The following is a 288,358-nucleotide window of genomic DNA, read 5'->3' as shown; positions in this document are numbered from 1 at the left end:
GAAGGGCTGTCTGGATACATTTGGATGGCCTAGTGTGTGTATGACATCCTGACATGATATAAAACAGTTTGTGTGTCTGAGTGAGAAAGAAAAAAAAGAAAGAAAGCCAAGACAGTTGCAGAGACAGTTTGGCTACTGAGAACTCGAGATGAAAACAGAGGAAAGAGGAAAGCAGAGACTAAAAGAGAAACAAGAGAGAGAATGTGACAGGCAAGAATCGAGTGGTCAAACTAATGGGGATGGAGAAAAAGAAATGAAGTCCGCCTCTCTTTAGGGAGCTGGAGACTAATTTAGGTCTCTTCATACTGACTTTAATCGATCAACTCATTATGCAAATGAACAACTTAGTCAGCCTTCAGACATAATATGGCCTACTGGCTGTCTCAGCAGTAAAATAGGGTGTTAATCTCAGTTAACCCAGTCGGTTTGCACTGCTTTTCATGTAATTAATGAATAATAAGCCTTAGGATGTGGCAATCCAGAGAATTTAAGTTGTTAAACAACAGTTTTATACAACTATGGCTGTCACAGTTACCTGATAAAAAAAAACACTTGAAATGTACTTTCTCAATGAATCTGCAGTGGTTAGCTGACAGTTTTCATGATAATAATGCATATTTTAAATTCCTACCTGTCTCTTTTACAATAAGCATTAGTGCCTAATCGATACACCTGTTTGTATATATTTTTTGTACAACCCCATTTCCAAAAAAGTTGGGACTCTGCGCAAAATGTAAATAAAAACAAATGCAATGATGTGTAAATCATTTAAACCCTATATTTAATTGAAAATAGTATAAAGACAACATATCAAATGTTGAAACTAAGAATTTTTATTGGTTTTTGAAAAATATTTGCCTATTTTGAATTTGATGCCAACAACACGTTCCAAAAAAGTTGGGACGGGGGCAACAAAAGGCTAGTAAAGTTGTGTAATGCTTAAAAAAACATTTGGTGGTTGATTGGCAACAGGTCAGTAACATGACTGAGTGTAAAAAGAGCATCTCAGAGAGGCGGAGTCTTTCAGAAGTAAAGATGAGGAGGGGTTCACCACTCTGTGAAAGACTGCACCATCAAATAGTGCAACAATTCAAGAAAAACATTTCTCAACATAAAATAGCCTTTGGCTTTTCATCGTCTACGGTACATAATATCATTAAAAGATTCAGAGAATCTGGAGAAATCTCTGTATGCAAGGGACAAAGCCAAAAACCAGTACTTGCTGGCTGTGATCTTTGGGCCCTCAGGCAGCACTGCATTAAAAACAGACATGATTCTGTAGTGGAAATCACTGCATGGACTCAGGAACACTTCTGAAAACCACTGTCTGTGAAAACAGTTCGTCACTGCATCCACAAATGCAAGTTAAAAACCCTAAAACGCGAAGAAGAAACCATAAATAAACAGTGAGCAGCGCTTGTGTTTTTAATTACTTTAAAATGATGTCAGACTCAGGAAAACGTCCTTCACATGTCCTTATTAAAGAAGGCCGAGAGGAAGACGTCGTGTTCTGAGACACATAAGCTGGACGTCCTTCCCACCACCGTCTTTTAAAGATCAGATGCAGACCAGTTTCTGCTCCACCATGTTGAACGGTATAAACTCTCACTATGACGTGACGAACATGATCAGAACGGACTTAAACTTTCCGATAGGGAATGTAATCAGATACAGGCGTTTACACGGATATTATTCTTCTATTTAACAGATTATTTACAGGATTACCCACCTCGATCAGTCGGATAGAAATTGTATTCTGAATGGCCTCAATTGGACTAGACTATTCCGATTGAGGTGTTTATGTGGGCATATTCTATTCCGAATGTCGGATTAGGTTGCATGTAAACATGGCTACTGTGTCTGAGACTAACATTGGATTTACTAAGGCTGCATAGAGGACCATAATCTGTGCATGGGACTGTGCAGGCTCATGTCTCTGACTAGTGGCTAAGACCGCAGCCATTGTTGAAGGAAATTTCCCGACAACACGCCATGCAAACCCAAATTTACACCTAGATTTATATGGCAGAGAAGAACCCATGAAAAACTGAGTGCCTCTTGTTGCTCAAACTTTAGTAAATCAAGCAGAATATTTAATCTGCCACAGTTCCAGTATTTCCATCTCTTTTCTGTCTGATCCTTCAGTGTTTTGCATTTTGCATTTTTCCATGCTCAGGGCATAGAAACTGCATGATTCTGGAGTGTTTGAAAATGTGCACAGTTTGTTATTCTTCAGTTAAGTCCACTTTATTAAAAATTGAGATTCCTTGATTAATCATAAATAGTGATTAGATAACTCGATTACTATTATAAGAGATAATGACGAGCCTAAATAGAGCCCTTGTTCTCTATGGGTCGAAAAAAGACCTTCATCCAGGCGATCCTTGCAAATGATTTACCATGAGAATGAGAACACAAGATCTTGTTATAGGTAAAAGCACATAACCCAAATTGAATATTGACCTTAAGACATCAGAATGAGAAGTGAGAGTTCTCTCGAAAAGGAAATTGCAGTGGGACAGTGGGGCACCTGATGAACGCGATTAAAGGAAAATGCGTTGTGGAAAGTCCCTATAATAGAGCATAACCCTTTTATGTGTGATTGTGTTTGCTGTGAGTTTGTTACTAATTTAAAATAAATAATACTTATAAAACATGTTTAATTCAGTTTAGATTTAATTAAATCTGTTTTTTTTTATTTTAATAAAATAATATGATGTTCAGAGACACACTGTGTCTCATATCTTCTCATACAGTTGTATGCACATAATTGGACACCCCTGGTCATGTTTTGTTTGTTTTCTAAGTAAAGATAAGTACAGATCCTGTACAGAGGACACACCTCTATGCACATAATGGAAAAAAACATGGCCTGTGCAAAAGTAATAGCATATTTGTAATTTATGGTTTATTTTTTATCCCTAAATGTTAAACCCAGCAAGTAAATAGAAATAGTGCATTAAAAATCACAGAACATGTTTATTCATATATAAATATTCATGTTTGTATTTAAAGCTGTTCTCTATAGAGGACACTTAATTTAAACCAATGTGTTCAAACGTTTACCTACAACTGTGTATCAGTTATACAGTACTTTTTACTTAAAAAAATATGAATAAAGCTTCTGTGCATTTTTTGTTCATTAAGGTACAAACAGTGTAAATGTTCCCTCAAAAGGTTCAACAGTGGTTTTAAGGTCTGATTGTGAACCTTAAATAAGTTTTTCCAGGTGAAAAGTTCGTATTTGTACCTTTTCATAACCGAATGTTTTAAAACAGAACAGTAAAATAAAGTCCTGGAGGCGAGACGGGGTGCGTGGAGTCAGTACAGCTTAGAACATATCATTTCAGTGGATTATGGTTCAGTTATGTTCCCTGACTAAAGGTACTGAGATGGACCCTTGAGGGAACCACCCCAGTGACAAGAGGGGGACTGACCCAGTGACAGTTTAGCACCTTTATTTCTGAGAGTGTATCAACGTGGAGTCACCTTGTAAATCCTGAAATAGTATTTTAAAAGTCTGAAGTATTGAGTTTTTTGGACCATGTCATACATCTTTACATATTAACATCATCACGCACTCAAAAGGTTCCAGCTCAATGTAGGTAGTGGACATTTCAGTTTATAATAAATTTATTTAATAATAAATTTTATGTATATAGCACTTTTTATGCCAGTGGCAGCACAGATGTTTTACAGACAGGTGATAAAAAAAACAGTTATGCAAGAAATTATAAGTATTAATTTAGAATCATAAGAAAATGACACAGATCAAATTAAAAGATAAAAACCAGGAGAGATACGTTTTTAGATGCATCTTCAAAGTGAGCTCTGAGCTTCACTGTCTGATAAATGGTGAACTGAGCTCCAAAGTTTAGAAGCAGAATAACTGAAAGAGCCTCTCCACATTTTCTGTATTTTACTGAAGGTGTTTGTAGGTCAGTATCTGCAGATCTAAGATCATAAACACACAGACACTGTGATGTAGGTGGTGCTTTAAGGTCATTTAGAGCCTTAAAAACTAGTAGCAGAACTTTAAAGTCTATCCTGAATGAAACAGGCAGTGCAGCTCTTTTAAAACAGGACTGATCTGATCTCTCTGTGTAGTTTTTGTTAGGATGCTGATGTATTTTGTACGAGTTGTAAAGGATTTTTTAAAGGATTATTTTCTTAGTAAGTCCAGTAAGAAGGTCATTACAGTGATCAACACTGCGTCGCTCTGAGAGAGAAAAGGCTGAACTTTAGTGATATTTCTCAAATGATAAAAAGCTACTTTAGTGACTGTGTTTACATAAAACAGAGCTCAGAGTCTAAGACCACCCCCAGGTTTCTACTTCAGGTTTGGTATATGAAGCTAAAGAACCAAGTTTCTTATAAAGCATTTTTCTCTAGTTCAGTAGTGAAGTTGTGGCTGTAACTTTTTTTAAGCTAGTTACTAAGTTACGGACTCTTAAGGTGGGAAGGTACTTTAGGAGATAGTTTAGGGCAAAACTGATTGTGGTGTAGTTTATGTTAGGTGTCCGTCAGAAACACAGCACTGCCACTCATATCTAGTGTAAACAGCTTCTTTGATTTCATTCATTTGAAACTGAATTCAGCTCCTCCTCTTTAGCTTCTTTTATAACGTCGCTGTCCAATGAAAAACAAGCATCTCCAAAATAGTAACTTTACAGGAGAGGGCAAAAACACTCTCACCTTTCAATGTCAGTTAATGTAAAGAGGTTTTATTCCAAGTGATTTTAAGCATTTCTATTGGTCCATTCTTCATGATTTTTTCACACAACGTAAAGGACAGCTGGTTTGTTGAAATTGAGTAGAAAAATAAAAATCGACAAAAATGGAGATGTGGTTTTCGTCGGACAGTGACGACAAGTAAGTTCTGAGGAAACCATGTTTCTGTATTTTTCTACACCGTTATAATAAAAATAATAAATAAAGGTTCTGTGCAGGTACATTTTTCATTCATTGAGGTACAAACAATATAAATGTTCCCTCAAAGGTACAACAGTGGTTTTAAGGTCCAACTGTGCACCTTAAATAAATAAAAAGTTTGTACATTTTCCTATCTGAATGTTTTAAAATAGAACAATACAATAAAAAGCCTGGAGACGAGACGGGGTGTGTGGAGTCCTTCATTTCTGAGTGTAACCATGGGGAAATTAAGGATCATTGTCTGCGATAATTGATTAGAGAGGAAAAGCTCATGTTTAAATGTGTGCACCACACATTTAAGCGCTGGCCAAAGATCCATTTCTGCCACTCCTCACAGTTGGACCTGCGCCTCCGTTCCAAGGAAGAACCTGCTTGAACCTGCAGACGCTGAAGAAAGGATCTTCTCTCCACTTTCTGCGGCTCTTATCTCAGCTGGCCTCTTCTGTGAAGCGCCAGCCTTGCACCTCTGTCCCTCCACACGGGGCCCTGCGCTCTCTCTGCCCTCCTGCGGCCTTCCTCCTCTCTCCGTTTCCTCTCTATTCCTCTCAACATGCTCTCTTGTTATGGCGAGGAAGAGACCCCCTGCTGTTAGAGAGATGGAACTGAAAGTGAAGCTATTCTTTCGCTCTTTCACTCCCCTCTGCCTTCTTTGCTCTCTATATCTTAAGGCTTTCTTCTTTGAAGATCCTTTCCCTACACATTTCATGTATTTTTTCCAATGTTAAGGGCAGACAGAGGCCGTAGTGGATGCTGAATGTAATATATTTTTTTCTTCTTCTTCTTCTTCTTCCTCTTTTTGTACTGCCTGGGGACTGTATTCAAATGAAGGCAGAATTCTGATCAGGGAGCATATTTATCTAACCTCTTGGAGTAAGAACGCTTATGTTTATGTGCCTACAAACTCTAATTGTATGGCCGGAGGAAGCCGATGCTAAATCAGCATGCTTACTCTAGCTAGAGTCGTTCAGGCATCACTGTTTTTAGAAACATGATGTTGTTTTCCATTTACACTATAATACATTTGAATCTTTTCATCATTTTATTAATGTAATAATGCAGATGTCGCATTTTTATTTTGATATGTAAAGAGCATGATGTAAAACAGCTGAAAATTAGGGTTTTTTTCATGTCACAATCTACCTTACACTACTTTATACTTCGAGATCTCAGCCACTTTAGGGTGCACCGTTGCTGACACATCAAATGCGCACATACAGCTTGTGTAGTCCCCATAGAAAAGCACTACCATTAGACTAGGACACTCTGGAGCAGCCACGCATTAGAGGTGGGCGATATGGCAAAAGTATGGTATCACATTTTCACGATACGCAGCATTTATCACAGTGTGCTGAGAGAATGCTCTAGTAGTGCCACATTTAAAAACAATCAAAAACTCAATGGGCCTCATTCACCAATATCTATGTAGTTTGCTCTTAAATGTGCTCTTAAAAAGGTCCTAAGAAAAAGTCTACATCAGGTTTAAGACGTGTTCTTAAAGCGTAGAACTGTTCTCACCTTTGTTCTCTTGAGTGAGTGTAGATTCTGTTCTTAACTAAGAACAAATCCCAGATAAGAAATCAATGGTGAATGACAGAATCTTTGTGAAAACTGCGTAAGTGGGTTTAAGAAGAAAGTTCTTCTTAAGAACGGTTGGTAAATGAGGTCCCATGATTTTTATGCAACATTTCCCAACGGTGTTTTAGGTCCACTGTAAAAAATAAATAAATAATAGACTTTGAGAATAAATTGGTAATATTTCGAGAAAAAAGTCGTAGAATTACGACATTAAAGTGGGATTTTTCCAGGAAAAGTCGCAATATTTTGCAAAGGGAAGGCTTTGCGAAGGGAAGGCAGCACCTCCTCGTGTTAAATGAGGGGCGGTGAGTTGGTGGAGTTCTACTTTCATATCGATTCACCCTTAAAGAAACACTCAGTCTCCCTGTCTCTCCTGCACATCAGCACCAGCCTGTTATTAGTATAAGAACCGGCTGAAACGGCTGAGCAGGAAACTGTGTTTATCTAGAATAAAGAGCCAGACGGACTCGGACGAAACTGTCTGTCTGTGTTGTTGAAGGAGAATCTCAGGCAGGGTCGTCTACACGGCTATCGGGGGCTACATCTCCCCCCATTCAAAGAGGGCATGACGTTTCATAGGAGACGATGAGAATGATAGTGATGAAGGAGTGGAACCCCGTCATCACCAGTGCAGAGAGCCCAACGTGTTATGTCAGCCCCCCTACAGATAGCCTACTTTATCCTCGAAATATCGGGAGTTTATTCTTATAACTTTATGACTTTATTCTCCAAATATTATGACATTTTATCTCGAAATATTACAACTTTATTCTTAAAGTCTATTATTTTTATTTATTTTTTTATTTTTTTTACAGTGGCAGTAAAACACTGTCTTAGTTCTGCACTAAAACCAGTTAAACAGTATCAGCTAGAAGGGTAAATCGGGCTGTTGAGCAGTGAAGCTGCATTTTGATGACAGTGGAGTGACGTAGCACCATCCGTCACCTTTGAGATGACTTAGAGTGAGATTTGTTATCTAGAACTAATCATCCAACCTCAGTACCTGACCTCACTAGTGCTCTAGTGGCAGAATGCAGTCACATATTCACAACACTGTTCCAACATTTAGAGTAAACTGATTGCAAGGCATAGAACAATAAAAGCAGCGTTGTTCTTCTTTTATACAGTGGGAGTGAACATGGTAGCCCACAGAAAGCTCCAGTTCCACACTGTGATAAATATGACCATGTCTACCACACACAAACCACTCTGGTGGCAGATTATAAGTTAAAGCGGACATCACAAAAGACCCCGACGTATTGCCGACAATGTGACACATGAGATACGGCTAAAAGAGTTGTGTTAAATCATATTTCCAGCGGGATAATTTCATTTTAATTAGCTCACTTTGTGGTGCATCCGTAGTGTGTCTACTTTGTCTTGCATGCAGTCGGTAGATAATAGGTGTCTAATTTTGACAGCGCGCAGTATGATGTGTTTGTGCATGAAGCGCTGCTGGGCTGGCAGGCTTGCATTAATCCTGAAGCCTGAAGCGATTTATTTCCATCCAGCTGTTGGGGATGTGCTGGCAGAAGGGACCCTGCCAGCCCCTGCGCTTGATGTGATTCTGATCAAACGGCTTCGAGAAGGTTCACCACAGGTCTTCCCGCTGTGAGAGAACGCACCGTAGCCTGTGAGAGGCGCTAGACCGACAGGTGACCGCTCAGCGAGGGATTTCCATGTTAGGATTCCCATATTGTACATATTTGCATCTGGCCCCCTTCAGATTAAACAGACTATGAATTCATTTCCTACTGTACTGATCTAGAACGACGTGCCTGCGATAGAGCCAAGTAGTACCCCAGCAGATCTCCAAGCAGATCCAGATCCACAGCAATTAATGTAGTTTCTTTGCCATTTGTACTGTAAATTCATGGTCTATACAGTAATATGAAAAACTGACCTTTTTTTTTACTTTTCAGTAAAAATTGCCATGAAGTACAAGTCAAATCACGTTTATTGTCACATCACATTTATCTCAGGTGTGCAGCCCCCTCGTAGTACTTACATATACAACAACATGTAAGATAAGAGAATATATACACCGATCAGGCATAACATTATGACCACCTCCTTGTTTCTACGCTCATTGTCCATTTTATCAGCTCCACTTACTATATAGGTGCACTTTGTAGTTCTACAGTTACAGACTGTAGTCCATCTGTTTCTCTGCATACTTTGTTAGCCCCCTTTTACCCTGTTCTTCAGTGGTCAGGACCCCCATGGACCCTCACAGAGCAGGTGCTAACCTTGTATCTCCATTTTTGGTGTTTTTCAGTTTTTGACATAATTTGAAAATGGTTGTTGCCCTTTACAGTGTCTCAAAATTTCATGATGAATGGACCAAAAGAAATGGCCCAAAATTGCTTGGAAAAAAAGTCTGGTTCCATTGACTTACATTAAAAGTAAAGTATGTTTTTTCCTTCTCCTCTAAATTTACCATTTTGGAGATACGAGAACAGCGACAACAGCGATATATATATATATATATATATTAGACTCTAGGTATATACACATAAACACAATATTCACATTAATATACACCAGTGTTGCACTATTCCAATACACAGTTTTTGTATTGTAATATAAGTTCTGAAATAAAAGCTATGATATGTGTAGTTGGGCATATTTTCACAGATGTACAATATGTGAGGGTGAGGTATGTAAATGAGATGCAGGGTACACAGGGGATAGAATATTGATATTGGACTGGCAGAAGTGCATCGAAACAGGGTTTTTCAAGATTGTGTACCCTCACTGTGCACTTTGTTAGACATACGTCATACATCTTACCTCATACATATGTTGGTACACCTTATAAGTGTACAGTTAGAGACTGTAGAATCTTCTTGTGCTTCATCAGCGGTGACTTTTTTTCTACAAGGCCTTTGTTGGCTGAATATTTTTGTTTTCTTAACTCAGCAGTGATGTTGATATGTGTGAAAACCCCAGCAAGGTGTGAAATGCTCCTCCTAGACCTTGAAATATTTTTCGGAATAATGGGCCCGGACTCTTCACGTTGTCATTTTCCAAATATGTGTCGGGCTCAGGTCAGATTCAGTTTTCATGTTGGGGTTCTCACAGCTCTCCTCCTCCTGTTAACAGATTTTATCCTGCATTTCCCTGCTGTAGTTTTTCTCCTTACTTTATTTTTCCTCCCTGCTTTCATGAATAGAAAACAGTTTTTAACCTGGCATGCCGGAGTCGACCACTTGTGTTGGTGACAGAGTTTAACACCAAATGTGCAGGAAGTAAAACAGCGAATCGATTCATGAAAGTACAATTTAGTGCAGCCAGGAGGGGATTTTATGAGGTATGTTCAATTTGTTATATATTATACCTTCTGTGTGAAGAAGCAGAGTTTAAACAGGGATCAGTAGAGTAAACCACAATAAGATACACTCTCAGACACTCTCAGACACTCTCAGACAGATACACTCTCAGACACTCTGAGACAGATACACTCTCAGACACTCTCAGACACTCTCAGACAGATACACTCTCAGACAGATACACTCTCAGACAGATACACTCTCAGACACTCTCAGACAGATACACTCTCAGACACTCTCAGACAGATACACTCTCAGACAGATACACTCTCAGACACTCTCAGACAGATACACTCTCAGACAGATACACTCTCAGACACTCTCAGACAGATACACTCTCAGACAGATACACTCTCAGACAGATACACTCTCAGACACTCTGACAGATACACTCTCAGATACACTCTGACAGATACACTCTCAGACAGATACACTCTCAGACAGATACACTCTCAGACACTCTCAGACAGATACACTCTCAGACAGATGCACTCTCAGACACTCAGACAGATACACTCTCAGATACACTCTGACAGATACACTCTCAGAGACACTCAGACAGATACACTCTCAGATACACTCTGACAGATACACTCTCAGACAGATGCACTCTCAGACACTCTCAGACAGATACACTCTCAGACACTCTGACAGATACACTCTCAGACACTCTGACAGATACACTCTGACAGATACACTCTGACAGATACACTCTCAGACAGATGCACTCTCAGACACTCTCAGACAGATACACTCTCAGACAGATGCACTCTCAGACAGATACACTCTCAGACATATGTACTCTCAGACAGATACACTCTCAGAGAGATGCACTCTCAGACAGATACACTCTCAGACAGATACACTCTCAGAGAGATGCACTCTCAGACAGATACACTCTCAGACAGATACACTCTCAGACAGATGCACTCTCAGACACTCTCAGACAGATACACTCTCAGACAGCTACACTCTCAGATACACTCTCAGCCAGATGCACTCTCAGCCACAGTGACGTCACATGCACATGCACTCTCACAATGGCAGAAGCAGCCCAACAGCATGTTAACGTTTGGCTGCTTCTGCTTGGCGGCATCATCACTTAATCCATTTCTCGTCCAGAACACAGCCGGGAAAATTCCATTTAATGTACCTCCCTGTTGAAAAAGTCATAAAACCATATTAAAAGTGTCTGTTGGTTCCTGGTGGTTTTCAATAGTCTCTAATGGTATCTGTGTTTTCCTGATGGGTTGATATCACAGTGTAAAGGATTCTAATCGTTTAATCAGGTGTTCTGGGACTGATTCCACATACATTTGACCGTTTCTTAATGGTCTCTAACGACAACAATCAAGCCAATTCCTGTTGGGAGTTGTTCGTCTTCAGCTTGGCTTTCATCAGTTTCAGTAGTCTGTTTGTTTTTTTCTGCGAATAAACCCAACATTCATGTTTTATCGTCGTGGTTTTATTTTGAAAGTTTCCATATTTAGTCGCCTTATTATTAGTATGACGATGATAATATGCATTCAGTGTAACTCTTGTTGCCCAGCAGTCCGTGCTTCACTGTTTTTCCTCATAAAACCGACAAAAACACTGTGGTGGCAGAGCAGCACTGACGTCATGAATAGGCTGGCAGAGCATGTCAGGCTGAGAGTGCATGTCTGCAGCCAGACCCTTCTCAGATAAACAGGAAAGAAGCATCTTGCTGTGTCAGCAACACCACACAGTGTGAGAACAGGACATTCTGGGAAGCTAAAAACTAATCCAGACTAAAAATGTTAGAATGTCGTTTGAAACAGTTACTTTATGAATAAATTTGTGAAATTTCATTTTGGACAGCTGATCGATATCAAATCACTTTATTCAATGTGATTTTATCAGTTATTTTATTTGATCTAATTACTGATATTCTTGTGCACACCAAAGATGTGTGACATGAGCTATGATGTTTGCTTTATTTTTGGAAGATGATTTTGGACAGAATTTTGTTGGACTCAGGTTTTGGACTAAAAGCTTGATGTGGTTCGGGCCAGGTGCAGGCAGGATTTTGTCGGGCACATTTCGGGTTCAGACTCAAAACCTGGTTATGTGGGTCAGACCAGGCTTGGACAGAAAATTTAGTATTTGTAAACCTACAAAGAATCAGCCATTCTATGGAAACGTCCATTTTTGTGTCCATAGCGTTTACAGATATATTACACTTGAAAAACGTGATTTTTTTCAGGGTTACAATTTATTTATATTTTAAAATAAATAAATAAAACAAGTTATTTTAACAGTGACATCTTCTTGAGCTGTCAATTTAGCAATATTGGTTTTTAAATCAATTGTATAGAATTCCAAGCGCCACAGAAGAGCTCACAGTTGTGAAAAAATAGAATACATATGGATTAAATTCCATATTTTAGTGGATATTCCATGATTGACAACATGTGGTTTGATGCTCTGTAGCAGCCATTTTGTAAAATGCATTGTTCATTAAAAATGTCTCTGGTGTTCCTTTATTATGAGTAACACCAATGAGGATCGGTAACACCAGTGACTCCTATGGAGAGATAGAAAAGTGGACGTTTCTGTAGAATGACCCACCTAATAAACTGGCATCTCAGTGTAAATTCGGAAACACAGCAGTGCTTTCTGTTTATAGCCTTTTCACCACAGGGAAAAACAGCCTAATGCAAGTGACGGATGCTCCCTGAGCTTGGAAACTACTAAGTGAAGAAAAATCAATGTAATCTTTCCCACTGCGCGAACTAAATTGAAGTATATTGTGTCAAAACTCCCTCACTTTCTTCACATCTGTGTTTTTTTAGGAATCAGCACTCTGGACGGCAGTGCGGAGAAGGAGAAGGACTTTCGGGGGAAGTTTCAGAAGCAGGTGCAGTTTAACCCTGGCCAGACCGCGGCCATGTGGCGGATTAAGATCTTATCTGACGGGAAGTACGAGCAGTCCGAGACGTTCAACATCGTTCTGTCTGAGCCGGTCATGGGGGCTCTGGAGTCACCAGCAGTGGCTACCGTGGAGATTGTGGACCCCGGAGATGGTAAGACAAATAAACTGAAAATAATGAACACAGTCTGGGCACTTTTTTCCCCTCAGGCTGTTTTCAGGTGCATTTTTACTTCTGAGCTGAATAACATTTGGAGCAGAGAGATTCTTTTAAAGATACAGATTCTTAATATCAGTCGATACCACATTAGTGTTGGTCAGTATCAGAGGATATCATTTATTACGATTTACATAATATACATATTATGAGTACAGAATTCATTAAACGACTAATTAACCCTCTATCGCACAGTGCTGCCTCAGGGACAACAAATTCATTTTCCTCACTTTACAATAACATTATACATATTTAAAGACAACAATAAGATTAACAATAAAGGGAAGAGTTTGAGTAAGTCAATAAAAGCATGTACTTGGTATATATACTATATGTTTGGATTTAGCCAGTCACAAGGCACAATGTTTCCTCAAGGCAACATATTCCAAAAGGACCCCTGAACACATTACTTTTTATTTATTTATTTATTTATTTACTTTAATACTTTTGAATGTAATAATCAGGTCTGAAAATATAAATCAAGGACCATTTTATGCAAGACAAGTAAGTTGATTTTTTTTGCTTTCATAATGTGTGCAGTAGAGGGTTATATTGCATAATGTTGCCTCAGGGCAACAAACTCATTTTCCTCACTTTACAATAACATAATATATATTTAAGGACAATAAACGTAAGAGTTTGAGTAAGTCAATAAAAGCATGTACTTGGTATATATACTGTCTCTTATTGGGTACATTTAAACCTCATTTTTAACATTCAGGATCTTTTTTTTATTATGAGAATTTGCAGAAATGTTTGTTGTCTAGAAGCAACATCGTGCGACAGTGGAATGGATTTAGCTGGTCACAAGTCAGGTCTCACCACTGCAGGGAACACGGCTCTATATCATTCCTTCCCATTGTCGCACAATGTTGCCTGAAGGCAACGTACTCCAAAGGTACCCTTGAACACATTACTTTTTAGTTATTTATTTAGTTTAATGTTTTTGAATTTGATAATCAGGTCTGAAAAAATAAATCAAAGGCCGTTTTATGCAAGACAAGTAAATTGAGTTTTTTTTTAATTGCTTTAATAATGCGTGCAGTAGAGGGTTAGTTATGTAGTTCTGTAATTGCATTTCAGTCGAATAACAAAACTTTCTTCTAAGGGTTAAAATCTAGAAGCAGCCAACATGACAGCCCCTTTTTTCTTTACATCAAACTGAATTTTTCTCGTTAATTTAGCAAGACTTGAAATTGGTCGAGCCAAATCAAGACACGTCCGCAATTCTGCCATGAAAAGTAAGGTAACGTCCAAAGCCAGAGTCTTCTGTCTGACAAAGGAGTCATTGTGAAATAATTGGCCTCAGAGTGGCTATAAAAGCTAGATTTTTTATTTTTTTTTCTAGACTTGAAAATTCAAATCAGCTGTGTTAGACGTCAGCCACTTACAGCACAATAGCCCGTTCAAAGCAAAATGATCAAAATGCCAATTCAAAGTTTGAATAGTGGGGTCTCACAATGATACTCTGTGCATGTTAGGGGGAAATGGGTTTTACTGTGTGGATCCAAACCCTCTCCCTATTGCAGCAGAGCTCTGACATTCATATTTTTTTTTCTTTCTCCAGCTAGACCCCAATTATCTAAGCACTTTATCATCCCTCTTGGCCCTTATTAACATGTTTTACCTCCCCCGCACCTTAGCAGACTCTTTTTTTGAAGTTCTATTCACCACACGCCACACTTTAAGGTACGTCTCGTCCATAGCAGCAATTTGCACTCTATAGGAGACGGGTTTCCAGTGAATAGCAGTAGGAAATAGTTACCTGTGGAATTAATAAATTATATATATTTTTCCCCAAACAGTTTTCACCAGGGTATATTTGTGTTTTTTCCATCGGAATTTACATGACCAAATGTAAGGCAAATCATTCAGTAACTGCATAAAATAAATGTAAATTTTATTTTATTTATTTACTTTCTTTGTAAAAGCTCCCCTCAAATTAACAGAACATGTTTTATGATCACACATGTTGCTATATGCTTACAATTCAATGCTGAAAGCCAGAAATCTTAGACTCTCTTTGTATTATTTTATAAAAATAATGTTTACAGAGCAGATCACTGAAGAGACGCCATCTGTTTATAGTTTATAGCCCAGATTTGTGGAAAAATGGGTCGACTTTCAGTAGAATAAAAATGAGTTCAGCTTCTTTTATTATAAGGGTTTAAAATCACATCACCCATCTATTTGACTGGAAAGAAGACAGTTACAGCTCTCATACGACCCCCACCTTTAGAATGTAGCTTATGAAATATGAACGCTATGAAATAAAGAATGTGACGAAGTGCGTTTTGGAACCACCGGTGGTCCCAAGGAGTTGAAAAGGTAAAATATTTTAGAGAAGCACTATAAATGAGAACATACTGTGCTTTAACTACAGGTGAGAAACTGTAGAACTAATTATACAACAGGCCTGATTTGTAACCAAGCATTCAAGAATAACCCGCTAATCAAAAAACTTTGTCTTCTGAAGATTTTCAACAAACCGTCAGCTCTGGCTCACACCAGGCTGGCTCTTTTAAATGGCTTTTCCCCTGTCGTACGCTAGGCCGCTGGTTGTGGACTTTAGCTTCATTGTTTGCTCTGCTGCCGTGGGAATCTGCAGCGCGTTCTCACTTTCATAAGCAAACTTAGATTTGTAGGCTACCAATAACCACAGGCTTATTTTTATTTCACAGCGGGTGCGTATTTCCCTTTATTGGCTTTGCGGGGTCCCTTGGTAATTATAATTTCGATCTATCGCACCAAACGCAGCCACAGCTTTCCGTCTGAGCGCGACGCGCTAGCTCTGTCTTACAGCGAACTTATTTCTCCATGTAAAAAAAAACTGCCTGGCTTCCCCTGTGAGCTAATTACCAGTCTTATGGTGGGTTTGTTTTGCTGAGGTTGGGCTCCTGAGAGAGGCTTAACGTGTCGGCTTTCTCTAATGGCGGGAACGGAGAAGAAGGGAGACACTCGGCCGTCCTGCGCAGTCCAGCTCTGCTCCACGCTCGGCAGTAATTAGCACTTTAGCGCTTATGGCAGTTAAGCGTGTGCAGTATGATGATATGTTTTTGTTATTGTGATAAATTTTCAGGGTGCCATTAGCTCTCTAGAAAGAACTGCATGCATCATAAAAAGGCTGACTAATTACAGAGAACCTGTAAACAACAACCTAATGTATAGGAAATGCTTAAAATGCATAGTAACAGGTAACTGATTTAGTGTCAGCCAGCTGTTCAGTTATCTATTTTTAGTGGTGTTAAAGTTATCATGTTAATAATGAGTTAACACAAAAAGTGATTAATAGCACAAATTTATTAATGCTTTAAATCAGGGGTGCCCAATACGTCGATCGCGATCGACTAGCCCAGGGGTCGCAACCCAAATGTTAAGAAGGGCCATTTCGTTCTTTCAACAAAAATCAAACCACCTTGGGAGCCACAAACATTTTATGTCTGTTTTGCCGTCTTCTTTCTCAGTATGTGCTCATGTACTAGTATAGGATAAGAAATATAACATAAACAAAAAGGCAGACTTACTTTGCTTTAAGCTTTTGCTCAGCTACAGCCGCTTTTCTCGCATCTCCGGCAGGAAACCTTTTCGCAAAAGTAGAACAGTTTCTTGTAAAATGTCTCTCAATGTTCAGTGTTTTACGAGGCTGAAGTCGCTTCTCATTCACCGGCTTCTTGTTCACATTTTCCCGTTCCACCTTAAATGGTGCTTGAGGCGCCAGAAAGTAATTGCTGCACCATTTAAGGTGGAACGGGACAATTTGAACAAGAAGCTGGCGAATGAGAAACTGACTACAGCTTTGTGGCTTTTTAGTGTTTGTCAGTATCTCGTTGCAGATTAAACGTATCAGGAAACCAGCTGGAGTGATTATAAATGCAAATAATCCATTCATCTCCAAATTATTGATGTTCGTCTTAAATCTCTCTCTTTGCCTTTTCTTTAGCTACTAGCTAGACGAGACTTTTCTGCGTTGCTATGGTGACCAGTAGTCTGCGCGCCAACCTTCAGGGCTAAAGCGTGAATCAGCAGTTCTACATTAACTCCAGCGTTTGAGACCATTTATTGTTAAAACTGTGTTGAACGATCAGCAGAGCTTTATTTTACTGTAAAGGAGGATTATTTTATTTTTACAAATCTAATTCTGCTGTGGAGCCACAACAGGGCAGTAAAAGAGCCGCATGTTGCCGACCCCTGCTCTACGTACGGCTCATGAGAACTCTGCTTTCACATGATGAAAATAATGTTATTGAATTATTGAAGTAATAAAGTGAAATAATAGATACATTCTGATTAAGCATATTTAAAAAATAGTAAAATAGTAATAAAACAAATGTGATGAATCATGGTTTACTACACAAACAATGTGACTAATCACAATCAATTATTATATCTTACATGAATTTATTTGTAGTAACGGTTCAGTTTTGTCCTCCTGTTCTTTTATGGCTGTTATGCTGGTGTTTTTTGGGTCCAATTTGCCGATATGTATTGTGTACCATGAAGATTATGGAGATGTTATATATTTGCCATGTCGCTCACCTTCAGCATACAATACTCCATCACCCCCTCTGAGAAGAACTGCATGCATTAATATTTTAACAAGAAATGGTACAGTTTCTTCCATCTCGGGCTCGGAGAGACCTGTCTGACCCACTTGCTGCCGAATGGTGACATTTACCCTCCACGCTTTACAACAAACCACTAACGTCAAACAGAGCCAGCATCCGGGGATAAGAGGTTTTCAGTGTAACGAGCAGCTGCATTAATACCAGATTCATTCACTGTGACTGAGGAGAGAGAACCACTACACGTAGAGCAGGACGACACTGACTGGTGTAGAATTTAACCTCAGCCGTGTCTTCTACAGTTCTTTCCTAGTGTATTTAGCATCGCTATGCAGGTTGTAGCACACAGGTCATTTAATTGTTAAAATACAGCACAGCACAAAATCAGAACCCACCATTCCTTTATTTAATTTCCAGTCAGAATAGACTGGGTGTAAGGTTTTTTTTCTGTGTAATCAAGCTAGCTTTAGCATGGTAGCAAACCCATTAATGTAAGTTTTGATTAAATAGCCACAGCAGAATTAGATGTGTAATTAGATTGTTCAACATAGTTTTAACAATAAATGGTCTTAAACGCTGGAGTTAATGTAGAACTGCTAATTCACCCTTTAACCCTGAAGGTTGGCATGCAGACAACAATCTTGCCTAGCTAGTAGCTAACGAAACGGCAAAGAGGAAGATTTAAGAGGAAAATCGATCATTTGGAGATGAATGGACTTATTTGTATTTATAATCAACCCAGCTTGTTTCCTGATACGTTTAATCTGCAACGAGAAACTGACAAACACTAAAAAGTCGCGAGGCTGAAGTCAGTTTCTCATTCGCCAGCTTCTCGTTCAAATTCTCCCGTTCCACCTTAAATGGTACAGCAGTTACATTCTGGCGCCTCAGGCACCATTTAAGGTGGAACGGGAAAATTTGAACAAGAAGCTGGTGAATGAGAAGCGACTTCAGCCTCGTAAAAAGTCGAACGTTGAGACATTTTACAAGAAACTGTTCTACTTTTGCGAAAATGTTTCCTGCCGGAGATGCGAGAAAAGCTTCCATAGCTGAGCTAAAGCTTAAAGCAGAGCAAAGTAAGTCTGCATTTTTATTTATATTATATTTTTAGCCTATATTAGGACATTAGAACACACTGAGACATATTTACAGCCAAGATGGTAAAATGGGCATAAAGTTTTGTGGCTTCCAAGGTGATTTGATTTTTGTTGAAAGAACAAAATGGCTCTTCTCAACATTTGGGTTGCGACCCCTGCTCTAGATAAAAGCTGCAAAGACGCTGCAACTTCTCATTATGTTGAATGATATTTGCCTATTTTCTGCGAAGCTTATCCAAAACAGCAAGTGGCAAGATTGAATAGGTCGATTAAAATGGTGTCGCAGGCCTGATCTGGACTGCGGTCCTTGTGTTTGACACATGGGCTCTAAAAGGTACTTTGTAGAAAGTTATTAAATGAAATGATTTTTAGCATAAAGCATATTTTTCAGACACATTCATGGCAGAGTGGTAATTGCAGGATGTTGTAACGTGAAATAGAACCCAAAGAAAATATATTTTTTATTATTTACTACTATTTTACCATTAACAACATTATATATAAAAACCAGACATGTAGGGCCATTTTGGTTAGTAAATAAAATGTCAGTTTTTTTGTTTTTTTTTTGCATTGTAGGCAGTTTGAGCCTGGGGCCTTATTTATCATTGGATTTCATACTAAAATCATTTTAAGAGAAATTCACAGAATTTGTGAACAATTTATAAAACTGAGTGTACTTTTGATGATACAGACACAACTTTGAAGTATAACTGACCATTTATAAACCATGAACAGTTACAGAAATGAGTGCACATGATCAGTGTTTACAGTTGCGCCCGTCTTTTAACTGATTTGCATTTAAACGTTTCCAGCAATAAACACTCTAAAGGAGAGAAAAGTGTATAGGACAGCATGTTCTCTTCTATAGACTCACTGGTTTAATGAACTCACTAAAATGGTTTATTTTTAATTCATTAAAAAAATAATAAAACAGATCAAATAAAATTAGTGTAAGTGTACAGAAGTATTGATATGCTTAAAGAGCTGAGGAGTAGGATGGCCTCATGAGCTACTCAGCATCATATATTAACCCGGTCTTAAAAGGTGAACTTAAAGAAGGACCAACACACTTTTTCTTCACATTTGTTCTTAATGAATAAATGAATGAATGAATGTTTTATTCGAGTTATTCGAATTGTTGCATGATTTGCAATGGAAATATTGTACTTATTACATCAAAGAGAAGCATGTGTTGATGGATTACGCGCGCCCTGCACACTGGAAGGCTCGGTGGAGGGGCTTCTGATACAGACATGTGCTACAGTCTCAATCTAGTTCATGTTCTGTGACGAATGTAAGCTTTTGATCCTGATGTATAATGTCAAACTGATGGTGTCACGGGGGCTGACTGCCGAGAGTTCATACGTCCGGCTGGAAAAATGCACCCGCTGATGTTTTCTTTCTCATTGAAATTGGATTACTTTCATGTGGATTTTCACACACGACTGTTTTAAGATCAAACCCATGCGTACCTGTCTTTTATAAATGAGGCCGCTGGTTCCATCAGCGCTGCAGAGCAAAGAAGGAAAGAAGGAAAGATTCTCTAAGGTGTATCGTTTCACATCAAACCAGTCTGAATGAATTTTAAAACTGCTTTAATACAGAACAGAAGGGTTTGACTAAAATCTGTCGCAGTGGTGTACAATCAACTGATACTTCGTTAGTTTTTCTCCTGGGGGTTTTAATGAATTTTATTACGGCTCTAATCAGGCCCAACTGACTCTCACATTCAAAGACATGAAGAAGAATCACGTGTTAAACTGTGAAAAAGGGGGGCTGATAACGACAGAGTGTGAAGGATTTTCCCATAGAATAGGTTTGCAAGCCAATAGACTCTCTCTCTCTCTTTCTCTCTGTCTGTCTCTCTCTCTCTCTCTCTCTCTCTCTCTCTTCTCTCTGTCTGTCTCTCTCTCTCTTCATTTCTCTCTCTCTCTCTCCCTCTCTCTGTCTATCTCTCTTTCTTCATCTCTCTCTCTCTATCTCTGTCTCTCTGTTCCTCACTTTACTGGACTCTCTCTGTCTCTCTCTCTCTCAGTTCAGTTCAGTTCAATAAGCTTTATTGGCATGACCATATTCAGCTACAGTATTGCCAAAGCATCGTCAAAAAGGAACAAGAAAAGAGAACATTTAGAACAGAGGATACAAACTCTTAATTGCATTTGATATAAAAATAATAATTATAAAAGAATCACATTAAAGAACTGTAAAATAATAGTTTGGAATTGAGTTGTAGAGAAAATTAAGAGGGGAAAAAAAAATAAATAAATAAATAAATAAAAATAAATAATAGAGATTTAAATAGATGCATGAAAATTACAAACAGGGCAGTTTGTGTGTATGTGTGTGTGTGTGTGCTGTATTTGGGTGGGTCACTCACTGTCCCTCATATTGTGGCAGGCAGATATGTATCGTGCTGCTAAGGCGCTGCTCTCTCTCCTCTCTCCTAGCAGGATGGGCAGCTTCTCATTGTTACTGAGGCGGCTAAATTGGGGGTGAATCTTCTCAAGTTTAGTAAAGTAAATGTTCTGTAGTTTATATTTGCTACATTCAGTGAGGAAGTGCAGCTCGTCTCTACGTGTTACTGTTGCACTGCTGCAGTCTCTGCTCTTTAGGCAGCCGGATCTCTTATAGCAGCCGGTCTGACGGCCAGGCTGTGGTCACTGACTCTACTTTGCAGCGTGGTTCTGTGTCTCTGTCAGTCCTGTGTTCAGGTACTCCGCTCAGTGTACTGACGGTTTAGGGCGATACACTGCATTTTGCTCTGTGCATGTGTCTGTGTCCAGTGGGTGAGTAGTTTTGTTTTTGGAGTGTTAGATGTGGTTTGTCTGATCTGTGTATTCATGCTGGTCCTACGGGAAACGTGTTAGTGTGTGTAGTGACTCAGCGTCAGGACCGCTGTGTGAGGGGGCTCTCTCTTTGCTCAGCTCTCGTATGCGGGCTTTGTAGTGATAAGAGTGGGGGTCACTGTGTTTCTCTCTCTCTCTCTCTTTATCTGTCTATCTCTGTTCATCAATCTAGTGGACTATCTTTCTCTCTCTCTCTCTCTCTTTCTTTCTCTCTCTCTCTTATCTGTCTATCGCTGTTCCTCACTCTACTGGACTCTCTCTCTCTCTCTCTCTCTCTCTCTCTCTGTCTCTCACTCTCTCTTTCTCTCTCTCTCTTTATCTGTCTATCTCTGTTCCTCACTTTACTGGACTGTCTCTCTCTTTCTCTCTTTATCTCTTTATCTATCTGTCATTATTTTTCTTCATGAACTTTTTTCTTCACACACACTCTTTACTGGACTGCTTCTCTCTCTCTCTCCTCTCTCTCTCTCTCTCTCTCTCTCTCTCTCTCTCTCTCTCTCTTTCTCTCTCTCTCTCTGTTTCTTTGTCCATCTGCCTCTTCTCAGCAGAAGGGCCACTGTAGAGATGTGAGTGAGGGATCAGAGATAATGAGAACATGTGTAGAGGAATCTGGAACAAGAACGTCTCACAGTCTGAGGGGTTTTTTTTTGTATTGTTTTGTTTTTTTTGTTTTTTTTATTGGTCCCATTGCGGCGGTGGGAAAATAGCCTATGCGCTGCTCTGTTGATTTCATAACATCACTGAAACTTGAGAGTTTTTGCTTTTTGATTGATCGCTCCCTCACTGGCCACAGCTCACTCGCTCACTCACTTCAGCGCTCTATAAAAATCTGTTTAGATGTCGACTCGTTCTTGACCTCCGGTATTTGAAAATAGACACGGCTGGGCACGCTCCGGTTCAGCCAGACGTTTTCATCTGCTGCGGTCAATAGCCGTGCACGTCACAGAATGCAGAGTAGCTTCCACCAGGGACTGATATTGTGTTTCCATAAAGGGCAGTAAAATCTAATATTAAAAAAACATATTCAGTCTGGAACATTTGGGAGTTTACATCAAAAAAGCTTTTCTCTTTTTTTGGTTGCTTTTGTTGAAAGTAGAAATGCCTTACGAACTAGGCGAGTCACATCCCTCACCCGAGCGAAATAACGATGTTTTGAAGAATCAATCCGCTCTCCACGGTTCTCCAAATTGGCTGCCTCCCAGGGTAGCCCTAAATCTTCTTCTGTGGCTGTAATTAGAGTACACAGAGGGAAGAATAACACACTCTCTCCTGCTTTGACAGAGTCCACAGTGTTCATTCCCCAAGCAAGCTTCGCCGTTGAGGAGGACGTTGGAGAGCTGCTGGTTCCAGTGCGCAGGACAGGAGATGTCAGTGAAGAACTGATGGTGCTCTGCTACACAGTGCAAGGTACAGCAGGAGCCTTCAGGAGCTCATCAGTGCCATCAGTGCCATCAGTGTAGTTTGTCGTTTTCGCTGCTCTTTAGATGCAAAGTGTCCCATGGACCTGGCTTATAACTCACATACACACTCACATATTAACTCACATACTCACTCACATACATCACTCACTCACTCACTCACTCACTCACTCACATACTCACATACTTACATACTCTCACTTACTCACTTACATACTCACATACTCACTCACATACTCACTCACATACTCACATACTCACTCACATACTCACATACTCACTCACTCACATACTCACTCACATACTCACTCACATACTCACATACTCACTCACATACTCACTCACATACTCACATACTCACTCACATACTCACATACTCACTCACTCACATACTCACTCACATACTCACATACTCACTCACATACTCACATACTCACTCACTCACATACTCACTCACTCACATACTCACTCACTCACATACTCACTCACATACTCACTCACTCACATACTCACTCACATACTCACTCACATACTCACTCACTCACTCACTCATATACTCACTTACATACTCATATACTCAATCACATACTCACTCACATATTAACTCACATACTCACATACTCACTCACATACTCACTCACATACTCACATACTCACTCACATACTCACTCACTCACATACTCACATACTCACTCACATACTCACTCACATACTCACTCATTCACATACTCACTCACATACTCACTCACATATTAACTCACATACTCACATACTCACTCATACTCACATATTAACTAACTCACATACTCACATACTCACTCACATACTCACATACTCACTCACTCACATACTCATATACTCACTTACATACTCATATACTCAATGACATACTCACTCACATATTAACTCACATACTCACATACTCACTCACATACTCACTCACATACTCACTCACTCACATACTCACTCACATACTCACTCACATACTCACTCACTCACATACTCACTCATACTCACATATTAACTCACTCACTCACATACTCACTCACTCACATACTCACATACTCACTCACTCACATACTCACTCACTTACATACTCTCACTTACATACTCACATACTCACTCACATACTCACTCACATACTCACATACTCACTCACATACTCACATACTCACTCACTCACATACTCACTCACATACTCACTCACATACTCACTCACATACTCACTCACATACTCACATACTCACTCACATACTCACATACTCACATACTCACTCACATACTCACTCACATACTCACTCACTCACATACTCACATACTCACTCACTTACATACTCTCACTTACTCACTTACATACTCACATACTCACTCACATACTCACTCACATACTCACATACTCACTCACATACTCACATACTCACTCACATACTCACTCACATACTCACTCACTCACATACTCACTCACTCACATACTCACATACTCACTCACATACTCACTCACTCACTCATACTCACTCATTCACATACTTGTATAATCACTCATACTCATTCACAATCTCACTCATACTCACTCACTCAGAAAAAATAATTACAGGCAGCTTATTATAATATCACCAAACAGCCTTATAGCAATAAAAATGCTTTATGTAAATAGATTATTTTCTGCAAAAAATGTTGTGTTTGCCCATGTTTCCATCTCAAATTCCATGTATATCACAAGTTGTGTAGCTTTGGCCTCCCTGACTCCCTTACCTACCGATTTTTTTCCATTAGAACCGCCAGAGATCAGATTTCTCTGCCGTAAAGAGCCGTTTGAGCACTTTCCATTTAGAAAGGCTGCAGCCTTTTCTGAACATCTCTCTCTGTAAGTGCTGAAAAGTGGCAGCATTCCTTTAAAAAACGCCCGTTTTTAACTACACCTCTATACCTTCTCCTTCGAAACTGTACCTTCTCCTCAGCCTTGTCCTCCAAAACTATACCTCCCCACCGCCATGCTGTTTGTGTTTGTTATAAGAGGCAGGTGAGAGAAACATATATTATTTTTCAGCAACAACAAAAAAACATTTCAAAAAGTGATACAGTTTTTGCAGCATTTCAGGTAGCATTGAAGCTTGTTATGCAGTTGACTTGAGAAGGCCTGACTTTGGAAAGGCTGCTTTTGGATCAAGAGCTTCGCCAACCCAGACAGTGACTCAGTGAATGACTAATTATGATTCGTTTTGGTCTATTAATGACAGCTGCTAATGTCATTTTATGCTAAAGCTGTCTTTAAATGCATATGGTTGACATTTAATGGGTCAAAAAAGAAGACTGGGGTTCCGTTCTCTAAGTGTCTTAGAATATATTTAGCAGTTTAAAATGTTGATTCATGAAAAGGAAGTAAAGCTATTTTTTTCTTTTGACGTATTAAAGTATTAAAGTTTTAAAGTATTAAGTTTTCTAAAAGGCATTAAAGGAATGCCTTTTAAAAATTATTCCATTCTAAACTCAAGTTCCAGAATGGCTACAGTGACCTCGAGCATGATTAAGGCTCAGTCTCACGTTCTTCAGTCTAGCTGGTCAGAACTAGTTATTCTCTCTCTTTCACAGAAGTTTACTGTAAGGTTACAGTTGGTTACCAAGTAAAACATCAAAGAAATAGTTTGGTATAAAAAAAAAAAATAAAATTTACACAATTTTTTCCCTCAAAATGTACCTCAAATGTAGATCAGACAAGACATTCAGTGTACAAAGTTTGCTTCTTTAGTAAGAAAAGTAGATTTTATGTGACGTATGCTTTTATTACATTTTCTATATTATATATTTTTACATTTAGATACATTGGTCTATATGCAAAAGTTTGGGCACCACTTGCCAGATTACACAATGTGTTGGTTTTTGAAGTGACAAGAAGCAAAAAACCTTTTCAGCAAACTATTTTTAAAAATATTTTTTTCAGCAAATGTTATTGTACAGTTGCTTCATTTCTTTAGTTTTAATCAAATATAAAAATATAAAAATAGTAATTGTTGCATGGACAAAAGTTTGGACATTCTTCCTGTTTTAAAGTCTCAGAACTTAATTAAATCGTTGGGCCTTAATTGGCTCTTTTGGACTGATTAGACAGGTCAGGAATTGTCATTATGAATTGTCAGCTGGTAATTCCAGAGTGTAGTGAATTCTCTGACTCATTAAACCTGCTACACTCAAACTATAGGCTCCTCTGAGCAGCTGGCTGAGGATCTGAAAATGAAGCTCATTGATGCCTACAAAACAGGAGAAGGCTAGAAATAAACTGTGTAGCGCTTCCAGCCTTCAATTTCCACTGTCTGAAATGTCAAGAACTGGCAGTTCAGGGGAACTGTGCAAGTCAAGGCAAGATCTGGAGGACCAAGAAAACTCTCAGATAGAACTGATTGTCCGGAAAAGCAATGCAAAACCCCCATATGACAGAAAGCATCCGCAGTAAGGTTTAGCTGACACAGGAGTGGCGGTGCACCTTAAGAAAACTTTACCTGCGACCTCAAAACAACATGTTGTGGACTAATGAGGTGAAAAAAGTAAAATATTTGGCCACAATCACTGAAAGAATGTCTGGAGAAAAAGAGCCGCATTTGATGATCTATTATGCTTTTGGATTTTGTGGCGGCCAGTGGCTCAGGAAACATTGCACAGGTAGATAAAAGAATGGATTTCACTAAATATCAGCAAATTCCGGAAGCAAAGGTGACACACAGTTAATCAAGAAAGCGAAGATGTGAAAAGGCCTCTTCAACAGGACTATAATCCAAAATATACCTCAAAACCCACCATGAACTAGGACAGGGGTCAGCAACACGCGGCTCCAGAGCCACATGAGGCTCTTTTGTCTCCCTGTTGTGGCTCCACAGCAGAATTAGGTAAAAATAAAATAATCCTCCTTTACAGTAAAATAAAGCTCTGCTGATCATTCAACACAGTTTAACAATAAATGGTCTTAAACGCTGGAGTTAATGTAGAGCTGCTGATTCACCCTTTAACCCTGAAGGTTGGTGTACAGACTGTTGGTCACCATAGCAACACAGACAAGAATCTCGCCTAGCTAGTAGCTAACGAAAAGAGCAAGATTTAAGACGAACAACAATAATTTGGAGACGAATTGATTTATTTGCATCATCACTCCAGCTGGTTTCCTGATAAGTTTAATCTGCAACAAGAAACCGTCAATGGGAACGTGAAAATTTGAACGAGAAGCTGGTGAATATCTGACTTCATCTTCATACCACTGAAGAATTAGGGGGGGGTGATAATAAATGATTGACCCCGCCCCTCTTTTAATGGCATATGATGCCCCAAATGTAACTAAAGCCCAGCAGTGAGGAGCTGAACTTTACCCTCCTCTGCTGTCACTGCAGACTGGCAGGGTCGCCTACAGAGCAGCGCTGGTAGCTGTTAATGAAGTGATGCTCTTTTTATTTGAGGGTCCCATTTCAGAGGGAAGATTTCAACCACTACAACTTGTAACTCAGTTCCAAGGGGCAACGTGACACTCGAAAGCAAGGGGTAGGGGGAGAAATAAGAAATGGGACTGGGCCTAAGCCGATTGCCAGGTTAGAGATATTGGTATACATTCGTAAACATGAATATAGAATACAAGGACTTGAATATAAACTGAAAAACAGCTGACTAAGCCATTTTCAAGTTGTAGACCTTTGTTGACATTCTGGAACTTGTTTAGAGTTGAACAAGTTGAGCTTAAACTGAAGTTTAGCTATTCCTCCTTCTCCTCCTTTGTAGGTTCTGCTAAAGGCACTGTCCCAAGTACTGTCCTCTCTTACTCGGACTACATCTCCCGGCCAGAGGAGCAGACCAGCATGCTGCGCTTTGAGAAGGGGGAGAGGGAGAAGTTTTGCCGCGTGGTCATCATTGACGACTCGCTGTACGAGGAGGAGGAGAGCTTTAACGTGACCCTCAGCATGCCGCTGGGTGGCCGGCTGGGCTCAGAGTACCCCAGCACACGTATCAGTGTCCTGCCCGACCTGGACGATGGTAAGAGCAGATCTCAGAGGAACAGTGCTAGAATAGTAAACACTAAAAAAAGGTTTCAGATTTGATTCAAGTGTGTATAACGTTTCCACATGAATAAAATATATTACGTCTGCTCAGTTCTGTGTTTCTGTTTACCTGCGATAGATGTGTTGATGTATTTTATTCATGTGCAAATTATGTATCACATTGCATTCAAGTAAATCTAGTGCATTATTTTTTCAGTGGGGATATTTTTAGGATATTATTTTTCAGTGACTAAATGAAAAAGTAATCAGTACATAAAATAAATACGCTATACTTGATGTTAACAAGCAAATTGAATATTGAGATTCAAATGATCTGTTCATCCTCTGCCGACTAATGCAGTATTTTGCGTGTGAGTTATGAAATGTTGCCTTCCTCACCCAATTAGTGCACTGTACACCGATCAGGCATAACATTAAGACCACCTCCTTGTTTCTATGCTTATTGTCCATTTTATCAGCTCCACTTACTATATAGGTGCACTTTGTAGTTCTACAGTTACAGACTGTAGTCCATCTGTTTCTCTGCATACTTTGTTAGCCCCCTTTTACTCTGTTCTTCAGTGGTCAGGACCCCCATGGACCCTCACAGAGCAGGTACTATTTGAGTGGTGGATCATTCTCAGCACTGCAGTAACACTGATGCGGTGGTGGTGTGTTGGTGTGTGTTGTGCTGGTCTGAGTGGATCAGACACAGCAGTGCTGCTGGAGTTTTTAAATACCTCGGTGTCGCTGCTGGACCGAGAATAGTCCAGCAACCAAAAATATCCACCCAACAGAGTCCTGTGGGCAGCGTCCTGTGACCACTGATGAAGGACTAGAGGATGACCAACACAAACCGTGCAGCAGCAGATGAGCTATCGTCTCTGACTTTACATCTACAAGGTGGACTGACAAGGTAGGAGTGTCTAATAGAGTGGACAGTGAGTGGACACAGTGTTTAAAAACTCCAGCACCACCGCTGTCTGATCTACTCGTACCAGCACAACACACTAACACACCAGCACCACGTCAGTGTTACGGCAGTGCTGAGAATGATCCACCACCCAAATAGTACCTGCTCTGTGAGGGTCCATGGGGGTCCTGACCACTGCAGAACAGGGTAATAGATGGAAACAGATGGACTACAGTCTGTAACTGTAGAACTACAAAGTGCACCTATATCGTAAGTGGAGCTGATCAAATGGACAATGAGTGTAGAAACAAGGTCATAATGTTATGCCTGATCAGTGTATGTCTAATAGGGAGTTATGTGCATGTGGCCGAAATTTTAAATGGCCATTTGTTAGGCATATTTTACACTGTTTGGCTACAGGAGCCATTATTTTAAGACTTACATGGTGCACTATGTTGAGAGTACTGAGCCATTTGAGACTCAGCCTTAGTGAACTGTGTAATGTTTTCCCGTCTAACTGCTTAGACCTTTGAGTTTAGTAGTGGATAGCTAATTATGGCTGATGGGGTAGAATGACACATTTATTCAAATGTACCAAAATATGATAATTGACTTTTCAGAAGTCTTTGCACTGGTCGGCTTGTCACCTCAAGGGGCCTGAAAAGTGAATCAGCTCTTTGCTGCTGTCTTTCCGTTACCACTGAAATTAAGACGGAAAGTGGATCACTGCCGCTAGCTTGTATGTTTACGGTTCTTGATGTGATTTTTTAATTTTTAATGCTGCCAAATGATTTTAATCATCAGCCTATGCAGTCTGGGCTAAACAAACGTCTTGGTAACAAACTACAGGTCTTCTCCAGGCTGATGTACTGTGGTGCAGTAAAAGCTTTGCTTCACACATTCCATGCAAGGCTATGAGACAATGGTCTTTATAATAAAATACTGTAATTATTCCAGGTTTAAATAGAAACTAACAATGGTAGGATTATACAATGCTGATTTATTTCTGTTTAAAAAGAAAACAATGGCTGGATTTGGCCAGTCGCATGGCCTATAATACACTGAGGGAAAATCTGCTCTGAGAACAGAAGACGTTTGGAATTTATACAGCATATCAGACGAGAAAGGGCTGTATTATGTCTTTCCAAACCAGATAAAACAAAGCATTTTGTGTCCCATTTAAATGCAGTGTAAGTGTATGTACAAAGAACACCAGGCCTACTTGAGCAGTGACTGCGCACAGGATTGTCTTTTTCTCTACACGGTTTTATGAGGCCTGAAACAGCAGATAAAGATGAGGCTCTTTAAGCCTGTTTGCTTTACCAGTGCAAGCAAAATCATTATGTTCCAGCTATAAGCTTGGGATTTTCGAAGTCTTTGTTTCCATTTATGGTTTATTGTGCTGCTTCTGAAACAGTCATGCAGAGAATAGGAGCCGACGGCTTCGCACAGGTCAGATTCACAGCGTGAGTCATTGTCAGGAGACGGAGACGGAACAGACAGATCATCTAACCTCCGTTCAGCGAAGTGTTCGGTGATAGATATTCACCCGGTATGTCTAGGGATAGTGCTGCATGTATGGATATGTGTTTATCTGAGCGTGTTCCACTTAAAGGCTGAACCAGGATTAGTAAGAAATCCAGCGTGCTTCAGACAGTCGGGTGGAGTTGTTGTGCGAAACGTTTGATTGATTTTTCTTTACACAGCCCTAGTTGAGGTGGAGCTGAGCTCTACAGGGGGCTGTGCAGCAGATTTGTGCTAATGCTGCATGGCTGGAGGAGGAAGGTGCTGCTTGATGAGAGCTTACCCTGTGTGGCTTGTTTTGACATGCTGCAGTATGTAAGCTACTCTTTCACTCTCTCCACACAAACACTCGCGCCCCAGGCTCTTAAGTATTGGAGGTTTCCGGAACGACCTCATTTTCTGTGTTACTACATCCTGAGGGCTGCAGATCTTATCTGCTCCCTATCTGAAATGCTTGTCTTTGGATCTAAACTGAACCCTCTGAAACGTCAGTCAAGCATTTTAAGAGGCTTGCTTAGGTCTGAAAGGCAGAGTTGTCTGTTATTGTGAGACCTGATGTTTGGCTAAAGGGGGATTCCAGCACTTTTTCAGTATTTCTGCATAATTCAGTGGTTGAGATGTAAACAAAAAGTCAATAGAAGTGGTTTGATGTGAAGTGGGTCACCAGAGAGAAACTTACTGACTCAGGCTTCTTTACAGTGGTGGGGATGGGAACCAGGGATCTACAACACAAATATAGACATTTTATTTACTATCCAAAACCAGCAGAGAAGCTATGTGTTTTTATTCATATTGTTGATGACAGTAAAATAGTGATAAGTCTGAAAACATTAGACCTGTTTTGCCTCACAATGTCCTGAATGTACCTGTCCACCATAATAGATTTTTAAAAAATACATTTTTGGTCAACAATTTATCACAAAACTATTGTAAGACACTGAGTTCGTTTATATGCACTTAATAATCCCATCATAATCGGACTTCTGCAGTTATCTGATTATTCAAATGGTTATGAAAACATCATATTCCTATATAAAAATCCAATTAGGAAATCCAATAAAGAGGCTGGATTTTAGCTCAGTAATCAGATTTCTCAGTGCATGTAAACTCATACCCTGATTTCTTTCGGATTTCTCAGTGTGTGTATGTGTGAAAACAGACAGCTTTACCGGAAATAAGTAAGCAGTGCTGCCACGAGATGCAGCAAAACACTTTTGGAGCTGAAACCAACTACATTCTTAAAGAAATGAAGGAATATTCTTCATCTTCTGGATGATGTATGTTCATATTTACAGGTAAAGTGGCGCAAAGCTGCGGCATGAAGTTTGAGTTTACCTTATGTTTATTTCACGTCTTATTCTGTGAGTTTATCAGCTGGTTGTAAAGCAGAAATCTGATTACTCTCCGACATATGTAGACCTGGAGTTTTCCCATTATCTGATTACTCAAGGGCATATAAATAAACTGATCGGATTACTGACAAAATCTGATTTTCGGATTTTTCTGTTATTCAAATGGTCATGTAAACACTATACTCCTATCTAGAAATCCGATAAAGAGACCTGGATTTTAGCTCAGTAATCAGATTTCTCAGTGCATGTAAACTCTTACTCTGATTTCTTTCGGATTTCTCAGTCTGCATGTGTGAAATAAAGAATTCAAATACTCTTCATCTTCTAGAACCTAGATGATGTATGTTTTATATTTTGGTGCGATGTTTTAAAAAAAAGCCGCGGTATGAAGTTTGAGTTTATTTTACGTTTATATCACGTCTTCTTCTGAGAGTTTATTGGCTGACTGTAAAGCAGAAATCTGGTTACTGTCTGACTCATGTAGACCCGGAGTTTCCCCATTATCTGATTACTCAAGTGCATATAAACGCATTTTTCGGATTACTGACAAAATCAGATTTTCTGCAGTTATCGGATTATTAAGTGCATGTAAACGCATTTAGTGTCTCAGACATCAGGCAGTGAATTCATAACCAGTTCATGTAGTGACTTTTTGTGAGGGAGCTTTTAGAGGTGGACGTCTGGTTTCTATCACCACCACTGTGAACAATTCTGACTCGGTAAGTTTCTCTAAAACACAGTATTTCACATCAAAACACTCTGAATGACTTTGTTTACATCTTAACCATTTAATTATGCAGAAACCTTGAAAAATCAGTGGAATTCCCTGTTTAATATCTACAGTAGTTACTATTAGTGTTATTACTGTTCATAGTGTTGTACTTTAATCTTAGCTGGATCTGTCCCTCGATTTTCTGTTCACAACATTTCCAGATTCGCCACTTTGAATCACTTTTTAACCAGGCTAAATTACCATGGAAACTTCTGCTGCACAGGTTTAGTTTAGGGTTTTTGGACCATAAACAGTTCTTGGACCAATCAGGTTGAGCTACTAACCAATCAGGGACAGTCTTCTGCACTCTCAGAGGTAAAGGTCCTAAACTGTCTCTGGGGTCAGTTCCCCTCTTGTCACCGGGGTGGTTCCCTCAAGGCTCCATCTCAGTACCTTTAGTCAGGGAACATAACTGAACCATAATCCACTGAAATGATATGTTCTAAGCTGTACTGACTCCACACACCCCGTCTCGCCTCCAGGCTTTTATTTTACTGTTCTGTTTTAAAACATTCGGTTATGAAAAGGTACAAATACGAACTTTTCACCTGGGAAAACTTATTTAAGGTTCACAATCAGACCTTAAAACCACTGTTGGAGCTTTGAGGGAACATTTACACTGTTTGTACGAACAAAAAAATGTACCTACACAGTACCTTTATTTCTAACAGTGTGATGCAGACATAAGCCTTCTGTCCTATTTGGTTAACTTTGTAAGTTTTTTGTTACATTTGTGGCATCAATCAAATGAAAAGTACAGCTTTTCAGCAGAGAAAATACATCATACCACTTAGATATGCTGTACTTTCCACATATTTACATAGTATTATTTCTCTTAGGGCTTCTTTGAAAAATAAGCTGCTTGACTCCTCATGATTCACGCAGAAGTGCTTTCATGTGGAAGCGCATGAGCATTAATCACGCCGCAGGCCGCAGTGCTGCAGTAGTGTTGTTATTTAATTATTATATCCGTACTGTATCGGTGCCCTTGCAGTCTGGCGTATTCTTATTCGTTTCTGTCGTAGACAAATCAGAAACTTTCGTTCATTATTTTATTTGTTCATTCATTAGTTTATCACTTTAAAAATAAGATGATATGTATGATATATGTTATGATATAATTAAAAGATTTTCTTAATTGTATACTTGTCAGCTTATGCAGGCTCGGGGGTCATTTATTTGGGCAGTGTCCCCAAGAACCAATCTTCATGCTCCACTAAAGCCCACCGCACTTTTTACACACCCAGTCCTATCACAATCAAGAAATTTTAGTTGTCAGTTAGGATAAATAATTGGGAATGCAATTATTTAGGGAATGCAATGTCATCATTATTTTTTTTTTAACCACGGCCCCTTAGGGGCTCCAGACTGACTCACATTGAAAGCTGAAAGCATTTTTTTCTTTTTCCTGTAAAGTTACTTTTTGGGATATGATGTGTTATTCAGTGCATTGTAAGATTATTCCACTTGTATACAGACCTTCGCTCTTGATATGTGTGTGAAGTGAAAATAGTTACCATAGAAACTCATCTGAAATGTCAGAGTTTGGATGCTTAGACCACACGTATAAATAAGCTGTGATTGGTTAAATGGCTCATTTGCACCTTGCAGCCTTATGCAGTATCAGGTTTTAAGTTTATAAAGATTGAAATTGAAATGCTTGTGGTGAGGACCAGATAATCACTCTACAGAAAGTAAACACAGTAAAAATAAAAACACAAGAAAATACTGGAACTGAAACATATTAAATATACACAAAATATAGAGACAGGAGGGACCTGTGTAAGGGAGAAAAAAGACCTCTTTGCTATGTACAAATATATTTCGTTGCTGCCCAAAGAAAAACGGGTATATCCAAAACAGTAACTTTACAGTAGAGGGCAAAAATGTTCTTTGCTTTCAATGAAAGTTAATAGAAAGAGATTTTATTCTAAGCAATTTTGGAGCATTTCTATTGGTCCAATCATCATGAAATTTTCACACAATGTAAAGGACGGATGCGGAGCTCAAATGATGCAGAAAAGTAAAAATCGCAAAAAATGGAGATACACGTTTTTCATTGGACAGCGACGATTTATATTAAACAAGCGATAATCTTTGAAACTGTTCATTAACCGGGTTGTTCTGGTTGTTCAGTATTGCAAAGGCCAGTATCACAATAACCATGAATCAGTGGATTTTGGCGGGAGGTAAATTTAGGTACTGACTCAAGTGACTGTTCCACACTATAGTTGACCTCAACGGAGTTAAAGCACAGCTTTGAGCTGGGTTTCAGACAAATACAGGTTTGTGAAAGCTGCTTTGTGCCTTCAGGCTACAGTGATCTCAGTTTTAGGGGAGAGTGAGGGTGAAGAGATGGATGAGGAGAACGAAGCAGGGACTGAGTGATCAAACAACCTGAATGAAAGAGCAGGGAGTGTGTGTGGCTATGCAAGTGTGTGGATGTCCAGAGGGCTGCAGGTAAACAGAGGGAGGATGACCAACCGGCCGACATTCCTGAAATCATATCTCTCAATCTTTCTGTCTGCAAGAACCAACAGAAGAGCTGAGAGGACCGAGATGAGGGTCAGCAGTGTGTGTGTGTGTGTGTATCAGTGAATTGTGATGAGGGTCAGGAGTTCAGTGTCATGTTAACTCAGCCTGCAGCTTCACCCAAACTCAATTTTCTCCTCATCTACTGTGAGGGTCCGACACGCCTGTGTGTGTGTGAGTCTGTGAGTGTGTGTGTGTGTGTGTGTGTGAGTGTGGGTGTGTGTGTGTGAGTCTGTGAGTGTGTGTGTGTGAGTGTGCATGTGTGCGTGTGTGTGAGTGTGCGTGTGTGTGAGTGTGTGTGTCTGTGTTCGCCTCTTTCTCTCTCTCTGTCTTTCCCTCTCTCTTTCTCTCTCTCTTTCCCTTCAACCTTCCTCTCTATTTATTCTCTCTCTCACTCTTTCACCATCTCTCCCAGTCTTCCCCTCCTTTCTCTATTTTCTCTCTATCTTCCTCTGTCTCCCTCCTCCTTTCCTTTTCTGTCTCTCTTGCTGTCTCTCTCACCCTCCTCCATTCCTGCTTTCTTTCTTTCTCTCTCTTCTCTCTCACTCACCCTCTCTCTTTTTCTCTCCTTTTTTCTTTCCCTCTCCCTTTCTTTTATTATTTTTTCCTCTCTCTGTCTCTTTTTGTCTCCCTACCTTCTTTCTTTCTGTCTCTCTTGCCATCTCTCTCACCCTCCTTCATTCCTGCTGTCTTTCTCTCTCTCCTTTTCTCTCTCACTGCGCCCTCTCTCTTTCCCTCTGTCCTTTTTTCTCTCTCCCTGTTTTATTCTTTTTTCCTCTCTCTGTCTCTTTTTGTCTCCCTACCTCCTCTTTTTCTTTTCCTTTTCTCTCTGTCTCTCTTTCAGTTCCCCTCTTTTTCCTTCTTTCTCTCTCCTCATCTCTCCCAGTCTTCCCCACCTCTTTTTTCTCTCTATCTCCTTTTCTTTCTCCCTCTTTTCCTTTTCTGTTTTTTCGCTGTCTCTCACCCTCCTCCATTCCTGCTTTCTTTCTCTCTCTTCTCTCTCACTCGCCCTCTCTCTTTTTCTCTCTTCCTTTGTTTTATTCTTTTTCCCCTCTCTCTTTCTCTTTTTGCCGCCCTACCTCCTTTTTTGCTTTTCCTTTTCTCTCCGTCTCTCTCTCACCACCCCTCTTTTTCTTTCTTTCCCTCTCCTCTTCTTCCCTGCCTCGCTTTTTTGTGTCTCTCTCCCTCCTCTCTATCTCATAGTCTCTCACTCTCTCTCTTTTCTTTCATCTCTTTTTGTTTCTTTATCTTATCCATTTTGTCTCTGTTCTTCTTTTCTCCGTCTCTCTCTCTCTCTCTCTCTCTCTCTCTCTCTCTTTATCTCCTCTCTCTTATTCTTTTTTGCCCCCCCCCCAACCCCCCGCAACCCCTAAGAGCTAATGGACTGTGTCAAAACAAACACGGCGTAAATCCGTAGCTGGCCGTTATTTGGCCGGCAGTAGCGGAGCTCTCTTGGGATTAAGAGCTGAGCGAATTTGTCGGTCAGTTTCTTCAGTTTCTGCAGTTTCTGCAAGACGGAGCCTGTACTGGCTGAACCTGCGGTCACTGCGGACAAAGAGAGACAAGACTTTTACAGTTTTTTTCTACTCTCTTATTCACTACAGACACATGCAGCACTGAGAAATGATAAGAAAAAGCATCTTAAATATAGACGATTTATCTAATATTTCTCATTATGAGATTATTATAAGAATACTGTAAGATTATTCCACGGTTTTTAGACAGTCATACTTTCAGCAGTTTTATCTAAAGAAATGATCTTGTTGCACTAGCAGATAATTTCAGCTGTTTGGGAAAAAAAGAAAAAAAGAAATGAGTCATTCTACAGAAACGTCCATTTTTGTGTACCTAACGTTTACAGATATTTTACACTTGAAAAACATGTTGGGGTTACAATTTATTTATATTTTAAAATGAAACAACAAGTTATTTTAACAATTACACCTTCTTTAGCATTATTTAAAATTTTTTAAATCAATCATATAGAATTCCAAGCACCACACAAGAGCTCGTCCTCACAGTCATGTGTAAAGGCTGAGGCCATATTTTGAGGAAAAAAACGTTTTTCTGCAATTTTAACTACAATAATCTCTACATGACTATGAAATATATGAATTAAATGACGTAAAGAAAACAAATGCCAAATAAATGTTGTAAAATATATAATGAAAGTTCCCCAGGAGTTGCGTCACTGGTGTTACTGCATAACAAAAAATCTCTTATTTTGAAATAAAAGTCACACTGATGACATCACTTGACTTCCTTTTACCTGTTTTCTGAGGATCTATGAAGAAAAGCACATGGTGAGTCCACTGTGTCTTTCAGTTATCAGAGATTTTCTCATTTAGCTCATGATTTCATATGAAGCTCTTAGCTGAAGTCACTGGTGTGACCGACTTTATTCTGAGGTAATTGTGAAAAAATAGAATACAGATGGATTAAATTCCATATTTTTAATTACATATTTTACATATGATTGACAACATGTGGTTTGATGTTCTGTAGCAGCCATTCTGTAAAATGCATTGTTCATTAAAAATGTCTCTGGTGTTACATTTATTATGTGTAACACCAATGAGGATCAGTAACACCAGTGACTCCTATGGATAGACAGAAAAGTGGATGTTTCTGTAGAACGACCCAAATATCATCATATACCAGTGCGGTCAGATTGTTTTACTTGAAATTATATAAATAAAAAATGTCCCACGGTGCTAAATTCCATAAAGGAACCACCCTAAAAAATTCTAGGCCATTCAGAAACCTTCATTTTTAAGAGTGTTGAAAAAAAGAATCTTATAATAGTCTTGAAAGGTTTTTTTTGCAGTAAGGATTTTGCATGCAGCCCTCATTCCCATATTCCCCAGGCCTTTACACGACATACAAAAATACACAGACATACCAGACGTCTCCCTTGCAGAGCTTAAGTAATCATCTGTCACTGCCACTAGCAGCTATGGAAACACAATAGTAGAAGAAATGTCTTTGTGCTGGAGGAAGTCACTGGGACGTACACACAGGCCTTTTATGTTAACATATATCTGTCAGTGTGAGTCTGTAGAGGCCTTTTGCTTCTTCCTACTCTAATTGCTACCTCAGGTTTGACTGAAATGCAATAGGAGGCTAAATTACTGGGTTTGGTTTCAGGTTTTTATGTACCATCAAAGCGGTATATCTCAGCTGAAGTAAACAAAAGCTTGCAAGCAAATATGAGCTTCAAAGAAAAGTACATATAATGTGACAGTTTGGTTAAAAATCTAATTTTGCTGAAGAAAAAGCATCTCAGAGAAATATCATTAAATAACCGTCTGTGGTAAAGAAGACAAATTTGTATATCCATGCCGTCTTTTTTAAAACAGTAGTTCATTATTTTTTTTACCCAATTTTCTCCCCAATTTAGTCGTCTCCAATTCTACCCCCTAGTTAGGACTCCCCCAATCACACGATACTACCAGCGCTAGGAGGGCGAAGGGTAACACAGGCTTCCTCCGAGACCTGTGAAGCCACCGCATCTTTTCAAACTGTCACTCACGCAACATCACTGGACAGCCGAACGGAGGAAAGCGCCATCCGCCAGATATGTTACATCAACCAGCAGACACCTGCTCTGACTAGCATCGCATTCGAGTGATGGGTGAAGAAAGGGGGCCATCATACCCACCCAGAGAGCGAGGCCAGTTGTGCTTTCTTGGACTCCCGGCTACAGATGGCTGTAGCATCACCAGGGATTGAACTTGCGACCTCCTGATGATAGGGCCAACGCTTAGACGGTTGCACCACTTGGGAGCCCAGAGCAGGAGTTCAACTCAAAATGATTTAGTAACTCATTTCATTGCTTTTCTTGAGTTGACTCAACTTGAGGACACATAAGTTCACACAACTCAAACTTCTGAGTCAAAAGTTCTCTTAATTTTTTAGTTTTGCATCTCAGTTAGGAAAATAAAAAGAACTTGTTTTATATTCTCAACGTCCCCACCAGCCAGGACTCTCTCCATCACACACTCCTGCTAGACATTTTTCCTCTTGGGTTCACACTTACGGATGGCTATGGCATCGCTGGGGCTCAAACTCACAACCTCCTGTTGGGGTGCTGGCTTAGTCCACTGTACCACTCAGGAACAAATGAAGCAGCTCAGATTTTGTGTCTACAAATGTTTAAAACACTGGAGAAAATATTTATTGTTTTACCTTTAAAAATGGCATGATCTCATGTGGTCCAACTGTCTAATGATTCATCCCAACATCAGGAGATTATGAGTTTGAATCCCAGCAATGCCACAGCTGTCCATATCTGGAAGCCCAAGAGGAAAATATGCCAGATGGGATTGTGTAACAGAAGGAGCGCCAGCTAGTGGGGAAACTGAGTAAAAAAAACACAAATTCAGTTTTGTTTATCTAACTGAGATACAGAGCTGGAAACAGTAGCTGAGAGAATTTTTGACTCATTAAAACTACGAAGTTTGAGTTTTGTGAACTCTGGTGTCCTCAAGTTGCGTCAACTCAAGAAAAGCCATGAAATTAGTTACTATATCATTTTAAGTTGAGTTGACTTCTCATTTACAGTGTATAATTTCCCACTTACTCCAAATCTAATGTAATCCAGGCTGGCCGAGACGCTGCATTTGCTTCTTTACTTTTGAACAAGATCAGCGAGGTTAATGTAGCTAACAAGTAATGGAAGCTTTTAACATTGTGCAAACTGCATTCCTGTGTCATCACACACTGCTTTAAACCTCACCAGCCACGTTTACATGCAGCCTTATAATCTGTTAATAATCTGACTAATAGCTCAATCGGAATAGAATACGTCCATGAAAACACCTCAATCAGAATAGACTAGTCAGATTGATGCCAGTTGGAATACAATTTCTATCCGATTGATCGAGGTGGGTAATCCTGTAAATAATCCATTAAATAGAAGAATAATATCCGTGTAAATGCCTGTATCTGATTACATTCCCTATCGGAAAGTTTAAGTCCGTTCTGATCATGTTCGTCACGTCATAGTGAAAGTTTATACCGTTCAACATGGCGGAGCAGAAACTGGTCTGCAGAGGAGACGAAGTTTATGCTCTGATCTTTAAAAGACGGCGGTGGGACGGACGTCCAGCTTATGTGTCTCAGAACACGACGTCTTCCTCTCGGCCTTCTTTAATAAGGACATGTGAAGGACGTTTTCCTGATTCTGACATCATTATAAAGTAATTATAAACATAAGCACTGCTCACTGCTGCTCATCTCACTCTGACTGGACTCGCTGTCATGGTAATCGCTGTCGTGGTTCTCTACACATGTGCGTTATTTTGGATCTGATTACTTATAGTGAGCATGTAAACGGAGACTTTCCATCAGATTGTTGAGTAGAGTGAGAATATAAACACCTCAGTCTTAATTAGGGGGCAGTGGTGGGCTGGAGGTTAGGGAACCAGCCTTGTGACCTGAAGGTCACTGGTTTGATCCCCTTGGCTGACAGTACATGATTGAAGTGCCCTTGAGCAAGACACCTAACCCCCAACTGCTCCCTGGGTGCCGTGGATAGGGCTGCCCACTGCTCTGGGCAAGTGTGCTCACTGCCCCCTAGTGTGTGTGTGCTCACTAGTGTGCATGTATGTGGGTGTTTCACTGCCCGGCTGGGTTAAATGCAGAGGTCTAATTCCTCTGTGTGCAAACACAGTTGGCTAATGGTTCTGAATTCAATTCTATCTGTAATTGGAATGTAATCAATCGGATTGAAGAAAATTGTCGCACGTGGACACTGAGATGTCATGTAATCTCAAATAGACTTGCTTTTGTGGTTTCTCACACTATATGATGTACCGTTAACTATAAAAATGGCCAAAAGGCATTTCAAAGCCTGCTTTTGTCCACGTCTTGGCAGAACAGCTACATTTGGGTTAAACTGTGTAAATCAGATTTTCCACTCTATCACTTTCACAAAAAGACTTGAATGTATAGTCGTGCCTTGTTCACCACAGGCGGTTACATGATGTTTTTGTGAACTGCCTTTCTTCAGAATCAATGGCTGCTTCTTATTTGCCGTATTATGCCCTGAGTCATAAAAATAGCAAAAGTTGTTCTGATAGTAGACGAGCGAGTGAAGAAAGCAGAACACGCTGTGTTTCTCCTTCCTTTTTTGTGTTGTCTTTTTTAAGATACACTGTCAAAATCACATCAGCCTGACTCGACTGTCTGCTACAGACAAACATTTCTGCCACGAGCTCAAACACGGCTTTTGTGTGTGTGTGTTAAAAAAATACAGACTTTTATCTCATAGCTCAGACTTTAAAAAGTGTGACTAGCTCCTGTCTGGGAGATGGAGAGCTCAGGTTTGTGTTGTTCTCCGCCGCATTACAGAATGGTGTAGTCGCAGCTGTTGCCCCAAATGCTTTAATCATACAAAGGCTCCAACGAGTGCAGGACATTTTGGATGATCGCGTCTTCTCGCTGTTGATGCCTGAGGGTGATTTGGACATGCTTGTCAAAAGCTTGGGGATATCTAGTTTAATACAAATTAGCATTTTATCTTTGTCAGTTTGAAATAATTTAACATATTAAAGACTAAGCAAGTTAATTTTTAGGAAAATACTATCATATATATATATATATATGTATGTATACCGATCAGGTGTAACATTATGACCACCTCCTTGTTTCTATGCTCATTGTCCAGTTTATCAGCTGGATCATTCTCAATGCTGCAGTAACACTGATGTGGTGGTGGTGTGTTAGTGTGTGTTGTGCTGGTACGAGTGGATCAGACACAGCAGTGCTGCTGGAGTTTTTAAACACTGTGTCCACTCACTGTCCACTCTGTTAGACACTCCTACCTTGTCAGTCCACCTTGTAGATGTAAAGTCAGAGACGATAGCTCATCTGCTGCTGCACAGTTTGTGTTGGTCATCCTCTAGTCCTTCTGGATATTTTTGGTTGGTGGACTATTCTCAGTCCAGCAGTGACACTGAGGTGTTTAAAAACTCCAGCAGCACTGCTGTGTCTGATCCACTCAGACCAGCACAACACACACTAACACACCACCACCACGTCAGTGTTACTGCAGTGCTGAGAATGACCCACCACCCAAATAGTACCTGCTCTGTGAGGGTCCATGGGGGTCCTGACCACTGAAGAACAGGGTAAAAGGGGGCTAACAAAGTATCAGAGAAACAGATGGACTACAGTCTGTAACTGTAGAACTACAAAGTGCACCTATATAGTAAGTGGAGCTGATAAAATGGACAATGAGCGTAGAAACAAGGAGGTGGTCATAATGTTATGTCTGATATATATATATATATATATATATATATATATATATATATATATATATCTCAGGAATAAAACTAGTACTCTTTATGCCTTTCAACTCCTTGCCCCCAAAATTCATGCTGCGTAAGCTGCAGTGCCTGAATGCTTGATTGTAATCGACTGTCTCAGATAAAATGATGACACAAAAGGACATCAACACAGCTAATTACTTAACCAACATAAGCTAGCATACAAGCAAGCAGAAAGACCGGTCTGGACTGCAGGCCGGCCAGTGCAGCATCCAACCTCTCTAACACATGCAGAATGAGGCTTGCCATTGTCATGTTGATAGATGTTGGAACTTTGTTGTGAGAATTTCATTGCATCCTGCCACAACACCATTAAGGAGGGACTGATGTTAGATAATTATAACAAAGTTCTACATTTACAGCCTGATGCTGAGTATTATCCTTAGCTGATGTTGCTCATGTGTGGCTATTCTTTAGGCAATGCTTTTTATGGAGATTATACAAGCTGTGTGTGCTCAGCTGAATGCCTGTGTCAGCAATAGGTGCACCTTAAAATAGCTGAATTCACTACTTAGAGGCGTGTCTGGGTACTTTTGACCATATAGTGTAGGTTTGTAGCTCACTAATTATGAGCCTGCCCTCTTAGAAAAGATGTTCTTCAAGGGTTGTTCAGTAAAGAAAATAGTTCTATATCCAATCTGAAGAACCCTTTGCATCATGAAAGTGTTCTTCAGATTGGTGGAAAATGTGCATGAATGTGCTATAGATGGTTCTACCTTTTTGAACAGGGTTCTCTATAGCACCCAAAAGGGTGCAAGTCTGACATTGTAACAATTGAAGAACATTTGGGTTGCTATTTTCGATTGTTTTCAAAAAGGTTCTATATAGAACCGTCTATAGAACATTCTCCATCAATCTGAAGAACGCTTTCATTATGCAAAGAACCCCTTAATTAAGGGTTCTTTGTGTGTTCATGGTTGTATGTAGAAGCATTTACTTTACTAATAAACCCTTAAAGAACCATCTCTTTTAAGATTGTGTAAACAAACATTCAGACCTAAAAAGTCACTGAAACCTTTAACAATATTTTGGAAAAGAAAATTGTCAAATGATTATTTAGGCTAAATCCGCTCGTCACACTGAAGAAGAACCTTTGCTGAACATAAAGGTGATTATTACAAAATATAGTATCACTAAATTGCTGTTTTATGTTGAAGTTTAAATCTAATTTTTGTTACTTAGGTTCAAAGTAACAGTGAGAAACTTAATGTCATTAGAATGCAAGGTGTTCCCACACTTTTGATTTATTGCTGATTAGCCGGGAAAAAAGAACTGCCTAATTGAATGTAGTTGTAAGTTTTTGTTTACGTCAGTTCTGTAGGCAGTAGTGCCTCCTTTGTGAGAGTTTCTATGTTTCTAATGTCAGCCTGCTGGAGTGAGCAGTGCAGTGTTGTAAACGGCCGTCAGAGTGAGGGTTTTTATACTGACAAAGTGTTAGAAACTCTTGCAGGCAGGAAGAGGACTTCAGCAAGTTCCCCCCGGGGAGTTCTCTTTGAGGCAAGGCTCTGAAAAGCCTTGAGCTGGTCTTCTTCTGAAATCAGCTCTGCTTGATTACTTGCCGGACGCCTCCCTTCTCCCTGACCATCAGAAAAGTCAGAGACATCCCAGAGACGCAGCGAGCTCAGAACATCACTAGGCTTTCTGTTATAATCTAAAAAGAGTCGACTCATGCATAAAAAAGGTAGTTTTGCACAGGAAGACTTCAAACTTGGCAAATGAATTCTGCCGTAACTTTCTCTCAACCCACTATTCATCCCTGCTCTGCCCACAAATGCGTTGCAAGCTGTTGCACGGTTGGATAGGGTTTATATAACACTGGCAAAGATCCCATTCAACCTACTTTGTTTGTTGCCGGACACTGAGTTTCCATTTTAAAAAATGCTGCGCAACTGAGCTGAACAAAAGCAATTTGCCATCATGCTAACGTTAGTAATGATTACACAGTAAACAACTACAACCTGGTTTCCAAAAAAGTTGGGACGCTGTGCAAAATGTAACTAAAAATAGGTGCAATGATGTGCAAATCATGTTAACCCTATATTTAATTAAAAATACTACAAAGACAACATATCAAATGTTGAAACTGAGAAATGTTATTGCATTTCGAAAAGTATACGCCTATTTTGAAAAATATACATATATAAATATATATTTTGAATTTGATGCCAGCAACATGTTCCAAAAAAGTTGGGACGGGGGCCTGTTTACCACTGTGTTACATCACCTCTTCTTTTATCAACACTCTGTAAGCGTTTGGGAACTGAGGAGACACTGCTGTAGTTTAGAAAGTGAAATGTTTCTCCGTTCTTGCTTGATACAGGATTTCAGCTGATCATCAGTTCAGGGGCTCCTTTGTCATATTTTTCATTTCATAATTCGGCAAATGTTTTCAGTGGTGACAGGTCTGGACTGCAGGCAGGCCAGTTTAGCATCCGGACTCTTTTAATACGGAGCAATGCTGCTGTAATACATGCAGAATGTGGTTTGACACTGTCTTGCTGAAATAATCAAGGCCTTCCCTGAAAAAGACGTCGTCTGGATGGCAGCGTATGTCGTCACTACCTGTATATACCATTCAGCATTAATGGTGCCTTCACAGATGTGCATGTCACTCATGCCATGTTAATTAATGCACCCCTATACCATCATGAATACTGGCTTTTGAACTGTGTGCTGATAACAAGTCATGTGGTCTTTAGCCCGGAGGACACAGTGTCCACGATTTCCAAAAAGAATTTCAAATGTTGATTCGTCGGACCACAGGACACTTTTCCACTTCGCCTCCATCCATTTTAAATGAGCTCAGGCCCAGAGAAGGCGGCAGCGTTTCTAGATCCTGTTTATATGTGGTTCCTTCTCTGCATGGTAGAGTTTTAACTTGCATTTGTGGATGCAGCGACAAGCTGTGTTCATAGACAGTGGCTTTCAGAAATGTTCCTGAGCCCATGCAGTGCCTGAGGGCCCAAAGATCACAGCTAGCCAAAATTGGTTTTTAACCTTGTCCCTTGCATACAGAAATTTCTCTGAATTCTATGATTCTTTTAATGATATTGAGTGGTGAACTCCTTCCCGTCTTTACTTCTGAAAGACTCTCTGGGATGCTTTACTGACAGGTGTTTTTTTTTTTATTATTGTTACACAATTTTACCAGTCTTTTGTTGTCCTGTCCCGGAATCTCTCGGTTTCAACATTTGATATGTTCTGTTTGTCTATCATCAATTCAATATAGGGTTTAAGTGATTTGCACATCATTGCATCCTGTTTTTATTTACATTTTGCACAGCGTCCCAACTATTTTTCAGAGACAGGGTTGTACACCTGATCTATTCTAACTGGAGCTTATCTATTCAAACCTGCATAAACCCACAAAATAAATAACATTTGGAATATTCATATGAAATACAACCATTTATAACATTTGGGACACTTTAAATTTACATTATGTGCTATAATAAGTAAAGTGAAAGGAAGTTTTGCTGACATTCTGCAGAAAAAGGCATAATTGAGGAATAAGCCTGGATAGGATGGTTAGCAAGGATTTCAAAGTAGAGTTTAGTATCTTTTTAAGCTACATGGTTCACTGGAACTGTCTCAGGCCTCTGAGAATCAATTTCTGTATTCACGGAACCCGTTTGTGGATGAAAAGCTGTTTGGGTGAAGGTAATAAGTGAAGCTTTTTTTTGTGAGCTCCAGCTTTACACACAGGTCATTCCCACAAGTGTCCACACACAGAGCCACTGCAGTGGACCCGGCCACCCGGAGACAGCATGTCAGAGCGTTGTCATGGAAACCCATGTTCACGGTTCTGTTGGAGGTGGCTCAGGAGCTGATAGGGATTACTGGTGTTGCTAGTTAGGGCTTCCTTAAAGACACACAGGCTTTTGGTATCAAGTTGTTTTGTTTGCTCGGGTCTGCTGGGTGTGTGTGAACAAAGTGGGTGAACAAACATAAGCAGAAACAAAGCAATGCAAAGCATCATGCTGCAGAATTATAGGGATGAAAATAGACATTTGATAAGCTTGTGCTTTCAACTACTACTGTATTTGTTTATTTTTGTTATGAAATTTCATTTTACGAAGGATGCTTGTTTGTTTTTAGCTTGAGTTTTACTGTGCTGTGAGGTTCTCACCCTGTTAAAATCTGTTTTTTCTCCGCTTTCTTTCAGCTCCTGTGTTTTACTTTGGTGATCAGGAGTACCATGTGGACGAGAGCGATGGTCACATCGAGGTGAAAGTGTGGCGATCGGGAACGGATCTCTCAAAACCAGCCACAGTGACCGTTAGATCCCGCAAGACTGACCCGGTGTCGGCTGAAGGTAAGGACGTCCACAGCTGTTTCCTGCAGTGTTATGCAATGCTGAGCCTGAGCTTTTCAGCAGGCTGCCTCATCCTTTCTCTACACCAGCAAAGGGATCTCGCATGTTGAGCATGTTCTGGGAGATTGAAGATTAAATGAAGAAATCACTCTTGTATGTTGTTGTTCTTATATGGTGAGAATATGTGTTTTATAGCTTGAAGCTACAGATTTTCATATACTCTGTAAATCATCTCTATTGTTTAATTTATAGTTGGAAAATATATTCTGAACTTTAATGCATGTTAATATAACAAGCTTTTATTCCAATTTTAGACCATTGATAAAATGTCCAAGCAGTGTAAAAGGTAGTCGACATTTTAAAATGTTAAAAAAACCTGAAAATAACAGAGCTGTGAGGTTTAGGTTTGAGCAATAAAATAGAAGCTTTTAACTGTTTGATATCAGCAATAGAAACATTAAAGGAAAATCATACAAGAACATAAAAGCAGCAAGAATATGGTAAAATAACATAAAAAGAAACAGACACTGATCAGGCATAACATTATGACCACCTCCTTGTCCATTTTATCAGCTCCACTTACTATATAGGTGCACTTTGTAGTTCTACAGTTACAGACTGTAGTCCATCTGTTTCTCTGCATTTGTTAGCCCCCTTTTACCCTGTTCTTCAGTGGTCAGGACCCCCATGGACCCTCACAGAGCAGGTACTATTTGGGTGGTGGCTCATTCTCAGCACTGCAGTAACACTGGTGTGTTAGTGTGTGTTGCGCTGGTATGAGTGGATCAGACACAGCAGTGCTGCTGGAGTTTTTAACCACTGTGTCCACTCACTGTCCACTCTATTAGACACTCCTACCTTGTCAGTCCACCTTGTAGATGTAAAGTCAGAGACGATAGCTCATCTGCTGCTGCACAGTTTGTGTTGGTCATCCTCTAGTCCTTCATCAGTGGTCACAGGACGCTGCCCACAGGACGCTGTTGGCTGGATATTTTTGGTTGGTGGACTATTCTCAGTCCAGCAGTGACACTGAGGTGTTTAAAAACTCCAGCAGCACTGCTGTGTCTGATCCACTCAGACCAGCGCAACACACACTAACACACCACCACCATATCAGTGTTACTGCAGTGCTGAGAATGATCCACCACCCAAATAGTACCTGCTCCGTGAGGGTCCATGGGGGTCCTGACCACTGAAGAACAAAAAAAAAAGCAATAATTAAAGGCAAAAAGGGTAATAGAAATAACACTAATAAAAGTGAAATCAAATCAACAATAATAACAATGACAAAAAAAGGAAAAAAAAAAATAGTAGCAATAATAACAATGATAAAAATATTTAAAAAATAGTAGCAATAATAGTAACAATAAAAGTAAGTAAAAACAAGGAATTTATATAAAACAGTTTGTAAGAATCTTTAACTGCTTCTTAAACTTGCATGCTTTGTTCTGATTTGGTAGATCGTTCCATCTTTTGGGTGAATAATTTTGCCTCATTACATCTTTTCATGTTAAAGGTCCTGTGTCCTCAATTTTTCATGATTTTTTTTCCCTGACTTCCTCTCTTGATGCTTCTATGGGTTTATGTACCAAAAAGGGTCATAATTCTTTTTTACATGTCTACTTTACAACTTTTCTACATCCCTTAGAAACTGGTTTTTATTTCTGTGCCTTTAAGAGAGAGATCTGTTCTGAGTCTGTGCTGATTGGCTGTTTTGTATTGTCCTTCATTCAAAAAATAGTCTGGGCTGAATCACTGCTTATGAGTTCAATGTGAGTGGGCGGGGCTAAACTGTGATAGGCTGAATAGGTGAATATATATGAAATGTATTGATATTCATGACATCAGAAAAACAAATGCAAAATGGGCAGTTTTGCAGCTTAGTAAGCATTTATGGACAGTGATTATGTGTTCTGAAGCTTTAACAATGTCTGTATCGCTGCTGTCGGAAGAAAAACTTGTTTCTCCATTTTTGTCGTTTTTCAGTTTTTGACACATTTGAAAATGCCTGCTGTCCTTTACATTGTCTGTAAATTTCATGATGAATGGACTAAAAGAAACGACCCAGAATGACTTGTAAAAAAGTCTGGTTCCATTGACTTACATTAAAAGTAAAGTAGGTTTTTCTCTTCTCCTGTAAAGTTACCATTTTGGAGATTTGAGGTTTCCTTCCGACATCATTGATATTGTACATAAAACTGTTTCAAAAAGTGAGAAAGAATTTTTTTGGTGATATGAACCCTTTCACTTTTGGTACATTAAGCAAGCCTCAGTCTGGCTACACAGAAAAAGACAGTTCATAATATCTCATGGTGCTACTCCATTTAATACGACGGCATTTTAGGGCCACTGTTAATAAAAATAGTAGACTTCGAGAGTAAAATCGCAATACTTCGAGAAAAAAAGTCGTAATATTTGGAGGATAAAGTGGGCTAACTGTAGGGGGGCTAACTGTAGGGGGGGCGCCATAACGCGTTGGGGTCTTGGTTGCTGTACTGGCGCCGGAGCTCCACTCTCTCCTGTCTCTCTGTGGATCATTATTCTCACTGTCTGTGAAACTTCATGCCCTCTTTGAATGGGGGGAGATGGAGCCCCCGATAGCCATGTAGACGACCCTGCCTGAGATTCTCCTTCAACAACACAGACAGACAGTTTCCTCCGAGTCCGCCTGGCTCTTTATTCTAGATAAACACAGTTTAATATTACTTTTTTTTAAAATAGTAAGACTTTTTTCTCAAAATATTACGACCTTTTCTCGAAATATTACGGATTTATTCTTGAAATATCATATTGTACAACTTTCTTTTTTAAATATTACAACTTTTTTCTTGAAATATTACGACTTTATTCTCAAAGTCTACTATTTTTATTTTTATTAACAGTGGCCCTAAAACGCTGTCGTAGTTTAATGCTTCAAAAACCAGTCGCAGTACTTTAAAATCTGTCCTAATGACGATTTTAAGTACATTTATGAAGGAGCCTATAAATGAAGTCATAAACAGATTTACAAAGTAAGTTGGCAGCCACTTTAATGGCTGTAATGAACAAATCTGACCGTGTGCCACAGTTTAGAACCTCTTCTGATTATCTGGACTTTTTGTCTTTAGATAAAGCTCGTGGTTGTTTGCGCGATGGCTGTGTGTACACAGTATCATCCACTGTCAGCTGGATCAAGTGATCTTTAGACTTTGATGTTTAGTCTGATGTTAAAAGATATAAATATGCAGAAAAACATGCAGTAAGATGCTTCAAATATTCCATCAAATATGTAAAAATGTTGATGCGTCTTGAAACGTTAGGCGAGGACAGAAGGTGCAAAGGTTTAGTGTGAAGGCCTCTTCAGTGAAAAACCTGGAAGCAAAGATAGGCTGAATCTTTAGTAGCTGAAAAAGTCTCCTCCATCTCCTCCCACACGTTTTCCGCTGCCCTGCCGAGGAGAGCTGAGAGCTTCGCGCAGCACCTTGGCTTCTGAGCCCTTAAAAAAGCAGCTACAGCACTCTCTCTCTCTCTCTGAAAGCAGATTATGCTACAAGGATAAATTCAATGCTTTTTGGTGATAAATATAGCTTGACCTGTCTCTCACCTCATCCTGGAACCATTTATCTATCCCCCAGCCGGAGTGGACTACGTGGGCATCAGCAAGAATCTGGAGTTCGCCCCAGGGGTGACCGTACAGACCGTCCGGGTCACCATCCTCGATGACCTTGGCCAGCCGGTCCTGGAAGGAATAGAGAGATTTGAGCTGGTTCTTCGCATGCCCTCCAACGGCATTCTGGGAGAGCCAGGGAGGGCCATCATCTTTATCAACGACTCCGTCTCTGACTGTTAGTGTGCATTATCAGAATTGGAAAAGCTGGTTTCTGAGTTCTCACATACACACTGTTACACAGACGGCCATTTGCATAGAGTGTAACATAAAGCAGCCAAATAAGGAGTATTAACTTATAAAACATACATTTTTGGAGTTCAGATTTATGCTTCAGATGTCAGGCCAGTCAGAATAAGATATATAAGAATATTGCATGTGATTTTTAAGAGCATAGACTTCAAAAATTAAATAGTTTGGAAAAATCAGTAAGTTTAAAGTGATAGTTTAGAGAAAGAAACAAATACTGCTACATATGAAACTGGGTGGAAGACATTGGCCCTTATTTATCAAAGTTGCGTGAAAAAGATTGCAGATTTTAATGCTTCTAATGATGCACAAACTACTGTGTGTGTCTGATTCACGAAACTTTCCCAGAACATTTAAACAAGCAGAGGTTTGAACACAAATGATGAAACAAATTCAGGGCATGAAATTAAGCTCCAGCCTACCAGCACCTCAATTATGCAGATGTTTTGGTGAGGAGCCAATAAAACAAAAGCATTCAATGGCTCATGAGCCACTGGCTGTGCTCGTAGGCCAATGTTTATAGCACTAAAAATAAAAAATAATAAAATAAATAAACAAAACGTCCCTTTTTTAAGGGTTTAGAATGAATTGATTGTGTAGTGTGATTTTTCTCTTAAAATTTTAATTTTAATTTTAATAACATATTTAAACAGTGTGTTATTGCAGGATATGAGTTGCTTCTGCACTTGCTGGGTTTTGTATTGTTGATTTTTGGGCAGTGTCAGTAGCATCAAACCGAAGCACAGTGTAATATGTCTTTAAATGGAACCTGGAATAGTTGCTGCATTTGCTTATACCAAAGTCCACTTCTGTACTTGGTATTTTTCTGGATTGCTGTGCATCAAATGATTAGTATTATTGTTATTATTTTCTGTTATTGTCTATTTTATATTTATTGGTAACATAAATACTATTTACACTAGTTTTGGTTAGTTAACTGCAAACCACACATCTTTTTCAGGTTGTTAAACTATTAGACTCATATTTACACACAAACCTACCAGACGTGAGTTTGATCATACAGATCGCAAAAGAAATTGATGAATAACAAAACTTACACAATAACAAAAAAGTATGCAACTTTGATTGTCCAGGGGCCATTGTCCAGCTAAAAACTTTAGTGTGACCTGTCCTGAAGCTTTGAAGCTGGAATTTTGTCCATTTTTATAGGAATCAATATGTCATACATTATCAGAAACCACAAAAACAAAGCTTCCACTACTTGTTAGATACTTTAGCCGTGAAAAAGCAAACTTTAGAGACCTGTAAGTTTTGGCTGACTGACTCTGGGGTAAGGGGGGAATTGTATACATTTGCCAGACTTATTATTTAGGTGCTTATACTTAAACCACAGCCATGTCCACTTTACTCTCAAGTGCTGTGAACTGGATAATTTCATATCTCCTTAATTGTCTCAGTGAATGAGATCAATGTCATATTATAGCCAAGCATCTTTACGCTGATCTAGGATTTCTCTGAATGTCTTTCTCTGATGCTGCAGTGCCAAAGGTGCAGTTCAAACAGGCTGTTCTGGTTGGAGAGGAGAGTGAAGGCCGCCTCACTGCTGTGGTCCAACGTGGTGGTGACATCAGTCACAGGTCCAGCGTGCGATGTTATACACGCCAGGGGTCCGCCCAGGTGGCCAGCGACTTTGACGAGAGGCCCAACACTGATGCCTCCATCATTACCTTCTTACCAGGTAAAGCTTGCGGTCAGGTTGTCATACATTCCCCGTCCAGCGTAACTTTTTTTGCTGCAGTAACAGCCTCGACTCTTCTGGGAAGACTTTACAGTAGGTGTTGGAATGTTGCTGAGAGGATTTGATTGCACTCAGCCACAAGAGCATTAGTGAGTTTAGGTACTGATGTTGGATGATTAGATCACAAACTCCACTCCAACTCACCCAAAAGGTGTTGGATGGAGATCCATCACTTCAAAGAACACAGTTCCGGGGGGAGCCTATCCCAGCAATCACTGGGCAGAAGGCAAGAAACACCCTGAACAGGTCGCCAGACCATCATAGGGCAGACACATAGACATTCACACACACACACACACACACACACCCACCTAGGGGCAATTTAGTGTGTCCAGTTAGCCTGACTGCATGTCTTTGGACTGTGGGACGAAACCCATGCAGACAGAGGGAGAACATACAGACTCCACAGAGAAAGGACCCTGGTCACCCAGCCAGGGAATCCAGGCCCTTCATGCTGTGAGGTGAGAGGTACCCACTGTGCTATAATCTGACCAAGGGTGTTGGATCTTTTGCATATGACAGTATGTTTTATTTTTTCAAGAAATAACATACAACAATATGTGCATTGATGTAGAACAAAAGAGTTTTGACTAAATGTCTGTAAGAAAACTGTCTGTGGTTAAAACTGTATAAGTGGGTTTTAACAAAACATTTGTTCTTAAGAACGGTCAGGTGAACGAGGCCCAATGTTGATGGGATGTTGATTTTTTAATCACTGCTTGCTTCTATACTGTTGTCCTGCAATGTATGTACCAGATATGCGTATGAAAAATAATCCGCAGCTGAAAGGTAAAAGAAAGAAAACAGTGATCTGATGGTTTGACAATAAGACCACTGAGCATAAATACTACGAACTGCAGCAGTCCAGTAGGTCAGTGCATGTTGAAGACGTTCGAAAGGTCATGTTTGTGTATGTGAAATCCCTCTCTCTGGTCGTCTCTAGGTGAGACGGAGAAGCCGTGTGTGTTGACTCTGGTGGATGATTTGGCGTATGAGGAGGAGGAGGAGATGAGGCTGGTGCTGGGGAGCGCGAAGAGTGACTCCGTATACGGAGCGTCTGTAGGCCGGCAGAATGAAACACTCATCAAGATTAAAGACACCGCAGACAGTAAGAGAGAAACAAACAACTCTGTTCTCTTTTAATCTTATTTCTTTTCGTTCTACGCTGCTCATCACCTTTCCTCCTTTTCAGATTCCTCACATGTCCTCACTGGTACTTTTTAGTGGAGTAAGCCTAATACTTCGGGTTATACTCTGCAGCACTTACTTTCATCCTTAGTATGAAGAGTAGGTTTCGTTTACTTCTTTTCTAAATTATTGTCAAAAGCTCATATTGAAACTTAAGATCCAAAGACGGTTTGTATAACTGAGAAGTGTTGATGATCAGTAGCATCTCTGGCACAGAAAGCCTGGAGGGGCACAATAAACTGTAGGGGCAGCAGCGACTCATCAACGAAACTACACACAAACCTGATCCAAACACAAACACACTCCATCAGTGAAATCATAAACTCACACTTTACCATAACGGTGCAGGAGTGGAAGTGGAGACGGAATATGAGTGATATGATGACGACATTAGATCTCACAGAACCTGGTTATACAGCATCGCATTACAAATCCACTGTTATCTATCAGTGACGATCACTGTGATCTGCAAATACACATCCAAATCAACATATCAGAGCAGGGAAACACATCCAGGCTTTAGGAATAACAAACCCTGTAATAATGCAGCGTGACTCATCGTGACGATCACTGCTCGAAAAGAAAAGATGCACGACGATCCTTCATCTGGGAAAACTCGTCAAAAACTTTTCTCTCAAAGTCCAACAACCCCTGAATGAATTCAAGTGAATACGTCTGGACGTATGTAAATGGCTGCTCTCAGCATGGGGCCAACATGATCGGCCCCACAGCTGGTTATTGAAAGCGTGTTGAACAAGCGCAGAGTGTTGTTTAACTGCTCACTTGGTCAGATGAACACTGATGGGCCCCACGCTCACCAAACCAAGACTGCTAGGAGAAATAGGTCGCCTACTGGCATTTACACAACAGGTACAGGAAGATATTTGGAATGTGTCGGACAGACCTACCACTGTCGTATGTAATAACAATGTTAGTTACGAATAAAAAATATATATGTTAGTTGTTATACTGAATTATCGATCATGTCGTCACTGCTCCACAGAGACATGTGGTGTGGCCAGGCCCCACCGGCCCCTAATGTAGACACGCCGCTGTTGATTAGAGCTGACAACACAACATGGGGGTAAAATGTCCAGGATATGTCACGATATCTAAGATAGTACTGCCACAAATGTTTACCTGATATTTATCCAGTTATTCTCCAGGGTATATTTTGGTTTTTCCATCTGAATTCATGCCCAAAACCGGAGGCAAATTATTCAGTAACTGTATGAATCAGATGTGAAGTGCTGCTGTTTTTTTTGTAAAAGCTCCCCTCAAATTAACAGAAAATGTGTTTTGTAAACATAATGTCATATTCTCACAATTTAGTGCTGAAAGCCAAAAATCTTAGACACTCTTTTTCTTACAGTGCAGATCACTGAAGAGACGGCATCTGTTTATAGTTTGTAGCTCAGATTTGTGGAAAAATGGGTCGACTTTCAGTAGAAAAAAAAAATGTGAGTTCAGCTTCTTTTATTATAAGGGGTTAAAATTACATCACCCATCTATTTGACTGGAAAGAAGACAGTGACAGCTCTCATACGACCCCCACCTTTAGAATGTAGCTTATGAAATATAAAAGTTATAAAGTAAAGAATATGACAAAGTGTGTTTTGGAACCACCGGTGCAGTTAAAGAGGTTATCTAATATCATTTTCATGTAAATATGTCTGCAGAAAATGGCCATTAAATTGAAACATTGACAAAATTTTATTGAAAAGTTGGATGTTACCAAACTTTTGATGGGCAGTCAAGAAGATGGCAACACTTTACTGTAGGGTGCTGTTCATAAGGCGACATGACACCTACAAAAGATTGTCATTACAACTGAAATAACCCTATATAACAGTTTAAAAATGCTTATTACAACAGACGTCATCTGTCATAAAGCTACTTTAGCTGACTTTGATCAAAATTGGCAAATGTAACCTTTATAGCGAATGACGCTTATTGGAACAAGCATTTATAAACAGTTACGTAGGGTCATGTCAGTTGTCATGATAAGCTTATGTAGGTGTCATGTTGCCTTATGAACAGCACCCTACAGTAAAGTATTACCGAAAAATTTTTCAGTAAGTGCACATTTGCACGTATTACCACCTGGAAGGACTTTTATTTCTGCATAGTCAACATCATCATCATCATTAACCGCTTAGTCCAGACAGGGTCACAGTAGCAGTTGGGAGAGCAGAGAATCCCAGACGACCCTGTCCCCCGCACCTTCCTCCAGCTCATTCCCGGGGACCCCAAGCCGATCCCTGGCCAGCTTGGAGGTATAAGCACATCTGGGGTCTCATCCCAGTAGGCCGTGCCTGGTACACCCCCACCGGGAGGTGTCCAGCAGGCATCCGGATTAGATGCCCGAACCACCACAAGTGGGTCTTCTCAATGTGGAGGAGTAGCGGCTCTACTCTGAGCTCCTCCCGGATGACCGAGCTCCTCCCCCTGTCATGTAGAGTGCAGCCCACCACCCTGCGGAGAAACCTCATTTCTGCCGCTTGTATTCGCGATCTCATTCTTTCAGTCATTACCCACAGCTCCTGACCACAGGTGAGGGTCGGGTTGTAGGCCGACCGACCACTACAGTCCGGTACCATGACCACATAACAGCTGCCGCCTGTCTCAGCCTGCGGCCGATCTCACCATCCCTCTTCCCATCACTCGTCAACAAGACCCCGAGATACTTAAACCCCTCCACCTGGGGCAGCTCCTCTCCCCTTACCTGGAGTGGGCATGCCATCCTGCATAGTGCTTGGTTTTATTTTAATGTAATTTAATGCATTTACACAAAACTGATGCACACAGTGTAAACAGGGACTTATTAACTCTCACTCTGTTCTTCTTTTCAGAACCGATCATAAAATTCGCCGAGGTGAAGTTCAGTGTAAGTGAGCCGAAGGAGTCGGGTCAGGTCAGCGTGGTGAGGATCCCCGTGCGGCGAGTGGGAGACCCCTCGATGGTGTCTGTGGTGAGAGTCCACACTAAAGACGGCTCCGCTGTATCTGGAGAGGACTACCATCCCATCTCTCAGGGTGAGGACCCTCACAGAACAGAGTGCAGTGCAGATGCTCAGCGTTCTTCAGTTTTATATGTAGTTGGACTAAGAAATTGCTAGAGCTTTAAAGCTGAGCATTTCTAAAGGGTCTTTGAACCCAAATGGATTTTACTTATTCATGTTTCTTCTATTGTACATTTGATATTACATTCATACCCACAGTGAAGCAATAATGCATCGAATTTACTTGATTTAATGTGTCCACAATTTCCACATGAATGAAATATGCTACAATACTTTATGAGTTTAATTGCTTTTGGAAATAACTGTAATATTATATATTTAAGTAAAGTCAGTGCAGTTTAAACACTAAGACATATACCGATTGTGGCGTATGTGTGTATGCTTACAGACGTTGAATTTAAGGAGGGTGAAAGGGAGCATGTTGTGGAGGTCGAGGTTCTGTTCGATGGAGTTAGAGAGATGAGAGAGGCGTTCACTGTCCACCTCAAACCTGACGAGAACATGGTGGCCGAGACCCAGGTACAGTAGCCTTTCTGTTTTATGTTAATGAAACTCGTTGCTTATCTTGTACAGGGGTATTCAGCTAAAACCTAAGAAGGTCCTGTTACATCTTCTTGCTTACGAAGGTCTGGACAGATATAAACATAAGTGAAAAGTGACAACACCCAACTTTAAATGCATTACCATTAATGATTAGCCCAGCTAATACAATAAAATAAGGCACAAATCATATCAGATCAAATATATTTTGAGAAACCGTTTTATTTTAAACATACTTTCATTTTAAAACTGCATGGCCATTGTCCAAAAAGGCAGAAAATATATTTGAAAGAAAAAATTTAAATATTTTTTTAAACATTTCTCTATAGAATACATAAGATATAATACAATAAATTAATTAAAAATAAAAATCAATTTCATTTTATGCTCTTGCGCTGTCAGGCAATGTATCAGAACTGAATTTAGTCTGTAGGTTAATTCTAAGTGATTGTTTAGTTTCACAGTGGTGCTGATGCTTAACTTTTCCACTGCTGACTGGCGGCCCACGCTCTGATAAAACATGACAGTTTTACATACATACATAATCTAAACCGCTTATCCTTCTGGGTCGCGGTGGGGTGCTGGAGCCTATCCCAGCCGTCATTGGGCAGAAGGCAGGATACACCCTGGACAGATCGCCAGTCCATCGCAGGGCAGACAGACAGACATACACATTCACACCTAGGGTCAATTCAGCATGTCCAATCAGCCTGACTGCATGTTTTTGGACTGTGGGAGGAAACCGGAGTACCCGGAGGAAACCCACGCAGACACGGGGAGAACAGGCAAACTCCACACAGAAATGACCCTGGTCACCGAACCCAGGCCATTCTTGCTGTGAGGCAACAGCGCTACCCACTGCACCACCGTGCCGCCCACATGACAGTTTTGAACTTGAAAAATACAGTTTTCTGTTCTTTTTTTTTAAAGCCATGTTGATGTTTCACTACTCAGACCATAAAGAATAAATTACATGAAGTTGTTTATATAAATGTATGTTGTTGGATAAACTGCAACACAAGACCGCACCTCTGAATACATCACTTAATTCTGACGACACAATCTGACTGGTTGTATCTGGTGTTGTTTTTATTTTTCACCACACCTGTTTCATTCCACTGACCACCGGTTGCTAAGTAACAATGGCCACTTTACTTTAGCCAGTTTCTTCTTTTATTCGGAAAAGAAATTTGTGTTTTATCACTGGTTACATCATCACAAATAACGAATCACAGTGATACTATCCACTATAACATCATCCCACTAGTGTTTTTAAGCACCTGTATATTGTATACCTGTATAATTTTAGCTCCTTGGTTATTCTTTGTTACTGTTTTTAAAATAAATGGTTGTATTTGGTACTTCTTAAATCAGAAGTGTTTGAATTGTGTTTCTCGATTTCCTTCCGCTGGAAAGAAAAACAGTAAAGATCAACTTAATATCTCTGTAGTTCCTCCTAGAAAACAACGAGACAAGATGGGCTTTTGCTCAAATCTCTTGCTGCTCAGATATTTCAGCTCTTGAGTTTTAGAGATCACAATAAAATAACACATGGTGCTCAGATTTGCCGAGATAATAACATTCACGTTTATGTGCAACTGAGCTAAAAGCATGAACTGAACCATTTCTTATCCAAGACTAAGAGCCTTCTCAGTTTTGATGCTATGAATAACTATTATCATTTTTGTCTGGTCCAGAAGTAGCTCGTGTTTCCTTTGTGTGTGAAATGCTGTTTCTCTTAAGGAGTTTTAGGAGAATCACCAATTCTTCAGAGCCAAAGATCCACATTTCAGCAATAAAACTTCTGCTTATTGCTCCCTGTAGCCTGTTACAGTGACTTCTGTTCACCAGCAGTGGTCCGTAGGTTGGAAAAGCATGTGTTCATTCAGTAGTTAGTAGTAGTCTGTTAGTTGTTTTTGCACATAGATTTACTTGGGACTGTTTGGTCTGCTGGGGAGAGCTGACCAATAGAAGATAGAACTGCAGTGGTTTATGACTCCTTCCTTTTATTGGCAGGTCACCAAAGCCATAGTGTACATTGAGGAAACCAACAGTATGGCCGACGTCACGTTCCCATCACTGCCACACGTTGTGTCTCTGCTGCACTATGATGATGTCACAAGGACTAAGGCCAACGCACACCCATCTGCAGGGTATCCAGTCGTGTGTGTAACGGTATGTCTGTATCCTCAGATTGACTGTCCATCATTCATACAGGGAACAGGTTTAAACTATATCTATAATTTCCACAATGAAATGAAAAATCATAGTTATTGTCACATCACATTTACACAGGTGCGAAGGTGAGTGGTGCGTAGCCCCCTCATAGAAATTAAATACAAAAAAATATATAAGAAATATATTAATGTGTATATTGTGTATATGTGTATATATTGAGAGTCTAATGTGTGTGTGTATATATATATATATACACACTATACTCTAAATATATACATATATACACAATATACACATTAATATGCACCACTATTGCACTATATCCAATGTAATTATGTACAGTTTTACACATTTCCATGTAAGCAATTAGTGAGTCTCATGTAGATAAACGAGACGCAGGATACACCGGGGATAGAATACTGATATGTACATATCCCAATTATGCAAGATATGAATAGAAGATGTGCAAGATGACCATCTATATGTATGGGAGGTAAATCCAGCCAAAAAAGAAATTAAAATTAAAACAATAAAATGTAAATGCAAACCTCTTTTTGCCATTTCTTTTTCCAATCATCTGCGCAAATATCCTGGCAAAATTGAAAATGAAATGAAATACCTACATTTGCAATTTCATTTTTCACATGAGCACGAGCCATTTTTAAATAAAAATACATTTAAAACAGTTATTTGTCATTTCATTTTAGTCATTATTCTGGTATTTCATGGCCAAATCTAACATGGAAAAGCTAATAAAGAAAAGAAAATACAAGCTTCACTTCGGCTTTTCTTCATGAAATGCAGCATACGTGTCAAAACTAAAATCAAAATGCAGTGTTTACGTTTTTATTTCTGTTTCATAGCGATAGGCTGCATATCTGACAAAATGAAAATGCAAAATGGATAAATCAACAGCAAAGTGACGCATTATGTGAAAAATGAAATTGCAAATGTAGGTATTTCATTTCATTTTCAATTTTGGCAATTTTGGTCTTTTTTGGCCGGATTTTCCTCCCATACTTTATGTGCAAGAGATTTGCTAGACTGAAGTTACAGTGAGATCACAGTGAGTCTGTTGGGAACGGTTTGTGTGTATAATTGTTTACTTTAATTATTGTTCATTCATTAAAAATCCTGTTTAGTCCCAGGCCAGGAAACCCATCCTACCATACCTGATCAAACCAGAGAACATTAAGTGCAGTATGTTTTCAGTAAAAGCTTTCAGTGACCATTCACCAAGGTTTTTAGAAACACAGGCTTTTTAAAAGTGTCCTTGAAGCACAAAGGAACAGACCAACGCTGGCCCTTGTAGTACCAATGCACAGCCATAAAATGTTCCTGAATAAGGGTCCTTGTATAAAAATCTCACAGTTAGAATGAAAAAAAGAGCAAAATAAAATCACGCAGTTCGTCATCTGAGGCGCTCTTCAGGCCTAAGGTTTAGAGTAGCCCCTTTTGTGGGGCGACTCGTTAGCAGTTTGGGTGCTTACTTCTTCAGCGTGAACAAAGAAGGTTAGAGCTTATGTGCTTGGGCCCTGACCAGGTTGTGTAGCTTAATAGGAGTGCAGAGTGGACAGGTGAATTGATTACCAGCCAGGCACAAGGGAAATGCAATAAACCCACTCACTTTGCGTAAGTGCATTACAGAGAATCGATAGTTACAGCACTCCAGAAGCCTCGTGTGTGCGCCTGTGCCTGTGATGTATTTATGCGTTTATGTGTGTCGAGAGAATTTGCTCAAGGACCGTTCTGCATCTCTGTCTGGGAAAATAAACTTCTCTTGCTTTTGTTTCTCCAGGCCTGCAACCCCAAATACCCAGAATATGACAAAACAGGCTCGATATGTTTGAGCGAGCGCATCAACGACACACTCACTCGTTACCGCTGGCTGGTCAGCGCCCCCAGCACACCAGACGGAGTGACCAGCCCCATGAGGGAGGTGGACTTCGACACTTTCTTCACCTCCTCCAAAATGATCACCCTGGACTCCATCTACTTCCAGGCCGGATCACGGGTGCAGTGCGCTGCCCGCGCCGTCAACTCCAACGGAGACGAGGGACTGGAGCTCAGCAGCCCCATCACGTCCGTCAGCACAGAAGAGGGTCAGGATGCTGTTAACATGCAAAATTGCCAGGATGTAATACAGTATAGCAGTGGTTATCAACAGTAGCCCCAGGACAACAGCCTAACTATCACTGCACAAAGCACAAAAGCGTGCACACATACGCACTTGTCTCAAAATGAATAGTGCTGTTCGTTAGGCTCTAAATGCTTAATTTGTCACAGTGCAAAACCTGTATAAATCTTAAAACTATCCCTGGAGGGCAGGCACAGTTCTGTTGCATCCATAAATTCATAAAAGGGCTTTTAAACCCATCAGCCTGATCACAGAGTTGTTGTTTCTCCAACTCCTCGAACTTCTTAGGCTTCTGCTTTCAGTTTACATCACAGGACAGCACCGGCAGGTCTGTATGGCTTCAGAATGCTCAGAAATATTAGTTTAAATTTCACAGCATGTGAGACTGAAAGGTAGATCCAAGTCTGACAATTATTCATGGAATTCAGCAACTTCCCTCTGGCTTCTGTTATACGTTTGTTTTAAGGCTCTGGGTTTTCAGATTTTTCTGTCCATGGTAATCGACCATACGTTACATCAGATAGAGATTAGATTAAAAAGACATTGGAATATTCCTTCAGTATATCCAAGGGCTGCATGATAAGAACAAGAACGCATTGCATGCCTTGAGACGGCTAAATTTGGTTTGTGTGGTGTTGATGTGTTTGTTACTCAGTGATCTGGTTGACCCACCACATTATTGTTTATTAAATCAATGCAGCCATAATAATTTATGTAAAAATACCAGATGTTTAAAATATCACAAGTGTCCAGTGTAGGATTCTCCTGTAGCAGCTGTAGCCAGTCAGCAGCCTGTCCATGTTGTCCAACCTCACACATACAAACACACACACACACACACTAACAGCAGGCCATGTAGGAGGAGAACAGAGTGAAGGACACAGCACCTCCACACTTTTACTCCCCGCAGGTTCAGCCCAACACCACATGTGTAGTATAAATGTGTGGGGGGTGAACAGAGTGAAGACACTGAAAATGGGTTATTTCATATGTTCTTCACAGAAAATGAGCAAAGACCAAGAATCTGAGGCTGAAATAATAATAAATCATATTTTATTTACCATTTTATATATATTTGTTAAGTCAGGTGAGTCATAAACACAGTACACTCCCCAGAAAGATCTAAGATTTGATCAGAATGCACACAGCAAGAAATAAAAAAATCTATAAATTCTCATTTGAAAATGTCAACCTTCTGAAATATCAGTAGTGCAAAGGCCAGCAACGATTAACAAACAGTATAATGTGAAGCCCTATTAAAAGAAAATTAGTTTCTCCTTATTTTCTTATTTCAGTTCGGTTTCCTACTTCTATCATACTGCTAAGATTTGAGTGCATAAGATTTGTAATGCAGCTATGGCACTGCATTCACAGCAACACCAATCAAATCAAGGATTAGTGTGAAAACACCCAGAGCACTCGTCAAGAACATCTGAGAATTGATCAGAATCTGTACAGCGCAGAATTAAAAACAATCTGGGGTTTGTTAGAGTGCTCATTTGCATATTTTCAGCCTTGCACAATGTCAGCAGCACAAAGAACAAAGCAGCGATGGCAACAGACTCACGACAACACGTAACAAACCGAAGATTTGTTGTTTTGGAGCTGCAGAGCGTCTTCCCCAGACTGCTTGTCATGCGGATGTGGGTTACACACTGTGACTTCAAGATGGCTCGAGGTGATAATAATTCTGAATTAGCCAGCTAATGACGTTTTTTTGATATTCCTTGGCAGGAATGTGCCAACCTCGTAAAGTGGGCACAGTGGGCGCCGAGCCGTTCTCTGCCAAGCTCCGCTACACTGGCGCAGAAGACCCGGAACATGCCAACCTCATCAAGCTTAGTGTCACCATGCCCCACATAGACGGTGAGCAAATAATACCCTGCGTGTCTGTCTGCCTGCCACCATTCATCCTCTACACAGCTTTGTTCTCCAAGCTGCACGCCAGCTAACGTTCTCCACATATCCCACAGGAATGCGTTGGTTGTCGAGGTTAATACCACCGATCAGGTATAACATCATGACCACCTCCTTGTTTCTACGCTCGTTGTCCATTTTATCAGCTCCACTTACTATATAGGTGCACTTTGTAGTTCTACAGTTACAGACTGTAGTCCATCTGTTTCTCTGATACTTTGTTAGCCCCCTTTTACCCTGTTCTTCAGTGGTCAGGACCCCCATGGACCCTCACAGAGCAGGTACTATTTGGGTGGTGGATCATTCTAAGCACTGTGGTAACACGTGTGTGTTGTGCTGGTCTGAGTGGATCAGACACAGCAGTGCTGCTGGAGTTTTAAACACTGTGTCCACTCACTGTCCACTCTATTAGACACCCCTACCTTGTCAGTCCAGCTTGTAGATGTAAAGTCAGAGACGATAGCTCATCTGCTGCTGCACGGTTTGTGTTGGTCATCCTCTAGTCCTTCATCATTGGTCACAGGACACTGCCCACAGGACGCTGTTGCCTGGATATATTTGGTTGGTGGACTATTCTCAGTCCAGCAGTGACACTGAGGTGTTTAACAACTCCAGCAGCACTGCTGTGTCTGATCCACTCAGACCAGCACAAGACACACTAACAGACCACCACCACGTCAGTGTTACTGCAGTGCTGAGAATGATCCACCACCCACATAGTACCTGCTCTGTGAGGGTCCATGGTGGTCCTGACCACTGAAGAACAGGGTAAAAGGGGGCTAACAAAGTATGCAGAGAAACAGATAGACTACAGTCTGTAACTGTAAAATGAGCGTAGAAACAAGGAGGTGGTCATGATGTTATGTCTGACCGGTGTATGTTACAAGCCAAAGAAAATACCTTTCACAGAGTTTCTGTAGAGATGATTCGAAGACAACAGAGAAATTTGCAAGTCACCTTGTCATAATCAATGCAACATCTGCTACTTTTGCGCAGGCTGGAATGTAGGCCACAAGCGAGACTGGGCCTAAAAATAGCGAGGATAATTCTACTTTACTGCACCTCTCTACTTTACAGCTGTTCATTATCTTGTAATACCATGGCAACCAGCAACACCTCCATTTGTATGCGAGATATAAGCATTCAGATCTCAGTATAGATCTACCTGTGGGGAGAGCTTTTAGAGGGCCGTTAAGATTATTCTTCTCCGCAGAGCTGTAAAGGATCATGCAGGAAAAATGTATTTGGTCATAGTTTTGTTTTGTCTTGATCCCATTAAAGTGATCTGCCTAGTTAGTAGATAGTGCTGAGACTAAAGCTCATCTGTTTTCATGCACGGTTTATGTTAATCATCCTCTGTTCCTTCATCAGTGTTCAGTTTATGACCACAGAACCACTGCTGGGTGTATATTTTTGGTTGGCAGGCTGTTCTCAACCAGCGAGACAGGGACACAGCAACGCTCCTGCACTTGATACACTCGTTTCACTGCTGTGCTGTAAATGGTCTACCATGTAGCGGTCCATCGAATAATATCTGGTCAGCAGTGGTTGTGTGACCCTTTCCATTGATGTACAGGGTAGAGAGAGGCTGATAAATTGCGCAGACACAGATGGGCTACTGTCAGTCATTTTATACCTACTATAAAGTGCATCTACAGTACTGTGCAGTAGTTTTAGGCACCTAAATAAACTGTATAAAACCATTTATCTGGGCAGTAACAATTTTTTGCTTGCAAATGCACTGCATAACATTAGAATATGTCGCTGTTGTCGGAAGAAAACCTCCTATCTCCATTTTTGTCATTTTTCTGTTTTTGACATCATTTAAAATAGCATGTTGTCCTTTACATTGTATATAAACTTCATGATGAATGGACCAAGAGAAACGGCCCAAAATGACTTGGAAAAAATTCCGGTTCCATTGACTTACATTAAAAGTAAAGTAGGTTTTTCCTTCTCCTGTAAAGTTTCCATTTTGGAGATACGAGGTTTTGTTCTGACAACAGCGATATGCAAACAAACAATACTGCAGTAAAAGTCATGAGAAATACATGTTTCCAAAAAAGTAGTTGATATTTTTCTGAGCTGGTTCAAGGGGTCGGCAACATGTGGTTCCGGAGCCGCATGCGTCTCTTTTACTGTCCTGTTGTGGCTCCACAGTTGAATCAGATTTGTAGGTAAAAATAAAATAATCCTCCTTTACAGTAAAATAAAGCTCTGCTGATCGTTCAACACAGTTTAACAATAAACGGTATTAAACTCTGGAGTTAATGTAGAACTGCTGATTCACCCTTTAACCCTGAAGATCAGCGCAGACTGCTGGTCACCATAGCTACACAGACAACAGTCTCGACTAGTAACATTAGCTAACGAAACTGCAAAGAGACAGTTACATTCTGCCACCTCAGGCACCATTTAAGGTGGAATGGGAAAATCTGAACAAGATGTTGGTAAATGAGAAGCGACTTCAGCCTCGTAAACATCCAAACGTTGAGAGACATTTTACAAGAAACTGTTCTACTTTTGTGGAAAAGTTTCCTGCCAGAGATGCAAGAAAAGCAGCTATAGCTGAGCTAAAGCTTAAAGCAGAGCAAAGTAAGTCTGTGTTTTTTTTTTATATTAAGTTACATTTTTAGCCTGTACTAGAACATCAGCACATATTGAGACATATTTACAGCCAAGATGGTAAAATGGATATAAAATTTTGCAGCTCCCACGGTGGTTTAATTTTTGTTGAAAGGACAAAATGGCTCTTCTTAACATTTGGGTTGCTGACCTCTAAGCTAGTTTGGTTCCAGATTGCTCCTTGATGCCCCCAGCTATCACAATGATTTGTTAAATTTCATTAACAGCAAACCTTATTTAGCATACAGAAATCAAACCAGGTATTCAGTGGTAACTACAAATAATACTAGGCAAATTTTTAAATGGTGCAAAAACACATTGATGTACATAAAAGAACTGCTCATGGTATTAATGTTATTTGTATTTATTCTGAGCAAAAAATGTGACCTCCCAGATAAATTGTCTTCATTTATCTCAAGCCTAAAGCTTTTACAGAGTGCTGTCTATGGTACGTGTGCCTCATAAAATGGCCAGTGAATGAAGAGATAAGTTAGGTGTACCTAATAAACAAAGGTGAGTAATTCAGATCCAGAAAGTGAAAGTCCTCCCCAGGCTTAGTTAGTTCAGACTAGGAGCTAGGAGTGTCTAGGCCAGGGGTGCACAACTCCAGTCCTGGAGGGCCGGTGTCCAGCACAGTTTGGTGGTTTCCATGCACTTAGACACCCACTAAACCTGGCAATTGAGAGATGAGTGTAATCAGGCGTGTGTGAGTAGGTAAATCACCAAACTGTGCTGGCCACCAGCCCTCCAGGCCCGGAGTTGTGTACCCCTGGACTAGACAGTCGTAGCTCCTAGTTTGAACTAACTAGAGAAGCCAGGCAGTTTTTACTTTCTGAAACTGTGCTACTCACTTCTGCTAATGAAGTGGCAACTTAGGCCCAATCCTATTTCTTCTTTTTACCCCTACCCCTTGCTTTCGAGTGTCATCCTAACCTCTTGGAACTGAGTTATAAGGGGCAGGGGTTGAAATCTTCCCTATGAAATTGGACCCTCAAATAAAAAGAGCATCACTTCATTAACAGCTACCAGCGCTGCTCTGTAGGCAACCCTGCCTGTCTGCAGTGACAGCAGAGGAGGGTAAAGTTCAGCTCCTCACTGCTGGGCTTTAGTTACATTTAGGGCATCATATGCCTTCAAAGAGGGGGGCGATTATTTATTATCGCCCACCGCTAATTCTTCAGTGATATGAAGCTGAAGTCAGATATTCACCAGCTTCTTGTTCGAATTTTCCCGTTCCACCTTAAATAGACCAGCAGTTACATTCTGACGCTTCAGGCATCAGAACTGCTGGACTATTTAAGGTGGAACGGGAAAGTTAGCTAGCTAGCTACAGAGACATTAGCATGCTATTGGCAATTTTTTATGCTTGTTATGAAGAAAACGACCAAAATACACTGAAACGTCATTAAACTAAGATAATACAGTGGTTATCATAATTTTTTAACGAAGAAAATACTTACGTTTGTGGGTTTCTTTGGTCTCTTGTTCAGCCATCTTCCCGGTTTTTCCTTTTTTTCTCATATCTCTCTGTTTGGAGTCTCTGAAAAACCTCAGTTTAGGGGATTATGTAGCCCCAACACTTCACCCTCCCCCTCTATCTCAACAAGAATCGGGACACCCTACCCCTAGACGTGAACACGCAACACAGAGGGCTAAGGGCTGAGTGGGAGGGGTGAGGGGTGAAATGGGATTGGGCCTAAATGTTCATTCAGTAAGTGGGATTTACAATCATAGATCAGTGGTTCTCAGTCACAGTCCTGGGAACCTTATGCATTACTTTTCCTGATGCAGCACGTCTGATTTCACAGGTTTATCAAGACCTTTGCAGGTTAAGTAAAGTGTGTTAAAATAGGTCTGAGTCAAAGCCGCTGTACACAGTCATAAATATACACAGACTATGCTGTTTATAGCACTGATTCTGTCTGCATCCCTCTGCATTAGGCATGCTCCCTGTGGTCTCCACTCGCCCTCTGTCCAACTTCGAGCTGACCCTGAGCCCTGACGGGAGCCGCGTGGGCAACCACCGCTGCTCTAACTTGCTAGACTTTAACGAGGTGTCCACCCGCCATGGCTTCCTGACCAAAGCCACCCGTAACATGGAGAGCGTAGGAGAGAACTCACCGTACCAGTACAGCGCCTCCCTCAGGGGCCAGAGCACCCTGCGCTTCTACAGGAACCTGAACCTGGAGGCGTGTCTGTGGGAGTTTGTTACTTATTATGACATGTCAGAGCTGCTCTCCGACTGCGGGGGCACCATCGGCACAGATGGTCAGGTAAGAACTTTTACAGTTTTTAAGAGTTAAAGTTATGCTGATCCTTTCTTCTGTTAGCGCATGAAAAAGTACCAGTTTTAGTTGGGTTCAAGCAACATTGGGGCCTCATTCACAATATCTAAGTTTTTTCTTAAATTTGATTTTGAGAAAAGTCCTAAGAAAAAGTCTGGGTCGGATTCATGACGTGTTCTTAAACCGCAGAATCGTTCGCATCTTTGCTTTTTGAGTGATCGTAGGTTCTGTACTTACCTAAGAACAAATCCCAAATAAAAAAATCTTCGTGAAAACTGCGTAAGTGGGTGTTAAGAAGAAATTTCCAGAAGCCCGCAATTTGCGGACAAAAAGGTAGGCAACTTCTAGCCTTTATAACTACAGAGCTGTTTAAGTTACAGACATGATAAACATATCAGACCATTCTGCAGAACCGGCCCTAAGTAGCTAGAGTGACGTCATCAAGCTGTGATGTCATCGAGTTGTGACGTCAGCATCAGTGAGTAATTCAGCTCGGAAAATCCTGACAGTATTGCTCTGCTTTTTGCCTTTATATTCCAACAAAGGGTTAAAACAGTGCCTTGATTCATACATCAGATCACTCATGAGACTCTGCTTCACCATCTAGAGTGATTTCATCCACCTGTGACCATCCATCAGCCAGCAATCCAGCTCCAAATTCACCCAAACCCCACTCGCTACTGTTATATTACATCTCTGCTTTTGGTCTTCATATTATAAACAAAAGGTTAGAAATAGTGACGATTTACACGCCCGAACACTCAGAGGGACCTGCCATCACTAGCCAGAGTGAGAGAAACCAGCTCTAACATCACACAACCCAGAAATACAGCACAAACACACAGCCAGATCACTGTAAAACCTGCTATTAGCTCTCTGCTTCAGCCTTTGGAAACAAAAGGGTTAAGAACGGTTGGTGAATGAGGCAAACCACACATGAGGTTTATGTGTAAAATGTGATCTACACATATATATGGAGACGTAAGGCAGGTGTACACAGACGAGTGTTGCCACAATATTGCTAACGCAGATAAGCATTATGAGAGAGTCATTGTTCGAGTTAAAACTGGTCTTAGATCAGTCTGTGATGGGCGATTGAGCCCATTAGTGAGAGAAGCTTACAACGGTTTTGCTGGTGTCAGAAATTTTTGACCATAACCTCAAAACGTGGCTGCTACAACACGTTTAAAGGCCGACCATCAGGAGAATAGAATGGGTTGATGCCCAGCTCACACCAATTGATAGATGGTCCAATGTAGAACATCATTAGAGAATCCTTACTGTGTAATTTAGCATGCAGTACACATGGATGTTAATGTTGTAGCACGTCTGCCATAAAATCTCACCAAGATTTGATTGCCATTATCTAGTACAGTGTCACATGCAATAAGCTTATAAGAGCTAACAGATTATCTCACAGTTACTGGCAGACAATGATTTGAAATGAGTGTGACAGCTATTTAAATAGACCCCAGTTCTTCTAGCTGTAATGCAGCTGTCCTAGAAGGTTTTTCCTTGAAAGTGACTTTGATGTATGATTGTTTTGCCAGCTCAAAGTGAGGCATGTGAGCCTGTAATCTGTTTTATGTGAAGCTGTTTGACGCAGAATTGAGCAAATGATGATTCTCGTTTTCTGTAATTCCTCTACATCCAGTTGTACGTATTTTCTGGCCACGATTTCAGATCATATTTCATCTTTACTTGCACGTGTCCCTCATGTCGTCTGTTGACGTGTCAACGTTGACTCTGATAACTTCCCCTTGCGCCCTTAGTGGAGCACTTAAAACGGCCATTACTGTGAGCCAGCATAGGGAGAGGCTTTAATCAGTCAATTACCTGCTGTTAGTTATTCATTGAGTTAGACGAGGAGGAGGCTACACAGAAAATAGAAGGCAAGAAAGTTCAGTGGTGTCAAAGAATAAGTAAGGAATCATTTAATGGTGGCCCAGTAGATCCACATACCTAGATGCCACATTGGGTCCAGTCAGGCACGTCAACAGTGCTGCCATTTTAGGGCGGTCAACATCGCTGCTGGACTGCATTCAGTATCATTACAGAGCAGCAGTTTAATTAAGTTACTGTCCAAAATTACACTATTTCAGGAATATTACACTCAGAAAGTGGGATAGGATTATATAACGGACGGAACGCAGTGATCCACACTCATGTCTGTGTGATGTGTATTGTTTGTGTGGTGTTTATGTAGATGTGGCCGTGTGGTTAATGAGGCACAGAGAACCTGTTGATGTGATTGTTTTTCCTCTGGTTTTATTTTAAGCTTATTTCATTTAATAGTCTATTCAGGGGGTCTTAACTTTATGTAGTAGTTATTTATTTACAATAATAGTTAAAGCTTTGTAGCTGGGTAAATTATATCATTCCTTAATCCGTGTAGATATTCATAATAGATTAACGTCAGAACCTTCTTACATGAAGCTGAAGTTAGCTTCAAATTTTCCCGTTCCACCTTAAATGGTGCAGCTTCAGGCACCAGAATGTAACTGCTACACCATTTAAGGTGGAACGGGAAAACTCAAACATAAAGCTGGCGATTAGGAAGCCAACTTTAGCTTCTTACTGTGTTTTGGGGGTTTATTTTATTTTTATGTGTATTAAGATTAGAAGTGATTCACACATTGATGGATTTGCTGATGTGTGCGAGTTTACGTTTGTACTTGCGCTAAACTCGGTTTTAGAAGGTGTCAGAACTGCTGCACCATTTAAGGTGGAACAGGAAAATTCGAACGAGAAGCTGGTGAATATCTGACTGGTGAATATCAGCTTCATATCACTGAAGAATTAGGGGTGGGTGATCATAAATAATTGCCCCCCTCTTTGAAGGCATATGATGCCCTAAACTAAAGCCCAGCAGGGAGGAGCTGAACTTTACCCTCCTCTGCTGTCACTGCAGACTGGCAGGGTCGCCTACAGAGCAGCGCTGGTAGCTGTTAATGAAGTGATGCTCTTTTTATTTGAGGGTCCCATTTTATAGAGGAAGATTTCAACCACTACCCCTTATAACTCAGTTCCAAGGGGCGACACTTGAAAACAAGGGGTAGGGGTAATGTAAGAAATGGGATTGGGCCCAAAACAGCATAATGCTGGTCTGTGCTGTTTATTTGTAGCAGTACATGGTATCGATCGAACGTTTTGACAGAATTTCTCTGCTTGTTTCAGTGATCTATGAGTGAGAAATACTAATGTCAAAATACTTTTGCTTCTGTCTTCACCGGCGATGACTGTGACTTCTAACCTTGCTGGTTTTTTGCCTGGACGCCTTGAAAATCATGATCAATCAGTTCATTCAAGTATTATAATTCCTGATCGTGATGCAACAGAAACTGATAGCCAGGCAAGCTCCAGTTGTGAAGACTCACCTTTGGAATCCGCTGCCCTGTTGGGTTCACTCTCTCTTTCACTGAAAGGGCTCACTTAAACGTCCGTTACGCCCTTTTGGTGTTAGCCGTTCCTCAGTGCACTGGAGTCCTCAGTGCTCAGTCCTCTCCTCCAGAGTGTCTTCAGTTCATTAGCTGAAGAAGATCAGTCTCAGCGGGAACAGAGGGGGGCTTATTCCTGCATCCCGTCAGTATTCCGGTTCCATATGACCCACTCACTCTGCCGTGCTCTCTCAGGATGTGAGCTGCAGGATTATTTCACGGGGATTTTCTTTCCTCTCTTGAGTAATTCCAGGCTAGCAGGTGTTTGGGCCATCCTCATTAGTAGCGGGCCGATTTTCACTGCATGGTACTTTGATTATAATTGACTATGTAAATGAGGAAATGTTTCTTTCAATCAACCCCAGATTATACTTTGAGACAGATAATCCTTTTTTCTGACAAAGCGGAGGCCATTTAATTCTTTTTTTTTTATTTTTTTTTTTAGTCTTGGCCAGACTCCAAAACTAATAGAGGGCTTTTGGTAGCAAAGTGCTGATCACTAGTGCCCTCTAGTGAGGAATCAGAGTCACTTACAGAGACTGTGAAAATATCTGTAGGACCGCAAGCATTTTATTCACGTTATTTGGTCCTTCCTGTTTGATTTATGCAGTATTTTATGCTGGTCTAATTAACATATCCACACTCTGCCCACAGATTCATTATATTGAAAACATAACTTTTTGTGAGGCTGAACAAGCTTGACATTCAACTTAATGAGATTTCGTAGCGCACAAAGGGAAAATGTGGTAGAGTGCGTTATTCATTTCAAATAATATTTATTTTGAATGTGTGTGAAAGATCACAATGTTAGGACACATCAGGTGTAGTTTTTGTTGTGTAGTCAAGCAATAGTGAGCATGTTGGCAGGATTATTAAAGCAATAAGCCACTCGAGGCAGTGGGTTACTGCGATTTTATCACGGGGAAAGGTGTTCTTTGGGTGTTCTTTGGGTGTTCTTTGTCCTAAAACTCCCTTCCCTGAGATAAAATCACAGTAACCCACGGCCTCGAGTGGCTTATTGCTTTAATAAAACGGCGGCCAACATAAAATATATTAAAATGCACAATGTTTTAGATAATTATTTGTTATTATTAATCATAACCGACATAAACAAGTATTCCGGCAAGAAATGTAGATCCTTTAGAGTATGGTATCGTTGCTAAGCAACATTGACCGCTGAATGAGGAGAACAACATTCAGTAAAACCTTTTTCGTATAACAGTGAACATATGATAACACATACATACATACATACATCATCTAAACCGCTTATCCTTCTGAGTCGTGGTGGGGTGCTGGAGCCTATCCCAGCTGTCATTGGGCGGAAGGCAGGATACACCCTGGACAGGTCGCCAGTCCATCGCAGGGCTATGATAACACAGCACTGTTTAATGTAAAAAACTTCAGTTTATAAGCACTTTTTGGTCACCAAATCACCACCGTGAGTCTCCTGCCAGTCTGACGATGCCACTTTTCTCAGGCTGGGGCTGAATCTCAAACAGCTCCCTACTTAATGCACTACATAGGAGTTTAAATACTGACTCCTGCACCCAACAGTGCAAAATCACTACACATGGTCATTTGGGATTTGTCCACATTCACACTCGACAAGCAGTCACTATTCAGCTAGGGAGTACGGAGCCGTTTGGGACTCAGCCTGGGTTTGACGCTACTTTTGACTGAAACACAGACATTTGAAGCGTGTAAGTCATTCAGGTGACATTCTTTAGTCTTTTATATTGCCGTTTTACAGTGAATCATATTGTGAGTGCTTTAATTCAAGCCTGTGATATTAATGTTGGAGTTGTTTAGCATGTTTCCTATCTTTTAGCCTGTTGGCTAGCTGACCAGCCTAGTTCTAGATAAGAAAATAAGTTTCCAGCCCCTCAGTTTAAACAAAAACGGGTTATTACCTCATCAGTACACTCGGTGCTCCTTGCGAGCAGCATGAGAATTAAAGATTAATCCATTAACAGCAGAAGGGATTTTCGTGCTGTGGCTCAGCCAATCAGATTTTAGGACCGGAACTATCCGTTTTATAAATATCCATATATATACATCCTAGTTTTGAGCCACAACTGTGTACAGTACTGTGCAAAAGTCAGAGACCACCTTTCATTTATTTAATTTATAGTCAAAATGATCATTTAGTATAAGTTTTCATTTTCAGACAACATATTTACCAGAAATTTACACAGAAAACTCAACAGAATGTTGATTTTGCAGTATTTAGTATGTCCACCCTTCGCTTTGATTCCAGCTCCCATTCTTTTTACATCTCCAAAGTTCGGTGTTAGAAGTTTGCTGTATTTTCTGCCGCTTGCGGTCGAAGTAATCCCAAACTCATTCAGTAATGCTGAGGTTTGGACTCTGAGGTGGCCAGTCCACTGTTCTGACATCACCAGCAGCTTCCCTTTTGTCTGTTTTCCTTTCTCGGTAACGGCCTCCTTCACGTTTTAAACCCATATGACTGAGTTGTCTTCTCACAGTGGGAGGATGGACAGAAACACTTGTGGATTTGTTCAGATCTGCAGCTCAGAGTGGAGCTTAGTTTTTCCCTCTCTCTCAAAGATGAAAGCTTTAAGCACTGTTTATCTAACTGGACTCCCAAAAAAGACAAACAGCTTCAGATGATTCAAAACGCAGCTGCCAGAGTCTCACTAGGAGTAAATCCTTCCACTGCCCGTTCCATTCCAGAATACACTTAAAGGAGCTGTTACTGCTCTATAAATGTCTTAATGGTGCAGGAGCAGCGTGTTTATCTGATCTGCTGCGGCGGCGATATGAGCCAATCAGAACTCTCAGATCATTAGGAACTGGTCAGTCAGTCCTGCCGAAGGTGAAGACTAAACATGGAGGAGGAGCGTTTGGCTACTGTGCTGCTCTTAAATGGACCCAGTGGACAGAGAGCATTAGAAGAGCCCCAACAGTGGACACTTTAAATCAGCCTGAAAACGTTCCTGTTTGAGCAGCTTTGAGATCAGTTTAAACACTGTTAGTGTTTCTAGCCCCTTTTAAATCTAATCTAATTATTTAACTAATCTAATTTAATTTATTTGATTTTGAATTTAATGATTTTCTCTTTTAAATGTTTTGTTTTAATCATGTTTTTTAATGTTTTTCTATTTGTGCTCACTTTACTTTTTTTAAACAACTCCGACACTTTGAATGACTGCAGTGTTTGAAAGGTGCTATATAAATAAACTCGCCTTGCCTGTCTGATGGTGATTTGGTGTTTTGGTGGTCTACCACATCTTACATGGTGGTTAGGAGTCCACTTTTCTCCAATCTTCTAATAATTTTTTGAACTCTAGTTGTGAAAAGTCCCTTTTCCCCTTTTTTATTTTGACTTTTTCCTTCTTTATGCAAGTGGATTATCTCGTATCTAATCTAATTTCTATAGAATTTGAAATTTAATATTTAGGTCTCTGACCTGTGCACAGCACTGTAGTCCAGCTTGGTAGCATAAAATCTTAAACTCGAAACTCAACACTATGCCGTGACTCTAAACTCCACTTGTGATTTTTAATTGTTATGAACGCATTCGTGGTGAAACTCCCTGCTCAGGTATTCCTGTTGTTATTGTTCTGTTTGCAGGTCCTGAATCTGGTCCAGTCCTATGTGACGTTGCGGGTTCCCCTCCACGTCTCCTACGTGTTCCACTCTCCTGTAGGAGCGGGTGGCTGGCAGCACTTTGACCTGCAGTCTGAGCTGCGGCTCACTTTTGTGTACGACACTGCCATCTTGTGGAAGGATGGAATTGGCAGCCCCCCACAAGCGGAGCTGCAAGGCAAGTTTCGGACACGTGCTTTACTGCAAGTTTAGACATATTTAACCCACAAAAATCTAAATTTCACATTATTACAATACGAATTTGCTCAAATACACTGTTTTAAGTTGTCACTGACTTTGTATCTGCGCTCACTGGTCATGTTATACCTACCATACCGGTACAATTTATAGGTGTATATACACAACACTGATATGTGATTGTGTGTTAAATTAATTTCGTGCTGACCCGACTATGATGTGTTTCAGGAGCTCTGTACCCAACTAGTATGAGGATTAACGAGCAGGGCCGTCTGGTGGTCAACTTCCGCACAGAGGCTCGCTTCAGGGGGCTATTTGTGGCCTCTCATCCTGGTGAGATTTAAACCCCTCTACCCCTTCAGGTGTTTTAGGTGATTTTTCTGCAGTGTAGCTGTAGAAATCTGAAAGATCGAAGGTGACGACCGCATGGATTTTATATATATGTTCAGTATTTCAAGCTCAAACTTGACTATTAAGTAATAATAAACAAAATTAAGAATGAATAAAATGATGAAGGGGTGATGACAACACTATAGAAAAAAACTCAACTTAATATCTGCAAAAATACTGCATTACACTGCATTTGACAGACAAAAAAAAAAGTTTAAATAAAATTAGAGAGATGGGGAACCAGCCTTGTGACCGGAAGGTCGCCGGTTCGATCCCCTGAGCCGACAGGACATGACTCAAGTGCCCTTGTGCAAGGCACCTAACCCCCAACTGCTCCCCTGTGGCTGCCCAGCACTCCGGGCAAGTGCGCTCACCAGTGTGTATGTGGTGTTTCACTGCACAGATGGGTTAAACGCGGAGGTCAATTTCCCCGTTGTGGGATTCATAAAGGGTAACTTAACATAACGTCTCTCCACACTGACGCACTCTCGCACAGAGCAGCCATACCTTTGTAAATCAGATGAGATTCATGGACATTACAAATATTAATTCTTGCAACTGCACAATGTAATTGGTTGAATTTAGTCAACAAATATGATGAATGACATCTATGTGGAGCTGTAATGTGCATTCCAGCAATGTTTCCATCATTCAATCTCAGCCAGCTCCAAGGCCTTGAATAGTCTTGTATAAGCTCAACTGATGGTTAAATTAAATGGAACGACTCTCATCTATTTCACAGTTACTTTCTCATTGGTTGGCCATCTTCCAGGCACTTTGTGTTTAATATTAAGTGGTTACAAAAATGTGATTTATGGGATTTTGTCATGGAGACGTGCGTAGATTGATGCATTGTTTCCAAGCAGAGGTACAAACTTTTAGCAATTAGTCCCTGAGTCAGGATTAGTTAACCTGGCACCAGAACTAAACCATGAGTGGGAGTATCCATGGAGGACTTGGGGGTGGGATGTCTCCATGGTATTCACGTGCCACAGAAACAAGCTAAGGAACCACATATTATTTAGGAGAGCAGCAACAGGAGAGCCACATTTTACAGCACGTCACCAAATGTCCACCCTTTTAGGAGATCTGCATATTTGCCTTCCCACAACATCCCTATAATGCAGCTCATTCAAAGTGATGCACTAACACCCTACTGTTATAATCGATGTAGCCTTTTATACTCCTGTTTGTACAGGTTTCTGTAGTGGCAGACAGCAAAAGCAATTAAAGTGAAACAAAGCTTTGCTCGTTCTGCCTCTGCTTTTGCCGTTCAAATTGCAGCGAGTTATGACAAAACACCCTGAAGCCAGGCCTGGCTAACTTATTCTACTAGATCAGGGGTCGCAACCCAAATGTTAAGAATTATTTTGTTCTTTCAACAAAAATAAAACCATCTTGGGAGCCACAACATTTTATGTCCATTATGTCCACCTACTAGTATGGGCTAAAAATATAATCAAAAACACAGACTTACTTTGCTCTGCTTTAAGCTTTAGCCGCTTTTCTCACATCTCCAGCAGGAAACTTTTCCGGAAAAGTAGAAGTTTTTTGTAAAATGTCTCTCAGCGTTCAACTTTTTGAGTGTTCGACTTTTTTCCTCATTCACCAGCTTCTTTTTGAATTTTTTCGTTCCACCTTAACGAATGTAACAATGTAACTGCTGCACCTTTTAAGGTGGAACGGGACAATTCCAACGAAAAAACTGACTTCAGTTTCGCGACTTTTTGTGTTTGTCAGTTTCTCGTTACAGATTACACGTATCAGAAAATCAGCTATAGTGATTATAAATGTAAAGAAGTCCACTCATCTCCAAATACTTGATGTTTGTCAAATCTTTCTCTGTGTTTTTTTGTCATTTTCCTCATTTTACAATAACATTACACATATTAAACGATACAGTTAACAATAAATATGAAACCATTTGTGGTTTATAAATGGCTCAGTCACACTTTGAGTCAAGTGTACACTCATTTTTATAAATCAAAAGTGTGCAAAATGCTGAGAAATGAAGAACAAACTTCTTTTATTTAAGAAAAAAAATTCATGTAACTTTCATAAATTAACCATGTTGTTGGCCACCAATCATATATATATATATACATACATACATATGACTATGGACATACTCATATACACTATATATATATATATATAATCATATATATAATTTTGGGCTGTTTCTTTTGGTCCATTCATCATGAAATTTAGTATGTAAAGGGCAACAGGCATTTTCAAATGATGTCAAAACCTGAAAAAGCAGTTCACAAAAATGGAGAAAAGAAGTTTTGTTCCAACAACAGTGATATATAACTTATAAATATATTGTGCATAGTTATTACAGTATGGTGCGTGCAGACTTGTATCAGTGTTGTTTCAAGTCTTTGCCAGCTCCAGAGTTGTCTGGTTGTAGGACTGAAAGATTAATCGGTTTTATACTGAAATTGCATTTTGAAAGAGTGTAATTTTTCAAATCGCAAGAACTTCAGTTTTAATTATGGCCTCAGTCAATGGATCATCATCAATACTGTCTTAAGTTTTAAGTGGGGAACTTAACAACATTAACTTAACAACACTGTAAGCAATCAACGACCTATGTTTACATGACAATACAACTACAACTTAATGGCAGCCTGGCGTACTACGTTCAGTGTTCAGGCCTCCAGCCAGAAAAGCTGGTCAAAATTACAATTTATAGAAAATTTTTGCAAATCACAATATTGGTCAGAAAAATCAAAACTAGAATTCTTCCCTAAACCATTCAGCCCTACCAGTTTGCTTATGACCTGGATTTTTTTCAGCAGGAAATCTGCAAGGCTCTGAGAATAAGACGTGTAATTAGTCTGCTGAAGTAGAAGCTTAGAAGCATTTGCATGCTGCACTTCAAAGCACTCTTTTCTTTGTTCGATGCTATGACTTTATCTTTTCTTCTTTGACCCAGCATCTTCTTTGACATCAATGGTCATGAGTGCAGACCACCCTGGTCTGACCTTTAACCTCTCATTGGTCAGAACGGAGCCCACCTACAACCAGCCTGTGCAACAGTGGACATTCACCTCTGACTTTGCTGTGAGTGGGAATTATTTTTAACTTGTTTCTTTTACATAAGTCGATGCACTTCAATTGAACGATGTTGCCTCAGGGCAACAAATTCATTTTCCTCACTTTACAATAACATTATACATATTTAAGGACAACGATAGGGTTAACAATAAAGGGAAGAGTTTGAGTAAGTCAATAAAAAGCATGTACTTGGTATATATACACTATATGTTAGTGGGCACATTTGAACCTCAATTTTAACATTATCATTTTTTTTGTTATGAGAATTTGCAGAAATGTTTGTTGTCTAGAAGCAACACTGTGTGACAGCGGAATGGATTTAGCCAGTCACAAGTCAGGTCTCACCACTTTAGGGAACATGGCTCTGTATCATTTCTTCCCAATGTCGCACAATGTTGCCTCAAGGCAACATACTCCAAAAGGACCTCTACACACGTTACTTTCTATTTATTTATGTTTTTGAATTTAATAATCCCTCTATTGCATAATGTTGCCTCAGGGCAACAAAGTCATTTTTCTCATTTTACAATAACATTACACGTATTTAAAGACAACGATAGGATTAACAATTATCAATAACAAGCATGTACTTGGTCATACTCTCTCTTTTTTTTGTTATGAGAATTTGCAGAAATTTGTTTGTTGCCTCAATGCAACATACTCCAAAAGGATCCCCTGCACACAATTTTTTTTAATTGTTTTTTTTAATTTAATAATCAAGTCCAAAAAAATAAATCAAGGACCATTTTATTGCAAGAAAAGTGAATTGAACTTTTTTTTTATTGCTCTTATAATGCATGCAGTAGAGGGTTAATTGTTCCATGCATGCCTAAAACTTACTTAAGTACAGACCACTTTTAAAGCTATAGCAATAGTTTTTGCATTTTCCTTTGCCTCAAATGTGCTCACGCGTAGTCTGTTAGAAACATACTAAATGTGTGTTGTTCTTGCATTACTATGGGCATATTCCTCTATGTGTGACAGCTGTGTTCCTTATTACTGCATGTTATAGGTGCGTGATTACTCTGGCACATACACAGTGAAGCTGACCCCCTGCACCACAGCCCTGAACATCGAGTACTCCGTTCCTGCAGTGTGTAACCCCAGAGAGCCCATCACTTTCGATCTGGACATTCGGTTCCAGCAGGTATAGTTAAACAGTAAAAATATGCCGGTTTTGCTTTATGCTTTGTGTTTCTTAACCATAAATATACTGTTGTAGGAAAAGTACATCAGCAGAGTCCATATTTATTCAGGATTATTTATTGAATATTATACAACAGTTCGGCCACGCAAGCTGATTGGTTGAGAAGCACTATAGAAGCAATAGAACACTCGAGGAGTGTGTTATCGCCAATAACATCACGGCTGTGATGATCTACTGCGACCAAATCACAGCCGTGATGTTATTTCGCGACAACACACTCCTGTGTGTTCTACTGCTTAAATAAATCTTAAGACCAAGACAAGAAAATATGTGCAAAACAGGAAGACAGGAAACACAGCGTATAAACAATGACATGATTAAACTGCTGTTTGTGTTGTGCAAATAAGTGACGCAATGAAGATCTGGCAAGCTTTAAGGTAGTTTTATTACCTTTACTTCGTAGGTGCTGGTTAGAGATTTTACTACAGGGGATATATTAATAACCCAGCGTTATTATCTATTATCGATGAACAATGTTCAGCATGACACATTTCATACCTTCCACCGCTTCCTTCTACTCCGTAGGTGAGTGACCCTGTTGCTGTGGAGTTTAGTCTGAACACGCAGATGTTTCTGCTGTCTAAGAGGTCTGTGTGGCTGTCTGATGGATCCATGGGCTTTGGGCAGGAAAGCGATGCAGCTTTTTCAGAGGGTACGTCCACAGGAACTCATTCATTGATGGGATTTTTCACCTGTTGGGGCCTGAATAAAGAGAAGTTAATAAGTTAAAAGTTAACGCTTAAAAAAACCAAAAAAAAAACCACACAAAAAAAAAACACCTGGCTTATTATGGTTTACAGAGATATACAGCAGTAATTTGCATTTTTTTTTGTTTTAATATACAGGGTGATTCAAAAAGATTCATCCGATTTCAAAATGATTCATTTCACTTGTAAATCATTACAGAACAATGCAGTGAACTGTAAATGGTTTAAGGAGCATAAAGTTTATTATGTAATTTTATAAGTGCTCAATATGAACCTCCTCCAGCTGTACAGACAACATCAACGCCATAGTCAAATTCATCCCATACTGGATTGAGTATGTCGGGTGTCGCTGCACTCACGGCTCTTTCAGTGCGATTTCGGAGATCATCCAGTGTTGTGGAACCAACGACGAACGCTCTGAGCTGTTGGAGGTTCACTGCCCACGAAAATCACGTTGCAGTTATGACGGATTCACTCTTATTGAAGTAGAGAACGCAGAACGCTTTCTGCTCAGGGGTCTCGTCTCCTCACAGACTGAAGGGAGCCATCTTCCACTGACAGTCAGAAACTCTATGACCCCCTCTTTCAATTGGTGTGTGATTGGTTCCTACTAGGGGTGGGGGGGAAATCAATTCTTAGATGCATCGCGATGCGGACGTGAATGATTCTGAATCGATTCACATATCAAAAATCAATTTTCTAAATTTTAATTTATAATGTAATGTTGACGGAACGCAAAAGGCAGGACTTGGAAATGCGGAAGTGCAGTGCCCGGACAGTCTGTGGCGGCACATAACAAAAACACAACTGGATGAGCGAGAAATCCGACCGGCTCCCTCTGCATTAAAAGCCAGGTTAGGTCAGGAGTCACAACACAAATGTTAAGAAGAGACATTTTGTCCTTTCAACAAAAATCAAACCACCTTGGAGCCACAACATTTTGTCTAATATGACTCAGTATGTGATGTCCTAATATAGATAGACTAAAAATAGAAACGAAAACACAGACTTTCTTTGCTCTGCTTTAAGCTTTAGCTATAGCCGCTTTCCTCCCATCTCTACCAGAAAACTTTTCCTCAAAAGTTGAACAGTTTCTTGTAAAATGTCTCGCAACGTTCAACTGTTTCATGAGGCTGAAGTCGCTTCTTATTTGGCAGCTTCTTGTTTGGAACGGGAAAAATCGAAAGCTGACTTCATCCTCGCAACTTTTTGTGTTTGAGAGTCTCTCATTGCAGATTTAACGTACCAGGAAACCAACTGTGGATAAGTCCATTCGTCTCCAAATGTTCGCCTTAAATCTCTCTCTTTGCCGTTTGGTTTGCTACTAGCTCGGTGAGACTGCGGCGCTTATGACCTGCAGTCTGCACGCCAGTTCTCAGTCGTTGAGAACAAGAGCTTTCGCGCTATGCTGCACACTTTGGAGACAAGATACAGCTCCCACTCTCTACAACGGGACAAAAAACGAAATTATAGAATCACGCAAGAAAACGGGCAGGTCAGCTGTAACACCTAGATGCTGCGTGGACATCTACTGCCACTGGATCTTATTTCACCATAACTGCGCATTTTATCACAGATGAGTGGCAGCCAGTGTTTAATGTGCTCCAAACAAGAGCAGTGAATGAGAGCCTTCCAGTTCACTTGCTACATCACTTCCATTTGATTTATTAATAAAAGATATTGGAAGTAAATTCATTATGGATCATCACAAATACTTTGCTTTAAAAGTACCAAGTTCTCACAGTGAGAAAAAAAAGAAGTCCTGTATAGAAAAAAAATGCATCAAGATGCATCGATAATCATTTTAGAATCGCATCGCAGCCTCTGAATCATAATCGCATCGAATAGTGAGGTGCCTAGAGATTCCCACCCCTAGTTCCTAGGCACCTCACGGTTGTAAAAATATGGCGCTTTAAATCGGATGAATCTTTTTGAATCACCCTGTATTTCTGATTGTGCAGTTTATTGGCCAGGATGTGAATGCAGTCGAATGTGTAGTTTCTCAGCTGGAATTGTTGTTCTAACTACCTTGAATAGCATGTGCTGACTTCCGGAACATTTTCTCTTCTTCTAGGAGATATAATCTATGGACGAGTGATGGTGGACCCAGTCCAGAACCTGGGCGACTCCTTCTACTGTAATATTGAGAAGGTTTATTTATGCACTGGAGCAGATGGATATGTTCCCAAATATAACCCCACCAAGTTCGAGTTTGGCTGCTTGGCAGACTCCCCCTCCCTACTCTACAGATTCAAAATTATTGTAGGTGCTTGAATATTATTACACATTTATATAAACCTAAATAAAAATCATGAAGCTTGCTTGCTATGGTTTTTAGTGATAAATAGACACACCTTTATATCTGGCAATTACAGAACATGCTTACATGATGTGGAATGTTGTGCTGCATCGGAACAAAGTCACCAAAAATGATCTAAAAGACGATATATAATCTTGTGAAGTGTTATAATGAGACAGGGTTTATCTTTCATGTATTTTTCCATCTGTTTTAAGGATAAAGCACAGCCAGAGACTCAGGCTCAGAGTTTTGGTGATGTGGGCTTCAACGCTCTACTGGCAGTAGATGACCCGTCTGCCATCTCTCTGGTGAAGCAGCCTGGCTCAGATGGCTTTAGACTAGACTCTGCTCCCCTGTTCCAGGTTTGCACCTCTTCTGCTGTCTCAAAATATATTAACAAAAAAATTACATTTAACACCACAGGAACACAGCAGTCTCTGATACTGACTGTGTAATTACACTCATTGTCAAAAAAAATAGTTGCACCCAGAAGGAATCAACCAACAGGAATGAAACTTGGTGGGTAGGTTTGACATCGTGAGACATTCAAATGATTCAAGTTTCACGCTCGGCTGCGCATGTAAGCAAGGACAGGCCTTACTGCTGTACCTGGCTGACTATAAAGTCTTCCTGTTGCGCATGCTTTCCATTCTGACTCGTGCTGTTGTGTTGGTAGCATCCTTTGCGAGCGAAGTCTGCCTCGGAGAAGAGTTTGAAAGCAATTCGAGCATCATAGGGCTCAAGGAAGCGGGATGGTCTTGTCGATGTATTGCGCACCATACCAGTCGTGCGGATGTTACCACAGCACGCTGTTGGCGGCAGTGGATAGAAGAAGGCACGCACCAGCGGAGTGACCCAACAGCCACGATTGCGGACATTCAGTGAGCAGTGATGCCCTCCATGAGTCATCCTGTTAGTGCCAGCACCGTTGGCAGACGGCTGCACGATGCAGGACTACATGCATGCAGAACATTACAATGACTGCCCTTAACACCACGTCAGCGTTGCCAAAGACTGCAATGGTGTCGTGCCAGACTGTCATGGAGTGACTCCGAATGGCAGCGGGTCATCTTCAGTGATGAGTCCCGCTTCCGTCTTGGTGGAGAAGACCGATGAATCCGTGTGTGGAGGCACCGTGGTCAGCGCCAAGGTGAATGGTTTGTTGTCATGCGTCACTCATCCAGAAGGCCTGGTGTTGTGGTGTGGGGTGCAATTTCGTACAAAGCCAGATCACCTTTGGTCTTCATTACAGTCACTTTGACAGCCCAACGTTACGTTAATGAGGTCCTGCAGCCAGCAGCCCTACCCTTTCTGAACACACACTCCGGTGTGCTATTCCAGCAGGACAACGCTTGTCCACAGACTGCTGCCGTCTCTGGAGCCTGCCTTGATGACAGAGATACTCTGCCATGGCCAGCTGCATCGCCAGACCGATCCCCATTTGGAAATGTGTGGGATGCTATTGGACTTGCCATCAACGCACCAACCCTACCGCAAAATCTGCAGGAACTGAGTGAGAATATTCAAGCTGCATGGGATGGATTATCGCAGGACACCATTGGGACCCTCTACAACTTCATCCCGAGACGTCTGGCATGTTGCGTTAGCAAACATGGCGGCCCAACGCCAAACTGAGAGACACTACTTCTGTAGGTGTAGCTCAATAAATATCACCCAGTCTACATTTTTAATAATTTATTGTTCCTGGTAACCTTTATCTTCCTTCTGAATATCACTGCAATCCGACACTTTCTTTTGGATGCAGTTAATTTTTTTGACGATGAGTGTTAAAAAAGCTTAACACACCACATACTAAATATATCTAAAAGTAGCACAAAGGCTGGATCGGAAATGGTTCCCTATTTGCGTTTTAGGGCACTATTAGGTATGTTTTCTACGGCTATGAATGAAAAGCCAACTTCAGTCTCGTTCATTTCTTTATGTGTCTGATAAATACTGTCGGTGGCTAAAGGTCCAAATTCATTTATTGACTTGTGTTTTTACCCTGTTTACTAATGGGAGAGGGGGAGGAATCACACTGCAAAAAACGTTATCTTGTCAAGTACAATTATCTTAAATATAGTCAATAAATCTAATGTTTCTCCTGTTGAGATTGTTGCAAGCTTAGTTTAAGATTCTTTACCTTAACTGTAGACATTATTTTACTTGATTTAAGTAAAAACTAGTGTATAATTTTATTACGGCAGATAATTTTGCTTGTTTTAAGAAATGTGCTTGAAGCCAGCTAAATTATCTGCCAACGTAGTGAGACCATTTTACTTGACAAAATTACCTAAACAAGTAAATAATGTCTAGAAATTAGCTGGATAATCTTATAATAAGTGCACAACCATCTCAAAATGGGAAACAAGATATTTTGACTAGATTTGAAATCATTTCATTTGACAAGATCCCATTTTTTGCAGTGCACTTATGGCTAAAATGTGTTGTCATTAATTGGATGTGTTGAAAAACATAATATATTTATATCACATATGTTTTGAAAATGTAAAAAAGGGGCTGTTATAAATATTTAATTCAATTCAAGTCAACTTTGTCACTTTACATATGGGGGTACAGCATCTGTATGCTAGCCATACTAGCTAGTAATAATACAATAATACAGACTAAAAAAGCTGATTCATTTTATTTTAGTACAAAAAAATGGTAAGGCTAAGTTGTATGACAATTAGATGCTGGTTTAAGCTTCTTCCTCCTCTATCAGGTGGCAGCAGGCAGGGAGTGGTACATCCATACCATCTACACTGTGCGCTCCAGAGACAATGCCAACCGCGGCATTGGCAAGAGAAGCCTGGAGTACCACTCCTTCATGGCGGGCGCCACGCTGCCCTCAGCTCCGAGCGGCAGGCACAGCAGACGCTCTGCCAGAGACGTCCCTGCCATCGCAGAGGAGATCAGTGCCGAGAACAACAGAGGAACCAACATCATGCACATCGCTTTGGACCGCAGCCACAGGCGGGCTGCACCAGATGGAGAGCTGTTTGCTGACAGCCTGGCTCCACAGGGCCTGGGCAGCTACAGTGCTGAGGACAAAGCAGTGACAGTGGTGGGAGCTGTAGTGGGGCTGCTGCTCGCTGTCCTTCTTATGGCCATCCTTGTCCTGGTGGTACGATCTCAACGGAGGCCAACAAAGCAGGCACCAAAGGTCTCCTCCAGCATGCAGCCTGTTATACTGAGGAGCGGCTTTGACTGCAGCGATAGTTCAGAGGTCTGAAGGCTGGAAAATGTATCCCTGTCCTGATTCCTGTGCCGTCTCGGATGAGTCCACCGTCTCTTGTTGTGGTTTAACAAGTGCCTCAGACAGATCCAGTCCTGTGGAGAGCTTACGGACCAAAATCACGCCCAGCCCAAAGGAATATCCATCCGCATCTTGACAGCGAGTGTCAGGTTGAATGGTACTGACTTGATATCCCAATGCTTTACTGTTCCACTCGGAGCCAGGTATTACGCTCTACCACTTTCTGATTCACTAAGAGGTGTTTCGGGATAGGCTACAACTGTTTAGTATATTTTTAAGGCTGTTGACGAGAAAGAAGTACCTGCTGACGGTCGGGACATACACCAATCAGGCATAACATTATCCTTGTTTCTACGCTCATTGTCCATTTTATCAGCTCCACTTACTATATAGGTGCACTTTGTAGTTCTACAGTTACAGACTGTAGTCCATCTGTTTCTCTGCATACTTTGTTAGCCCCCTTTTACCCTGTTCCTCAGAGGTCAGGACCCCCATGGACCCTCACAGAGCAGGTACTATTTAGGTGGTGGATCATTCTCAGCACTGCAGTAACACTGACGTGGTGATGGTGTGTTAGTGTGTGTTGTGCCGAGTGAGTGGATCAGACACAGCAGTGCTGCTGGAGTTTTTAAACACCTCAGTGTCACTGCTGGACTGAGAATAGTCCACCAACCAAAAACATCCAGCCAACAGCGTCCTGTGACCACTGATGAAGGACTAGAGGATGACCAACACAAACTGTGCAGCAGCAGATGAGCTATCATCTCTGACTTTACATCTACAAGGTGGACTGACAAGGTAGGAGTGTCTAATAGAGTGGACAGTGAGTGGACACAGTGTTTAAAAACTCCAGCAGCACTGCTGTGTCTGATCCACTCCTACCAGCACAACACACACTAACACGTCAGTGTCACTGCAGTGCTGAGAATGATCCACCACCCAAATAGTACCTGCCCTGTGGGGGTCCATGGGGGTCCTGACCACTGAAGGTGCACCTATATAGTAAGTGGAGCTGATAAAAATGGACAATGAGCATAGAAACAAGGAGGTGGTCATAATGTTATGCCTGATCGGTGTATTTTGCCTTTATATCACAAGTTAAATCATTCTAAATTGTATGCAACATATAAATGTTACTTGTAATGGGATTACATACTTAAAATACAAAAAACGGCTTTAATTGTTTGATGATTACAGTATTTTACAGTGATATTAAGTTTAAAAGAAATAATTCAAGATGACATTGGGAGCTTTGCTTTCCCTCAACAGAACATATTAGCAAAATAAAGTAATTTCAAAAATCTTAAATATCACTGTCACGGAAATCTGTAGGGAGGCATTTTTTGGCATTTTTGCATAAAAGCATACTTCTACTGTAAGAATGTTGGACTATTCAAACAAAAGTGAGTCAGAAAGTTAGTCATAAGAAATTAATAAACAGAAAACCAAATTCTCTTGATTCTCTACATTATATTGCTCGTCATGGCCAGTAATAAGTTTTAAGATCAGGTAAAACTGCGTCAGAGAATTCTGTTTCTTGGTTGTTCTGATGATCCCAGCTAGCCTGGTCATTGTGCGCAAATGTCAAACTGTGAGTAGAGGACACTGAATACCTGCTGCAAGTGTATTGTTTACTTAGCGTGGTGTCACAAGCCATACACATTTTACATTAATTTTATATTCAATCATAGTGGACCACATCCTATATGTGCTGCTGTTTTTTTTACTGTGTTCTCTTGACTTTTTAACAAGTGTGTCATGTTGTTCGTGAGGGGCATGAGTGTGTTGCTGTTGCATGTATTACACATTTCAGATTAAGCGCTGATCGAAGATCAGTTTATTATGCCAGAGGTGGGTAAAGTAGCTGTTCTATTAAACGACTTCAGTAGAATTAGCATCAGGATATAACCCTTGTGTGGTGTTGATGTGTTTGTTACTCAGTGGTCTGCTGGACCCACCACAGTATTGTTTTTTAATCAATACAGCCATAACAATTTATGTAAAAATACTAGATGTTTAAAATATTACAAGTGTCCAGCGTAGGGTTCTCCTTTAGCAGCTGTAGCCAGTCAGCAGCCTGTCCATGTTGTCCACCCTCAAACACACACACACACACACACACACACTAACAGCAGGCCATGTAGGAGGACAACAGAGTGAAGGACACAGCACCTCCACACTTTTACTCCCCGCGGGGGGGGTGAACAGAGTGAAGACATTGAAAATGGGTTATTTTATATGTTGAAATAATAAATTTTTTTTTTTCTTTTGGTAAACATTGAAAATGGGTCCCAGAGACCAAAACACCACGCAAGGGTTAAAACCTACTCAAGGATCCTTATAGAGCTGCAGTGGAACTTGGTATCAGTCCATGTGCCCTGAACTGGAATGTCATTAGCAATTCAGTGTAATTCAGGATTACTTTCGTCCAAACGTGTCCAGACACCCCTTATAATTAGTGAATTTAGCTACATTAAGATGCACCCATTGCTGACACAGGTGTTCAACTGTGCACACACAACTTATATGATCTAAATAGAAGAGCACTGCCAATGTAATGGGATGCTCTGGAGCACCATGCCCAATACCAAGCGTCAGCTAGAGAACTGCATTCTCTAGAGTGATGCACCTTTGGGTTGAGTTGGACTGGACTTTGTGATCCATAACTACTCATCCAACATTAGTACCTGACCTCACTAAAGCTCAGAAGTACAAGTCCATCAAAATTGTACCTAAATTCATGGCACTGTATTGCTGCTGTTGGAAGAAAACCTCGTATCTCCAAAATGGTAACTTTACAGGAGAAGGAAAAAACCTACTTTACTTTTAATGTAAGTCAATGGAACCAGACGTCTTTCCAAGTCGTTTTGGGCCGTTTCTATTGGTCCATTCTTCATGAAGTTTACACACAATGTAAAGGGCAACAGGCATTTTCAAATTATGTCAAAAACTGAAAAACAGTTTTTCTTCTGGAGGTTTTCTTCCAACAGCAGTGATATATTACCCACCTCTGGTGATTGTCCACTGTATCTCAGTATCTACTATCATACGAAGCAAGTGCTGACCAAAACCACTCTTGATCTGAGATACATATGGACTCTGAATTAGAAGAGAGTAAAGGTGTGAACAGTGAATGTGACTCAGGTATTCAGATTGTTGAAGCAACTACTGTATATCCTTCATATAGTGGACACTGAATATAACCACTACAGTATTCGTTTGTTTAGTGTAAACACACACATGTTGCTGCTGTCTGATTTTTGTTGTTGTCTGCATGAATATCGGACCTCATCCATTTTGTCTCTTGGAAATTGTCTCATTACACTCATTTCCAATATTTTTATGGAACTGTAATAGATTATTCATGGGTCATTCTACAGAAACATCCATTTTTGTGTCCCTAGCATTTACAGATATATAACACTTGAAAAACACGTTGGGGTTACAGTTTATTTATATATATAAAAAAAAAAAACCTTATTTTAACTATTACACCTTCTTGAGCCTCAATTTAGCAATAATGGTTTTTAAATCAATCACACAGAATTCCAAGCACCACAGAAGAGCTCGTCCCCACAGTCATGTGTAAAGGCTGAGGCCATATTTTAAAGTAAAAAAATGTTTTTCTGCAATTTTAACTGCAATAATCTATACATGACTATGAAATATATTATTTAAATGACAGAGAAAACAAATGCCAAATAAATATTCTAAAATATATAATTAAAGTTCCCCAGGAGTCGTGTCACTGGTGTTAGCGCGTAACAAAAATCTCTTATTTTGAAATAAAAGTCACACTGATGACACCACTTGACTTCCTTTTACCTGTTTTCTGAGGATCTATGAAGAAAAGCACATGGTGAGTCCACTGTGTCTTTCAGTTATCAGAGATTTTCTCATTTAGCTCATGATTTCATATGAAGCTTTTAGCTGAAGTCACTGGTGTGACCGACTTTATTCTGAGGTAATTGTGAAAAAATAGAATAAAAAAATGGATTAAATTCCATATTTTAGTGGATATTCCATGATTGACAACATGTGGTTTGATGCTCTGTAGCAGCCATTTTGTAAAATGCATTTTTCATTAAAATGTCTCTGGTGTTACCTTCATTATGTGTAACACCAATGAGGATCGGTAACACCAGTGACTCCTATGGACAGACAGAAAAGTGGACGTTTCTGTAGAACGACCCTTAATCTTTTTCAATACTGTACACCAACTATAAAAAAGAGAAATGCTTGTGCTAACGTCTGTGTACACCACTGCATACACTTCTGAAGTTACGGATCTTGTTGCTAAACCTAAATTGAATAAAGATGAATCTCCTTTTTTGCAACTCCCTCCTTATGAAATACATTCCTTATATTACAAATAGATGTTCTATGCAATGCAGTTAGTAGAAGACCAACAGTTGTACCCAGTTTTCTTTTTCATTTCAATACTTGATTTGTTTGTTCCATAAAGGCACTGTCAAGTGAGATTACAGAAATGAACACTTAAGATATAAAATGTCTTTTTATGTAAGCAGATGTGTTTATGGTGCAATGTTGTGTTTGGAAATGTTCACTGTATAATATTTCCAATGATCTGTACGACTTTTTGTAAAACGTCTGGAAGCCACAAATAAAATTACTTTGGAAAAATATCCAAACGTATGGAGCGATTTCATGATCTGAGTCGGTGATGGTGGTGAATTCACCACTGTCAGGTGTTGGTATGGTCCACATATGCACCCAGATAGTTGTTTATAATATTTGGTCACACTTTATTGGGATGGTCTCCTATTGATGCTCTACAGCTACTTAAATCATTAAACTTTCTGGTGATCCTCAGTTGATTATCAACAACATTATGGTTGGGTTAGGAGTAGATGTAGCTCCCGAGTGGCGCAACCGTCTAAGCATGGGCCCCATCTTCAGGAGATCGCGAGTTCGATCCCTGGTGACGCTACAGCCATCCGTAGCCGGGAGTCCGAGAGAGCACAACTGGCCTCGCTCTCTCTGGATGGGTGGGATGGTCCCTCCTTCTCCCCTCATCACTCAGCGCGATGCTAGTCAGCGCAGGCGTCTGTTAGCTGACGTAACAGATCTGGCGGTTGGCGCTTTCCTCCAGTGACGTTGCGTGAGCAGCAGCTCGAAAAGATGCGGTGGCGCTTCACAGGTCTCGGAGGAAGCCTGTGTTAGCCTTCACCCTCCTAGCGTTGATAGTATCGTGTGATTGGGGGAGTCCTAACTAGCGGGTGGAATTGGAGACGACTAAATTGGGGAGAAAATCGGGTAAAAATTAAAAATAAATAAATAAAAAAGGAGTAGATGTAGGTTTTGCCTTGAGGTTAGGGTTAGAGACAGATTTTTAAACTCTTTCACACTAAACTTCAAGTTCAGTTGAATTTAGTGGATATTTAGTTGAATGTTATTGAAAGGCAGACTGAACATTTACAAAGCATCCATAGTGAACCATCTAAGTAACATTCAACTTCAAATTCAGTGGCATTTAATGACTATTCAGTTGAATGTTATTTAAAAATATATTGAACATTTACAAAGAATCTACCGTGGACCATCCAAATAACGTGTTACCTAATATTTAATATATCGCTGTTGTTGGACAAAAACCTTGTATCTCCAAAATGGTAACTTTACAGGAGAAGGAAAAAACCTACTTTACTTTTAATGTAAGTCAATGGAACCAGATGTCTTTCCAAATAATTTTGGGCCTTTTCTTTTGGTCCATTCCTCATGAAATTTACACACAATGTAAAAGTCGACAGGCATTTTCAAAATATGTCCAAAACTGGAAAACGACAAAAATGGAGATATGAGGTTTTGTACTGATTAGAATGTCTGACACAAAGGATTAAATCACAGAAGAGCAAAATGGTTGGTCTTCCTTAAAGAAAGTAAACAAAACATCCATATTGTAGACATCTTAACTGCAGAAATACCAGGGAGAATAAAAACCCTGTTATGAAATATCTATTGGCAGAAAAAAATCAAACTACTTTAGGCCGCTGGCTTTGCAGCTTTGTGCGTAGGCGACTTATGTTCTAACTAGAACACTTTGTTCACTGGCCACCAGCGTGTTCAAAACCTTTAATATCCCATTTCATTTCAAAACCACAGGCATTAATTCAGAGTTGGTCTCCCTTTTGCTGCATCAATTCTTCTGAAAAGGCTTAACGCTGGATATTGGAACACAGCTATGGTGAACAGCTTCTATTCAGCCACAAAAGCTTTAGTGAGGTCAGGCACTGATGTTGGGTGAGAAGGCCTGGCTCAGAGACAGTGTTCCACATTCATCCCAAAGGTGTTCAGTGGGGCTGAGGTCCACTGGAGTTCCTTCACACCAAACTTAGCAGACCATGTCTGTATGGACCTCAGTTGTGCATGCTTGCCATGCTGAAACAAGAAAGGACCTTCCCAAAACTGTAGACGCAAAAGTGGAAGCACACAGTTCTCCAGAATGTCACTGTGTGCTATAACACTAAGATTTCTCTCTACTGGAATTAAGGGCCCCGAACCCTGAAAAACAGCCCCAGACCATTATGCCTGCCAGTAGGTAGCAAACCCTGGCTTCCACCAAACCCAGATTCATCCATCAGACTGTCTGGAAGATTCCTCGTTCCAGAGAATGAGTTTCCTTTGCTCCAGAGTGGTGATGTGTTTTACGCCATTCCAGTCAGGGCTGGGTGATAAAACGATAACAATAATTATCGCGATATAACATTTCTCGATAGAAATATAAGAAACGTTCGCTAAATGTTCGATGTAATAAACCATTCTCACACTTCTACGTTTAGCGACAGCCCTAGTGGCGTTTTCTACTGCAAGGAAAGCGACACAACTCTGCCCTCGCCACGAGAGGGCGCACTTCCGAGTTTTTCGACATGATTAAAGAGGGAGAGGGCGATGAGTAGAATGAGTCGCCAAATATACTTTAGCAACGTCTGAAAGGTGGAGTTATATATTCCCTGTTTGAGTGGAGCTACCGGCGATCTGTTCTCCTGTGAGTCTGAGTGACGAGGTCAGTGGTGTAACTATACTGTCCTACAGTGAACTCACCTCTTTCTGTACATCCTAACCAGCTTTAGCAGCATTAAATCACGTCTGCTCCTCACAGCTACAGCACTGTTACAGCGCCAGTCATATTTTAGTATTAGTGCATTCACAAACAACATAAGTGAAAGAAAGAAGTGGTTCATATGAGTTACAGCCCTGATTTAAACTACAGTAAACTGAGGAAGCTGTGAGGCATTGGAGAGCGGGAGAGCGCTATCTTCCCAGGCTAGCTGTTTTTAGCAGCTGGCTAACTTGAAGCAGCTCTCTGTCATTCGCACAACATGGAGAATTGATGTCACTGTAGATCAAACAAGACAAAAAAAAACACTTTTCAGTTTAAACGGACCTAAAAGGAGAACTCTGTTTGTCTGGTGGGAGAGATTCACACTGCAGTTAATGCTTTTACACAGCGAGTGTCAGATATATTGTGGTTCACCCCTCAAACTACTATGATAGAATAGAGAAACCCAGTCGTCTGCTGACTGGTGTCTGAATACTGTGATATGCTCTGTCATGGATGCTGTAGGAGTGATGGCAGTAAGGTGGTGTGATCCATCACTGATGTACCGAGCCAGCTTTTTGCTGTTCATATTAAACTGACGTTGTTGAGAAACTACAGTTCAGCACACAGCTAAAAATAATCTGTTTTCTTTTTAAAATTATGAATATTACAAAAATCACAGCTAACCTGGGAAACTCTCTCCCACTCTCCCATGACATGTCTACGCTGTTTGACAAATGTTTGCCATGTTCTGATCATAAAGGACAGTTTAAAACCACTACTAACCACTCAGGAGCAAAAACCAGCCTTTAAACGTGAAAGAAATAATAACGATTTGACATTTATCTTCATCACTATCAATCTTTATCGATATCAACTAATACGAAATTAATCGTGGTAACATTTTTGGCCATATCGCCCAGCCCTAATTCCAGCTGAGGGTTGCCACTGCACTAACTAAAATTGACAACCAAATTAGTTGGCAACTAATTTAATAGTGTTCTAGTTAGAACCTAAATCGCCTACGCACAAAGCACCACAACCAGCAGCCTAAAGTAGTTTGGTGACTCATAATCCAAATAATCGATTCTTCGTTTCAGTAATCGATCGATTATTCGACTATCAAATTAGTCGTTTGTTGGGCTAACTGTAGGGGGGCCGCCATAACGCGTTGGGGTCTCGGTTGCTGTACTGGCGCCGGAGCTCCACTCACTCCTGTCTCTCTGTGGATCATTTTGATCATCATTCTCACTGTCTGTGAAACTTCATGCCCTCTTTGAATGGGGGGAGATGGAGCCCCCGATAGCCGTGTAGACGACCCTGCCTGAGATTCTCCTTCAACAACACAGACAGACAGTTTCCTCCGAGTCCATCTGGCTCTTTATTCTAGATAAACACAGTTTCCTGCTCCACCGTTTCAGCCGGTTCTTATACTAATAACAGGCTGGTGCTGATGTGCAGGAGAGACAGGGAGACTGAGTGTTTCTTTATGGGTGAATCGATATGAAAGTAGAACTCCACCAACTCACCGCCCCTCATTTAACAAGTGGAGGTGCTGCTTCCCTTCGCAAAACCTTTGGCCACAATATTGACCTTCCCTGGTATTAATGCCACTTTAATGTCGTAATTCTACGAACTTTTTCTCGAAGTCTAACATTTTTATTAACAGTGGCCCTAAAACGCCGTCGTATGAAGAAAGGTCTGTACGCAGATCCCATTCCTGAGGCTTACCTCTCCTGTGGTGCCTATTTGAGGCCCCAGAGAGGAGGTGGTGCTGTTGCCATTATTGCCATCTAGTGTCGTGGGGTGGTCTTGCAAATAGAAATGTAGCGTCATTGACGTAGGGGCGTATTCGTATGCAGGTTGTATGTTAAGGGATGCTCCACGAATCGCTGTTTGTATCAACATTTTGGACGAACAGATCTTTAGGTGACAGTACGTTATCAAGTTTCTTTGCGTAGTTAATTACGATACTGCAAGCCAGCCAGTGGAAGCAGGTTGCTGCAATAGCCTATTTTCAACTTGCCAATTTATCAGGTGATGCTAACTAGCTGTGTAAACTGCTAAATTAGCTGCGACTCGAAGCCAGCACGGTAGACGCTCTTTAGCAAGCTTCAGTTAAGTAGCTATACATAATAATATATATATATATATATATATATATATATATATATTATTTTCACATACACATATATATATTATTTGTAAAATAAACAAATTTGGTCAGGTAGGTTTGGCTTGGCATGGAGTAACTTAGCTAGCTAACCAGCTTGTTGATAGTATCAGAGAACTTTCCACTCTTCAATGTCTTCCGGTTTTCTCAAACACTAGAGGGCGCTCCTGAGCAAGTCCAAAATGAATGGGTTGATATGGAGCATTTGAGCAAAATCACAGTTTATAAATGCTGAAACATTTTTAATGTAAAAGAATGCAATCATTTCCTGAACACAGAATAACAGAAAACATTTTAACACTGCTGTTATATTTTAAGAGCTTTTAAACTCGAGTTATAGGAGTTTTAAACGGCGCCTCATGTACGTTCATGACGTCAGTGAGCGCGAACAGCCAATGAGCTGCTCTGCTCACCAATCAATCAGCACGCTCTAGCAGCCTTCTGCTGCCCAAAACCCGTTTGCTGTAGAAAAAAGGAAATATATAGGTAAGTTTTCTTTGTTTTTTAGTGAAATACATCCTTCTACTGTCTAAAATGAAAGGAAAGTTCTGGGCGAGTGATTAGAAACTATTTTAACTTCGTTTTTAGTCGTTGAGCTCCATTCACCCCCATTCATTGAGGACTCACTCGCGGGCGCCCTCTGCTGTTCAGCAGTCCTGTTTTTGATATAACGGGGGAAATAGGAGGCGGCTAGACTCCTTATAAACCGGCTCTGATTGTACTTGGCTTGTCATTCGGTTAAACGCACGTAGTGTGTTTTGTTTTTTTTTTACTTTTGCCAGTTAAGTAGCATTAAACGTTGGCTTGAAGACAAAGTTATCCAGCACACCGAACAAACGTTTTATTCATTTGTTTGTCTCTGTCTATATATCTATTGTTACATTTATATATAACGTTGCATATGCGGTCCTGGGCCATGGCAGCTCTCTGAACAAACGACAAAAACAAATAAATCTCAGTACCTGTAGTTGTAGTTCAACTCCAGTGTTCGTGTCCTACCGCAGTTCATCAGCACAGCAGCCTCGGCGCAACCGTCGCTTCTCAGCCCGCAGTTCAAACCTCACAGCAGCCATTTTTGCCCTCAGCCCCTCGATAATAAGAGCCGTCTTTACCGCGGCAATTACCTCTGAAACGAGAGCTCTCAGTCAGTCCAACCGGGTTAGTTCCACTGTTTACGGACTCCCCTTCGACTGTTAACTACAAACTGAGTCAATATAAGTCATTTAGCTGTGTAAGTTGCTCTGAATCACAGCTATAATCCCACTCGGCTCCGCTGCTTCTTAAGCAGTAGAACACTCGAGTGCGTTATCGCGAAATAACACCACGGCTGTGATTTGGTCGCCGTAGATCATCACAGCCGTGATGTTATTCGCGATAACACACTCCTCGAGTGTTCTACTGCTTTTATACGACGGTTAAATAAATAAAGTAAGAAATAATAATTTATATTAGTAATTGGGTCGTGAACGCAGCGTTTAATATGTTTATTGTTCGCAGGTCCTTCCGCCAAATTATAGTTCCTTAACGAGCAGCTAGTTGCTACGTCAGAGTAACGAGCTCCGCCCACTCGCTGCACAGCCGGCAGCTCGATCTCCAGCTCCACACAGACCGACTGACAGTTTGGGAATTTCGTGTCGTCTCATCTGTCAGTCTGACTAAATCAGTATCCATTTTCTGTTTGTGGCAAAGTAAGAAGTAAAAACGTTCAAATGGCTTGAGCGCCTCTTACCAGAGCCGGTTTATGAGGAGCCTGGCCGCTTCCTATTCCCCCCGTTATATCAACAACAGGACTGCTGAACAGCAGAGGGCGCCCACGAGCTAGTCCTCAATGAATGGGAGTGAATGGAGCTCAACGGCTAAAAACGAAAAGTTAAAATAGTTTCTAATCACTCGCCCAGAACGTTTCTTTAATTTTAGAAAGTAGACGGATGGATTTCACTAAAAAACAAAGAAAACTTACCTGTATGTTCCCTTTTTTCTACAGCAAAAGGTTTTGGGCAGCAGAAGGCGGGCTTTACTGCTAGAGCGTGATGATTGATTGGCGAGCGGAGCCGCTCATTGGCTGTTCGCGCTCACTGACGTCATGAACGTACTTGAGGCGCTGTTTTTTAAACTCCTATAACTCGAGTTTAAAAGCTCTTAAAATATAACAGCAGTGTTAAAATGTTTTATGCTGTCCAGTGTTCGGGAAATGACTGCATTCTTTTTCATTAAAAATGTTTAAGCACTTATTAACTATGATTTTGCTCAAATGATCCCTATCAACCCACGGGAGCGCCCTCTAGTGTTTGAGAAACCCGGAAGACATTGCAGAGTGGAAATACATTTCTACAAGTTGTCTAATAACAGCACGGTTAAAGCGCTTCTCAACCAATCAGCTTGTGTGGCCGTAACCAACTGTGGAAGTGGGCGTGGCAAAACAAGGTGTATAAATGATGGTAACCAGCGAAGCTAGCCAGTTAGGCGAATGCAAAGTCCAGATCTTCGATTAAAAGTTCATCGCTAGAGTGAATATACAGTCCAAATACTGCTTCAAATCAGAAACAAGACACTCTATCTGACGTCTCAACTGACTTAGTAAGCACAATATTACCAAAGTTCTCGAGCAAAGTACTTGTAGATATCTCACACGAAGGCTGGCTTTTTTCTCAAACATTCTGCTGCGTTTTTTCTTCTTTTTCCACCCATTTTCGTGTATATATATATATATATATATATATATATATTTTCCGAATGGCGCTGCTGATTTCTGATTGGCTACTGCTACTGGACGTGTAATGTATTGATTAGGTCCAATCCCATTTCTTCTTTTCACCCTACCCCTTGTTTTCGAGTGTCACCATAACCCCTTGGAACTGGGGGGTAGTGGTTGAAATCTTGCCCTACGAAATGGAACCCTCAAATTACAAAAATAAATAAATAAATAAAACATTACTTCATTAACAGCTACTAGCGCTGCTCTGTAGGTGACCCTGCCAGTCTGCAGTGACAGCAGAGGAGGGTAAAGTTCAGCTCCTCACTGCTGGGCTTTAGTTACATTTAGGGAATCATAGGCCTTCGACCATAATACATTGAAACGACATTAAACTAAGATAATACAGTGATTATCATAATTTTTAACTGAGAAAATTCTCAAATTTTTGTTTGGAGGGTCATGTAGCCCTAACACTTCACCCTACCCCACTGTTTCAACAAAAATCGGGACACCCTACCTCTAGACGTGAATGCACAAAACAGAGGGGTAAGGGCTAAGTGGTAGGGACGAGGGGTGAAATGGGATTGGGCCTAAGTCTCCTCATTTACCTCTTTTTAATTATTTTCATATTAAACTGATATAGTTCTCCCTTTTTTCTTTATTTTTTCTTTTTTTTCTTTTATTTATTTATTTATTTATTTTTTGACCTGGCTACAATTGGAAAAGTTCAATGCCTCTAAAAGTTACCTCACAGAAAGTTAAGTAAAAGGCTGCCTGATGCCCGACGTTTTGCGTTAGTTTTGAAATTAGGTTTTGACCTTAAATGCATTTTAAAAAGTCCATTCATGGAGGACAGACACGTGCAGGGCATTGTGATGCAGAGTAGTCCCCAAAGCAATTTTTTTTCAGATTTACCAATATTTTATCATTATTAATGTAAACCAAACCAAACACCAGTTCTAAAGAGTGCCTTTCACATTGAAGCAGCAGCTTGAATTTGGCAGCATTATAGCACCAGTTGGAAGGCGAAACACAACAAAATCGGGACAGGCAACGGCAGAAAACCTGACAGTTACAGTAAGTTTCATCAGTGGTGGACAGTAACAAAGTAAATGCAATTTCGTTTCTGTACTTAAGTAGTTTTTTCCTGTATCTGTACTTTGCTGAAGTTTTTCCGTTTTGGGCGACTTTTTACTTTCACTCCACTACATTTCAAAGTCAAATATCTCACTTTTTACTCCACTACATTATGAGAAATCTGTCGTTCCTTTTGGTTTATGTGTGTATAAAAAAGGAACAGGTCAAAACAAAAGACGCGTGAAGCAAAAACACCAATCAGGGCACAGCGGTCACTTTGTTTTGAGCTTGTTTTGATCTGTTGGACATTCCTGCCCAGTGCAGCACACGGTTCAATTTTAGGAGAGTCTGTTCAACATAAATGATGAACTAACCTAACTTTGTGTAAATAGACCACAATATAGAAATATGTACACATATGCAGTTGTGACTGACGTGTCTTTATTCTGAATTTATACAAACACATTTCATTTTATAGTAAATTAGTTTTGGCTAGTTTATGTTTATGAACAGAGACCTACAGATGCAGTTTAGTAAAGGAAACTCATTTGTGAATCTGAGTTTAAAGTTTTTATTAAACTTAAACTTGTAACTAAGTTGCAAGTAAGTCTTAAACTGAAACTTTGCTTGTTTGCAAAAAGTGATTTCAGAGCCACTCAGTTCTACCTGATGGAAACAGTTTGTCTTCAGTGTTTTGAGCTTATGATAATTTTAATAGACATCAGTGACAGAGTAATTAATGACATTCTATTAAAATATTGGTGTTACAAGAGTGAGACTAGAGTATTTTTTTAGAGTATTTTCACCTAAATGAGTTGATAAAGCTTGTGAAAAAAAATGGTAATAGGACATTAAAGTCATAATTAATCTTTTAGTACTTTTACTTTTGATACTTAAGTACATTTGAGGGCAAATACTTTTGTACTTCTACTCAAGTGGAGGTCTAAAGGGAGGAACTTCTACTTTTACTGGAGTAATATTTTACCTTGGGTATCTCTACTTTAACTCAAGTACATGATTTGTGTACTTCGTCCACCACTGAGTTTCACTACGTGCTTGGAAAGGAAGGGGTGAGGGTGGGATATTCAGTTGGTTGCAATCTGCCACCTCACCGCTAGATGTCACTAAATCTTACACACTGCACATTTAATGTTGGCAGACTTCAGCATTAATATCTGCCAAGTTAATCTTGGCAAAAGTTTGAACCAAAGCTGGTCATACTATAGGATTTTACGTGGCAACAAATGAGAATGACAGAGATCAGTTTGCTGTTCTGAGACTTTACAACTGGAAGAGTGACTAAACTTACTGCGCATTTGCGTTTTCTTTGCAGAAAAGGGTTGTGTTTACCTCTTTTCACTTCAAAAATTAACAAAATATATCATTTTGCCACACAGCCGTAACTTTTACATATACAGTATGTTTCATAAATATTTGGACATCAAGAAAGTTATTGTTATTTTAGCTCTTTACCACAGCAAATTGGAGTGGAATTTTAATAAAGAATATGAGCTCAGTGCAGCTCAGTGCAGACCAATCAGAGAGATAATGTAAACATTAGGTGTGGCCAAATCAACTATTTGGTACATTCTTAAAAAGTAAGAATGCACTAGTGAGCTCAGAAACAGCAAAAGGCCCGGAAGACCATGGAAAACAGCTAAGGGTGGATGACAGAAAAATTCTGTCCCTAGTAAAGAAAAAACCCTTCACAACAACACCCTCCAGAAGGTAATCATAGTAGAGCCATAGTCAACAATCAAAAGAAGACAAGACGGAAACCACTGGGCCTCATCAACAGGAAGACTGGATTAGAGTTTGCCAAATTAATCTAAAAAGGCTTGTACAGTTCTGGAACAGCATGTTATGAACAGATGAGACAAATAATGTACCAGAATGATGGGAACAGAAGAGAAAGGAGAAGGGAAGGAAATGCTCATGATCCAAAGTGTACCACCTCATCTGCCAAGCATGTTGTTCCAGCGTGGGCATGTATGGCTGCCAATGGAACATTTATTGATGATGTGACTGCTGACGAAAGCAGGAGGAAGTGTATAAGGCTTTATTATCTTCTCAGATTCCAAATGCTTCAAAATTAAAGAGGAACTCAGCCGATTTTGCAAAATCACCGAATCATTCATCCGTTTAGATGTAAACAAAATCATTCAGAGTGGTTTGGTGTGAAATTCGCCTTTCTAGAGAAATTTACAGTCAAGATTGTTCACTGTTATAGTACTAGGAACCAGACATCCGTATGTCTCCACTACAAATATCATATATTATCTGTTATCCAAAACGCCCATTAAACGTACATGTGTCTTATAAGGTAATATAAAAGGTTTATATGTCATGCTGATAATGGTAAATAGTGCTAAATTATAGCACTTTGGGTACTAATTTTTCTTTACAATGCCCTGCATGTACCTCTCTGCCCCACGATTGGTATCGATTGGTTCAAATTGATATGGCTGTATGATATATTGGAAGTCCTCCACATACTCTGCCATCTTCCGAAAATAGGTAAGAAAACTGTAAAAATAAACTGTAAACAAAAGCTGCTGTTGGTGTTGTATCCGATTCAGTTCCCCTTCAGATTCACGTTCCCTTTGACGAATCAGGGCTTCAGGCGTGGCTCATTCACTGAACAGACAACAACGGTAAGCAACACTGGAACTGAGGAACTTACTCACCAAATTTGTTTTGTTATAATCCTCAGACACAGATTAATCCAGGCTGCACGGATCTGCTCTCAGTAGCTTTCACTTCTTTAACAATTGATCGTGATAATTAGCCGTTCGGACCAGCAGGAAGGTATTCAGTCTGCACCTGACGTTAAAAACCGAGTTTAGCGCGAGAAACACAATCAGACACATCAGCAAATCCATCAATGTATATTCAATGAAATAAGCTTAATATAAAACCAGAGGAAAAACAATCACATCAGCAGGTTCTCTGTGCTTCATTAACCACACGGCCATATCTACACAAACACCACACAGACATGAGTGTGGATCACTGCGTTCCCTCCGTTATATAATCCTATCCCACTTTCTGAGTGTAATATTCTTGAAATAGTGTAATTTTGGACAGTATCTTTCTTAAACTGACGCTCTGTGATGTTGACCGCCCTAAAATGGCAGCGCCGTTGACGTTCCTGGCTGGACCCAATGCGGCATCTAGGTATGTATATCTATAGTTTACAATCTGATGGACTTCCTGCCTTCCACCCAATGACCGCTGGGACCCAGGACAATAAGTGGCTTAGATAATGTGTGTGTGTGTGTGAGCTGACAATTGGGCTGGTTACTGCCGGTTGGCCTAAGGGTCTCATCAAGCAGCACACTATGCCGTGATCCAAATTCAAAAATTCCTGTCCAAAATTGGTATAAAGAACATATTGACAGCATATTCTACAAACCCAGGTCCAACAACATTGAGACAGTATGTGAAATGCCAACTAAAACAGAAAGCAGTGATTAATAAATTCTGTTTGAGCTGTATTAAATTAAAAACAACACAAAAACACAATATTTTATGTTTTACCTTATGAACTTTATTGGGGATTGTTTTTTGTAAATATACACTCATTACAAATTTCATGCCTGCAACATGTTCCAAAAAAGTTGGGACAGGAGCAGGTTTACCACTGTGTACCACATCAATCACCCTCCTTTTAACAACACTTGGGCCCAATCCCATTTCACCCCTCGCCCTTCCACATAGCCCTCTCCCCTCCGTTTTGCGTGTTCATGTCTAGGGTTACAGTGTAATAATTGTTGTTGAGAAAGAGGGGTAGGGTGAAGTGTTAGGGCTACATGACCCTCCAAACGGAGGTTTTTCATATCACTGAAGAATTAGGGTCGGCGATAACAAATAATTGCCCCTCTTTGAAGGCATATGATGCCCTAAATGTAACTAAAGCCCAGCAGTGAGGAGCTGAACTTTACCCTCCTCTGCTGTCACTGCAGACTGGCAGCGTCGCCTGCAGAGCAGCGCTGGTAGCTGTTAATGAAGTGATGCTCTTTTTATTTGAGGGTCTCATTTGATAGAGGAAGATTTCAACCACTACCCTGTAACTCAGTTCCAAGGGGGCAACACTCGAAAACAAGGGGTAGGGGTAAAATAAGAAATGGGATTGGGCCTTAAGTAACATTTAGGGGGCTGAAGATACCGGTCAATTTGAAAGATTTTTTTACCAATATTCAGTTATAATATAATATAATATAATACACACACAAGCCACTTATCCATCTGGGTTGCAGGGGGAGCTGGAGCCTATTATTGTAAGATAATATAATAATGTGCCACACATTTTCAAAAGAAGGACCAGTCAGGCATAACATTCTGACCACCTCCTTGTTTCTACGCTCATTGTCCATTTTATCAGCTCCACTTACTATATAGGTGCACTTTGTAGTTCTACAGTTACAGACTGTAGTCCATCTGTTTCTCTGATACTTTGTTAGCCCCCTTTTACCCTGTTCTTCAGTGGTCAGGACCCCCATGGATCCTCACAGAGCAGGTACTATTTGGGTGGTGGGTCATTCTCAGCACTGCAGTAACACTGACATGGTGGTGGTGTGTTAGTGTGTGTTGAGCTGGTCTGAGTGGATCAGACACAGCAGTGCTGCTGGAGTTTTTAAACACTGTGTCCACTCACTGTCCACTCTATAAGACACTCCTACCTTGTCAGTCCACCTTGTAGATGTAAAGTCAGAGACGATAGCTCATCTGCTGCTGCACAGTTTGTGTTGGTCATCCTCTAGTCCTTCATCAGTGGTCACAGGACACTGTTGGCTGGATATTTTTGGTTGGTGGACTATTCTCAGTCCAGCAGTGACACTGAGGTGTTTAATGCTTTACAAGCAAGTTAACACAGGTTCACAAATGAGTTTTCCTTCACTATATTGCATCTGTAGGTCTCTCACATAGTTAGGTTAGAGTCAGGAGTTTCTTCCATCATTTATGTTTAATAGACTCTCCCAAAATTTTACGCTGCTGCACTGATGTTGAACCGTGTGCTGCACTGGGTCAGTATGACCAACAGGTCAAAACAAGCTCAAAACAAAGTGAGCGCTGTGCCCTGATTGGTGTTCTTGCTTTGCCCTTCTTTCGTTTTGACATGTTACGTTTTTATACACACATAAACCGAAAGGAACGACAGATTTCTCATAATGTAGTGGAGTGAAAGTAAAAAGTCACCCGAAATGGAAAAACTTCAGTAAAGTTCAGATACAGGAAAAACTACTTAAGTACAGTAATGAATTACATTTACTTAGTTACTGTCCACCACTGTTATGCACAGATATTACTCCAGATTCCCTGAATCTTTTTTGATATTATGCACTGAGGAGCATGAAATACTAAAAGTCCTTATGATCGCTCACTGAGGAATGTTATTTTTAAAATAGTTGGACTATTTGCTGACATTGGAGTGGAGAATCTGGATCTATCTATGCTCATAAAGAGATGCTTTTTCTGGACATTTCCCTTTATACCCAAGCATGATTAGATCACCTGTTTAAGATGTTTCTTGAACAGTTCACAGCGTTACTAGTCTTAAATTGCCCTGTCCCAATTTTTGATTGTTTCCAGATATGCTATTTATGCACATTCCTCCGTTCTAATGATGCACACAAGCACTAATAGTTCTCTTATGTGGGGAACCTTCAGCCAACTTTTCTGTATGATTCCACGGTTGAGATCCAAACAAAGTCATTCAGAGTGGTTTAATGTGAAATTAACTCAAAACAATGTTGATAACAACGTCCTGTGAAGAAGCTTATAACGTCATTAAATTCTTCAGACATCTGGTTCCTATCACCACCACTGCGAGCGATCCTGACTCGTTTCTCTAGAATGAAGCATTTCACATCGCATGACTTTGTTTACGTCTAAACAGTTTGACCACCGTTTGCAGAAACTTTGAAGGACTGGTGGAATTGGCAGTGAATCGAGTCTGATGGAGTGCTGAGAATTCTCAGGGTGCTGTGACCAACTCCCAGCACAGACACAGAGACCACAGTAACAGCCTTTAGCTGGTGGCTAAATATGAGTTATAAACTGGAATTAATTTTTTCACTCCCCACAGTTTTAGAGACAGAGATCAAAACAAATATGTATATGTAAATGCAAGTACAAAGCAGGTACTATTTGGGTGGTGGATCATTCTCAGCACTGCAGTAACACTGACGTGCTGGTCTAAGTGGATCAGTCACAGCAGTGCTGCTGGAGTTTTTAAACACCTCAGTGTCACTGCTGGACTGAGAACAGTCCACCAACCAAAAACATCCAGCCAACAGATGAGGGACTAGAGGATGACCAACACAAACTGTGCAGCAGCAGATGAGCTATCGTCTCTGACTTTACATCTACAAGGTGGACTGAGCAGGCAGGAGTGTCTGATAGAGTGGACAGTGAGTGGACACAGTGTTTAAAAACTCCAGCAGCACTGCTGTGTCTGATCCACTCAGACCAGCACAACACACATTAACATACCACCACCACGTCAGTGTTACTGCAGTGCTGAGAATGATACACCACTCAAGTAGTACCTGCTCTGTGAGGGTCCATGGCCACTGACCACTGAAGGACTACAGTCTGTAACTGTAGAACTACAAAGTGCACCTATATAGTAAGTGGAGCTGATAAAATGGACAGTGAGCGTAGAAACAAGGAGGTGGTCATAATGTTATGCCTGATCGGTGTACATGATTTACAGATCGTTCTACTTTATGTAGGCTATTTATTAATTTGTGGGGTCACTGCCGGCCACTGATGAAACTGGGTTTTTTTAAACATTTGTATCGTTAGCTATCCAACTCAGTCAACCCAAAACTTACATTTAAAAGTGTCTCTCATTAGGATCTCGTCCCTACGCTTGTAGGTTGATACGGAGCCCCGCTGGTGACATCCTGTATAAATAAAAATAATGCGTGGCCACGACTTAGTAAGGCGTGGGAACGAGTTCCTAATGCGTGGCCACGACTTAGTAAGGCGTGGGAATGAGATTATTAAATCGTGGCCACGATTAAGTAAGGCGTAGGAACGAGATCACGGCTTACTAAGTCGTGCCCACGCATTAGGATCTCGTTCCCACGCTTTACTAAGCCGTGGCCACGGCTTAATCATCTCATTCCCACGCCTTACTAAGTCGTGGCCACGCATTATTTTTATTTATACAGGATGTCACCAGCGGGGCTCCGTAGACGCCTTTACCTTCGAGACATTTTTTTAATTTATTTTGCATCCATAACACTTTGATCCGCCCCACTTCCTCTACGCTTCCTCCGTCCTTTCCGCTCTCTTCCCGCAGTTCAGGAAGCCGAGCGCTCGGGAATCATGGCTACTGCTGGGGATACGAGGGGGGAACTGCAGAAGGAGCTGGTTTGTGCCATTTGCCTTGATTACTTCGACGACCCTGTGATCTTAAAATGCGGCCACAATTTCTGTCGCATGTGCATTTTAATGCACTGGGAGGAAAACGGCGGAGACGACATCGGTTACCAGTGCCCCGAGTGCCGGATGGTGCGCCTTGTTTCCATACCCTCTCCCTCCGTTAGCGCTAGCAAGCCTCCTCTCTAACGAACTAAGCTGGATAAGTTGGCCAACACTCTCTGTAACGGCCGCATTTTAACTGGGATCTTTTCAGTGACAGCAGTTCCACAGTCCACTGAAGCCGGGAACGGCCGGGGTTCTGTTATTGTGCACTTGATATACTCTTTCTAGCCGGAGAGCCGGCGAGGCATCTTAACTACAATTACCGTTATTTTCCGCCTATGGGTTTCAAAAGAAGCTCGCTAACTAGATACGTTAACTCTCGCAGGTCTGATAAAAACCCAGTAAATCTACTTCCTAACCAGGTTTATTAACCTAGCTAGTTCGGTTAAATGATGTGTATTTTTGCTCAAAGTGTTCTTTTATAAACGGCCACACTTAACGCTAGCTTACCTGAACGAAAGCGGAAAGAACTGGTTGCCAGTTCAGGTCCTGTAAATGAACCAGCTAACCTAGCTGGGTTAGCTAAAGCTACGTTAGTCCACCAGATTCATTTATACACCAGACTAATTTAATATTATTACCTTGCTGGAAATGAATCGGGTGTGGTGGAAAAATGAAAATAAAAACCTCTGCCTTTAAAATGAACTTAAAAACACCGGGCCCAGAAATTGTTTACGTGCTAACGTTACTCTGGAAACAGCTAGCGTTAGCCGTGTAGCTCATCCCATTAAAACCTATGAGGTTAGTTAACCTAGCTACCAGGCTAATGTTTTCGTCAATTCGTATTTCAGCCAATTCCCTTAAACCCTGTGGAGCTAAGCTAGCAGGCTGACGTTTTGGTCAACTCGTATTCCAGCTAAGTTCATTCCCTTTAAACCCTACGGAGCGTAGCTAGCTAGCAGGCTAATGTTTTGGTCAACTTGTATTCCAGCTATTTCCCTTAAACCATTCGGAGTCCAGCTAACTGGCTAATATTCTGGCTACTGACCATAATTCTCCGTTTCTTCCACACGTTTATAGGTGTTTGGCAAAATGAGCTTCACGAAGAACTACCTGGTGAAGAACCTGGTGGATAAATTGAGTGAGTTCGACTGTCTGAAGACGTGTAGGCCACCAGCTCCAGCAAAGCCACTCAAAATGGATGGGAAATGTGAACGACACCACGAGGAACTGAAACTGTACTGCCACACGGACAGAAAACCCATTTGTGTTGTTTGCAGAGAATCCAGGGCTCATAGGTGAGCTGTCTGCTTTGTGTTGAACTTCATTACTTGCTACTCTTCTGATGTGGAATAACAGGACTCACCCTTTTGCTCTACTCCGTTACAAGTTGAGTGCACTGTAATGTAATGCCATCTCATGTCTTGGCCATTCTGCATGTTTTCAGACACCATGACGTCGCCCCTGTGCCAGAAGTTGTTGAGGATATGAAGGTGAGAGACGATGATCTGCTTGACCAGAGGTCACACTAAAGCACCCGGACTCAATTGCTGCAACAGCTGTTTGTGAACCTACTGTTAGTCTTGCTAGACTTTCAGCACTGTTTGGCTGTCACTAAATTCTGCTTCTAAATATTTTAAAATAAGAAAAAGACTTGACTTGTAACCAGGATGTGACTGAAGATGCCTCTTTTGTTCCCCAGGGCGAGCTGAAGCTGAGGCTTATCAAACTAAACTGGCAGAAGTCTATGTGTGCCAGGGTCAAGGCCATAGATGAGCAAGCCAAAGCTGATGTCAAAGTACGTAAGAGTTAAATCAGACTACAAAGTAAAAGCAAGATAAGGCTGGTTTGAATTAATTTTATCTGCCGTCAGTGCATAAACCAGTCTAACACCAGTCGACCAACATCTGTTTACGTTCTCACAGCTGAAGAAGCAAGCTTTGAAAGAGAAGATCGAAGATGACGTCGGGGCTCTGGTCCAGTTCTTGCTGGACGAGAAGGATGGGCTGTTGGAGAGACTGGAAGACGAGGAGGCCTCCACAATAGCGTTAATAGACGAGAACCTTAAGCTGGTGGAAAGTGAGGCAGCTAAGGTGGACAAGGCCATTGCTGACATTCAGAATCAGCTCAGTGAGGCAGCCAATTTTGAGGCAAGTCTTTTTGTTATGTCTTTACTTACAAAAGCGTGTTGTGTTTTTATGTCTTTAGACATTCATTGTAATCTTTTTATATTATGACTGTCTTTTTTAGAGTATCAGCAAAGCATACACAAGGTATGTTGAATATTTATCTCTCTTTTTGTACAATAACCTTATATAAAAAGCATACTGTATGCATAAATGTGGTGTTGTCTTGCCTTTAGCCCGAGCCACGTGAGCCTTACTGTGCAGGCAGTGAACTGTCCCCCTGATTTCACCGAGTTCACTGGCCCCTTTCAGCTTATACTGTGGAAGAAGATGATGCATGTGCTGCATACAAGTATGTGCAGTAATTTTCCTGAGTCAGTAACTGTACTGTGCCTTTAGTAGTGCGTCGTTCTATTACCCTTGGTTCTAGACTCTTGTCTTTAGAGTACCCCTGCTCTGTGCATGTTAGAATGTTTGTATTTAAACGCACCAACTTTGGTTTAGAGCAGGGAAATGACTGAAACATGCAAGACAAGGATACTGGCGGATCATTCTCAGCACTGCGGTAACACTGACGTGGTGGTGGTGTGTTAGTGTGTGTTGAGCTGGTCTGAGTGGATCAGACACAGCAGTGCTGCTGGAGTTTTAAAACACTGTGTCCACTCACTGTCCACTCTATTAGACACTCCTACCTTGTCAGTCCACCTTGTAGATGTAAAGTCAGAGATGATAGCTCATCTGCTGCTGCACAGTTTGTGTTGGTCATCCTCTAGTCCTTCATCAGTGGTCACAGGACGCTGCCCACAGGACGCTGTTGGCTGGATATTTTTGGTAGGTGGACTATTCTCAGTCCAGCAGTGACACTGAGGTGTTTAAAAACTCCAGCAGCACTGTTGTGTCTGATCCACTCAGACCAGTGCAACACACACTAACACACCACCACCACGTCAGTGTTACTGCAGTGCTGAGAATGATCCACCACCCAAATAGTACCTGCTCTGTGAGGGTCTATGGGGGTCCTGACCACTGAAGAACAGGGTAAAAGGGGGCTAACAAAGTATGCAGAGAAACAGATGGACTACAGTCTGTAACTGTAGAACTACAAAGTGCACCTATATAGTAAGTGGAGCTGATAAAATGGACAATGAGCGTAGAAACAAGGAGGTGGTCATAATGTTATGCCTGACCGGTGTATGTTTATAGTATAGGATGGAATTAGGAACCGTTGAACTCACAAAGCTCACATCTTTTCTCTCTCAGTGCCCCAGAACCTGACACTCGACCTGGACACGGCCCACCCCTCCCTGGCAATCAGTGACTTTGACACCAAGGTGGAAGAGGGCCGGGTACGCTCACAGGAGCCCGACCTGCCCCAGCGCTTTACACGCTTCTTCGGTGTCCTGGCCACTGCCCGCTACTCAAGTGGACAGCACTACTGGGAGGTGGACGTGCGGGACAAGGGCGTGTGGTACCTGGGTGTCACCACTGAGTGCAGCAACCGCAAGGGCTTTGTCAACCTGTCGCCTTCAGCTGGTTATTGGAGCCTGTGTCTTCAGGACCGACTGTACGCCAACGAGGAGGACTCCCGCGTGCCAGTGGCCGACTACTGGAACTCGCCACGCGTCGGCGTTTTCCTGGACTACGACAGGGGCCACGTCACGTTCTTCGACGCAGTCACCATGAAGCGCATCTATAACTTTATCGCGTACTTCGACGAGCCCGTGTCGCCCTTCTTTAGCCCGGGCAAGAATGACCCGGGCAGCCGGCTGCAGATCTGCCACTTTTACTGATAGGCCTGTCGTTTAGCGGCCAGCGTACGAAAAACGTTATATTTCTATAATCAAAAGTTTCCATTCCTTGGCGTTCTCCTGTCGGGAGACAGGAGGGTTTTGCCATGGTGTGATTCAGACTGTGAGGTCCTTCAGCTCCTGTTTATATGATTTTAGGAGAGCACAGTGCTCCGCTTCACCCAAATCCGAAAGAATCAGAGGTGGTTCTACTCGTTACTGTTGGATTTACGATGTAGCCCTACTGAAATTCAGGTAGAGATACGTTGCAGGTTTAAAGCAAATAGCAACTCGAAGCTGCTCATGACGTCTCCTTTCACCTCAGTGTTGTCTTGCGTCTTTGACTTTTCAGGTAAAAGTAACTAAAGACTTCACTTCAAAGTGAGAGTTTCTAAATTCGAATTCCACATCACGGTGGAATTTAGGTCACTGTTTTAACGGTAGTAATATTTCAGTTTTTTGCAAATAGCTTTAGAGGTAAAACTTATCACTATTATGTACTCCAACATACTGTGAGCTTTATTATGTCAAACACATTGAATGCTTTTTCACCTCTTTGATATTTCACACTTTGACCCTCCTTTAAGTTGTGTTAAATATATTTGTACTTTGATATAACTGAGTAATTAGTATATAACACATTATACTCAAGTAGTAAACTTTGTTGAACTCAACATTTTTGCACAGGTTGCAAACAAGTGATGTTTGGACAGTTCCATGACCAGAACATAATATAAGCTAAATAGAGTTACATTTTACTACCTTTCTTAAAGGCTGGAATTGCTAAAACACACCCATAAGGCCTGAAGACTAGCTCTGAGTGCACATTAGTAATTTTTTTTTTTTAGTACATTAATCATTGACTATGAATTCTTAATATTCATTTGGTTGTTCATCTCAAGCTAAAAGCCTTTAGACTGAAGATTGTGTGCCATTTTTCCTGGTCTGCTTTCGTTCGTTTTACTTTGTTTATACTTTACGGTTTTAATTTAGATGTTTCAGTTGTTTTTGAATGTGTCCTGTATTTCAGGCGAAGAAACTGAAATGAGAAGACTGTTGATCTCATCAGTTACAGTTAAAGAACACGTTTGTGTGTTGGGCCCATTGATTGTAACTCACCTCTGTTCCATGTTGTATGTAATAAGAAATGTAGTTTATTAGTGTTTCTATTAATACCTGTTCTGTTCTGATGAGCTCTGCGTTGGACTGTGGTTTTGACTTTGTTTTGTAAGATCAGAATCATGTCTGGATCTACAACCAGATACAAGTGTGTTCCGTAATAAAGTTTTTATGCCCTGTGACTGACAGTGTAAGAGGGTGGCATTAAGAGATCATGTGAACAGATTAACATGTGTGTGATTTGTTACTGTAATAAACTACTGCAGTATGTTTTTATTTTCCACAGTTATACATTTGGAAAATAAAATTTGATGATGATTACCTTTCTTCTCCCCCCCCAACAGTAGCGACCAGGCCTGTCACAGTCATTACATCATCACCTGACTGATTATTTAGGCTGATTACAGCAATGTGAACTGGGTCCATTTCCAGCCAAACATGTCTGTTTTTATATTTACATTTTTACATACTGTGCCAACTTCTTGGGAACTGGGTTTGTGTGTGTATGTATGTCTCAGCACTGCAGTTACACTGATGTGGCGGTGGTGTGTTAGTGTGTGTTGCGCTGGTCTGAGTGGATCAGTTTTTAAACACCTCAGTGTCACTGCTGGACTGAGAATAGTCCACCAACCAAAAATATCCAGCCAACAGCGTCCTGTGACCACTGATGAAGGACTAGAGGATGACCAACACAAACTGTGCAGCAACAGATGAGCTATCGTCTCTGACTTTACATCTACAAGGTGGACTGACAAGGTAGGAGTGTCTAATAGAGTGGACAGTGAGTGGACAGTGTTTCAAAACTCCAGCAGCACTGCTGTGTCTGATCCACTCGCACCAGCACAACACACACTAACACACCTCCACCACGTCAGTGTTACTGCAGTGCTGAGAATGATCCACCACCCAAACAGTACCTGCTCTGTGAGGGTCCATGGGGGTCCTGACCACTGAAGAACAGGGTAAAAGGGGGCTAACAAAGTATCAGAGAAACAGATGGACTACAGTCTGTAACTGTAGAACTACAAAGTGCACCTATATAGTAAGTGGAGCTGATAAAATGGACAATGAGTGTAGAAACAAGGAGGTGGTCATAATGTTATGCCTGATCGGTGTAATATATATATAGATATAGATATAGATAGATATATAGATACTGCTGTCCAAACAAAACCTTGTATCTCAATTTTTGTTGTTTTTGACATCATTTAAAAATGTCTGTTAATCTTTACATTGTATGTAAATTTCATGATGAATGGACCAAAACAAATGACCCAAAATGACTTGGAAAGAAATCTGGTTCCATTGACTTACATTAAAAGTAAAGTAGTTTTTTTTTGCTTCTCCTGTAAAGTCACCATTTTGGAGATACGAGGTTTTATTCTGACAACAGTGATATATACATACATATAACATGACAGGCCTAGAAGTGACACTAATAATGTTGCTTCACAAAAGTAAACCAGAGGATTTTTGTAATGAATGCCTATGAACATCAGTAAGAGACATCTGGTGTGTCCAGAATGTGTGCGAACTCATTCACACACCCGTTCATGGCACAGAAAGACAGAATAAAGTGTTGAAAGATCTTTATATTTACAATTTTTAATCGCACACTGTTAAAACTGACCAGTCAAATGAACACAATGCTGATTTCATGTGTTACACACTTCATTACTAAATGAGTTTTATTTCCTCTTGTGTGCTAAACCATCAGTCGGTCCAAACACGAGCTCATGCACTGGAAAGAGTTTGTGATAACCGGTCAGGAACACATCCGAGACCAGCTCTGAGCCAGGATCAGCTGCTGGATGGATATGCGCCGAGACAGAAACATAGAAGGTAGAAACTGAGGCTGGGTCAGCTGTGGTTCTCTAAGACAGTGGCTCCCACACGTTTATGTGTTCTCGCTAATCTACCACGCTTGACTCAGCTGTGCGTGGTTTTCACTCAGTCAGGTCACTAAATTGCCAAAGAATCGTCAAAGCAATGAGGCCAGATTTTGTAGTTTAATTTTCAAGGGGCTTCAGCAGTTCAGATGGGAGGTAGCAATGCCAACCAAATGCTGCGTGAATGTCCCCACCGCTCATTTGAATAAGAATCTTTTGTGCCAAGTACAAGACTGTCAAGGAGCTTCTCTCTGTGCAGCCAATGTAACTTGCATGAGCAAGCTTGCTCATGAAATGAAAAACATCATATGAATCAATATGAAAAAAATTCATATTAAGCATTGTTTGGCATTGTTTCATGCCCTTTATTTACAATAATGGGGGCAATAAGATGTAAATAAAGCATGTAAATAAAGATGTAAATAAAGCTTTTCTATTGTAAGAGGTTGCACAAAAGTGAAATAGAAGACAAACGAATGATAAAAAAAAAGGTTAATATCTGATTTTCATTAAAGTGGCTCAATTATTTCTACAGCTGCTGATTCCAAAATCACTGCTCATTCCTAAAACACTTTACTGAACTCATGAGCTGATAATGAAGTCCTTTGCTTGCCTTAAGAACTATTCAAGAGTTTATCCAGCTAGAGTTTATCCAGCCCATATCTTGGAAAATTTTACCCCACTATTTTGAAACACAGTTCGATGTAGTGCAGTTGTAAGCAAAAGTTTGGGCACACCTGGTCAAATTTATAATAATTTAACACATCCTCTACAGAGACACACGTTTCCACACTTTAAAGCACAATTACTGTTTATTTGCTGAATTTAACAAAAAAAAAAAAGTAAAAAATTGGCCTGTGTAAAAGTTATGGCGCAGTTTATATTTAATTTTTTCACCATATGTTAAACCAGGGGTGTCAAACTCAACCACTAAAAGGGCCATTTTAAAAAATCTCAGTAAATCTGTGGGCCAGCTGTGTTTATTTTATTATTACTTAACATTTTGCCGTAAACGGGCCATTGTTTCTTCAAAACATGCCAAAACCGCAACAAGCAAACAAAATAGGCACTGAAAACTTATTTAAAAATAATTCAAAATAAAAATTAATTGTTTTAGGTATTTTTTTTAAAAACTGCCTATTTGCTTAAACTAGACACTTTTCTTTTTGTGTAACCGCTGGCCGACAAATTGTTGGGGGAAGGGGGTCAGAATGCACACTATGCTGCAGTGCATGCTGGGGACTGTAGTGCAGTTCAGGGTGAAACGGGCTAATAAGAATACAAAATTAAAATAATTTTGCAGGCTGAATAGGATTGCTCCACCTGTTTTCCCCATTCTGTACTATAATACTTTGTTCTAATGCTTTTACTATCCGGTGTCGACCAGAGGAGGATGGGTTCCCCTTTTGAGTCTTGGTTCCTCTCAAGGTTTCTTCCTGTTTCTCTTAGGGAGTTTTTCCTTGCCACTGTCACCACTGGCGACGCTCATGGGGGCTCGGACCCGGATTTTTCTGTAAAGCTGCTTTGTGACAACACCTGTTGTAAAAAGCGCTATATAAATAAACTTTGCTTGCTTGCTTGCTTGATTGTGCCACAGGCCTGATTAAATAAATAGAAATTGTGCACTAAAATGTGCAGAAAGATACATATTTCTGTACACTTCCATCTCTGTAGAGGACGTGTTAACATCAACAAAATGTTATTTGACTGGGGGCGTTTAAACGTTTGCATATGACTGAAACATATCCTGCACTGCCCAGTCCATACAGTCAGTATTTGGCTACCAGTTTTGCTTTTGTGATGTCACAAAAACCAATGCATTTACGTCAACTCAGCATGGAGTAGCTCAGCCCTGCCCATTCACTCTGAAGTGACTTCAGCCTGGGTTGCTTCTTGAAAGAGGCACAGTTCAGGGCAGCCAATCAGAACAGAGATAATTTACATATCTCAATCCTAAAATAAACCTAAAAATGCAGACCACCTTGGGGGTCACTAAAGATCAGGAAAAACATCAAAATATAGACTACGGCCTGTTCAGCGCTGAAACCGGGAGCCACTGCTTTGAGACGCCAGCAAGCTTGACCCAAAAGGAAAACGTGGTTAACATAAATACCCATCATCACTCAGCAGGTGTCACCAAACCGATGAACAGAAAAATGTTTTAATCACTGGCCGAAGATGATACAGCAGCACGAGCATTTCACTGTCCAGACTGCCGGGATCCTCGTCGACATGCAAAACTACTCTGGCACAGATACAGAGATGGACTTTCACCATTTCAACTACAAGCCAACCTTCATAAACCTCTCGCACTGTAACAGACAAATTAGGTCGTTAAGCAACAGACATGATGGCAGCTATGACACGCGTGAAGCTTGAAGAGGAAACGGAAAAGAGAAAGACGTTTCTGGAAGCTTTGGCTGGTGGGGGTCGTGCAGGGCACTTCTAAAAACGCACAAATCGGAGAACCGAGACTTTTGTACAAAACACCAAATAAATTAAAAAAAGAAATACTGATAAAAAGGTGGCGTCTTTCTCCGCCACACTGATGTCACAATGATGCACTGATAGTATAAATGGAATCCATTATGTACAGGGGAGAAGTCTATATACTGTTGCTGTCCAAAAAAACGAGTATATTCAAAATTTACTTTGCAGGAGAAGAAAAAAACATTCTTTACTTTTAATGTAAGTCAATGAGTGCGTATACATGCACTCAATAATCCGATCATAATCAGATTTCTGCAGTTATATGATTATTCAAATGGTCGGAGTATGGTGAACACAATACTCCGATCTAGAAATACGATTAAGAAATCCGATAAAGAGGCTGGATTTTAGCTCAGTAATCAGATTTCTCAGTGCATGTGAACTCTTACTCTGATTTCTTTCGGATTTCTCAGTCTGCGCATGCGCGCGATCAGATGTTGGATGTCGCGAGGCGCAGCAAAACACTTTTGGAGCATCGCTGAAACTAAACACGAAATAAATGATTTAAATAATCTTCATCTTCTAGATGATGTTTGTTCATATTTTCAGGTAAAGCGGCGCGATATTTAAAAAAACAAGCCGAGGCATGAAGTTTGATTTTACGTTAGGTTTACGTCGCGTCTTCTTCTGTGAGTTTATTGGCTGGTTGTAAAGCAGAAATCTGATTACGGTCTGATTCCGACGGAGTTTCCCATCTGATTACTCAAGAGCATACAAACGTGTTGATCGGATTACTGACAAAATCTGATTTTCTGAAATCAGATTATTAAGTGCATGTACGCGCTCACTGTAATTAGATTTTTTTCTGAGAATTTTGGAGCATTCCTATTGATCTATTGATTAAATCAGGAAATTGTGCCATAATGTAAAAGACAAATGAAGCAGAAAAATAAAAACTAGAAAAAAAATGTTTTTTTGAACAGCGACGATATGGGAATCGATACAGTGGCTACGTTTTAAAACCCATGGCGATATCTTAGAGAAGTAAACACAATATGTATATCTGAACCATTTTTTCTTTTTTCCTCTGTTTAGCCACAGGTTTTTTTTTCTTTTGATAGAAGAACTCCACACAGAAAATAGCCTGACAAATTAGAAAAATAAAAATTTGGGAAAAAGGAAGAGAAAAATAAAATCAAGTCCTTTTTTTTTTTGGCTCCACATTTCGAGCTTTTTTAAAAAGAGCACAGGTGTGCCGTGACGTCGGCTGGAAATGCAGTAGTACGTCGTAGGTACCCAGGTGTACTGTAAGCACTAGCTCTGTACAGGGTTACGCCGGATCAGTGGAAAACAGTGACGTTGTATATATATGCTGAGAAGAAGCCAAAGCGATACATTTACAGATTACATATACATATATATTCTCATATATATATATACACACATAAGCATATTTACAAGTACACGTCTATGCGTATAGATACAAATACACACCCATAAAATCCACAACTCGTGTTGCAGTCGAAGGACAGACAGTATGACTCCGTTCTGAAGGAGGGTGAAGTAAAGAAGCTGGTATCGAGGCTTTTCTTCTGGGAAAATACTGACCTAAGAAACTAGTGACCGCTCAGCAAGGTTAAGACACTGGATTTCGAAACGAGAAAACATTTTCGCTTGTGAAATTTACAACTTACAGTTGACCTCTCGAGTTAGAGGTTAGTGATTACTGTAAAACATCTGTGCTTTTTGATATGATGACCTGCCCCCCCTCTTAAACAATCATAAGGTCTGGTTCACTACTACAAATAAGAACAGTAATTTTTTCTCTTTGGGGGGAAAAGGGGGGCACAGTATCAGTAGAAGGTGAAAGAAAAAGTGCTCTCGTGCTTTCCGTTCCGTCCTCTGCGAGTTTGGTTGAGGATCTGAGCCGAACTGAATGTGCAAAACAGGGGATACGAGAGGGAAAGCAGGAGAGACGGTGGCACCCTGTGACGGCTTCCGCACGCCGGTCTCAGTGCTACTGCAGGTAACGGTAGACTTTGAAGCAGTGGTTCCCCGAGTCAGCCACCACCACGTGGCCGTCGGAGGTGAGGGCCAGCCCCTGCGGCCCGTACAGCGGGTCCGCGCTGGTGTTGATGTAGGACAGGAAGGACCCTGAGCTATCGAACACCTTGGACAAACAAAGAAACCCAAGTTTGGTTTGTTGCACTGAAAAGTACTTTTACATTAATGTCCACAACGTTGCAAGTAGGCCTGTGATAAGTATTACATAATCACTTGGATGTTATTAGGTGATAATTTTACAGGGTGATTCAAAAAGATTCATCCGATTTCAAAGCGCTATATTTTTACAATCGTGAGGCGCCTAGGAACCAATCACAATCCAACTGAAAGAGAGTTTCTGGCTGTTTCTGTTAAACATCAAAATGAAAGTGGTTTTCACCTCTTCTGGTCATCCTTTAAGAAAGATGACGAACCACAAAGTGATACGACCGCTATAGCTAACTTTAATGAAAGCTTAGTGACATCAAATTGATGTGCGGCAGCATCAGCCTGAACGTAGCAATTAAATTACGACTCTTTATCGACCTCGTAATTCAGAGGATTCAGTGATATATGGGAGAAAAATGCACACAGGACAAAACATCTTGGAAACAGTTTTCGGAAGCATACAAACATAAAAAAGTGATCTTTTCACATCAGGTTTGTACGACGGCGTTTTAAGGCCACTGTTAAAAAATAAAAACAATAGACTTTGAGAATAAAGTTGTAATATTTCGAGAGTAAAGTCATAAAATTCCGACACTAAAGTGGCATTAATACCAGGAAAAGTTGCAAAGTTGTGGTTTGCAAAGTGAAGGCAGCACCTCCTCGTGTTAAATGAGGGGCGGTGAGTTGGTGGAGTTCTACTTTCATATCGATTCACCCATAAAGAAACACTCAGTCTCCCTGTCTCTCCTGCACATCAGCACCAGCCTGTTATTAGTATAAGAACCGGCTGAAACGGCTGAGCAGGAAACTGTGTTTATCTAGAATAAAGAGCCAGACGGACTCGGAGGAAACTGTCTGTCTGTGTTGTTGAAGGAGAATCTCAGGCAGGGTCGTCTACACGGCTATCGGGGGCTACATCTCCCCCCATTCAAAGAGGGCATGAAGTTTCACAGACAGTGAGAATGATGATCAGAATGATCCACAGAGAGACAGGAGTGAGTGGAGCTCCGGCGCCAGTACAGCAACCGAGACCCCAACGCGTTATGGCAGCCCCCCTACAGTTAGCCCACTTTATCCTCCAGATATTATGACTTTATTCTCCAAGTCTACTATTTTTATTTTTATTAACAGTGGCCCTAAAACGGCATCGTAGATTTGAGCTACACTCACATTCCAAGCTTTATTGCTCACATGCAACCTTTTTGCTGTGATCTGATCTTTCTACCTTGATGGGTCACACTGGTAAGTGACCCATATCTGTCATGTCAACACACTCCTGCCCTGAAAGGACCTGCGTGCACATATACATACTCTTCTGACACTCAGTGACAATGATAGCGCTATGAGCAGACGCAGCGCAGTATGAGAAAAGCAGTAAAGTTTAAATAAATAAAAAAAAGATATAAATTCCTATCTGACCAATCTCATTATATGTGCCCATGTATCAGATATATATCTGATCTAGGAGCTCATTAAGTGTCTCAAAAAAAATCTGAATGTAGACCTAATGCAGTCACAGTTAGGTGCAATAATCCTGTATGGTTGCATTTTTTAACAAACACTTCTGGTGCTGAGCTTTTATTGGACACTTTAGTCTTTCCTATGATGCTGTTTACAGTTATCGTAGATTTTTACATGAACACCTTTATTACTTTACTCTAGCACCTGTGATCCTGCATGCGGTGTGCATGGCTATATGCTGTTACCTGTATCCTGCTGTTGCCCCAGTCTGCTACAATGATGTTGCCATTAGCATCCACAGCCACCCCTGTTGGAGCATTAAACTGGCCATTTCCTTCACCGTGAGAACCGAACTTAAAGAGGAACTCCCCATCCGCACTGAATACCTGTGTGAAGAACAGAGATTTACTATGACACACATCAAACTTGAGCACTGATGCATAACAAAGAGGCCAATGCTTGGTAAAAACCTTTAAAATACCATGTAGGCCAAGGGTTCTCAACCTTTTCCACCCAAAGGCCCACCTGTGTAAAACTACAAAGCATAGCAACCCACAGGAAAACTAAAACCAACTTTTTTAACTCTCCTGTTGTGTTCCGGTCAAATCTGACCGATGTACAAGTTTCCTGTTTAAAAAGTGTAGTCAATTTCATCTGTTTGTCATGAGGTTCCCTGACTTTGTTCACACACGGTATTTGAACACCTAAAATAAATCGGAAATATTTTTATAAAAAATTGTGTGTCTTATGGAACCCATGGTGTTCCCAGTCAAAAATGACCGGTTATTGGAAATAAATCTATAAGACTACAATTAGTGTATAAAACAGAGTTCAAACACATATCAAGCACATCCACAGCAACCAGAGAAGGAGGAGTCAAAAGAAAGAGGTGCCAACTGTGCACGAGGTAAAACACTAGCTTTGTGTGCCACACATGCGGTGTGTATATATGCATCGACCACAGTATGCAGCCCCACACGCTCATGAGAGGACAAAACTGAGGAACATAAGGATAACATTATGGCACTGTCTTTCCAGAGTACAACAGAAAACTGTAAATATGTTCATACAATAAATAAATAAACAAAAGTTGTTATTTTGTACCACAGTTTAGAAAACTTAGAAACTGGTTTCAAAAAAGTGACTTTGGTAAACATTTCAGTGAAGTACTCTGTGAGAAACTCTACAATAGGTTTCATCTTAGTATTCGTTATAGTCAAAATAATATGTATATAATGTTTTTTCCCTAAAAAAATGAGCGGTATGAGCTCAGGCAAATGAGGCCTGCAGGACATAAACAGCAAATACAAGTTCAAAACTTATGATGTTCACAAGAGCTGAAGTTCATAAAAAGATCTGACACAACATTAGGTGATCATATATGAATTATTGTTGATAATATATGAATTATTGTTGATTTATAATGGAATAAAATGATCCCGGTCAAAAGTGACCAGGAACACTATGAGTGTTAGCCAAAATGAACACAACAGGAGGGTTAAATACTTTTTCTTTCCTTAAATACTGACACTGAAAATCTGAAAATTAGGTCCTGAAAAAGATCAGATTGGCCATTCTGGTTGTCAGCAGGTTTGCAAAATTTGCAGTTTTGTTGAAAAAACATAAAACATGTTTATAAAAATGCTTGTAGTAATGTTACAAAGTGGGGAAAATAAAATAAAAATAAACAGAATAAAATGCACGAAGTAGATGTGGACTGTGATTCTGAGCTGCATTGTGTTTTCACTGAAAATACTCCACTGGCTTTCCCAAAAGAATAATTGTTTGGTCTCGAGATGTCTTAGTTTTTTGGGGTGTTGTGATTTGAAACCACCCTCCTCTCACCGGGCTTGAGTTTAACCACTCAGGTCAGTTTGAGTTTAACCACTCAGGTCAGTTTGAGTTTAACCACTCAGGTCACTGATGCTCGACCAAATATACGCTCTGCGATCCATGAGCTGAAATCAAACGCCTCTCTTATCATTTTATGGCTCGTCCATCGTTTTTAACAGCAGCTTGTGCTGAATGTCTATAAAGAGTCAGTTGTTAAAACAGTCGCTACACTGACTGTACAGCACCGTCGTGCCTCTAGAAGAGAAGTAAAGCCAGCTCTACTGATGAATTGCCTCGTTTGATCACAGAACGAGTTTCCGCCAGCAGTGAACTGAACAGGGTTCGGTTTGAAGCGGACCGGTTCAGCTGTTTGTTGCGGACCCGAATACGGGTGGAGTGTTCACACATGTCAAAACAGAGCTAAAACGGAACTAAAGAAAAAGCTGTGATAAGTCCAAACCAAACAAACTTCTCCATCTCTGGCTAGCAGACTGATGACCTTTAATTAGCCCTCTACTGTGACGTTTTAAGTTTCTATTCATTTTTATTTTCGTTATAATGTGAAAAGGTTTGATTCTTAGATTGTAATTATTAAGGTAATCTTTTTTTCAGTTTACGTTTCAACTTACAGTAACATTACTGGCCCACTACGAATTACTGCCGCCCCTGAGCACAGGCCTGCGGACCACTAGAGAGCGCCTCATGGCCCACTGGACACACCCTAATGTAGGCAATATGGATGTCTAAAAAATGGACTTACTTTAACGGAGTGATTATGGAAGTCTGTCACGATAATCTCATTCTTGTTGTTAACGGCTACAAAGTGAGGACCTGTAAAGACACACAGAGTAAGGAACAGAGAGAAAAAGGGGACGAGGGCTGATGGCCCAACAGAAAAGGATCTTCTGGGTGATCAAGAGCAATTTAAAGACCTGTTCATTGGTAACACGACATTTCATTTCAGGCAGTTGACATTCTGTGATAAATCAGGAGTTTCAGTAATTAGAAACACTGTAAACAATAAAAGCAAAATCAACCATTTTATGCTAAATTGATCTGCAACCCTTTAAATAGACTGACGATTCTGCAACGTACATATTGATGCTTTGTCGCTGTCCTAAGAAAACCTGGTATCTTCGAAAAGGTAACATTAAAGGAGAAGGAAAAATGCTCTGAAGTTTAATGTCTATTAATGTAACAAGATTTTATTTCAAGGAAATTTGGGACATTTCTATTGGTCCATTAGTCCTGGAATGTTTACACAATATGAATGGCAGCTGGCATTTTCAAAAGATGTAAAACAAAAACTGTGAAAAAATCTAGGTTTTACATTTTGTTAACTGCACGGTTACTAAATTTTTACGATAAGACACCAAATATTTTTTACAATGAACAATAAAAATGAATTTATGTTTTCTTATGACAGCAACGACGTATCATTCATTACTTGATTCCAATTAAGATCAACGTGATTATACCATGATCACAAATTGTACGTTCATCTTATAGCAGTCGGGGACGAATGTTAGGCACATCACGGCAGTGCGTAGTGCGCTCCATACTTACTGAACCCAGGGCCAGATTTACTAAGCTTTTGCTCCAGTGCAAAGTTTGCACCACTTTTTTCTAAAAGGAATAGGGGACAAAAACACAAACAAGGTCAGAAATGAGAGACAAATAAACAGAAGCAAACAGAAGGCCTTTCCAAAAGTGCCTCTGTCCACAATATCACAAACGGCAGAGCAAGACAATGGACTGCTTGGAGTGAAGCCCATGAAGCAGCTGGCATTTTGCACCTACACACCAAACCCATGTCAGAAAAAGCCTTCAGTGTGAGCAAAAGGGCAGCATGCCACATGCACTGCTCAGGGCTACGGATCAGGAACAGCCAGGGTTAAAAGGTAAACTAAGCAGGAAATGGCAATAACTAAAAGGGGTAAGGTGGGTGAACAGATTAAGGTTTTGGGGTATATTAGCTGTTTATGTCTATGTGTCCTCTCCATTCAAAGATCAAGAGTCCCTACAATAAACAGTGAGATTCATACCGTAGACCAATAACATTCACATAGACCGAAAGCTGAGTTTTTAATTCATACACTTACAAATAACGTTGGAAAAACAATGGAGAAACATTTGAGGAACAGAGAGGACAGCAGGACAGAGGCATGAACACATTCCTTTACACAATGGAACTGAAGCCTGGGTAAATCTGGCCATTGAAATGTAATATATCAACCATATTAATCCATATTCAATAGCTTAGTCTTCAGTAAAATGCATCATCAGGCATAGCACTATGACCACATTATGCTCACTGTCCATTTTATCAGCTCCACTTACTATATAGGTGCACTTTGTAGTTCTACAGTTACAGACTGTAGTCCATCTGTTTCTCTGATACTTTGTTAGCCCCCTTTTACCCTGTTCTTCAGTGGTCAGGACCCCCATGGACCCTCACAGAGCAGGTACTATTTGGGTGGTGGATCATTCTCAGCACTGCAGTAACACTGACATGGTGCTGGTGTGTTAGTGTGTGTTGTGCTGGTACGAGTGGATCAGACACAGCAGTGCTGTGCAAAGTGCACGTATAGAGGACGTGGAGCTGATAAAATGGACAATGAGTGTAGAAACAAGTACAATGTACATAACATAATGTTATGCCTGACCGGTGTACTTGCAGCCTATGAAGTAAATTAGGGCCTGGCCAATATAAAAAATGTGTGACTGATATCAGTTTTAGGGTCGAATAATCAGCTGACGCAATTTAATATTTACATCCCCAGTTCCAAAAAAGTTGGGACGCTGTGTAAAATTTACATGAATGTAAATAAAAACAGAATGCAATGATTTGCGAATCCCACAGACCCATATTTTATTCACAATAGAACCTAAAACACATATCAGATGTTGAAAGTGAGAAATTTTACAATTTCATCAAAAATATTAACTCATTTAGAACTTGATGGCAGCAAAGCATTGCAGAAAAGTTGGGACAGGGGAAAAAAAAGGCTGGAAAAGAAAGTGGCACTAATGAAAAACAGCCGGAGGAGTAATTTGCAACTAACTCACATGACTGGATATAAAAAGAGCATTTTAGAGAGGCAGAGTCTCTTTTAGAAGCAAAGATGGGCAGAGGCTCACCAATCTGAGAAAAACTGCGTCCGAAAATAGTGGAACAATTTCAGAAAAATGTTAAAAATGTATTGAAACGCTATAATATACAACCACAATTCCAAAAAAGTTGGGATGCTGTGTAAAATGTACATAAATGTAAAGTATTAATTTGACGTCGAGGAACATTTTTCTGAAATTGTTCCACCATTTTCGGATGCAGTTTTTCTCAGATTGTGAATTAGTTGCAAATTGCTCCTCCAGCTGTTTTTCATTAGTACCACTTACTTTTCCAGTCTTTTGTCGCCCCTGTCCAACTTTTCTGAGATGTGTTGCTGCCATCAAGTTCTAAATGAGTTAATGTTTTTCATGAAATGGTAAAAAGTCTCACTTTCAACATCTGATATGTGTTCTATGTTCTACTGTGGATAAAATATGGGTCTATGAGATTTGCAAATCATTGCATTCTGTTTTTATTTACAATTATTTACATTTTACACAGCGTCCCAACTTTTTTGGAACTGGAGTTGTATATTACAGATTTTCATTTCATATTATCGTCTCTTCTCAATTATCACACATCTTAAATTGTGGGAGGAGCTACTCAAAATGCTTTTATTTTCTTTTATTTTTCTCACTTGTCATTAGATCTATTCATAAAAATATTTTTTGTGGGTTATGGCATCTTACTGTCTTGTTAAAGGACAGGTCTGGATGCGTACTGTAGGCGTAGGGTTTTGTCTGATAATCAGGAGATTGCAAGTTCGAATTCCGGCAATGCTGCAATCCAAAAAAGGCACTAATTATCTGCAGTTTTATCAGTCAATATTGATAATACCAGGGGTTGCTAATATCAGCTGATATTATCAGCCAAACAATATATCGGTCGGGCCCTAATCTTCTGTTCGGTTTTCAGACACGGATTAAATTTAGTCTTGGACTAAATTAGGCCATAATTTGGCACTGAGCATCAATTTAGGCCATGTCTTCACTTAACCGGTATCCCGAAAATCAATCAATACCTGAGCAACGCTGATCTGTACAGCTTAAAAGAGGTCAGTCTTACAGAATATTGCTTTGATAAGCAGATGAATACACTGTTTTATCTATTTGGCATCTCCAGCTGGATTTTTAAAGATCTCTGTTAAAGGGATTTTTCAGCCTCGACGGTGTTTGTTTGGTGTGAAGCTGGCGTTCAAGGCCATAAGCAGATCAAACACTGTGTGAAACAGGTCTGTGAATAAGGCTGCTTGTTAGAGAACGAGCACACATTACAACACACAGCAGGGGGATTTTGTCTCAGTAGAACTTGAATCATTAAACTAAGTGATGTAAAACCACTCACACGCCCACACACTGGCAGAAAAGCATCTTCATATCCATTTAAACATGCTCAGAACTGCAACAGTGAGTCCCATATTACACTCTAGTTATCTGTGATCTACAAACATCCCAAAAAACTGTAGGTCATTTCACCCCAGTACCTGCAAACTGTCTGTCCGAGGTGCCCCTGGCCCCAAACTTGGTGACCAGTTTTCCGTTTGATTGGAAGATGAAGACGCAGCAGGCTTTGTTGTCCACTGCGATGATGTGACCGTTACGATCCACAGCCACGCCCTTCGGCCCCATCAGCCTCCCAGCTCCGATCTTGTTCTGCACAGAGAGAGCGGCGATCGGTGAAACAGAAGTAATACTAGAGCTGGACAATATGACAATATTTAATCGTTGCAGTGATAAAAGTTTATTATTTGGATTCTCTGAACATGTTGTAGATATTAGCAGTGCTGAAAGAACACTGACCAGCTTCAGGTTTCATTATAAAGAGAACATAATTAGTCTAATTTAATTAGTTTCAGTGAAACATTAAACAAAAATTCTGTATGCAGTTTTTAATGGCCGTTTCTTGAGGCACTATTGTGTGCATTGTGTCCGTGTGTCAAAATATTGCAAAAATGTGTTTTAAGTAACATAATATGATATTTTTGCTGTATCACCCATCATTTTCACATTTTTTCACTCTGCTGAAAACCTTCAATATTTATTTATCTGGGAAGTCGTATTTGGGGCTTAATATATCCAGAAATATAATTCTCAGCCACATTAAATTTGGCAGAGATAAAGACAAACATTTTCTTACCAACCAGTTGCTATTCCATAGCCAGAACAGCTTTTTTTGTAATCCAAATAAATGAGGGCTTGCTAACACATTTAAATATGTTTTCAATTAGATTAACGAAGCAGTTTGCATTTTCATGTAGACTGGATCAGTCGAACAGGCAAAACATGTGGCTCATATTTTGTTAAGTTTAAACATGAAGACAACAAGGAAGGACCTTGAAACTTTGCACACAAAGTGACCATACTTTAAACATATTTCACACCATTTTTCATTCTTTTAGCTATCATGTCTTCTTGACATTATCTGGAAAACCACTGGATGTACAGATCTCTCGTCTCATAACCTGCAGCTTTCAGCATCTGTGTTTACAACACTCAAGTTTGGAAATAATGCACTTTTTCCCAGGCTGAGCATTTAAGCAGAGAGAAAACATGTTTGCTTTTATCTCTGCCCAATTTCACGTCGGATCGGAATCATATTTCTAGAAATATTAAACCCTAAACATAGCTCCCCCTGATGTTTTCTAATGAGTAAATATTACAGTTTTCAAGAGAGTGAATAAATGTGATAGTTTGAGTTCAGCTTTGGTTTTAGGTTACAAGCAACAACAACCAAAAAGAATGAACAAAATCTGAGACATGCAGCAGAACCTTTCCAGGATTCTGTCTGATTTGGCATGGAATTACACCAATGTATATAATTCAGATTGCTTACAGTGTTTGGGTGATATGGTTTCTGTTTTATTGCACCATAACATAAGGAGTGTTTATGCACAGATACAATTGATTTCACTGTGACAGGGCAAAGAGGAAACCACAGAAACTATGAGTTTGATTAGTTGGCAAATCGAAAAATAGTCAATAGATCCATTGAATGTACAAAATAACTGTTAGCTGTGGTTCTGTTATCAATTCAAATAATAATAATTTTTATTTATATAGCACTTTTCATGCCGGTGGCAGCTCAAAGTGCTTTACAGACGGGTGATAAAGCTAAACAGTAATACAAGAAATTATGATTTATTATATTAATTTAGAATCATATAAGAAAATGACACAGATCAAATAATAAATAAATACCAGGAGACGTAGTTTTGCTGAGTTAAAGGGCTGCGTTTTTAGATGCTTTTTAAAGGGGAGCTCTGAGCTTGACTGTCTAATAAAAGGTGAACTGAGCTCCACAGTTTAGAAGCAGAATAACTGAACGAGTCTCTCCACGTTTTCTGTATTTTAGGTGCTTGTAGAAGGTCAGTATCTGCAGATCTAAGATCACGTGCTTCTCTGCAGAAGCTTAAACCTCCTTACCTTGAACTTCCCGTCTGAGGAGAAGATGCTTATCCATCGGTTGTCATAGTCAGCCACTATGATGTCTCCATTCATGTCTACAGTTACTCCAGTAGGCCTCTGCAGCTGCCCTGGAGAGCGGCCGCGCACTCCGAACCTCAGCTTGAACTGCCCATCATTAGTGAACACCTGCATAGAGAGAACGGTACAACAAAATGAAACCCTAGAGGTCAACATATGCGTGGACCACTTTAACTGTGTGTTACGTCACGATTTCCTTCACATTTTCTTTCCATTTTGCAATTCCAACTTAAAAAGAATCAAATTATATAACCATCAATTACCAACTAATCATTAATTTATCTGGACTCACCTGTATACACTGGTTGTTGCTGTCCGCCACTACTACTCTGCCATTGTTGGAGGTGGAGATGCCTTGGAGATTAGTGAACTCGCCCTTCTCCCTGCCTCTTGTGCCTGCGACGCACAAACACAGAAAAACACCTCAAAAACAAATCATCTCAAACCGACACCAGTGAAAATTACATTCATAACTTTCTTTCAATCTAATCAGAAATATGAGATATCGCCATTGTGCTGGGAGTAAAAGGTTAGAAAGATTCACAGCTACACACCGACATCTAATATCAAACGGCCAAAACCATAATAACAGAATGCAGTGACTTATTTTACACATTCACTGACAGACGTGTCAAAAGGCTGAGTAATGTTTTTATTGTTGCTTTTCTATTAAATAAGAAAAAGAGTTTTGTTAAAGGGTCAATCCAGCATAAAGCCAGCGTTTAATATGTTAAATTTAACATTCGTAGTGCAGCAGTGCATCCCTCACCATCACTCTGACAGAATTTTGTATGCTTTTTGTGTTTTTGTCCATCCAGTTTTGTGTTTTCTGACATTAAAACACCCAGCATGCGAATGCAGCTGTTTGTAAACATGGTCATGTTACATGTTTTGTTGATTTACTGCAAAAAATAAAACATAATATTTAAAATATGTCACAATTTTTGCACAGGCCACAGCTAATGTTTTATTTTTCCCCCAATATATTATATTCAGCGAATAAACAGTAATTGCTGAACATGCTGAAATGTGTTTTCTGTAAAGGATGTGTTTATAACTTATTTTCACTTTCAAAATGTTTATTTATCGAGGGGCACACAAACCTTTGCATGAAACTGAACATCATGAAACCGCTGGGAAAAAAGCAATAAAGAAATCCACTGATGTGCCACTTATGTAGACCCTAATAAATACAGACACAAACACAAAGACCCTGTAGTTTTCTAAAAGTTCTTTCCACCTTGAAAATACATCATTAGAAGGGGGTTTTCCTAGGCTTTAAACCGGAATACCCCACTCGCGACACTACTGTGGCACCACTGTAGGAGATGAGCAGGCACACTGACAACAGATGTACCAAAAAAATGAACAGGCTACCCTCTTTGGCACAAGGGGCTTGTAAAGTGCTGAATCCAAAAAAGGTAAATAAATAAAAAAACAAAAAAGCTACTTGTTTTTGGCTTTGATTCTTTTCGGAAATGGTCGATGATGGGTCTTATTGGTACTTGTGATTCACCTCAAGGACATCATAAGTGGTTGGTTCATGTCATACTGCCGTACTATTACTGGGCTGGTGGTTATAACGCTATTAGCACTCTAAGGAAGGCCGTGTGCCGAAATGCGTCTCTGCTTAATCTGTGAGTTTAATAAATATTACAGCCGATGTAGCAATGGTTCCATTATTCATTTTGGCTGGAGTGCACCTTTGACATTAAATAGCTTTTACTACACCTTTGGGTAACATTTTATTTGGATGGTCCACTGTAGATGGTTTGTAAATGCTCAGACTGTCTATAAGCAATATTCAACTAAATTTCCAATAGATGCAACTGAACTTCAAGTTCAGTGTGAAATAGTTCATCAAATCTAACCCTAAACCTAAACCTAACCTTAACGGTGACCTTAAGCTCAAAGCAAAACCTACATCTACTCCTAATCCTAACCCTAATATTGTTGATAACAAACTCTAGATCACTAGAAAGTTTGTTAATGATTTAATCTTTATACAACAGTTAGTTTCGGCCACGCAAGCTATTTCACCATAACATCACAGGTTTTCACAAACACTATCACTCCGCTGAGACGCTGTTGCTAAGCAACGACTTTGACAGCTGTAGGAGACGCTCAAGCCATTTGAACGTTTTTACTTCTTACTTTGCCACAAACAGAAAATGGACACTTTTAAGATCACATTTGACCGACAGCCGATTTGGTCAGACTCTGAAGATGAGACGACACTAAATTCCCAAACTGTCATCACCACTGAGCAGCTTTTCAGTCGGCAGCTGTGACAGAAGAACAGCTAAACAACCTGGAATCAGCCAGAAATGAACCCAATACCATTCGCCAAACGTGAAGTCTGATCTTCAGAGTCTGACCGAATCAGACTGAGCCATAAAACTGCCGCAATATCAGGTTCAGCTCAGTTTTGTCAGTTTTTGCCAGATCAGTATTAATGTTGTTTTGTTCCAGCCAGTCTGTAAAGCATCTTACAGCCCATTTAGTTTGGCGAATGGTGTTGGGTTCATTTCTGGCTGATTCCAGGTTGTTCAGCTGTTCTTCTGTCTCAGCTGCCGACTGAAAAGCTGCTCAGTGGTGATGACAGTTTGGGAATTTAGTGCAAGGAGCTGAAGAACGAACTGCCGGCTGTGCAGCGAGTGGGCGGAGCTCGTTACTCTGACGTAGCAACAAGCTGCTCGTTAAGGAACTATAATTTGGTGAAGGAACTGCGAACATTAAAACATATTAAACGCCGCGTTCACGGCCCAGTTTATTAATTTATTACTTTATTTATTTAACTGTTGTATAAAAGCAATAGAACACTCGAGGAGTGTGTTATTTCGCGATGACACACTCCCTCTCATGTTCAATTGCTTAAGTAGAGCATCTATAGGGGACCATTCAAATAAAGTGTGACCCACCTTTGTGTATATTGTGCAGAACGTACAGCATCTTCCTTGGTATGAGGAGTATGTTTTGCCTATAATAATGATTTAACCGTTTTTTTTTTCCAGAAAATTTTGCCAAAAGTGTGTTAAAGACTTTAAAGACTGCCAAAAGACTTGAACGCTGATAAGTTCTGACATTATAATAAGGGGATTGAATGTGTGGAGAGGGTCTGGCACTATTCCCAAGACTTGAATTCAGTTATTCCTCCAGTTTTGCAGTTCTTACAAAGAAAAATGAAAAGATCTTAACAGCCGTTTCATGTTTTGTGTTACTGCCAAATAAAACGTGCTCATTTATTAAGAACACTAAGTGTCCCTAAACCTCTAATCGTACAGGTTTTCCTTTGGTGGTCTTACCAACTCTGTAGATGAGCTCATCCTCAATAGGGTTCTCTTTCTTCTTCGTGGTGCTGTACATGCTGGAGGGTCTGCGCACGGCTTTCTGTCTGATGTGGCCTCCGGTCCCGCTGGGCGACTTCACCCTCCTCTTCACGTCGTCTGGAGACTGGGGCACGTCGCAGGGTTTGACGGCGCGCAGCCTGAAGGGGCTGCCCCGGATGGGCTGTCCGTACAGCAGCAGAGAGACGGAGTATTCGCCCTCACTCCGCAGTGTGTAGCCCACCTCATACGTGCCGTTCTTATTGTCCACCACCTCTATATCGGTTGCCCGCCCACCGTCCTGCCCCGAAATCTCCACTTTTAAAGCCGCGTTTCCGGTCCTCACCAGTTCTCCCTCTTTGTCCTTGGTGGTGACCGTGATGGTGACGTGCTGGCCGACGACAGCGTGCCTCAGGCCCTCTCCAGTGGCCACGCTGGTGTGTCCCACTGCGCTGGTGGTCAGAAGCACACCCAGGTTCTGGATGGAGCGTCGCAGCCCCTCTGTTTCCACCTGGCACCCCAGGTGGGCGTTTTCGTGCGGGTGCTCAGGGAAGTCGTGGCGGGCGAGAGCGCTGACCCGTTCGCTCATTTGCTTCTGCACCAGCAGCACCTCGGTGGCGCTGCCGTGGTTCAGGGCCTGCTCCGTGAAGCTGCAGCTGCTCTGGATGTTCTCTTTGCCCTGCTGCAGCGACGACAACTGCGTCTGCAGCACCTACACACACACACACACACACACACACACACAGGCAAGAAGAGACATGACTTCAAAATGACTGTTCATCACTAGCTGAACGAGCATAAAGCCTTTCAATAAAGACCATATCTGTGACAAACATACACCGATCAGGCACAACATTATGACCACCTCCTTGTTTCTACACTCTTCAGTGGTCAGGACCCCCATGGACCCTCACAGAGCAGGTACTGTTTGGGTGGTGGATCATTCTCAGCACTGCCGTAACACTGACGTGGTGGTGGTGTGTTAGTGTGTGTTGTGCTGGTACGAGTGGATAAGACACAGCAGTGCTGCTGGAGTTTTTAAACACTGTGTCCACTCACTGTCCACTCTATTAGACACTCCTACCTTGTCAGTCCACCTTGTAGATGTAAAGTCAGAGACGATAGCTCATCTGCTGCTGCACAGTTTGTGTTGGTCATCCTCTAGTCCTTCATCAGTGGTCACAGGACGCTGCCCACAGGACGCTGTTGGCTGGATATTTTTGGTTGGTGGACTATTCTCAGTCCAGCAGTGACACTGAGGTGTTTAAAAACTCCAGCAGCCCTGCTGTGTCTGATCCACTCAGACCAGCGCAACACACACTAACACACCACCACCACGTCAGTGTTACTGCAGTGCTGAGAATGATCCATTATTGTCCCCAGAAACTCAGTCTAATTCTAGATTTAATAAAATTTTAACATATTTATGTTTAGAAGTCCCGTGAGAACATATAAACACACAAAAGACATACGCATATATCTTTTATGAAGGTCCCCTGGTGCACGTAGCAAAACTTGTCCCATTTAGTTCATAAGAATTCATAGCATTTTTTTAATGAAATATATTTCCTGAAGTACATAATGAAAAAAACTGATAATCAGTAACAGTGAGGAGCCGTGTGAATTAAGAAAAATTACAACAGCAGAGTTCCTCCCAAATGCCTTATCAAGATGTCATATAAATGTATTCTGAATACATAACTGTATGTGTTGTAACACAGTATGTCACCTAATACATTAAAGACTATTCATCCGTCTCTACTTTAAGGTATTCTGCCCAACTGTGATCATGAATGCTGATCACTTGATTCCCATCCCTGATCCTAGAGTAGCATTGGCCTGGTAAATCTAGTGCTTTCCTTGCTTTATTCATGCTCATTAAGGGCTTGAAGGGCTTGTTAATCAGCTAATTAGTGGCATCATGCGAGGCAGAGCAGGAAAACACCAAAATGTGCAGGGCAGGCCGACTCCAAGACCAGGACAGGGTTGATGGGATATGATCTTACACAGAATGCATTTCTCAAACAATCCACAAGAGGTCTCCTCAACATCTTTCTCATTATTACTTTCTTGAGTTTACGTTAGTGCAACATAATACAGCTAATAAAATCTCTTTCCTCTAAAATGGTAATATCTAATTGACACAACTGCAAAGGACAGATGGGTCATTCTACAGAAACGTCCACTTTCCTCATAGGAGTCACTGGTGTTACTGATCCTCATTGGTGTTACACATAAGAAAGGAAACACCAGAGACATTTTTAATGAAACATGCATTTTACAAAATGGCTGCTACAGAACATCAAACCACATGTTGTCAATCATGGAATATCCACTAAAATATGGAATTTAATCCATTTGTATTCTATTTTTTCACAATTACTGAAGAATAAAGTCGGTCACACCAGTGACTTCAGCTAAAAGCTTCATATGAAATCATGAGCTAAATGAGAATCTCTGATAACTGAAAGACACAGTGGACTCACCATGAGCTTTTCTTCATAGATCCTCAGAAAACAGGTAAAAGGAAGTCAAGTGATGTCATCAGTGTGACTTTTATTTTAAAATAAGAGTTTTTTTTGCTGCGTAGTAACACCAGTGACACGACTCCTGGGGAACTTTCATTATATATTTTATAATATTTATTTGGCATTTGTTTTCTTTATGTAATTTAATTAATATATTTCATAGTCATGTATAGATTATTGTAGTTAAAATAGCAGAAAAATGTGTTTTTTTTCTTCAAAATATGGCCTCGGCCTTTACACATGACTGTAGGGACGAGCTCTTCTGTGGTGCTTGGAATTCTAGATAATTGATTTAAAACCTATACTGCTAATATGATGACTGAAAAAGGTGCAAATGTTAAAATAAGGAATTGTTTTATTTTAAAATATAAATAAATTGTAACCCTAACATGTTTTTTTGGACGTTTCTGTAGAATGACCCAATTATAATATGCATAACTGACCCCTAAAGTTAATTCTAACCGATGCTGCACATAAACTAACAACAGCCTGAACCATACAGGGATGATTTACTGCTGTTCTAAGCAACAGAAACCAAACATTTAGTCTCTCAGAAAACAAACTGTGCTGAAACTGAAAGAAACCGCCATTCATGCTGTCCATCACCTCAAACACTTCTTGAAAAAATAACCTGTCTAAGTCTGAGAGTTAGAGGTGAGCACTGCTGTCGTAGCTGGATAACTTCATCATCAGTAAGACTTATTTTCCTTATTATTTAGGAATATGATTATCTCTGTCTATGTTTTGTGCATTAGATGCTTTAGAAAACTGCATTTCATGGATGATTAAAGTTTTTCTGCATGCAATGGATGCTTGTTTAACTCCTCATGTAGAGAACAAGTCATACATGATTAGGGCTACGTTCACATTACCAGGTTGAAGTGGCCAAATCCAATTTTTTGCCCTAATGTGACTCAGATCTGATGTTTTCAGGGCTGTGTGGACACGCAAATCTGATCTCACTTTCATATGTGGTCCTAGATCGGATACGTATCTGATTTGTGGCCATGTGACCTTAATGTGACACTCAGAACAGAATTCATGTGCTTTTCTTCCACTGCGCCATCATTCAGCGTTACCATGGCAACAGCGCCGAACAGAAGTTAAAGCCTGTAAACGGTGGAAAAGCAGCTCATCTCACCTTTTTCTCCTCCGTCTCGCTCTAATAATGAAGCTGAGAGCTGATCAGAGTTAATTATCTTCTCAGCGAAGCTCGTTCTGCTCGTTAGTTTGTGCTGATGATGAACGTGATTCATTCACGTGACGTTACTGAGTAGGATGAGCTCATGAGGATCATTTCAGGGACGCCGGTTCGTTCATGTTAATGACAGATTTGAATCGTGTCAGAGAGATTTCAGTAAAAAATCGGATTTGAGCAATGAGGCTCATAATGTGAACGTAGCCTAAATGTCATCCAGTCCATTTTTCTGTGGGCTCATGTTAACACATTTACCTCGACTGCTAGTCAACCAGATTTATTCCTCCATCTTTTTCAACTCTAATATTACTCATTGGTTTTCTTTGGTTGATCTGGTGTCTTCTGTGTAATATTTAAACTTTGTCCATAATTCTTATGGCTCTTATTTATTAATATCTAATTGAGATTTTTCCAACTAATATTGTGACTGCAATTTAAATTGCAATTTATAATAAATTGAGATTCAGTCCTGATTTATTTTGGCCAAGAACACCAAAATATCCATCTTTTTGTCTTGTGGCTCGACCCCTGAATGAACCGTGCGAAACTCCCAGTAGGTAGTGGTTGTGATGTCACAACACATGGAGGTTTGGTTGCCTCTGACTGGCCTAACTCACCTACAGGCCGTTCAATTTCCCCATATAAAACAACACTTTTGCTAATGTACACACTTAAAAAAAGGTTGTTCAAGGGTTCTCTAGTAAAGAAAATGGTTCTATATAGAACCATAAACACTCAATGACTCACTTGCATGCTTAAAAAGTTCTTTGCGTGGTGAAATGGTTCTTTAGATTTATGGAGAGTGTGTTGTAAATGGTTCTACATAGAACCTTTTTGAAAAGGTTTTACTGTTACAAGCTTGGTATCATAACAATAGCCGAACCCTTTTTGGTGCTATAGAGAACCACATGCAACACATTTCTCCATCAATCTGAAGAACTATTTCACCATGCAGAGAACCATTTAAGCATGCAAATGGGTTGTTAATTTGTTGTTAATTTGTAAATTGCACTGTCCTAAATTGCAATTTTGATATAAAAACGATTAATCTTTCAGCCCTAGTGTCAAGCAGAGGAAGACCGTCTTGAGCCCTGATTCCTCCCGGTGTTTTTGGTCATACTCTCTGAGACCATCTCCTTTTGCTTGGTAATGAGGAACTGGGACACTGGTTTCTGTAAAGCTGCTTTGTGATGATATTTATTGCAAAATAAACGGTATATGAGGAATTTTAAACAGGAGAAAGAACTGTGACGAGTTACTCATTCATTTCTACTGAGGTATGACTGACCTTCTGCTTGGCGCTGCAGATGTTTTCCAGGTCGGCGATGAGGGCCGCCTTGCGCTGGTGCAGCACTCGCTCCAGCTCCTCAAACGTGCCACTGATCTCATTCACCGCTTCGTTCTTTCGCTCTGTTAGCTGCCTGGAAATTTCATTCACCAGCTCAATAGCTACTGTGAGCTGAGGCAGCCTGCCAATGGAACAAATACAAAACCTGCAGGTTAATGGTCAAGTTCAAATACTACCTACACAGAAACTTTGTATGTAGTTTTTCTTGTGGAGTCCCTCAAGGTTCAGTTTTAGGGCCTTTGCTTTTCTCTTTGTACAAGTTACCTCTAGGTGATGTTATTAGGAAACATAAATTAATTTTCATAGCTATGCTGATGACACCCAGTTAAACATTTCCATTCCTTCTGATGATCAAGACTCTGTAGACAGACTAACCAGCTGTGTGTCAGATATTTCTCAGTGGATGTCACAAAATTTTCTACAATTAAATCACTAAAAAACGCAAATACTGATTGTTGGTACAAAAACTCAGAGAAAACTGCTTTGTGAGAAACTTGGTTCTTTAGCTTCATCTACCAAACCTGAAGATCTTGAGATCACAAGGCAACCCTTCCAGCTTTATGCAAATCAGCAATTATTGATCGATTGTTTTTTTTGCGAGGCTTGGCTCACATCAGCAGATGCGTCTTGTGAATAGCAAATTCAAAATGTTTGTTTTTTAATAAGTAATTCTAACCCTCACCTCCAATGTCATTTCATTGATTATATGCCAGGTTGGCTAAACTGACTCCAATTAACTTTTGTAGAAGTCATTAGTTCACATACTTTGTCCCCAACCTACATTGTGTATGTCTGAATGATGTAATCAATATGAACAAAAACAATACATTCAGTTTTGGGTTATTAGTTTAAACAGATTGTTTTTGTTCTTTTGCTGTAATTTAGGTGCCGGTGGTAAAGGGTGGTACCTGTTGCGGATGGCGTCTAGCTGGTTCTTCAGTGCTGCTTTGTGTTGCTCCAGAACGTCTCTCAGCGGGACAGTCACATGCTCTCGGTGCTCGCCCTCCGTGCAGTCCAAACACATGGCCGTTTCACACGACTCGCAGTAAAACTCCATCACCTGCAGAGGGCATCAGTGAGCATCTCTACTGTACAATATACACTGAGCAGCCACTACATTACATATACCTCCTTGTTTCTACGCTCACTGTCCATTTTATCAGCTCCACTTACTATATAGGTGCACTTTATAGTTCTACAGTTACAGACTGTAGTCCATCTGTTTCTCTGATACTTTGTTAGCCCCCTTTTACCCTGTTCTTCAGTGGTCAGGACCCCCATGGACCCTCACAGAGCAGGTACTATTTGGGTGGTGGATCATTCTCAGCACTGCAGTAACACTGACGTGGTGGTGGTGTGTTAGTGTGTGTTGCGCTGGTCTGAGTGGATCAGACACAGCAGTGCTGCTGGAGTTTTTTTAAACACCTCAGTGTCACTGCTGGACTGAGAATAGTCCACCAACCAAAAATATCCAGCCGACAGCGTCCTGTGACCACTGATGAAGGACTAGAGGATGACCAACACACACTGTGCAGCAGCAGATGAGCTATCGTCTCTGACTTTACATCTACAAGGTGGACTGACAAGGTAGGAGTGTCTAGAGTGGACAGTGAGTAGGTACAGCTGATAAAATGGACAGTGAGTGTAGATGTAAGTAGGTGTACCTAATGAAGTGGCTGGTCGGTGTAATGTCAAAGTGATTCAAAGACCACTGAACAACATGTACCAGTTATCCCAGCAGTGGGGACACAACAGCTGTTTATGGAGCACTGGGAGAACACCCACACCCTTGTAGCTGAGATGGTATATAAGGGGCTTATCTAGATGTGATGTTTGGGGCAAATATAGGATTTTCACTTCCACAACATTTCCTTTGCTGGTTGGGAAAAGTAAGAGGATTATAACAATGCCCTGATGCGCTGCGTGATGCTTGTGTCCGGGTAGAGCTCTTTTCATGCTTTGCAGTCTGGGATGAGGGGCAGTTAAGTCTGCCCAGCGTCCAGTGTTTTCATTGCTTAGGTTTTGAGAAACTATCAACCTTGGCCTTTGCTAATTTAGTATTGTTCCAAGCATCAGTTCTTTCACTGTCTAGGCCTGTGGTCAAGACAACAGGTACACTTCAGTTTCAAAAGTATAGGCCTTCTGATGATCAGTGTATTGTTTATTACATGTTATAAACATTTTATGTTAAATGTTTGTAATTGTGGCTGTTTTCATGCAATTTTAACCACGTATTTACAATTAGTTATCAAATATTTCTCCAGTTAGACAAACTGAAATCTATATACAGTCCTGGGCAGAAGTCACTGACCACTTTCATCTATTTAACCCCCTACATGGCCAGATTTTTATTACTCACTTCTATCCTAGGGTTTCGGTCATGTGATTTTTCTGTTGTGGTCGCCATATTTGGGACCGAATTTCTGGCTTCACTGCTCCACACGAACGTAACTAGAGATGGAAGATGGCTAAAATTACTCAGCTTACTTTGGAAGAGATAAACTAAAATAGGCTGCGATTCTTATAAGGTTTCTCCTGAACTCCTGATCCCACTTAAACTGGAAGAAAAGCTACCAAATTTGTGTTTTCCTGATATATTAATCTCACACTCAGCCCCTCTCCCTATTCTGGAGTCTCTCAGAGCATTTAAAAGCACTGAAGCCCACCGGCTCTTCACGTCAGGGTGGGTAAAGGATCCCATGGTGTTCATAAAGAGGAGAAAACACTGTCATCATAGGAGGGAAACGACATCAGCTAATTAACACAGATGTGATCAATGCCAGCCTTTAGATAACTTTAGCTGATGTTAACAGCCGAGAGATGAACAGTCGCCCCCTAACGGAGCTGCAGACCGCCAGTATAACTTTACTCTCTGTTTCTGATTTAAATGACGTTTGAATGGAGAAACATAAGCGTTAAATATCAGACTGAATGTCGTGGGTCGGAAAACGACGTCGTGTTTCGACAGACGTGATTCTGTAAGTTTGCTGGTTCAGTTAGTTCAGAGTTCAGCTCCAGTCCTGAAACCGCTGCACTGCATAACTGTGGTTTCCTGGTTAAAATCCCTGATATTATTAGCTAATTAATTCCTTCTTGAGCTGAACGAGGTGAACAGCAGAGAGAAACACTGAACTGTACAGTGCAGCGGCTCCAAGCCTGGAGTTAAACACTGAATTAAAGGTCTGTGTGTCTCTCGTCTCTCGGCTTCTGTCGCGTCTTGTAGGTGAATTATTAACAAAGCACAGCAAATTGAAGGTGTCGTGCAGTGCAGTCAGTCCCTGATTCGATCTTTAGAATGGCGGTGACTATACAGTGTGACGTCACACAAGAATAACCTATGAATAACTCCAGTTAACTCAGTTTCCATTGAAGTCCCTGTAGTTATGTGTAAAGTCTGGGATTTTAATGGGGTTAGTTTTCTGGTCAAAACGGCCATTAAATACATGATACACTTAATTTTTCAACATTATATGCATTTTCTGCTTCTAATGATCCAAATAATCCCAAATACTTTAAACACTAGCAGGTCTGTCGTTGATAACCCCCATCAGGATATAACTGCGATACTTAAGACACACGAAACAGCCAGGTGTAAATGGTCACAGTGCTTTTATAAGTCTATACTGCTAATGTTTATAAGCCAAAATCATTATTGACTGACCAAATATTGTTTAGGGCTACTATAACTGCTTTCTGGCTGAGGCTAAAGTTTCAGCATCAAAGCTCTCAAGAGGGGTTGGTCAGCTTGTCATGGTAACATCTTAAATAAGTGTTTGTTTAAAATTTCAATGTTTCTTTGATCAGATTCCAAGAGCCAGATGTCCAGACGTCAGAACCAAACTGCCCCACCCTACCGTGTAGGTTCTCGTTCACTACTGGAATCAAGACCACTGAATTCTCCAGCAACAGCACAAACAATGTGCTGATTATTTAAAACTATCACTCCCTAATCTCTCCAGTTTTCAGAGTTTTACCAAGTTTCTTTCATGATCAGCTCTAAATTGGTAAGAAGCTTACTTTGCCCTCGTGATTTGGGCAGGAGAGAGGTTTCCCAGCGGCCGCGGCACTGACCGACTCCAGCACGCTGCAGGCCTCGGGACGGGAGCACTCTGGGTCTCTCTGCAGCACCTCCATCAGATTAGTGATAAAGAAGTTGTTCTGCAGCGCCGCCACACCCTTTTCGGGCAGGATGGAGGTCTGTCGGCACACCGGGCAGGACAGGGTCAGCGACTGGGGTGGGATGTAGTTCTGTAAGCACCTGAAGCAGAAGAAAAAGAACAGTTAAGATGAGATTAAAGGAACTGTCCAGCATTTTTTCAACTTGCTGCATCTGCAGTGCAGTGAATACGTCAAAATCAAAAGGAATTCCTTATTATTAAAGGAATAGGCCAACATTTTTTAACTTAACCTTCATCTGCTGCATCTGTAACATAGGGTCAATTACCATAGACAATAATTTCGATGCCTTAAAGGAGAACAGAAAGCCAGATGACCCGAAACACACCTATATGTGGGAAAGAAGCCAATGGTGCTGTAAGCACTCCTTTAAGAGGCTGAAGATGTAGAAAGTACCAAATTAGTAGAGGGTGAAGTGTACAAGATAGGGGTGGGCAGATCGATCCAAATGTCGATACCATTGATACCAACGTTGGTATTGGTATCGGATCGATACTAGGGTGATGGGATCGATACTTCTCTCCTCTACGTTCAGTCGCGGCTCTCTTTCGCATCTTGCATGCATACTTTGCTCCTCCTCCCCTCCCCTGCTGTTTTGTTGTCGTGCTGTCACGTGACTCAGCAGCGCTAAGTTCACACACCTGTAGGCTGTGGTGATTGAGAGCATAGCAGAGAGAAAGAGGAGCATCGTGTGGAGATATTTTATGGCTGTAAATTAAAGCCTTGCAAACTGTGATGTGTGTAAGAAGGCTATTCTCTGCTGTGGCAACACCACCAACTTATACAAACATATGAAAAAACATGAAAAACAGAACTCCGAGCTGCAAAAGACACAGAGAGAGGAGGAGGGAAACCCCTCAGACAGACCTAGACCTCCAACACAGAGTCAGAGGACACTGGCAGAGTCCTTTCAGAGATTATCCAGGTAGCTTATATAGTGGTATATTATATTATTGTTTCTGAACAAAAACCTCTGAAAAAGAATTTAAGTTTTAAAACATTCGTTCTCCAGTAATAATTTTGTACTCTTTGTTTATTTTACCAAAGCCAGAAAAGTGCAATGAAAGAGAGAAATTAAGTTTTTCTTATTATTTAATTGTTTCTGAACAAAAAGCACAGGCTGAAGGAAAGAAAAATGTAAGTTTTAGAACATTCATTGTTGTACAGTAGTAATTTCGTGCAGAATTAATGTTTGCAAATTAAGTTCATTACAGTAAGAAAGGATAAGAAAACATTTTTTATTTGCCTAAAAAAAAAAACTTTGCTGTCCTGGGTTTAAACACACACCTGATTAACTAATTAACAGTGGAAAGCAAAAATCACTTAGTGGTCATGAAAATGTATTCAGATTTAGCATAATGATGATAGATTCACCTCATAGATCACGACACACTGCTCTCCCCTACATGAAAGTACATAATCTGCTTTTATAAGTAAAAAGTATCGCTATCAGTATCGGCGATACTGGCCCTGTATTTACTTGGTATCGGATCAATACCAAATTCTGCAGTATCGTACAGCACTAGTATGAGAGTCTAAAAGTAGAAGTGGATTGGGAAAAAGTCAGAAAGAGAGAGAGTCAGTGAAAGAAAGAGAGAGAGAGAGAGAGAGAGAGAGAGAGAGATGGAGGGTGGACGAGGGCAAGAGATTAAATTCATTCAACACTCTGAATTCTGGGTCTGTCAAAACATGGAGAGGCGCAGTAGCTCAACACAGCCCATGGACAAAAACTGCTGCGGCCAAAACACTAAGAGCCAGTGGGGGTGTAACAGCCTTGCTGTGCTGTCAAACTGCACTGTGTACTCAAAGGGAAAGGACCCCTGGCAAGGAGAGACCACTCATGCCACTTCCTGTCATTGTGTCACTACATTTTCCACTATACTCCTAGGTGCTCGCCCTCAACGAGGGAAGCTTGTTTGTTTGCGTTATTCCAAAGAAATGGGACAGGCTAGCATGACTGGACTGGACTGCGGCAGTAAACTTGAACCCTCCCCTTTAGATTTCAGATACAACTCTATTATTTCCTTCTAATGAGTCATATGACTCCCCGGGCATGACTCAAAATAGAGCACAGGGACAGTGGGCACACTCACACGATTTCATGTGAGCTGACCCAAACCAAACCACCAGAGTCCACTCTGCCGTGATCTGACATCAAACAGCAGTGGATCATTAGCTATGTTGCCGCAGTCATAATTAGTCCAGCTAGAAAAGAAATGTCTTTTTTAATAAAGGCTAGTAGCAGCCCTGTAGCTTATTCGGCAGTTTTAGATCAACTCTGCACACGACCAAAACAAAGCACACATATTTTAACGTTCCTTCAAATGAAAATGAAAAGGAACCGGAGAAGATGATGATTATGATGAACAATCGAGTTAAACCATGATCATCTGAGCAGCATTCTCCTTTTGAACCAAATACTCTAAACCACATTTGTCAAACACAAGACCTTTTACAATGCCCTGTCCTACAATCCCCAGCATGCACTGCAATGTAATGTGTGTTCTCACTCCCTCCCCAACAGCAATCTATGGTAGGGCTGAGCGATTAATCGGTTTTATATCGAAATCGCAATTTTAAAGAGTGCAATTTTCAAATCGCAAGAGCTGCAACTTTTATCATAGTCTCATAGTCTATTTTCAACTACACTCTTAAAAAAGATGGTTCTTCAAGGGTTCTTTAGTAAAGAAAATAGTTCTATATAGAACCGTGAACACCTCAAAGAACAATTTGCATGATTAAATGGTTCCTCGCATCATGAAAGGGTTCTTCAGACTGATGGAGAATGTGCTCTAGATAGAATGTTTTTGAAAAAGGTTCTATATAACATCCAAAAGCGTTCTTCTATTGTTTCGGTATCAAGCTGGTAACAATAGCAGAACCCTTTTGGGTGCTATATAGAACCATATACAACACAATCAGAAGAACCATTTCACAATGCAAAAACCATTTAATCAGGCCAAGAGTTTCTTTTTCTTTACTAAAGAACCCTTAAAGAACCATCTTTTTAAGTGTGAATGTTGATACGTTGCGAGGTTTATGTAGGGAAATTTAACCTAATCACACGGAGCTCGTGAACTGCTTTTAGAAGAATTCGACGAATCAGAAGCAACCAAACAACTGTGTGCTGTGACATCACAACCGCAAATAACTGGGAGGCTGGTGCTCCGTGTTAAGAGTTCAAGCCTCAAGCCAAAAATGTGTACGCTGGTCTCCTTAGTCAAAAAAAGACTCAACATCAGTTTATAGTAAACATTTGCAGTTTAAATCATAATCGCAATATTGGGCAGAAAAATCGCAATTATATTTTTTGCCAAAATCGTTCAGCCCTAATCTATGGGACAGCGGTTACACCTCAATTCTACCACATCTGTCATAACACCAAACATACAAGCTGCATTTCAGCTGCAGTTCCACCAATTTAAACACTTAGTTCAGCTTAGAAATCCTAAGAATAAATGAACTTGCAGCAAAAAAAAAAAAAGTTAATATTTCAAGTTTTATGTGATATTTCAAGGTCTACTTTGCTGTTGATGTTTTGCCTCATTTGGAATAAACAATGGCCAGTTTGGGTTTTAGCAAGATAAAAATGAAAATGATGGTCCACTGGTTTGTTGGGATTCTTAATACGACCCTTTTAGTGGTTGGGTTTGACACGGCTGCTCTAAACTAACATTTTCTGGAACTACTGAAAATGATCTTGAATATTCTACACCATTAAGAAATGACGTTTCATTTTCATAATTGTAGATACTATTTTTTTTATTTGTTTTGCTTTTGAATAAACCATTGAAATACTTTTAAATAATCACATTTAAATAATTATTTCATAGCAAACTGCATTAAAATGCTGATTCTACCCAAACCGGGGACTCTGATCTGGCTCTGAAGTGCAGTGAGAGGTGGCAGAGAGCAGAAACGGTGTCATTTTAACTGTTGCCCTAAAATAAAAACGTGCGAAAGGTTTCTAAGCCATGGAACACACACTAGAACCATGACGGCTTTAATGGCCAGTGCAGTCTGAATGATTTTCCTACAGTTCATGTAGGGTAGGTAGCGTTTCAGAGCAGCAGGAAACTTATCTGGTCTGAACCTGGAGTTAAAACTGATACAGTCGCCTGGAACTGAGAACCTCACAAGCTGTGCCAAATCACAAGGGGTCCGCACTGAGTCCGGAGAGCAGAGCTGCAGCTGTGTGCTTCTGGTGAGGAGCAAGAATCTGGATTGATAAACATCTCTTTCCACACAGAAGAGCCTGGGCTCATAACAGCAGTAAGCATGCCTGTTACTCAAATGGCTTTTCCATTTTTTAATATTTTAATTAGCGGATTTATCTATAAAACTTAAAAAGATGGTTCTTCAAGGGTTCTTTAGTAACGACAATGGTTCTGTATAGAACCATAAACACTCAAAGAAGCACTTCATGCTTAAATTCTAGGTTCTTTGCATGGTGAAACTGTTCTTCAGATTGTATATAGCACCAAAAAGGGTTCTTCTATTGTTAAAAACATATCATAACAATAGAAGAGCCATTTGGTGCTACACAGCACCATTTTCAAAAAGGTTATATCTAGAACCATGTACAATATATTCTTCATCAATCTGAAGAACGATTTCACCATGCGAAGAACCATTAAGCATGCAATGGTTCTATATGGAACTCATTTTTAAGAGTGTGGTCCTAATCCAAACCTAACCTGTAGCATGAGAATAACGTTAGAGCACAAAAAACTGTTTCTATGAAAAATATTGGTGAAAAATAAAGAAAAAAGAAAGAAATCAATAAGAAAGAAAATAATAACAGGGTTCAAAACAACACAGACTTCTTGGTGGCTCCACCTCAAATTTAATAATTAAAAATGATTACGAACAGTTTCTGTTGTTTGTGTGGGTTTAAGAAATGTGATCACTTAGTTCGGATGGAAGGATTTATATGACTCTATTCAACAACTTTAGTTTTCAATTAAATTATGTGATGTTGTTCAGTTGTGTAGTTGTTTATATATTGTCTTCGTTTTATTTTCGATTTGTGTGTTTTCCAAAAATGTATGACACCGTCCTGCCTTCCCCTCCCGCTTACCTTTCCCCTCCCTTGCTGTAAAACATGATGAAAAATGCAATTAAAAGTTGATCACAAAAAAAGAAATGTGATCACTGAGAAAACTCAACAACCGATTTATATCAGTCAGTAACTACTGTTAAACTACGATATGGTAAAAATGCACAATGCAAATGATATGCAAATCATTTGAACCCTATATTTACGTGAAACACATTTTAAAGAAGTTAGGACGGGGGCAACAAAACACTGGTCCAGTTGTGTAATGCTAAAAAAAAACAACACCTGGTGGAACATCTTACAACTAATTAGGTGAACTGGCAACAGGACAGCGACATAACTGAGCGTAAAAAGAGTCTTCCAGAAGTAAAGATGGGGAGGAGTTCACCACTCTGAGAAAGACAAGAATAACGTAAAACAGCAAAGAACTTGGGGATTCCATCATCTACGGTACATAATATCATTAAAAGATTTAGAGAATCTGGAGAAATCTCTGTATGCAAGGGACAAGGCTGAAAACTGGATGGCTGTGATCTTCGGGCCCTCAGGCAGCACTGCATTAAATACAGATATGATTCTGTAGTAGAAATCGCTGCATGAGCTCAGGAACAGTCCCAAAAAACACTGACTGTGAACACAGTTCGTTGCTGCATCCACAAATGCAAGTTAAAACTCCACCCTACAAAGATGAAACCATATATAAACAGGCTCCAGAAACTCTGCCACCTTCTCTGGGCCTGAGCTCATTTAAGATGGACTGAGACGAAGTGGAGAAGTGTTCTGTGGTCTGACGAATCAACTGAGCTCTGTGCTCAAGAGAAGATGGAGCATCTAGCTTGTTATCAGCGCACAGGTCAAAAGCCAGCATCTGCGATGGTATGTGGGTGCATTAGTGCACATCTGTGAGGGCATCAGTAATGCTGAGCAATATATTCAGGTTTTGGAGCAACATGTGCTGCCATCTAGATGATGCCTTTTTAGGGAAGGCCTTGCTTATTTCAGCAAGACCGTGTCAAACCACAATCTGCATGTATTACAACAGCATTGCTCCATATTAAAAGAGTCCGGGTGCTAAACTGGCCTGCCTGCAGCCCTGACCTGTCACCACTGAAAACATCTGGAGCAAAATGAAATGAAAAATATAACAAAGCAGCTGTTGAGCGGCTGAAATCCTACGTTAAGCTAGCACAGGAAAACATTTCACTTTCTAAACTACAGCAGTGTCTCCTCAGTTCCCAAACACTTACAGAGTGCTGTTAAAAGAAGAGCTGATGAAACACAGTGGTAAACAGGCCCCCGTCCCAACTTTTTAGCAACATGTTGCTGGCATCAAATTCAAAATGGGCAAATAAAACAATAAAATATCTCAGTTTCAACATTTCAAATGTTGTCTTTGTACTATTTTCAATTAAATATAGGGTTAAATGACTTTGCACATTGCTGCATTCTGTTTTTATATATATTTTGCACAGTCTGACAACATTTTTGAAAAGGAGATTATATTAAAACTATGAATCCTAATTTTTTATTCAATATTTTACACACTGTGCTGCTCTAAATCCAATTCAACAGGACTAATTATGCTCGCTTTGTAATGAAACATGCAGTTGGTCAGTGCTCTTTAAGCACTATGTCCATGATATGCTCAGAAAAACACACTGTGATGAAATTTATCAAAATAACGTCATACTGCCCAGACCTAGTTTCAGCTTTGGAAGGTTAACTATGGCCTGGAAGTGCTACTTTTAATGAAGATACAGACAATAATGTGTCAGTGTGTGGCTACATAAATAACATGACACAACAGGTACTTCAGAATTATCTACACTATAGAGTTATAGGGGGCCCATCAGTTGAGCCCTGGAAGTGTGAGCATCCTTTTAAATTGACCAGGCAATATTTACAGGTTTAAAGATCGTCTCACAGAGTGTGAATCAGTGTACAGAGAAAGTGAGGAAGCCGTACCGTTCGCAGAAGGTGTGCAGGCAGGGCAGGACTTTGGGGTTGTGGTAGTGATCGAGGCAGATGCTGCAGACCAGGAACTGTTTGTCTATTTGCCGCACCACTGGACTTGTGCTGCCCGTCTCTCGCTTCGCCATGGTGACAGACATCCACGGAGGGGGCCAGGGGCCACGACACACCTTAACCTATAAACACACACACACAAAGAGACACAGGGAGAGAGGAGTATGGTTAATGGCCCATAGAATTAACAATACTCTCTGAACAATATGGGTTTTCACCCCTGAAAACCTGGGGAAGGACTTACTGCTTGGCAGGAACCATGTGATCCACTGTAAGTTTAAATCATATCAAAATCACCTTAATAGTTCAGAGCAGTTTGTTTTCCCTGTATGTTCAATTAGACCACACACATTCTATTTAATGCGGTTTAGTCACCATTAATGGACATACAAATGTCACAATGCAGCCTCCTACTTGACAGGCACCTTTGTAGTGAGCCAGTATAATGGACTACTATCATCATCATCAGCATCATCAGCATCATCATCATCTTTAACTGCTTAATCCAGGGTCATGTTAGCAGTTGGGAGAGCAGAGAATCCCAGACGACTCTGTCCCCCACACCTTGCTCCAGCTCGTTCCGGGGGACCCCAAGCCGCACCCTGGCCAACTTGGAGATATAATCCCTCCAGCGGATCCTAGGACGACCCGGGGTCTCATCCCAGTGGGCTGTGCCTGGTAAACCCCCACCAGGAGGCGTCCAGGGGACAACCTGATCAGATGCCCGAACCACCTCAACTGGCTCCTCTCAATGCGGAGGAGTAGTCGCTCTACTCTGAGCTCCTCCCGGATGACCGAGCTCCTCACCCTATCAAGTAGAGTGAAGCCCACCACCCTGCGAAGAAACTCATTTCCGCCACTGGAATCTGCGACCTCATTCTTTCGGTCATTACCCAAAGCTCAGGACCAAAGTCAAAGTTTATTTATACAGCGCTTTTTACAACAGGTGTTGTCACAACGGAGCTTTACAGAAAAATCTGGGTCCGAGCCCCCATGAGTGTCGCCAATGGTGACAGTGGCAAGGAAAAACTCCCTAAGAGCAACAGGAAGAAACCTTGAGAGGAACCAAGACTTAAAAGGGGAACCCATCCTCCTCTGGTCAACACCGGATAGCAAACAGCGTTAGAATAAAATATTAGAATACAAAATGGGGAAAAACAGGTGGAGCAAAGATTAATTAGATAGTTTGAGTTTATGCAGCAGCAGCAGGAGGGTCAGTTCATGCAGGTGAGGTTTGCACAGCTTTGTACAGTGTGAAGCTCCATGGTGTTAAAAAACAGTGCAGATCAGCCAACGGAGATGGAGCTCTGGGTCCGACCACAGGTGAGGGCTGAGATGTAGACCGGCCGGTAAACAGAGAGCTTTGCCGTATGGCTCAGCTCCCTCTTCACCACTACAGTCCGGTACAGTGACCCCATCACTGCTGCCGCCTGTCCCAGCCTGTGGCCGATCTCACCATCTCTCTTCCCATCACTCGAGAACAAGACCCCGAGATACTTAAACATAATGGATGATTAGTGTGACGTTATTCCATGATTCCATGAGTGTGCACGACAGTTGGCGTTTGCACAATAAAGCAACAAAAACTAAGCTTTTCAGTTGAAAACTGACTGTATTTACTTTTCTAAGATTTGAAGTCAACCTGAAATCACAACTGACAATTTTTACCCTGTTAATTCACGATTCATCATATAAAATAAGAACAAAATACTTGTTTTTCTGAAATCTTCTATCAAAGTCTAATGACACTAATGACACTTCTAAAATGTTTCAGTTTTAATTACATCACCATGAACCAGCAGGCAAAGTAATATTAACAAATAATATCATGTTTTACCTCCCCTCAAAAAATGCTCAGCTAGCTTAGAGCTTATTTAGCTTTTTTATCATATCGTACTAAACATCGTAGGGCTGAACGATTTTGGCGAAATATCTAATTGCGATTTTTCTGTCCAATATTGCGATTATGATTTAAACTGCGAATGTTTTCTATAAACTGATGTCTGAGTCTATTTTTGACTAAGAAGACCAGCGTATACGTTTCTGTCTTGAGGCTTGAACTCTTAACACGGAGCACCAGCCTCCCAGTTATTTGCGGTTGTGATGTCACAGCACACAGTTGTTTGGTTGCTTCTGATTCGTCGAATTCTTCTTAAAGCAGTTCACGAGCTCCGTGTGATTAGGTTAAATTTCCCTACTTAAACCTCACAACATATCATTCACACTTAAAAAGATGGTTCTTTAAGAGTTCTTTAGTAAGGAAAATGGTTCTATGGAACTATGAACCCTCAAGAAACCCTTGGCCTGATTAAATGTTTTTTTGCATTGTGAAACGGTTCTTCTGATTGTGTTGTATATGGTTCTATATAGCACCCAAAAGGGTTCTGCTACTGTTACTAGCTTGACACCGAAACAATAGAAGAACCCTTCTGGGTGCTATACAGAACGCTTTTCAAAAAGATTCTATATGGAACCATCTACAGCACATTCTCCATCAGTCTGACGAACGCTTTCACGATACGAGGAACCATTTAATCATGCAAAGTGTTCTTTGAGGTGTTCACTGTTCTGTATAGAACCATTTTCTTTACTAAAGAACCATTAAAGAACCATCCTTTTTTAAGAGTGTCGTTGAAAATAGACTATAAGACTATGATAAAAATTGCAGCTCTTGCGATTTGAAAATTGCGCTCTTTAAAATTGCAATTTCGATATAAAACCGATTAATCGCTCAGCCCTGATCCATCATACGGTCAGAATGAGATAGAAGTTCCAGTTCACCCACCCTAGTCTTTCCACACAACCTCGTCTCTAATATAACCAACGGTTGTAGACTTGTGTCCTTTGCTCCATTCCTTATGTCTTCACTGTCTCAGAGTGCAGCTCTGATTTCGCTCGCCTTCTTTCGCTCTCGCACACCAGTTTCCACTCAGGCTTTGGTTTATGTTACGATAAACACCGAGCGCCTCCATAAACTAAGCTGAAGAGACTGAAAGAACGGGATCAGATAACGGAGCGCTTTATGAGCAGGGACAAAGATGGACCAACCCACATCTGAATCTTTTCAACCTCACTGTCACTCCCTGAGCTAAAAAACAAACAGGGAATTAAACTTGGAAGAACACCATATGCGGAGTTGGAGGCAGTGACTTTGAGGACACATGACTGTTCAGCGCTCAGAGGCACCATTATTCATTATTATATCTAATCCACAACTCCACTCAGGCCTCTCAGCAGAGGCCGAGTCTTAGAAGAAGTTCAGAAGTTGCAGTTTTCACCAGCAATAACAAAAGCAGATTATAATTTTATATTAATTATCTCTCTCAAGGAAAATAAAAAGATATTTTATGATGCTTTGAATTTCACTGAAATGGTGTACTCAGTAAAAAACAGTAGAAAGGCAGACTTGAACCTGTTCAGTATGTAAATCAAATGTAAATGTAATATATTTAAGCAGTAGATCATGAGAGGGAGTGTGTTATCGCGAAATAACATCACGGCTGTGATTTGGTCGCCGTAGATCATCACAGCCGTGATGTTATTGGTGATAACACACTCCTCGAGTGTTCTATTGCTTTTATACAACAGTTAAATAAATAAAGTAATAAATTAATAAACTGGGCCGTGAACGCGGCGATTAATATGTTTTAATGTTCGCAGTTCCTTCACCAAATTATAGTTCCTTAACGAGCAGCTTGTTGATACGTCAGAGTAACGAGCTCCGCCCACTCACTGCACAGTCTGCTGTAAGCCTCGCCTTTTGAAGTACAGACTGAGCCATAAAACTGCTGCAATATCAGGTTTAGCTCAGTTTTGTCAGATCAATATTAATGTTGTTTTGTTCCAGCCAGTCTGTAAAGCATCTTACAGCCCATTTAGTTTGGCGAATGGTGTTGGGTTCATTTCTGGCTGATTCCAGGTTGTTTAGGTTCTTCTGTCACAGCTGCCGACTGAAAAGCTGCTCAGTGGTGACGACAGTTTGGGAATTTAGTGTCGTCTCATCTTCAGAGTCTGACCAAATCGGCTGTCGGTCAAATGTGATCTTAAAAGTGTCCATTTTCTGTTTGTGGCAAAGTAAGAAGTAAAAACGTTCAAATGGCTTGAGCGTCTCCTACAACTGTCAAAGTCATTGCTTAGCAACGGCGTCTCAGCAGAGTGATAGTGTTTGTGAAAAACCCGTTTTAGAACGCTTCACAACCAATCAGCTTGCGTGGCCAGAACTAACTGTTGTATGATATGTAACTATGTCGCTGATTATGTTATTAAATCGGAATAGTATAGCATTAATAACTCTAAAAAACTGAGAAATAACTGAGAAAATAACTCGGAAACTGAAAAATACCAATTTGCCAAATTACCAACTGACCTTCAATGGCCGATGAAGCTGTATTTAAAAACACTTGTGTGAAAATCAGAGTTCTAGATGATAAATTAGTTTTCATCAACCAGGTAATTTGAACACAATATCCTTGATATGCTTCCATGTTACCTACGGTAACCCCAAAATGTATTTAGACACTTTAACCACTGGTAAACTTTAATGTTTACCAATTCTTTAAAGCTTAAATCTTCTTTAATCCTAGTTCTTTGGGTTACGTCAGAAAATGTTTAACAATGATCTTTATTTCAGACAAAAAACATTTTCAGCACATTAGACTGAGGGTGGACTTGTGTGGAGAAAGCCTGGAGAAGAATTCCGACCAGACAGCACTGCAGGTTCTGTAGAGCACAGAGGTTAAAGCCTGGGGCTCTTCGTCTTACAGTGGCGTCAGTGAACTTCACACAATCAAACACCACATCTATGACCACAAGTTGTTTGGGGGGTTGCCAGAAGAAAGCCTCTTCTGTCAGGGACCAACAAACTCAGCTCCTAAGCCACCAAACATTACTGGAACTTTCAGTGGGACTGTGTTCTGTGGTCAGATGATCCAAAATAGAGGTTTTTGGCAACAAACACCAGAGGTGAGTTTGGCGTGGACACAGCCATGCAGAAAAGCATTCCCTCGGTGAAGTATGGTGGTGGACCTGGGCCCTTTATTCGGACATATGGTATAACAGACTCCATCAAATACCAGCAGAAATAGAATTAAAACTGACGGCCTCAGCCAGGAAGCTTTAAGATCCATGGGCCATAGTTTGGATCTTCCAGCAGGACAATGATCCAAAGCCTCAAAATCAACACAAAAATGTTTCACTGACCACAGAATTAAGGTTTGGCCTTGGCCACCCCCAGCCCCCTGACCTAAACCCCTTTGAAAACTGCTGAAGAGGAGAGTCAACAGTGTGGACCTCGGAATCTGAAGGATCTGGAGAGATTATGTACAGAGGAATGGTCTCATATCCTGTTCTCCAGTGTCATTAAGTATTGTAGGAGAAGATTCAGAGCTATTATCTTTGCTGCACAAAGTACAGGGGGATTCACTTGAAAGAGGCCCTGAATATTCTGTAATAACTCTCTCTAGGACGAAGCAATCTGAACTAAACAATGTGCAATGAGCTCCTCAGTAAATGGAGCTACGAACAAGCCAGGATGCCCCGCATCAGACTGATGAGGTAGGCGCCGGACAGTCGTCGCAACGTTTAACCTCTTTAATGCTTGCAGATATGTTCAGGAACATGGAGCGCTGCGTCGAACTGTGTCTAGCAGAAAACGGAGATCACTTCCAGCATCGCATGTAATGCAATCGATTACACATATATCAACAGAATATTCGGGGCCTCTTTCGAGTGAATCGCTCTGTATTGAATGGGTGCCAATAATCATGGCACACACACATTTGAGAAAAATATTTATTTTCTGATAAGATTTAGTTTTTATAATCATTGTATTTCAAAAAAAAGTTTAGATTTCTGTTAATATTTTGAATGAAAGATCAATAAAGACTGTTCAATTACAGCCCATGTTGCTCCTGTTTATCAGGGGTGCCAATATTTATGCAGGACACTGTATGTGTGTTTTAATATAGCACAGAAATAGCCCGCTACCTACTCTCTGGATTTCTGTTCTTTCTTTTCCCGTGTGGTTGGTGTATCTTTCAAGAAGCGCCCCAACAGAGTGAAGCTGTATTTACGTAGGTAAACACCATCTGGTTTGTCCAACCGTCCAATGAGCAACTGAACGCAGCCTTCGTTGGCCTGATGAGTTCGCAGTGGAGTGAACTATGAGTAAGTGATAGACTCAAACCTCACACTCTCTCCGTCTCTCTGTCTCACACATTCCTGGAGCTCAAACTTAACCTAATTTAGCCGAACCCCCCTGTCCAAGCCCCCCTTCACTTAGACAAGAGCTTGGCTGTAGCGCTGGAGGGGTGTGAAGGTTAGACTCATGCGTGCAGATGCATTTCTAGCGTGACCGAAAGCCGGCAGGTGATGTCTGCTTCCTGCTACTGACACACACAGGAGAAAAGGATTATACTGCTTCACAAAAACGTAGTGGAGTACAATCTATTACAATCTATTACCCACAGCAGAGAATAACGAAGGTGAAATGTTAGATACATTTCTAACGCAGTGTTCAGAGATATTGACGGAAGATCTACATTTACAGCATTTGGCAGAAAATTTCATCATTGTTTACACAGGTAGGCGAAGGTATTGTTAGGAGTCTTGCCCAAGGACTCTTATTGGTATAGTGTAGGGTGCTTACCCAGGCAGGAGATTGAACCCCAGTCTACAGCGTAGAAGGCAGAGGTGTTACTACACTATACCAACCACAGATCTCTACTGATCTCACTCTCCACAAGACCTGAGACAAATGAAGCATCTATGTTTGGCCAATATATGTCACTGTTGTTGGAAGAAAACTTCGTATCTCCAAAATGGTAACTTTATAGGAGAAGGAAAAAACCTACTTTACTTTTAATGTAAGTCAATGGAACCAGAATTTTTTCAAAGTCATTTTTGGAAATTTACATACAAAGTAAAGGCCAACAAGTATTTTCAAATTATGTCAAATGTCAAAAATAGAGATATGAGGTTTTCTTCCGACAACAGCGATATGGAGATGGTGTTATAATCATGATAAATTACGTCACATGAGTATGGTCAGCACTTCTAGTGCACTGAAGAATATATATATGATAAAAAGATGCATTTAGCCCAATTGGCCTATTGATGCTCTGTTTACAAATGGATTATATCATATCACAGAGGTCACTAACAGGCGGACCGCGGACCGAGTCCGGACCCAGAGAATTATTTGATTTCGACAAGGTGGTCCTATTTCAATCAGCGTAACTTTTCTAGCCTTTACGGTAGCTTTAGCGGCCCAGGAGACTCACAGACCAATCGCATGCGTTGTACATATCACACGTGACGCTACTCAGCCAATCAGATCTGTGCATTACGATGAGCACTGAGACTCGAGTGAGTGTCACACACACAGGGGAGGGACGAGGCGAGAAACAGCAGTCAGATAGGAAAGTGAGTCAAAGGGAAGTTATTTCACATGACGTTCTCTAAAAAGAGAAAACAGACAATAAATGTTGTTGAAATATGACTGAATTGTACTTTATTTGATTTGACATTCAGTTGCTGACTGTATAAGATGCTGATATACCTACTAGGCTACTTCAGTAAACAGTATATGGCACTGAATCATGATGCAAGTTAGACATTATGATGTTCTGGACCTTTGCTTGGGGGAATTCTGTGACTGGACCTTACTGAATTTTAATTTAAGACCCCTGATCTAAGCGGATCTCCATGCATGCGCGTCATTTTGGATCGGATTACTTGTAGTGAGCATGTAAACAAAGATTTTCCATCAGATTGTTGAGTAGAGTGAGAATAAACACCTCAGTCTTAATCTATAGTCGGAATGTATTCAATCAGATTGGCAAAAATCTTTGCATGTAAACACAGCCAGTGTGCGGGCGAAACTCCTTCTACTTAATTTTATTCTTTAATAGCAAATTAATCATCAGCTAAAACTGAAACATGGTTAGGTCAGTTACAGAGAGCCTGTAAAAAACAACCAGAGTATAGTAACTGCATAAACCATGTAGTAGAAAACAGCTGATTGGAGGTCGACCTACATCAACAATATATTAGATATAAATATAATTATAAATAAATATAATTTATTTGTACCATTTTTTTTAATTGTTCTTTGTTCCAATCTGTTCACAAAGCTCAGAAGAAAAAAAAAACGTAATATTGTGATAACGTTGTGATTGTGTTTCATGGGAACATTTTCAAGTATCGCAGCATTATAATTTTGCCATATCGCCCTCCCTTATTTAGAGCCTCACTGATGGGGCAGCAGATCCATCAGCGTTAGGATGAGCTGCTGTTTGGAGCATTACAAACTTTCTCAGTGGGTCACAGGCAGATTTATTATTTAAACCCCACTCTCTTCCTCTCCCATTCACATTTACACGCACACAAACCTCCGCCGGCACATCTGTCACAGCGTGGTACGAAGAAGGCCCTAAATCCATGAGTCCAGCAGGCCGGTCAGTCGGTTCACTGGCCCCTTCTCCCACTCAGTGTGTTTGGATTGGTGTCTGGGACTCCCCAGTCACCGGCGCTATTAATACAACCACACATTCGGACACCGATACCTATGTGGGATTCAGATGTTGCCTCATGAACACAGACGCACGAGTGGTGATATGAGCTCCTCAAATGGTACAGCTGATATCTATCCCACTCCTTTCCTCTCTCAATATCAGTCTCTTCTGATGCGATGATGCAGGGGGCCTAAAATAAGACCGTGCACTCACTACATGGGGCTTAGACGGGGTCAGACACCCCAGCAGATGGTTAGGATTCATGGGATGCCGAGTGGAGAGACACAGGACATGGATATTGCCATGAGCAGGTTTCTACATTAGGCACTGGGAAGAGGTTTAAGAAGTCAATATACTACACATACAGAATGGTCAGTATCTATGAAGTAGAACTTCATATGTGCAAAAAGCATAAAAAAGTCAGGACAGCATTTGAGGTCTTTCTCGTTGCAGCCCTGGAAACAGTTAGACCAGAAGCATCCAGTTCTAGTCCTGGAGGGTCTTAGTCCAGCATATTTTGGTGATTTCTCTGTTCAGAACACTCAGTTAGTTGCCAGTGTTAATAGATGTGCCTTAGCAAGGAAATCATCAAACTATGAACCAGACTTCAAGTAATCCCTGAGCTAGGCAACCTGAACAGGGCTTCAATATCTTTCAATCTGAAATAAGTAGGTTAAATTTAGTTAAACCTCAGGTAAAGTGGGAGGAATAAGCTTCATGCTGTGTTGCCTAAAGCCAATCAAATGTAACCACAATGAATAATTACCAGACGAGTGCCTGTTATTCAGTACCAGGCATCATCGCTGTGGGTTTGGCCACAAACTGAAATCTGACAGATTTTAACAAGCACATTGGGCCTCATTCACCAACCGTCTGAAAGAAGGAATTTCTTCTTAAAACACTTTTATGGGCTCAAAAGAGAAGTTTTTAAAAACTTGGTTACCTTTTATAACATACTTTGAGGGTTTATAAACATCTGATTGAAGGGACCCCTGATCTATTTCTTTATAATCCATCATATGATTTCTAAGCGATACTTAACACCAGCTACTGCCCTGGTATCAGGGCTATAGTTTGAGGGTTGAGGCTGGACTGGCTCAGGCCCCTCCAGAGTAACTATTAAAAACAATGTGCCTGATCTAGAAATGAATTACTAAAATTATTATAAATATGGTTTGGTATTATTTCATGAAGATTCTGTTTTCTTATTTAGGATTTGTTTTAGGTAAGAACAGAATCTACACACACTCAAGAGCACAAAGGTGAGAACAGTTCTGCGCTTTAAGAACACGTCATGAATCTGACGTAGACTTTTTCTTAGGACCTTAGCAAGAACATATGGTAACACTTTTTTAACATGTTATAATACATTCATAAGGCATTATAAACATGGTTATAAATATTTATAAAAGAAGAATTACTCTGAACTACACTTTATAGCCATGTTTATTATACATTATGAATTGTTAATATAATGCATTATAAATAGTGTTAATAACATGTTATAATTTCAGTGCCAAAGAAGTCAGTCCCAGCTTGGAGAGCGTAAAGTAAAGACAAATACCAAGCTAACGGTGGTGAACATTACCTTTCCCACACTGGGTAAAACACTGATGGCAGCTCTAGTTTAAACTCTGACATTTGAAGCCTGTAATGAGCTTTATTGTGAATGTTTTAGTGTTTCAGTAAATCCTTCAGTAAATACTTCAACTTGAAGCCTCACTCTGAACACTGGAGGAGGCTTTAGTACAGTACGCTTCACTTTACTTAGAGCAGACAAATACGACTTATGAGCTCTTATAATTTGTTATGAACAGTACTTATAATGTATTATGTTAACAATTCATAATGCATAATAAACATGTCTATAACGTATAATGCATTTTTATAAATATTTATAGCTATGTTTATAATGTCTTATGAATGCATTATAACATGTTATGAATGTGTTTATAGATGCTTACAAAGGTGACATTCATATATATATATATATATATATATATATATATATATTCTGTTTTAAAACAGAACAGTAAAATAAAAGCCTGGAGACGAGACGGGGTGTGTGGAGTCAGTACAGCTTAGAACATATCATTTCAGTGGATTATGGTTCAGTTATGTTCCCTGACTAAAGGTACTGAGATGAACCCTTGAGGGTCCCACCCCAATGGTAAGAGGGGCACTGACCCAGTGACAGTTAAGTACCTTTATTTCTGAGAGCGTGTGTCTGTATAACAACTTAAAACAAATGTAAAACATTAGTACCATTTATCACACTTGAGAGCTAACATGTCATGGCCACAACAACATGTCACAGGTATTAATGTATTTAAGCCAGGATATATCAGGCCTAATTACATATGTATATTGGTAACAACTTTAAGCTAATTGATACAATAATACATTAATCATGGCCTTATTAATGCATCTGTGTGGTGCAGAGCAGTGTGCAGGTATTGAAAGTGAGTAAGTGTAGATCATTCTTTTTAAGATTTGAGGCTTCATGTAAATAAGATGTAGAGTGGAATCGCGCTGCATACAGATCTAATTCAACAGCCTAACGTTATATCTTTTTCACAAAATGGCACCAAAACGGACTCCACAAGAGAGGACAGAGAGGGAAATGACAGTGTAAAGGAAGGCAAAATGTAAATCAGTTGAGATGACAGAATTAAAAGACACAGGACAGAATGAAAGGAATATGGAATAACATAAAGGACAGACTGAGTCAGAGAACAAGCCTCAGCCTCCTAGAGCTTGGAATGTGCCAAAGTCCACTCTTTAAAGGCCCTTGTTTTTTACATTTTTAAGCCAGCCCAGTTCATGATAATATTCTTTCAGCCAAATATGTTTAAATGTTTTGTTGCTGTATTGCCGACAGGTAATTTCAAATACGTTTACTTTAAGTTTAACATACTGTCCCACTTTACCTGAAAAAATGGTGACCCAGTTTCTAATATATCCTAAATAAAACTATATTCACTACAATTTTAGCAGATTTATATGTAAAAGGTTTGTGACAAAAAAAGTATATACACCAATCAGGCATAAATTAATGACCACCTCCTTGTTTCTACGCTCATTGTCCATTTTATCAGCTCCACTTACTGTATAGGTGCACTTTGTAGTTCTACAGTTACAGACTGTAGTCCATCTGTTTCTCTGATACTTTGTTAGCCCCCTTTTACCCTGTTCTTCAGTGGTCAGGACCCCCATGGACCCTCACAGAGCAGGTACTATTTGGGTGGTGGGTCATTCTCAGCACTGCAGTAACACTGACGTGGTGGTGGTGTGTTAGTGTGTGTTGTGCTGGTCTGAGTGGATCAGTCACAGCAGTGCTGCTGCAGTCACCTCAGTGTCACTGCTGGACTGAGAATAGTCCACCAACCAAATATATCCAGCCAACAGTGTCCTGTGGGCAGCGTCCTGTGACCACTGATGAAGGACTAGAGGATGACCAACACAAACTGTGCAGCAGCAGATGAGCTATCGTCTCTGACTTCACATCTACAAGGTGGACTGACAAGGTAGGAGTGTCTAATAGAGTGGACAGTGAGTGGAAACTCCAGCAGCACTGCTGTCTGATCCACTTGTACCAGCGCAACACACACTAACACACCACCACCACGTCAGTGTTACTGCAGTGCTGAGAATGATTCACCACCCAAACAGTACCTGCTCTGTGAGGGTCCATGGGGGTCCTGACCACTGAAGAACAAGGGGGCTAACAAAGTATGGACTACAGTCTGTAACTGTAGAACTACAAAGTGCACCTATATAGTAAGTGGAGCTGATAAAATGGACAATGAGCGTAGAAACAAGGAGGTGGTCAGAATGTTATGCCTGATCGCACCAACAGTGCTGGTGATGGAAACAGCCTGGTACACAGTGTAAGGTGGCAACCAGAAACCAAAGGGAAAATCATACGTCCTGCTGAAATCACCACTTCAAAAGATGTACAGACACAAAACCAGTCCAAAGTGGCTAAACCCACCTGCTTAGAGACGAAACGGCAAGGACAGTCATGACCCTGGTCGTGCCACCGGCTACCGGCCATGACCCAGATGGAAGCAGTGCCAACAACACGAAATGAAAACACTGTGTCATTGTTTGAATAAAGAACAATCGCCACTTGATCAATTCCACATTTTGTCCTGCCCTTCAAACTCATTTCGCACTGTGTGCACAAAACTTGTGTTTGAGTTGATGATTCCATCAAAAATTCAGTACTAAGGACACAGAGAGCCTGACTATATACACCCACACAAACACAAACCCACTGCTTAACCCAGTAATGCTGTACTAGTCACTCTCCAGTCCACACAGACAACATGGAAACTGAGCTGCAATTGGGTCATTCTACAGAAACGTCCACTTTTCTATCTCTCCACAGGAGTCACTGGTGTTACTGATCCTCATTGGTGTTACACATAATAAAGGAAACACCAGAGACATTTTAATGAACAATGCATTTTACAAAATGGCTGCTACAGAGCATCAAACCACATTGTCAGTCATGGAATATCCACTAAAATATGTAATTTAATCCATTTGTATTCTATTTTTTCACAGTTACCTCAGAATAAAGTCGGTCACACCAGTGACGTCAGCTAAAAGCTTCATATGAAATCATGAGCTAAATGAGAAAATCTCTGATAACTGAAAGACACAGTGGACTCACCATGTGCTTTTCTTCATAGATCCTCAGAAAACAGGTAAAAGGAAGTCAAGTGATGTCATCAGTGTGACTTTTATTTCAAAATAAGAGATTTTTTGTTACGCAGTAACACCAGTGACACGACTCCTGGGGAACTTTCATTATATATTTTAGAATATTTGTTTGCCATTTGTTTTCTTTATGTTATTTAAATCATATATTTCACAGTCATGTATAGGTTATAGTTAAAATAGCAGAAAAACATGGTTTTTACCTCAAAATAGGTCACTCACCCTTTACACGAGTGTGAGGACGAGCTCTTCTGTGGTGCTTGGAATTCTATACAATTGATTTAAAAATCAATATTGCTAAATTGAGGCTCAAGGAGGTGTAGTTGTTAAAATAACTTGTTGTTTTATTTTAAAATATAACTAAATTGTAACCCTAAAATGTTTTGAAGCTAGGGACACAAAAATGGACATTTCCATAGAATGACTCAAAAACAGCCTGCTAGTTGAACTAGTGATGTCACGAAAATCAGTGCTTTTATACAATACACACATTTGCCTTTTCCATCTACAGCAGTTTGGCGCTGCTCATTCACACTGAAGTTATAAAGAGTGTTTCAAACTTGACTGCTTTTTGAGCGAGACAAAATACAGGGCAGCTAATGAGAACAAAACCTCGTATCTCCAAAACTGAAACTTTACAGGACCAGGAGAAAATATTCTTAACTTAAACATTCTTAATTTAAGTTAATGCAACAATTTTTTTCCAAGTAATTTTGAAGCATTTCAACTGGTCCGTTCTTCATGACTTTTTACACATCTCAAAAGGTAACTGGAGGTTTCAAATTATGCACAAAAAAAGGAAAAAATGACAAAGTGGAGAAACCAGGGTTTTTGTGCAACAGTAATGATACATCAGTCTTAGATGCCCAGTAACAAAAACAGACTGTGTAATTCTACAGTAGTAGAAAATACACACAGTACAGGTACTTTTTGCCCACCAAGGTACAAGTTATGTACTCTCATTATAAAATACAGTATGATCCTTAAGGTCCAACTGTGCACCTTAAATGGGTTTTAAAGCTCCACTGCATTTATTTTACCAGAGGAAAAGGGGCAGAAATCTACGGAGCCCCACTGGTGACATCCAGTATAAATAAAAATAATGCATGGCCATGACTCAGTAAGGCATGGGAACGAGATCCTAATGTGTGGCCACAACGTAATTGTTTACTAATTATGTGAGACATGATCACATTCCCACGCCTTACTAATTTGTGGGCACGACTTAGATGGATGGATGGATACTTTATTGATCCCGAAGGAAATTTAGCAGCCGGTATCAGTCAAACAACACAGGACAGTTATAATAATAAGGTACAATATAAAAAGAAGAATATATAAGAAAAACCTCTCTACAGGCATAGATACAACTACAAATATACAAAAATATGCAATAAGATCTATAAGCTGAGATAAAAAAGGCAGTGCAGTAATGACTGTACGAGGAGGCGCAGGTAACAGCATATAATGACAAATACTAAATAAATAAATATGTGCATATAATGGTACTGAGATAAAGTGTCTAGGTGTGGAGTGTCCAGACGTGCAAGATGTGCAATAAGGTGTGCATTAGGATCTCGTTCCCATGCGTTAATAAGACGTGGCCACACATTATTTTTATTTAAATGGGATGTCACCAGAAGGGCTCCATATAAATCAATGGAATGTGGTAGAATTATATTCCATAACTAAAAGGGCACCAATCAACTTCAGTACCTTTCAGTTATGGGCAATATGGCAATATTTTATCATTATAAAACCTGTATTATCATAATAAATAATAAATTCCTGAGAATATCCTAGATATCATCAGTTCTTAAAGAACACTGACCAACTGCCTGTTTCACTACAAAGAGAGCACAGTTGGTCCTGTTTAATTAGCAGTGCGGCATGTGAAATTAATAATAATAATTATTATATTCATAGTTTTAACAGTAGCTTTCAAATGTGACACTACTAGTGCATTTTGTCTGTGTATCAAAATATCTTGATATGCATCTTGTATCGTGAAAACGTCTTAATGTATGCCTGATACACTATTTTTTTCATATCGCCCATTCTTAAGTACACGCAGGGCTGGGTGATTCATCCAATTTTGTTTTTAATTATGATTTTGGCTTCCGGCAATTATAAAAAAAAACAAGATAATCGAGACAAATTGATTACTGTGCTGCATTCCGTTTCACAATGATGCTCTTGTTTTGTCTTGTGTTGTAAATCCAGTGCTTCACTTTCCTGTACAGCAGTCTCCCTAAAAGCTCATCCCATTTATTTTGGTCTAATTTATTTTTACTTATTATTTTGATATGTTTAGTAGTTTTCAGTAGGTTGTGGAGGTGCACTACAACATAGTTGATCTTGTTTATTTTTATTATTTTTATATTATTTATTCAAATGTATATAATAATATATTACATTTTTTTTTTTACATTTTTTATTTGTTTTGTCAGTTGAATTATATTTAAAGTTCAAGGAAATCCACTGTTAAAAAAGACAAGTGTTATTTATTTTTTTAAAGTTCAATAAATGCATGAAGCTTCCACAGTTAATGAGTAATTGTGTTAATAATAATAATAATAATAATTTTTATTTATATAGCACTTTTTATGCTGGTGGCAGCTCAAAGTGCTTTTCAGACAGGTGATAAAACATAGTTATACAAGAAATCATTAGTATTTATAAATAATCGTGATTATAATTTTCCCCCTAGTTACAATACAGCACTTTTTTCTGAGAATGTGAGGAATAAAGAGAGGCTGGAAAATTACCAGGTAAAAATTATTAACGATTATCTGCTCATAAACATCACATAAACATCATACGTGGATAAAAATATTACAAGAACAATACAGGATATGGGCCAAAGTGGTCCTCCCTCCCTCCCCCAGCCCTCTCATGGCCTTTCTATGTCCAGCCAGAGTCTAAAAGCCAGAGTTCCTGTCGTTTAGCCACAGCAGCTAGCAGACCAGCTCAGAAGCAGCTGGAAGGCTGTGGCTGCGATGGAGCCGAGAGGACCTGCAACAATAACATTCTTCCCAGCTTTGGTCACAGCCTAACAGCGAGCAACACCCACAGCCACACAGCCAGAGGAGCACAGAGGCAGAAAGCGACTTCACTTACGCGCACCGGCGGTTTTCAGGCGGGCTTCATTCTTATTTCCCTTGCTGGGGTTCGAGCCGGGCCCGGGCACTGAACGGCACCGCGAGTCCTCCGTCTGTCTGCCTGCCTGCCTCTCTCTTTCTCTCCCTCCCTACGCCCCCTCAGCTAAACTCTCCGCTGCTCTTCCCCTCCCTCTGCTCCTCTCTTTCCTACCCTCCCTCTCTCCCTCCCTCCCTCCCTCTCTCTTTCCCTCTCCACCCCGCGCCTTAGCGCTTTAAAGCAACTTTATTGAGCTGACAGTATCTACACCGCACCATGATACACGTAAGGTGGGTAATCCAGGTCCAAAGAATAAAAAACCCTCCCCAGGATTTTGTTCCAACTGCCTGAACTCCTTTGCTGCTGGTTTGAGCAAAGGAGAGGAGTCGAGCGGTTGGAACAAAAACCTGGGGAGGATTTACACTTTTCGGACCTGGATTACCCACCTCTACAAACAGGTCGCCTTTGCGTCAGTCATATTATCCAGCGTAAACAGAGCTGGGGCGCTCCCTCCGCCGACTCGCGCTGACCAAAGCACGCCGTGACGTCACCGAGGGGCGGGAGAAAGGGCCTTAAGCCGCACCCACGCGGCGTTCCTATTCGCTAACGGGGAGCTCACACACCCATCGCTCCTCCCTCGAGCTCGCCTCCCATTGGCTGAGCTCCCTGAGCGGACTCTGCCGAAAGCGTGGATTGCCTCACAGGCCAACAATTCCTGCTGACAAAAACTGGGTGGGGTGGGAGTCCGAGAGGGAGAAGGGAGAGAGTTTGGCCAAAGAAATCCCTCGGTCAGAGGAATGTTCCACATTAGCAGCTCCGTGAGGCTCATTATCACGTCATACGCGAGATTTACTCGAGAAAACGTGTTTATTAACGTTCTGCATGTTGGTTCTCCTGCCAAATCTCTCAGGGGGGAGCAAGGATGCCTGTTGACATTTGGACATTTGGCATAAACAAAGATTTCTCTTTTTTACTTCACTGATCCCGAAGGAAATTCAGCAGCCAGTATCACTCACACAACACAGGACAGTTATGATAATAAGGGGGGTACAATATAAAAAGAAGAATATATACTACAAACTTCTGTACAGGCATATATACAAATAGAAATATACAAAATATGCAATAAGATCTATAAGCTGAGATAAAAAAGGCAGTGCAGTAATGACTGTAGGAGGAGGCGCAGGTAACAGCATATAATGACAATACTGAATAAATATGTGCATATAATGGTACTGAAATAAAGTGTCTAGGTGTCGAGTGTCCAGATGTGCAAGATGTGCGATAAGGTGTGCATTAGGATCTCATTCCCACGCGTTAATAAGGTGTGGCCACACATTATTTTTATTTATATGGGATGTCACCAGCAGGGCTCCATATAAATCAATGGAATGTGGTAGAATTATATTCCATAACTAAAAGGGCACCAATCAACTTCAGTCCCTTTTAGTTAGGGCAATATGACAATATTTTGTTATTATAAGAATCTGTATTATCATGATAAATAATTCATTTCTGATACGCAAGATTTACTCAAGAAAATATATTCTAGCTTGTTCGTTAATGTTTATATACATAAATCTCCAGTCTAGATTTTATGGTAATATTTGCCACCCTGCCTAACAGGCATGAAATTTAAATGCAAATGAGAAAATGTTTACCATTAACCTCACTCATAATTTTTAATCTTCTTGGAGCTCAAGAAGCAGAACCAGCCTGACCGCGCAGCCAGCAATATATGCGCTGTTTGAAAACAACTTTCAGGCGATGAAAGTTGCATAACACATGATGTCATCGGGAACAACTTTTAGGTGGGGTGGCCTCGGATCTGAGGATTAGAATCCGTGCCTGCTTTCCAGCATCAAACTAGCACACGTGTCTGAAGGGTTAGGGATTAAGGAGTGCCAAAAAACATTCGTTTATGATGGCAAATTAAGATCCTCGCTTGCCTGTTTCTCTCTCTCTACAGTTTGCAGTTAAAATAGTCACTGCTAGAGGGACAAAATATTAAAAGTAACGGCATCGCTGGAAGGGATTAGGCAGTGAACATCAATCAGTGCTTTAAGCTGCAGGATTGACTCCACTGCTCTGTGCAGCGGCGTCCAGCTACTAGATTAACGCCCACACCTTCCACTAACGCCACTGACCCCCTGCCTCCACACACCATCAGACACGTCTGCAGACAGATTCATCACAGACAGATTGCATAATCCTCCCAGGGATAGTCTTTTATAGTGATTAGAGGAGTTTGATAGATTAGGATTGGGTCTAAGAACACATCAGGGCATGTAGTACAGAATTTCATGTCACAAACAGTTTCGGCTCCAAAAAAACAGTGAACACCCACAAATCTTGCCGTTGTCACTTGACATAAACAAAGCTGTAACTGGACTGGGCTTGTTTATGTTTTTATGCATACATATGAAGCCACTGGTGCAAATTTGGTGGTGGTGGTGGTGGGGGGGGGGTGCGACGAGGGGGACATCCCCCTCCACTAAATCTCCCACCAGTCATATTGCATTGTTATTTCAAGCAAGTCTGAAAATGCACTGTGCTGTGCCAAAGAGTCTGCCAGTGTGCAGCAGCACTTAGTGAAGCAGGTAGCCTAACAGCTTTACTACGTTTTATTTGTTTTAACATAACATGATTATTGTCTGTCTATACCAAAAAGTATCCACATATGTAATTCACCTTCATAATAAAATAATAAAATAATAACATCTCGTTATATCATCAGCATCACATACAATTTTTCCTGTAAGAAATACATTTAAATGACAATAGGCTATGGTTGCTAAGCAACAGAACAGTCAAGGATTTGTCCATGGAGAGCACAATGGTGTTTAATATCTTGCCGTATCATTAGAGTTTATAGGTGCTTATATCAAATATTTTACTACGTGGTTCAGCCAATCAGATTACAGAAACGATGCTCAGCCTCATGTTCACCAATGAGCCCTTTGTTTTTTGCTCAAACAAGAATGATTGTTGTTGTAGAAAGATCTATTAAATATGGTAAGTAATTAAAAAATAAGAAAGAAAACGTTTCTTATTTCCCAAAACTTATGAAAACTTGTTTATTAAAACATTTTTAAAGTTAGTTGTCCCCATTTTAATGCGTAGTGTCTGTACTGGTTGCATGAACATGTATTTCCCACTGGACACTTGTCCTGTTTCAGCATTAAGCCTCGTCTACAAAAGTCACCTCCTCCCGTACTGTGGTTAAATCTATGAAAGCTTAATACTCCCCAAATCTCCAGAGGCTTAGTTATTGCACGGGACAGCAGTTTATGGAATTGCATTAGGTCAATTTGAAATAAAGCGTAATTAAGACACAAGTCCACTCCTCTCTGCTCAGACACAGCCTGCAGGCCTCTCCTCTTACGTAATACTGTGTCATGAAGATTGCGAGGGAAAAATGACTCAACAGAGCCGAGTCCCAGGACGCCACAAGGCACAAGACAGAGAGGGAGGTGGGGGGAGGAGAGAGAGTGGCCTGAAGAGGATGGGGTTTGACCTTGGTGGTATGTTACGCAAAAATGCATCCTAGACGTTTCCTTCCATGACCTCATGGTTCATCATTTTTATGGATTAATAAAGAGAATTTAGAGGTTTAAAACATTCTTCTAGCTGGGTTAAAGAAAGGATGTATGAAATACTGATCAAACAAACCTGACAACTATAATTCTGGAGTGAATTACTTTCCATAATTGGCTGAACCACAAGCTCTTTCAGTAAAAGTAGTACTGCTTGAATCCACTGCAGGCTCTTTTAGTGCTCAGAACCCAGTACAATGCTCTGATTGGTTGAGAAGCGTTCTGTGCTGTTATTTCACCATAACATCACAAACACTATCACTCCACTGAGACGCTGTTGCTAAGCAACGACTTTGACAGCTGTAGGAGACGCTCAAGCCATTTGAACGCTTTTACTTCTTACTTTGCCACAAAGAGAAAATGGACACGTTTTCTCATTTGAGCTCTCATTTGACCGACAGCCGATTTGGTCAGACTCTGAAGATGAGGCTACACTAAATTCCCAAACTGTCAGTTTGTCTGTGTGGAGCTGGAGAACGAACTGCCGGCTGTGCAGCGAGTGGGCGGAGCTCGTTACTCTGACGTAGCAACAAGCTGCTCGTTAAGGAACTATAATTTGGTGAAGGAACTGCGAACATTAAAACATATTAAACGCCGCGTTCACGGCCCAGTTTATTAATGTATTACTGTATTTATTTAACTGTTGTATAAAAGCAGTAGAACACTCGAGGAGTGTGTTATCGCCAATAACATCACGGCTGTGATGATCTACGGCGACCAAATCACAGCCGTGATGTTATTTCGTGATAACACAACCTCTCGTCTTCTATTGCTTAAATAAATAAAACTTCACTACAAAAACAAAAAGTGCCACACAAAGGTTCCGCTTTGCCAGTGGTGTCGCAGTGCTTTTGCACAGAAGTAGCCACACATGCACAAAGGAGCCATTCTTGCTGCTTTCTCGACTGCTACGCCACAAGAATCCTAGCCGACACATCGCTCAACTTTCCCAAAAAAGTTCTGTTCATGTGTGAACTTCTGTACATGAACCCTTGCCGTAATTTTGCAGGAAGTGAACGTTCGAGTCAATCTTACAAGTATGTCGACTCCAATTTGCACTCGCACTTCACCCCTTCCTATTTAACTACCATTAAAATGTCAATGTATAATGGTATGTGTGAATTGGCTTCACAGTCAGATACAGCCCAGAGCCATGCTCTGTGTTGTTATTGTTATTGAGTGTTGCATCTGTAATTACGAAACCTCCCCTTGTAAAATGAATCAAGCGCAAAGTTTTCCCTACGAAATTGGACCCTCGAATATAAAAGAGCATCACTTCTTTAACAGCTACTAGCGCTGCTCTGTAGGCGACCCTGCCAGTCTGCAGTGACAGCAGAGGAGGGTAAAGTTCAGCTCCTCACTGCTGGGCTTTAGTTACATTTAGGGCATCATATGCCTTCAAAGAGGGGCAATTATTTATTATCGCCCTCCCCTAATTCTTCAGTGATATGAAGCTGAAGTCAGATATTCACCAGCTTCTTGTTCGAATTTTCACGTTCCACCTTAAACGGTGCAGCATTTCTGACACCTGAGGCACCAGAATGTAACTCCTGCACATTTATGGTGGAACGGGAAATTGCTCTAGCCAGCTACAGGGACATCAGCATAGTACCAGTGATTTTTCTATTATTGTTATAAAGAAAAGACCATAATACGCTGAAAAGACTCCACACTAAGATAATACAATGATCACTAATTTTTACAGAGAAAATTCTCACATTTGTGGGTTTCTTTGGTCTCTTGTTCAGCCATCTTGACAGTTTTCATTTTTTCTCATATCACTCTGCTTGGAGGGTCATGTAGCCCCAACACTTCGCCCTACCCCTCTATCTCAAGAAGAGTTGGGACACCCTACCTCTAGACATGAACACGCAAAAAGTGGTAAGGGCAAGTGGTGAAATGGGATTGGGCCCTGCTTGTTCATATCTTTCTGAGAGACTTCTATTGTTGGTCATTGGCTTATCTCATGGATCTTTCCTCTGTATGATCGGAGTGCGACTGTAGTTTGTAAATTATTCCTACTCATATCGTAACAGTGCTGTCTGGTGTGGTCCACAGCAGCGTGAGATCTACTTTCAAGTCTCTTCAGTGTTTCTTCTTGCCAATCAGTCTCAGCTCGCATTAGGGGTCTCGACCCAGATTCCTGTAAAGCTGCTCTGGGACAAATAAACTGAACTGAGTGCAAATAAATGCCTACAGCACTCCGTTATGAGTCGAAGTATAGTGAGTAATGATACTCGTCACTGCTTCTTGGCATCGGTGGTTAAGTAATCAGTGCGGGCAGCGCATCAGTGAGACGTTGAGGCCCGAGATGATGGCGAGACCTTTGACTCAGCTAGTGCTGCCTGCGGAGAGGCCAAGCTCACGTGGCCTGACTCTGATGCACAGACACGAGCTGTGCGCGTGTGCGCGCCTAGCTTCTAATTGGGCCTGGTCCTGACGGTGGGTCCATGCACAGCGTGGCATATCCGCGTGTCTCTTCTTTCTTCTTCTCCCTCCCTCTGCCTACTGTGAGAATATTCCTGGAGGAAACATGCGTGTTGCAGGGTAAACGAGATGGGCCAGAAATAATCTGATCCTTTAAATAACTCTGTGCATGTGAGGGGAGGGGAGTAAATCACCACAGGCAATAAAACATACACAACAAATCTCAGACTCTTCCTGCGCTGCCACTGCGGCCGATCATGTCAAAGTCAAAATAAAGTGGCTTTGTTATTAATGCAAAACACCATTATTCTGCCAAGCAATGTAGTTTAACAGTAGGCTGGAATGCACCCAAACCCTGTTTTGGGAGTAAAAGTCAAGACAACAGATTTCAAAAACATAGGTACCTTTTTTCTAAAGGAAACCACATATCGCTGTTGTCGGTACAAAACCTTGTATTTCTAAAATCGTAACTTTATAGGAGAAGGAAAAAACATACTTCACTTTTAATGTAAGTCAATGGAACCAGACTTTTTTCCCCAAGTCATTTTGGGTCGTTTCTTTTGGTCCATTCATCATGAAATTTACACACAATGTAAAGGGAAACAGTAATTTTCAAATCATGCCAAAAACTGAAAAACGACAAAAATGGAGATACGAGGTTTTCTTCCGACAGCAGAGATATCATTGTTTTACTCTGTTCCAAAGTGTGTGCATGAAGCGAAGTGACTTTCAAACACACTTCAAGTTCAACCTACAACCCACTGTGTCAATACAAAGGCCTAGTGCTACAGCAGAGACTGCCCAATCTCCACGGTGATAACTCCATGGTACAGTGTGTGTTTGGATCGTGAAGGCAGCCAAATAAGTTCCACAATCGTAAAAAGTGGTGTTAGGCTTTCTAATTTTCTTCAAACCTTGGTGGCTTTTGTTTGGATATGTAGTCGACTCAACGTAACTGATATTGGATTCATGTGTTTGTTGCTGAAAAGTTCAGCTCAGTTTAAAATGTCTACTGTAAGTTATCATGTTAGATAATGCGACTCAAATATAATCTTAAATCACTCATACCCAGCTAGTTAGCCTGCTCAGATGCAAGCCTTACAGAATGGTGGCAAAAACATCATTCAAGCTAATGAAGAATTGGTGCGCACAACAAAAAAAAAACATGTTTGGAATACGTTACTGATTTCAAATGACTTATTTTGTATGCATGTGAAAAGTCACACAGTTAGAAAAGAGCAGGTGTAGTTTTTTCTGTGTAACTGAGTTGACTAACCAATGCTGACCTACACTAGAAGACTTTTGAAAGACTAAAGTCTGACTCTCTCTCACATCTAAAGACAGTGTCACGGTTTTTAGTCTCAGACTGTGATTTTGTGAAGGCTGGGGATCCTGCAGTGTCACTATTTACAAGACTGCAACTAGATTTTTGAGATTATTTCCCATCATGCACCTGGTGGAAATGTACAAGCAGATAAACCCTTTTCCTTCTCCACTCTGTAGAGGGACAGATGGGCAGATATATTGGCTGGTCATGTAAAGATCTGGGACTCAGTTCACTGTAGAGCTGTATATTCTGGCAGATCAGCACTCAGTATTTTATTAACTAACCTGTAAAATGTGCAGCTACTTTATTATTTATTATAAAGATTTACACATCAACACAACTTGCAGTGATTCAGCACTGATGACTGGGTGATATGAACTAAACCAGAGGTCACTAATAGGTGGAGTCCAGACCCAGACGCTGTCCTATGCGGACCTGGACCTATAACCGATAAACTATGGAGAATTATTTAATTTCCATGGGGTGCTCCTATTTTAATCGGCGTAACCTTTCTAGCCTTTATGGTACGACTTAAGCGGCCCGGGAAACTCACAGACCAATCGCATGCGTTGTAAAAATCACACGTGACGCGACTCAGCCAATCAGATCTGTGCATTACGATTGTTATGACTGTATAAGATGTTGATATGCCTACTAGGCTACTTCAGTAAACAGTATATAGCACTGAATCATGATGCAAGTTAGACATTATGATGTTCTGGACCTTTGCTTGAGGAAATTTTCTCTAACTGGACCTTATTGAATTTTAATTAAAAGACAAACGAACTAAACCATAAAAACTAAAACAAATTAAAAAAGAACACTGTAAGAGAAAGCAAATAAATAAATAAATAAATAAATTGATGGTTCTTCAATAATGCAATTCTTTGCACGTTTCCTTACATCACTGTTACCTGAAATATTAAAAACAGCCAGTTTACATTTTAAGTTAATATGATTATCGCTTTAAAGTGGAGCAGATTTGCTTGCTTGTTTTTACAGAGATTTCAGGCAGCCACGCATGCATTTTCTCCCTTTGTCGTAGCGTCAAGAAGAGAAAAAGACTGACTTAAGACAGCCGTCCTGACCACCTCACACTAAACAATCGAGACGACGCAAGCGCAGCGCAACACAAGACTATAATTTTTTTAATTATCGGAAATTTTACAGTGAAATTGCTTAAAAAGTCGTTTGGTGTAAGGCGGGCATTAGCCTAAATTTATTAGGGATTCAGTTGATGTGTGGTCACAAGTCTACATTGATCTGTTTTCAAACATGGCTCAGCCAATCAGACTGTAGATCCAGAAACGTCCTTTTTACAAACTGCGTTTTTGCCCATAAAAGCACTGCATGTGCGCTAGACATCTTTTCACCGGCAGGCATGTTGAGTCACTCTGCAGATGGCGGGCCAGCTGCCGGTGCAGTGGGGCAAACTCGCTCGCATTCAGCAATGTTTACCAGTTTAGAAGCATGAATTATGCATGGCTGTCCTCATTCTGAAGTTCGGGGCCGGGCGAGGCGAAACCTTTTTTTGTTTCCAGTGCAGGTAGGAGAGACAGAGGAAAAGGTGAAGGGCCCTGGGGGCCACACAGCCTCGGCTAATGGAGAGCTGTGACACGTCTGCCCAGGGCAGTGAGAACTACATTATTATTCTGCAAACACAGAGAACAGATGAAGATGAAATAAGGACACATTTTGTCCCTAAAAGGGCAGCAAAAAATATCACAATGTACACAATTTTCCTCAAACGGATCACACACACACAATCTAAACCGCTTATCCTTCTGGGTTGCGGTGGGTTGCTGGAGCCTATCCCAGCTGTCACTGGGCGGAAGGCAGGATACACCCTGGACAGGTCGCCAGTCCATCGCAGGGCAGGCAGACAGTTTGCTTCTTAAGCATAAAACCAGAGCTATAAAGCCATGGTAGCTAACAAGTAATGGAAGATTGAGCGTCTCCAGTTAGCACTGTCCAAACTGTATAATAAATCATACATTCGCCACCCATGGCAAGTCTTTTCAAACTGCTTATGTAGTTTTTAAGGTTAAGATTACTTAAAGCTACACCATGCAAGATTTTGGGATATGGAGACCTCTCTAGTGGAAAGTGTACATTGATCAGGCATAACATTCTGACCACCTCCTTGTTTCTACGCTCATTGTCCATTTTATCAGCTCCACTTACTATATAGGTGCACTTTGTAGTTCTACAGTTACAGACTGTAGTCCATCTGTTTCTCTGATACTTTGTTAGCCCCCTTTTACCCTGTTCTTCAGTGGTCAGGACCCCCATGGACCCTCACAGAGCAGGTACTATTTGGGTGGTGGATCATTCTCAGCGCTGCAGTAACCCTGACGTGGTGGTGGTGTGTTAGTGTGTGTTGCGCTGGTCTGAGTGGATCAGACACAGCAGTGCTGCTAGAGATTTTAAACACCTCAGTGTCACTGCTGGACTGAGAATAGTCCACCAACCAAATATATCCAGCCAACAGCGTCCTGTGGGCAGCGTCCTGAGACCACTGATGAAGGACTAGAGGACGACCAACACAAACTGTGCAGCAGCAGATGAGCTATCGTCTCTGACTTTACATCTACAAGGTGGACTGACAAGGTAGGAGTGTCTAATAGAGTGGACAGTGAGTGGACACAGTGTTTAAAAACTCCAGCAGCACTGCTGTGTCTGATCCACTCAGACCAGCGCAACACACACTAACACACCACCACCACGTCAGGGTTACTGCAGCGCTGAGAATGATCCACCACCCAAATAGTACCTGCTCTGTGAGGGTCCATGGGGGTCCTGACCACTGAAGAACAGGGTAAAAGGGGGCTAACAAAGTATCAGAGAAACAGATGGACTACAGTCTGTAACTGTAGAACTACAAAGTGCACCTATATAGTAAGTGGAGCTGATAAAATGGACAATGAGTGTAGAAACAAGGAGTACATGATATAAGTATACTAACTACATAAAGTATACTTGGGAAACATACTCGAACTTTACTGAAAATGAACTTTCAGTATACTTTTCTGTAAGGGTAGATGTATCTAGCACCACTGGGGATTTTATAGTGATTTAATGATATAATGACAAACCCAATTAGCCTCGGAAAACAGCTTGGTGACTGCACACAACGTTGCATAACCATAAGCAATAGTTAATCTCCATCTTGTGCCTACACTGCAGTACTTGGAGCTCCCTTGGCCTTTCATTAATTCCCCCTATATCCCTCTTCCCAACTGCATCCCTCTCATAATCAATTAGGGTCTGTCAACACCCTTGGAAAGACCATCATTTGCATTGTACCCTTTCTAAAGAGCAGAAGCCTGAGTCAACAAACCTCCCGCAACTCAGGAGAACACAGAGCCTGACCTCAGAGAGGGTGCATAAGAACGCCAGTTGGCTGAGGCACGATGTCGTGACATTGTTGTAAGAGCACATTACATGACTGACCACACACACGGACACTCACTCGACTTGTTCCAAGACGGCGTCAGTGTAACAATTACGCAGCCACACAAACTGGTCCATTGTGTCTACTTTAAATGACAGGGCGGAGAAGCACAGTAGCCGTTTACTCTGTGCCTTCGCCCATTTTTATAGATATCGGCGTGTCATACAGTGTTGGAAACCACAGCAAGTCTATCTGATATTACTTAACAGCTCTATATGGTTTGAGGCAAGTGTGTGATTTAGGTATGCAGTTTACACAGCACTCATTGCTGTGGAGAAGAGTCCATGAGTTCCATCCAAAACCAGTTCTACAAGCATTTTAAAGCTGTCAAAGTGCTTTGAAAAGATTTCCTAAGGCTGCAATATAAACTTCTACTTGGAAGCTACATTTGACAAATGAAAAGATTTTATTTAAGCGCTGCAGGAAGAAAACCTTGGATCTCCATTTGAGTCTTTTTGGGTCATTCTACAGAAACGTCCGCTTTTTTATCCATCCATAGGAGTCACTGGTGTTACTGATCCTCACTGGTGTTACACATAATAAAGGGAACACCAGAGACATTTTTAATGAACAATGCATTTTACAAAACGGCTGCTACAGAGCATCAAACCACATGTTGTCAATCATGGAATATCCACTAAAATATGGAATTTAATCCATTTGTATCCTATTTTTTCACAATTACCTAACAAAGTCGGTCACACCGGTGACTTCAGCTAAAAGCTTCATATGAAATCATGAGCTAAATGAGAAAATCTCTGATAACTGAAAGACACAGTGGACTCACCATGAGCTTTTCTTCATAGATCCTCAGAAAACAGGTAAAAGGAAGTCAAGTGATGTCATCAGTGTGACTTTTATTTCAAAATAAGAGATTTTTGGTTACGCAGTAACTCCAGTGACACGACTCCTGGAGACCACGACTTTCATTATATATTTCATATTTATTTGCCATTTGTTTTCTTTGTCATTTAAATAATATATTTCATAGTCATGTATAGATTATTGCAGTTAAAAAAGCAGAAAAACTTTTTTTTTTTTTTTACACCTCAAATTATGGCCTCAGCCTTTATACATGACTGTGAGGACGAGCTCTTCTGTGGTGCTTGGAATTCTAGATAATTGACTTAAAAACCAATATTGCAGTGAGGATTGGTAACACTAGTGACTCCTATGGATAGATAAAAAACATTGGTGGACATTTCTGTAGAATGATCCTTTATCCCTAATAATTTTGGACCATTTCTGTTGGCCCATTCGTCATGAGATTTTGAAACTATCTAAAAAAAAAAATGTGTTTGGTGCCGACAGCAGCGATATGTGGGAAATACTGCTATACGTGATACTGCAAGATCTTGTACTGTCATGTATGACACAATGTGAAAGGCTGGAAGAGGATTACCTTTAACCTGTATGTGCAGTAATGGGTTGTAATCCTTCTCGCCATTTATCTCACCAGTCACTTTATCCCATAACTGATAAGGCCTGAGGAAGCTACATGTCAGCCACGCCCTGCCACAGGAGCTCTACTAATTGCCCAAAAGAATCCACAGGTGAGAATGGCCCTCACAGAACCGCTTCCCTGCAGTGCCTAAGATCAGTCCACAGCTTTGGCAGGTTCAGACATTTACCTACTCATATCTGTCAGTCAAGCTGAGCCCTGAGAAGGGTGGGGAAGTGGCTGCTAACATCTGCACATTGAACTGTGCTGAACTCTCCTGACCAAACCTGCTACTCCAAAACAACAGAATGGATATTTAAAAAGCAAACGAACAGCCTGCGCCATAAAACAGGGGTGCATGATATATAAACTGTGATTTATTATATCGCTGTTGTCTGAAGAAAACCTCGTATCTCCAAAATGGTAACTTTACAGGAGAAGGAAAAAACGTACTTCACTTTCAATGTAAGTCAATGGAACCAGAATTTTTGCCAAGTCATTTTGGGTCATTTCTTGCAGTCCATTCGTCATGAAATTCACATGAATTGTAAAGGGTAGCAGGCCTTTTCAATTTTTGTCAAAAACTGAAAAACATAAAAAATGGAGATGTGAAGTTTTCTTCGCGATATGCTGATGAATAGAATACATCTACGTCTTACTATTGGTTCAGTATTGGAATTATAGTCAATAATTATATCTTAGCACCCCATTTTTGTTTGCACACTGATGTAGGTACAGTCATAAGACAATATTAGCGATGTTGGGGTTTCACGTTTAAGCAGAAGGGAACAGAACTACGGCTTACAACAAATGTTTAGCCCAGTTATAGCCTGGGGGGAAATATGCTTTTAAAAGACTAATCATAGATTTACTTAGTCATTTCAAACCCATTATTCCTGTGACAGTAACATGCAAAAGATTGAACACCCCCAGTCAAATTTGAGTGGAAATAATTTAATGCATCCTCTACAGAGAACATCCTTAAATATGGTTTTCCTGGTATATATATATGTTTAACATATTGAGAAAAAATAACATAAAATAGTAAATGCACCATAACTTTTGCAAAGGCCAAATTTTATGTTTTTTTTCCCCCCCAAATATGTTAAACCTAGGAAATAAACAATAATTGTGTATAAAATGTGCAGAAGTGTGTTCCCTGTAATTTACATGCCATTTGACTGTATTGGCTCAGACAACATTCTTACCTAGTTAGTAGTTTACCAAAAATGAAAAGAGAAAGATTTCAGACGAACATCGATAATTTGGAGACGAATGGACTTGTTTGCATTTATAATCACTCCAGCTGGTTTCTGCGACGAGACACTGTCAGTCAAACACTGAAAAGTCGTGAAGCTGAAGTCATTTTTCCCATTCCACCTTAAATGGCAGTTACATTCTGGCGCCATTTAAGGTGGAACAGGAAAATTCTAACAGGAAGCTGGTGAATGAGAAGTGACTTTTTCAGCCTCAAAACAACATCAAACGTTGAGGGACTTTTTACAAAAACTGTTCTACTTTTGTGGAAAAGTTTCCTGCCAGAGATGCGAGAAAAGCAGCTATAGCTGAGTTAAAGCTTAAAGCAGAGCAAAGTAAGTCTGTGTTTTTGTTTATATTATATTTTTAGCCTATACTGCCTATATATTTTAGCATATACTGTACATCAGCACACACTGAGACTTATTTACAGCCAAGATGGTAAAATGGACATTAAATGTTGGTTTGATTTTTACTGAAAGGACAAAATGGCTCTTCTTAACGTTTGGGTTGCGACCCCTGGTATAGGCTAAAGCAGGGGTGCACTACTCTGGGTCTAGGGTGCCCATGTCAAGCACAGTTTATTGGTTTTCCCATTCAAACACACCCACTAAACCTGGGAAATAACAGAGAAGTTTAATTCGGTGCATCTGAGCAGGAAACTGTGATGGACACTGGCCCTCCCGCACCGTTTTGTGCCCTCCGGGCTAAAGAAAATGAGGCAGCATTAGCTGGGCCAACCTGTCTCACTGCAATTCGAAGATGGGCTATAACGTGAGCTTGTCTTAAAATGAAAAAAAAAGGAAAATTAGCATTTATTGATAGCAGTATTGGCCACTACAAGTGGCTAATTATCGGTCATTTTTATCTTCCAAGAAATTCCATATCGCTGCATCCCTACTGGACACTCAGGCTTCACTGATGTTCCTCTCTGAGTATCAGCTGAGATACAGTGAAGGTTCTCACACTGGAGAAATGTCAAACCATGAAGTCCAACAGACCCATTGCATGCATTTACAACCTCAGTCTCCACTTTAGCAGTGGGCTACACCATGTCAACAAATCAAAATGACCACGAGGCTGTAAGTATTTTATAGCTCCGCTAGCACATTCACTGCCTCATTTACACACACACACACACACACACACACACACACACACACAGTGTAGCTGACCATGCAATAAAAGCAGTGTCACTGGCCTCTAGGAGTCACATAACATGAACCGGGCTTACGTGCCAGCTCGAGGTGGACAGAGCTCAAACCCATACACTGAACAGCGAGTTCTTTAGGTTGACCTAACAGGAATCCACCCTCAGCGGCTGTGCTAAAGTCAGAGACCTCCTCACTTATTTTACTTCCAGTCAACGCAGGTAAAGGTTATTCATTTTTCAGTTTAAAAAGCAGGACAGATATTTATCAGATAATCAAGCAAAAGCTTTCAACACTTATATAGTACATTATCCAACTGTATGTTATAGTATAAAAATACCAAAAGCACAAAAAATTAACAGCTTGTCCCCAGATGTGCATTACGAGCCACTAAAATGCCTAAAGGAGATATTATGTGAGGCGCTTGTCCTTCTGGGTCACGGGAGGTGCTGGAGCCTATCCCAGCTGTCATTGGGCGGAAGGCAGGAAACACCCTGGACAGGTCGCCAGTCCATCGCAGGGCAGACAGACTGACATATACATCCACACACTCACACCTTGGGGCAATTTAGTGTGTCCAGTTGGCCTGACTGCATATCTTTGGACTGTGGGAGGAAACCCGAGCCCCCAGAGGAAACCCACACAGACTCCGCACAGAAAGGACTCTGTTCAACTGGCCGGGGAAATCGAACCCAGGCCTTTCTTGCTTTATCTGGTCAGTGGTGGTCCTAGAGTGGTCCATCTCCACTGATTGACAGGTAGAGGGCAGCTGATATATCAGCATCAGTTAATAATTGTATACCACTGTATTGTAAAAGTCTGGGAACCCCTCGTCAGATGACGTTTGGTTTTTCTAAGTGACAGTAAATACATTGAACACACATCTGCAACTGTTAATGCACAATTACTGTTTATTATTTAATTATTAAACAATATAAAAAAGTGGGACTCCTATCAACCATTCAAGTCCTGGTAGACCAAAACTGTGACCATCAGGTAAACAGCACTTAAAGCTTTTTGTTCGGCAGACAATCATCCCCCACTTCTGCTTCAGCTCTGAAAAAATCCACAGGTGTTCCTGTCCATCCTTCCACTGTGAGAAGACGACTCAGCACAAAGGGTCTGAAAGGACATATAGCCGTTACCGAGAAGGGGACACTGACCAATAATGACAGCTTAGAGGATGACTAAGACAATTTGTTCATGGAAAAAGAAGTCCTTGGGTTTCTAACGTAGACCAACAACACAGGTGTCTTAAAAGTGGGCAGTAAATATATACAGTGTGTATTCAAGCTGCAGCACCTGATACACAAATACCAGCGCTACACACTACCATAACAGTGCCACTGTTGTGCCAACAGTGGTCCGCCAGCTGAATAATGTCTGGTCAGCAGTGGTCCTATGGTCCATTTCCATTGATGAACACTGTAGACTGTGGCAGACCTACAACTACAAACACTATCTGCACTTTTACAACATCAGTGCCTCCAGTATCCTTCCAAACAAGTTCATCACATCTAATTGTGATGAAAAGCTCCTGCTAACATGTCCGTGACTAGAAGGAGGAAAATAAGAGGAAGTGAAATTGACAGGTAAGTGTAAAAAGATCACTCTGACAGTCAACTTGCTTCTGCTGTCCATTGCCTTTGATTGCTTTTCTCGCCGTTCCAAGGCTTGGCTGTCACGTCCGAGTTTCAGAACAGCCTCAGCTAACAAATCCACACAAACACGCCCATGTGCACTTTGGTCTAGCTGTTTTTATGGTCAAGGTGAAGTGAGACTCACACGTTCAGCCCAAGACTTTCTCCGGCTGGCAATATGTCCACTGCAACTGCAGGCTCCAATTCCCACATTCCTCCTCTTATTTTTGTTGGGCCCACATCCCTCCACAAACACACACAGTACATGACCAATAGTCTACACCAGGGGTGTCCAGCTCTGGTCCTGCGTCCAGCACAGTCTTGTGATTCGCCCGCTCAAATACACCTGATTCAATTTAGCAGCCAGACATTTATACTTATGTACACTTATTAACTTACTAACCTGAACTGGTAGGAAAATAGTCACCAGCACCGATTTTAAGGTAAAATTAGCTAAAGTTTTAATTAAGTGACCCTTATTAGTCCCACAACGGGGAAATTCCACCTCCGCATTTTAACCCATCCGTGCAGTGAAACACCACATACACACTAGTTATTGCACACACACTAGGGGCAGTGAGCACACTTGCCCAGAGCAGTGGGCAGCCCTATCCACAGCGCCTGGGGAGCAGTTGGGGGCCCCACAAGATGATGCGCTGGCTGGGAAATGAACCTGGGTGAACTGTTTGGAAGGCAGCTATGCTCACCACTAAACCACCAACGCCTAATAAAGGATCATGTCAGCTGATAAAACTTTTTATGTTTTATATACTGAACATATTTAATGTACTCCAGTTCCTGTGGAGCCGGGTCGGGGGATGGCTCGTTGGAAAGCTCAGGCCCCGGCTTTTCGAATGATACCTGCCTCGTGGGTATGTAACCATCCGTCGCAGAGAAATAAGGATTTAAAGTTGGCAGCAAGATTTTGATGCTACATCCAGTAGCATAAGCTAAACATTGCTTTACTGACTGATATGACTGTCAGTTGTCAAGAGTGAACTGTCAAATAATTTTTAGTATTCAAATATCACATTTTTATATTAATATTTTAGCACTGGGGGCAGAGCATCCCAGCATTTTTAGAAGTTTTGTTCTGGTAATAACTCTTATTTTCCATCATACGAAACGGCACGAGAGCATAAAAACCATCAAAATACTTAGAAATTGGTGGCTATTCATATTAGAGATATCTCCTCATTACAACATAAAACAAGTCACTTGCAAATTGGTGGTTTATCGACAGCATTTCCACAAAAAAAATCGTGGAATTGATATCAGAATTTTTATTCGCTAAATACTTCCTCCTAGTGTTGCCTGGTGTCAACATAAAATTCAGTAAAATATAGGAGAAACAACTGTTATTTATGTTTTATCATCAGAGACAAAGCAGAAAACAGAAAATTACACAAAAGCCTCAATGACTAAACCTAATCTTAGATTTTTCACTATTTAGCGTGTCCAACTTTTGCATTTATTACAGCTTCCATTCTTTTGAGGAGACTTGCTTTCAGGTTTTCAAAGAAACCTGCAGGGATATTTGTCCACACGTCCAAAGTCCAGTCTTAGAAGTTGCATTTTCTGCTGATCTGATCACAATCAAAGTAATCTCAAACACATTCAGTGGTGTTGAGGTTTGGGCTCTGTTTGCCAGTACATTGTTCAAAGAACAGCAGCAACGTCTTTATTTGATCTGCAAATTTTCTTTCTTTTGTCTGTCTCCTTTTCTCAGTAACAGCTTCCTGACAGCTACACATCCTTTCAGACCTACAGCATCAACCAACTGTGGATGTTTTCAGACCTGAAGCAAGAGTAGAGCTTGATTTTCTCAGTCTCAGAGACGAAAGCTTTAAGTACTGCACTGTTGTTAGGAGTAATATCTTTTAATTATCTTTTTCCCCCAAAAATTCATTTTTTAAAACTTTTTTAATTGTCTTTTTACTCACTTTCCTCAAAGTTACCCCTTCTTTATGCAAGTGAATTCGTTTACATATAGTGTTCTCATTATACACACACACACACACACACACACACACACACACACACACACACACATATATATTGCTGCTGTTGGAACAAAACCTTGTTTTTTCAATTTTTGACGTTTTTCAGTTTTTGACATAATTTGACAATGCCTGATACCCTTTAGATTATATGTAAATTTCATGATGCATGGACCAAAAGAAATGACCCAAAATGACTTGGAAAAATGTCTGGTTCCATTGACTTACATTAAAAGTAAAGTAGGTTTTTTCCTGCTCCTGTAAAGTTACCATTTTGGACAACAAGAGCGACATACATATTATATATACATATACACACACACACACACACACACACACACACACACACACACACACACCAATCAGGCATAACATTATGACAACCTCAGTGTTGAGGTTCTCAGACTGAGAATAGTCCACCAACCAAAAATATCCAGGCAACAGCGTCCTGTGGGCAGCATCCTGTGACCACTGATGAAGGACTAGAGGATGACCAACACAAACTGTGCAGCAGCAGATGAGCTATCGTCTCTGACTTTACATCTACAAGGTGGACTGACAAGGTAGGAGTGTCTAATAGAGTGGACAGTGAGTGGACACAGTGTTTAAAAACTCCAGCAGCACTGCTGTGTCTGATCCACTCAGACCAGCACAACACACACTAACACACCACCACCACGTCAGTGTTACTGCAGTGCTGAGAATGACCCACCACCCAAATAGTACCTGCTCTGTGAGGGTCCATGGGGGTCCTGACCACTGAAGAACAGGGTAAAAGGGGGCTAACAAAGTATCAGAGAAACAGATGGACTACAGTCTGTAACTGTAGAACTACAAAGTGCACCTATATAGTAAGTGGAGCTGATAAAATGGATAATGAGCGTAGAAACAAGGAGGTGGTCGTAATGCTATACCTGATCGGTGTATAAACAAAAATTAAACCAAAAAAAAATTGTCAGTTGCTGATTGGATTCTGATACACACACAATATTTCCACCCTTTTCAGCTTTCTTAGTGATCAAGACAGCCTGAGCCAGTTTACTGTCTGTGAGGAGAGGATCTTCACCCATTCAGAGCTGCCTGGATTATTTACATTCACACCGTCTGACCCACATCAGAGTCCATTATCCACCACATGGCTAGGAAAGTTGCCATGCACTCTACAGCCTGGAAATGGATTGGAACAGGTGACGCATGCATTTCATGAGTGCTTCGGTGTTCTTGGCTTGACAAGTAATGGAAAATGTCCACTTTCTGATTTACACAATTGAAATTGCGAACCACAAAGCCAGCTCAGCGCGAGCACATGGGCTCTTTCCCAAAGTTCACAGGTGCCACAGTACATATGTCAAACTGTGGATCTGATTCTATTCTTGAACAGAAGCCAAGAGAAGAGGCAGACAGTCCCCCTGTGCTGAGAGTGGACTCACCAAACACTGCTGAATCACACACATGCGAAGATATGCGCGTCACTCCAATTAGACAGGCAGAGAATATTACAGGACTGGGAAAAAGCCTGAGAACACCCTTCATTTATTTGATTTCCAGTCAAAATGGCCATTAAGTACAGGGAGAGTCACTCTAAAGAGGCCCCGAATATTCTGTTGTAACTCCCGTTAGGACGAAGCAATCTGAACCAAAAAAATACCCTACAAAACTTGATGTATGTAAAATCGATTGCATTACATGCTGGCAGTGATCTCCGTTTTCTGCCAGACACATGAAAGGGTACAGGGGTATGCTCCCAGAAGTTGCAAATGGAGGTTAAACGTCACGACGGCTGTACAGCGCCTACCTCATCGCTCTGACGCAGGGGCATCCCGGCTTGTTCGAAGCTCCATATACTGAAGAGCTCATTGCACATTGTTTCGTTCAGATTGCTTCGTCCTACCAAAAGTTATTACAGAATATCCTGGGCCTCTTTTGAGTGAATCTCCCTGTACAAGTTATTATTTTTCAGGAGATATTTCGATGGAGATTAGATATAAGATAATCCACTTGCATAAGGAAGGGAAGCCAATAGAAAATAAGTGAAAAAGCAAGAGTTTCCAAAGTAGTTTTTTGGGGAAAAAACACATTAAAAGATATTGGGAAATTGGAACTCCTAACAACCATGCAAGACCATCAAAACAGTCATCATCAGACGAACAGTGCTTAAAGCTTTGAAGCTTTCATCTATGATTGTTGGGAGAAACTCAGGCTCCACTTGTTATGTTATGTACTTTATTGGTCCTACAAGGGAACTTTGCCCAATCTGGGAACAGCACAGCGTCGCCAGCAGAGCAGCCGCCTGGGGCAGCGGGCGGTTAAGTGCCTTGCCCAAGAGCACAACCAGGTATACCTGGTCAGTCGAGGTTGATGACTCACTTCTCCTACCACTAGGCTACCAGCCACCCCACAGCGGTTTCTGTCCATCCTTCCACTGTGAGAAGGCAACTCAACACAGAGTCTGAAAGGATGTGTAGCTAAGAAGCTGAGAAGCTGTTGCTGAAGCACAAAGAAGCTGCTTGTGTCCTCAGAACAACGGACTTACCACCCAGAGCCCAAACGTCAACATCACGGAACGTGTTTGGGATTAATTGGATTTGTGAGAAGCAGAAACTAAACCACTTCTAAGACTGAACTGTGGAAAAGTGTGAAAGCAAGTCTGCCGAAAAGAACCAAAGCTATAATAAAGGCAAAGGGTAAACACATACTGAAAATATTAATATTATGGAAATGAACAGCACAGAAGCATATGCGTTTTCAGATTTGTTCCCCCTGATGCTGAATGAAAACTTCCATTCCCTGGAAACTAAATGAATAGTGGGCTAAATGAAGGGTGGTGTCTGACTCTTACAATACAGTACATACCTAGAATATTTTGAACTGCCACACATGATTACTACAACAACATCTGTTGTTAAAGCAATATTCTGTCACTATCTAAAGAGGCTATGAGAGAACACAGTAGCCTGAAGTGATGACACGGCAGCATCCATAAGCTTTTATATATATATATACACCCTACATATGAAATCAGAGCAGTGTGCAGAGGAGAGCACCGTGTTTACAGGTGGAGACGGAGAGGAACGCTGCACCACACATACATACTACCTTTGGTCCCTCTGTCGCTTTACATAAGCAGGGAGAGGCAGGGTGGCCACCGGATGCTGGTGGTGTGCATAGAGACAGTGTGTGGTTTGCCTGTCAGTGAAGCAGTGCTGACTGTAATGCCAGACACTGCAGTAAATTATTCATATCAATCCAATACACAGCACATATGGGAAAATGGAAAACGCAGGATGAGGAGAAGAGAGAGAGAGAGAGAGAGAGAGAGAGCAGAGAGAGAGCAGAGACAGACATGCACATGTTCATATATATACACACACACATACATTTTATATATATAAAATGTTAATTAGCGATCTCTGTGTTCTCTCCATCTATCTATCCATGTATCTATGTCTCTCTATCTCTCTCACATATACATATATACATATATATATATATACATATATACATATATACATATATATATATATATATATATATATACATATATACATATATGAGAGAGAGATAGAGAGACATAGATACATAGATAGATAGATGGAGAGAGCACAGAGATCGCCTAACTGCATGGGGACAATGCATGAGAAAAACGAGAGAAAGTGGGGGAGCTCCCCAGCGCAGTACTCACGTGAGCTTTCGCAGAAAGAGAGAGAGAGGGAGGGAAGAAGGGAGGGATGGGGGAAAAAAAAAAAGCAAGACAGGGCTCAGTGCAGCATCAGCGCAGTCTTCCAGAGAGAAATCCACCCATCCTTGCACATCCACATCCCAGGTAGAGCTCAAAAAAGCCAAACAAAGACGCAGAGATCCGGAAAAAGGAGACAGAAAAGGCAGAAAGCAGAGGAGCACAGAGGTAAGCAAGCAGCAGGGCGTGAGCGAGCAAGAGAGAGTGTGTATGTGAGAGAGGGAGAGAGAGAGAGAGAGAGAGAGACAGAGGGAGGGAGAGTAAAGATGGTGGGAGCATATTGGCTCTGAGGAGGAGAGGAGGGGGTGTGGACAGCCAATGACAGGGAGAGAGAGAGAAAAAAAAAGAGAGAGAGAGAGAGAGAGAGAGATATTCCTGTATGGTGCAGAAAATCTTCCCCACTGGAGGATGAGCCCTCTCTCTCTCTCTCTCTCTCTGTCTGTCTACCTCTCTCGCCCTCTCTCACTGTGGTCTCTGACTTGGCCCTGAAACACAGGCACTTCCATCCCAAATTAAATATAAAGAAAAGAAAGGGGAGGAGGTCATCATACCGTCCGGACGCCTCCTCCCTATCTCGCTTGGGACTCTGAGAGCTTAGCGCTTACAGTGGAGATTAGAGAGCAATGCCTTGGCGAAAGCCACTCGGCCGATAAATCAATGGCTCCCCTTGTATGATGAAGGCTGATGGCATCTACATGGCGATCATGTGAGCCACATTGTGAAAGAGGCTTTTGTTTTCGGTAGGGTTTGGGTGGGGGGGTGGGGGTGCTTTATTAGCATGCACGGCCGGACTTGAAGGAATGGATCTGGGGGCGGGGGGTTGTGGAGGGGGGGGTGGTGGATAAAGACAGAAATCAAGAGATCAGAGGAAGATGAGGGGTTTGTGTGAGGTGTAAGGTAAGAGTGGACTGTAACAGTGAAGACGGATAGAGATCCAAAGACTGCTTGGACACCAAACAGGGCCTTTCCTGTATATACACAAACAGCAGCTCGGAAAAGTCAAGCAAGGGGGGGGGGTCATCTTAAACACACCAAGGCAAGCTAAAAATATCCCTCCTATATAGAGCTGGACGATAAAATGATAACGATAATCATCGCAAATATAGCTTTCCTGGACAGAAACATCTGAAATGTTCCATAAATGTGTGTTCGATATATTAGACCATTCTCACACTTCCACGTTCTGGCGACAGCCCTGTTGACGTTTTCTACTGCAATGAAAGTGACACTACCCTGCTGTCGCCACGAGAGGGCGCACTTCTGGGAGTGAAATGAGTCGCCAAATATACTTTAGCAACGTCTGAAAGGTGGAGTTATATATTCCCTGTTTGACTGGAGCAACTGTACTGTCCTACAGTGAACTCGCCTCTTTCCTCACATCCTAACAAGCTTTAGCAGCGTTAAATCACGTCTGCTCCTCACAACTACAGCACTGTTACAGCGCTCAGTCATATTTTAGTATTAGTGCATTCCTAAGCAACAAAAGTGAAAGAAAGAAGTGGTTCATATGAGTTACAGCCCTGATTTAAACTACAGTGAACTGAGGATTCTGTATGTGTGGTATTGGACTGTGGGAGAACGCTATCTTCCCAGGCTAGCTGTTTTTAGCAGCTGGCTTACTTGAAGCAGTGCTCCGTCATACACACAGCGAACTGATGTTACTGTAGATCAAACAAGACCAAAAAGCACAGATTTCAGTTTAAACGGACCTAAAAGGAGGACTCTGTCTGGTGTGAGAGATTCACACTGCAGTTAATGCTTTTACACAGCGAGTGTCAGATATATTGCGGTTCACCCCTCAAACTACTACGATAGAATAGAGAAACCCAGTCGTCTGCTGACTGGTGTCTGAATACTGTGATATGCTCTGACATGGATGCTGTAGGAGTGATGGCAGTAAGGCGGTGTGATCCATCACTGACGTACCGAGCCAGCTAATGTTGGCTGTGCGTATTAAGCTGACGTTGTGGAGAAACTAAGCAGTTTAGCATCTGTAACCAGACAGCCCAGCACTCGTCACCAAGACAGCAAAAAAATAAAGCCACACACATAGTTTGGGACTGAAAGAGAAGCCGGTTGCAGCGGAATGAGGGTGTAGGCAGGGTTTGGGTTCGGAGGTGGGGCTGCGAGTCTCAGCCAGTGGAATCACAGACTGCATGTGGAATGGGGGAGGGGGGCGGGGCTCAGGCTTAAAGCCTGGATTTGATTGTGTGAGCGAGCCATGTTGCCATGGAGACTGCATCCAGTGCAGCAGAGCCCAGATGGCTGCCTGCCCCTTACCCCTCCTCTTGCACTCTCGCTTTCTCTCTCTCACTTCCTCTCTGTCTACCAGTGGCCTGGAGGAGCATCATTTAAGAACAGCAGAGAGCTGGTGATCTCATAGACGTTACAATAACTGCTACATGAAGAGGAGAGAGAGAGAGAGAGAGAGAGGGAAAGAGACAGAGAGAGAGTGGTAGCTCAATCTTAGGACTGACTTAGAGTGATGCTGCATTTCCCAGGGTCTGATCACACAGACAGAACTTACAGCCTCCATAATACATCAGACAGAAATGTACATGAAGCATTCTTAAAAACATCCCATCACACTGCAACTAGATTCTCTCACATTTTTAGTTATACATCATTCTGTGTTTGAGTCTTTCTATAGAAACGTCCATTTTTGTGTCCCTAGTGTTTACAGATATATTACACTTGAAAAAATTTATACTTTAAAATGAAACAATAAGTTATTTTAACAGTTACACCTTCTTGATTCATCAATTTAGCAATATTGGTTTTAAATCAATTATATAGAATTCCAAGCACCACAGAAGTGCTGGTCCTCACAGTCATGTGTAAAGGCTGAGAACATATTCACAAAAAACACATTTTTCTGCAATTTTAACTGCAATAATCTATTCGTGACTATGAAATATATGATTTAAAGACCATAAAGAAAACAAATGCAGAATAAATATTATGAAATATATAATGAAAGTTGCTGTCCCCAGGAGTCGTGTCACTGGTGTCACTGCATAACAAAAAATCTCTTATTCTGAAATAAAAGTCACACTGATGACATCACTTGACTTCCTTTTACCTGTTTTCTGAGGATCTATGAAGAAAAGCTCATGGTGAGTCCACTGTGTCTTTCAGTTATCAGAGATTTTCTCATTTAGCTCATGATTTCATATGAAGCTTTTCAGCTGAAGTCACTGGTGTGACCGACTTTATTCTTAGGTAATTGTGAAAAAATGGAATACAAATGGATTAAATTCCATATTTTAGTGGATATTCCATGACTGACAACATGTGGTTTGATATTCTGTAGCAGTCATTTTGTAAAATGCATTGTTCATTAAAAATGTCTCTGGTGTTCCCTTTATTATGTGTAACACCAATGAGGATCAGTAACACCAGTGACTCCTATGGAGAGATAAAATGTAGATGTTTCTGTTGAATGACCCGTTTGTTTATTCTACCTAGGGGTGGGTGATTTGAATCACTATCACAATAAACTGTCACAGTAAGCTTTCTGAGCATATTAAGGGTATTGTCAATTATCAGTATTGAAGCATATAGATATCGGACTAGTATCAACTGAAAATGATGGACAGAATGTCGGAGTGAAATAAATTTATCCAATCCAGTCCTATAATAGCACACACTCACACTGTGTGATGTCATGCTGTAAGTAGGCCTGAGCGATACCTAAAAAATGATTAGCACATTATTTTCTTGTTAAAAAAAATCTGGATTATCAATTATATGGTTACAGTTTTTAGCTGATTTAGTCAAACTCTAACAGATATCACATATTAAATATAACATTGAGTAACTTTTTTTTGTGATAGGCTATTTCATGCGTCACTTTGAAAGTTGTTGCTGTATATCTATGGGTTTGAGAGATCATGCTGGAGTTCAGGGCTGTTTCTTCTCTTTAAATGACGGACACAAAAGAAACTTGTGTGCTAATAGCACCCTCTGCTGGAGCATGTTCACACTGCTAGATGTGAGTTCCAAAGCCACGTGCTTTACACGTGACAAATAAGATATTTACCATCCTAGTTATAGAAGATGGGCTCTGGAATTCAGGTACAGATGCCTGTGAAAAATCATGAAGTATGACATTTTCATAATTTTACAATTTATTAGGACACTTAGCTGAGAAATTTCCTCAGACTGTATGTCGTACTCTGGGAAAATTGACTCCACCAAAGCTGAACGGCTTATTATTGACCCATAATAATTTACTGTTTAAAACATTTCATGTGTTTATAATGTAAAATTATTTAGCTATTTAAAATGAAAGCATTGCTAAAGTATCGTTTTCAGCTTAACCAATGATCGCCAGTATGTAATTATATCGCTAAGCCTAGTTGTTATAACAGTAATGTATAATAATATAACTATAGCTGTGTATTTTTCTCTGCGGGGTAGTAGAGAGTTTGAGTAGTTTAGGTATTATAACCTACATTTAGTGCTCATCTTAAGTGAACTGCTTCAATCCAAAATAGCCAAAATAGTTTTTCAAGAAGTATATTGGCTCATTATCGGCCAACGCTCATGGTTGCAACATTGCAATTGTATCAGAAACTGCAATATTGAAACCTGGTATTGTTTCATCTCTGTCATCACTACTTAAAGACCTGACCTACTGCATATTTGAGTGAAAGAAAGATTATTGTATTATTGTATTGTACAATTGTGTATTGTGAACATGCCTATATATTATGATAAGAATCATGATATATATTTGGCTTAAACGCCTTAATTCTACTATTGCAGGTTTCGGAGAGAACTACTTACATTAACAGGTTTTCTATGACTTCTGTTGTTCAGAATAAGCACTTACTGTGGAGAAGAAGGAACTACAGCTACCTAAATACATAAAGACAATGTAACCTGGGTATTTGCTGAATATTACAGGAGCCAGCCACATACGCGCTTGTCTATCGGGTAAGTTGAGTGCTATGACTAATCGTCTGGCACCCAAGCCAACCCTACACAGCAACATGCATCAGCAGTGTTTCACGGCATTTAACAATCTCAGAGCATCAAAACAGCCTCATTTTACCAGCAAACAGGAGTGTAGCTGCAACTTTTAGAATGGGGTAGCCAAGGTAGACCCAGAGATTTTAGAGAGGTGGCACGCTGCTAAGAAAAAAAGCTGCTACCGCATTAAAATGACACAAAAAGTGATGCATTGTTTTTTTCACATAAATAAATCTGTCCATCATTTCCACATGAATCAAATATTACATCAACACAGTGATTGTGTCTATCTGTTATTCATGAGGAAATGATGTGTTTGTATCAAGTAAATTAAATAGCTTTTTTTTCAGTGCACAACATTAAGAAAACCATTTTAATATAAACAAGCCATAGACGTTACGCATTCACGCTGTCCTCACTACAGGTTATGCATGAGTCGAGTGATTAGAAAGCTAGCCAGACAGCACTGGATAAGGGAACATACAACAGATGCATGTATTCAGCTCGAAAAACTGATTGTGAACGATTGTGAACTCATCTTACCATCGCATAGCCTACTTCATAATGCAGCTTACAAAGCAGCACTGCTGAAGGAACCCAGCGTACTCGGCTGCTGCTCAGCAATTTAACCTAAATACAGCATCATCAGCCTCTTATAACTGACTGGTAACTAACCTGACTGCAGATTTTCACCATAAACATAACTGTTCCTTTATCGATGACTGACTGTCTTCCTTTCCATAACCAGGGTGGTTGTGCTTCATTCCCATGGTTAAACACAAGGCCCGCAGGCCTGATCTGGCCCAATCCTATCCGGCCCGCAAAAGTATTTTAAAGTATTTTAATTTTCTCTGCACTACAGTCCCCAGCATGCACTGCAACGTAATGTGCGCTCTGAATCTCCTACCCCAACAACCATCTATGTGACAGCAGTTACACCTCAATTCTACACAACTCAAGCTAATAGGCAGGTTTAAAAGACGGAGCTCATGGGGACATTTAAAGTTTGAATATTTCAAGTGTCCATGTAATATTTCAAGGTTTACTACAAGTGCTTATGTTTTACTGCTGTTTTTGCGCATTTTAAACAAACAATGGCCAGTTCAGGTTACAGTACAACATTAATTAAAAATGAAATAGAAACTTCTCTGGCCCACGCATTTGTTGAGATTTTTTAATATGGCCCCTTTAGTGGTTGCCCTGTTCTAGGGCATCACTGGCCACCTCTGGCCACCACTTGGCTTTGCCTTAGCCAGCAAATGGCATGTGAGAGCTCGGCTGGTCACAGGAGTCGGTAACTGGATGGCTTTGTTTGCTCTAACAAGCCTATTGTTTTCTGAAGGAGCCTGAAAGATTAAGGCTCATTGCAAAGCTCAGTCTCACCTAATCATCTCCGGATCAAAGTTCACCCACAGCAGTAATACAAAGGTCCTCCCAGCCCTGCCTCACTCTGAATTCACACGGGTTTTCTGAACAGAAACTGGGCCGGATTTACTGAAGCACTCGATACATATACAAAAATGTATTGCTGACAGTAACAGAGTACATCAGCCTTGTTTTGTTGCAGGGTTTGATTACTTGAAAAGAACAGTCATTCCTTATTTCTCTGAACATTAATAAATACTAAAAGGCTGTGAAAAGTGTTTCATGTTAGTTTTATCAAATCCTCCTAAAAGCAACAAGGTCAGCAGCTTTTGAAAGTCCAAAGCTCAGCACGTCCAGCATCAACATCAACCATCAGCTATCACAACTATTTGGTGTTTATAATAACAGAATCTTGGCTACAACAGAGTTTAGTGTGTAATATGAGCAAAGTCCAACATGAAGCTCTTTTTTTAGCTCGCTTTTAGGACGTGCCTTCACTGAGTCACTTCCACACGTCACCACTTCCTGGCAAGAGGGAGTCCAGAAATGACCCGTCCTCTGGCCAAAAGGACCAAAAATGCATGACCAAATGACCAAAAGTGCGCACACTCAGATGCTGACCCCCTCTCTATTCTCTATTACTTCCGTTTAATTTCCACTTGGCCTCCTCCGGTTAAGTATTCATTTAGGCAAGTAGGCCAGCTCATGAATTCCACTGTGGAGGGGGATTACGATTGAGGAATAATGATCCGGAACAGAAGTCTCCGTTAATTAATCCCTTTTAGGGCTCCGTTCAAGATCTGGATGTTGAGTTTCTTTAGCGGAATTGTAATTTGGATTTCATCAGTTTAGCAGCTATTAGCCCTCATCTTGACATCCTACTTATCAAGCATAAAAGTTCAGTATCTGAAATATTCTTTTTCAAGCATTCCTACTGCATGCATTTGAAACTTACCCAATCATTTTGCCGGCTGTGTCTGAACTCCAACAGGTTGATTTTGGGATGACCTGTCCATAAACAAGGGATAAAAGTTGGAAAAAAGAAATAAATAGTTAAAACAAGTGGAAAAATTATTTTTACTCATGAACAATGATCTATATTGATCATTAACCTAAACCCAAAACGTAATCCTATCCTTGGACCTAATCCTAACCTTAACCTAAACCCAAAACCTAACCCTCACCCTGGCCCTAATCCTAACCCCTAAACTTAAACTCAACCCAAAACCTAATCCTAACCCTCACCCTGGACCTAATCCTAACCTTAACCTCAAGCCAAACCTCAACCCTCACTCTGGAACTAATCCTAACCCTAATCTCAACCCAAAACCTAATCCTAACCCTCACCCTGGCCCTAATCTTAACCCTAATCTCAACCCAAAACCTAATCCTAACCCTCACCCTGGCCCTAATCCTAACACTAACCTCAACCCAAAACCTAATCCTAACCCTCACCCTGGACCTAATCCTAACCTTAACCCAAAACCTAATCCCAACCCTCACCCTGGCCCTAATCCTAACCTTAACCTTAACCTCAACCCAAAACCTAATCCTAACCCTCATCCTGGACCTAATCCTAACCTTAACCCAAAACCTAATCCTAACCTTCACCCCTAATCCTAACCTTAACCTTAACCTCAAACCAAAACCTAATCCTAACCCTCACCCTGGGCCTAATCCTAACCTTAACCCAAAACCTAATCCTAACCCTCACCCCAAATCCTAACCCCTAACCTTAACCTCAAACCAAAACCTAATCCTAACCCTCACCCTGGGCCTAATCCTAACCTTAACCCAAAACCTAATCCTAACCTTAACCTTAACCTCAACCCAAAACCTAATCCTAGCCCTCACCCTGGACCTAATCCTAACCTTAACCCAAAACCTAATCCTAACCTTAACCTTAACCTCAACCCAAAACCTAATCCTAGCCCTCACCCTGGACCTAATCCTAACCTTAACCCAAAACCTAATCCTAACCTTAACCTCAACCCAAAACCTAATCCTAACCCTCAACCTGGACCTAATCCTAACCCTAACCTCAACCCAAAACCTAATCCTAACCTTAACCTTAACCTCAACCCAAAACCTAATCCTAACCCTCACCCTGGACCTAATCCTAACCCTAACCTCAACCCAGAACCTAATCCTAATCCTAACCTTAACCTTAACCCAAAACCTAATCCTAATCCTCGCCCTGGCCCTAATCCTAACCTTAACCTTAACCCAAAACCTAGTCCTCACCCTTACATGTGTTTGACATGCTACTGAGAGTCTGTGTGTTTGTTTCATCTAAAAGTCCCACTCCAGATAAAGTGTCACCGCTTTTCCTGTTCAAACACATTTGACTCGTCATCCCCACTGTCACAGTAATCTGGTGGTTTAAACTGGGATCATTAAACTGGGCTGAAATAACTAAAGAAGGAAAGGCAGTGGACACCCAGGACTGCAGCTGGACACCTTGGCACCAGCCTTGGTGTGACAACAGGATCTGCCCTTGAAAAAGAATGAAAAAGAAATAAAGCGTGGCCGATGTGCTGGGCGTCAGACTCCAAGGACGAGGAATTCTTTTCAGCGAATCCTGCTGAGTAAATTTTACACAGAGCCCCTCTTTGCGTGTTGCTTTTCTCTGGCGACCTCTACTGGTGAAGCAGCCACGATGCAAATTAGGCTTACTGTGAAAATAAGGACTTGCTGTAAATTAGTCTTGTTTTAAACAGGTGCTTCTCTGAAGTGAATAGCGATTTACTTTTAAAATCCAGACTGTTTGAAGTCCACAAACATACATCAAGCATACAATACTGCACTTCACAGAATACTTCACTTAATACGACTTAAATATCTGATATACTTGCGTTTTGCACATTTTACTCCTTTAACAATATCAGCTGCTAGAATTACTGTATCAACCAAATACTGTATTCCATTGCCGTTCTGGCTGCTACCGCAGTTGCTGCTATTCTCATATATGCTAAGCTATCTGCTAATCTGCTAGTGAGCGCGATTAAATGCACTTAATATTCTGACAACTGCATAAAATCAGATTTTGGCAGTAATCTGATTAATGCATTTACATGCACTTGAGTAATCAGATAACGGGGAAACTCTGGGTCTACATGAGTCAGACAGTAATCGGATTTCTGCTTTACAACCAGCCAATAAAGTCACAGAAGACGACATGACGTAAACGTAACATAAAACTCAAACTTCATGCTGAACACACATCATCTAGAAGATGAAGAATATTCAAAACCTTTATTTCGTGTTCGGTTTCGGCACCTCCAAAAGTGTTTTGCTGCGTCTCGCAGTATCGCTACTCACTTATTTCCGGTACTGCAGTCTGTTTTTGCGCATGCGCAGACTGAGAAATCCGAAAGAAATCAGAGTAAGAGTTTACTGAGAAAGAGTTTACTGAGAAATCTGATTACTGCGCTAAAATCCAGGCTCTTTATCAGATTTCTTAATCAGATTTCTAGATCGGAGTATGGTGTTTACATGACTATTCGAATAATCGGATAACTGCAGAAATCCAATCATGAATCGGATTATTGAGTGCATGTAAACACACTCAATGTATTACAGCATGCTACATCCTCATTTGCACGACCCCACATACTCTCAGTACTGTGTACTGCCTGTGTTCTGTTTTGTATTCATTGTAAGTCTTTCATATTTATTTATTGTACTGAACTGTCTGCGTTTGTGTTCCTGTGTTGGTCCTGGAGGAATGTTGTTTCGTTTCACTGTTTAATTGTATACAGCTGAAAAGACATTAAAGCCTCTTGAACTTCAAAAAACCTAAAAAATATCATCAAGATTTTATTTGGTATTTAGTGCGTCCACACTTGCCTTTATTGCTACAGCAAATCTGCAAAATCTGCAGCTCTATATCTCCAAAGTTCAGTCTTAGAAGTTGGTTGTATTTTCTGTTTTTTACAACCCAAACAATCTTAAACACATTCAGTGGTTGAGGTCTGGACTCTGGGGTGGTCAGTCCATTGTTCAGCTTCTTTGTTTGATGTGTCCGTCTCCTTTTCTCAGTGAGGTTCTTCTTGAACAGCTACTCATCCTTTCAGACCCACAGCGCTGAGTCGTCTTCTCACAGTGGAAGGATGGACAGAAACGCCTGTGGATGTTTTCAGATCTGAGGCAGCTTGATTTTCTCCTCTCTCTCAGAGATGAAAGCTTTAAGTGCTGTTTATCTGATGGGGGCAGTTTTCTTTGTCTATTAGGTTGTTAGGAGTCTCATTTTCTTTTAATCACGTTTTGGAAACTTGTGTTTTTTCCACTCGTTTTCTTTTCACCCCTGCCTTTGATGTCTCTCTCTCTCTCTCTCTCTCTCTCTCTCTCTCTCTTCAGAAATGAAAAGAATCTTTTTGTACTTGTTTCAACTTGAAGTTAAGTAAATAAAATGGTGCTCTCTGACTTTGATGCAGGGCTACATATTTGGCTTTTTTTGTATCTTGTGTCATATAAACATGCCCTGTGGTCGGCAAAGGCATTAATAATTTGGCAGTGCAGAATTATGGATATTTACACGTCTTGCTGTTGGTCTAAAGCTTCAAGTCCTTCATCAACAAAATGGACATCAAACCACCGCCTTATACAACCCTGAACACATAATTCAAGTAAAATTTTATCCCCACCTCACAGCATGACATCATGCATCAGATGAGAAATTCAATAATTATTATTAAAATAATTCACTCACCTTTGATTCCAACAGGTAGTGCATTCACGGTGTATGAGCTCCACTCAAAGCCTCTCCAGTCACCTTCTCATGTGATCCTGTGCTTCAAGTGTGTTCTTCTCCGTTCCAGCTCAAGTGTCTCTCTAGCTCTCCTGTCTGCCTCCACCCCCTGATGGACACACACACACACACACACACACACACACACACACACGGTTGATCAGAGCCCCTGAGTTTTGTTCAGATGAATTTAGTGACCACACACAAGACTAAAAAGCTCATGTACACAACCTGATTCCGTCCACCTGAATCTTGCACATGGTCAACAACAGACACCATATAGTTCTCTCCAATATAATGGTGACTGTCTTTGCTACAAACACAGCAGCCTTTTGTTTACAGCAATTATGATTAAAAAAAAACAATAATAACAGCAATAATCATAAAAAGAACCACTCTAATGCACCGGCAGTGTCATACGTAAGTGTTGGTAAGTGCTCTGTGGTAAACCACATCAGAGGAACAGAAGTGGCCTGTGGCTGTGTTGTGGAGCTGGGCAGGCACCGGTCCTGCATGAAAGAAGAGTCTGTGCTGGGACTTTTTTTTCCAAGGGGGTATTATTTCACTGTGACCCTGGCCAAATGACAGCACGCTGTAAACAACACCATTTCCTAGGCAACAGGGCGAATGCCCTCAGATTCCACCCCAATCCATCTCGGAGAGAGAGAGAGGCCTGAAACAGAAATAATAGGTGGTGGAAGGAACACTGGACATATTGGGCTATATATCAGGCCACATCAGCAAGATTCTGTCTGGGAGAAAGAACATGGAGTCCTGCTGCTTTCTGTGCTCACTAAAACAAAGCAAAGGCTCACAAACGACATGCCTTTGAGGACAGTCCTGGGCGATATTGCTAAAAGTCAACATCACAATATTTCATGGTACCACAGTAATGGACAATATTTACATTAAGTTAACGAATCCATTAGTGAAGCACTGATATAAGAATTGTGTGCTGATGCTGATATTTTTGCCTATATCTGCCGCTACATGAACATTAATTAGAATGTAAAGCTAAATCTACCTTGAGTAGCCATTACATATATGCTAATTCCTATAGGCTTAAAATAAAATATAAACAAAAAATAAAACATAGCACAGTGTTCTGCTCCTCTAGATTACATTAAACAAGTCATTAAATATCGGTCTATCATTCAAATCTAAACATCGGTTCAATGCTGCCAAATTTTTGGTAGCAATTATCTGTCAATAGTCCACTGTAGTCGTGCTTCATTCAGTAGTCCTCGTTATGCCCATATTAGGAATTCCGGGTCTGAGCTCCATTTCTCTATGGCCAGAATGAATAGCGTTTTCCAAAAATCACCCCGTGTTAAATACAAATGTTCAGAACCCGATACGTTCTGTCCTGCGAACAGTTTTCTCCCGAACACCACTGGATCCTCGGAATTACGAGGTCGTTAAAGAGCTATAATACTAATACTGCTACATGTGAGCTAAAGCTACTGTGCATCAATTTGATGTCACTGAGCTAAACGAAACTAAGGCGGGCTGTGGCGGTGCTCCGACGAGCTGCGCTACCTTATCGAAATGTTCTACCATAGTGCATATTTACAGGAATACCTGTAAATAAAACCTCTGGGTGGGATATTTTGATAAACTAAAACTCATCAAAAATACTACCAGCATTAAAACTACGAGGCTGAATTTAGCTTCCTTTTTTCGCAGCTTCTTGTTTGAATGTTCTCGTTCCACCTTAAATGGTGCAGCAGCTGTGACTAGCTATCACAAACATTAGCAAATGAGACTAAATACTGACCAGCAAACGAATTAATGTTACTCAGCTGTTAAGCATTAATAGCGAAACCTCCTCATATCAGGCCTTTCAACCCTCCATGAAGCTGATCTCAGCTTCTTTTTCTCCGGCTGTTTGTTCTAATTTCCCCGTTCCACCTTAAATGGCGCAGCAGTTCAGAACGTGGCCGCTGCACCACTTAAGGTGGAACGGGAAAAGTCGAACAAAAAGCTGGCGAATGTCCTGAGAAAATGTCCTCAGAAAAATGTTAGCAGTATTAAAATAATAATGGGGTGATAATCTGATTAAGGAGGCTGTCAGTCTAATGACGTGAATTCAGAGCGCAGTAGCTTTAGCTCACATGTAGCAATATTCATATTTCAACTCTTTAACGACCTTGTGATTCAGGGGATCCAGGAGAGAGGAATGTTCACAGGACAGAATGTATCTTCTGAACATTTGTATTTAACACAGGGGGCGATAGAGGCGATTTTTCGAAAACCTTATTCATTCTGGCCATAGAGAAATGGAGCCCAGACCCGCAATTCCTAATATGGGCATAACAAGGACTACAGAATGACGCACAACTACAGTGGCCTATCAAATCCAAGCTTCCTGAACACCGATGCTACACTAGAATGTCCCACAAACCTAATATCTTGTTTTGACTGGGTTTTTCGTTCTATTTTCTTAACTTAAAATCACATTCGTACACAGAATTTTAACGTTAACCAAACAGAAAACAGATTGAGAAAGCAAACTTACCATTTTTATGGATTTTAAACTGTTCTTTTAAAGCAATTTGAAGCAACCAGTGAATGACAGAGTACAGTTAAACAGGAATTCCACCAGTTTTTCTAAATTTCTTCATAATATTTGAAATATCATTCGGAGTCAGAACTGTTCATAGTGGTGGTGATAGGAACCAGACGTCTGATGTGTTTAATGACTCTAAAAGCTCCCTCACAAAGTCATACATAGTGAGACGCTTTTACAATAGTGTTGACGTAAGCTTTTGGACTAAAATTTTTTTGTTTTGTTTTATATTTTAACTCCAGTCATGGTTTTATGGTACACGAAGGATGTGGTAAGGCAACAGTCCCCAAATCAAATATATTTTCTCGGATATTTTAATAAGCTGATACTAAAAACACCATGATTTCACTATTATCAACATTACATCTAAACATTAAGACACAGAAGATGTGTAGATTCACTGGTCATTTTGGGTAATCAATAAAATGGCTATATTAGCATTGTAGATATCGCGACCCCCTGATTCCCATCACCACCACTGTAAAGAAACCAGAGTCAACAGGTTTCTCTACAATGAACCATTTTATATTAAAAACCTGAAAAACGTGGAATTTCCTCTTTAACTATGAGGTCCAAGTTTCCATAAGTAAAGTGCTCAAAACATAATTTAAAAAAAGCTAAAAATAAACCGCTTAGCAACAGGAACACCACTGCTTTATGGGAATTACATCATGGGAACTGATACACCACTAAAAATGAAAAGCAATATCTTGGTATGTCAATATTATGGTATACTGGTACAGATGACCACCCGGCCCTGTTAAAGCACTCCAAAGACATATTAGTATATTCATGGAAGATAAAGCCTAAATATTATCTTAAATGGAGATCGTTTCTCAACTATCATGCTTTAAAAATTACCATCCGTTAAAAAAAATAAAATAAAACCTTTCAGCATTTGGCATCGTGTGGTATATGAAACTTCAAAATATCTAACCGTAGGTAAAATATGGTAAAAGTCATGGGAAAACATAACTCAAATAAGATAAGTTAATGTGGAAAACCACACTTTATTACATTAAAATATATAGAGTGCCCTTAAGGAAACACAGGAGTAAATAGTGCTTGTACCCCTTTTACATGTAAACTGTACAAGAGGCTTTAAAAATATCACCATAAAAAGTTAAGAAAAACAAGAACAAATAAATAATACACAATTTTGCATACAGGATTCACTAATGAGACCATGGTCACATCCCAAAACAAGTCCATATTTGTCTTGGCCCACAGTGTTCATTGTGAAACAGAGGTCTGTGCGATTCCACGACAGTAAAACTCTAAAAAGTCAAATGTAAAACAAAGCAAGTTTCCAGTTTCTCGGCATCTAAGCGTCTGCTCTGTGGGAGTCACCTACAGAGGCAGGCCTTCCTCTCTCCCCAAAGCGCCTGAAGAAGGTGACCAGGGCGGAGGGCTCCTGCCTTTTGGTCAGCGGAGGCTCTTGGCTGCTTCTTCTCTGGAAGAGAACCCCCAGATTGAAGCCAGGGGCTGAATTTGGGGCTTCTGAGCCCACGGACGCAGACCTTAACAGAGGGGCACTTGAGGGACAGTCCAGTAAGTGAGAAGCTCTTACTCCTGTATTGGTGAGCACAGAGGTAGATACACTGTGCTCATACGACCGGCACACGTGCGCTAGAGGAGGGGGCTTGCCATGTACAGGCGTGTCTGGGAGCGCCCACACGCCGTCATCCAGTTCTTCGTCCCTGGTGGCTGGGGTGAAGGAGTGCCTACGGTGGGGCGTGCTTCTGGGAGAGACGTGGGGGCTGAGGACGGTCCAGGGCGAGCCCAGGCACTCGAGGCCGTTGTGCAGTTCCACCTCCCGCATCCCTTTGTGGACAGGAGATGAGAAAGTATCTAAGTAAGTTCTAGGGCGTTCTGGAGCAGGGTCTCCTTTCAGACTGCCACGGCTATTCTGGTGCCGCAGAACCTTTCGAGAAGCCTCAGGGACCTGAGCTGGCTCCTTTTGACTATTCTCTTGGACATCTCTCTCTTGGTCAATGCCCTCTTCTTCAGACAAGACAGGGTTTCGCGGAGTTAGAATGCTCTTGCGGCAACTTGCCTTGCGGTCGATGCTTTTAGGAGTCCCCTTGTTGTCTATGTATGGCCCTCTCCTTAAGCCAGCTGGTGTCTGTTGATGGTCCACAGCAGTGGGTATCTCCTCTTTGGTCTGAAAGCTCTGGTCCAGTTCCCGGAGCTGTTTACTATCTGAAATGTCTAATACCTTCTTCTCAGTTTTGGCAGGGCTATCTAGGGCTATCTGCGAGGTCTCCGTCAGAGGGTTCTTACTGTTGAGCAGATCTGTCGGGCTTTCTCTGTTGGATGAATGCTGCCTCCTGCGTGCAGGACGGTCAGCGAGGAAGCTGGTCAAGATAGACTCCAGGGCCGAAGCCTCGGCATCAGAGTCGCGGCTGGAGCAGGTGCCAATGGAGCGGCGTTTGGCTACCCGCTTCAGCGCCTCCCTCTCCCTCTGCTGCCGCCGCCGCTTCTCCACTGCCTCCCGCTCACCGTTCTCCTGTTCAACACACGTGAGTGGAGAAGTTAGAATTTCACTCATATACAGGGTGACTTAAAAAGATTAATCCGAATTCAAAGTGCCATATTTTTACAACCGTGACGCGCTTAGGAACCAATCACAATCCAACTGAAAGAGGGGGTCATAGAGTTTCTGAGTGTCAGTATGGCAGTGAACCTCCAACAGCTCAGAGCATTTGCCTTTGGTACCAACAGATCCAAGAAAAAGGTCACCAGCATCACCAGATCTCACGCCGTGTGACTTTTTTTGTGGGGGTACGTTGAGGATTCTGTTTATGTGCCACTCCCAACAAGACTGGACAATCTCCGAAATCGCACTGAAAGAGCCGTGAGTGCAGTGACACCCGACATGCTCAATCGAGTATAAATAAATAAATAAATAAATAAATAAATAAATAAATAATGCAGCTGATGAGACGAAATATTAAATATCTTCTGCCTGTACTGTTTCCATTTAAATACAGATATGAGTTTACAGATCACTGCTTCTTGTTTTTAACTTGCATTTGGAATGGTACTTCGTTCAAAGATGTATCCTTGCTGTCTTAAACAATGTAAATTATTATCTCCAATTAATAGTAGCTCATTTGAAAGCTTAGTCATGTTTGAAGGAAAAAAAAATCTCTGATAGATATTGTATATATTATATTAGCCAACATTTTTGTCCTTTATAATTGAGGTTTATTATTTGTGCCATTTTTAGTTTCTGCCTAATTCAGTTGTTAGAATGTAAACATGCAGAGTAGTTTGTTATGAAATGTGACATTCTGAAGATACTTACTGAGGAAAAACTGTTCACAGAGGTGGCGAAATGAACCAGCGTCAGTGTTCAATGCCTTTAAAAGACTCAACTAACAAAGCAAATCACACAAAATAGTTTTCAATATCGTGCCTGATGCCCGAGTCATAGTAGTCAAACGACATTTTTTTTTTACATTTATCTCCATTAACCATCAACATTACACATATTACACATTTCTGTTATTCAATTTCTCTGTCTCTCTCTCTCTCCCTTTATTTGAGCCCCTGAGCGACATTTGCCCGAGTCGCCATATGTAAACCACCAGAGCTGCTAGAGTCACCAGAGCCCCATCTCTGTTGGCTGATCTGCACCGTTTTGACCACCATGGAGCTTCATGCTGTACAACGCTGTGCAAACCTCACCTGCATGATCTGACCCTCCTGCTGCTGCTGCATAAACTCAAACTATTTAATTAACCATTGCTCCACCTGTTTTTCCCCCCATTTTGTATTATAATATTTTTATTCTAACGCTGTTTGCTATCCGGTGAACGACCAGAGGAGGATGGGTTCCCCTTTTGAGTCTTGGTTCCTCTCAAGGTTTCTTCCTGTTGCTCTTAGGGAGTTTTTCCTTGCCACTGTCGCCATTGGCGACGCTCATGGGGGCTCGGACCCGGATTTTTCTGTAAAGCTGCTCTGCACAAAAATCAGTCAGTAAGTTTCTTTACAATAAACCATTTCACATCAAACCACACTGGACAATGTTTACATCTCAACAACTGAATTATGCAGAAATTTTGAAAACTTTGATTCTTTTTTTTTAAATGACATCCAGGGACCAGGGTAAGGCATCATACTGTAAACACCCAGTCGCATTATGAGCAAAGTAGTGTCACAGCATGCAAAACATGGCTCTTCTCGTCTATTCTAACATTTTAGTTGGAAAAGCTCATTAATTTTGCCATCTATTTTACTGAGGTTATCCTAGCACTTCCAGCACTTCATGACTTTTTCTATAAACAGAAAAATGATATTAGCTGCCTTAGTTCAACAGGTTTAGATCAACAGACAAAACTTAAATAAATATATAAATTAATTTATTTTAAATCACCTGTACAGCTTTCTCGAACTTCTCACAGAAGGAGCGGAAGATGGAGCAGCACTCCTCCAGTTTGAAGGTAGCAGGATCTTCACAGAAGTATTCGGCCACTGAGTGACTGATAGAATTGAGCGTTTGCAGAGAGGCCTCCATGTCCGCAAGCCGACTTTCAGCCATCTGCACAAAGTGCAAAATTATGCAACCACCTACTCAACTCAGATTTCGTGTTAGGAGTACTGCATGTGTCAAACAGGCCAGTCTCACCCTGAGAAATTCCTCCATTTGACACTGGAGATCAGGCTGTTTACTGGAATAGTCCCTCGCTTTTTTAATTTTCTCCATTTCTCTTTGAACGTCTGCCTCCACTTCTTGTTTCTGGATCCTGCAGAAAATATACAAGATGTGTGGAGACAGATGCATATTTCTGCTTATTATAACACTGAATTAAACCAATGTAAAAGTTACCTTGAAGCTTCTCCAATGTGTTGGAGCTGCTTTGGAAAGTTCAGTAAGGCACTGTCAATCTGCTGAGCTTGCTGTGGTTGAAAGAGGGCGACAAAGGAAAGCAGGTAAAGATACAAAGAGAGTAAAATGTACTCGAATTACCAGATACAGGTGATTCAAAAAGATTAATCCGATTTCAAAGCGCCATATTTTTACAACCGTGAGGCGCCTAGGAACCAATCACAATCCAACTGAAAGAGGGGGTCATAGAGTTTCTGACTGTCAGAGGAAGATGGCTCCTTCAGTCTGAGAGGAGATGAGACCCCTGAGCAGAAAGCGTTCTGCGTTCTCCACTTCAATAAGAGTGAATCCGTCATAACTGCGCAGTGTGATTTTCGTGGGCAGTGAAGCTCCAACAGCTCAGAGCGTTCGTCGTTGGTTCCACAACACTGGATGATCTCCGAAATCGCACTGAAAGAGCCGTGAGTGCAGCGACAACCCGACATGCTCAATCCAGTATGGGATGAGTTTGACTATGGAGTTGATGTTGTCTGTACAGCTGGAGGAGGTTCATACTGAGCACTTATAACATTATATAAACTTTATGCTCATTTAAACCATTTACAGTTCACTGCATTGATCTGTAATGATTTACAAGTGAAATAAATCATTGAAATCGGATGAATCTTTTTGAATCACCCTGTACATAAACTTCTTTCAGAAATATTACCATTGCCACATAGTGCATAAGGTTCAGACCAGGTTTATTAGCTTTTGTGTCCACCAGCCTCAGCAGAGAAGTCATCCTGAAACCTATAGCACGACCAGCGTAGCCACCCTGAACAAATGGAAACAATTTTTTCAGATGAAAAGATGACATGCAAAAGGAATCATATCTAAAATGTACAAAGGCCTAATGGTTAAGAAAGTTCGACAGAATATATAAAAGAAAAATGGGAAAAAGAGAGCAGTATTACTATTTCAAGTCTGTAAAAGCAGAGTTTGTAGAGATACGTGAGTGAGTACCCCCCCCCATGCAATGACAACGCAGAAGTCCACATGCATGGACTTCTGCGTTGTCATTGCATGCTTTTGAATGTTTCCCCTCAAAAAAATACAAAAATAAAAATAAAGAAAAGATGAAATGCAAAGCCCAGAACACATCACGACCTCCTGGAATGAATTTCTGAAAATAGTGTTCATTCTTTCTGTTATAATAGGTTCAGAACACCTAGACCAACAGAATTAATTAGCTTAACAGAATTAAGTAGTAGTGATTAAGGCGGAGCTACACAGCCCACACTCACAGCATTCATGTAGTTTCCAGCTTTCAGCACAAGTCGAATGATAGAATGAAGATCATCACATGTCAGCAGCTCTGGAAGATCACAGGAAAAAAAAAAACAGAAGGCAAGATCAACTTTGGTCATAATCAGGATCATAATTCTTTTCATAATTCGGTCTGAATAGTAGAAAAACACCATTTTGGGTTAGTCGTTCCAACCAGTAGTAGAAAGCAAGAACAGAAGAATAGAGGGGAAAAGTACCATCAGCTGCTTCAGTCATGACAGCAATGGAGTTTGTTGCCTCCTCTATGAAGGGGCTGAATTCTTCCCTGAGCAGCAGACTCTCGAGTCGTTCTTCATACCTGGAAACACCACGCAAAACATCTCACTGTCCAGAGTCTCATTTGATAAATGTAGGGCTTTTCCTATTCTAATGCAGTGGTTCAATCTTCTGAAATATCCCTTGAACACCTGAACCAACGTATATGAAATACTAATTGAACAAGACCTTGTTAAAATAGTCAGTAGTCTACGGCACTTCAGGACAAGGTTGAGAGCCACCAAACTAATAAATACAAAATTCAAACAAAAAAAACACGTTGTGCTTCAGTGTCCATTACTGCAAAACTCACCCTGGAATTTTGACCAGCATCAGCAAGAAGCGGTCAGCCTCTGCCAGCTGGGACACATCACCACTGAATGACAACAGTTTCTTCAACTGGAACATAAACACAAGCATATATTGTAACTGTTACTGGACAAAATCAGAAATGGAGAAACTAATTGTCATTATTATATTCAGTGGCATCTCTGGCACAGAAAGCCTGGTGGGGCACAATAAACTGTAGGGGCTCGTCAAGAAAACCACACATAAACCTGATCCAAACACAAACACACTCCATCATTGGTGGAAGATACCGACATTAGATCTCACAGAACCTGGTTATACAGCATCGCATTACAAATCACTGAATTGGGAATAAGAGGCCTTGTAATAACACAGAATGACTCACTAGTGATGTTCACTGCTTGAAAAGATGCACAACGATCTTTCATTTGGGCAAACATGTCCAAAACTTCTCTTTCAAAGTTCACCAATCCATGAATGAATTAGAGTGATAGCAGAGCAAGGGCAGGCAAGGAAAGCGGGAGAGTGTTTTTAGCTACACTCACAGTTAGCCATGTTTTTCTCTTGAACCTCTCTGGACCGAAGGAGCAGTTTTTGTCCTTTCCAGACTGAATGGTGTTGAAATCCTCTGGCTGGTGTCGTCCCAAACGTTTAATCTCTAATTTCTGCTCTAATGGCTGGAACCAAATTTAACTTTTATTACAATGTAAACTTGGATCATTATTTTGCCTTGCTATTAGGAGCGGCTTCCACAACTGATGAGGAACAATGACTAGCTGCATAACAACGTCCACACCGTAAAACGATGTTTACTCAAACATCTGGACGTATGTAAATGTATTATGTTTTATTGGTTGCTCTCAGCATGGGGCCAACATGATCGGGCCCCACAGCTGGTTATTGAAAGCGTGTTGAACAAGCGCAGAGTGTTTTTAACGGCTCACTTGGTCAGACGAACACTGAAGGGCCCCAAGCTCACCTAAAGAAGACTGAAGGCTTTTACACAACAGGAACAGGAATACAATATTATAAATATAAAAATAAATACTGTAAATATATAATAAATACTGAATTATTGATCATGTCATGCAGCGAGCCCCTAATGTAGAGATGCCACTGATTATATTTATAGTCAAATGTTTTTTTTTAAAAAAAGGCCAAACAACAAAAATGGACTTGCGTAGCCTTTAAAAAATACAGTCATTTACTGGAAAAAGAAGCAGGTAAACAAGTTTATGAGCCTTAACTGCATGCAAAATAGGAATGACTGGACAATGTTAGAAAAAAGCACTGTGTGTTCCTAATAAGCTCAGTTTAAACACTGCTACATGATCTTGGGGCTGCACTGCACAGTTCACCTCCACATCGTCAGGCAGCAGCTTGCTCAGCTCTTTCAATCTTCCAGCAGCAAACCGCATGTTCCCCTGCCGTACATCCTCGACGATTTCTTGCATCGGCCTGCAGGGGGCACCAAAGCACAAATAATTATGACTGTGTAACTTCTTTGCCTTTTAATCAGACAGTTGTATAAGGCAGCGCTGCCTAGTTCTAGTGCTCACACTCATACATGTTGAGGGAAGGTTACAGGTAGGGCTGGGTATTGGTCAGAATTCTTGTTAATATAAGGAACCTGTAAAGGAGTATCTATACCTCGACCAATATAAATTCCTGAATGATTTTTTTTTGATACCACATTTTAATTTACAAACTGAATGGGCATGGCTTAAGCCAGAAATGATTGAGTTGCTGAAAGGTGGCATATTTACTAACCACAATGAACTGCAGACTCTACTAGACTAGTGTTAATACATACAAAGAATCATTCAAACAGCAATCACCAGTCTAGATTTTGGAAACTTCTTGGCTTAAAGATGCTGATAAATCTGGTCACTTAGGTAAAAAAAAAGAATTTTGTTGATGTATAATGAACCGGGCTTAAATGATCAGTAGCATGAACTAAAAGAGTAAAAATAAAAAGAGAAAAGGTCCATTTTGATTTTAAGTTAAGATTATAGGATAATTCCAAGAAGATCAAAGATCAACCTGGCCTGGGACGGCAGACAAAATCAGCCATTTGGTTACATCTTACATCACATATGGGTACAATGAGTGTGTGTTTACATGCACTCAATAATCCGATCACAATCAGATTTCAGCAGTTATCTGATCATTCAAATGGTCATGTATGTAAACACCATAGTCCTATCTAGAAATCCGATTAAGAAATCTGATAAAGAGGCTGGATTTTGGCTCACTATTCAGATTTCTCAGTGCATGTGAACTCTTACTCTGATTTCTTTTGGATTTCTCAGTCTGCTCATGTGCGAAAACAGACCGGAAATAAGCGAGGAGCATCGCCGCGAGAAGCAGCAAAACACTTTTGGAGTGACGCTGAAACCGACTACATGCGAGGGATTTACATATTCTTCATTTTCTAGATGATGTATGATCATATTTTCAGGTAAAGTGGTGCGATTTTTTGTTTTTAAAGCTGCAGCATGAATTTCGAGTTTACGTTTACATAACGTCTTCTCCTGTGAGTTTATTGGCTGGTTGTAAAGCAGAAATCGGATTACTGTCTGACTCATGTAGACCCAGAGTTTGCCCATTATCTGATTACTCACGTGCTTGATCAGATTACTTACAAAATCTGATTTTCTGCAGTTATCGGACATTAAGTGCATGTAAAACGCACTCACTGATGTTGATTAGTGTGTACTGACCATGTCAAAGAAACATATTAAAAAAAAGTGTTTTATTTCAAAATGCTGTATTTCGCTGCTGTTTCTCCATTTGTCATTTTTCAGTTTTTGACATAATTAGAAAGTGCCTGTTGCCCTTTGCATTGTCTCAAAATTTCACACTGAATGGACTAAAAGAAATGCCCCAAAATTACTTAGAAAAAAAAAGTCTGGTTCCATTGACTTACATTAAAAGTAAAGTAGGTTTTTTCCTTCTCCTGTAAAGTTACCAATTTGGAGATACAAGGTTTTCTTCTGACAGCAGTGATATACATTTGCAACAATTTCAGATATGACAAGTTTTTCAAAAGAAAAACATCTGACATAATGGAAAACATTTATTTCTCCAATAAAGGTAATATTAATCATAAAATAGCATTAATATTTCTTGCATGTGTAAAGCCCAAGACCAACAAACCAAACCAAAGAATTCTTGAAAGTGGTCTATAATGCGTTTTGTGATAAAACACTTCAAATCAAATAAAGCGAAGTGTTTTCTCGAGAACTAGTGTCCACCCACACATTCTGATAACCGGTTTCCCCTCATGGGAATATGAAAGAATTTCTACCTTCTCTTTCATTTTGAAGTTTACAAAATCAGTGACTAACATCATTATAAACTGCTGCTGTCCTGAGTTTCATAATGTGTCTATTTGAAAACTATGCAATTTGATGGCGTCACCAAGGAATCAAGGCTATGCATAACCAGACAAATAACAGTTGGCAAACATTACACTGTTTTTCCATTCTCGCTGTTTAAACTCCACTCAGTACAGTAAGCATCACTCCATAGAAGTGCATGAGCACACAGAGCATAACCTAGCTCAGCTCAGCTCAGCTCAGCTCAGGAAGCACTGCAGTGCTAAGGGCTTCAACAACACAGAGCAAACATTCACTCTTGAACTCATGTGGATCCATATGCATCAGGGATTCGCCACTCATGAATTTTTACGATTTTAAGGACTGTTTACCCGATGGTGGCAGTTTCAGTGGTCTACCAGGTCTTTCATGGTTGTCCCATTTTCTCTACATATACCGATCAGGCATAACATTCTGACCACCTCCTTGTTTCTACGCTCACTGTCCATTTTATCAGCTCCACTTACTATATAGGTGCACTTTGTAGTTCTACAGTTACAGACTGTAGTCCATCTGTTTCTCTGATACTTTGTTAGCCCCCTTTCACCCTGTTCTTCAGTGGTCAGGACCCCCATGGACCCTCACAGAGCAGGTACTATTTGGGTGGTGGATCATTCTCAGCACTGCAGTAACACTGATGTGGTGGTGGTGTGTTAGTGTGTGTTGCGCTGGTCTGAGTGGATCAGACACAGCAGTGCTGCTGCAGTCCTGTGGGCAGCGTCCTGTGACCACTAATTAAGGACTAGAGGATGACCAACACCAGCAGATGAGCTATCGTCTCTGACTTTATATCTACAAGGTGGACTGACAAGGTAGGAGTGTCTAATAGAGTGGACAGTGAGCGGACACAGTGTTTAAAAACTCCAGCAGCACTGCTGTGTCTGATCCACTCAGACCAGCACAACACACACTAACACACCACCACCACCACGTCAGTGTTACTGCAGTGCTGAGAATGATCCACCACCCAAAGAGTACCTGCTCTGTCAGGGTCCATGGGGGTCCTGACCACTGAAGAACACCCCTTCTGTTGGTGAATTCAGCTATATTAAGGCACACTCACTGCTGACAAATGCAGTTCAAATGCATGCACAGCTTGTATAATCTCCACAGAAATACACTGACACTAGAACAGGATGCTCTGGAGCAGCCACACATGAGCCTAGGGTCACTACATTCAATGCCAAGCGTAGACTAGAGGGGTATAAAGCCCCCCACACTGTAAAACCTGATGAGTATGTCAGCTCAAATAGTTTGGCTTCCTCAAACCACCTTAAACCATTTAAGTAACGCAATTAATTTGGCCACAAAAAAAATTCTCTGAACTGAGTATGAACAAAACATATGTTTACTGTTGTAAACACTCAAGTAAATTCAAAGTTTGTTTATCGTAAAACAATTGAGTATTTTGGACTTATATGTAATTATGTTAGTGGTTGGTATAGTGTAGTGGGTAACACCTCTGCCTTCTACGCTGTAGACTGGGGTTCAGTCCCCGGCCTGGGTCAGCACCCTACACTATACCAATAAGAGTCCTTGGGCAAGACTCCTAACACTGCCTTCGCCTACCTGTGTAAAAATGAAAAATTGTAAGTCGCTCTGGATAAGAGCGTCTGCCAAATGCCATAAATGTAATGTAATTGTTGTACTAACTCAATACAATTAAGGGTCATTCTATAGAAATGTCCATTTTTGTGTCCCTAGCATTTACAGATATATTACACTTAAATAACATGTTAGGGTTACATACATTTTCAAATAAAACAATAAGTTATAAGTATTATTACACCTTCTTGAGCCTCAATTTAGCAATATTGGTTTTTAAATCGATTATCTAGAATTCCAAGCACCACAGAAGAGCTCGTCCTCACAGTCATGTGTGAAGGCTGAGGCCATATTTTGAGGTAAAAAAAAATAATTAAATAAATAAATAAACATTTTTCTGCAATTTTAACTACAATAATCTACACATGACTATGGAATATATGTATTAAATGACAAAGAAAACAAATGCCAAATAAATGTTTTAAAATATATAATGAAAGTTGTTGTCCCCAGGAGTCGTGTCACTGGTGTTACTGCAACAAAAAACAAAAAAATCTCATATTTTAAAATAAGAATCACACTGACGACATCAGGATCTATGAAGAAAAGCTCATGGTGAGTCCACTGTGTCTTTCAGTTATCAGAGATTTTCTCATTTAGCTCATGATTGCATATGAAGCTTTTAGCTGAAGTCACTGGTGTGACCGACTTTATTCTTAGGTAATTGTGAAAAAATAGAATACAAATGGATTAAATTCCATATTTTAGTGGATATTCCATGATTGACAACAACATGTGGTTTGATGTTCTGTAGCAGCCGTTTTGTAAAATGTATTGTTCATTAAAAATGTCTCTGGTGTTCCCTTTATTACGTGTAACACCAATGAGAATCAGTAACACCAGTGACTCCTATGGATAGACAGAAAAGTTTCTGTAGAATGACCCTTAAGTAACTGTAAATAAAATGCACTGCTAGGTTAAACGAGGCCATCATTGTAACAAATTCATATTGTATTGCAGAGACTTGATAATAATAGACAATGTCAACAATGTCTCAACCAACTTAATGTTACTCCATCTTGCGAAATGCTGACAGTTCAGCCCAGAGTGAAGAAACAGTCTCTGTACAGTTTTTCCACCACAGAACCGCACTCACCTCAGCAGGTGGGAACCTGGTAACTCAGCTTTCTCTCAAAACTGATTTTCAATCAGTACTGACTGAGATGAGGTACAAAAAATTAGAAAACAACTACACACCCAAAGGAAGGTAGGCTGAGGAGAGTGATGACACAGAGGCAGCAGGGTAAACAAAGTGTGCAAAGGGTGGAAAGAGGAGCCCAATATGCAAATATATGGTGTCAAGAGCCAAAAGGAACAATGTGAGGTTTACTAAGGAAAGTTGCATTGACTGAACATTTAATAAGTAAAGCTGAGTCTAAACCAAACTGCAAAAAGTTTATTCAGCTCAAAGATCCCATCTGATTGTCTGAAATCATCCAAAAAGAATAAAATAAAATAAATAAATAATATATTTTAAATGTATTATTCACATAATATATATTATTAATATATTCATAAATATTAAATATTTATGTTGTCCATCAGATAAATTCACTGATATAGAAACTCCAACAGCTCAACCACTGCAACTGATATTTTAGCTAAAAATATTAGAACATATTCCGCTTTGGCTGAGGCGACCAGCTGCTCTTGATAGGCATCAGGACTGGGGGGGGGGAAATCGATTCTTAGATGCATCGCGATGCGGACGTGGACGATTCTGAATCGATTCACAAATGTCAAAAATCGATTTTCTAAATATTTAATTGATAACGTAATGTTGACAGAAGTGAGGAAGTGCAGCGCCCGGACAGTCTGTGGCGGCAAATAACAAAAACACAACCATATGAGCGAGAAATCCGACCGGCTCCCTCTGCGTTAAAGCCAGGTTAGATCAGGAGTCACAACACAAATGTTAAGAGCCATTTTGTCCTTTCAACAAAAATCAAACCACCTTGGGAGCCACAACACTCAATGTCCAGTATGTCTCAGTATGTGCTGATGGTCTAGTATAGGTTAAAAAATATAAACGAAAACTCAGATTTACTTCGCTCTGCTTTCAGCTTTAGTTATAGCCGCTTTCCTCCCATCTCCACCAGAAACTCTTCCTCAAAAGTAGATCAGTTTCTTGTAAAATGTCTCTCAATGTTCCACTGTTTTATGAGGCTGAAGTCACCTGAGGCACCAGAATGTAAATGCGGCAACATTTAAGGTGGACCGGGAAAATTCGAAAGGGAAGCGACTTCATCTTCGCGACTGTACTGTCTGATAGTCTCTCGTTGCAGATTTACGTACCAGGAAACAAACTGCGCTGCTTATAAATGCAAGTAAGTCCATTCATTTCCAAATGTTTGTCTTAAATCTCTTTGCCTTGTCGTTAGCTACTAGCTAGGCGAGACTGCGTTGCTAGGTGACATGCAGTCTGCACGCCAGGGGAAAAGGGACCTTGCGTCTGTACACAGTCGCTGAGAACCTGGGCTTTTGCGCTATGTTGCACACTTTAGAACCAAAATACAGCTTCATGTCATTTTACTGACACAGTGACCCCCCCGACTCTCTACAACGAGACCAAAACCGAACATGTGCTGTGTGGACATCCACTGCCACAGAGTCTTATGTCACCGTAACTGCATTTTATCACAGATGAGTGGCAGCAGCGTCTCATGTGCTCCAAACAAGAGCAGTGAATGAGAGTCTTCTAGTTCAGTGGCCACATCACTTCCATTTGATTTATTAATAAAAGACATTGGAAGTAAATTTATTATGGATCATCACAAATACTTTGCTTTAAAAGTACCAAGTCCTTAGACAGTGAGAAAAAAGAAATGTGTACAGATAAAAAGTATCGAGATGCATCACTAATCATTTTATAATCGCATCGCAGCTTCTGAATCGTAATCGAATCGAACCGTGAGGTGCCTAGAGATTCCCACCCCTAATCAGGACAATTTCATGTGCTTGACAACCATCACTTTTACTGTACATAATTCTAAAAATAGGATTAAAAAAATGAGTAAACAGTCTCTCATTCATTATAAGTGTGCATATACAGTTAGAAAAGGGGAAAACAATCCAACCACTAAATTTTAAAGTCTTTAAAAACAACATTTTATTGGCCTGTCTGTATTTGTGTGCGAAGTCAACTTAAATAAAAGTAGTGAGTTTAATACATTTTAAACGAACTCAAAATATGCTAGAATCTCAAAATGAATGAGTTACTATCTCAACAACTTCAGTTTTGAGTTGTTTGATTTTTTTCAGATTAAGTTACTCCAACTTTCAGTAGTGCTTAAGTTGTGTTCGCTTAATTCTCTCGTTAAGATGTGCAATTAAGCTTTACAGTGCAGCACTGAGCTGTGGAGCAGTGGAACCACGTTCTCCAGAGTGATAGGGCACCAACCAGTTCCTTTGGGATGAGCTGGAGTGGCGTTTGTGATCCAGAACTAATCATCCAACATCACTACATGATCTCACTAGTGCTCCCGCTGCTGACTGCAATCAAATCCCCAGAACATTTCCAACATTTAGTGTAAAGCCTTGTCCGAAGAGTGGAGACGACTACAGCAGCAGAGGGGGGCAAACTCCTTTGTGATACTCTTGATTTCAGAAGAAACATTGGATGAGCAGGTGTCCACAAACTTTTGGCCATATAGTGTAGTTTCAGAGGCGTTTAAATGTACGTTTGGACACTGAAAAATTAATAGCTTTATATAATGGCAGTTCTGACTGGAAATTAAATAAACGAAAGGGTGGTCTCTGACTTTTTCACAGTACTGTAACTGTAGCAGCAGCACTGCTTAAATACAGCATAAGTGCACTTATCTGGCTCACAATTACATTACAAATCACATGCAAAAGTTCAGGCACTCCTGGTCAAATGACATGTTTTACTGATTTGAAGTGAAAACGTGAATCCTCTACAGGAAACAATTAAAAATGGCATTTTTTGTGCAAATTTTAGTGCATAATTTCTATTTAATTGCTGAGTTTTACATATTGGGAAAAAATAAAACATAAAATGTGGCACATTTCATATTTTTTGTGATGTTTTTCTTCTAATATGTTAAACTCAACCAACAAAACAGTAGTTCTGCGTGAAAGAAATTGAGTTGTGTTCTCTGTAGAGGACGTGTAGTATTTTCGCTTAGAAAATCAACAGGGTAATTTGACCAGGGGTGCCCAAACATTTGCATACAACAGTATTTACATCATAACACCACAACACAGATCGGCCAAGACCAAAATAATAAACTGGCGGATTACTGATCACGTTCGAAGCGAAAAGATCTGCCAATTCTGATCCTGCATCCTTAAAGTGTATACATAACTAAACAGGTTTAACTGTAGGACAAATAATTCCACTGTGGAGGATGTAGATCCACAAATATACACTGTAAACTCAATTGTTTGAGTTTACAGTGTATTCCCTCGAAGGGAACACCCTGAAGACCAGCCTGAACGATTAGCATTCGTCCACACTCTTTTCTGCACTATTCCTGAGCTACAAGACATTTTTAGCCGTATCTCCAACAACTACAAGAAAACAACTTGTCTTCTTATCGGTCATCAATTAAGCATTAGCACTTATCAGGCAATGCTTGTGGTCCACGGAGGCGCCACACCTAAGATGAGGTAAGTAACTGGCTGCTGTGCAACCTGCAGCACTGACCACCCCAGAGCTGTGCAGGAAACAGTGGTGGACGAAGTACACAAACCATGTACTAGAGTTAAAGTAGAGATACCCAAGGTAAAATATTATTCCAGTAAAGGTAGAAGTTCCTCCCTTTAGACCTCCACTTGAGTAAAAGTACTAAAGTATTTGCCTTCAGATGTACTTAGGTATCAAAAGTAAAAGTACTAAAAGATTAATTATGACTTTAATGTCCTATTATCATTTTTATAACAAGACTCGCTTCATTAACTCATTTTAGGTGAAAATACTCCAGTGTCTCTCTTGGTAAACCAGTCTTTTAATAGAGTCATTAATTAGTGATGCTGATGTTTATTAAAATGATCATCAGCACAAAACACTGAAGGCAAACAGTTTCCATTAGGTAGAACTGAGTGGCTCTCAAATCACTTTTTACAAACAAGCAAAGTTTCAGTTTAAGATTTATTTGCAACTTTGTTACAATTTACTTAAAAATTTACTTACTTAAAAATTAGTTTAAATTTAAACAAACTAGCCAAAACAAATTTACTATAAAATGAAATAGTGTTTGTATAAATTCAGAAAAAAGACACGACAGTCACAACTGCATGTGTGTACATATTTCTATATTGTGGTCTGTTTACACAAAGTTAGGTTAGTTCATCATTTATGTTATGACCCTCCCAGAATTTTACACTGCTGCACTGATGTTGAACCGTGTGCTGCACTGGGTCGGTATGACCAACAGGTCAAAACAAGCTCAAAACAAAGTGACCGCTGTGCCCTGATTGGTGTTCTCGCTTCACTCTTCTTTCGTTTTGACGTTACGTTTTTATACACACATAAACCAAAAGAAACGACAGATTTCTCATAATGTAGCGGAGTAAAAAGTGAGATATTTGACTTTGAAATGTAGTGAAGTGAAAGTAAAAAGTCGCCCAAAATGGAAAAACTTCAGCAAAGCACAGATACACTAAAAAAACTACTTAAGTACAGTAATGAATTACATTTACTTAGTTACTGTCCATCACTGACAGGAAACAGCTGGAGAGCGAATAAGTCTCAAAACTTCACTTCTGTTCAAAAACTCACCTTTTAAACTGCTTCAGGAAAATCCCAATATTCATACTTTTCTTCGAGTTGACGATTGAGATCTGTTGGAGAAAGAAAGAAACAAAGTTAACAAGGTTAAAACAGCTGCTGTTTACTTTGAATGATAAATTCAAATGATATTACACAGCAGCGTCCAGGGCCAACTGCTGCAAGCTGACATCATTCCTTTGGTACAGCACATTTTCCCTGCCTGTGCTGTTAGAAATAAAGGTTCTGTTCAGGTACATGTTTCATTCATCAAGGTTCAAACAGTGTAAATGTTCCCTCAAAGCTCCAACAGTGGTTTTAAGGTCTGATTGTGAACCTTAAATAAGTTTTTCCAGGTGAAAAGTTCGTATTTGTACCTTTTCATAACCGAATGTTTTAAAACAGAACAGTAAAATAAAACCCTGGAGACGAGACGGGGTGTGTGGAGTCAGTACAGCTTAGAACATATCATTTCAGTGGATTATGGTTCAGTTATGTTCCCTGACTGAAGGTACTGAGATGGACCCTTGAGGGAACCAGCCCCAGTGACAGTTTAGTACCTTTATTTCTGAGAGTGTAGTGTGGATAGGGATTGGTGTCATTCAAATATCTGGAGTTAGATGGAAGCTTATGCAAAAGGGGGATTTTGAAAGCATGTACAACTGGTTAAAAGTAGGAACATATAAGGATCAACACAATCAACAATAAATGCATGAAAACACAGTTTACTGGTTTCCATTGTTACCATCATTTATCAGTCAGAGGCACTTCTGCTCTGCAGATAAAAAGTCTTCCCACAGACTCAAACAAAAACACACAAAAACTTCATTTAAATTGTGTTAATTGTCTTGACAGGATCAAATTTAAAGTATACAAGATGCTTGCAAAGTTTTATGGTCTTGTGATGGAGCTGTGACTGTAAGCTACATCTACCTTCCTCCTATATACCCTTATTTACACAATGCTCCAACACAGCTTACACCAAACCGAGTATTTAGGTCTACAGACTGGATTATATAAATTGGTATCTGTACTCTGTATCTGTGTAATGTGAATTAGAGATTACGGTACTGATAAAACGTAAATTTCTGGCTGAACCTTTAGATCTCTGCTCGCTACACTGTTATATTAAAGTGTGAATGTACATAGAATCAATCTGTGCAGCATATTAATTGGGCTCCACAGATTTCGAGACATTTTTAGCAAAGAAAACATCAAAAATCAATTTCTCTGTTATCAGAAAAAAACCTCGTACCTCCAAAATGAGAACTTTACAGAAGAAGGAAAAAACCTACTTTACTTTTAATGTAAGTCAATGGAACCAGATTTTTTTCCAAATCATTTTAGGTCATTTCTTTCAGTCAACTCATCATGAAATTTACATACAATATAAAGGGTAACATGTATTTTCAAAATATATATACAAAAACTAAAACGACAAAAATATGGATACAAGAGATACAAGGTTTTCTTCTGAGATGTGTGTGTGTGTGTATATATATGTGTGTGTGTGTGTGTCATTTGTTGCAGCTCTCGATGAAAAAGTGTTCATGTTTCCATCAAAATCTGCGGCTCTCAGAGTTAGTTTGAGCTTTACGGCTGCAGTCTGGACTAAAAGTGGTCAGTAAATGAAGCTGCAGGTCTAAAACTTAAACTCAAACTTTAGCTAACTTCGTTACCGCAGTGCGGCGCATTACACTGTGATTTTACAGCACTGCTGCCACCATCAGGTAAAAGGAAGAACTGCCACGGGCCAATTAAAATATGTCCGGGGGCCGCGTTTGGCCCTGGGGGCGGACTTTGGACACCCCTGACTTACATTAGAAGTAAAGTATGCTTTTTCCTTCTCCTGTAACGTTACCATTTTGGAGATACAAGGTTTTCTTCCAACAACAGTGATATATATGGGCTTTCTTGCGAGACCAAGATTAAACCCAATTCCAGACTCTTTTAAATCGAGAATCACCAGTGAAGCCGTTTAAAAGCTTATCATGCAGTCTTTTTTATGATTCAAGAAACAGAACCAGACCACTGAGCATTAGACTGGATGTCTGAACACTTTTACAGACACGTGTAGCACATTGCCATTAACAATGTCCTACAACAGTTATTTGGCGACTAGAAAAAGAGCGTCAGAGTTACGCTCACCTGAATTCACTTGTTCCAATACTACAACAAATTTATATTTTTAAATGTGGGCCAAAATTATCATATCTGGATTGAATCCAAACCATTCCCAGCAATGAATGTACTAACCCATCCATTCTAATGCATGAAAATAGATACTTTTAACATAACTGGGCATTGGACTTCTGGGTCTACCTGTATAAAACAGGTAGGTTTTTCTGATGGGTTTTCTTGTACTTATTAAAAGAAAGGAAAACACATTGATTCCAAACACACTGCTGCCAACAGGCAGGTGCTTCAACAGGTGCTATTATAGATGAATTGACTGACTGTGGTAACGTCATTGCAGCGCTTCAGAGAAATTAAGCTGAAAAACGAAGTATTCTTCTACCTGACTCAACAACTTTGACCAATTCAATGCTGCTGACGCCTGACCCCACCTTTCAAACATACATTCTGCTGTTCAATGTTTGGCAGCACAATGATCATGCAACACCCTTATGACTGTACACCTGCCACGGTCCCTTGCAATGGGCCTTGCCCGCTTGAGAAAACAGGGACAGCATACAGTACTAACCGTCTCTGATTCTCGATTGGTTGACGGAAGGCCCCATACACTCTTCTTGACTGTCCCACCCCTTCGGGGCACCCGCTGCTGCTCGCTGTGGCTGAACAGCTCCTCGATGCGCGCCGTGTCCAGCGGGAAGTCCTCCAGCTTCCTCTGGGACGTCCACACGTTGCGTTTACCCACAACGCTGTGCCGGGGGATGGTGTCCCAGTTGAAGTTGCGCATCCTGGAACGCCTGTGGACGGTGCGAGAGAAAGGGTCGCCCCCACAGGGCGGGGGTGGGGGCGGCGGAGGTGGTGGAGGTGGAGCCGGGGCAGGGGGCGGTGGAGGTGGATGTCTGATGGACGAGGATTCATTTGGACAGTGAGGAGAGAAATCAGGAGGGTGTCTGGATAGTTGAGGCGGAGTTACGACTGCAACGCCATCCATTGGCAATGAAGGGATGGAGATCCAAAGTACTGTAGACGGAGCTCAATGGAAGAACAGCAGAATTCAGGAGAGTTAGCTCTACAATAAACAGGAAAAAAAAGCATAATGATTGTCAAAAAATATCACGCAAAATATTAAGCCTGAACACTTACACCAGTCAGGCATAACATTATGACCACCTCCATTGTCCATTTTATCAGCTCCACTTACTATATAGGTGCACTTTGTAGTTCTACAGTTACGGACTGTAGTCCATCTGTTTCTCTGATACTTTGTTAGCCCCCTTTTACCCTGTTCTTCAGTGGTCAGGACCCCCATGGACCCTCACAGAGCAGGTACTATGTGGGTGGTGGATCATTCTCAGCACTGCAGTAACACTGACGTGGTGGTGGTGTGTTAGTGTGTGTTGTGCTGGTCTGAGTGGATCAGACACAGCAGTGCTGCTGGAGTTTTTAAACACCTCAGTGTCACTGCTGGACTGAGAATAGTCCACCAACCAAAAATATCCAGCTAAAAGCAACCTGTGACCACTGATTGAGGACTAGAGGATGACCAACACAAACTGTGCAGCAGCAGATGAGCTATCGTCTCTGACTTTACATCTACAAGGTGGACTGACAAGGGAGGAGTGTCTGATAGAGTGGACAGTGAGTGGACACAGTGTTTAAAAACTCCAGCAGCACTGCTGTGTCTGATATACTTGTACCAGCACAACGTCAGTGTTACTGCAGTGCTGAGAATGATCCACCACCCAAATAGTACCTGCTCTGTGAGGGTCCATGGGGGTCCTGACCACTGAAGAACAGGGTAAAAGGGGGCTAACAAAGTATGCAGAGAAACAGATGGACTACAGTCTGTAACTGTAGAACTACAAAGTGCACCTATGTAGTAAGTGGAGCTGATAAAATGGACAATGAGCATAGAAACAAGGAGGTGGTCATAATGTTATGCCTGATCAGTGTATAACTTAAGCCAATATCCAGGCCCCTGGCCCACAACATAAGCTAACAAATTACTTCTTCACACCCACAGTCCACAGTTCACAGCAAACAAATGTTTCCGCTGATAAAAGAGTGACTGGACAGGTAAGTATTTGAAAGTGATAGTGGTGGGAACTGACCACAAAGGCCAGATAGCTTTATGCACGGCTCGCATACTCATGCAAGGATATCACTTTTACAGCTGGGTGTTAAATAAACCATTTAACATGGACAGGGACTGCTTTGCATGATTGGTGTCCCTGTAGAAAGCTACAGGCAGCCAACAGGCACCATGAGCTGCGCAGCCCCATCAAAATGACCTCATGCTGTATGTGTAGGCCTACATTAACTGTATGTGGAGCTGGAGCTACAAATACAGTGCAGCCTTTTCGGTGTTAACTACACCACAGGAGGACCTACAGAGCCAACACTAAAATACAGACTAGAGGCTTCAAACTTAAAATATTCCACACATTTCACAGTTTTAGGGCAGTATGAATAAAACTTTTCCTCAAGGTCCAAGTGGGAAAGCTAAAGTGAAAGGGAATGAGGTTTATTTCGACAGCTTAGAGCCTAAAAACTACCCCCAATTTGCTAGCAAGTCACTGAAGGGAGCGAGGTTTTTGCCAAAAATACGAGGTTATGCGATGAAGGAACAGCATTCAATAAAACACAGAGCTCCACAAAGACACATACCTGCGGTGGAAGAGCCCGAGAGCAGCTACACAGCGAAACGTGGGAGGTTCTAACTGACATCCAGAACCGCTGCAGCTCTTAAAACCTGACAAACGCCATCAACTCATGACGAAGGCGCTTTATCGATGCGCGTGGCCACGCCCCCTCCTCTCACACAGCCACTCACCTGCGCGCGGGCCGCAGATGTACAACCGCAGTTTCAGGCCAGTGGAACGCATGCGCGATTTTGCCATGTGAAGGGGAATTCCACCCAGTTTTTCAAAATGCCTGCATGATGCAGTCGTTCAGATGTGAAATGATTCATTAGTAGAGAAACGTGACTCAGATTTCTTTACAGTGGTGGTGATGGGAACCAGGAGTCCTGATGTTCTACAACACAATATAGACATTTCACTTACTATCTAGATCCACCAGTGGACCTACACGTGTCTTCTGAGTTGTATATGTAATGTTAATGATGGTAAAATAAATCAGGAAAAAATAAGGGGCTATTTTGCCTTAGAACACCCTTCATGTATTCATCTACCACACACACACAAACTCCTTTTGGGTCGCTGGAGCCTGAAAGGAGGAAACACCCTAGATGGGTCACCTGTCTATCACAGGGCAGGCGCAGAGACATATACAATCATATGCACATTTAGGGGCAATTTGGCATCTTCAGCTCACCTGACTGCATGTCTTTGGACTGTGGGAGGAAACTGGAGCACCTGGAGGAAACCCACGCACACACAGGTAGAACATTCAAACTCCACACAGAAAGAACTCTGGTCACCTCGCTGGGAATCAAACCCAGACCCTTCTGGGAGGCGACGGTGCTACTCACTGCACCACCATGCCGCCCCCATCCACCATGGATAGGTTAAAATAAAGTGATTAAAATACATTTTACATAATCAATCACAAAACTACAATAAAACAATGTCTCAAACTGAGGCTGAGCATCGGCTTAAGTTTCATGTACTAATTTCTGTGAGGGAGCTTTTAGAGGTGGACGTCTGGTTCCTATCACCACCACTGTGAACAGTTCTGACTCGGTAAGTTTCTGTAGAACGAAGCATTTTAAACCAAACCACTTTGAATGACTTTGTTAAAATTTAAGCCATTTAATTATGCAGAAATTTTTAAAAATTGGTGTTGTACCCCTTTAACTTTACAGATTATCGCCCCCTTCAGGAGGGGATCACATAGACGTCTAAGGTCAGAGGGACAGTTTTATCAGTGCTGTAATTTGTAATACAGACTACATTCCTGGCACACTTTACATCTAAAAGTATCTATAAAGTGTGTGTTGATACTGACAAGGTGGTGGTGTATTAGTGTGTTGCGCTGGTACAAGTGGATTAGACATGGCAGCGCTGCAGTAGTGTGATCACTGATGAAGGACTAAAGGATGACCAACACAAACTGTGCAGTAGCAGATGAGCTATCGGCTCTGACTTTACATCTACAAGGTGGACTGGCAAGGTAGGAGTGTCTAATAGAGTGGACAGTGAGTGGACACAGTGTTTAAAAACTCCAGCAGCACTGCTGTGTCTGATCCACTCAGACCAGCACAACACATGCATAAGAAAATTACTGAAATGTTTAAAAACACTGGGCCTCATTCACCAACCTTCTTATCCCTTGTGTGGTGCTGATGTGTTTGTTACTCAGTGGTCTGCTGGACCCACCACATTATTGTTTTATTAAATCAATACAGCCATAACAGTTTATGTAAAAACACCAGATGTTTAAAATATCACAAGTGTCCAGCGTAGGGTTCTCCTTTAGCAGCTGTAGCCAGTCAGCAGCCTGTCCATGTTGTCCACCCTCACACACACACATATACAAACACACACACACTAACAGCAGGCCATGTAGGAGGAGAACAGAGTGAAGGACACAGCACCTCCACACTTTTACTCCCCGCAGGTTCACCCAACACCACACGTGTAATATAAATGTGTGGGGGGTGAACAGAGTGAAGACACTGAAAATGGGTTATTTTATATGTTCTTCACAGAAAATGAGCAAAGGCCAAGAATCTGAGGCTGAAATAATAATAAATCACATCATTTTATCTTTTGGTAAACATTGAAAATGGGTCCCACAGACCGGAACACCACACAAGGGTTAAGAAAACACAGTTTTCATAGCCCCCCTACAGTTAGCCCACCTTATCCTCCAAATATTACGACTTTATTAACTTAAGATAAGAAAAGATGCTGTAAGATAAGATTCCTGAAATAAGATCAGATTTGCTTCTGTAATACTAATTTGTGAAAAATCTTATCTTGACCTGTCAGAACTTAAGTTAAGACAAAAAGATTCTGAAAAGATTTTCTGTAAAAAGACCCTAGGTCAAAAATAATTCACAAATCAATGTTTTCAGTTTTAATTTTAATATACCATCTTTTCTGATTTGGGGTTGTAGAACTACAAAGTGGTAAGTGGAGCTGAGAAAACGGACAGTGAGTGTAGAAACATGGAGGAGGCTTTGATGTCATGGCTGACTGGTCCTTTCTGAACACTTATTGGAACTAAAATCAATGAAAAAAACACAGACAACGTTAATTTATTTTTTTTTGCAAACATTTCAAATTTTATCTTGTGGGCTCTGGTACATAACTGCCGTATTCCTGGGGGATTGGTCAGGTAGGAATACAGGCAAATCATGGAAATCCAGTTTCTGTCTGGTCTTACATTTTATACACAGTCATTCATAAACTACAGCAACACAGAGCAGCCTAGAATATCGATTGTATGCTTGTCAATATATCATTAACCCTCAGTCCACTAGGGTCTGAGACGTGGCGTTAAAGGAGTAGTTCACTGAAAAATCAAATGTACATAACTTTTTCAAGTCAAACAGCCGAGACAACAAGCTTTCCTTCTTTAGTTTTGTACTGGACACACATAGTGAATGTAGCTAATGAGTAATGTGATCTTTTTGGGTGACAGACTTTTATTACATTAGCCAGTGTTGACTTTTCAGTGGACAATTCCTTTAAAGAGGGTCTCATTCCAGTGTTAAATCATTCGATTAGCATTAATAAGACATTAAAATAAAGAAAGAAAACAGAAGAGACAAATTCATTTAGGAAAAAAAGGTTGCGGTTTGAACTTGGGCCAGAATTTAGACTCGGCTCAAGTAATTCAGAAGGTCAGTTCATATTGCTGAATAACAAACAGTCCTTCATTGCAGGATTCCTTTCGGACTTTGTTGGTAGAGGCAAATGCTTCTCTCGCTCTACGTAATCACTCTCGGTAGAGTTTTAAGACTAGGAAAATAAAGATGACGTACAGAAACACTCTGTCACATGCGTGCGCTCGAACACTGCACTCATTCTAGCAAAAATACAAGTTGGATTTCAAAAACGAAGTTCAAAAAGGAGAGAAAGAGTGAGAAAAAAACGTTCTGACCATTGTGACCAACTCTCTGATGCTTGACATTCAACCTAAACCAGGGCATTTTTTTCAACATTCAACAGAAAATACCCGCACCGCTTTACCTTCATCAGATCAGCACTGGTTGTGAAATGAAGGACACAATGAAGAATGAAGCACAGAAGAAATGACCAACTAAAGTCACTAAAAAAGCCACACAAAACAAATGCGCCAATGCAGACAGCACTGAAATCTAGTGTTTCTCGAAAAGTATTGCTTCCTTATGGGCTCAAACACCCAAAGTGTAGTGTTTAAGGGTTCCTTCATTATCATAGTTGTGTTTAAGTTTGACTAAATGTAGCTCAGTTCTAGTTAAAACCTCTGCACAGATCTAAACCATACACTGTTAGAAATAAAGGTTCTGTACAGGTACAAGTTTCATTCATCAAGGTACAAACAGTGTAAGTGTTCCCTCAAAGGTACAACAGTGGTTTTAAGGTCCAGTTGTGCCCCTTAAATAAGTTTTTCCAGGTGAAAAGTTTGTATTTGTACCTTTTCATAACCGAATGTTTTAAAACAGAACAGTAAAATAAAAGCCTGGAGACGAGACGGGGTGTGTGGAGTCAGTACAGCTTAGAACATATCATTTCAGTGGATTATGGTTCAGTTATGTTCCCTGACTAAAGGTACTGAGATGGACCCCTGAGGGTTCCACCCCAGTGACAAGAGGGGCACTGATCCAGTGACAGTTTGGTACCTTTATTTCTGAGAGTGTACTGTACACTCTTAAAGGTTTGGAGCACAGAAGAACCACTTTTGGTTCACTTAAGAACGGATGGTTCTTTAAAGAAATGGAGTGTGAAGATCCTTTTCAGTTCTACATCAACTAAAGGTCCTAAACATGTACATCCATGTCAAGAAGCATTTCAGAATCTTTATTCATATCGGTTTGGGCAGATGATCATTAAAAATGGTCAACATCAGACAGATTTGACTGATCTTTCAGTTGGATATTTGAGGATGCATTTATTTTACTCTGGAAGTGCAGAATGTTTAGGGAATGCTGGGCATTTACTGTAAAATGCCTGTTTTCTATTTATTTTACCGCATTTTCAAGCCCCTAGAAATAAATTTCAGGTTTCTCTGTTGCGCCAATCCAGGCGGATTTAGTCCCAATTTCTACATTTTATTCATGTAGCATCAACAGCTAAGTGAAAAGTATTTGGTACCAGAATCAGCCCACAGCTCCCATAATCAGTGCATCCCTATTTACCAGTTTTGACAGGGTGTATTTTTCTTAATGTGTAAAAAATCATTTTTTGCTTAATAAACAAATTACAGACTCATCTGAACAGACATGAATGACAAGTAAATACAACCAATGAACTGTAATGTGAACCATATTTTATATGTTAGCAGTTACACCAATGCTCTAATTTTAAATACAACTTTTGTGTAGGAGGTCATGAGATTAACATCAGTTTGCTGAGTCTGTGGGCTCTTCATTGTGACTATCTGCACATGATTATGGGTAAATAATAATAATAAAAATGTTTTCTGGATGAGATGTTGGAGGCAAAACCGACGCGCCCCCAATGGAAAATGTGCCACTGAAAACTCAGGACACTGTAGCACAAGACAAATGATGGTCTAAACCACTGGTCAGGACTAATCAAAGCACAAACAATAAATCATATAGACGACTCTACACTACAATTCTCTGATTAACCTCTGATTGTTAACTTAAAGTAACAAATATACAAACGATCATACAGAAATTAGTACATAAAACCACAGAAATTTACCACAGCAAACACAGACTAAACGCCCTCAGACTGGCAGGTGCCCTGGCAGTTCAATATGTAATGTCCAGCGACAAATACATCTTCCCACTGTTGCTTTTGGGAACGACCGGCCCTGGAAATTGTCTGAATACCCCACTCTGTCCTAACAGGCATCTAAACCAAAGGGCACTGAACCCAAACTGGCATTGTATCGAAACTACACCGGTCAGGCATAACATTATGACCACCTCCTTGTTTCTGCGCTCATTGTCCATTTTATCAGCTCTACTTACTGTATAGGTGCACTTTGTAGTTCTACAGTTACAGACTGTAGTCCATCTGTTTCTCTGATACTTTGTTAGCCCCCTTTTACCCTGTTCTTCAGTGGTCAGGACCCCCAGGGACCCTCACAGAGCAGGTACTATTTGGGCGGTGGATCATTCTCAGTACTGCAGTAACACTGACATGGTGGCGGTCTGTTAGTGTGTGTTGTGCTGGTCTGAGTGGATCAGACACAGCAGCAGCTGGAGTTTTTAAAACACCTCAGTGTCATTGCTGGACTGAGAATAGTCCACCAACCAAATATATCCAGCCAACAGCGTCCTGTGGGCAGCGTCCTGTGACCACTGATGAAGGACTAGAGGACGACCAACACAAACTGTGCAGCAGCAGATGAGCTATCGGCTCTGACTTTACATCTACAAGGTGGACTGACAAGGTTGGTAGTGTCTAATAGAGTGGACAGTGAGTGGACACAGTGTTTAAAAACTCCAGCAGCACTGCTGTGTCTGATCCACTCAGACCAGCACAACACACACTAACAAAGTATGCAGAGAAACAGATGGACTACAGTCTGTAACTGTAGAACTACAAAGTGCACCTATACAGTAAGTGGAGCTGATAAAATGGACAATGAGTGTAGAAACAAGGAAGTGGTCATAATGTTATGCCTGATCGGTGTGTGTCCAAAGGCCTATTGTACAACATACAATATAGTTCCACTGACAATTTTTGATTTTCCACTAAATTGTTGGAGAGTAGATCTGAAATGCAAAGATAGCAGCAGGCACAAAACGTTTCACCCAAAACGCTCCATTACAACGTTTTGAGGATTTCCGAAAGCTACGTTACTCACTACTTCATGAAATCGAAGACCTCAGCATGAACACATGGTTGTCATTTCAGAGATGCCAACGTTTAAACTGCAACAAAGAAATGTAAATGACACGATTTCAAAGACTGACATGAATAAGTTCGATTAAGAATCCAATGATGTAAAAGCACTAAACCCGCACAAGTGTTTCTGTACCAATATGGCTACGTTCACATTACAAGCCTTGTCGCTCAAATCTGATTTTTTCCTCAAATCCGATCTCTCTGACAGGATGGTTCACACTCGTTTAGGTAAGTGACTCAAATCTGTCATTAATGTGACGAACCGGCGTCCTGAAATGACCCTCATGAGCTCATCCTACTCAGTAACGTCACGTGAATGAATCACGTGCATCATCAGCACAAACTAACGAGCAGAACGAGCTTCGCTGAGAAGATAATTAACTCTGATCAGCTCTCAGCTTCATTATTAGAGCAAGACGAAGGAGAAAAAGGTGAGATGAGCTGCTTTTCCACCGTTTACAGGCTTTTACTTCTGTTCGGCGCTGCTGCCATGGTAACGCTGAATGATGGCGCAGTGGAAGAAAAGCACATGAATTCCGATCTGAGCGTCACATTAAGGTCGCATGGCCACGAATCGGATACGTATCTGATCTACGACCACATATGAAAGTGGCTCAGGTCGGATTTGAAAAGATCAGACTTGCGTCTCCACACAACCCTGAAAACATCAGATCTGAGTCACATTAGGGCAAAAAAATCGGATTTGTGCCACTTCAGCCTGGTAATGTGAACGTAGCCTATGATTAACAACAGTTACGAACATTCCCTTCTGCATCATGGGATCTGGTAAACACACACAGATGTTCGTTATAAGGTAAATGTACAATGTTCAATATTTAGCTGGACATTTATGAAAATAAATAACACAGATCTATTGTCACCCAGAACCCGCCTAGAAATTCATTCTTTGAAAATTCAGAATCGGAGTGTTCAGTCTTCTTGACATCTACAAGTCCAGGTCCACAAGTGAAAACCTCGCATTTGGAGGGGGAAAAAAAAAAAACTTTTTGGAAAAAAAGTTCTTCATGTGGTCACTGGGGTTGGAGAGAGAAGTTTGAAGTCTACAGGAGCTCGGATTGATGCCCACAGGTTGTTCCCTGGAAATTTCGGTCAGTTTCCACTGACCATTGGGTTGACTCGCATTCAAACTCAAAACATGACAGCCTTTGGAAAGAGTAAGATAGGAGTGATGCTTATTCTCATGATCAAACACAATGTCAGGGCAAAGGGAGAGAAAGAGACGGAGGTGTAGAGGAGGAGAGAAAGTTGAAAAAAGGCAGTAGCCCCTCTCTTCTACAGCAGCTATAGGACGGGCATCCTCTTGCTGCCATGGTGCTGTATAGGCTAGACTGCATGACTGGGGCTGGTGCTTGCTCTGTCTGGTTAAACAGGTTGAAAGGAAAGGGGGGGCGGAGCCAGAGGGCACTACGGGCACTTTTACTGCTCCTCCAGCCAGGACGGTTTGTCGGCTCCTGGCGGTTTGAGCTTTATGTTGAACTGCTTGAGGGTCTGTTCCAACTGCTGCTGGTTCCCAGCGAAGTAGGCAGAGATGGCATTGTGGAAAAGAAGAAGCTGCTTGTGCATCACTTTCACCTGCGAGAAGAACGAGAAAAACATGAAACAGTGAGAAATACAGCGAGGGCAAATGTTCAGTGTGCCTTTAGAATATCAGAAATATCAGAAAACAGTGTCAACCTCTCTAAGCTTACTAGAATACATTACATACACTTTAAAAGTTGGGAATCTTTTTTATTTTTTCCCAATTTAGTCATCTCCAATTCCATTTCGCTAGTCAGGACTCCCCCAGTCACACAATACCACCAGCTCTAGGAGGGCGAAGGCTACCACAGTCTTCCTCCGAGGCCTGTGAAGCTCCACCGCATCTTTCGAACTGCCGCTCACGCAACGTCACTGGACAGCCGAACGCGCTCGGAGGAAAGCGCCAACCGCCAGATCTGTTACGTCAGCTAACAGACGACGGCACTGACTGGCATCGCACTGAGTGATGGGGGGAGAAGGAGGGGCCATCCTATCCACGAGAATGAGGCCAACTGTGCTGTCTTGGACTCCCGGCCATGGGTGGAATAATTTTTAATACTATAAAAACCAAATCTGTTGTAAGTAAATGTACAAACACATTTCTAACATGATGGAAGTATTCTACAAAGACTTAAAATAATTAGTAGGAAACAGAGAAATACAGACGTGACCTTAACAAAAATTAAATTGGCATAAAACAAAACAAAAAAGCTAAATGAAAAAAAAAAAACTACTATGTCCACTACAACATAAATGAAAATAAAACAGAATTTCAGAGAAAATAAACTATTAAAATAAAACAAAAAAATAAAACCCTACTTTAATTTTAATGTAAGTCAATGGAACCAGACTTTTCACCAAGTCATTCTTGGCCGTTTCTTTTGGTCCATTCATCAATATAAAGAGGACCAGGCATTTTCAAATTATGTCAAAAACTGTAAAACGACAAAAATGGAGATACGATGTTTTCTTCCAACAGCAGCGATAGCAGCTTGCGATCAGTTTGAGTACGAGCCGGTTTCTGACTAAAGCAGATATGTACCTGCTGGCAGCGACTGTAAAAGGGAATGGAGCGGTTCTACTAAAGCAAATGCTAAAAGGAAATAATGCCAACCACACTGTGGCACCCTCCCTGAGGGAAATCAAACAAAGTAAAATACAATGTGAAAACAAAAAAAAATGCAAATTTTAAACCAATATAAACTCCGGTCCAGAACGACAAACAGAGCTGTAGATCATATAAAACAACTGAAAAAGCTGTATAACACCAAGAACTAGTGTCTGTGAACTAAAGAAGGGACACTAAAGAAGCACTTACACTGCTGGAATAACAATACTGAACCAATAATAATACTATTAATAATAATAATAATAATAATAATAATGAAATTTCACTTTTTATCAATTCAAGATTTGCCACTAATACATAACGCACCCCTAGTTATTATTGAACAAAATAAAAACGATTCATATGACAAGTGTATGTCGTGACCATTTCAGTCCATGATGTCTGTTCAGATGTCAGACGTGCATTATAATACTTTTTAATGTTACAGACATTTACACAACAGTTAGTTCCGGCCACGCAATCTGATTGGTTGAGAAGTGTTCTAACTGTGCTGTTATTTCACCATAACATCACAGGTTTTTCACAAACACTGTACCGCTCCGCTGAGACGCCGTTGCTAAGCAACGACTTTGACAGCTGTAGGAGACGCTCAAGCCATTTGAACGTTTTTACTTCTTACTTTGCCACAAACAGAAAATGGACACTTTTAAGATCACATTTGACCGACAGCCGATTTGGTCAGACTCTGAAGATGAGACGACACTAAATTCCCAAACTGTCATCACCACTGAGCAGCTTTTCAGTCGGCAGCTGTGACAGAAGAACAGCTAAACAACCTGGAATCAGCCAGAAATAAACCCAACACCATTCGCCAAACTAAATGGGCTGTAAGATGCTTTACAGACTGGCTGGAACAAAACAACATTAATACTGATCTGGCAAAAACTGACAAAACTGAGCTGAACTTGATATTGCGGCAGTTTTATGGCTCAGTACTTCAAAAGGCGAGGCTTACAGCAGGCTGTGCAGCGAGTGGGCGGAGTTTGTTACTCTGACGTAGCAGCAAGCTGCTCGTTAAGGAACTATAATTTGGTGAAGGAACTGCGAACATTAAAACATATTAAACGCCGCGTTCACGGCCCAGTTTATTAATTTATTACTTTATTTATTTAACTGTTGTATTAAAGCAATAGAACACAGAGGGAGTGTGTTATCGCCAATAACATCACAGCTGTAATGATGTACGGCGACCAAATCAAATGATGTTATTTCACAATAACACACTCCCTCTGTGTTCTATTGCTTAATTAACCAATAACAAGAGAGGACACAGCACCTTGTTTTCTTCTAGGAACTTGAGTTTGATGGTGACGTCACTGCGGAGTCGCTCGTATTTGTCCTTGTGGATCTGGTACTGCTGCTGCGCAGCCTCGATGCGGGCAATGGTGACGGCGTCTCGAGGCCCCAGGTTCAGCTCCTCCAGATCAGCTCTGTAGGCATCAAATTCCAGCCTAGAGGACAGGAAAGGAGAACAGGAGACAAAAGCAGAATTAAGACAGAAGTATATACAACATAATAAGACGTCAGTTATTAGAGAAGCACAACAATTTAATTTCGATTTTTTTTAATTTTTTTGATACTCCACACCAGGGGCAATTCTAGGATCAGAGCTTTACAGTGTTTTCACACATAGCTCATTTTAAAAGAACCGAACTGAGTTAAAGTGAACCTGAAAGGGAACCAACTGCAAATGACCTCAGTTCTTTTTGTGTTCACAATGTAAGTGAAATATAAAAAGGACTATAAAAACTTGAGCATGAGCCGTAAAATGAGCGGTAAAATCACGCAGGCTCTTGCATATCTTATCACTTTAATATGTCAGAGCTTGTTGCAGATCACGGACAGGCTTTATCCTGAGTAGAACCTTATAAATGATCCCGTCTGTTTTTTACCCACTGAAGTGCTGGAAGACTGTGGCTGTGTGTACGGTGAGCCTCAAGGTCTTTACCACAAAGCAAAAGCGGACTGGGGCCGCACAAATCAATCAAACCACAAAACGAACTACAATAACAACATGAAGAGTGGTCTGTGATTCAGCGCAGCAACAATGAGGACTGCTGCTAACGACTGTAATGTGTCGGTGCTGAGTGATAAGAAATCCTCGTCTGTGCTACTTACTGGAGCCACCGCACCACACAGTCACACTGTATCTGGCTCTAGTGTGTGTGTGTGTGTGTGTGTGTGTGTGTGCAAGCCCTAAGCACAGCTACTGCATGGCTTTGGGGTGAGCAGGGCAGGGGAAGAGTAAGGGAGAGAAAGTGGATCATAACATTTGCTTATCAGAGAAAAACTTCCTTTAAAAAAAAAACAAACAAAAAAAAAACAAAACAAAACTTTTTACTCTTATTTTTACGCCTATGATCCACACATATCAGTTACTGCATATTCAACTAAAAACATCTTTAAAATTCTAAGCACTGTGAGCTTTAAGCTGAGGGCAGATTTGACTGCACTAGTACAGTTGTTTTTACTTTTGGTTGGATTTGTTCAACACAAACTTCTCTGCCACTGGAATAATCTAACACCTTTACTCAATACAGTGCTGCGCCCCAGTACAACTCCAGGACTATTAAGATTAAGATTAAGATTAAGTGACCCTTATCAGTCCCACAACGGGGAAATTTCACCTCCGTAATCTAACCCATCCGTGCAGTGAAACACCACATACACTCTAGTGAACACACACACTAGTGGGCAGTGAGCACACTTGCCCAAGGCGGTGGGCAGCCCTATCCGCAGCGCGCGGGGAGCAGTTGGGGGTTAGGTGCCTTGCTCAAGGGCACCTCAGTCACATACTGTCGGCTCAGGGGAACGAACCGGCGACCTTCCGGTCGCAAGGCTGGTTCCCTAACCTCCCGCCCATAACAAATTATCAGTAACATACATGTTGAAGGGGAAATCCACCGATTTAATTTTTTTTTATAATTCAATTGCTGATATTTAAAGTTCACTGTTCAGTAATAATAAATAGAATAAATAATAAAGTAGAAAAACTCTCTTTACAGTGATGGTGACAGGAACTAAAGGGGTTGCAATATCTACAATGCAAATATGGCTATTTTATTTACTATCTAAATGACCAGTGAACCTACACGTTTTCTGAGTTGGATGTACCCATCCACCATATAGGGCTGAACGATTTTGGCGAAATATCTAATTGCGATTTTTCTGTCCAATATTGCGATTATGATTTAAGTTGCGAATGTTTTCTATAAACTGATGTCTGAGTCTTTTTTTGACTAAGAAGACCAGCGTATACGTTTCTGGCTTGAGGCTTGAACTCTTAACACGGAGCACCAGCCTCCCAGTTATTTGCGGTTGTGATGTCACAGCACACGGTTGTTTCGTTGCTTCTGATTCGTCAAATTCATCTAAAAGCAGTTCACGAGCTCCGTGTGATTAGGTTAAATTTCCCTACTTAAAACTCACAACGTATCAACATTCACACTTAAAAAGACGGTTCTTTAAAGGTTCTTTAATAAAGAAAATGGTTCTATGTGGAACTATGAACTCTCAAGAAACCCTTGGCCTGATTAAATGTTTTTTTGCATTGTGATTGTGTTGTATATGGTTCTATATAGCACCCAAAAGGGTTCTGCTACTGTTACTACCTTGACACCAAAACAATAGAAGAACCCTCTTGGGTGCTGTATAGAACCATCTACAGCACATTCTCCATCAGTCTGAAGAACACTTTCATGATGCAAGAAACCATTTAATCATGCAAAGCGTTCTTTGAGGTGTTCACGGTTCTATATAGAACTATTTTCTTTACTAAAGAACCCTTGAAGAACCGTCTTTCTAATAAGTGTAGTTGAAAATAGACTATAAGAGTATGATAAAAAATTGCAGCTCTTGCAATTTGAAAACTGCACTCTTTAAAATTGATCGATATAAAAACGATTAATCGTTCAGCTCTACCACCATGAATAAATGTTTAGGCTTTAATCCAAAAGCTTCTCAAACCTTTCGCAAAACAATGTCTCAAGCAGCGCAATTGTAACCAACTGTTGCAATAAGTTAATATGAGGTGTCTTTCAGAAGCATTAAAGCTTCAGATGTCTGGTTCCTATCATCACCACTATGAACACTGTGAACATAAAGGATGATTATTAGCCCAATGTAAATATGCTTTAAAGGTACATGCCCACATCTATCAGCTATTTACATTTACAACCGGATCTCTTACCTTGCGTTCTCATACATCTTGATGGTCATGAGCGTGTCCTCCATAGTCTTATTGACAAGCGTGTTGATGCTGGATACGAAGAAGTTGATGGCGCCCAGCAGGGTCTCTCCATTCTTACACAGCAGCTTCTGGGTTTCTGCGTTGTAGCCAAATTCATCCTGTATTAAAAAACAGTAGCAAATTAAAGAGACAAGCAGTCAAAACAGCCCTGAACTACAACGCTGTTCCACACAAGACCTCAAGAGAATTTCACAGCATTAACATTCTCACAGCATTAACGTAATCTCAGTTTAGCTTCGTTGTCATTCTATATTCACTGTATCTCCTCTCTGATTAATACACACTGTGCAATATATCATAACTACTACTGTAATGACTCTCAATATGCACTTTACACTGTAATATTGATGCAACTCAGAGTTAGTTATGTCTATAATCTGTGCTTTTAGTTAACCTCATTCCATTCAGTGCCTGCTGTCATGTAAATACAACAAATCTGTCTCATATGCCACGTAAATATGCAAATATATACTTTTATTGTATTTGTTTTGTACTTTAACTTATGTCTAGATGTATTTCTATTTTTCTGCATAGTATATCTAAGTGTATGTGCAATTATATGTCTTGCTACTGAAACACTCTTGGGGATCCATCAATCCATCCATCTATCTAATGATGACTGAATCCAGCTCACCCGCAGCTCCGGAGATTTCTGGCTGAGGTCAGCGAAGGTATCTCCCAGCGCGTGCTGCGTCTGCACCATGCTGTAGAAGTGGTTGGTGAGCGCGCGGGCCAGGCGCAGCACGTTCTCGTACTTCCGTTTTGTGTCCCGCAGCACCTCGATCTGAGCTTCCAGCTCCAGGTCCACAGTCCGCGAGCCTCTCCCGAACCGCTCAGAGATCAGCTGCTTAGTGCACTGGAATGGGACAGGCCAAAACAGACACCACCACTGACTTTAGGGAGGAACATGGCAAAGAAAAGAACATTTTGGAAAGCTGGGAGCTAGAAAGTAAGTGGTTTACAAAAATGCAGTGAATTGTAACATTTTTTCCCCTTTTTTCAGGTTAAAATCCCAAACTTTTATTACTATATGACTAAATTTCAGTGCCAATAAAGAATTTTCAATTTTTTTTTAGTATAGACATAGACTTAGGCCCAATCATATTTCTTATTTCTACCCCTACCCTTTGTTTTCAAGTGTCGCATTGCCTCTTGGAACTGAGTTACAGGGTCAATGGTTGAAATCTTCCCTCTGAAATGGGACCCTCAAATAAAAAGAGCATCACTTCATTAACAGCTACTAGCACTGCTCTGTAGGGGACCCTGCCAGCCTGCAGTGACAGCAGAGGAGGGTAAAGTTCAGCTCCTCACTGCTGGGCTTTAGTTACATTTAGGGAATCATATGCTTTCAAAGAGGGGGCAATTGTTTATTATCACCCACCCCTAGTTCTTCAGTGATATGAAGCTGAAGTCAGATATTCACCAGGTTCTTGTTTGAATTTTCCCGTTCCACCTTAAATGGAGGAGCAGTTCTAATGCCTAAGGCGCCAGAATGTAACTGCTGCTCCATTTAAAGTGGAACAGGAAATTTAGCTAGCTACCGAGACATCAGCATACAATTAGTGATTTTTATGCATGTCATGAAGAAACGACCATAATACACTGAAACGACATTAAACTAAGATAATACAGTGGTTTTCGTAATTTTTTAACAGAGAAAATTCTCACATTTGTGTGTTTCTTTGGTCTCTTGTTCAGCCGTCTTGCTAGTTTTTCTTTTTTTCTCATAACTCTCTGTTTGGAGTCTCTGAAAAACCTCAGTTTGGAGGGTCATGTAGCCCCAACACTTCACCCTCCCCCTCTATCTCAACAAGAATCAGGACACCCTACCCCTAGCCCTAAACATGCAAAACGGAGGGGTAGGGCTAAGTGGTAGGGGCCAGGGGTGAAATAGGATTAGGCCTTAACTTGGATCTGGGAAACCGAAATACGGAAGGTAAAAAAGTCAGTGTGCCCTTTAAACCTTGCCTTAAAATGAGTGCTACGGAAAAACGGAAGGTCATTTCTTTTGAAGGTCACACTTTATTTGGATGGTTCCCTATAGACGATCTAAAGACACTAAAATTATTAACTAACTCTGGTGATATTCACTTCTCAACAACACATACAGTACGGTGAGGGTAAGGTTTAGGAGTGTAGGTCTTATATTACAGTTAAGATTAGGGTTAGGTTTAAGGTTAGGGATAGATTTGACAGAATCTATCAGATTCAACTTTAAGTTGCATTTAATAGATATTTAGTTAGCCTCTTTAACTCCGCAGAACCACCGGTGCACTTCGTCATATTCTTTACTTCATAACTTTCATATTTCATAAGCTACATTCTAAAGGTGGGGGTCATATGAGAGCTGTAACTGTCTTCTTTCCAGTCAAATAGATGGGTGATGTGATTTTAAACCCTTATAATAAAAGAAGCTGAACTCACAATTTTTTTTTCTACTGAAAGTCGACCCATTTGGCACAAATCTGAGCTCTAAACTGGATCTCAGATGGCGTCTCTTCAGTGATCTGCACTGTAAAAATGATTTTTATAAAATAATACAAAGAGCGTCTAAGATTTCTAGCTAAATTGTCAGCATATGGCATTACGTTTACAATCATAAAACACATTTTCAGTTAATTTGAATTGAGCTTTTACAAAAAATAAATTAATTTTAAAAAATCACATTTATTTTAATGCAGTTACTGAATAATTTGCCTTATGATTTAGGCATGGAAATTCAGATGAGACAAACCAAAATATACCTACAAGCATAAGAGGTTAAATGTTACTTAAAGATGGACTGAGTATCCACAAAATATCTAAAGTGGACCACCCAAATAAAGTGGTACCCTTCTGATATATTGATGGCAGATGCACGCACAGTTCAGGGATTATTCTTCGGGTTATGCTGTGTTTAACTACCAAAAATAGAAGATACAGAGATACAAGTTTCCCATGTTATGGAAAAACAAAATCTGGGCAGCTTTGGTGCTCCATATCTGAGATCTTTAATAATCTAGTCAGTTTGGACCTTTTGAAATCTGGTGATGTGTAACATGCTTACCAGACTAAGAACACATCTGACTGCACATTGTGCTTAAAAGCAAAATATTAAACAGATGTCAATCTGTAAGAATGCATTTCTTTTGAAAGCTCCATCTTTCACACAAGCAGGCATCCATGTCTTTACATTGTTCTCTCAAACAGCTTCACACACAAGCTTCTGTTGAGCAATACAAACGTTCCAATCTGTTCAGATGCCAAAAACTTCCTTATTTTCACTGATGGAGGTGCAGGCCCAGCGTGGGTGTGGGACACACCGAACTTAACCTCAAACAGAGAAAGCCAGACTTGCAGTGAAACCATGTTACCTTTCGCTTTTGTCTGATGAAAACCTTGTATCTCCAAAATGGTAACTTTACAGGAGAAGGAAAAAACCTACTTTACTGTTAATGTAAGTCAATGGAACCAGACGTTTTTCCAAGTCATTTTGGGTCATTTGTTTTAGTCCATTCATTGTGAAATTTACACACAATGTAAAGAGTAACAGGCATTTTCAAATTATGTCAAAAACTGAAAAACGACAAAAATGGAGATACGAGGTTTTCTTCCGACAACAGCGATTTTCCTCTGTCTACACTGACTGTATGAGGTTTATTGCTTCAAGTAGAGTCATAAATGCTTATGTAAAACTCCTTGAAAGAATTATAGCTATTACTTTTTGTTTCTACTCACATATTTAAAAAGAAAACAATATTAATTATTGGCAACCACATTAATTACCTATGTATTTTTAACCAGGTCACATTTTAGAAATGTCTATCTGTCACTTCTCTCTTTCAGGCATAAGTATCTTCTACTAGTCTTCCATAAACAGGTAAAACATTACAGCCTTTATGAGCTTATCAAGTTATACTGCACTTTTATGAGCTAAATAAAAGCCTCTTGGTACATTTTGAAACTGCTACTTGGGCCTGAGTCAAAATTTCTGCCCACTTCTGATGTAGCCACACCAACCTGTTTTTATGGGAAATCTATCAAAATCAAACAAGACAACTCCCAAGATAGTAAAACGGACATCTGCACGTTTGGGCAAGCACAATTTCTGGAGAACTCACCCTCTGCCAGGTCTGCCCCCATAACTCCAGTAAGACAGTGCTCTTATTATAAACCCCTATACAAACACCTCTTATCACTTTCATCAGAATAGCAAATAAGAAAACATGACAAAAATATCTGAGCCTTTGTTTAGAAACCTGAGATCACGAACATATCCGCACCATATTTAAAAAGCTTAGAAGTAGTTACGTAGATTTTTGGGGGTGTTTGGCTCCCCCTGGAGGCCAAAACAGGATAAGTTATTTTCAGCCTGAGTTCCTGGGGAAGCCCTGCAGCGTAGTTCAGCTTTTCTCTGCTCCAGCATGTCAGAGATTATAACTAATTGATGAGTAAGAGGTGACAGAGCAGATAAAACACACACTGTACGAGTGGGACTGAGAACAACTGCATTAGAGCATGTGAGAAAGGAAAACTAAGGACTGAACATGTCATTTCTTTGTAAACAGGCTCATTCAGCTGTGCCACTGAGCTCAAACACCATTTCTGTAAGGAAGCTTTTCCTGGTTGCAACATAACCAGTAAGAAGACTGGCTCTTTTACTGAATAAGGCCTTATACTCCCTTTTCCATGCAGATGTTTCCGTAGTTAGCCAATAAAACACCACCGTTCAGCAGCTTGGCTGTGCTCACAGACGGAGTTTGAGGTTGAGCAGTGAGTGCACTGATCCCCCTACTGAACAAACTTTATAGCATTAAAATTCTGACAACTAGTAAGAATAAAATGTGAAATAAATCATATCGCTGTTGTCGGAAGAACCTCGTATCTCCAAAATGGTAACTTTACAGGAGAAGGAAAAAACCGACTTTACTTTTAATGTAAGTCAATGGAACCAGACTTTTTTCCAAGTCATTTTGGGTTGTTTCTTTTAGTCCATTCATCATGAACTTTACACACAATGTAAAGGGCAACAGGTATTTTCAAATTATGTCAAAAACTACAAAACGACAAAAAAGGAGAGGTTTTCTTCCGACAGCTACTTTAATGTCATTTCAGTGCATTATGGTCCTTTTCTTCTTCACAAGCATGAAAATCGCTAGTACTATGCTGATGTCTTGGCAGCTAGCTAGAGAAATTTCCCGTTCCACCTTAAATGGTGCCACAGTTATTCCACACATTCTGGCAGCTCAGGCATCAAAACTGCTGCACCATTTAAGGCGGAACAGGAAAATTAGAACAAGAAGCTGGAGAATATCTGACTTCAGCTTCATATCACTGAAGAATTAGGGGTGGGTGACAATAAATAATTGCCCCCCTCTTTGAAGGCATATGATGCCCTAAATGTAACTGAAGCCCAGCAGTGAGGAGCTGAACTTTACCCTCCTCTGCTGTCACTGCAGACTGGCAGGGTCGCCTACAGAGCAGCGCTAGTAGCTGTTAATGAAGTGATGCTCTTTGTATTTGAGGGTCCCATTTCAGAGGGAGGATTTCAACCACTACCCTGTAACTCAGTTCCAAGGGGCAAGGAGACACTCGAAAACAAGGGGTAGGGGTAAAAATAAGAAATGTGATTGGGCCTTAATCTGCGTGAGACTCCTTTGATTCTTTTGCCTCCCTTTTCCTCAAAATATACCTGAAGCAGGGGATCCAATGTAAGGGACCAAGCGATATGGGAAATGTGGGACGATGCCAGTATCCACTATCTTTTGTGTACATATGGGCCGATCCTAATACCAATGCCAATACATAAACATTTCTAAGGCACAGAAATTGGGACTTCCTGCGCCGGAGGGAGAAAGTTCCTCAGTCTGAAAAAGATTTTCATTCGTGGCTACAGAGTTTGCATTAGAGAAACCTACCTGAATCAGCATTACAGAGAAATAAAACATATTCTTTACGTATTCTATAGGGTTACAAATGCAGATATTTTTGCACAGTAGCCCAGCGTGGCACATACCTCACACTTACACTACATCTGAAATACAGGACAAACTTAAACACTGTAAATCAAGCATATCACAGTTGTCGGAACAAAACCTTGTATCTCTAAAATGGTAACTTTACAGGGGAAGGAAAAAACCTACTTTACTTTTAATGTAAGTCAATGGAATCAGAGTTTTTTCCAAGTCATTTTGGGCCGTTTCTTTTGGTCCATTCATCAAGAAATTTACACACAATGTAAAGGCCAACAGGCTTTTTCAGATTATATCAAAAACTGAAAAACGACAAAAATGGAGATAGGAGGTTTTGTTCTGACAGCAGCGATATGCTGATTCTGATATCATGCATCACTAGTGCCAATGTTTGTCTTATTGACCCTCCAAAATGAATGATGTGAGGTGTAACCATAGTAACAGGCTTTGAAGTTAAAGACTGACGGAAAAGTCACATGAATTCTTAATTGACCATTCAGGTAACTCTGCTGTGTATCGGATACCGACCGGGTTTTAACACTACATACAAAAGAGGCCCAAACTGGAATTGAAACAGTCAGATTTACTACAGATTTTGCTGCTCATTCTATCACTTAACAACAAATCTGTGTCAAATGTGAAGAAAAACATCAGATCTCTTCCACTTTCACCTGTAGCTGAAGGTGGCTTTAAGTTAGCACTGTAAATGATGCCAGTCTGTGGGGTATAAGCTTCTATTACTCACATTCGCCTGGTAGCTCCAGTGCAAAACTAAAAAAAGTATCTTTGGACACTGAATGTGTCGTGGCTGATAAACTCTATCTGGGGTAAAGGCAAATTGTGCTTACTTGTTTGTGCTGAATAATTCGTTTAATTGTAATAATGTACTTTTATCATGCAGAACTACCTTGAGACCCACTGCGTAGATCAGAGGTCACTAGTAGGCGGACCAGGGTCCGAATCCGGACCCAGATGCAGACCTGGACCTATAAGCGATAAACTATGGAGAATTTAATTTCGATGGGGTGGTCCTATTTTAATCAGCGTAACTTTTCTAGCCTTTACGGTAGCTTTAGCGGCCCAGGAGACTCACAGATATCACACGTGATGCTACTCAGCCAATCAGATCTGTGCATTACGATGAGCACTGAGACTCGAGTGAGTCTCACACACACAGGGGAAGGACGAGGCGAGACACAGCAACATTATGATGTTCTGGACCTTTGCTTGAGGAAATTTCCTCCAACTGGACCTCAATGAATTTTAATTAAAGACCCCTGGTGCAGATAATGCTGACATCACTCTTACCTTATAGGTGTTTAGGCCCCATTTCTTCATCATGTCAAACTTCTCCACAGCAACCCCTCTCGTGGCTTCCTCCGCCATCATGGAAGAACTGCTGCTGTGGTGCATGCTGGATCCTGATACACAAAGCAGGCAGGCCAGCGTTCAAAGCCGTTAATTACCCAGTCTCAACCCAACCAATCAAATAAGCTATTAGCCCCACTCATCACTGCCATCCTCACAGCAGAGAGAGCACCGCCCGGTTTGAGGATGTACAGCATGTAGGCAGGTGAGGTATCAGATGAAGTGAGAGTGAATGACAGAGTGATGGTTTTGTCAGTGATGGAGGAATGTCCGGGGGCTTTGGGGTACCTGGAATACCGGGGAAGTCGTCTGATTGGCTGGCTATCCGGCTGGCGGCAGACTGGCTGGGGGCAACGCTAATTCCCCTGCACTTCATTCGTAGGTCTGGAGGGGGTGTGGCAAGGGTAATGAGGTATATGGAGGGTATTTAGGGGCATTTGGGGTAATATTAGGGAATTGGGGTAAAGGTTTTGGAGATTAAATGGGGTCATTGTTACATTTCCAGGTATGTAACATGTTCATTGTGTGAAGGAAGGGCAGAAGGAGGCAGTGTGTGTGTGTGCGTGTGTGTGTGTGTGTGTGTGTGTGTGTGTGTGTGTGTGTGTGAGAGTGAGGAAGGAGAGGTATCCAATGGAGGGATGGTAGAACAAGACAAAACAATGTAAGGGGAAGGTAAAAAAAAATGAAAGTGAGATGGAAGGATATGAAAATATGAATGGAGATGAGAGTTAATCATTAAATATTGCTGTATGATGTAGAAACAGGACAATTCTCTGATTACAACCAACAAACAGTAGCTCTATAACCCTGTGTGCACACCGCCAACAACGAAAGCGACAAGGCAGACATAAGTCACTGATTTTTAATCAGAGCCAGCGACGCTCAGCCGCGCAATCGCTGGCAACACAAAGTGAGCGACTTGTTCATCCCTGCAATAGCCAATCAGACGTCATCGTGTCCTGTGGAACGTGCTGCACTGACCGTGGCTCCTGTTGAAGATTTGTTCTGTTGCATTAACATGAAAATCAGGGTAAAGCTAATCAGAGGCGTTTACATGCACTTAATAATCCGATAACTGCAGAAAATCAGATTTTGTCAGTTATCCGATCAATGCGTTTACATGCACTTGAGTAATCAGGTAATGGTGAAACTCTGGGTCTACATGAGTCAGACAGTAATCGGATTTCTGTTTTGAAAACGGCCGATACACTCACAGAACTTCATGCCGCAGCTTTTTTTTTGTTTTTTTTTTTACGTCGCGCCACTGAAAATATGAACAAACATCATCTAGAAAATGAAGAATATTTAAGTTCTTCATTTTATATTTGATTTCAGTTCCTCTCCTAAAGTGTTTTGCTGCGTCTCGCGGCGACGCTTCTCGCTTATTTCTGGTACTGCAGCCTGTTTTCACACATGCAGACCGAGAAATACGAAAGAAATCAGAGTAAGAGTTCACATGCACTGAGAAATCTGACTACCGAGCTAAAATCCAGCCTCTTTATCGGATTTCTAGATCGGATCGTATGGTGTTTACATGACCGTTTGAATAATCAGATAACTGCAAAAATCTGATTATGATCGGATTATTGAGTGCATATAAACACACTCAATGATGTCTGTGTTGAAACAGTGCATGAAGTGTACAAGAAAGTGTTTTCTTATATTATAATAATGACCATGGCAATAATACTGAAGTGACAGCTTAGCCAAGCCTCACTGTGTAACAAGCTACAGTTATGGGCCAATTTAACTGTTTTGTTTATCACACAGATAATGAAAAACATTTAGAATGCGCTTTAATGAGATGCACATCCCTCATGGTCAAGAGTTAAAGCGAGTAAAACTGCTTCGCCTGCAAAGCATTTCTGGTCAGCTGAGGTATAAATTAGAAAGAAAGCAGAGAAGTGACGAATTATTGATTCAATATTTTAATCATGATATTCACATTCGAATATTTTTGTCTAATCTTATGTTAGATAACAAATTTAGCCCATGCTGAACAAGTGCTGAGTAAGCCTGGCTCTGCATGACCACACAATCCCAATGAACTCACCGCCTGCCTGCTCCGGCTTCAAAACACCCACCAGTGACCAGTGGAAGGCAGCCCAAGCTATACTGAGCGATTTCATCGCCTGCGGTGTGCACACAGGGTAACACGTGCATGTGAGCACAGCGTAAAACAATCGAGGAGAAAGAGCTGTAATGACTGTAACACAGATTAAAGTAGGTGCTGTTATGCTGTCTTAAATGACTTTATCTCTGGTTTATGATTTTGACCTAAATACCTCCTCAGGCATTCTGTGATTAAAGCTAAAGTGCATTTGTAAACATTTCAGTCAAATAAATTCAACAATGCCTTTGATTCCAGTACAAAATCATTCAGACAGAACAATCAGAAAACAGAAACGAACACTTGAGTGCAAAGAGATTAACATAAGCAAACTTCTTCCCCAGCAAAGGAAAAGAAATGTACAAGCAGAGCCAATACAGGTCGACCCGAAAGCCTGGAGGAGAGGAATAAAGGGAAACACATCAATCTGTCCTTCAGAATCCCCGACCTTAGAAAAAAGAAGGGAGTGATGAAAATGGCTAAGAGAGTAATCTGCAACTCCAGACTGACCAAGCAGTGTGAGAGGCACTGAGAAAGAGAGAGAGAGAGAGAGAGAGAGAGAGACAGACGGAGAGGGTTGAGTAACCTTGTCCATCAACTGGGATGCGTCTGTTGCCCAGAAATTCAGTGTTGAGGCGAACAGCAGGGCCTGAGAGGAGACATGCAGAGCGCTTTTACTCAGTCGTCCACCAGGGGGAGCCAGAGACTCTTTCACACTGAGCATGGCATTCAGGGCTGAAGAAAATCTGATAAAGGATTCAATTTCATTTGTACTGCAGCACAGTATTGATCTTTTGTCAGCAGTTTCAGTTCCTCAGCTTCTACAACCGTCATAGCAGAAACACATTTCTATCAGAGCTCTTCAAACACTGAGCTGGAAAAAGTTTTTTGAGCCATAAGGCCAATTCTTCACAGCCAATAATAGTCACCCATGTTGGGAAAGAGAAATGACAGAGAACTAGATTGGCCTAATTTAATTTTAATTAGTTCGCTACTAATATTTCAACCATTGTTAAAACAATGGATTGTTAGATATAATAAGCCATGAGGCTACAATACAGCAATACAGTCTCTGCTGTGGCCTTTCCAAATACTATCTAAGGAAAATTAGTACTTTGCATACAGATAAATGGCCATAATGGGTCATAGAAGTTATTATGATGGTGGTAAAAAAAAATTTAACAAATATTATAACACTATAAAAATATTCCTGCTGTCAGAAGAAATGTATGTCCATTTTTGTCGTTTTTCAGTTTTTGACATAATTTGACAACGTCTGCTGTCCTTTACATTGTGTGTAAATTTCATGAAGAATGGACCAAGAGAAACGGCCCAAAACGACTTGGAAAAAATTCTGGTTCCATTGACTTACATTAAAAGTAAAGTATGTTTTTTCCTGCTCCTGTAAAGTTACCATTTTGGAGATATACTCTAATACAAACATAGGTGCACTCATGCTTAAGAAAGCTGAAGTTTTTCCACAAGGGGGAGCTCTTAGCACTCTAGGAGCAAATGACCTGACCTCACCAGAGAACTTGTAGAGAGGAGAATTACCACTCTGCCTTCCGGGTTTCTCAAACACTAGAGGGCACTCCTGAGCGAGTTCAAAATGAATGGGTTGATATGGAGCATTTGAGCAAAATCATAGTTTATAAATGCTTAAACATTTTTAATGTAAAAGAATGCAGTTATATCCTGAACACAGAGCAGCATAAAACATTTTAACACTGCTGTTATATTTTTAAGAGCTTTTAAACTCGAGTTATAGGAGTTTAAAACAGCGCTTCATGTATGTCCATGATGTCAATGAGTGCGAACAGCCAATGAGCTGCTCTGCTCGCCAACCAATCAGCACTCACTAGCAGTAATGCCCGCCTCCTGCTGCCCAAAACCTGTGAACTGTATAAAAAAGGAAACTTACAGGTGAGATTTCTTTGCTTTTTTAGTGAAATCCATCCTTCTACTCTCTAAAATTAAAGCAAAGTTCTGGTTCAGTGATTAGAAACTATTTTAACTTCTCGTTTTTAGCCGTTGAGCTCCATTCACCCCCATTCACTGAGGACTCACTCGCAGGTGCCCTCTGCTGTCCAGCAGTCCTGTTTTTGATATAATGGGGGGAATAGGAAGAGATCAGGCTCCTCATAAACCGACTCTGACCCCACCAACAGCATCTCACAAATGCATGTTCAGTACTAAAAGTGTAAGGATTTCAATACTACATTGAATATCTGAATTAAAAACATAAAAATAAAACTATTTCTGATACACCTTTCACTCTTATGAGCGTCTTTACCCTTTACCATCTTTTGTGGGAATTACGGATGAGTTCGAATTTCAAATCACCATTAAAATGAAAATAAACACAAAATAGTAATGAGATGTCTGAACCCTATTCTCCAGCAGAGGGCAGTGTAGAGCACACACCCTATGTTTTAGTCAGAGCTCCTTATTAGTTTAGTCCAAAGAAAAGAAGCACTGAAAGACTGCTGCAGCCGACTAAAGGAGCTGTCTAAGCGAGAAGAGTCAAGCTGGAAGCAAATTATACAAAGCATACAGGAAGCGTCGCAAAGAAGCACAAATAAAAAACAAGCTCGACCACATTTTACACCTGACTGATACAGATTTTACGAGATAAAACTTTTAGTAACGTTTAGTGACGCGCCACACTTGGGCCTAATCGCATTTCTTCTTTTTACCCCTACCCCTTGTTTTCGAGCGTCAGCCTAAACCCTTGGAACTGAGTTACAGGGTAGTGGTTGAAATCTTCTCTCTGAAATGAGACCCTCAAATAAAAAGAGCATCACTTCATTAACAGCTACTAGCGCTGCTCTGTAGGCGACCCTGCCAGTCTGCAGTGACAGCAGAGGAGGGTAAAGTTCAGCTCCTCACTGCTGGGCTTTAGTTACATTTAGGGCATCATATGCCTTCAAAGAGGGGGGCAATTATTATTATCACCCACCCCTAATTCTTCAGTGATATGAAGCTGAAGTCAGATATTCACCAGCTTCTTGTTCGAATTTTCCCCGTTCCACCTTAAATAGTGCAGCAGTCACATTCTGGTGCTTCAGGCGTCAGAACTGCTGGACTATTTAAGGTGGAATGGGAAAGTTAGCTAGCTAGCTACCGAGACATTAGCATACTATTAGCGATTTTTTATACTTGTTATGAAGAAAACGACCAAAATACACTGAAACGACATTAAACATTATTAAAGATAATTCAGTGGATTTCGTAATATTTAACAGAGAAAATTCTCACATTTGTGGGTTTCTTTGGTCTCTTGTTCAGCCGTCTTGCTGGTTTTTCTTTTTTTCTCATAACTCTCTGTTTGTCTGTGTCTGAAAAACCTCTGTTTGGAGGGTCATGTAGCCCTAACACTTCGCCCCACCCCTCTATCTCAACAAAAAATTGGGACACCCTAATCCCAGACGTAACACACGGAGAGCTAAGGGCTGAGTGGTAGGGCGAGGGGTGAAATGGGATTGGGCCCTGCTAACTAACTAAAACTTGCTGTTTTCTAACTGAAACGTACAAGGTGGAAAAGTTTCTGAGGTTGTTTATAAATACTAGGGGTTATGATTTTGGAGGTTTATTTCGTGAGAGGCTGGCGCAATTGTCACAATCTGTTTGGGATCCAGTTATATCTCTTAAACATTGAGACATTTTAACACATGAAAAAAACATCTTAACCTCGGAATTGAAAATCAAAGTGAATCTGGTATCATTACACAACGTTTATTACTCATAAAAACTACGGTGCTCAGTGTTATTTTCATTTAATCATTTTTAAATAATTATTTATTTTCAGTTCATCTTAAACGGGTGCTGGGGCACTCACACGGGTGACAATGAGGTCACACACATAAAGCTCAGAGATCACAGTAAAAGAGCTTCACGACACAATAATACGTTGCCCTAAACCCCCATCCAGCACTTTCACTCATCCTAAACCCCGGGAAACTCAAGAGTAGAAAACAATAGAAAAGCTACTGAGGCTGAAAATTATGCAAAGCAATCAATGGAACCTCCAGAGCAGAGTGTGTGAGTGTGTGTGTGTGCTCTTGTATTGCTATACTTGCGAGGACCCCACGCCCTCACTATGATAGGAATATATGAAATTTCACTTGAGCATGTGTTGTTTTCACCACAATTACGTTTTTTATTTGAAAATTTAGAGAGCAGAAAAACTGCCTTTTGGATACTGAGGTTAAGGTTAGGTTTAGGTGTAGTATTATTTAGCTACAGTAACACAAAAATCAATAGAACCCTATGGACGTCCTCATATGTATAGCAAGACAAACGTGTGTGTGTGTATGTGTGTGTATGTATGAGTATGTGTGTGTGTGTATGAGTGTGTGTGTGTGTGTGTGTGTGTGTGTGTGTGTGTGTGAAGGGGGAGGGGGGGAGATAACAGCTTGAAAGGTTCTCTTACTGTACCACACCGGTTCTACAACCACACAGTTCTTTTTCCTCTCATGCAAATTAAAGCGTACCAGGAAAAAAGAACAAAATAAAGCACATTCCTTTCTGTCAAAGGCAGCCAGTGGTCTAGAAACTGCGTGGTAAACAAAGGAACGTGGGCGAAAGTGTGTAGAGAATAAAATAGGAAAATCCAGCATGATCATCTGAACTTTTCTAACCTGAAACACTCGATCAAGCAACCACAATAAAAAGAAAACGTGTCAAATCCACCCAACTTCCACAAAGACATCTGCATCCAGTTCACTGTGGTATAAAGAGGAAGGTGTCCACTATGCAGCACACACTCTAGGCTACAGAAGGCTCGACTCTCAGGTAGGGGTGGGCAATATGATGATACAGTACCACTATCATGATACATCACATTAACAGTTTCCAAGCATATTGTGTACTGTTCAGTGCAGAGTCCATGAGAATATAATTAGCCCTGTTTAAATAGGTAGTCAGTGACGTCCAAACATAAATCAGAACATTTTTTCTTATATTTGGTGAAATTCTTACATTGTGGCAGCTGTCAATACAATATACGCTCAGATGGGGGGGGGGGTTAGCTGTCTGTAGCTGCTCAGGCTCTGAAAACGGGAGAGGAAAAAAATGTGTACCACCAAACATTTAACCAATCAGGATTCAGGACGAGCAGGCGTATCCACTTGCGTGCCAATCATGTTGCATGTCTACATGGTGGAGAAATGAGCCACAACTTAGTGATAAAGCTAGTAAGTTACAAACCCAGGTAAGATAACACCTGTTGCAACAGCTCTTCAAACATATATATATATATATATATATATATATATATATATATATATATATATATAAAAAATAATTTTATTGTTTTTTGAAAAATATATGCCCATTTTGAATTTGATGCCAACAACGCATTCCAAAAAAGTTGGGACGGGGGCCTGTTTACCACTGTGTTTCATCACCTCTTCTTTTAACAACACTCTGTAAGTGTTTGGGAACTGAGGAGACACTGCTGTAGTTTAGAAAGTGAAATGTTTTCCCGTTCTTGTTTGATACAGGATTTCAGCTGCTCATCAGTTCAGGGTCTCCTTTGTCTCATTTTTCATTTCAGTGGGTGGCAGGTCTGGACTGCAGGTCAGTTTAGCACCCGGACTATTTTAACACAGAGCAATGCTGCTGTAATACATGCAGAGTGTGGTTTGACATTGTCTTGCTGAAATAATCAAGGCCTTCCCTGAAAAAGACGTTGTTTGGATGGCAGCATATGTTGCCTAAACCTTCATATATATATATATTGTTCAGCATTAATGGTGCCTTCACAGATGTGCACGTCACCCATGCCATGTGCACTAATGCCCCCCTATACCATCATGAATACTGGCTTTTAAACTGTGCACTGATAACAAGCTGAGTGGTCTTTAGCCCGGAGGACACAGTGACCATGATTTCCACAAAGAATTTAAAATGTTGATTAGTTGGACCACAGAACACTTTTCCACTTCTCCTCAGTCCATTTTAAATGAGCTCAGGCCCAGAGAAGGCGGCAGTGTTTCTAGATCCTGTTTATATTTGGTTTCTTCTTTGTGTTTTAGAGTTTTAACTTGCATTTGTGGATGCAGTGATGAACTGTTTTCACAGACAGTGGTTTTCAGAAGTGTTTCTGAGCCCATGCAGTGATTTCCACTACAGAATCATGTCTATTTTTAATGCAGTGCCGCCTGAGAGCCCAAAGATCACGGCCAGCAAATACTGGTTTTTGGCCTCGTCCCTTACATACAGAGATTTCTCCAGATTCTCTGAATCTTTTAATGATATTATGTACTGTAGATGATGAAAAACAAACGTTCTTTGCTATTTTATGCTGAGAAACGTTATTCTTGAATTGTTGCACTATTTGATGGTGCAGTCTTTCACAGAGTGGTGAACCCCTCCTCATCTTTACTTCTGAAAGACTCAGAATCTCTAGGATGCTTTTTATACACAATCATGTTACTGACCTGTTGCCAATTAACCACCAGGTGTTTTTTTTAGCATTGCATAACTTTACCAGCCTTTTGTCCCCCCGTCCCATCTTTTTTGTAACGTTTCTAAATTTCTAAAAATCTAAATTTCTTAGTTTCAACATTTGATATGTTGTCTTTGTACTATTTTCAATTAAATATAGGGTTTAAATGATTTGCACATCATTGCATTATACATATATGCATACACACACACACACACACACACACACACACATACACATACACACACGTATCGTGATATTTTCAAGTACCATGACAATTATTGACGTTTCCCACCCCAACTCTCAGGAGGAAGTTAATCTGCTGGAAGAAAATGACCGACTTCTCTTTGAAATACATTTCCTTCTGAGAAAAAGCAAAGGGCAGCTTCCTGTTTAGTGGCGTCCAAAGCTCGCATGGAAAACGGGGTCACACAGAAACGCTGGTAAAAACAGATCACAAGAGAAAGAAAGAAAAGAAAGAACAGGAGGAAACGGACCAATAGGAACACAGTTTGAAAGAGAGTGAGAGCGATACCTTTGATGGAGCTGGTAGGAATGATGCCTTCTGCTGTGCCACCATAGCCACCCGATACGATGCTGGTTTCATTAAGGTTGGGCCCAGATACCATTACCTGCTGCAGATCCTAGACACAGACACAGAGAGAGCCGTCTTCAAGTCCCAAAACCTGGTCGATGCTTAGTAAAAAGAAAACCAAACTAGCCTACGATGCACAAAACAAGTTATTAGAGGGGGGCAAGGAAGGTTTATATTAGGTGGGTGTTAGGAAATTACTGAGTATGAGTCAAACTTTCATTTTCATTCAGTTTAATGGACTTTTATTTTCTTACTGCCCGCTGAAACTAACTTTGTGTCTTAGGGTGTTTTCACACTTGGGTTATTTTAGTGTCTGTAGTGGACTCCGCCTGCTGAGTCGTGTTTTTTTGTGCATATGTGAACACGGCAAACAAACTCAGACTCCTCTAAACGGCCCCAAAAACGAACCGAACCGAGACCATCTCTCACGGCGGTCTCAGTTTGATTCGTTCGTAGTTTGTTTTGTGGATCGATTGATTTGCGCATTGTGACAACTAAACGGCCCCAGACCACTTTAGCTTTGCTTGATGATGAAGACCTCGAAGCTCACCGTACACACAGCCACAGTCTTCCAGCACTTCAGCAGGTAAAAACAGACCACCAAGGATCATTTAGGAGGATCTACTCAGAATAGATAAAGGTTGTCTGTGATCGCCGGGTGGAGCTCAGTGATGAGCCCAGCTGAAAACGGAGCCCAGCTGAAAACGGAACCCACTGTGGCAGACATGCAGGGTCATTTTTCCAATTTTGCGCGATGCACTTCGGCCAATAGTTTCAGCGTGGCCAATAGCAGAGCAGCAGGCGTGTCTGGTGGTTCCTCTCGCCATCTGAAAGGTTAGATTTATCACAGAGCACTGCCCACTTTGCGAGCGCTGCACACACCATGAGTGGCGTGAAAGGGGTCTTAGTTCTAATGGAGTTGTGGTCTGAGATCTCAAAGGACCAGAAAGAAAACCGAGTCCTCTTTATAGTTCACTTACATTGCAATCACAAAAAGAACTGAGGTCATTTGTAGTTGGTTCCCTTTTAGATTCACTTTAACAGAACTCAGTTCGGTTCATTTAAAAAGAGCTATATGTAAAAACACCCTTACAGACCATATCCTACATTTCTGATGTATTTTCTTTTGTTCCCTGAGGTCCATTTATGCGGTTTGCGTGGTTTAAGACGCCAAAACAGTCATCAGTTATTTTAGCATCACCATTTTCCAACCTCTGGGTTATACCTTAGAATTAGAGACGGCACTGACCCAATACCAGGTATCACTATCAGGGCAATATCAGCAGAAAATGCTGGACTGGATATTGGTGAGATAAAAAAATGACTCAATGACTGAATATAATCTTGTAACAATGCTAGCCTGAAATAGACACATGCATTCTGAGCATGATAGCCTACTGAAGCCTACTTTTAACCAGTTACGCTACAAGATTTCAGTGCACACTCTCATTCAGGCCGAGTCTGTGCTGGTTGGCTATAGTCTGTAGACTTTGAGGCAGTTGGAGTTGATAGTTGGAAATAGTCAATTAGACGATTTTCACAATTAATTCGGTTAATTCAAATTAATGTTTTCACATAATGTTAGAAATGTGACAGTCGAGATTGTACAAGTTTATATTGCTTTTACTTTGATTAAAATACCAACAAAAACTATTCAAATTTTCAAGACGTACAAAAAAAAAAAAAAGGCATCTTAGATAAAAAATGCCGCCTCTCGCAGGTCTGTGCGCTGACCTCAGCCACGCGCGGGAGGAAAAAAACAAAAACAAAAACAAAACAAAAACAAAAACAAAACACAAACACTCCAAGATAGAGGCAGGTGGCGCTTCGCTCAGGAGTGAGCTCGTACCAGAGAAAGGTGGAAACATCAGTTCAGTGGTGTGGAACTGGTTCGGATTTGAAAAGTCAGATGTTGAACAAATTCATGTAAAGTGTAAGTTGTGTCAAAAGACAGCTGCAACCAAATGTAGCAGTACGACGAATCTGTTCCAGCTCACGACACAAACACCCAGCGGAACGGGAGCAATGAGTAAAACAACGCGATGAAAATTAGTGAGTGTTCAGTGCGGCTGGGAACGTTGTTACCTGTCAGAGGGCGTCTCTCAAGCCTGAAACAGTAGATAGGCTTGTGCTCCTTTCAAAAAACCTGTAAAGACTTTTGTGGTTTGCACTTTTCTTAATGTAAGCAGGCCATGCTGGCACATTATTTGAAGTGAGAGTTGCTTGTGAGCTTTAAGGAAGCTGCTTGCTATTCTTAAAAGAAAATCACTAATTAAGATGGTTCTTTTGTATTTTGTTTTTTTTTTTTTCTTACAAATTTTGTTATGCTTGCACAGTTTGAGTCCCTTGAAAGGATATTTGAAAGTAACCACTATTTGCATGATTTAATAATTATAGGTGGTGCTGTTACTACTTTTGCACTTCTGCAGTCTTTTAAATTAAAGTGCAAAAAAGAAAGTGTCTTTTTTCAATGGCATTATGCAAGAATAAAAAAAAAAATAAAAATAAAAAATTCGGAATCGAAAATCTTTAATAAATTATCATATATCAAGATTTTACTTTTTTGCAATATCACCCAAAAAAAAACTTGTCGTGTGCGAACGGCACCCGACTCAGAATGTAATCTATTAGTGTAGAATGGCCATCAACTCAATCTAAATGGATTCCCCCAACAGCCAATAAAAACCGAGAGCGCAAACAAGTAAATAAAGCAAGTAAACTGTGTGTAGTTGAGCTTTTTAATGATGTTTTACCCAAGATAAACTAAAGCAATAAGGCACAATAGACTGTGTGTTAGGGTAATTTTATCACAGGTAAGGGTGTTGTTAGGCATGAGTAAAACCCCCTTTCCCATGATAAACTCACTGTACTGCACAGCCTGAAGTGGCTTACTGCTTTTATAAACAGCAAATACGATAAATGAATTAAAATAAATAATTCTTCTGTAAATAAGTGATTATTATTAATAATCAAGGTCAACAAGTTTCCATAAAGAAATGTAGAGCAGTGGTTCCCAAACTGTGGTACGCATACTTCTAGGGGTACAGCAAATGATGCTGGGGGTACATCAAAAGATGTCATATTATTATCATCTAATCTTTATTTCATATTCGCCTCACAACTACAGCAGTAATTCACCAAAACAAACAGCTCTGCGCTCCATTCATGAACTCCTGAACAAGAAACACTCAGTAAAATCGCTACAAGTGGATGAATACTGAGTTTAATCTGAAGTTAGGGCTGGGCGATAAAACGATAACGATAAGTATCGCGATATAACTTTTCCTCGATAGAGCGATAAGACAGGTTCGATAAATTTTCGATATAATACACTATTCTCACACTTCCACGTTTTAGCGAAAGCCCTGGTGGGCGTTTTCTACTGCAAGGAAAGCGACACTACTCTGCTGTCGCCAGGAGAGGGCGCACTTCCGAGTTGTTCGACTTAGAGAGGGAGGGGGCCACGAGTAAAAAAAAGGGTCGCCAAATATACTTTAGCAACGGCTGAAACGCGAAGTTATACAGTCCCTGTTTGAGTGGAGCGACCGGCGATCTGTTCTCCTGTGACTGAGTCTGAGTGACGAGGTCAGTGGTGTAACTGTACTGTCCTACAGTGAACTCACCTCTTTCTGTACATCCTAACCAGCTTTAGCAGCGTTAAATCACGTCTGATCCTCACAACTACAGCACTGTTACAGCGCCAGTCATATTTTAGTATTAGTGCATTCTCGAGCAACGAAAGTGGAAGAAAGAAGTGGGTTCATGTCAGTTACAGCCCTGATTTAAACGAAAGTAAACTGAGGAAGCCGTGAGGCATTGGAGAGCAGGAGAGCGCTATCTTTCCAGGCTAGCTGTTTTTAGCTGCTGGCTAACTTGAAGCAGCGCTCCGGCACAACATGGTACATTGATGATACTGTAGATCAAACACGACACAAAATCACCGCTTTCAGTTTAAACGTGCCTAAAAGGAGGACTCTGTGACTGGTGTGAGAGATTCACACTGCAGATAATGCTTTTACACAGCGAGCGTCAGATATACTGCGGTTCACCCCTTAAACTACTACGGTAGCATAGAGAAACCCAGCCGTCTAGCTGGTGTCTGAATACTGTGATCTGCTCTGACATGGATGTGGTAGGAGTGACCGCAGTGACCGACCGAACCGAGCTGACGTTGTTGAGAAACTAAAGAGTTTAGCTCTGTTGTTGGCCACTTGTTTAGCATTTGTAGCGGGGTAGCCGAGCGCTCGTCACCAGACAGCTAAAAATAATCTGTTTTCTTTCTTAAATCATGACTATTACAAAAATGGCAGCTGTGCTTTTCCAGCTGATAAAAACAGCTCAGAAACTTTCTCCCACTGTCCATGACAGATTAGTGAAATGTTCCACTGTTTGCCGAGTGTTTGTCGACCATAAGTGATAGTTTAAAACCACAATTAACCACCCAGGAGCAAAATCAGCCTTCAAACGTGAAAGAAATCATGATTTGACATTTATCGCGATACGTATCGATATCGAACGATATGAATTTTGTTTATCGTGATAACGTTTTTGGCCATATCGCCCAGCTCTATCTGAAGTCAATGGCATATTTATGGATAGTGTTGTGCTCTGATGTGAATGTATGAGTAAGGAGTGTGGTATTTATAACATCCACCACATGACTGACCCGACCTCTAATGGGGATTCCGCTCTCTGTTTATTGTTATATGTATGAAAGGCTGTGCTGGCGATGAAAGCATTTCTCTCCAGTTCCTTCTGTGCAGCACGCATTCTGGAGAAACTAACTTAGAGTCCATCATCAGTTTATTGTGCCCTGTTGTTTGTGTGAATGAAGTGAGTATCACTCACTAATTGTTGGTTTAGTTCACGGAAGTAGTGAGATGTTTTTTTGCAGCTGCTGTGATGAGCGCTTAGCCTTATCACTTTGGTTGTGTGTTTCTGGAGCCGGGTCATTCTACAGAAACATCCACTTTTCTATCTCTCCATAGGAGTCACTGGTGTTACCGATCCTCATTGGTGTTACACATAATAAAGGAACACCAGAGACATTTTTAATGAACAATGCATTTTACAAAATGGCTGCTACAGAGCATCAAACAACATGTTGTCAATCATGGAATATCCACTAAAATATGGAATTTAATCCATTTGTATTCTATTTTTTCACAATTACCTAAGAATAAAGTCGGTCACACCAGTGACTTCAGCTAAAAGCTTCATATGAAATCATGAGCTAAATGAGAATCTCTGATAACTGAAAGACTCAGTGGACTCACCATGAGCTTTTCTTCATAGATCCTCAGAAAACAGGTAAAAGGAAGTCAAGTGATGTCATCAGTGTGACTTTTATTTCAAAATAAGAGATATTTTGTTACGTGGTAACACCAGTGACACGACTCCTGGGGACCACAACTTTCATTATATATTTTATAATATTTATTTGGCATTTGTTTTCTTTACGTCATTTAATTTATATATTTCATAGTCATGTAGAGATTATTGCAGTTAAAATTGCAGAAAAACGTTTTTTACCTCAGAATATGGCCTCAGCCTTCACACATGACTGTGACGAGCTCTTCTGTGGTGCTTGGAATTCTGTATAACTGATTTAAAAACCAATATTGCTAAATTGATGCTCAGGAAGGTGAAATTGTAAAATAACGTATTATTTTATTTTAAAATATAAATAAATTTTAAGCCTAACATGTTTTTCCAAGTGTAAAATATCTGTAAACGATAGGGGCACAAAAATGGACGTGTGGCACATTAATAGTACCTTTTACTATTATCTGATCATTTACAGCCACAGACTCTCTTTGCATGCATATTCCCTCACATCACTCTGCACTGAAATAACACTACTCAGTATTATTCAATATGTCTGGTATGAAGTGTCACTGCATCATAAACGTGATATTTTAAAGAGGACTTTTATAAAGCTAAATGTCTACACTGTAATCACAAAAAGAACTGAGGTCATTTGTAGTTGGTTCCCTTTTAGGTTCACTTTAACAGAACTCAGTTCGGTTCATTTAAAAAGAACTATATGTAAAAACACCCTTACAGACCATATCCTACATTTCTGATGTGTTTTCTTTTTTCCCCTGAGGTCCATTTTTGCTGTCTGCATGGTTTAAGACGCCAAAACAGTCATCAGTTATTTTAGCATCACCATTTTCCAACCTCTGGGTTATACCTTAGAATTAGAGACGGCACTGAACCAATACCAGGTATCACTATCAGGGCAACATCAGCAGAAAACGCTGGACTGGATATTGGTGAGATAAAAAAATGACTCAATGACTGAATATAATCTTGTAACAATGCTAGCCTGAAATAGCAGACATGCATTCTGAGCACGACAGCCTACTGAAGCCTACTTTAAACCAGTTACGCTACAAGATTTCAGTGCACACTCTCATTCAGGCTGAGTCTGTGCTGGTTGGCTAGTCTGCAGACTTTGGGGCAGTTGGAGCTGATAGTTGGAAATTGTCAATTAGACGATTTTCACAATTAATTCTGTTAATTCGAATTAATGTTTTCACATAATGTTAGAAATGTGACAGTCGAGATTGTACAAGTTTATATTGCTCATACTTTGATTAAAATACCAACAAAAACTATTCAAATTTTCAAGACGTATAAAAAAAATATATTGCATATCATGGCAATACGTGCACGTGTATATATAAGGTGAGGGGATGCGCAGCAGGAGGTTTAACATCCGAAGGGGTATGAACCTGTAAAAAGTTTGGGAACCACTGCTTTAGAGTATGACATTGTTCCTATGGACTGTTGAACAAGGAGAGAAACATTCAGCTGTCAATCACTGTATTTTGCGGTTTCATTTATCTTACAATGAGGGAAAAAAAAATGCTTTAAAAGCACTTTTTGCTTACCAAATTAAAACCATGACAACAATGCTAAGAGTATGGTGTTTACATGACCATTTGAATAATCGGATAACTGCAGAAATCAGATTATAATCGGATTATTGAGTATGTAAACGCACTCAGTGACTGATTGTGCTGGTTGTATGGGTCTCCATGCATATTACCATTCAGGAAGGGACTGTTACCAATACTCATAATGTTACTCATACTCAAAATGTTTATTTTATTTATGTATTACACTAAACGACTTATTTATTCATTTATTTTTTTAAAGTGAGGGAAAATTGGTTTCCTATAACACCGGCCCTTTAAGAACTTGCCCACTGGCATTCACTAAGCACACCAGAAATGGCTTATTCATCACTCTAAACAGGGTGCGCTCGAGAGTGTGCAGCAGGAAGACGCTCTGATTACATCAGCAGTGCAGTAAATGGCATCTGATGCCAGATAGCCTAAACAGTCCTGTCCCACTGAGCAGGCCAATCATCTCCTCCAACCAGTCGAACAAAACGAAGGCATGGGAACATTACTGACGGGGACACGCAGCAGCGGAGGCTGAGATTCAGCATTTAGGTGGAGTGACGTCCCCGACAGGGATAAGCATGTGGTATCATCAGCATTTGCCTGTGCCTGGCATTCATTCTGAAACGAACGTCAAACGCACGCTCACTGAAAAGTGCTGACGATAGATTAGTAACACACTACACACTGGCACACGCTCAGTTTACGAACACAACAACAGACAGAAGGTTATGAGGAACAGAAATCCACTGGAACCATTCTGAGGGTTTCAGTCATGTGATTTTTCTGTTGTGGCCGCCATATTTGGGACCGAATTTCTGGCTTTGCTGCTCCGCACGAACATATCTACAGGTGAAAGATGGCTAAAATGACCTCGGCTGAGTCGAAAAAATAGTCTGCGATCCTTATACAGTTCCCCCTGAACTCCTGATCCCACTTAAACTGGCTGAAAGCTACTAAATTTGTGTTTTCCTGATATATTAATCTCATACTCGGCCGCTCTCCCTATCCTGGAGTCTCTCACAGCATTTAAAAGCACTGAAGCCCACCGGCTCTTCACGTCAGGGTGGGTAAAGGACCCCATGGTGCTGCATAAAGAGGAGAAAACTCTGTCATCATAGGAGGGAAACGACATCAGCTAATTAACACAGATGTGATCAATGCCAGCCTTTAGATCACTTTAGCTGATGTTAACAGCCGAGAGATAAACAGTCGCCCCCCTAACGGAGCTGCAGACCGCCGGTATAACTTTACTCTCTGTTTCTGATTTAAATGACGTTTGAATGGAGAAACATAAATGTTAAATATCAGACTGAATGTCGTGGGTCGGAAAACGACGTCGTGTTTCGACAGACATGATTCTGTAAGTTTGCTAGTGCAGTTAGTTCAGAGTTCAGCTCCAGTCCTGAAACCCCTGCACTGCATAACTGTGGTTTCCTGGTTAAAATACCTGATATTATTAGTTAATTAATCCCTTCTTGAGCTGAACGAGGTGAACAGCAGAGAGAAACACTAAACTGTACAGTGCAGCGTCTCCAAGCCTGGAGTGAAAACACTGAATTAAAGGTCTGTGTGTCTCTCGTCTCTCAGCTTCTGTCGCGTCTTGCAGGTGAATCATTCACAAAGCACAGCTAACTGAAGGCGTCGCGCAGCGCAGTCACCCCCTGATTCGGTCCTCAAACTGGCGGCGCCTATACAGTGTATGCGAAACGCAAAAATATCCTCGAATCCTTTATTAACGCTATTCCAAATGGATTTTTATGTTAATTACACTGTGTCTAATGTTTAGTTGTTGGTTAATAGAACTGTAGGACTGCAGCAGGATGTTTTTCAAAACTAGCAAATGAGAAATATAGATATTTACTTTTCTCATCTAACAGACTAAATTAATAACTTTCTGTTAATAATTTTGAAAAACATCCCGTGAGTTCTGCCAAAATCAGGGGCCAAACAACACAGTTCCACACACACACACAAACACGTTTGTCTTGCTATACATATGAGGACGTCCATAGGTTTCTATTGATTTTTGTGATACTGTAGCTAAACAATACTACACCTAACCTTAACCTTAGTATCCAAAAGGCAATTTTTCTCTTTTAGTTTTCAAATAAAAAAGTAATTGTGGTGAAAACACATGCTCAAGTGAGGACCAGCAAAATGTCCTCAATTGAGCAAAAAATTCATATATTCCTATCACAGTGAGGACATGGGGTCCTCACAAGTATAGCACTACAAGAACACACCCTCCCCGTCACAAACATATACAGACACACAAACACACACAGAGCCGCGGTGGGCTCTGAACCCTCCACCAGTGCTCTCCTCACCCTTTGGCCTGGGGGGCGCCCTACCTTCTCATCTAATCCCCACTGTACCTTTCGAGCCTGCACAGACATGGGTGGAAAAGGATGACATGAAGAAAAGAAAATGAACAATGCATAAACAAAAACAAGTGCTGATAAAAAAAATAAGTAAATAAATAAATAAATAAATAAATAACAGTGATGATGAAAAACTCATTTCAGCTGTATGGGGTACCAAGGCATAAAAAGACTGAACTGATATCCATGAATTACAATTTCAGCAAACCTAAAATTTTAACATCATAAATATTTGGACATCAACAGGGTTATATTCATTTTAACTGTCTGCCACAGCACATTGAATTAAATAATGAACATGAGCTCAAGAGCACAGACTTTCATATTTACAGTGTAGGAATTACCATTTTCATGCATAGCCCCCAAATTTTTCAGGGCTCAAATGAAATGAATACAAATGGTTATAATTCTTACAACTTTCAGCTGTTTTGAATGTAAATACTCTCACATTAAAGCCAAAAGTCTGCACTGCATTTATTAATAATTTTTATTTATATAGCACTTTTCATGCCGGTGGCAGCTCAAAGTGCTTTACAGACAGGTGATAAAAGAAATCATTAGTATTTATTTAGAACCAGAAGAAAATTAAACAGATCAAATTAGAAGATAAAAACCAGGAGACTTAGAGTTTTAATTAAATGCTGAGTTAAAGAGAGACGTCTTTAGATGCTTCTTAAAAGTGAGCACTGAGCTTGACTGTGAATTATCATTCAACTCATTTAATCATCATTTAATTTCAACTCCAACGCTGCGGCAGACGGCTAAAACAACAATAACTCTGTCTAAATATTTATGGCCTTGACTGCACATATCATACACAGTATGAACTGTATTAAACACAGGAAAATCTCATTAGAAACACTTATCGACAGATCTCTGCCAGTTCAATATAACAATTTCTTGTGGTGATCTTCAACCCTTTTATTAGCACACAATAAAACGAACTGTGCAGAGATCGATCAGAGTGGCAAACATGGGCAAACTGCACAGTAATGACATGGAAACGTAAAGAAACAGCAGATACGGTGACAAATGAGCTAACAGTAACAGTAAACTGTACATTTAAATTAAGTATTGAAAAACAATGTAAAACTGCATCAAAACTGTGAACTGTATCGCTGATAGGACCCTCTGCTATCATCTATCATGGAAACCACTGTCAATGATCAAAACAAGGCATTTTAGTGCAGCCCATCAGAGTAAAGTGGGCAGGGGGGGCTTATGTTATGCATCCATATGAGATCCCATATAAATAAAAATAATGTGTGGGCACGCCTTATTAACAAGTGGCAATGAAATCCTAATGCATGGTCATGACTTAGTAAGGTGTGGGAATGAGATAATTAAGTTGTCGCCACAATTTAGTAAGGTGTGGCAATGATCCTGACTTACTAAGTTGTGGCCACGCATTAGGATCTCGTTCCGACACCTTACTAAGTCAGGGTCATGACTTGGTAAGGCATGGAAATGTACGGAGCCCTGATGATGACATCCTGCATAAATAAAAATAATGCGTGGCCATGCCTTATTAATGCGTGGGAACAAGATCCTAATGCATGGCCACAAACTTAATGATCTCATTCCTGCGCCTTGCTAAGTCGTGGCCACGCATGGATGTCGCCAGCGGGGCTCCGTAAAAATGAAATCATGCCTTACTATGTCGTGGCCATGCATTAGGATCTCGTTCCCACGCCTTACTATGTCATGGCCATTCATTAGGACCTCGTTCCCATGCCTAAGTCTTGGCCACACATTAGGATCTCGTTCCCACGCCTTACTAAGTCGTGGCCACCCATTAGTCAGGGTCATGCATTTGGATCTCGTTCCCGCGCCCTACTAAGTCATAGCCCCGCATTAGGATCTTGTTCCCACTCCTTACTAAGCCATGGCCACGTATTAGGATCTCGTTTCCATGCCTTACTAAGTCATGGTCACGACTTAACTATCTTGTTCCCACGCCTTACTAAGTTGTGGCCATGCATTAGTTTTATTTTCACAGGATGTCACCAGAGGAGCTCTGCAGAGATTCAAACTGAAACTTGAACTCATACTAAACCTGAAAATAAGTGCAGCACTATGTCCCCAGTGCTCATGCAGGCTGTGCGTGTGGTATAAACCTTAAAATATTAATATTATTAAACATTAATATTAGTATTACACCACCAGTAAACTTAATTCTCTCTAATGTTACACATTTTTATAAGCTGTCTGACCTCTATACTCCACTGACAGGGCAGCTTAGAGGGTATTATGTTTCGGTCAGAGGTTCTAATTTGTTTAGCGCAGTAAGGGAAATACAGAAGGACTACTGCAGCCGTCTAAAGGCTACTGCACTTCGGATGAAAAGCAGCAAATCACATCCATAAACGTCAAGCTCATCCTACACTCTCCTCCTGTAGATTTAGTTTCAACACTATTTTGAGAATGTCTTCACAAACTCACTGCTTTCAAACTAAAAGTTGTGAGATGAAATACGCTGATCAGGCATAACATTATGACCACCTCCTTGTTTCTGCGCTCATTGTCCATTTTATCAGCTCCACTTACTACATAGGTGCACTTTGTAGCTCTACAGTTACAGACTGTAGTCCATCTGTTTCTCTGATACTTTGTTAGCCCCCTTTTACCCTGTTCTTCAGTGGTCAGGACCCCCATGGACCCTCACAGAGCAGGTACTATTTGGGTGGTGGATCATTCTCAGCACTGCAGTAACACTGACGTGGTGGTGGTGTGGTTAGTGTGTGATGTGCTGGTCTGAGTGGATCAGACACAGCAGTGCTGATTCTTCAGTGATATGAAGCTGAAGTCAGATATTCTCCAGCTTTTTGTTCGAATTTTCCCGTTCCACCTTAAATGGAGCAGCAGTTACATTCTGCCGCTTCAGGCGTCAGAACTGCTGGACTATTTAAGGTGGAATGGGAAAGTTAGCTAGCTACCGAGACATTAGCATAATATTAGCAATTTTTTATGCTTGTTATGAAGAAAAAGACCAAAATACACTGAAACGACATTAAACTAAGATAATACGGTCGTTATCGTAATTTTTTAATGGAGAAAGTGTTTCTTTGGTCTCTTGTTCAGCCATCTTGCCGGTTTTTCTTTTTTCCTCTCTGAAAAAAGTCTCTGTTGTGCTTGTCTGAGTGGATCAGACACAGCAGTGCTGCTGTACAGACTACAGTCTGTAACTGTAGAACTACAAAGTGCACCTATATAGTAAGTGGAGCTGATAAAATGGACAATGAAAGCAGAAACAAGGAGGTGGTCATAATGTTATGCCTGACCGGTGTACGTTACAATGTGGCTGGGTTAGTAACTTTACCTGAAGTACAAACAATAAGCTTCTTGCAGTTTATTACAAACTTCTATAATCTAAGAATGGCTCAGCCAGTTTGCACAGAAGCCCCTGTAGTTACTGAATAATAAGCCACAGTATGTAATAAGCCTGGGATTTTAAGGGGTTAAAGACTTTATACTGACTGCCTTTTAGAGCTTCTTGTGGTTTGGTTCTGGAATTGATTTAATGTAATAATAAAATGATGCTGAGTGGTGCTCAGAGACATTGAGCAGTGTGAGAAGTCGCTGACTGGCATCCATAAATATCTGCAGCAGTGAGCGCACCGTCATTAAAAAGAACTTTTAATATATATATATATATATATTTTTTAAATTGAGATTCTGGGGCTCGACCCCTGACCGCAGCGTGTCAAACTGCCAGTAAGTTGTGGTTGTGATGTCACAACACATGGAGGTTTGGTTGCCTCTGATTGGTCTAACTCACCTACAGGCCGTTCACAAACTCTTATTAGGTTCCGTTTCCCCTCTTAAAACTTAGAACAACGTTTTTGCTGATGTACACACTTAATAAATATGGCTCTTCAAGGGTTCTTTAGTAAAGACAATGGTTCTGTGTAGAACCATAAGGACTCAGCAACCCATTTGCATGCATAAAAAGTTCTCTGTGTGGTGAAATGGTTCTTCAGATTGATGGAGAATGAGTTGTATGTGGTTCTATATAGAACCTTTTTGAAAGTTCTCTGTACGACCAAAATGTTCTTCTATTGTTATAAGCTTGACATCAACAAGCAACAAAGTAACAATACCAGAACCCTTTTTGATGCTGTACAGAACCACATACAACACATTCTCCAATCTGAAGAACCATTTCACCATGCAGAGAACTTTTCATGCATGCAAATGGGTCTGAGTGTTCATGGTTCTATACAGAATGACTGTCTTGGCTAAAGAACCATCTTTTTTAAGAACCTTGAAGAACTATATTTTTTAAGAGTGTAGCTATAATTAAAGAAAATCGCAGCTCTTGCGATTTGAAAACTGCACTGTCCTAAATTGCAATTTCCATATTAAAACGATTCATCTTTCAGCCCCAATTAGGGACCCAGGATATGATGCTCTATCGAAACACAGTGTAATTGTTTTGTTGATAATTAAAGGATACGGTTTAATACAAAACATTACCTAAATGAGTGGTCAAATATCTCACTTAACCCAAAACCCTTACAGAAATGATCAATTATTCAAATGATAAATTAATTATTATTATTAAATAATTATTTTTATTAAACGCTTTGTATATAAAGATTCAAAGAATCACTACACATGCAGACGCAGCCCTGGAAAGTATCACGTTACACTTCACAGAAAATGTGTTGCCACTTGTCGCCTTCAAATTCTTCTAACTTTAGAACATCATAACAGATGATAAGGGTGTTGGCCTTCCTGACCAATTAATCACAGGGCGACGAAAAGCCTTGAGAATCCTCTTTTTTCTGTTCTATCAAAAGATACAGGACAGCAAAGTGCCATCTGTCACTGTCTGAGTCAGTCAAACGTCTCGAACACGTGGCTTTAGACAGTTAATCAGGCAACAGCATCTAAAGGAACAGTGTCATCACCGTTTGTTGACCAATTAAGCTGCATCTGTATGGAAACAATGTTTTCAGTACTGTGAAAACGAGTCTGAATGGCCATCCATTCCATCTTTTAGACAGAATGTTTCCTTAAGCACAAATAAAACTGGCAAATGTTGTAGAAATGGGATAAATTAAACAAACAGGCCACGATTTCTTCACACTAAAACATTTATCCTACGTAACGTGTGAAGATAAGCTCTTACGTCAGCTTAATAGTCAAACTACTGCTACGCATTTAAGTAAACGACCACTTCGGTCAGCAAACAGAGCAATGTTTGACTAGCATTCCTTTCCCGGATCTAGAGGCTTTGCACTGTTGTTTTGACTAGGTGTGTCTTGGGACAATGGAACCCCTCCACCTTCTGTTTACCAAAGGCTCAACACTGGGAGAGCTTTTTCCTCTCTCCTATCAACATATGGCTATTTACGAACCCAAGAGAGGAAACCATGCAATCTAACAACGACTGTCTCCAACACACTATACCACTCATATACACACAGATCAGGCATAACATTATGACCACCTCCTTGTTTCTACGCTCATTGTCCATTTTATCAGCTCCACTTACTATATAGGTGCACTTTGTAGTTCTACAGTTACAGACTGTAGTCCATCTGTTTCTCTGATACTTTGTTAGCCCCCTTTTACCCTGTTCTTCAGTGGTCAGGACCCCCATGGACCCTCACAGAGCAGGTACTGTTTGGGTGGTGGATCATTCTCAGCACTGCAGTGACACTGACGTGGTGGTGGTGTGTTAGTGTGTGTTGTGCTGGTCTGAGTGGATCAGACACAGCAGTGCTGCTGGAGTTTTTAAACACTGTGTCCACTCACTGTCCACTCTATTAGACACTCCTACCTTGTCGGTCCACCTTGTAGATGTAAAGTCAGAGACGATAGCTCATCTGCTGCTGCGCAGTTAGTGCTGGTCATCCTCTAGTCCTTCATCAGTGGTCACAGGACGCTGCCCACAGGACGCTGTTGGCTGAATATTTTGGTTGGTGGACTATTCTCAGTCCAGCAGCGACACTGAGGTGTTTAAAAACTCCAGCAGCACTGCTGTGTCTGATCCACTCAGACCAGCGCAACACACACTAACACACCACCACCACGTCAGTGTCACTGCAGTGCTGAGAATGATCCACCACCCAAACAGTACCTGCTCTGTGAGGGTCCATGGGGGTCCTGACCACTGAAGAACAGGGTAAAAGGGGGCTAACAAAGTATCAGAGAAACAGATGGACTACAGTCTGTAACTGTAGAACTACAAAGTGCACCTATATAGTAAGTGGAGCTGATAAAATGGACAAGGAGGTGGTCATAATGTTATGCCTGATCGGTGTATGTATTACTTTCTTATGACCGTGTATAGAAATTCCTCTGCTGAGATCTGATATCCTGCACTTAGCGTTCCAGCGAGTCTCTCGCGCAAACACACAGACAAGAAAGGTAAATGTTTGAACCAGCTGCTTCCTGGAAGTCTCTTTCTCAGGGCTTAAAGGTGAAATTGTGAAACTTGCACAGATGCCAGTGTCAGTAAAACATATGGCGTCTCTCGAACAGCAGACGTGTCCAAAAGCCACTTTAACGTGTTTCAGACACCACAAACTTCCGAACTCACTTACCGCAGATGATTCAAACTAGAGACGCTGAAAGTAAAAGGGAGAAAGGGAGCTCTCCTCACCTGCTCCAGGCCATCGTCCTCCCCAAGAGTCCGGCTGTCCCCATTACTGTTGATGGGGATCTCCATCGTGGCTGCTTTACTCATGATGCTGTCCGTCATGCTGGAGCGTCACTGAAGGGGAGGGGAGGGACAGAGAAAGCCAAATGAGAGGGAGAGAGATTCATACAGCATAGGCAGAAAATGAGGACTGCTTTACAAAAACGCAAAATCTCAAGATTTCAGTCCAGTTTTGTCAACGACATTTTATTATTTGCTTTATGGCCAATGGTTTATTCTATACTAGGGACATTTTACAAAGTGCAGAAATCCCTGACCTACATTTGAGAAACCAAGCAATTTAGAAGAGATTAGCTCTCTGTGCAGCTAAAGGCCCAACTCAGCGCCACTGAACCTTGAATGCTTCCTTAAGGGCACAATAAAGTACCAATACAGTGAAATAGTTACTTGAGTCACTGTTCATTTTAAAGAGGAAATCTATCGATTTTTCAAGATTTCTAAAAATGAAAACAAAGCCGTTCAGTGATGAGTACGGCTGAACGATTTGGGGAAAATATCTAATTGCGATTTTTATTTTGAATTGAGATTTAAGCCTGATTTTGGCCATGAAGACCAGAACATCCACCTTTTTTGTCTTGAGGCTCGACCCCTGAACGCAGCGTGTCAAACTGCCTGTAAGTTGTGGTTGTGATGTCACAACACATGGAGGTTTGGTTGCCTCTGATTGGTCTAACTCACCTACAGGCCGTTCACAAACTCTTATTAGGTTCCGTTTCCCCTCTTAAAACTTAGAACGACGTTTTTGCTGATGTACACACTTAATAAAGATGGTTCTTCAAGGGTTCTTTAGTAAAGACAGTGGTTCTGTGTAGAACCATAAGGACTCAGCAACCCGTTTGCATGCATAAAAAGTTCTCTGCGTGGTGAAATGGTTCTTCAAATTAATGGAGAATGTGTTGTATATGGTTCTATATAGAACCTTTTTGAAAGTTCTCTACAGGACCAAAATGTTCTTCTATTGTTATAAGCTTGACATCAACAAGCAACAAAGTAACAATACCAGAACCCTTTTTGATGCTGTACAGAACCACATACAACACATTCTCCAATCTGAAGAACCATTTCACCATGCAAAGAACTTTTTATGCATGCAAATGGGTCTGAGTGTTCATGGTTCTGTACAGAAAGACTGTCTTTACTAAAGAACCATCTTTTTTAAGAACCTTGAAGAACTGTATATTTTTAAATGTGGGCTATAATAAAAAAAAATGCGAGTTCGATATAAAAATGATTAATCTTTGAAATGGTTAATTGTAAAGAAACTTACCAAATCTTTTAAAAAATCTAGGATTTTTTTATTTGGAATTTATTTATTTTTTACAGACGCTGGTGAAGAACCAGGGGCTGCAATGTCTACAACACAAATAAGCCATGAAAAGCTTTAATATACGACGTAAAAGGTACACAATGGCCACAAACTACAAACATACATGAGGTAAAGCACTCAGATTAAGAATCAGTGTCACCCAAGCACTCTTACGGACTTAAAGGAGGACTAAATGATTTATTGTTTTTATATTAAAAAGCTATTTGAAAACATGCAGGATTTCTTTACAGTAGCAGTGCTAGGAACCAGAGTTCAGGATGTCTATAATGCATGCACTTTATTTACTATCTAGAATGACTGGTGCACCTACAAGCGTCTTCTGAGTATTTACATGGATTAATGAGTGTTTATATGTAATAAATAAATGGATATGGATTTATACGGATTAAAAAAAAAAAGCTTTGTAAAGGTTTTGGCCTTTACAACGGAGCAATGTTTCACACATAAGGCAGTGTGGTAACACTTTACCGTAGGGTATTGGTCATAAGGCTTTATGACACCTACATAGGCTTGTCATGATGACCGACCTAACCCTACATAGATGTTAATAAATGCTTACTCCAATCAGCGTAATTTGCCATAAAGGTTACATTTGCTAGATTTGATCAAAGTCAGCTAAAGTAGTTTTTATGACAGATGATGCCTGTTGGAATAAGCATTTAGAAACATTTATGTAGGGTTATGTCAGTTGTCAGGACAAGCCTATGTAGGTATCACGTAGCCTTATGAACAGCACCCTACAGTAAAGTGTTACCGGCAGTGTTTTCATAACCATTTCATGTCAAAACTTCCTGTGATGTAGCTTTTAGGTTTGGACGTCCGGTTCCTATCACCACCACTGTGAACAATTCTGACTTGAGTTTCTCTCAAACCGAGCATCTCAGCCGTTTACTTACACAGAAAATCTGAACCGATTTGGGATTCCCCTTTAAAACTAGATAGATAGATAGATAGATAGATACCTTATTGATCCCAAAGGACATTTAGCAGCCAGTATCAGTCACACAGCACAGTACAGTAATAATTATAAGGGTGAAACAATATAAAAGGAAGAATAAATATAAAACAATCCTATTTACAGGCATAAATACAAATAGAAATATACAAAAAATTAGAATTAGATCTATAACCTGAGAAGAAAAAGGCAGTGCAGTAATGAATGTACAAGGAGGCGCAGGTAACAGCATATAACGACAATACTGAATAAATATGTGCATATAATGGTACTGAAATAAAGTGTCCAGGTGTGGAGTATCCAGACGTGCAAGATGTGCGATAGGGGCTACAGAAACTGCAATATGTACAGATGGATATAATAAACCTATGATTTACCTATGACAATACTATACAAAGGATTTCTTGCATGTATGCAGTGCTCACTTTTCATTGTTTGTCAGTGTTTATGGAAATCAGACCAGCGATGAGCCCAAATAAGGCATAATGTATCAAAGGAACGGTGGAGCCCAAGTTCAGCCTGAAGCCTGGTCAGAAAACTCTCCCCAACTTTCCTCTCTCCATTTGAAAAGGTGAATATTTCCGTATTTTTCCAACATGTTTTAATCACGACAATCAGGAAATGAAAGTGTGTGCTGCATTGGTGATGGGCAACCTAGCTTGTGATGCAAATTCAGAGGTCTTTAATTAAAATTAAGGTCCAGTTAGAGAAAATTTCCTCAAGTGAAAGTCCAGAACATCATAATGTCTAACTTGCATCATGATTCAGTGCCATATACTGTTTACTGAAGTAGCCTAGTAGGTATATCAACATCTTATACAGTCAACAACTGAATGTCGAATCAAATAAAGTACAATTCAGTCATATTTCAACAACATTTATTGTCAGTTTTCTTTGTTTATATCACGTCATGTGAAATAACTTCCCTCTGACTCACTTTCCTTTCTGACTGCTGTTTCCTGCCTCGTCCCTCCCCTGTGTGTGCGTCTCTCCCTCGAGTCTCAGTGCTCATCGTAATGCACAGATCTGACTGGCTGAGTCGCGTCACATGTGATATTTACAATGCATGCTGAGTCTCCCGGGCCGCTAAAGCTACCGTAGAGGCTAGAAAAGTTACGCTGATTCAAAAGGACCACCCCATCAAAATCAAATAATTCTCCATAGTTTATCGGTTATAGGTCCAGGACCACATAGGACAGCGTCTGGGTCTGGACTCGGACCACGGTCCGCCTATTAGTGAGTGCAAAATCATCTGGTATCCGTTTCTCTATTCAGAATTCAAACGCAATGTTTTTCTTAGCTACAACAAACTGCAGCCTAAAATACATTTTATCAGCAAAGGTTTGCAGACAGACCAGTTATTCTTAATATATGGAAAATAATAATAATAAAAAAAAGTAAGTTATAGCTGGTTTGATTGATCATACATTCATTCCAGTCATCCTCATCACTACACTGCTTTCCACGCGGCCATTGAAGCTACGGGTGTTTTCACATATAACTCATTTTAAAAGAACCAAACTCAGTTCTGTTAAAGTGAACCTGAAAGGGAACCGGCTGCAAATGACCTCAGTGCTTTTTGTGTTCACAATATAAGCAAACTTTTTAGGACTCAGTTCTCTTTCTGGTCCTCTTTAGCACTGATGAGATCTCAGATCAGATAACTTCTTTAGAACTCAGACCCAACCTAGGAAATGTCGAATTCTGGACAGCGTTGTTCAGCGTATATGTTTGAGCCCATGGCAAAATACTCTAACAGTACCAAGCTATTAAAAACCATTAAACAGCCACCAACGTTCACCCTAAATTTTTTTTTATTGAACACTGTATTTATTACACCATATATTAGAATTTTTGTCACCATTTAATTAAAGCAACAAACCTCTCGAGTCTGTGGTCATTTCATTTCGGCTATGGGGTTTAAGCTACTTTCACATTACTCACAGCGGTCGAAAGTCAGGCTTGAAAGTGGCCGCTGATATCTGATAAAACGGAAGTGCATCGCACAAAAGTTGAAAACATTTAAACTTTATGACCCTTTATGAGTCCAGACCACCCACTGAAAACATTTGGTGCATTATGAAATTAAAAATACCCTGAACTGTTGAGGAGCTGAAATCCTGTATCACTTTCTAAACTACAGCAGTGTCTCCTCAGTTCCCAAACGCTTACAGAGTGTTGTTAAAAGAAGAGGTGATGAAACACAGTGGTAAACAGGCCCCCGTCCCAACTTTTTTGGAACCTGTTGTTGGCATCAAATTCAAAACGGGCAAATATTTAACAATAAAATTTCTCAATTTCAACATTTGATATGTTGTCTTTGTAGTATTTTCCTTTAAAAATGTGATTTACATGATTTGCACATTGTTGCGTTCTATTTTTATTTACATTCTGCACAGCGTCCCGACCTTTTTGGAAATGGGGTTGTAGTTTTTACCCACTAAAGTGCTGGAACAAAGTGGACTGGGACCATTTTGTTTTCACAATACACAAATCAATCAGACCACAAAACGAACTAAAAAGCAATCATACTCGAGAGGTGATCTGTATTCGGTTCTTTTTTGGGGGTCTGAGTTCATTGGACGTGTTCACATATGCAAAACATGATTCCCAGCAGTCTGACTCCACTTCAGACACCGAAACAGTCCAAGTGTGAAAAAGGCCTAAAACAGCAGAGATTCCCCAAAAAAAAAAAATTTGATCCGATTACGATTCAGAGGCTGCGATGCGATTATAAAATGATTATTGATGCATCTTTTTTTCTATACAGTATTTCTTTTTTCTCACTGTGTGAGAACTTGGTACTTTTAAAGCAAAGTATTTGTGATGATCCATAATGAATTTACTTCCAGTATCTTTTATTAATAAATCAAATGGAAGCGATGTGGCAACTGAACTAGAAGGTTCTCATTCACTGCTCTTAGCTCTCACATAGCAACGCAATCTCGTCTAGCAAGTAACATTAGCAAACGAAAAGGCAGAGAGAGATTTAAGACGAACGTTTGGAGACGAATGGACTTATTCGTATGTATAAGCAGCGCAGTTGGTTTCCTGGTACGTGAAATCTGCAACGAGAGACTGTCAAACACTAAAACGTTGCAAAGATGAAGTCGTGTCTCTTTCGAATCATTCCGTTCCACCTTAAATTGTGCCACATTTACATTCGGCGCCTCAGTCAGAATTTAAGGTGGAACGGGAAAATTCTAACAAAAAGCTGGCGAATAAGAAGCGACTTCAGCCTCGTAAAACAGTCGAACGTTGAGAGACATTTTACAAGAAACTCTTCTAGTTTTGAGGAAAAGTGTCCTGGTGGAGATGGGAGGAAAGCGGCTGTAGACGAAGCTTAAAGCAGAGCAAAGTAAATCTGTGTTTTCGTTTATATTGTTTAGCCTAAACTAGGACAGTAATACATACTGAGACATACTGGACATTAAATGTTGTGGCTCCCAAGGTGGTTTGATTTTTGTTGAAAGGACAAAATGGCTCTTCTTATCATTTGTGCTGTGACTCCTGACCTAACCTGGCTTTAATGCAGAGGGAGCCGGTCGGATTTCTCACTCATCCAGTTGTGTTTTTGTTATGTACTACCACAGACTGTCCGGGCGCTGCACTTACCCACTTCCAAGTTCCGCCTTTTGCGTTCCGTCAACATCATGTTATAAATAAAATATTTAGAAAATCGATTTTTGACATTTGTGAATCGATTCAGAATCGTCCACGTCCGCATCGCGATACATCTAAGAATCGATTCCCCCCATCCCTAATATTTACTATGGTGAACTCTCCTATATACTTTCACTTTTTTCTCTGCCATAGAAAATGTGCAGCAAACACCTAAACAGGTTCAGAAACTATAGATGTTATGTAATTTACTAGCCTTCAGTAGCCGCTGCAAACTAGTCGTTAACAGGCTAAACACATTCGCCAACTGAACCAGGCAAATTTTAACGAGCATCAACAGATAAATAGACAGACAGCTAAATAGCGAAATATACAGATAGTAATTAAAGCAAAACCATGAAAACTGGAATCGTGATTTAACCTTTTATAGCAGTTTAGGCACAGCTCTACACTGCATGCACCCCTCCCCTTCCCCCAAGCCTGTCACATCCGTGAGAGGGCCGTTAAGGAAAAGGATGGGGACAGGCTCTGACTTTCACTGGCAGCTTGCGGAGAGGCAGCGTGTGACTCAGCCCCGTGAACGAGCCTGGGCAAATAAAGGAGTGCACAGAGCTCCCTAATGTGCCTCCATGTGACTCATCGGACTGGATATTAGCATCGGTGGGCCGGGCTCTCAGGAAGTGCCTGCTTTGCTGCTCGGAGCTGAGGCCGGCCACCACAGGACAACCACAGTACTTAACCAACCATAGTAAGGCCATCCTCCCTCCAGATTCCTCATAAACAATAACTTCATTTAGGTTTGTCAGTTTGAAACACTACTGTTACGGAATGAGGCCTCAGTTCAGTTCATGAATGGAGCTCCGGTCTGTTACTAAAGCCTTGGGTTCACTACACTCAACTTTTCAGCTGCTGCGGAACTGAACTGAACACGTGCAAACTCTTGCGTTCTCTCGCGTTCCCCTGTTACTAGGAGACGCAAATAAACAAACATGAGCTGCTGCTGCGGTTTTCTCTGCCATTTGCGCTGAAACAGTGAAGAAGCAGCAGGTAAACATGTGTAAATAAGGCTCACTGATTAAAAATGTGATCAGTTGGTATTTTTATAGTTTTAAATGTACATAAACTCAATTGTGCCTTAAACTCGGCTCATTAAAAAGCTTCGCTCCACACGTGAGAGACCTTTCGCCATTTTTCTCTGTTTACTTGCTGTATTTTCGTCTTTCGCGCTCTCAGTTTTCATTGGCTGTTGCAGGAATCCCTTCAGATTGGGTCGTTGATCAGTTTACACTAGATTACACTCGGAGTCGGGTCGGAAAATCAAACATGTCTGATAAACTCCGACTGGTCTGGAGGCCAAAAATTTGACTCTGCGTCCCTCAAATATGACTCGACTCTCCCTCCAACTGTCGTCTCCGACTGACCCAAAAATCTGCAGACTAGAGCCGACCAGCTCAGACTGAGAATCGGGGCTAAAACCGGGGTGAAAGTCGTGTACTGTAACCCCGGCTTAAGAAACAGCTGCAGAAGCCATCTGTAAGGGAACAGAAGAAATCAAAGCGGTGAGCCTGTGGTGATGCCTGTCCACACTCTCACCATTCGGGCTAATAAGCTCAACACACACAGGCCAGGAGTTACTGAAGCCTCTACCCGCGAAGCACAGACTGGAGGAAATGACCCTTAATGAATTCACACTTACTGAAAGCTGATGAGAGAGGCAGGCCTTACACAACAAAAGGCTCTCCCCTCCGGACCACCAGGAGGAACAAGAAGAAAACCGGAACAGCTATGAAAACGCAGGGAGCTCAGACAGTCCGACGTCTTCATGAACACTATTTACTCTTCCTAACTGAACTCGGACGCGGCCCATGCTGAGGGTAAACAACTGGGCTGTAATGGAATTCTCAACAGCAGGTTTAAGCTTACGACGCCAGGGCTGGTCGAGCAGCTGCCTGTTAATGCAAATAACGGGCACTCCCACGAGCGCTTAACCAACGCCAGTAATGCGATCTTCTCTCAAGGTTCCCTTCTGAATATTAGTGGTGGCATTGTTAAGAAACAAGGGCTTTGTTTAGTTCATGAATGGGGTCTTGGGTTTTTCATCTTTCACTAGAGCCCATGTGTCAAACACAAGGCCCGCGGTCCAGATCAGACCCTCGACACAATTCTCTCCGGCCTGCAGAGGTATTTTAATTTTCTATTAATATTAGTCTGATTAATAATGCGCTGCACTACAGTCCCCAGCATGCACTGCAATGTTATCTGCTCTCTGACTCTCCTACCCCAACAACAGTCTATGGGACAGCGGTTACACCTCAATTCTACACACCATCACCCAACACACTAACTGCAGTTCAGTCAATATAAACACTGAACGTCAGCTCAGCAGCTCAGAAACTGAGCCCAGGCTTAATGAACTCGCAGCAAGGAAAGGATTCCAGGTGTCTAGTTTAAGCAGATAGGTAGGTTTAAAAGACTGAACACCTGGGGACGTTTAACGTTTTTAACTCCTTGGGACCACAGGTGGTTCAAAAGCGCACTTCGTCATATTCTTCATAACTTTCATATTTCATAAGCTACATTCTAAAGGTGGGGGTCGTATGAGAGCTGTAACTGTCTTCTCTCCAGTCAAATAGGTGGGTGATGTAATTTTAAACCCTTATAATAAAAGAAGCTGAACTTTTTTTTCTACTGAAAGTCGACCCATTTTTCCACAAATCTGGGCTATAAACTATAAACAGATGGCGTCTCTTCTTACTTTTATAAAATAATACAAAGAGCGTCTAAGATTTTCGGCTTTCGGCAGTAAATTGTAAGCATAAAGCGATATGTGTATCATAAAACACATGTTCTGTTAATTTGAGGGGAGCTTTTACAAAAAAATAAAAAAATAATATCCAAAAAATGAAAAATTTACAATTATTTCATGCAGTTACTGAATAATTTGCCTTACGATTTGGTCACGTAAATTCAGATGGACAAACCAAAATATACCCCGGTCAATAAGTGGTTAAACTTTGAATATTTCAAATATTTACGTAATATTTCTACTACCTTATGGTGTATAGGCACCTAGTGCCTGTATTTTACTGTTGAATGTTTGCGTATTTTGAATAAACAATGGCTGGTTTAGGTTTCAGCACAACATTAATTAAAAAAATGAAATAAAATAATTTTTTAAACCTCTGGCCCACAGATTTGATGAGATCTTCTAATATGGCTCTTTTACTCGTTGAGTTTGACACCCCTGGTCTAGAGAACAGGTGAAGAAACCACCTTAAAAAGAGAGAGAGACACAGAGTCTAATGAAGAGATCTGAATAACAGGTGCTGAAGCAACTGCCCACTGGCTTCTGTTATAACTGGGTTTTGAGATCTGTAATTAGAGGGAAACACACTGACAGAATCGCCTGTAGTCACTGACTGTTTAGAGATTAGACTGAAACATGCTGTATATATTTAAACCAAAACCAAAGTAACAGAAAGGCAAACCTGATATAACTTTAAGGCCTCAAGGTCAGGAGTCTGGAAACCCTTCTCAAAGAAGATCCACGCTACATTTATTAATATATACAGAGTGACCACTTCATTAAAACCACCTCCTTGTTTCTACGCTCACTGTCCATTTTATCAGCTCCACTTACTATATAGGTGCACTTTGTAGTTCTACAGTTACAGACTGTAGTCCATCTGTTTCTCTGATACTTTGTTAGCCCCCTTTTACCCTACTCTTCTTCTTCAATGGTCAGGACCTCCAGAGGACCCCCATGAGGATCATTCTCAGCACTGTAGTGACACTGAAGGTGATGGTGTATTAGAGTGTGTTGCGCTGGTATGAGTGGATCAGTCAGAGTCAGAGTTTTTCAACACCTCAGTGTCACTGCTGGAATGAGAATAGTCCACCAACCAAAAATCAGCCCGGACCGTCCTGTGACCACCGACGAAGGACTAGAGGACTAGACTAGGACACAAACGCTGAGCTACTGTGTTTACATCTACAAGACATGTCTAATAGAGTGGATGGACTGTGTCTGATCCACTCGTACCAGCACATCAGTGTCACAGCAGAGAAAGATATACCCTGCGGAGGTCCTGACCACTGAAGAACAGGGCAAAAGTGTGCAGAGACACAGATGGACTACAGTCTGTAACTGTAGAACTACAAAGTGCACCTATATAAGTGGAGCTGCTATGATGGACAATGAGTGTAGAAAGAAAAGGGTGCTTTTAATGAAGTGGCCTCAATCCGGTCACCAGAGGGAGCAGGTGCTCCAGGTGTACACAGGTTGTGGCTCTGAGCCATTTTTCCCCCGTTCACTAGCAAATAGGACCACCTCATCCTCAGCCACACAGGTCTTCTCTTACCAATACTTTTCAAATGCGCACACAGGGGAATGGTGTGAGCTGAATGTATGACACCCAGCAGCAAAGACACCTGAATACTGACGGATTAAACCTGCTGCGTGCAGCATTCACAGCCATCTGTGTGAACCGTGGCCCTCATTACTCGCCATATAATCGCTATTTGTGCATCAGCCTGGACCAGCTAGCCAGCTGGCAAGCCACAACACATTACATTCCCGGGGTTTCTTCCCCTTAAAGACACAAACTGAACGCCTGAATTACACATTCCCCGTTTTGGAAGAATTAAAACAGAAAACAGAGTAAAAAAGAGAGTAAATTGCTCTTACCTGTGCGGTTCCTATCCTAGGCTTAGCTAGTGGGCGAGCTAGCGGACTAGTCCAAGGCAGTTCATGCGCAGGTTTACGCTGACAGGCCGAACGGGAGCGTGGAAGTGATGAAGACCGCGCATTCAGGAATGTGGGGTTTTATCACGAACGGCCTTTTCTCATCTTCGCTCGGTTCTTCGGTTTGTTTGTGTCACAAACGCCGAACCCCCGGCAGCCCGAAACGCCTTGCGGTGAGGACGACGGACGGCTCGTCTTGGACAGCGTGGAGTACGCTGAGTAACGCTACGCACTTTGCGTAAACAAAGCGGCCATGTTGGGAAGGGCAACGGAAATAGAGGGTTGCCACTCACGACCATAGATATACATAGCTAGATACGGCGACGCCATTTTGGGGCGGTCAACATCGCGGCTGGGCTGCGTTCAGTACCATTACAGAGCGGCAGGTTAAGAAAGATACTGTCCAAAATTACACTATTTCAAGAATATTACACTCAGAAAGTGGGATAGGATTATATAACGGAGGGAACGCAGTGATCCACACTCATGTCTGTGTGATGTTTGTGTGGATGTGGCGTGTGGTTAATGAGGCACAGAGAACCTGTTGATGTGATTGTTTTCCTCTGGTTTTATATTAAGCTTATTTTATTTAATAGTCTATTCAGGGGGTCTTAACGTTAGGTAGTTGGCATTTGTTTACAGTGATGGCTGCTTTGTAGCTGGGTAAATTATAGCATTCCTTAATCCGTGTAGATATTCATAATAGATTAACGTTAGAACCTTCTTACACGAACCTGAAGTTATCTTCTTATTTGCCGGCTTCTTGTTCGAATTTTCCCGTTCCACCTTAAATGCTGCAGCTTCAGGCACCAGAAAGTGACTGCTGGACCACTTAAGGTGGAACGGGAAAACTCAAAACAAGAAGCTGGTGAATAGGAAGCCAACTGCAGCTTTGTCCTTCTTACTGTGTTTTGGGGGTTTATTTTATTTTTATGTGTATTAAGATCAGAAGTGATTCACACATTGATGGATTTGCTGATGTGTCTGATTGTGTGTTGTGCTAAACTCGGTTTTTAACGTCAGGTACAGACTGAATACTGTCCTGCTGGTCCGAACGGTTAATTATCACTATCAGTTATTAAAGTAATAAAAGCTACTGAGAGCAGATCCGGGCAGCCTGGATTAATCTGTGTCTCAGGATTATAACTAAACAGATGTGGTGAAAATCGGTTGAGTATTAAGGAAGTTGTGGCTGATTTAACCCTGAGACTCATCGACTCTCAATACAAGTGAATCTGTTCACACGGATCTTGACCTCTCCAACATGGCGGACGCGCAGACGTATCGCTTCAGACAACGCAGCATCTAGGAATGGATATCTATGCTCACGACTGCCGCCATTGGATCCCAGCGATCCTGGCACAGGAGGCGGAGCCTGTCGGAATACGGGCGGGAATAATAATGTAACAGCGGATTCAGACACCTGTGTAGGTGTGTTTAAAACACGGTGCCAAATTGTCAGTTTTACAGCGATTGATTTACGTGTTCAGTCATGGCTATTATATATTACAGCCTACTAGGTGACCAAACATGAAAATATAAACCAAAAAGGATCTTTTTTTTCCTGTCTAAATCTCAGATGACTCCCTGCTCCCTACGTAGTGCCCTACATTAGACCTAAAATACTGGCTCCTGCACACAAACAATGCATAATATGGCTAACAAATAGTCATTCCGCATTCAGCCACGTCCATACTGGACAAATTTAGCACTATTTGAGTGCAGAATCTAGAATTTCAAAACTTATGTATCACACTGTTTAGGGAGTAGGGAGCCATTTGAGATTCATTCACAGTTTTGTCACAGATTACTGGAAAATCTACCCAAAATCTCTGAAAGGCCTGGTCTGGCCTCTATTCAGGTCAAGAAAGGCTTGATCTGTGTGATCATTATGGTATGAGAAGTGCTGGAAAACACTATGTGCTACAGAACTGCTCCCGAAAACACATATACCACATTAAATATTATGTCAGAAACAGTACACCACATTTCTACTAGTGTAGTATGGTATAGTATAGTATAGAAGTATGAGGTTTGGTTTTCCAGCCCAGGGCTAGAAGTGGAAAACCCTGAGCTACTTGCATCGGGCAGAATTGTTTGTAGAAGCTTGTTTGAGGAAAGGGTGTGACGGAAATTATAGGCTCTTAGACAAATGAATGCTTGTATAAATGGCTTGTTGATATAGTTTAGGAGTCCTTAGGCTATTATATGATATGTTTATATGTTATGTATGCTATGTGTTCTGCCTGTTTTTAATGCCATGGGTATCCAAAGACAAATTTCCACATTGTGGACAGTACAATATCTCTACCTCTCTAAACCTGTTTACTACTTTAGTCGTCTGATCAGTAGGTGGCAGTACAAACTCACAAGTAAAGGAAAACCTGCCTGCATTTCCTTTTAGAGTAGAGTTTACAGGATGGTTTGTTCTGAAATGATGCAGTGATTCTGGTTCCAAGGGGTCAGATTAAAGGAATGGTTCGGTCAAATTTATACACTTTTCCCTTTACCCCAGAAGTAGTTGATCAGCCAAGACGTTTCATTTTACACTGGAGCTTTAGAGCTAATTTTACTAAAAAGTTGTCAGTGTCACCCGAAATCTTATTGGGTGCTTTGCCAGAGTGGGTAATGTGACAAGCCCTGTTTTTCACCCAAACATAAACACAAAAATGCAATGGACCCCCAAACTGTGAACGACAAAGCCAAGTACACAGCGATCACCGATCAGGCATAACACTATGACCACCTCCTTGTTTCTACGCTCATTGTCCATTTTATCAGCTCCACTTACTATATAGGTGCACTTTGTAGTTCTACAGTTACAGACTGTAGTCCATCTGTTTCTCTGATACTTTGTTAGCCCCCTTTTACCCTGTTCTTCAGTGGTCAGGACCCCCATGGACCCTCACAGAGCAGGTACTGTTTGGGTGGTGGATCATTCTCAGCACTGCAGTAACACTGACGTGGTGGTGGTGTGTTAGTGTGTGTTGTGCTGGTCTGAGTGGATCAGACACAGCAGTGCTGCTGGAGTTTTTAAACACTGTGTCCACTCACTGTCCACTCTATTAGATGCACCTACCTTGTCAGTCCACCTTGTAGATGTAAAATCAGAGACGATAGCTCATCTGCTGCTGCACGGTTTGTGTTGGTCATCCTCTAGTCCTTCATCAGTGGTCACAGGACGCTGTTGGCTGGATATTTTTGGTTGGTGGACTATTCTCAGTCTCAGAAGAACAGGGTAAAAGGGGGCTAACAAAGCATCAGAGAAACAGATGGACTACAGTCTGTAATTGTAGAACTACAAAGTGCACCTATATAGTAAGTGGAGCTGATAAAATGGACAATGAGTGTAGAAACAAGGAGGTGGTCATAATGTTATGATCAGTGTAAATGTGCTGAATTTAAGGGGGTCAATAAGGTGGGTAATTTGGTACAGATCAGGTTTATCAGCTAACTGATCTCATGCAGTCATTTTCATACATGACTCTTAGGATGCCAGCAACACGTTTAAAATTAAGTTGTGGTTGGGCAGCAAAAGACTGGTAAAGTTATGCTAAAGTTAAAGTTAAAAAATACCCAGAGGAACATCTCACAACTAAGGTTAACTGACAACAGGTCAGTAACATGACTGGGTATAAAAGAGCGTCTCAGAGAGTCTGAGTCGTTCAGAAGTAAAGATGAGGAGGGGTTCACCACTCTGTGGAAGTCTGTGTGGGGAAATGTGCAAGAATTCAAGAATAATGTTTCTTAATGTAAAAGAGCAAAGAATATCTGGATTTTATCATCTACAGTGCGTAATATCACTAAAAGATTCAGAGAAATAAACATGGTTTTATTTTCTTTGGAACCATCGTATGAAACACCCAACAAGAACCACAGAACGAGAAGATCATTCACTGAGAATCCAAGCTTAACGTATTCAGGGGTTCCGGATGATGTTCCAGCTGAATGTAAGGCAATCACTGATTCCAGCTTTGGCAGTTTGGCTTTCTTTTTATCCACATTTTCTATCGTACAAAGGTGCACACTGGGTAAATTATAAATCTTTATATATCTACATTATAAAATCTGAGTGCTCACCAAACACTTTCTCTGTCGTGTTTGAAATAGTACAGGTATATCTTTGTACTGTAGAATAAAACTTCCTTTTTCAACGTTTACTTCTGCAAACACACCACGACCTGAAAGAGCTCATTTAAAAAAAAAGAATAGATGACATTTCCTCATATTCTGCCAACACAAGTATTCTTACCTCAGCCTGCTTGTTAGTTAACTGTGGCATAAAAAACTAACTTTTTTTACCTTAATTTAAAATTCATTTCAGAATCGCTTTTAAAATCCCAGGCCAAATATGACTCAAAGTGAAAAGTGTTGTACTGTTATAATACACAGCCATATTCTCACCTTTGTACTATTGTTTTCTTTGATTATGTTGTGCTGATCAGTTCCCAAGGAAATAATACTACATGCATGTTTTTTGGGTTGAGTCTCCTCTGTACGATTCCCTCCCTACGATTTTCTGCTCTACAGACCCACTGAGCAGTGGCGTCTCTGGCACAGAAAGCCTGGAGGGGCACAAGCTTCAGTTCGTCCAGAACGCTGCAGCCAGAGTTCTCACCAAAACCAGAAAATTTGACCACATTCGCCCAATTTTGTGTACCTTACATTGGTTGCCAGTTAAAATTCCGCATTGAGTACAAGATTCTTCTACTGATGTATAAAGCTCTGAATGGCTTTGCTCCTCAGTACCTCAGTGACCTTATTTCCTATTATCAACCGACACGCCCACTTAGATCACAAGGTGCTGCTCATTATTAGTACCCAGAATTAATAAAGTTACGTCAGGGGGAGGAGCCTTTTCATGCAAAGCCCCCCAGCTTTGGAATAGCCCACCAGTCTGTGTTCGGGACTCAGACACAGCCTCCATCTTTAAGTCTAGGCTAAAAACTTACCTGTTTAGTCGAGCTTTTGGTTAATTTGTTTTCCTAACTATCTGTCCCCCTTAACCCCCCCCTTTCCCTCTCCCCCTCTCTTTCCCTGAGCTGAGCGGCTGCCCGTCCTAAGAGGGTCTGACGTGACTGATGCGGCCGGCGCACTGCACAGAAGTGTAAATATCATATATATATAAATAAATTTGACTTGACACAATAAACTGTAGGGGCAGCAGTGACTCGTCAATGAAACTACACACAAACCTGATCCAAACACAAACATACATCAGTGAAATCATAAACTCACACTCACATAACGGTGCAGGAGTGGAAGTGGAGACGGAATATGAGTGATATGATGACGACATTAGATCTCACAGAACCTGGTTATACAGCATCGCATTACAAGTCCACTGTTATCCATCAGTGACGATCACTGTGATCTGCAAATACACATCCAAATCAACATATCAGAGCAGGGAAACACATCCAGGCTTTAGGAATAACTCGCCCTGTAATAATGCAGAGTGACTCACCGTGACGATCACTGCTCGAAAAGGAAAGATGCAGGATGATCTTTCATCTGGACAAACTTGTCAAAAACTTCTTCAAAGATTCTTTAGTACAGAAAATGGTTCTTTATAGAACCGTGAAAACTCAAAGAACCCTTTGCATGGTTAAAGGGTTCTTTGCATGGTGGAAAGCTTCTTCAGATTGATGGTGAATGTGCTGGAGAGGGTTCTATATCAAACCTTTTTGAAAATGGTTCTGTAGCACCAAAAAGGGTTCAATGTTAGGTTTGTAACAGTTGAAGAACTCTGTTTGGTGCTATATAGAACCCTTTTCAAAAAGGTTCTATACAGAAGCATATTATACATATTTTCTATCAACCTGAAGAACGCTTGCATGATGCAAAGAACCCTTTAATCATGCAAAGTGTTTGAGTGTTTATGGTTCTATATAGAACCATTTTCTTTTCTAAAGAACCCTTGAAGAACCATCTTTTATACGAGTCCTTTTAAGAGCGTATGTAGGCTGGATGTACTAAATGCTCTACACTCTTAAAAATGATGGTTCTTCAAAGATTCTTTAGTAAAGGAAATGGTTTTTATAGAACCATGAAAACTCAAAGAACCCTTTGCATGATTAAAGGGTTCTTTGCATGGTGGAAAGCTTCTTCAGATTGATGGCAGATGTACTAGAGAGGGTTCTATATCAAACCTTTTTGAAAATGGTTCTGTAGACCAAAAAGGGTTCGATGTCAGGCTTGTAACAACAGAAGAACTCTTTTTGGTGCTATATAGAACCCTTTAAAAAAAAAATCTATACAGAACCATATTCCACACATTTTCCATCAACCCCTAAGAACGCTTGAAGAACCGTCTTTTATACGAGTCCTTTTAAGAGCGTATGTAGGCTGGATGTACTGGATGCTCTACACTCTTAAAATGATGGTTCCTCAAAGATTTAGTGAAGAAAATGGTTCTTTATAGAACCATGAAAACTCAAAGAACCCTTGCATGATTAAAGCGTTCTTTGCATCATGGAAGGGTTCTTCAGATTGATGAAGAAGGTGCTGGAGTTCGTTCTATATCGAACCTTTTTGAAAATGGTTCTGTAGCACCAAAAAGGGTTCGATGTCAGGCTTGTAACAACGGAAGAACTCTGTTTGGTGCTATGTAGAACCTTATTCAACACATTCTCCATCAATCTAAAGAACCCTTCCATGATTAATGAACTCTTTAATCACAAGAGGTATTTTTGAGTGTTTATGGTTCTATATAGAACCGTTTTCCTTTCTAAAGAGCCCTTAAAGAGCAATCTTTTCTAAGTGTGTGGAACATTTCCACATATGAACTTTATAGTGTGAGAAACCACGAGCTGAGTATGAAGATGCGGTTCTATCATCCTCAGCTGTGCTCTGGGCATGTCTGCACGCCACTGTGTGTAAATCGTGACTGGCCTACGCTGGACACGATTGAGAACAGCATGTGTTTGGAGAAGGATCTGGCAATGTCACACTATCTTGACATAGCACTTCCTATGAGCAACAGACCCTAAATCAGAAAAGTGCTGTGGAGGCAGAACACCATCTAATCCTCACCGAGACTTTTCTTTCGCTTATTCAGGCTCGAGGAAAGTGATGGACGAAAACAACCTGGCACCTTTGACTTTCTGTCTTTACTCATAAACCACAAATGATTTCCTTCAATGTCTGAGGACGGAGCTGCTGAGGGCTGCGCTGAATCTCTCTGACTGACTCACGCATTTCCAGAAACTTGCTCATAGTGAGAATTCCGCTCTGTACACACTCCCAAACAGAACAACGTATCCTTTCATACCTGCCATAAAGCACATCCTGCAGTGCGAAAGCCTTTTATTTCATTACAAAGCGCAGATTAATGGTGGTACCCAGAAAAAGTTGGGGGAAAACATGTTCAGAGAAGGAAAGTCAATTATGTGGAGAACTTAATGAGCCTAAACCCAAATTCCAATAAAAATATTGTTACTTCAATGAACTAAAGTGGAACAGCGTATGTAGACTTTACAACTTCAATAAAAAAGGATCAGGTCTAAAAAACTCCTGAAGTTTCCCGCAGAACTATAGTGGATCTTCTTAGTACGTCCAGCATCAGCATAACAACTGAGGTTTGATCAGTGGTGGACGAAGTACACAAACCGTGTACTTGAGTTAAAGTAGAGACACCCAAGGTAAAATATTACTCCAGTAAAAGGAGAAGTTCCTCCCTTTAGACCTCCACTTGAGTAAAAGTACAGAAGAATTTGCCTTCAAGTGTACTTAAGTATGAAAGTGAAAGTATTAAAAGGTTAATTAACTTAATGCAACTTAGTTACATCTTTAAGTTTAATAAAAACTTTAAACTCAGGATCACAAATGAGTTTCCTTTACTAAACTGCATCTGTAGGTCTCTGTTCATAAACATAAACTAGCAAAAACTAATTTACTATAAAATGAAATGTGTTTGTATAAATTCAGAAAAAAGACACGTCAGTCACAACTGCATATGTGTACATATTTCTATATTGTGGTCTATTTACACAAAGTTAGGTTAGTTCATCATTTATGTTGAATAGACTCTCCCAAAATTTTACTCTGCTGCACTGATGTTGAACCGTGTGTTGCACTGGGTCGGTATGACCAACAGGTCAAAACAAGCTCAAAACAAAGTGAGCGCTGTGCCCTGATTGGTGTTTTTGCTTCACTCTTCTTTCATTTTGACATGTTACATTTTTATACACACATAAACCAAAAGGAACGACAGATTTCTCATAATGTAGTGGAGTAAAAAGTGAGATATTTGACTCTGAAATGTAGTGGAGTGAAAGTAAAAAGTCGCCCAAAATGGAAAAACTTCAGTAAAGTACAGATACATGAAAAACTACTTAAGTACAGAAACGAATTACATTTACTTTCACCATCCACCACTGGGTTTGATACATTTCTGCTCTTTGTGGGATCTCTTTGGTCTACAATAAAATGCTAAAGCTTGAAAATAAAGGGTGTGAGTATCAGCAAAGCAATCCATGAGCTGAATCAAAAGAACAGAACGAAATTTAACACCAAAATAGAATAATTAACTTAACGTAAATGGCTACGATGATCAGAGAAGCAAATAACCCAACCAAAATGAGATCATCCAACCATCTATTGAGAGAAAAGTTCTTGGCATGATTTCACACACATTATCTAAGCCACTTGTCCTTCTGGGTCACAGGGGTGCTGGAGCCTATCCCAGCTGCCATTGGGCAGAGGGCAGGAAACACCCTGGTCAGGTTGCCAGTCCATCACTGGGTAGACTAATACATTCAAACCTACAAGCAATTTAGTATGCCCAGTTCACTGGACTGCATGCTTTTGATTTGTGTGAAGAAAACCCACATGGACAACATGCAAACTTCATACAGAATGACCCTGGTCACCTAGCCAGGGAATCGAACCTATCAGCCCTTCTTGTTGTGAGGTGACAGCAGTACCCACTGCGCCACCGCACCACCCTGGCCTAGAGTCTACTTATATATTTGGTGCAATGACAACACACCTCATCAACTAACAGATGGCACACTTACTGTGAAGCATGGTGGTGGGAGCATCATGATTTGGTGCTGCTTCTTCTTAGTTGGGACTAAGTGGTCCTAGATCCGATACGTATCCGATTCGTGGCTATGCGACCTTAATGTGAACCTCAGATCGGAATTCATGTGAATTCTTTCCACTGCGCGTGCGCCATCATTCAGTGTTACCATGGCAGCAGCGCCGAACAGAAGTTAAAGCCTGTAAACGGTGGAAAAGCAGCTCATCTCACCTTTTTCTCCTTCGTCTCGCTCTAATAATGAAGCTGAGAGCTGATCAGAGTTAATTATCTTCTCAGCGAAGCTCGTTCTGCTCGTTAGTTTGTGCTGATGATGCACGTGATTCATTCACGTGACGTTACTGAGTAGGATGAGCTCATGAGGGTCATTTCAGAACGCCGGTTTGTCACATTAATGACAGATTAGAGTCGCTTACCTAAACGAGTGTGAACCATCGTGTCAGAGAGATCGGATTTGAGCAAAAAATCGGATTTGAGCAACGAGGCTTGTAATGTGAAGGTAGCCTAAGGATCTGCTGTGACAAAACAAAAAGAAAAGCTGATCTTTAGAAAGACTTTCTTTTGGGTGTAGATGTTTTAATGAATCAAGGCATCCATGCAGTCCAACAAAAGTTTTGTTTTGTTTTTGGTCAGAATAATGCAGGACATCTTTACCCATGTCACATTATTCATTCATCACTAAAGATACTAGAAGTTGCATTTCAGTCACAATATGCAGCAAATTAATTACACCACTAGTAATCTGTCTATCATGCAGCCCCGGCATGCATGTGT

The 288,358-nt window shown here is 40.7% G+C and overlaps 5 protein-coding genes across 17 annotated transcripts in view; 2 read left to right on the top strand and 3 right to left on the bottom strand.

The window, feature by feature from the left end:
- The window catches only part of frem2a (FRAS1 related extracellular matrix 2a), a 136,693-nt gene extending 50,069 nt beyond the window's left edge, over positions 1-86,624 (top strand). The window contains exons 4-24 of the mRNA XM_036595057.1: positions 12,653-12,883; positions 22,733-22,858; positions 27,625-27,876; positions 46,474-46,623; positions 50,238-50,447; positions 52,020-52,217; positions 53,221-53,385; positions 56,318-56,500; positions 56,876-57,006; positions 59,044-59,202; positions 61,004-61,307; positions 63,077-63,208; positions 67,826-68,157; positions 75,204-75,396; positions 75,645-75,749; positions 78,748-78,875; positions 79,882-80,016; positions 80,602-80,728; positions 82,858-83,045; positions 83,298-83,444; positions 85,808-86,624. Of these exons, the coding sequence (XP_036450950.1) occupies positions 12,653-12,883; positions 22,733-22,858; positions 27,625-27,876; positions 46,474-46,623; positions 50,238-50,447; positions 52,020-52,217; positions 53,221-53,385; positions 56,318-56,500; positions 56,876-57,006; positions 59,044-59,202; positions 61,004-61,307; positions 63,077-63,208; positions 67,826-68,157; positions 75,204-75,396; positions 75,645-75,749; positions 78,748-78,875; positions 79,882-80,016; positions 80,602-80,728; positions 82,858-83,045; positions 83,298-83,444; positions 85,808-86,317 (4,106 nt within the window). The 3' untranslated portion in view covers positions 86,318-86,624. The remainder of the gene's footprint in view (positions 1-12,652; positions 12,884-22,732; positions 22,859-27,624; positions 27,877-46,473; positions 46,624-50,237; positions 50,448-52,019; positions 52,218-53,220; positions 53,386-56,317; positions 56,501-56,875; positions 57,007-59,043; positions 59,203-61,003; positions 61,308-63,076; positions 63,209-67,825; positions 68,158-75,203; positions 75,397-75,644; positions 75,750-78,747; positions 78,876-79,881; positions 80,017-80,601; positions 80,729-82,857; positions 83,046-83,297; positions 83,445-85,807) is intronic.
- Positions 86,625-106,604: 19,980 nt separating this feature from the next.
- trim47 (tripartite motif containing 47) lies at positions 106,605-112,136 on the top strand. The gene is made up of 8 exons (XM_036595058.1): positions 106,605-106,870; positions 107,864-108,081; positions 108,231-108,276; positions 108,486-108,581; positions 108,709-108,933; positions 109,034-109,056; positions 109,146-109,261; positions 110,170-112,136. The coding sequence occupies exons 1-8, from the start codon at positions 106,685-106,687 to the stop codon at positions 110,697-110,699; spliced, it is 1,440 nt and encodes a 479-aa protein (XP_036450951.1). The 5' UTR covers positions 106,605-106,684; the 3' UTR covers positions 110,700-112,136.
- A 3,699-nt stretch (positions 112,137-115,835) lies between these two features.
- On the bottom strand, positions 115,836-197,463 carry trim3b (tripartite motif containing 3b). 5 transcript variants are annotated; one of them, XM_036594580.1, is made up of 14 exons: positions 197,355-197,463; positions 193,599-193,651; positions 147,834-148,015; positions 140,651-140,891; positions 137,542-137,693; positions 136,574-136,754; positions 131,539-132,271; positions 128,526-128,629; positions 128,174-128,341; positions 126,235-126,403; positions 123,206-123,265; positions 122,400-122,470; positions 120,052-120,192; positions 115,836-118,304 (listed from the first exon to the last, which is right to left on the bottom strand). In XM_036594580.1, exons 3-14 carry the CDS (start codon positions 147,977-147,979, stop codon positions 118,152-118,154), a joined length of 2,319 nt encoding a protein of 772 aa, XP_036450473.1. In that variant the 5' UTR covers positions 147,980-148,015; positions 193,599-193,651; positions 197,355-197,463; the 3' UTR covers positions 115,836-118,151. The 5 variants fall into 5 exon arrangements, with proteins under 5 accessions (XP_036450473.1, XP_036450474.1, XP_036450472.1 ...); XM_036594581.1 differs by lacking the exons at positions 193,599-193,651; positions 197,355-197,463 and adding an exon at positions 186,248-186,443; XM_036594579.1 differs by lacking the exons at positions 193,599-193,651; positions 197,355-197,463 and adding an exon at positions 164,255-164,775.
- Positions 197,464-201,286: 3,823 nt separating this feature from the next.
- fhdc3 (FH2 domain containing 3) lies at positions 201,287-220,406 on the bottom strand (the record flags this gene model as incomplete). Its single annotated transcript, XM_036594453.1, has 11 exons — positions 201,287-202,471; positions 204,344-204,508; positions 204,596-204,713; positions 204,797-204,867; positions 205,506-205,613; positions 206,083-206,153; positions 206,323-206,423; positions 206,694-206,779; positions 208,048-208,147; positions 217,418-217,479; positions 220,110-220,406. Coding segments are annotated over 11 exons (2,364 nt in total), but the record flags the coding sequence as incomplete, so codon positions are not given.
- An 8,769-nt stretch (positions 220,407-229,175) lies between these two features.
- Positions 229,176-278,796, bottom strand: arfip2b (ADP-ribosylation factor interacting protein 2b). 9 transcript variants are annotated; one of them, XM_036594671.1, is made up of 11 exons: positions 278,485-278,796; positions 267,838-267,948; positions 261,195-261,227; positions 251,867-251,975; positions 245,476-245,529; positions 243,068-243,193; positions 242,711-242,823; positions 236,086-236,307; positions 235,392-235,549; positions 232,479-232,653; positions 229,176-230,127 (listed from the first exon to the last, which is right to left on the bottom strand). In XM_036594671.1, exons 2-11 carry the CDS (start codon positions 267,934-267,936, stop codon positions 229,972-229,974), a joined length of 1,245 nt encoding a protein of 414 aa, XP_036450564.1. In that variant the 5' UTR covers positions 267,937-267,948; positions 278,485-278,796; the 3' UTR covers positions 229,176-229,971. The 9 variants fall into 9 exon arrangements, with proteins under 9 accessions (XP_036450564.1, XP_036450557.1, XP_036450556.1 ...); XM_036594664.1 differs by lacking the exons at positions 243,068-243,193; positions 278,485-278,796 and adding exons at positions 275,219-275,328; positions 275,494-275,708 and having other exon boundaries at positions 245,467-245,529; positions 261,171-261,227; XM_036594663.1 differs by lacking the exon at positions 243,068-243,193 and having other exon boundaries at positions 245,467-245,529; positions 261,171-261,227.
- Positions 278,797-288,358: the final 9,562 nt, after the last annotated feature.

Source organism: Colossoma macropomum, unplaced genomic scaffold, assembly GCF_904425465.1.
Source record: "Colossoma macropomum unplaced genomic scaffold, Colossoma_macropomum, whole genome shotgun sequence".
Classification (NCBI taxonomy): domain Eukaryota; kingdom Metazoa; phylum Chordata; class Actinopteri; order Characiformes; family Serrasalmidae; genus Colossoma; species Colossoma macropomum.
This window is presented reverse-complemented; position numbering and strand designations above follow the sequence as displayed.

What these genes read in the sequence shown, in the direction of transcription:
- arfip2b (XM_036594671.1), bottom strand. Translation starts at nt 267,936, where the DNA reads ATGACGGACAGCATCATGAGTAAAGCAGCCACGATGGAGATCCCCATC. An exon ending in AGTGGGGATTAGATGAGAAG is followed by an intron (nt 251,976 to 261,194) that starts GTAGGGCGCCCC and finishes GTCTGTGTCTAG; the next exon opens with GATCTGCAGCAGGTAATGGT. An exon ending in CAACAGACGCATCCCAGTTG is followed by an intron (nt 243,194 to 245,475) that starts ATGGACAAGGTT and finishes GCCCCTAAATAC; the next exon opens with CCTCCATATACCTCATTACC.
- trim47 (XM_036595058.1), top strand. Translation starts at nt 106,685, where the DNA reads ATGGCTACTGCTGGGGATACGAGGGGGGAACTGCAGAAGGAGCTGGTT. An exon ending in AGTGCCCCGAGTGCCGGATG is followed by an intron (nt 106,871 to 107,863) that starts GTGCGCCTTGTT and finishes ACACGTTTATAG; the next exon opens with GTGTTTGGCAAAATGAGCTT. An exon ending in AAGTTGTTGAGGATATGAAG is followed by an intron (nt 108,277 to 108,485) that starts GTGAGAGACGAT and finishes TTTGTTCCCCAG; the next exon opens with GGCGAGCTGAAGCTGAGGCT.
- trim3b (XM_036594577.1), bottom strand. Translation starts at nt 156,334, where the DNA reads ATGGATTTAGGGCCTTCTTCGTACCACGCTGTGACAGATGTGCCGGCG. An exon ending in TGACAGATGTGCCGGCGGAG is followed by an intron (nt 148,016 to 156,283) that starts GTTTGTGTGCGT and finishes GTGTGTTTATAG; the next exon opens with GTTAAGGTGTGTCGTGGCCC. An exon ending in TCTGCAGCGCCAAGCAGAAG is followed by an intron (nt 132,272 to 136,573) that starts GTCAGTCATACC and finishes GTGTGTGTGTAG; the next exon opens with GTGCTGCAGACGCAGTTGTC.